At 34.7% G+C, this 222452-nt stretch overlaps 4 protein-coding genes, 1 long non-coding RNA gene and 3 other non-coding genes across 14 annotated transcripts; 4 read left to right on the top strand and 4 right to left on the bottom strand.

The window, feature by feature from the left end:
• The first annotated feature begins 36563 nt into the window (after positions 1-36563).
• LOC126974507 (uncharacterized) lies at positions 36564-45403 on the top strand. The gene is made up of 3 exons (XR_007731528.1): positions 36564-36722; positions 44015-44225; positions 45102-45403. It is a non-coding gene; the product is annotated as an uncharacterized LOC126974507 (long non-coding RNA).
• A 16955-nt stretch (positions 45404-62358) lies between these two features.
• On the top strand, positions 62359-221556 carry LOC126974458 (uncharacterized). 6 transcript variants are annotated; one of them, XM_050821960.1, is made up of 5 exons: positions 129417-129585; positions 210210-210470; positions 215421-215638; positions 217494-218003; positions 221216-221556. In XM_050821960.1, exons 2-5 carry the CDS (start codon positions 210251-210253, stop codon positions 221486-221488), a joined length of 1221 nt encoding a protein of 406 aa, XP_050677917.1. In that variant the 5' UTR covers positions 129417-129585; positions 210210-210250; the 3' UTR covers positions 221489-221556. The 6 variants fall into 6 exon arrangements, with proteins under 6 accessions (XP_050677919.1, XP_050677917.1, XP_050677915.1 ...); XM_050821958.1 differs by having other exon boundaries at positions 210187-210470; XM_050821961.1 differs by having other exon boundaries at positions 210153-210458.
• On the bottom strand, positions 85886-129460 carry LOC126974460 (aminoacylase-1-like). Of its 2 annotated transcripts, none has more exons than XM_050821966.1 (9): positions 129238-129460; positions 116023-116192; positions 110568-110736; positions 108073-108219; positions 106438-106508; positions 90460-90576; positions 89797-89892; positions 87484-87617; positions 85886-86121 (listed from the first exon to the last, which is right to left on the bottom strand). In XM_050821966.1, the coding sequence occupies exons 2-9, from the start codon at positions 116098-116100 to the stop codon at positions 85917-85919; spliced, it is 1017 nt and encodes a 338-aa protein (XP_050677923.1). In that variant the 5' UTR covers positions 116101-116192; positions 129238-129460; the 3' UTR covers positions 85886-85916. The 2 variants fall into 2 exon arrangements, with proteins under 2 accessions (XP_050677923.1, XP_050677922.1); XM_050821965.1 differs by lacking the exon at positions 129238-129460 and adding an exon at positions 118257-118341.
• Positions 109617-109690, bottom strand: Trnap-cgg (transfer RNA proline (anticodon CGG)). The gene has a single exon. It is a non-coding gene; the product is annotated as a tRNA-Pro (tRNA).
• Positions 119945-120016, bottom strand: Trnay-gua (transfer RNA tyrosine (anticodon GUA)). Its single transcript has one exon. It is a non-coding gene; the product is annotated as a tRNA-Tyr (tRNA).
• Positions 120466-120549, top strand: Trnal-cag (transfer RNA leucine (anticodon CAG)). Its single transcript has one exon. It is a non-coding gene; the product is annotated as a tRNA-Leu (tRNA).
• Positions 193000-200853, top strand: LOC126974479 (3-oxoacyl-[acyl-carrier-protein] reductase FabG-like). Its single transcript, XM_050821992.1, has 2 exons — positions 193000-193377; positions 198956-200853. Exons 1-2 carry the CDS (start codon positions 193010-193012, stop codon positions 199335-199337), a joined length of 750 nt encoding a protein of 249 aa, XP_050677949.1. The 5' UTR covers positions 193000-193009; the 3' UTR covers positions 199338-200853.
• On the bottom strand, positions 194894-195749 carry LOC126974477 (3-oxoacyl-[acyl-carrier-protein] reductase FabG-like). Its single transcript, XM_050821991.1, has one exon. The coding sequence runs from the start codon at positions 195732-195734 to the stop codon at positions 194973-194975; it is 762 nt and encodes a 253-aa protein (XP_050677948.1). The 5' UTR covers positions 195735-195749; the 3' UTR covers positions 194894-194972.
• Positions 221557-222452: the final 896 nt, after the last annotated feature.

Here is a 222452-nt window from a genome sequence, read left to right as displayed (position 1 = left end):
TCACCAATGACGTTTCTTAAGTGCATCTTTGTGGAACGTACTACAGCTTCCCAGATACCACCAAAATTGGGCGAATGTGGCGGAATGAAGTGCCACTTCGTGCCTTCAATGTTCAGTACTCTGGCAATTTCTTCAGGCATGTTAGATTTTGCTGCGTCAAACATTTCTCTCAGTGTTTTATCAGCGCCCCCAAAATTAGTGCCATTGTCACTAAATATATCTTGACAAAAGCCTCGCCTCGACACGAATCTCCTAAAAGCCGCTATAAAACCTTTAGCTGACAACTCAGACACCAGTTCCAGGTGAATCGCGCGTGTCACCATGCAAATGAACAGAGCAATGTAGCCTTTATAAGATCTTATTCCTCTGCCAGGTGATGCTCGAACATTAATTGGACCAGCATAATCCACACCTGTAGATTTAAAAGGCTTACTCGGTCTTAGTCTAACCTCAGGTAACTGTCCCCTCAACGGTTTTTTATTAATTTTTGAATATCGCAAACATTCTCTATAGTATTTCTTTACTTGATCTCTGCCTCGTTTCCTGATCTCTTTTATGCCATCACTAAATTCGACTTCTTGAGATTGTTTAACGCTAATTAGTAATGTATTTTCCATTTCTTCTGTAGTTATAAAATAATATAATCTATTTCCTTCTTCTTTACGTAATTTGGATAAAGTACAAAATCTTCTAAATCGTGATAAAATTCGAAACGCTTTTGATAGCGAAGAAAATCTTGTCCATAAATATTTATTTTCCTTTATAGCAGTAAAAGTTTTGATAGCCTTCTCTTCTTCGTGTGTAGAAAATTCTATTTTGTCAGAGTTAATCCCACTACCTCGCAGCCGGTTCCACCAAAGATGGTGGCCTGACAATTCTGATGGCTGCAGACCTCTGGAAGCGCAGTCAGCGGGATTTATATACATCGATACATAGCTCCATTGGTCATGTTTAATTTTGTTAAATGTTTCAGAAAGTTCTTTGGGTATGTTTAAGATTTGGGAAACCTCATATAACGATTTTGTGGCCAGAACTCCACCGCAAAGCTCTAATCTTGGAATAGTTACCTCTTTCTCAGTTGGGGCAACCTTTGTCTTGGCTATATCCAAACTAACATTAACATTTCCATTAGTATTATCCGCTCTAAAGTAAATAACTGCTGCATAATCTGATTTAGATGCATCCGAAAAGGCATGCAAATCTGTACGAGAATTATTTGTCAGTGGCATCCATCTCGGAAATCTTACATTTTTTAGGTTTACTAAATCTGTTCTGAAACTTAACCATTCCTTTAACAGATATTCTGGTAGTATATCGTCCCATTCTAAATTTGCTCGCCGCAATTTTTGTATATATATGTTGGCCTTGACCCCAAACGGTGCTATGCAACTCATAGGATGATACAGCCTTACAATATATGAAAGAACTTTTCTCTTAGTTATTTTATCTCTAACGTCAAAATTTACTGTATCTTCAAAATTGTATGTAGTTCGAGTCCAGCTTATTCCCAAAATTTTTAAAGTATCATTTGCCTTCATATGATTTAGCGTTACGTAATTTTCCAGACCCTTTTGATATTCTTCATCGTGTCTAAACTTCATTAACAGTTTTTTTTTAGTTGAATAAAATATTTTTGAAGCTAACTCTTTAAGCCGTTCTTCTTTACATTTGGATTTGTATTTTTTGAACGGTCGTAATACCACGTACCGCCCATCGTTATCTCTCGTAGTTATAGTTTCAAATAGGTTATTACATTGAATTTCTTCTTTGGTCAACTTCTCTTTGAAAATATTATTAGGTTCCGTCTCTAGTTCCCAAAATTGTTTTAGTAGATTGTCTTCTCTGATTTGAAGATGCATGTTAACTACTCTTTTGACTCGCGTATTTTTGTCATTTGACAGCTTTCCCGATATAATCCATCCAAAAATAGTGTTTTGGGCAATTAAATTGCCTTTTGGATGTTTGATCATGCCCTCTGTCAATATTTCACTATAAGCTTCAGCTCCAAGTAAAAGATCGATTTTACTAGGAGTTGCGTAGCCTGGATCGGCTAGGAATAGATTTTCAATTTCTTTACCACCAGGTGGTAAAACATTAGTTGACGGAAGTACCCATGGAAATGATCTCAGCACATACGCATCTACTTGGATTGAATTTTTGGGATTCTGGCGTGATTCGACATGTATAGAAACCATGTGTCTGACTCTCGTTTCACCAGGACCCAGACCTGACACCCAAACATTAACTGGTGAGCGCTTAAGTCCAAGCAGTTGAGTTGTAGCTTCCGTGATGAATGACGCCTGTGAGCCCTGATCTAAAAGTGCTCTGATATGGTGCTCACAGCCGTTTCGTTCTTTTGTCTTTAAAAGCACAGTTGCAAGTAGGACCTCGCTGGGTTGAAGCTTCTCTGTTGCGAAGTTAGATATAATTCTCGTCTCTGATCCCAACGAAGTTGATAGTTGCGCAATATTCTCAGTATTGTTCGATTCTTTGTTATAGTGCAAGAGAGTGTGATGACGTCTGCCACATTTCTGGCAGGATTTTGATAGCCTACAGTTTTTAACCGAATGGGTCGGAGCTAAGCAGTTAAAACACAATCCTTTGGTTTGTACAAACTCTTGTCTCTCTTTTGGTTGTTGTGTACTAAATTTTTTACACGTAAACAGATAATGATTCTCTCCACATAATGTACAAACAGGATCCTTAACCGAATTGCTTTGGTCAAAAACTGAAGTATGAAAGGATTTGGTTCTCGGAATGTGATGAATCTGCACAGAAGCTTTACTTCTACTTGTATCAATCATTTCTAGCGCTCGGAATCTAGCTTCTAAGAATTCAGCAAGTTGACTCCATTTAGGCATTTCTTCTGGTGCAGTATTACTCATTTGTATTTCCCACTGCTTATGAGATTCAGAATCTAACTTGGAAACAACTATATACACCACGATTGCATCCCACGATGCTATGTCAATACCCAAATTTTTCAACTGTTTCAGACAACTTAGTGTTGTATCAAGGATTAGTTTAAGTTACTGACTCATGATTGATTTGTTTAATGGAAAATAATGTCTTAAGAACAGCGTTGCAATTAAATCTTTCATTGTCGTATCGCCTTTTTAATAATAACCAGGCCTCCTCATAGTTTGCATCAGTAATAGTTAAATTGCGTAGCAAATCTTCAGGTTCTCCGCTTAAACAACTCTTCAAATAATGAAGCTTCTGTACACTCTTTAACTTCTTATTGTTGTGAATTAAGCTCTCAAATAAATCATTAAAAGATTGCCATTCATTATATTTTCCAGTAAATGAGGGTAGTTTAATTAACGGCAAATTTACTTCATTATGCATAGAATATGTTCAAGAATTGGGCATAGAAACAATTATATTTTCCTTTTCTATTAAAGATTGAAGCTGTTCAAGTTTACTTTTTAATAGTGATTTGTAGGCAGTATAAAATTCTTCAAATTGCTCGTATAAATCCTCAGAAAAGTATGATAATTCTTTTCATATATCTTTAGTAGCTTGCGCCGCAATTTCTCGATGATCACACTTAAATTCGGTCCATAATGTTTCTCAGTCTCCAATCTAGATTCAGTATAACCTTTGGTTACTCTCTCTTTCGGTGATTTTTTATAATTTCTCTCCGCTTTCATTAAGTTTTCAAACCGATCTTCTTGTACCAAAATTAACGACTGCATCTTTATTTGAAAACTAATTAATTTAAAACAAAAGTTCGATAAACTAAAAGTTCAGTAGTAGCACATAAACAATTTCAAATGTCCAATATATCTAAAGTTCAATCATAAACTTATCAATATAAATGTCCTATTGGCAACAACAAAGTTCATATAAGCCGCATTAACTAAGTCACTATTTCATCAAATATTTGTACAAGTTATTCTCATACAAAAATTTTCAAAGTCTATATGGATGATATTATCGTCTACAACGCGAAATTTTTCTAAGTCTAAACAAACACTGAATTTTACTAAGTCTTTTTTTTAAACACTCGAAATAGTTAAAGTTAATTTATAACCGCGATTGCACTAAGTCTTTTTCACTGATATTTACTTAAGTTCTATTACTCACAGTTTTCCCGGTTTCGGCACCATTATGTATAACACTTTACTCAACACTCTTACCATATGGCTCACAATAAAACACACTCTTGCACTTACACCTTTATTCTTCTCAAACACTATATTGAACAAATACTAAACATGAGTATAAGACCTTGACCTACATGAATAGTAAAGAACACATGATAGTGCGATGTAATTTTGTACCCTTTGGGCACAACGCCATCTCTCGGAAATTTTAGGAATTTTGTTGATTACAAAGCAATCATTTCTCACTAACTTAGACATTGTGTGACATCGTTTAATCGAAAGTTAGTATTTGTTATTACAAAAGTAGGGAACTCTCAGTGATATCTTGCTAATAAATTTTATCACTTCACACTATACTAGATATTCTATCAACAACTACACACGCGCATTATAATTCTTTTCCTATTATCGTGCGCAAAGTTCAATTTTGCTCATGCATTTGCTTCCGCAAAGTACCACTTTCACACACGTTGACAAGAGCGTGCGGGAATGTAGCTGAGCGTGCGGAAATGTGGTGAGCGAATGTATAAGAGTATACGAGCGATTCCAAAGTGCATGCACGCGCGCGATTTCTGGCACTCTTTTCGCATTAACACGTGCGAGCGACACTGTCTCCCCGAGCCCAAGCGCTCTTGCTCGCGCCGGCTTGTATACATCTATCGTCTGGACTGGAACTGTCAAAACGTGCGTTCAGTGTTTTGTAGTCTGCCATCTTGTTAATACGGACAACGAACGTTAAAGTATCAGTCGCTTCGCATCATAATTGTAGTGGTCGAACTTTGCGCAACTTAATAGGAAAAATAGTATACGATACTCGTGCGCACGTAGGTCATCCTAACGACTTACTTTGAGCACTCGTATCGTAATGTACTATTCCCAAGCGCACCTTAAGAACCATAGATTCAAAAACATGTGTGAAAGTGAAATACACTTTTTTGATTCGTCTTGTGTTGCAGAAAAATGCGAAACGCATTGTGTTCAGGACACATGAAAATTTATTCAGTTTGTTAAAGTATAAGACGTGATCTTAATTGATTAAGGAATATCTTTTGTTACTTATTTCATGGATCTATCTAAAGGGTTCAGTCGCTCTATCCTTCTCTAGTCATCAGAGTACTTTCTACTAAATAATATCGTTAGGGATAAGAACTTAGTTTTACTTTTTAGAGACAAAAACCCTTATTTAGAAATTAGTATTAATTAGGTATTATTAATTGTAAGTATAGTTTACATACATCATTCGTCAAAGTTGGTTTGATTTAATCACTGATTCACCGCCGATATTTACAATTCCGAGGTTTTTTCAGTATATACATACAAATCATTTAGCGGAAATACAAATTCTGAATTTATCAAGTATTTCAAGTTTCTTTCAGGAGCATTCTTGATTTCGGTTAGATTATGGGTACCACGACGGCGCCTATTTCTGCCGTGATGCAGTAATGTGTAAGCATTACTGTGTTTCGGTCTGAAGGGCACCGTAGCTAGTGAAATTACTGGGCAAATGAGACTTAACATCTTATGTCTCAAGGTGACGAGCGCAGTTGTAGAATTTTTGGGGCTTTTCAATCCTGAGCGGCACTGCATTTTAATGGGCAGGGTGTATCAATTACCATCAGCTGAACGTCCTGCTCGTCTCGTCCCTTATTTAAAAAAAATACCTATAATTTAGAGCGGCATTGCTCGTCATTCTTCAGCCCAGTAAGTTCACCAGGCCCTTGGTCCCCGGTGTTTAAACCGTAACATAATAATGATTGCACATCAGTGGAACATGGCACAAAAAGACGCCTCTGTGTTATCCATAGTCGGTCAAGAAGCCTCCCACCGGTATAAAATTACCGCTAAAAACAATTTCTATATTTCGACAACTTCGTACGCGACCGTCCCACGGTGTGACGGACGTCGATTTTCAAGTTCGATTTATCGCCTATTCTTTTTGGTGTTTCATAAAGCATGAACAGAACATAGTGTGTGTGTACTTATATTGTATGTACACAAGTAATTATACTTCTTTGGCCTTACGAAGCAAAAATCATTAAAATGATTTATTCCTCGTGCTATACTAGTTTTTAGAAATACAATTTTGTAAAAATCTGGCAAAGATGGCTTTGACAATTAATTAATAAATACGGCTGTATGGGCTTGAACCCTTTGCCTCTCCTAATAATGGACGAAGAAACCAAAAAAAATATTACGAATGACGCAAACGTCAGAAAATTTTAGGAACCAACTTCACCCTGTTACTTTTGTGTTACAGTGATGCGCGCGCATCTTAAAATTTCACTCTCATTATTTTTTCATAAAGAAGTATAACTTCAAAAATCCATGATCGGGCTATTCCGTAGATATCCGCTATAGTTTTGGCTTGAAAAGGTTAAAACAAACAAACTCACAATTACATTTATGATATAAGGATTAGGATAGTACACATAAAATAGTAAAGACAATACCTAGGTATATAATTTTAAATACCTTTTTTTAGATGATGCATAGCACCAGTGCTAAACTGACTCTCAGTGCCGTGGCCAAGGGCAGGGCAGCTTTGGCCGTCGCGGGGTTCACAATACTTTCAGACCCTCCACCAGGTATCACTTAGTTCCCATTATTATATTATACGTGTTCTATCCACGATCAGGGCAATTATTTTTGATTTTTTTTTTATAAAAACAAGGGACGAGACGAGCAGGACCTTCAGTTACCATTAACTGATACGCCTTGCCAATTACAATGCGGTGCCACTCAGGATTCTTGAAAGACACAAAAATTCTGAGCAGCACTACAAATGCGCTCGTCACCTTGAGACATAGGATGTTAAGCCGCGATCATACCTCAATATCCACAAAAAATGGTTTCTTAGAGAGTCGATTTCAACAAGACGCAATGAAAATATTCCGACGCAAAAAATACAGTACAAAAAAAACCGAACCGAACAATTATTCAATTTAATATGTTTATTTTGAATAAACAAAAGAAAACCAGTAAAATAAATGCTCATTTGCAGCTTAGACACTTGATGAACATAAATATTGTACTATTCGTTGCAGCGTTGACAATCCTAGTCAGGCGCAGGCCTTAAGTCTCATTTGCCCAGTAATTTCACTAGCTGCGGCGCCCATCGGACCGAAACACAGTAATGCTTTACACATTACTGCTTCACGGTAGAAATAGGCGCCGTTTTGGTACCAATAATCTAGCCGGCATCCTGTGTAAAGGAGTCTCCCTGGTTAATAAACTCACATGGCTGAGCGCGTAGTCCTTATAAAAACGTTGCTTCTAAAAAATTTATTAACTTTATATTAAATGGAGACATAGCAATATTTTTTTTTTTCATTAGAAAACTTAATTTATACCTATTCAGTTACTTTTACAGACTGAAACACAATAATGCTTGCACATTACTGCTTCACGGCAGAAATAGGCGTCGTTGTGGTACCCATAATCTAGCCGGCATCCTGTGAAACAAATAACATCCCATGTCGGTAGCCTCATGCGCTATAAAAGTTTTTTTTTTAAATAAAAACTTACTAAGCCGCGCTGGCCACTTAATATTGGTGATCAATAATGACAATATGTTTCTGGTGGCTTCTTCTTATTAAAGCTAAATGTTGTCCAGACTGGAGTGGATAGAATTATGCCCTAAATAAAAAAATCGGCTGTTCTAGAGACTGCGAGTAGAAGTGAAAACTTAGAACTTTGAGTGTTAATATTTGAAATTTTATAATGTTTAAAAACAATTAAATTATTTTAATCAAACAAAAACACTATTTTAACAATGAAAATTGAACTTTTCACTAAATCCATTATATTTCACTTATAAGATATACACAACACTATTGTTGCACAATACGTCAGCTGTATTACTACAGGTATACTGCTATAAGCATGTCGGTGACGCGGACTCAAGAGATTTCACCCATACAAAATGTGTCTAACTATATAGTTATATTGAAACGAAGTTCCTTACGGCAGGCTTGGAGGAGATAGGGATTTTGCTGCGGGACCGAACTGAAAAAAATGTGATAGTAAAACCGTAAGACAAAGTCCGTGGAATCAAACCGTTAAATGAGACGTGCGCAGGCGCGACAGTCGCATACACAAGCGAGTAGTGTATAATACCTTTTTTTGTAATTATTTCTATTTCTATGTAATCTTATGTTGTCAAACAAAAATAAAGAGACATAGTTTGTTATTTTAATTGATAATTTGGATTACGAATTTATTTTATTTTACGTAATTTATTATTTCCTAAAATACTGAATTTCCTAAATACTTTCCTGTACTTAAATAAAAACTAATCTGCAAAATTTAAGAGAAAAATCAAGAAAATACGTAATCAAGAAAGTACATAAAATTGAACACGATTATTTTTTTACAAATTGTGTCGATTCTACATTAGCCGAAGGAACTTCGTTCCTACCTGGTGTCCCACGACACCACATTTCATTTATATTTATTTTTTTAATTATTTACGATGTCATTACTTTTTAACACGTTGCTGAGGCGAGCCCATAACATTTTCTTCTACCAAAAAGTGCATAAGCTTCATAATAGCTTTAAGGGTAAATACACTTTCATAATCAAGTCCCAGCCTCTATTCAGGCATTATCTATAAATAAATTTAAATGGTTTATTAAAAAATGTCTTTGTCGTAAATCCTACTACTCCACAGCCAAGTGATCTGACAGCCTGGGACTCGATTATGATTATTTTATAGCAATAGCAATGGCAGGACAATATTGTATATTTGATTTCAAAAAAGAGCGAACGAAAAAGAATGCTGGGAGAGTTTCTTGCGCCGCTTCTTCTCTCTCAGAGTGCCATTTGTTTCCGAAGCGGTAGTAGTATCTAGTATATTAGAAATGGCATCAAAAAGAATTCTAAAGGAATCAATGTTGACAAAATTAATGCCTTTTATGCGCCCAACGCGGCTGAAGAAGTATTCTCTTCAAAAATAATTTTTGACTTGTGAATTTTTTTCCATAGGAATTAACTACACAGTGGCAGTTAGCATTCAGCCCTACGCGTTTATGATCGCGAGACCTCGGGAACTTAGTCGAGCAATACTGTTCCTACTGCCGTTCACAACCGACGTAAGTCTGAAAACAAAAATTAACAACATTTCTTTTTAATGACTATTTTATATACAAACTCCTTATTTGATTAACAATTTCGTATTGTTTCATTTGTGTCTATATTTTGAGAAAATTCTCTCAATCAATAGTAATTTTTGAATGCTTTTGAAAAGTTTATAATAACAATCAATTTTTTTTCGAAACACAAATTATTATTTCCACATGTTCGGTCAATGACGTTTTATTGAGTTAGACATTTACTTGTACTATTACATATTATTTGGCATAACGCCTTTCGTCCAATTGAATTTTGTATTTTTTTTAATACACTGTGATTTTTTTTAATGCGGACTCCTTATTTCATTAACAGTTTTATATTCTACTAGTTGTATCTATATTTTAAGATAGGTTGCCACTGACCTCTACTATATATATGGATATACTGGACTGGCAGCTGTCAAAGTGCTTTTGTGCTTGTTTGATATTCGCCATTTTGGCGCTGTTGGCCATCCAGTGAGTCTGTGGTACTAAAATTAGTGATGACAACCTAGTGGACAACATAGATGGTGGGAAACTATTTACAAAAATAATTGTGTTATAAGTGTGTATAAAAGCGAATGAAATTAATAATTAAAAATTTTGCCATTTGTATTATACGTCAAAATTAGTTCTCTGGACGTTATCGAGTGGCACAATAGGCACAAAAAAATTGCTGTCAAACAAATGGAACAGTTATACAGGTCAGTGTACGTTGCTCATTCAGTGCGAACATCAAAGAGGATGTAAATATTACGTAAGACGGGACTGCCTAAGTAAAAATTGAAATTTAGATTAGTATGAAACGTGCAGTGAGACTTGACATGCAATGTCATTGACTGAATTATTGGTACTGCGAATATATTGATAGTGCTAAGTCAAAAAAATATAGGATTCGGATATGTAATTACCAACATGTACCATATACTAAAACTTTCTCCAAAACACGCTGCATCTTAGGATATAAGTATTATTGCGATCGGTTCAGTAGTTATCGCGGTATAACCGAAGAACAAAAGTGGTTCTCCATTTATTAGTATAGATATGATCTGAGTACCAGTGGGAGGCTCCTATGCACAGGATGCCGGCTAGATTATGGCTACCACAACGGCGCCTATTGCTGCCGTGAAGCAGTAATGTGTAAACATTACTGTGTTTCGGTCTGAAGGGCGCCATAGCTAGTTAAATTACTGGGCAAATCAGACTTAACATCTTATGTCTCCAGGGCGCAATTGTAGTGCTGCTCAGAATTTTTACGTTTTTCAAGAATCCTGAGCGGCACTGTATTGTAATGGGTAGGGCGTATCAATTACCATCTATTTATTTATTTATTAAAGCACACCACATCATATACAATACAATTTTCTTAATCTAATGTTACAATTAGTAGTTCTAAAGTATACGACAATTATGGTGAACATAAAATTACAAAAAATACTCCCTAAATACTTCTGAAAAATAGAACTAATACTATCTTAAACAATAATAAAAACAAAAAAATAAAAAATGAAAGTACAAATTATAGCTTTAACTTTTTAAAATAATGAAAATAATGAAGACGAAAAAAAAGAAAAACTACTTATTTGACACATGCGATTGAGTACGAGCTAAGTGTTTAACAACACTTTCTTTAAACCTGACCAGCCCACCACCGTGTATATCAAGTTCTGAATTGATATCGTTTAACTTATTGTACTCGCGAAGAATTCGAGCGAGAGGCGCCTGAACTCCCAGGTTGGTTTTTACAGAAGGAACTTGGAAGATTCTCTTGATTTTGAACCTTGGGAATAAATATGGGACAGCAAGGTAAATATTCTGCAAGAGGTTACTACATTGTATTTGACCGTTTAAGAGTTTGTACAAAAATATTACTCCGGAAAGAGATCTCCGATCGAGCAATGAAATCATATTAAATTTCCTGAGGCGCTGATGGTACGGGTGTCTATGAGAGAATCCAGTACTAATGTATGCAAGGTGTCGTGTGAATACTCTTTGGATACTCTCGATGCGTTGCGAATGGATCGTATATAGGGGATTCCATGACCATCAGCTGAACCCCCTGCTCATCTCGTCCCTTATTTTCATATAAAAAAGTTGCATCGCGTTATCCATAAACGATCTCTTGTATAACATACTGCGGTATAGCCCTGATCATCCCGTCACCCTGAGAACCTACCCTGTATTCAGACTGTCAACGTTTGCTGTACTCGATCGATATTATTCCTACAAAATAGAATAATACAAAATGGAATTTGGAACCAATATTTGAGACAATGGGACGGAATCCGAGAAACACGGGCTCAATTCCCGCATCGTTCATCAATTTTGGTTACAAATTTAATTTGTATAATAATTAATCCCAGAAGTGGGATATCACTTTAAAGTAAGAAATTGTATAAAATAGAATAAATTTCACGACAAAATAACAGATTAAGTTGATAAATTGTTGCAACATTTGACTTAAGCTGCCTTTTGTAGATAATCTCCGATTTGGCGACTACCGTAAGTATAATGGTTTGACCGTTAAGAGGCAGAGTTACTTCACTATTCTGGCAAATGTTCAAGTAACTGTTTCGTTATGTTTGTTTAAAGTCAGGAATAATATCATCATAAATCTTGTATGCTTTGTTCAACTCTCAGGTTGTGGCTTCATATACAGGATCTACTTTACAGTTGATAACCTTCTCAACCCCAATATTGGCATATTAGGAAATTGACTTGAGATGTCGCTCTTGTAAATCTAAACTATATGTTATGTTTTTAAAGTGATAACCTTCACTTCTAGGATTAATACACAAATAAAATTTGAGAACGATGCGGCACTCGAACCCACGACATCTGGCGTTCCGTGCCAGTGCTCTAACCAACTGAGCCAACCGTTCGAGTGACGTATCATTTATAAAATCTTGTATGCTTTGTTCAACTCTCAGGTTGTGGCTTCATATACAGGATCTACTTAACAGTTGATAACCTGCTCAACCCCAATATTTGCATATTAGGAAATTGACTTGAAATGTCGCTCTTGTAAATCTAAACTTACTTACTAAAATGATTGATTATTGTAATTCTGAGTCGAAACTTTAAAATACATATATAAAAGTTTTATTTTGTGCGTTTTAAATGACCAACTCCTTCTTCACGTTTGTATAAAAATTAACCCGTTCATAAGATAATGAATGTTTGTAGACATGGCTATGCTTGGGCTTCGCAGTACTCCTGATGGGTCCCACACTGTACTTCATTCATAGATTGAGTCCTTTCTATGACGCCATGGAAATAACTCGACAAGGAGGTTTATCAACTATCCATAACTGTTTATGGTATGTCTATGGAGCTTTGCTGCAACAAGGTATATATACTTAGAATAATTTTAAGGTAAATACAGAAAGACTTTTTTGTACGAACACTACGTGGACGGCCAGATCTTTTTCCGTCACAAACAGAGGAGGTCTCATTGTACCTATTAATAGCATAATAATTGCATTTGGCTCCATACCTACTTTGTGTAATGCAATCACAACGATTCGGTTCTCCTTATCACCCGGCACCCTACTCCATTTTAATATCGCAAAACATTGTACAATGTATTGGCGCTAAAATGAGAAAACTCAATGAACAATCGTATAAAAATGACAGATTCCAAATTCAAATGTAATATTTTGTTTATTTTTAATTCTAAAAGTATTTATGGCGAGACTAAGTATATATAAAACAAACAACTTCAATTTACAATATTAATTACAATCTTGAAATATTAAAAAGAACTGTGGGGCACGTGATTCCCTGCTAAAAGAAGCTGACTCAGTACATTGTTGATCAGTGCAGAAGAAGCTCAACACAACACTGGTTTTCAGCAGCCCTCGTGACACTTTGAGTTGACAGTTGCTGTAGTCTTCCCATACCTCAAGTCATTTTACTTTTCTGATTATTTTCCGTCAAGGTGGTATGTACCTTCCGCGAGCCGACAGTGGGAGGCTGGTTGTCGGGACCTGGTGGATTGTTGTACTGGTTGTCATAACGACGTACTCTGGAAACCTGGTTGCTTTCCTCACATTCCCTAAGTTGGAGGTACCCGTGACAACCATAAGTGAACTGTTACAAGATTCCGGATACTCCTGGTCTATTTATAAAGGATCTTACTTGGAAATGCAGCTAAAGGTAATAGTTAAATTTTGTCAACTATTTAGAAATTACTCGAAGTGATATAGCACAGTCACATATTACTTATAGATCACGGCGCCTATTTCTGCCGTGAAGCAGTAATGTGTAAGCATTACTGTGTTTCGATCTGAAGGGCGCCGTAGCTAGTGAAATTACTGGGCAAATGAGACTTAACATCTTATGTAAGGTGACGAGCGCAGTTGTAGTGCTGCTTAGAATTTTTGGGGTTTTTCGATAATCCTGAGCGGCACTACATTGTAATGGGCAGGCAGTATCAATTTCCATCAGCTGAACTTCCTGCTCGTCTCGTCCCTTACTTATAAAAAAACTCTCGCAACAGTGCAGCCAATACTTTTTCCTGCGACCTTCTTCCGGAAAATTTTCCCATCATGATGAGTTGTAGGAGTTCGTACCTTTCGTGCCTAAGCACGTGCCCCAAATATGCGACTTTCCTCATCTTGATGGTTTGCATGAGTTCGCGTTTTTGATTGACGCGGCGCAGAATTTCCACATTCGTGATCATGTGAGTCCAACTAACGGCCAACATATGACCTGAGGACTTTAATTGTCCACGCCTCACATCCGCATAGAAGTATGGGTCATTACCATATTTTTACCATGTTGGGCTAAATCATTTCATAATGTTTTACAACATAATTCTACATAATGCAATGATGCTTGAAATAAAAAATATACAATATTTTATAAAGGTATAATATCATGTGTTAATTTTCCTAACTAATGAAATTCAGTTAAATATACACGCATTTTAATTTTCTTAAATTATAAACAACTTTCTTAATATAATTCTTTCTCCCAGAATTCGGATGAGCTCAAATATTCCAGATTATTGAAAGGAGCTGAATTATTGAGTACATCAAAGAGACCACAAACTAATGATAGAGCAGGTAACTGTTATTTTAAACTGTTTTCTCTAGATCTTCATGGTATACACAGCAATCATATTTGTATGCAAAATAAGCATAAAAGTCCTTGCAGCTCACCTGATGCTAAGTGATCACTTGAGTTTTGGCCTCCCCCAAAGATTTTTTTTTATGGAATAGGAGGACAAACGAGCGTACGGGTCACCTGGTGTTATCTAATATCCATGCCCTGCAGTATCATACGGCGTCTGCAACAGCACAGGCACTAGGATCATCCGAAGGGAAACGAACCTTGCCCCAAGAGGAGGATGCAAAAAAGGAACGCATCCTATCCCAATCTGCTGACTTGTAGTGCCAAACGCGGCGGGTCGCTGGTTGTCTGCGACGTTGGTGTCGGATTAGGACTATACTCCTGACCAGGCAATGGTGGGACGTTCCGAGAGGGGCGTGAACAAAGACCTGGTAACTATCGGGATGTGTAGTCAGCAGAAGATCCAATAATAGTGAGAGAAATAGCCTGTATAGTTCATGTCAAAAATTTTTCATGGCTAAGTGATACTGGTCTTCATTTATGCGGATGGTAGTTCTAAGGTCAGTAATAAGTTTATGAATTCAGGTCGTAATCAACTGAATCGCGTACGCAATGAACGTCACGTCATGTTTGACTGGAAACTCCGGCTTGTTTACACGATGAGAGCTGATACTGTAGCTACTGATTCCTGTGACTTCGCTCTCAGTAAGTTCTTCTTACAACCGCTTAATATATATTATGTAAAATTAATTTCTTGTTTGATTCCTATCTATAGACTTTAAGTATAAGGTATCCATCTGAAAACTCAAGGATTTGCGTTTCACAGTTTTGCCGTTGAAGAAAATTCTACGAGACTTTGAGAAACATTTTTTTATGAACGATGCGGGACTCGTACCCAAGACCTCCTGCGTTCCGTGCCGGTGCTCTAACCAACTGAGCAAACCGTTCGAGTAACGTATCGTTATAAAATCTTGTTTGCTTTGTTCAACTCTCAGGTTGTGGCTTCATCTACAGGATCTACTTTACAGTTGATAACCTACTTAACCCCAATATTTCCATATTAGGAAATTGACTTGAGATGTCGCTCTTGTAAATCTAAACAATATGTTATGTTTTTTAAAGTGATAACCCTCACTTCTAGTATTAATACACAAATAAAATTTGAGAAACATTTTTTTTATGAACGATTCGGGACTCGAACCCACGACCTCCGGCGATCCATGCCGGTGCTCTAACCAACTGGGCTCAGTTCTCAAATTTTATTTGTGTATTAATCCTAGAAGTGAGGGTTATCACTTTAAAAAACATAACATATTGTTCTACGAGACTCTTTGTGGAGGATCTTCTGACATTCAGATGGTGAGAGTGGTATTGTAGTTTGTGGCATGTGCGTATGACATTGGTGTTCAGCAAAAGGAATAAAGTTATAAGCTCTTTGGAAGACTTCCCGTGATTACGGCAAAAGTGACACAGAGAATCTACATCATTGACGACCCATATAGCCCAGTGGTTAGTGACCCTGTCTACTGAGCTAGAGGTTCCGGGTTCGGATCCCTGTAGGTGCATACAATTATATGATGAATATGGATTCATGTTTATTTGTATTTATGTATGTTTAAGTGAGTGTACACATTGTATTAAATATATCATTGTCTTGTACCCATAGTACATGTTATGCCTAGTTAAGGGCAAGATAATTTATGTAAAACTGTAATGCAATATTATATTATCTCTAAGCAACACAGAAAGATTGAACCGTTTACTGGATTTCCAACAACTCGATCAGCTCTATAGTTGGAGCTCATAATGGAGTGCCGCAGATCAGCAGTTTGTGGTCTTGGATTATTCAAAGTTATAATATGATGTATACTGAAATTGAATTGAGAATTGCCAATTGAGTAAGAGAAAGTGGTGTGATACTGTTGTGAATTAAGCATATTTTATTTTTCCTTTAGGCACAGAAGAGTTTATGGAAGAAAGAGTTGCAATGATAGTCCCAGCAGACAGTCCATATCTTCGGATTATTAACCAAGAGTATGTCGGCATTACGCCAGGGTTTTCTCGCTCAGAGTCCATCACAGTGAAATACCACACTAAGTATTTCTTAGTTTATTCACGCACAAATCTAGTATAGAACTGAACAGTATTTACATAAAACAACACCTTTGATAGTTTCTTTCCCATATATTTTATTTTATTTTACTTTATTTGACAAACCAACAATATACATGCACAAATGTAAAAACATCAACAAGGACACTTAAAACTAAAAGACACATAGCAAAAATATCAATAACTGGCATGTACAAAAGATTTAGAGACATACAGATTATTTAAAGTAGTGTAACAAAAATAATAGTAATTTCTACAAATTAGCTCCCTTACGCAGGGAGTCAATGACATTACGACGAAAGCAGGTTGACGTGGAATTAAATAAATTGAGTTGCTGATTATTTTGAGTATTAAATTGGCGACAAATACGATTGATGTAGGAGTGATAAGCTTAGTTAGTACGGCTACGATTATGTCTAAATATGTTGTTGGTACAAACTGTGCGTCTAGGGATTATACAATTGAAATTTATTCTAGGTAATTATGAAGTATCCTGTTTGATTATTAATTATTTTATGAAGTAGCATCGTGTCAAGCAGCACACGACGCAAGCAAGGAGGATCGAAATAAAATTTTAAGTTTATTTTCATAACAGGAATTGACAAGTTTTCTGTTAAATTTAAATCAAAATCTTCGCAGGAATCATCTTTGGACAGACTCGATGGTGTCAGCGTAAGATAAAACGGATATAGTATATACAACTTCTTGTAAAATAAAATAAAAAAATTAGGTACTGCAAAGTAATTCTTAAATACAACTTAACATTATTAACTGCAACATAAATATCAATAGTTGCCAATTATTGCCGATAGGTGGCAATTTGTAATATTTACACAGAAATTTAGTTATAATTATTATGGTTTTCTATTCCATGATGCATTATGACTTCTGTGATCAGACGGAAGAATGCTTTTCTAAACATTTGTGTGTTTGAAAATTTACTTAATATCGACGCGTCAGAACTGATTAAATAAATAAATTAAAAGCAAGCAATTAATATCATTCATAATGGCTGACAAGCGAAAATCTTTGGCAGTGGTCCTAACGTCTTAGACAAAATAAAGTATTCATTTGTAAATTTTTATATTTTATCATCCCTTCTAACACCATTTTGATTCAAAGGACTTGGTTTAAAATTGCTGAAACTAGTATTACACAATTTACATAAAATATTTATATGATCTATACAAAGAGTCATATGTACGTCTGTTATACTCAGATAGCTACTTAGTTTTTGATAATTTAGACAATTATAGGTAATTTATACGTCTAGATAGTCTCTTGTTGTTAGACAACTGATAAAAACATGCCAGGAATATTATTTTAGTGTGCGTGACAAGCTACGTCTTACACTTTGTGTTGGTGTGTGTGATTTGCCCAAAATACAGATTAGTTTTTTTTTCAACGAAAGTTTTTCAACGTTTTCACAGCTGTCATAGTCTATCTAGACGTATAAATGATTTAAGTTTTTTCCCATTTTAGGAAAATATTACATTATGTCAGGCAACTACAGCACGAATTTATCAAACTCAATTAGACGTATTTCCTGAAAAACGTTCCAAGCCACAAACATAACATTTTAAGGAATTCGTGTTTAAAGTTTAATAAATATTAGTGTATTCCATACGTGTGGGTTGGGCTACTAAGTCATGATGTCAATTAAAGAGTAACAGTAGGGCTGCCATTTTTTGTGAGTCCGTTAATAAGAATCACGTGACCAGTTTTGTGTTCTTAACACAATTTCGACATGATTCTGGTTTGGAACGTTTTTCTGGAATTACGTGCAATTATTCTTTAATTAATTATTTAACAAGACCTGTTCTTCTAGATTCTTGCCTTTTTTAAAAGCAATGAAATTTGCTTTTTAAGAGCAGACGGTGAAAAATAAATACTCATCATACCAAAAATTTCTTTATTGGAGATTCATAGTCAAGTTAAATTTTATCATATTAGAATATTTTAATAGACATTTCAATTTTAAGGCATAGTAAGGAATAAGGATATATATAATTCTTCAAGGGCAGAAAAGTTCATGGACTTTCTATAATCTATGTTCAGGATCAATAGAATGCACAAGGCCGGCCTGATCAATAAGTGGCTAAGCGCGTACCTGCCGAAGCGTGACCGATGCTGGAAGACTGCGTCCACCAGCCAGGAAGTCAACAACCATACGGTGAACCTCAGGGACATGCAAGGATCATTCTTTGTGCTTCTTTTAGGTACAATTTTTTGTATTAAAATAAGGCACGAGATGAGCAGGACGTTCAGCTGATGGTAATTGATACATCCTGCCCATTACAATGCAGTACCGCTAAGGATTCTTGAAAAACCCAAAAATTCTCAGCGCAATACAATTGCGTTTTGCTTTTCATAAATAATTTTACTCTCAATCAATGAGAGTAAGCAAGCAACAGAAATCTCCTCCAGAACTCATTATCATCCCACATAATGTCGTGGTCTGATCTCTCTCATAACTCTGGTTTTTCTGTCCGGAGAGTTTACAATGTTGAGGATCTGGATTTTTTCTTCAATTGCGAGTCGTCAATTGTCTCAAAAATATTCATTATATTATAATTTATAATTTCTACTATCTCATAATAACATAAATTACGTATTATGTAGTCGTCAAAGGAAGATAGTTAATAGCTATAAGTTAGCTACAAATATTAAACTTAAAGAATCAAATATTTTTTATGGCAATAATAAGTTTAGGATTCAAGTTAGTAAGTGTAGCGAGTCGAAACACAATTGACGTAACTTCACTCGATACAATAAATTCGCAAAGTTTCCTCTAAATATTCATTTTTAGAGAGATATTTCTATGGAAAAAACAATTTCATTCCCTTGATATTTAACATTTTTCAATGAAATTTCGTGTATATGTTCCTCCACTCCACATGATAACTGTTTTATTTTTTTGAGAAAGAGTATTTTGTATCAAAAATTACATTTAGGAAAAACGTCCAGAAAATTGCACGCGGGCCGGCCATTACACGGCTCTCGTCTTCCATCAGTCGGCCGCAGCGCCTCGTCTTTGTTGCGCTGCCGCCAACGAAAACCATATTGAATCAGATATATAGCATCAATGATTTTATAAATCATACCACTTATCGAATAAATTCATTTGAATGCAAAATTAATTTTAATCATAAGAGATTAAATTTTGACTTGTGCTATTACATATTCTTTGATTTGCTACAAAAATGGTGAATAAGTGCTACAAAAAAAAAATTATTCGCGATTGAAAGTCCAGAGAATAAAATTGATGAACCTGATGAGGTCGTTTTTTTTATTGGTCATTTTACTACTGACACCACATGGGTGTATCATACATACTACAGTTTATAATCGTCCGATATAGTCTTTATTTATTCGTCGTTACTTCTATCTGCCTGTTGAAATCTGTAATTGCGCTGTCCGTCGAAATTTGCTTATCTATTTGTTTAACTGAAATTTGAAAAATAGACCCTTAATCAACCTAATCAAAAATGTGAGGGGCGGTTGAATTATTTTGAGCTTAAGGCATTAAAAATGTATAAGAAATTTATTTTTCTAAATAGTCCCCCTCCACTTCAATAAATTTCTTACATTTTCCATAAACTGCTTTTAACTCAGTGAAAAACTTTTCGCCGTCTTTGCCTTGAGAATGCTCGTCAACTGCCGTCTTCATCTCTTCGCCCACACGTCCTCACGTCGTTTTCTTCATTAGTGAGGGTCATGACTCCTCCGCAGCATCAATTTCTTGTGTACGATTACTTTAAGCCTCGCACAGCCATTTCGAGGAATCAGCTGCTGACTGTAGATAGTAAGTACTCGGGGACTTTCAAAACATTTAAAACGTCTGTGGACAGTAAAATTAACTTGACATCAGGTCAGCCAACTAATATATTCTAATTTAAATCTGATATGAATGAATAGTAGTTAAAAAAAAACTAAAAAGCACATTAACATCATCATCAAATTCCCAAACCTTAAAGACAAAGATAGATGAGAATTATATAAATTAACAAAAATCTTATTTTGCAAATTGAAAAATGGAATAATTTTATCAAATTAATGTATTGTCATTGGTCGTCGTCTTTGAGTCGGTTACAAACCTACAAATACAGGTGGAGCTAATAAAAAGAGTGTAAAGGAACACTCTTTGCCACGTACAACCAAACTATGGAATAAAAAAAAGTCCTAGTACCGTGTTTCTATACGACATGGATACCTTCAAAAAAGCGCGAATACCTTCTTAAAAAGGCAACGCCCCCTGTCACTCCTCTGGTATTGTAGGAGATCTTTGATGTACCACCTTCTGTGTTTTTATTGGAACTTGAGTACGGAAGTATATTACAGCCCTTGACAATACTGAACACTGCTTTTTTGTCGGTCTTGAACCACTTGACCAATTATAACAGATATAATATGAAATTTCTGGTGTGTGTTACAGGTGTCTTCTGTGCAGCAACAGTTTTGCTGGGTGAATGGCTGTACAAGAGACGAAAGAATTTCACCGAACGTATTGTTATTAAACCATTTATGGAATAATTTTCAGTATTTGATTTTGTAACCGACTGAGAAAGCATAAACTAACATTATATCATCTTTCGAAGTAACATAATTGTTTATTTTATCTTCTTTATCGGACCCTTCAGCTTGTTTATAAAATACTGCATACGGCAGCAAGCATACTTTGTCTGCATACAACGTAATATGTGGCATAACTGGCAAAGTTTATATACGTATAAAAACTAAGGTTTAATAATGAATTTTTTTAAACTCCTCCCACCCCCTTGCGGGTGCAAGTTCTTAGCAATACGAAAAGAATATACCTACCCAGTCCTTGGGCCTTACAGTCTCTCAAAGAAAAAAGAAATTAAAATAAATATTATGACTATTCATTCTCAGTACATTTATGAAAATTTTATATACGAGTACGTTCACAAGAATCGTCACTTTTTTGTTCTTAATAGTGTTTTTCATTTTTATAACACTAGAAATAAGGGATTCCTTGTAACTAATTCTAGTAGGCTTCATAATATGCATCATAGCTTTAAGGGTAAATGTATACACTTTTATACTAAAGTCCCAGCCACTGTTCAGGCATTATCTATAAATAAATTTAAATTTTTTATTAAAAAATGTTTCTTTCGTAAATGTTACAACTCCACAGCTGAATATGTAAGTGATCCGACAGCCTGGGACTAGATTATTATTATTTCATAGCCAATAGCAATGATAGTACAATATGAAATTAATTCTTTATTATTCAAACAAAACAAATCTTATAACTATATTTACAATAATACGACTATATAAAATTAAAACTATCATTAGGTGGAAGCGTACCAAGAATACTGGCAGCATTACCGCGTTGGATAGCAAGGCTGATCCGTTGACCGAAACAGCTGCCAGCGCTTGGGTTTCCAGTAGCCTTATTGAGGCGCGAAGATAGTATTTTGAACATTCTCCGCGCCTCTGGGCCCCACGGGCCAAGTGTCTCGATACCAAATGGTACAAAGATGTATGACTCACTGAGGCCAACATTTTGGGACGCTTGCTGTCATTGGCAGTCGAAGCAGCAGCTCCAGCACCAACTGACGTAACTTGGACATGAGAAGGAGCCAGAGTGTCGACGCAAGTAGCGTCCCACACCAGCGCCCTTCCCCCTGCCCAAGCCACCAGCGTTATTCCATCAGCACGCTTGCCATCGCGGTGGGTAGTACCATTTGGCTCTAAAATACAAACAAGTACAATATTGTATAGTATTTTTTTTAAAAAGAGCGAAAAAAAAAAGAATGCTGGGAGAGTTTCTTGCGCCACTACATCTCTCTCCGAGCGCCATTCGTTTCCGAAGCTGTGGTAGTGTGAGAAATGACATCAAAAACAATTCTAAAGGAATCAATTTTGAGAAAATAAATGCCTTTAAACGCCTATGGTGCTCCCACACTGCTGTTATAAAATATTTTATAACATTTACAACACTTGAAAACTTGACAATATCATGACACCGCAGGGCGCGGAGATCGCTAGAACTAGGCCCGCACTTTCCGTGTATCCTACTGTGCCTGGATTCAATATGCTTACAAACAAATGAAAAATGTTTAATTTGTTACAATTTGTTAACTAAAAATCGTGTTTAGAAACTTTCATTGCCTAACATGAAAACATCATTGTTAGTTTTAAAATGTTTGTAAACATTTTATTAACAGTAGTGTGGGAGCACCATTATGATTCCAGAGATGTCGTGATGAGTAAGTACTCTCGTAATATCCTATATAGTACAGATACTTGTAATATTACATTTTCTTTTCTAAAGGCGAAGGGTAAACAGAAAACATGTAAACAAGGTGTTTTTAGACAAGTTTTGTGGTGAAAATATAGGATTTGGAGCACTACTTTATCCTGTTACACATACCCTTAAGTCTTACTTGTAGGTTGCTAATACTTATTTTTGGTTAAAGTAAGCACCCCAGAGCTATTATGAACTACCAGTTTTCTTTGCAGTTAAACAAGTTTTTTGTCGGCATCATGCATTTGTTTAGTATACTACTATCATAAAAGTTGTTCTTATAGATTTTACTTGTTTATGTAGGTACATTTATTCAGATTAGTAATCAATAATGAGGGTTGTAAGCAATTAAGCAGTTTGCGCTTGTTAAAATGTTACATTTTCGACCCAAGAATTTTGAAAATATTGGCTTTGTTACATAGGAGCCGTGAACTCGTATCGCTCAAGGTCGGCATTTAGTGTCACCTTAAGAGATCATGCCAAGTTGGCAGTTATAAAATCAATCAAATCGAAATAACTTTTATAATAAAAACACTTCTACGAACCACTTGAATAGAATATATATTAAATTATTTCACTACAATCACAACTATATACAAGTAACACTAAATGATTTATAACAATGCGGCAGTCGGGTGACCAGCAGCCAGCACGTCCGATACTTTCGACTGCTCCAACAGAAAGAACCCAATAGCCGAGAGCAATTCGTAACAGTTACCCTACTACCAACCTTAATAATACGAAACTACCAACTTCATAATAAAGTGACATCACTAAGATTTTGCATGTGATTATATAATATTACAATTACTAAAAATATACTAAATATAATAACTAAAACAATATAATATTAACAGGTTACAAATTATTCTATTAATATTATCATAAGTGAATGTTGGTACTAATTGAAATGTCAAATAACCATTACACTTTATTTATTTCATGTACGGAATATGTCACGGAAATGACACTTATGAATGTCAATAAGAAATTATTCTTTCTTATTGAATCTACCGCTACTACGTAAAGGGTTGAGCTAATGAGTAGAAGTAGCAAGAAACTCATTGCCACTCTTTTAAATCAAGATTTTCATTTTCATCGTTGGTAAAATTATTATTAACGATGTAATGATTTAAATTAAAATTGAAATTAATTACAATGTAATATGTAAAGTGATGTGATGTGATTAAATTTAACTCTAAATAGTGATCTTAAATTATTTTAGTCAATTGATTTAATTATCTTTTTATGTATAAATAACATTGTTTAATTATAATACTTAACCCAACAGTAACTTACCAATGTCAATTGTATTCATTTGCATGTGGATTCTGGACTTGTAAGACCGGTTCTTATATTAAATATTAATGAGCGAACTGCTCTCGTGCAGATTTGCACGTACCAGCTGAATGATGGTTTTCTATAAATATAATATATATATTAATATAATATACACACTTCAATGGTTTTTTTTGCATTTTTCTACATAAAAGGTTAGTTTTTCTGTTCACATAAATTGTTGCCAGAGCTGACTGCTCCTTTCAAAAACACTGGATACTGTTAGCTCTAGGCTTATGAATATATTTGACTAATAATACTATAGTTCATAAAAAATATTGTTAGTAATGTATATGGCGATCTCTCTGAATTAAATAAAATAAATTAGTAGTTCCGTTGACTACCCTTCATTAAAACCCGTTCAATTTGATTCATTGAAAAATTCCGGTGCAAATTTGTATCTTATATAAGCTCCACTTCACCAAATACTTCTGTCTACATACATATGATTGTTTTGAGTTGAAATTCGAGGAATTCCCATAATTACTCATAGATCTGAATTACTTTCCAAATCCTTTCAAATGCAATTTTTTATTACATAGCGCAGAAGATCATCATTAGTTACAAACATAAAAAGAGACATGAATTAAAACTTAATATATATATATATATATATATATATTAAGTTTTATATATATATATTATGTATCATAGAGTGAGCCTTAAGAAGATGCCTGATAAAGGTTTGATGAGAATCAGAAAATTAGTTAGTAAGTTACATCATTACATTTTAATGCAGCATTTATCACTTCGCGTTCCGAAGAGGTATTTCACCTTAATCCTGCCGCCGAGTTCCACCTTCGCACGATTCGCCACAAATTAGGATATCATTCCCACCATCTGGATGTGTGGCGGTCCTCCAAAATGTGGTTTTCAAGTAGCTTTCTTCCACGTACTTCAAAGCTGTGGAATGAGTTTCCTTGTGTGGTGTTTCCGGGACGATACGTACCTTCAGAGGCCGGCAATCTGTGATTCCTCTGGTGTTGCAAAAGAAAATATGAGAATTATAAAAAAGCGGGGCGGGTGTTGAGATACTGAGTCATCCGCCGCCTATAGTACCCGTTCCGGGACCTTGCAATTTTATGTATTTCCAATAATCAAAGCTAAACTTGAGGTGCGTTTTACGAATCTTGAAGATTGTTGTATGTAATTTGTATATTTGATTCTCAATCAATACGCGGGTTGCTATATATATATATAAATATATCCAATCCCCACATGCATAATAACCTCAAATACTTTTGAATTATAAATATTTGTAGTATTTTTATAGCTGCACCTATTATTTAAAGAATGACCGGTCAGACAACTTCTTATAAATAGATTTGTATAAGCTTGTTTCATTTGCTGTTGTTGCAATAGAAAAACGATTTTGTAATATTTAACCGAATTCAAAAAAGGAGGAGGTTCTCAATTCGTCGTTATGTTTTTTTTATGTTTGTTACCTCAAAACTTTTGACTGGGTGAACCGAATTTGATTATTCTTGATTGTTCATTAGTCGGTGTCATCCAAGATAGGTTTATCACTACATACATAGTTATAGGTGAGATGTGCTTGAGTCGTGAGGAGGCGAGAGGCGAGAGCGAGTCGCGGCGGAAGGACACCGATTCCAAAAATGACAATAAACGTAACTGGAATTAGATTAATTAATTGGATTGTATAAAAATACGCAATTATTTTTATACTTTTTAGTGCATACTTTTTAGTGCATTTATATTATATATATTGTTTTGAAATAGTGTTTTTGAAGTTGTTTTTTTGTTAATTTTTTTTGTATTTCTTAATTATCAAATATCTAATTATAATAGAGTTACTATTGTAATTATTGAAGTTATACTTCTTTAGGCGCGTTATGAAAAATGATGACAGTGAAATTTTAAGATGCGCACGCATCACTGTAACAGAAAAGTAACACTGTGAAGTTGGTTCCCTAAATTTTCTGACGTTTGCGACATTCAATTAATTGTCAAAACACTCAAATTGCAAGATTTTTACAATATTGTTCTTTCTACAAACGTAGAATAGCACGAGGAATAAATAATTTTAAGGATTTTTTCTTTGTTAGGCCAAAGAAGTATAACTTCTTGCGTGCATACATAAGTACACTCACACTTTTTTTATGTATTAAGCCTAAAATGAAGGTATCTAACGCTATCAATATTTACTATGCCATTTAGAATTAATCATAATTAATGATTTAAAAATATTTTTATTGGGTCCCAGTTTAGTTTGGGTATAATTCCTATTTTTGTATTTAGAATTTTTTATTACTTACTAGAAATATAATCTAATAGTAAAAATATTTTTAAGATCAACAAATTGGAAAAATCCGATCGAATGAATGATGGTAATGGGGTTACTTATGTTCCGGCAGTGAATGAAGAAGCGTTATTCCATCAGGACGCTTGCCATCGCGGCGGGTAGTACCATTTGGCTCTAAAATACAAACAAGTACAATATTGTATAGTATTTTTTTTAAAAAGAGCGAAAAAAAAAGAATGCTGGGAGAGTTTCTTGCGCCACTACATCTCTCTCCGAGCGCCATTCGTTTCCGAAGCTGTGGTAGTGTGAGAAATGACATTAAAAACAATTCTAAAGGAATCAATTTTGAGAAAATAAATGCCTTTAAACGCCTATGGTGCTCCCACACTGCTGTTATAAAATATTTTATAACATTTACAACACTTGAAAACTTGACAATATCATGACACCGCAGGGCGCGGAGATCGCTAGAACTAGGCCCGCACTTTCCGTATATCCTACTGTGCCTGGATACAATATGCTTACAAACAAATGAAAAATGTTTAATTTGTTACAATTTGTTAACTAAAAATCGTGTTTAGAAATTTTCATTGCCTAACATGAAAACATCATTGTTAGTTTTAAAATGTTTGTAAACATTTTATTAACAGTAGTGTGGGAGCACCATTATGATTCCAGAGATGTCGTGATGAGTAAGTACTCTCGTAATATCCTATATAGTACAGATACTTGTAATATTACATTTTCTTTTCTAAAGGCGAAGGGTAAACAGAAAACATGTAAACAAGGTGTTTTTAGACAAGTTTTGTGGTGAAAATATAGGATTTGGAGCACTACTTTATCCTGTTACACATACCCTTAAGTCTTACTTGTAGGTTGCTAATACTTATTTTTGGTTAAAGTAAGCACCCCAGAGCTATTATGAACTACCAGTTTTCTTTGCAGTTAAACAAGTTTTTTGTCGGCATCATGCATTTGTTTAGTATACTACTATCATAAAAGTTGTTCTTATAGATTTTACTTTTTTATGTAGGTACATTTATTCAGATTAGTAATCAATAATGAGGGTTGTAAGCAATTAAGCAGTTTGCGCTTGTTAAAATGTTACATTTTCGACCCAAGAATTTTGAAAATATTGGCTTTGTTACATAGGAGCCGTGAACTCGTATCGCTCAAGGTCGGCATTTAGTGTCACCTTAAGAGATCATGCCAAGTTGGCAGTTATAAAATCAATCAAATCGAAATAACTTTTATAATAAAAACACTTCTACGAACCACTTGAATAGAATATATATTAAATTATTTCACTACAATCACAACTATATACAAGTAACACTAAATGATTTATAACAATGCGGCAGTCGGGTGACCAGCAGCCAGCACGTCCGATACTTTCGACTGCTCCAACAGAAAGAACCCAATAGCCGAGAGCAATTCGTAACAGTTACCCTACTACCAACCTTAATAATACGAAACTACCAACTTCATAATAAAGTGACATCACTAAGATTTTGCATGTGATTATATAATATTACAATTACTAAAAATATACTAAATATAATAACTAAAACAATATAATATTAACAGGTTACAAATTATTCTATTAATATTATCATAAGTGAATGTTGGTACTAATTGAAATGTCAAATAACCATTACACTTTATTTATTTCATGTACGGAATATGTCACGGAAATGACACTTATGAATGTCAATAAGAAATTATTCTTTCTTATTGAATCTACCGCTACTACGTAAAGGGTTGAGCTAATGAGTAGAAGTAGCAAGAAACTCATTGCCACTCTTTTAAATCAAGATTTTCATTTTCATCGTTGGTAAAATTATTATTAACGATGTAATGATTTAAATTAAAATTGAAATTAATTACAATGTAATATGTAAAGTGATGTGATGTGATTAAATTTAACTCTAAATAGTGATCTTAAATTATTTTAGTCAATTGATTTAATTATCTTTTTATGTATAAATAACATTGTTTAATTATAATACTTAACCCAACAGTAACTTACCAATGTCAATTGTATTCATTTGCATGTGGATTCTGGACTTGTAAGACCGGTTCTTATATTAAATATTAATGAGCGAACTGCTCTCGTGCAGATTTGCACGTACCAGCTGAATGATGGTTTTCTATAAATATAATATATATATTAATATAATATACACACTTCAATGGTTTTTTTTGCATTTTTCTACATAAAAGGTTAGTTTTTCTGTTCACATAAATTGTTGCCAGAGCTGACTGCTCCTTTCAAAAACACTGGATACTGTTAGCTCTAGGCTTATGAATATATTTGACTAATAATACTATAGTTCATAAAAAATATTGTTAGTAATGTATATGGCGATCTCTCTGAATTAAATAAAATAAATTAGTAGTTCCGTTGACTACCCTTCATTAAAACCCGTTCAATTTGATTCATTGAAAAATTCCGGTGCAAATTTGTATCTTATATAAGCTCCACTTCACCAAATACTTCTGTCTACATACATATGATTGTTTTGAGTTGAAATTCGAGGAATTCCCATAATTACTCATAGATCTGAATTACTTTCCAAATCCTTTCAAATGCAATTTTTTATTACATAGCGCAGAAGATCATCATTAGTTACAAACATAAAAAGAGACATGAATTAAAACTTAATATATATATATATATATATATATATATATATATATATATTAAGTTTTATATATATATATTATGTATCATAGAGTGAGCCTTAAGAAGATGCCTGATAAAGGTTTGATGAGAATCAGAAAATTAGTTAGTAAGTTACATCATTACATTTTAATGCAGCATTTATCACTTCGCGTTCCGAAGAGGTATTTCACCTTAATCCTGCCGCCGAGTTCCACCTTCGCACGATTCGCCACAAATTAGGATATCATTCCCACCATCTGGATGTGTGGCGGTCCTCCAAAATGTGGTTTTCAAGTAGCTTTCTTCCACGTACTTCAAAGCTGTGGAATGAGTTTCCTTGTGTGGTGTTTCCGGGACGATACGTACCTTCAGAGGCCGGCAATCTGTGATTCCTCTGGTGTTGCAAAAGAAAATATGAGAATTATAAAAAAGCGGGGCGGGTGTTGAGATACTGAGTCATCCGCCGCCTATAGTACCCGTTCCGGGACCTTGCAATTTTATGTATTTCCAATAATCAAAGCTAAACTTGAGGTGCGTTTTACGAATCTTGAAGATTGTTGTATGTAATTTGTATATTTGATTCTCAATCAATACGCGGGTTGCTATATATATATATAAATATATCCAATCCCCACATGCATAATAACCTCAAATACTTTTGAATTATAAATATTTGTAGTATTTTTATAGCTGCACCTATTATTTAAAGAATGACCGGTCAGACAACTTCTTATAAATAGATTTGTATAAGCTTGTTTCATTTGCTGTTGTTGCAATAGAAAAACGATTTTGTAATATTTAACCGAATTCAAAAAAGGAGGAGGTTCTCAATTCGTCGTTATGTTTTTTTTATGTTTGTTACCTCAAAACTTTTGACTGGGTGAACCGAATTTGATTATTCTTGATTGTTCATTAGTCGGTGTCATCCAAGATAGGTTTATCACTACATACATAGTTATAGGTGAGATGTGCTTGAGTCGTGAGGAGGCGAGAGGCGAGAGCGAGTCGCGGCGGAAGGACACCGATTCCAAAAATGACAATAAACGTAACTGGAATTAGATTAATTAATTGGATTGTATAAAAATACGCAATTATTTTTATACTTTTTAGTGCATACTTTTTAGTGCATTTATATTATATATATTGTTTTGAAATAGTGTTTTTGAAGTTGTTTTTTTGTTAATTTTTTTTGTATTTCTTAATTATCAAATATCTAATTATAATAGAGTTACTATTGTAATTATTGAAGTTATACTTCTTTAGGCGCGTTATGAAAAATGATGACAGTGAAATTTTAAGATGCGCACGCATCACTGTAACAGAAAAGTAACACTGTGAAGTTGGTTCCCTAAATTTTCTGACGTTTGCGACATTCAATTAATTGTCAAAACACTCAAATTGCAAGATTTTTACAATATTGTTCTTTCTACAAACGTAGAATAGCACGAGGAATAAATAATTTTAAGGATTTTTTCTTTGTTAGGCCAAAGAAGTATAACTTCTTGCGTGCATACATAAGTACACTCACACTTTTTTTATGTATTAAGCCTAAAATGAAGGTATCTAACGCTATCAATATTTACTATGCCATTTAGAATTAATCATAATTAATGATTTAAAAATATTTTTATTGGGTCCCAGTTTAGTTTGGGTATAATTCCTATTTTTGTATTTAGAATTTTTTATTACTTACTAGAAATATAATCTAATAGTAAAAATATTTTTAAGATCAACAAATTGGAAAAATCCGATCGAATGAATGATGGTAATGGGGTTACTTATGTTCCGGCAGTGAATGAAGAAGCGTTATTCCATCAGGACGCTTGCCATCGCGGCGGGTAGTACCATTTGGCTCTAAAATACAAACAAGTACAATATTGTATAGTATTTTTTTTAAAAAGAGCGAAAAAAAAAGAATGCTGGGAGAGTTTCTTGCGCCACTACATCTCTCTCCGAGCGCCATTCGTTTCCGAAGCTGTGGTAGTGTGAGAAATGACATTAAAAACAATTCTAAAGGAATCAATTTTGAGAAAATAAATGCCTTTAAACGCCTATGGTGCTCCCACACTGCTGTTATAAAATATTTTATAACATTTACAACACTTGAAAACTTGACAATATCATGACACCGCAGGGCGCGGAGATCGCTAGAACTAGGCCCGCACTTTCCGTATATCCTACTGTGCCTGGATACAATATGCTTACAAACAAATGAAAAATGTTTAATTTGTTACAATTTGTTAACTAAAAATCGTGTTTAGAAATTTTCATTGCCTAACATGAAAACATCATTGTTAGTTTTAAAATGTTTGGAAACATTTTATTAACAGTAGTGTGGGAGCACCATTATGATTCCAGAGATGTCGTGATGAGTAAGTACTCTCGTAATATCCTATATAGTACAGATACTTGTAATATTACATTTTCTTTTCTAAAGGCGAAGGGTAAACAGAAAACATGCAAACAAGGTGTTTTTAGACAAGTTTTGTGGTGAAAATATAGGATTTGGAGCACTACTTTATCCTGTTACACATACCCTTAAATCTTACTTGTAGGTTGCTAATACTTATTTTTGGTTAAAGTAAGCACTCCAGAGCTATTATGAACTACTTTTATTTGCAGTTAAACAAATTTTTTCTCGGCATCATGCATTTGTTTAGTATACTACTATCATAAAAGTTGTTCTTATAGATTTTACTTTTTTATGTTGGTACATTTATTCAGATTAGTAATCAATAATGAGGGTTGTAAGCAATTAAGCAGTTTGCGCCTGTTAAAATGTTACATTTTCGACCCAAGAATTTTGAAAATATTGGCTTTGTTACATAGGAGCCGTGAACTCGTATCGCTCAAGGTCGGCATTTAGTGTCACCTTAAGAGATCATGCCAAGTTGGCAGTTATAAAATCAATCAAATCGAAATAACTTTTATAATAAAAACACTTCTACGAACCACTTGAATAGAATATATATTAAATTATTTCACTACAATCACAACTATATACAAGTAACACTAAATGATTTATAACAATGCGGCAGTCGGGTGACCAGCAGCCAGCACGTCCGATACTTCCGACTGCTCCAACAGAAAGAACCCAATAGCCGAGAGCAATTCGTAACAGTTACCCTACTACCAACCTTAATAATACGAAACTACCAACTTCATAATAAAGTGACATCACTAAGATTTTGCATGTGATTATATAATATTACAATTACTAAAAATATACTAAATATAATAACTAAAACAATATAATATTAACAGGTTACAAATTATTCTATTAATATTATCATAAGTGAATGTTGGTAGTAATTGGAATGTCAAATAATCATTACACTTTATTTATTTCATGTACGGAATATGTCACGGAAATGACACTTATGAATGTCAATAAGAAATTATTCTTTCTTATTGAATCTACCGCTACTACGTAAAGGGTTGAGCTAATGAGAAGAAGTAGCAAGAAACTCATTGCCACTCTTTTAAATCAAGATTTTCATTTTCATCGTTGGTAAAATTATTATTAACGATGTAACGATTTAAATTAAAATTGAAATTAATTACAATGTAATATGTAAAGTGATGTGATGTGATTAAATTTAACTCTAAATAGTGATCTTAAATTATTTTAGTCAATTGATTTAATTATCTTTTTATGTATAAATAACATTGTTTAATTATAATACTTAACCCAACAGTAACTTACCAATGTCAATTGTATTCATTTGCATGTGGATTCTGGACTTGTAAGACCGGTTCTTATATTAAATATTAATGAGCGAACTGCTCTCGTGCAGATTTGCACGTACCAGCTGAATGATGGTTTTCTATAAATATAATATATATAATAATATAATATACACACTTCAATGGTTTTTTTTTGCATTTTTCTACATAAAAGGTTAGTTTTTCTGTTCACATAAATTGTTGCCAGAGCTGACTGCTCCTTTCAAAAACACTGGACACTGTTAGGCTCTAGGCTTATGAATATATTTGACTAATAATACTATAGTTCATAAAAAATATTGTTAGTAATGTATATGGCGATCTCTCTGAATTAAATAAAATAAATTAGTAGTTCCGATGACTACCCTTCATTAAAACCCGTTCAATTTGATTCATTGAAAAATTCCGGTGCAAATTTGTATCTTATATAAGCTCCACTTCACCAAATACTTCTGTCTACATACATATGATTGTTTTGAGTTGAAATTCGAGGAATTCCCATAATTACTCATAGATCTGAATTACTTTCCAAATCCTTTCAAATGCAATTTTTTATTACATAGCGCAGAAGATCATCATTAGTTACAAACATAAAAAGAGACATGAATTAAAACTTAATATATATATATATATATTAAGTTTTATATATATATATATTATGTATCATAGAGTGAGCCTTAAGAAGATGCCTGATAAAGGTTTGATGAGAATCAGAAAATTAGTTAGAAAGTTACATCATTACATTTTAATGCAGCATTTATCACTTCGCGTTCCGAAGAGGTATTTCACCTTAATCCTGCCGCCGAGTTCCACCTACGCACGATTCGCCACAAATTAGGATATCATTCCCACCATCTGGATGTGTGGCGGTCCTCCAAAATGTGGTTTTCAAGTAGCTTTCTTCCACTTCAAAGCTGTGGAATGAGTTTCCTTGTGTGGTGTTTCCGGGACGATACGTACCTTCAAAAAAGCGCGTACACCATACTTAGAGGCCGGCAATCTGTGATTCCTCTGGTGTTGCAAAAAAAAATGAGAATTATAAATAAGCGGGGCGGGTGTTGAGTTCCGGGACCTTGCAATTTTATGTATTTCCAATAATCAAAGCTAAACTTGAGGTGCGTTTTACGAATCTTGAAGATTGTTGTATGTAATTTGTATATTTGATTCTCAATCACGTCAAAACTGAAACTGAAATTTGTTACACTCAGATTATTAGCTGGATTTAACACATAGAATGGTTTATTAATGTTATTTTAACAGGACAAATACGCGGGTTGCTATTTAATTTATATCCAATCCCCACATGCATAATAACCTCAAATACTTTTGAATTATAAATATTTGTAGTATTTTTATAGCTGCACCTATTATTTAAAGAATGACCGGTCAGACAACTTCTTATAAATAGATTTGTATAAGCTTGTTTCATTTGCTGTTGTTGCAATAGAAAAACGATTTTGTAATATTTAACCGAATTCAAAAAAGGAGGAGGTTCTCAATTCGTCGTTATGTTTTTTTTATGTTTGTTACCTCAAAACTTTTGACTGGGTGAACCGAATTTGATTATTCTTGATTGTTCATTAGTCGGTGTCATCCAAGATAGGTTTGTCACTACATACATAGTTATAAGTGAGATGTGCTTGAGTTGTGAGGAGGCGAGAGGCGAGAGCGAGTCGCGGCGGAAGGACACCGATTCCAAAAATGACAATAAACGTAACTGGAATTAGATTAATTAATTGGATTGTATAAAAATACGCAATTATTTTTATACTTTTTAGTGCATTTATATTATATATATTGTTTTGAAATAGTGTTTTTGAAGTTGTTTTTTTGTTATTTTTTTTTTGTATTTCTTAATTATCAAATATCTAATTATAATAGAGTTACTATTGTAATTATTGAAGTTATACTTCTTTAGGCGCGTTATGAAAAATGATGAGAGTGAAATTTTAAGATGCGCACGCATCACTGTAACAGAAAAGTAACACTGTGAAGTTGGTTCCCTAAATTTTCTGACGTTTGCGACATTCAATTAATTGTCAAAACACTCAAATTGCAAGATTTTTACAATATTGTTCTTTCTACAAACGTAGAATAGCACGAGGAATAAATAATTTTAAGGATTTTTTCTTTGTTAGGCCAAAGAAGTATAACTTCTTGCGTGCATACATAAGTACACTCACACTTTTTTTATGTATTAAGCCTAAAATGAAGGTATCTAACGCTATCAATATTTACTATGCCATTTAGAATTAATCATAATTAATGATTTAAAAATATTTTTATTGGGTCCCAGTTTAGTTTGGGTATAATTGCTATTTTTGTATTTAGATTTTTTTTATTACTTACTAGAAATATAATGTAATAGTAAAAATATTTTTAAGATCAACAAATTGGAAAAATCCGATCGAATGAATGATGGTAATGGGGTTACTTATGTTCCGGCAGTGAATGAAGAACATTTAGACAGAGCGCGGCACCCGGTGTTAGATTTTTTTTAAAGATGCATTTTGTGTTAACAAATCAATTCTATTATACATGGATTATTTTATGAAAAAAGCATAAAGACATTTTTTAAATAAAAATTACCAAATTAAATTAAATCCATCGCAAATTACATAATTTTCGTTTGACATTCGTTTATATTATTACATTATTGCTCTTTTTATTGCTTATATAATATCAGATAATTATAATGTTTTAGGATGTTAAAATTCGACTGGTAATTTAAAAAAAAACATTCTTAAATGAATGATATAGTGTGTAATTCACAATTTTTTAATATGATTGGAAGTTGTATTTGAATTTGAATTAAATTTCGTTGATATAATACTGCTATAGGTGGTGAATTTACTAAAAATAATCGTTCTTTATTAAGAGACTTCTCAAATATGTAATGGATTGAGCATTTCGTATGATAGGTATGAATCAAACGACCGTTTTCAATACCCTATCTATCGTTAGTTTAACTTACTAGAGGTAGACAAATCAATCCTTTTACGCTTACTTACATTTCAATAACCTATCGACATAAAGCATTGGACTGTAACTATATTGGACATAACTATGGATAGATAAGATCTTGTCATTAAACGGTGACAGCAATGTATTCGTAACTAGAGATACGTTATTGAAAAACGGCCGTAAATCTATTACCCTTTCCCCACACTGCTCGGAAATATAAACTTATTGCAGAATAATTAATAAAAATCAATTAAGACTTCGTAATACGAAATCGAGGCAGGCCTAATAAGAGACGGAGCGATGACATAGTAGAAACAGCAGGAAAGATGTGGACAAGAATTGCATGAGACAGGAACAAGTGGAAATCAATGGAGGAGGCTTTTACCGCTAAAGGCTGTCCTTATGTCGAAATTAATAGCTAATAATACTAACAAAATTGGTATTTTTTATTTAAAATAGTGAAATACTAACACATACTAACAAATACAATATATAAGTAAATATCTTAATATATTGATGTATGGAAATAAAGCTATAAATAATTAAAAAAATAAAAAGACTTCGTTTCTTACTTAGACATACAATTATGTGTAGTGAACGACCTCTCAAATGGTATAGTTTTATTAAGGTACGGCTTTGAGGTGAGATTGGTTGTCGATTTGTGGCCAATGTGTGGCGGAACTATTTATTCTTTGAATATTGGCAAAACCATATAAGTATTTCCGGCATACTAAACTTGTTTATTAATGCACATAATTGTATTGATTTTTTTTAATGTGTCTAATAAAGTACATATTTGACCAAAGGAGTCAACAATTCTTCTTGATACAAAGCTCTGTCTACGCCTCTCTAAGGTCGTTAATTCTAGATTAACGCAAGTAGAAGTCAACCGGTGACGTCACAAAACCGGCTCAAGTCGTTTATTAAAGCTGCTCTGTCTTCACAACGCCTCAGTTTCGAATCAGCTGCCTTTAGATTGGCTTTCTTCTTTTGGAGTGAATTTTTTTTAATTTTTTTACAATACTTGGGTGCTAATGACAAAATCGAAGAGAAAATTTGCGATCACTGACAAGTTTCTTCCAAGGTATGCATTTTATGTAATTTGTTAGACAATAATAATTTACACATAGGAGATAGGCATAATTTTTAGATTTTAAATTCCGAAATGTGAGAAATAAAACTAAACTGGCAAGAAAAAGGTTTTATTACCTTGCTACGAAGGAGATTCTAAACCTATTTCATACTTTAAGGTACTATTTATTGTATTATTAAAGGGTGCGTCCTTTAATAAAATGTTTTATAGATTAAGGCGAAATCCATTGCTACGTTATCACGTGTCGAAGTGGTTTTGTGAAACTTAGCGGTATTAACACATTTTGTTTTGTTTACTTGCTACTAAATAGGTTATCCAACGAACGAACGAGACAATTGGCACGGCCACGAACGTTTTAGTAAAAATAAACTGTCAAAGTCAAATATGAGAGAATACATGACAGCTAGTTATAATATATTCATTTTAATACTCAAGGTAAGATCTATAGAACGTACTTAGAATTTTCTCAGACTTTACTAACGTAAAACTTAGCTGAGTGTGATAAAACGCGAATTGTTTTTCGCATTGGGCTGTCTTAGCTTATGGTCAGCATAATTTCAAGTGTCAAATAACTATAATTACCAAATTAAAGATTATGGCAAGCTTACACTCAGCTATGTAAAGTCTGAGCATAATTTTAGTACGCTCTATACTCTCAACTATCTTCCTTTCTAAGAATGTTGCTGGGCACGGGAGTTTTTTTTTTAAATAAAAAAAGCAATTGTGTGGTTTTATGGAACCACGATTCAAGTGAAACTTTTACTCACAAAATAACATATGAATAACAGCATAATAATCGAAAGAAAAAAAATATTCATAATAATTATGCTTTACTTATTCGTAATAAAAATATGTATTATGCAATAAAAATATTTGTAAGGTGTAGGGCTCGACCCTACGCTTCCCCGACACTTTGTTCCTTCCTACGCTTTGACAACTCGGCTAATATGACTTGAAAGTAGTAGTAGTTGTAATCATACTACTTCATCCCTACTCCGCGGCCGCCTGTAATGTGATGTGATCAAAATTTGAGGCAATGTAATAATTATTTTGCTTACGGTTCTTAACAATGCCAAACAGGCTCAGAATGTCTGATAATAAAATATTATTACAGGAATCCATTTTTCTCTCTTCGGTGAAATACATCTACTGAAGATACAAAACGGGGCAAGGGGTGAAATGAAATTAAATTCGATGATAATGAGGGTAGTTTCAACTTAGTGTAATGGTACATGAAAATACGATATACCTGTCTTAAAAACAAGATTACTATACATCATTTATTACTTATTTGTTTTGAGCAATGCACACACACTAACAAAAAGTGAAATACAACTCGCGTGTGTAAGCAATTTGGGCTATGTCAGTGACTTTGGTTCTCCTACGGATATCCGCATTTCTGCTTCGATCTCGTCGTATATAAAAACACCTTTACGAAACAATAGGTTTGTTCCCTTGTCGAATTCCTGAGTAGAGAAAGCTTTCTCTCACACAAAAGTTTAATGGCAACACAACCTTGTTAGTGAGCCATAATGGTATTTATTACTAAGTAGCACAGACTTAGGTAAAAACGGGGATGCTTATATTAAAAGTTTAGACTATCGGAATAAAACATAACAAAATATTTGGAACAATCAATCTGTGCCTTAAGAATGTTAAGAAAAACAGTGACATTTTATTTAATTATTTCTTAAACTGTAAGATTTAAATGTTTTAGTATACAAAATGTTATTAAATTTGTAGACATAAACAACGAAAACATATTAAGCACAGAACGCGGTATAAAATGAATACAGAATGACATACATTAAACCGGTCGATGTTTACAATATATGCAAACGAGAGCAAACACGGGGTGACTGCGTGATGCACGTGCGGTCACACCGTGCCTTACAGCATATAACCGATCGGAGACGTAGGACGGAGGCATAAAATTAAAACATGCACCATACTTTGATATTTGTTTCTTGTATATAGTACAATGTTCATGAAATGATTTTGACACTGATTAGTTTAAACTAATCAGACTACAAATACAGACAAACTAAATGATTTAAATCATTTCTGCAACAAACAAATATCTACCATGAAATAATAAGTATAATCCTATCTTTAAACCTGGTTGGTTTATTGTTCCTATTATTGTTTATCATCAAAGGTAATTTGGCATTTCAATAAAATTTCAATATTTAAAGCGATCTATGGAACATTTTGGCGAGCTCTTTTTTCAAACCATCTAAGATGATGATGAAGCTGGAATTAACAAAGGTATAAGGTAATATAGCATCCCTTAGATTTTAAGGGATGCTATATAAGTATTAGCTTCGTATTTGCATGTAATTGGATTCTAAACACTTCTTAATCTTAAACTAAACACTCAAATCGAATCAAACCATTATATCGTCGTCGTTGTGTCAAAATTAAATAACTAGCAAAACCAAAGTTCCGATATAATTGCGAATCAGTGTTTTTTTTTAGCAAAAATGGCGAAAACTTTCTATGTGCGTAAAATTTTAGTGTAGATGTTTTTATATATTATAAAATCGGACATGAGTAATATAAGCGATGCATAATTATGGTGCTAGTATAGTTATTGTTATAGAAAACTGCCAATAGACAATTATTTAGTTCTGCCATAACTTTGTTTAGCATATTTTATGTAATTATTTAGATCTTACCGTTAGTTATTCTTTTTTTCACATACTCTGACATACATACATACAGAACAATTGAGATCGATAACTACAGTTATTGCCTTTTGTCACATTGTTTTCCAAATTTCCATAGACATTGAATTTAGTAACTAATCTATTAATTTAAGTCAAGCTGAGAGATTATTAAAAGATATAAATTAAGATTAAATTATAAAGATATATAAAACTATAAACACATTACATAACTTTAAATTTTAACAACATGAAGCAGAGTTTCTGGTAGCAGGATCTTACATCCACCATAAGTAACGCTCGTTCACGAGCATAAGTTATGAGGTAAATACTCAAAGATCGTGGTCAGCGTCAGACTGATAGTGAATGTCAATGAACCTCAGTGAAACTTGATACTATTTTCTATGATATGAATATGGTGGAAGCTATATTCGTTATTTTACCCGAAAATTGTGAATTTTCATAGCAGCGGTCCTAAATACACGGAATATTTATATATTTAACGTCGTTTATAACATAAAAATAGCTAGCTGTTACCCGCGACTTCGTACGTATTTACAGTTGTAACCATATTAGTAAGTGTTTGCTGCAACATGCAAATACAAAATTTCATATCAATTCGACTCATGGATCAAAAGATAAAAATCATTGCCACCAGCGCCATCTATCCGGCACTAACGTAACTATGGTCGTCGCAGTGGTTTTGTCGCCCTTTATATGTGTGTTCAGATATCACGTGAGGAAAAAAGATTTTATATAAATCCACAGAGGCGATTATGTGATTACAATGAGCATTCAAATTCCGCCTGAGTGATTTGACTGAATTTTTTTCATTCCGAATATATAGATAGTAGGAATCTAATGGGTTTTATGGTCCTTGTTTACCTTGTTTCTACCCATCAGCAGATAATGGGCAAATAAAAAAAATTGGCAGTTGTAGAGACTGAAAACTACTTTTAGTTCTAAAATTTTAATTTTAATAATGCTTAAAAACAATTAAATTATTAATTTAAATTTATTTTCAATAATATATTAATCAAACTCAAACACTATTTCAACAATGCACAGTATATACAAATTTAACTTTTCACTAAGTCCAGTCCATTCAATTTCACTTATAAGATATACACAGCATTAAAGTTGCACAATACGTTAGCTGTATAGCTACAGATATACTGCTATGAGCATTTCGGTGACGCGAACTCACGACACGTACGCATAAGATTTTCCCCTACCAAAAAGTGCCCACCACGCCTAAAAAAGTTTCACATCAAAAATCTGAGAATATCATTGATTGACAGTAAATCCTGAAATTAAAATTTACATTGCATTATCAGCTCGTTCTCCCTTAAGTCGGCGGTAGGTGTGAGTGAAAGAGCGATATTGGTAATACTGCTCACACGCCCCACGACCGCTCGTATGATCGAAATTTTAACAATAACTACTAAATATAATTGCATGTAAAGAACTTGTGTAACTGGACCTTTTACCGACTTCGGCAGACGATGCAGGAGTTGCTGCACCACACAGTTGAACATTAGAAGAATCCAAAGTCCAACTCAATTAAATATTTTTACGTTAAAGTCGTATATTATGAGCACTTATATAAAATATGAAACGAGTATGTTAATAAAAACCCTTGGCACAACAACAAAATGTCAATGAGCTGATGAGATTATCAGCAATATTGCATCATGCAGTCCAACTGGTTTGCATCAACTATTGTAATGGTGTTTTGATGTAAATTTCCCATATTATATAACAAGCCATAAAACCAAATAAAAGCCAATAATCTGAGTCTGGCATTTGGCCTACCACCGATGATACACGAGTAGCGAATAAAGCTAGAAACTAGTTTGTTCTAGAACAAAGTTAGCGAGAATCTAGAATAAAAGCTAGCATAAAAACCCAATTCACTAATTATACTTTGTTTATATACAATAGCGGTTTTGTTTATATTTATATCATCGTCTAGAAAAGTGTCAATATTATGACTTGAGTCATTTTTTTTTGGATACGAGGTAAAATACATTAACCTATTGAAGACCCCGAAACGGGGCCCATATGTCGAACTCATGAGTCCACCTAAGCGGACACCCCCTACCGACTAAAAACCTCCTCTATGCTGTCAGCCCTAAAGGCTTAACCAGTGACATAGGACGTGGAGGTCGCAATTAAAAATGGGAAAAACCCCGAATTTCTTAAGAACGTGAAATTGCATTCGGTGTACCCCAAGGTAGCGTGCTAGGCCCCTTAGTATTTTTGTTATATATAAATGACTTATGACTTCAAATATACGATATCCTACGATCTTATTTGCAGATGACTGTACGATTTGCCCTCAAATATACCATATCCTGCGATTTTATTTGCAGATGACTGTACGATAGTAATTAAAGACAGCCTGCAACAACTCGAACTAAATATGAAGATGCTCTAGCAAGGACATTACACTTTTTTTTTATTTTTTTTTTATGGAAAAAGGAGGACAAACGAGCATACTGGTCACCTGGTGTTAGTGATCACTACCGCCCACATTCTCTTGCATCACCAGAGGAATCACAGGAGGGTTTCTGGCCTTTAAGGAAGGTTTACGAGCTTTTTTGAACGCTGAAACACCGTACAACAAAGCTCATATGTGCTCACAACAGCTTTGTAATAAGTGGAAGAAAGCTGCAGGGCGTGTATAATATGAGTCTGGCACTTGTCACAACGCCGATGACAAACGAGTAGCGATTATAGCTAGGAACTAGAAACAAGTTAGCGAGAAGCAAGAATAAAAGCTAGCATAATAATCCAATTTACTAATAATACTTTTTATGCAAAAATATATTGGCACCATATATTTTACTCTTATACAATAGCTGGTGAGTTTATTTTTATATCATCATCTAGAAAAGTCTCAATATTATGATCTGAGTCATCTGAGTCCGGCAATTGGCCACCAAGCGAGCTATCCTCATCTTTCATTATCAATGACAGCTCTTGTCATTGTCACAAACCAGAAGATAGAATCTTCGCCGGTGTGAATAGTTAGATTAACAAAAAAAAAACGCCGCTTATGTTGAATCACGCTTGCACTCGAGTTTTTCTAGCTAAACATAGAATTTATTTGTGTAATTAACCCCAAAAGTAAGGGTTATCACTTTAAAAACATAACAAATTGCTTAGATTAGACAAACGCGACTTCTCAAGTCAATTTTATAATATGCAAATATTGGGGTTGAGCAGGTTATCAACTGTAAAGTAGATCCTGTAGATGAAGCCACATCCTGAGAGTTGAACAAAGCATACAAGATTTTATCAACGATACGTCACTCGAATGGTTGGCATAGTTGGAAGTGCGCTCGTATGGAACGCGAGAGCATTTGTCCTTTAATGCATTCTTCTTTGTACGATTTTATACCCCCTCAATCTCTTATCCAACCTCCTTTAAATGTCTCTTCTCCCTAATTTTTACTACTGTAACTTCTAACTTGCAACATCTAACGAATTAGTTTGATGAATGTGAGGCATTAGCCTCACAATTATGGTCATCCTATTTTCTTCTAAGTGGACATGATGAATAAAAAAGAATAGGTAAAATACATATCTTTAAACTGTTTTGTGATTAACAACATTATAGCACTTTCCCTACGCCAAAACCTTTCAAATTACGAACCGGTTACAGTATCTTTCCATTATATTCTCCTTGGTCTTTCTACTGGCCTTGTTTTCTCAACTTTCCCTCTATTATCTACATTATACTGTTATACTTGATCTCCCGTCACATGCTTATAATTATTTCTATCGTTAAAAGGAATAAAAGGCATTTATTTTCTCAAAATTGATTCATTTAGAATTATTTATGATGTCATTTCTAATATACTGGATACTACTACCGCGTCGCAAACAAATGGGGCGTTGAGACTCTCCTAGCAATTGTTTTTGCACTCTTTTTAATCAAATATACAATATTGTAATGTCATTGCTATTGCTATAAAATAATCATAATCTATTTCCAGGCTGTCGGATCACTTAGATATTCAGCTGTGGAGTAGTAGGATTTACGACAGAGCCTTTTTTGACTTGCCTGAACAGTAGCTGGGACTTTATTATAATATACATTTACCCTAAAAGCTATTATGTATCTTATGAATCCTACTAATTAATCATTACATTTAAAAAGTTACTAACTAATCCACGCTCCTGCACTTGCAAACGGGCTGAAACATCTGGAGCTAAGAAGTAATTAACACAATGGATATACCTTATGAGAATATTTCTGTGCATAAATCTGGGGAAATCATTTTCTCATAATTTAATTGTATTAATTATTTCACAGCAGAATTATAATAAAAAAATGTCTTCTCCTCCAAAAAACTCCTTCTCATGTCCAAGATATTGTACAATGACTTGACAAGAATGTTCAAAATACTATCTTCGCGCTTCAATAACGCTACTGGAAACCCAAGCGCTGGCAGCTATTTCGGTCAACGGATCAGCCTAGCTATCTAACGCGGAAAACTGCCAGTATTCTTGGCACGCTACGCAATGATAGTTTTAATTTTATATAGTCATAGTATTGTAAATATAGTTATAAGATTTGTATTGATAGAAAAATTTTGTTTTTTCCAGACTCGCTAAAAACCTGTGCACCCGCAAAGGCAGCCGTCGGGCTAACACCGGGAACCGTCTGGAGCACGCCGTACTCACCCACATTCAGCACGTACCGTAGATTTTCTTCACCAGCGGCACTCATCATCATCACCATCACCATGGCCCGCGGCGACGCATACAAATCATCCATGAAAACTATTCAACAAATCGACTTATCAGCACCTGTTAAGTAAGTACCAGTGGGAGGCTCATTTACACAGGATGTCAACTAGATTATAGGTACAACAACGGCTCCTTTTTCTGCCGTGAACATTATTTTGTTTCGGTCTGAAGGGCGCCGTAGCTAGTGAAATTATTGGGCAAATGAGACTTAACATCTTATGTCACAAGGTAACGAGTGCAATTATTGTAGTGCCTCTTAGAATTTTTGGGAATTTTCAGCGGCACTGCATTGTACTGGACAGGGTGTATAAATTAACATCAGCTGAACGTCCTGCTCGTCTCGTCCCTTATTGTCATAAAAAATCTCTGGTCATGATATTATTTAAATTTGAGATATTAATTAAAACCTGAAGCTAAAACGTTAAGTTAACATTAAGTTATTCCTGTTCACCTTCCTATCGATTAATTTTTATGCAATAATACATTCAAAGTGAATACACCACGTGATTGATAAAAAGGCTTGTGAAAAGCACAGCTAAATTTACTACTAAGCTACATGTGTATTCTATAATAAATTAACTTGAGCAGCTTATAACGAAGAAACATATAATTTATAGCAAAAATTGAATGAAGACTTAGAATGCAATTTTGGATTATTTTGTTTTAATTTACTCGGAGAAAATGTGTTTTTTACAAATAATTTTAAGCTCGCACTTTTTTTAAAAATATTAATTCTTGTTACCTCTTTTTGTGCAAAATAAAAATGTATAAACTTAACTCGAAACCTACCTCTGAATGATCCGAAACTAGTCCGTACCAAGACCGATACAAACGTTAGTATAGCCGTATTAATAAATAAGTTGAAAATGGCTCAGTAAAGTTTTAATAATTTGAATCGAATTTATTTTGTTGATGTCATAAATTTTTGTGATTTACTTTTCAGAAAACCAGTAACCATGCCGATTCAGCCCCCAAAGAAACAAGAACAAAAAAATTACGGCGCTTGGGGGCCAATATTCAAGGATAAAAAATCATTTACCGAAATGCACCTTTGTTAATTCCAGCTTCTTCATCATCATCATCATCAAATAAATATAATTAATTAGGCTTTAAAGTAACATGTTATTTAATTGGCAAAAATAAATTAACTATATCGCTTCGTGTATTTCATTCTCTGTGGTCGTAGGGTCTATAACTAACAATTTCATGTAATCATTTTAATATTAAAATATCATAAAAACAGTATGTTTTTGTTATCTGTTACCCCTTTTGCTGACTTAGATTAAGGATTGGTTTCCGCTGTGCTCTAACTAGATACCATAGGCATAGTCGCAAAGTGCGGCAACTAATACTACGGCCAAGTGGACGTACTCGAGCCAGTTTCGAACAATGTGTGACGTTGACGTGCCACATGCTATGTTCAACTTTGCTAATAATTGAAACTAAAATGCCGGGTTGAGTAGTAAAACTTTGTAAGAATAATACTACACATAATAAGAAAGACACTGGGATCACATATCATCAGAATTTTATATTTTATTAATTACCGTGTAAAATAACACGAAGCGTATGTTACAAAATTTGAAAGATGCCATTGAGTGTCAAGATGCCACGCACATAAGCATCTTTACAAATAGCCAATACACACAATAATATACGGTTGCCGTAATAATAAATATATTGTTCTTAGGTAATGTGGTATCTAGTTAGAGTGCAGCGGAGGGAGCGTTCACCAAAAGACAGTATTCCATACCAGTGCCCCGGGGTCTATATTGTGACTGCAGCTGCGGAAGCTCCTATATCGGACAAACAAAAAGAGCTATTTCTCAACGCGTTAAGGAACACATTAGCGCAGTTAAAAATATCGATCCTAAAAAATCTGCAATAGCCGAACACTTGCTTAAAGCCGGTACCAACCATTGGATCGGGCTGCACAACCCACGAGTGATTTCTGCTGAACGCCAATACATCCCACGGCTCGTTAGAGAAGCAATGAAAATAAAAAAGTTACCAACAATTTTGATAGGGAGGATGGATTTAGACTAGCGCAAACGTGGAATTCCGTGGTCTCACTCTGCAGTACAAATGTAACAAAAAGATCTGAAAGTATGGACGTCGTCAGTAGTGTGTGTCGTGAATTAGGGAATCAAACACCAAAATGAATTAGGCGCCACGTGGACAGATTGATGTACTATTAGTGTCAACTATCAATGTGTCAAGAGTTTCTCGCCGCCTCCGCAGTTGCGCCGCGACCACTATTCATGCAATAGAATCGAAATATCGACATCAAATTAATAAAGTATTTATCGCGAGTACCCGTCATAATAATAACAATTACACAATAATCTGTCCTAATTTCAGCGTGCTGACAGACAGCGGACGGACTGTAGTGTCTCAGTAATAACACAGAGTAGAAATAGATACTTACGGTAATAGAGTTTTCTTCGGTTCACTGATTACGAAACCCTAAAAACTTAACATTTGAAGTAATGATTTAGTTTGTTACACTTATATCTTATTTAAATTATTATTACATTTTATAAAAAATTACGGAAATAGTATGTCCCTTAATTTAACATAAGTACGCTTAAGTTATAGATTAAATCTTTGTGCTATACTTTTTACTTTTAAGTGATTATTTATTCGAACGACGGAGTGCCTCATGCCGGATGTCCGGTTACACATTTAGCTTTCCCTCGACTCGTTCAGATCGGTATGTAGGAAGCGGAGAATATCTGGCAACCGGTGTGTTAAAAGCCGCTTATTGTAACTCCAACTAAGCATGCGATTTCGTTGTAAAATATTGTCTTGCAAAATACACAAGAAGGACCTATAGGAGGAGCTCATATCTCAGGTCATATTAAAGGTACCCTACCTCAAATTGCTTAAAATATTTAACTCTATAAACAACTCTATGTCAATCACGTTGAAATAAATATATGATTACATTTAGGATATGATCTAGCGATTCAGTGATAAGAAAACATGATGTCGTAGAATTTCCTCAATAGAAAAAAATCACAAAGTCGACTCTAAATTATTAATATAACCCGTCAGCAATAATAGAAATACTATGTATATGAGTTTGAAACTTTGCATAGAAATTAAACCTAATTAAAAGCAAGTCTTCACGGGTCTTAAAAATATCATATAATAATAAATATGGGACCAACGTGAGAGCCTTGAGGAACGCTAGACATAATAAGGTAAGGCATGTGAATTATGTGTATATACATGAATGTAACCATTCACTGACACAATCTGAAGACTTTTTGCTAGGTAAGACTGATACTAACTGAGGAGTAGACAAGTTATTCCAAAGTGGTATAGTTTTTTGATGAGGATTTTGTAATCAACTTTGTCAAACGCACTAGCAAAGTCTGTGTAGATTGTAAAAACATGCTAAATTTGTTGTAGTGGAACGACCTGCTAGAAATCCATGTTGATTAACAGAAAGGGAATATTTGACATGTAATGTTAGGACTTTTTTTTTTAAATAATAATAATACTTTATTTCATTTTATTTTACACTCACTGCAAATAACTTAAATTACTAAATGTACAATATTTATTACATAATACCAATTATTTACATCTTTTTATCGCTAATTGTAACAATACATTGAAAATTTGGTTTTGCAGTGATATTAAAAGACCTCTGACCCCGAAACTAGTTAAAACTGTATCTTCGGGGTCAGTGATTCCTCGACAAATGACAATGACAAACGAAACAAATTTAAAAAATAAAAATTAAATGTGAATGTATGTGTGTGTGTGTGTGTGTGTGTGTGTGTGTGTGTGTGTAATTCTTAGTGAGTAGGTTACAGTAGACTTTCCGTTTCTGAATATGATAATTGTTTAAGATAAGGGGTGGTTTTCTTTTTTAACTCAAAATTGCTTAGTGTGTAGATAAAAGTCTTCTCATGAATCTTATTGTAAAGCTTAGAGGAGAGAGCATCATATTGACGTTTTGCGAAGGCCGTTTTACATTTTATTATGGGACATATATGGGTGCGGCGTCGTTCAAGAACAGTCACGTTGAGGTGTAGGGTCGCATGTTTTCTTAATACACTCCGAAGAATATATAGTTGCCGGACCGTTAAGACTTGGCATTCTGAGTAAAGGAGGTTGGTAGAGTATCGGATAGGTTTATAAAGCATTATCTTTAGACTTTACATACTCGACTCGAATATTTTTGCAAAACATGATAAAATTCATCTGTGAATCATCCGTCAGCCAAAGAGTGGTTAAAAATAATACTTAATGGTAAAGCAAGAGCAGAACTACAACGCTTGGCAAAAACAGCAGGAAAACGGTCGGGGCCGAGCCCTTAAAATATCTACTTGTTTTAATTTAGTTCATACTTCTCTTTCATTTAAAGTATATTATTAAAAACATTACTATTAATAGTGAAATGATCATATCTTGTGTTTTATGATGAGTTCTCGGTAGCATTATAAACTGAAGAAAAGGGGCTAACTGCAAGATTAGTAATATCAGACCCGGATTCAACAGATGTGTTGTCGCTATACATAATTGCTGGAAGTGATATCAAAATTTAATTTTTTGGTGCTACATTGCCAGAATGCTCGTGAGATTTTAGCTACATCCTGTTCAAACGTATTTTTGTATTGAAACGTATCACCACTTACCTCAAAATCCAATTGAAATATTTATTATGTAATAATGATTGTTTTGTATATTATATACACATGACAGTTAATATATTATGGCAAGTTATATTTGCAAATAAACCAAGAATATGCTTAATGTTTTTACAAATATACATTTTGCTTATGATTGTTCAATTCGGACGTATAACGCTTCCCGCGTTTACTTGCCATTCAACAACTATTATCATTATATTGTCATTGTTGTCAGTGATATAGTCAACATTTTTGCATATTCATGGTTTATTGTCAGATATACTTTTATACCAGGTTGGAAGGCCGAAAAGGTTTTTTTTAAACTTGAAATTTGGAATAACTTTATTCGTGTTTATCTATTAATAACACAGTTATTGTATAATATAATTAACTTGAAAAGTTGACTCGATACCACAACCACACAAAATTTTGAAACTTTCATATAATAATTATTAATAAGAATAATATTGTGGACATATTATGATATAGTTCAATTAATAATCTTTGTAAACAATAATCAAAAAAGAGAACAGAAATTAGAACAAGAGTTTTTTAAAGCAATTTTAGATTCACAATTCTTGAAAGAGGTTGCGCTGTAATTAAGACTCCGAGTTTGGACACCTTTGTTTCACATCGTTGACCTAAAAACACGTTCATACCAGATTCATAGGCTTTCTGTCCCCTTCTTTACGACTTCTCGAAACAAAATGTCTTACTCAATTTCACAGCGTTTTACATTGTTGGACATCGTAGAGGTACATATTTTTTTATATAAAAAGTCATGGGATTCTTAAAACTTTGAGCGATACAAATTATAGAATCTTTGAAATTATTTATTAATTATTTTAAATTTTGTTATTGATTCCGATGGGCCAAGACGGATGCTATAATGGTTCTATCATATTAGTTAATATACAGCACTGTGAGTCCCATGTTCTTTGATTGACAAACAAATTAAACTTTACATACATAAATAGATATGCGTGGCTCATGCTACATGCATAAATAGATATGCGTAGCTCAAGTTACATACATAAATAGATATTCGTAGCTCATGCTACATGCATAAATAGTTATGCGTATCTCAAGTTATATTCATAAATAGATATGCGTAGCTCAAGTTACATGCATAAATAGTTATGCGTATCTCAAGTTATATTCATAAATAGATATGCGTAGCTCATGTTACATACATAATATATAGATAGGCGTATAATGAGCTATGCTGTAAAATTGCGACCTATATTTTAAGTACTACAATTTAGTTAGGTATAATTTAAAAGCAAAGCTCTATCTAAATACAAAGGTTCAATTGAAATCATTAGATCCATTTCCGAAATATTATAAAATTAATTTATGTTTAAGTATAAGATTAGATCAAAAGGGCTGAGATATCCCATATCATCAATTGAGTCCTACGCTCTGCCGTTGATGACTGACATAATATAAGTAAGAATACATTTAGAATTTGAAACCGTAGCGAAGTATAAATAAAATACCCGATACAACTTTTGCAAGGCTCACGCGGTGCATTTTCAGTGATATGAAAAAGTTAGATTGCTCGTCAGATTTATTGCTTTGACGTAGAAATATATTGTATGCTATTTAGTTGGATGTTCTATTCACGTTGAATTTATGTTTACTAATAAGAGATTCAAATTTGATTTAACACAAGATGTATAAAAATATTAGTTAGTTATTCAATATGAATTTCACAATATAAGCAGCTGAATTTGTATGGTCCTTAATCTTTTACACAGCAAAGTTGCAAGCGTATGTTGGTAACGATTTTAATCTTTTTTTTTCATTGTTATAAAAACTTACACAGTTTATGTTCATGATACATATTTGCTTACCTATTTATTTGCGATTTGGAGGTAAATACAGAATTTTTCAGAATCAGAATCACAAAAAATCTTGAGTTGAAAGTGGAAAGAAATCAATAATTTTATTACCGTAAAAATTTAATGATTTAAAAAAAAATGCTTAAAATTGCACAGTAATATATTATAATTTGAAAATCGCCATGTGTATTTGTTTACTTACTTATTATTAACTACTTTTGTTATAAATAAAAGTGTTCAGATTTTTTTTTACGTTTGTGCCATTCGTTGATATATTTTTTTGGTTTCTTCGTTCATAATTACGACAGGCAAAGGCAAATAGGATGTAAATACTACGTAATAAGAGGCGGGCCTGCCTAAGTAAAAATTGAAATTTAGTTTAGTATGAAAAATCACTGCAATTTGACATAAGTTTGAAATAGTATCTAGTAATTACAGTATGGCGATTGGCGACTAAAATCCGTTCATTAGTTTAGGAGTCCATCACGGACAAACAACGTGTCATGTAATTTATATATATTAAGATGATATACATTAATTCTTCTTCCACATTTGACATTCAACTTTTAAGAATACACGAACACACTTTTTTTTTTAATTCAAATTTGGAATGCGTTTACTATGTTAGAAGCCTCGATCACATCGCATCGATTCACATACTTTTTCGAGATTAATTAAATTACACTCCTTGTGTTAAAGAAAACAGAATTGTAGTGATTACCTTGCCGAAAGTGGTTATGGAGGCGTCGGTTTTTCAAGACCCTTCAAATTTAGTTGTCACATTAAGGTTGCTATTGTTAATAAAACAATACGTACAATTCTACATTACTCTGTTAGGAAAACCACTCTGAGGCAGATATCTATAAAGCTTACTTAGACTTTGCTCAGATTTTACTTGCGTAAAACTTAGTCGAGTGTTAACTTAGCATATCTAATCTTTGATTTCATATATGTCATTTGACAGCTGAAATTTTACCGAGCTTAAGTTAAGTCAGCCCAATATATTTATAAAAATTTATTGTACACGCATAAAAATAATAATAATAATAATCTGCTGAAAAGTAATTATATGCATAACATTAATACAAGAAACAAGAATAAACTGTTGATTCCAAGATACCGATTACAAAAACTTACGATTCTTTCATGGGAAACTCTGTGCGTTTCTATAACAAACTCCCATCAAAAGTGACGGCTATCAATTCGTCATTTCAAACCTTATATTAAAAAACAATTAATTAAGGAAGCCTATTATAGAATAGATGATTTTATAAATGCCAAGATAGCTTGGCCAGATGTCGCTCCATCTCGCAATGACAGCTTGACAATACCTAAGGTTCTTGTAAACCGGTGTAGAGCTATGACTAGTTTTTGTATAATATAGTGCAATAGTATAATTATGGATACAACCTCGAGATTTTATTGAATAAAGATATTGTGATTCTGATTCTGAATGCAAAAGTCAAGTTTGCGTTTTATCAAGCTAAGCTAAGTTTTAGTAAAGTAAAACATGATGTCGGCGAGATTAGCAATATGAATTCCTCTGAGAAACACGCATGCAAAGAAAACTAGAGCAATACTGAATACATATAAACTTTACTTGAATATGTTTCTGAGAATTCTAAGGTTTTCTTGCACGTGACAAGCAAGATTATATCTTAAGAGAATAGTTACAAAGCAAGAATTTCGTTGCGTTGAATATGGGTTTCAGTTATATAAAGGCCTGTTTCCCGTTTCAATAGCAACAATAGATATGAATATCTGAGATATATCGGATATTTACAATTTCTCTGTTATTAGTTAATTTCTTTGTCATCTGTATTAGCCAGTGTTTATTGTCATAATTGTATCAATTAACGATGTTTGTCTTAACAGGGTTAGTATTTATATCAAAAATATTCTTGAATCAATATGGGAGAATACGTTCAGAACCTGTGAAGTATTAGTTATGGATTTAATAAATATAATAATAATAAAATAAATAACCTTATGTATCTTCACGTTGACTGGCATTCCATCATTCCACAGATCATAATTGATATCTGTAGATACTTTTGTATTTGATAATCGGATAAAAAGTTAAAGTAAAAACAATTGTCTACTTTCCTTCCTCTTTTTTATGGAAGACAAATGAGCATCAATACGGGTCACCTGAAATAGTGAATTCAAGCTTAAGAAGTTCATTTCTAAGGCTTATTCTAGTTCATCATTTTCACCATCATCATCAGCCGGAAGACGTCTACTGGACAAAGGCCAGACGATCTCCACGACGATTGGTCCTGCGCTGCCCTCATCCAACGTATTCCGGCGAACTTGACCAGATCGTCGGTCCATCTTGTGGGGATGGGCCAACACTACTAGATAATTTAGTTAATTTCTTATATTTATTGACATAAACATTTTGAATTAGAATTAATGCGAGTTTTTCTTAAAAGTACCTTTATCAAATGAAGCTAAAATTAAGCTCATTCCATTGAGCTTTAATGAAAAGTAGTGGCAAAAAACTCATTGCCACTCTTTTGATATTATTATTATATATTAACATTAACAGCTTCATCGTCTAACAAATCATTTCAACTACAATATTATATGTAATGTGACGCAACAAATACGTGAAATACTATAAAATAATGCCTTACAAGTAAGTCAAAAAGTAAATGTTAATTAATACGTAAAAACTAGAGTTATTGAGTACAGTAGATGCATCAATCCACACACACCGTAAATAAATAAAGGTATTTCTAAGTTATAATTTATATTTGTTAACCAGTAATGTTAAAGCTATCACAGAAAGTAGCTAGTAAGAAAATAAGTTAGAAGCAATTAACCCATATTATATAGAATACGGAATACTTATCTTAATGCATCTCTTGTAAAACATTTTAATATATTGTACCTCAATGTAGTGTCGAGTGCATAATGCACTACATCTACTAATTACAGCATCGTTTTCTGACGGTTAAGTAAAGTGAAAGTGCATCGCTGTAAGTGCAGTCGGCCACGTAATATCGACCTCTTCTATACTGCGGGTTTGCGCGCGCAGAACTGACTCCTACAGGAAATTCTGGACCATATCCTTTATATATAAAAATAAATATCCTGTCTCACTTTGGACATGTTTATGTTTACCTATTACTACTAACCCTTTCAGTTATGTTGTTAACTATATTTTTACCTGCCCGTATTTACAGGAACACTTGAAGATATGAGATGAAATTAATATCAAATAAGATATACAAGTACTAATCCGGCAAACCTTATTTTCCCATATAAATTATGTTTTTTTATGCTAATAAGGGACGAGACGAGCAGGACGTTCAGCTGATGCTAATTGATACGCCTTACCCATTACAATACAGTGCCGCTCAGGATTCTTGAAAAACCACAAAAATTTCTGAGCGGCACTACAATTGCGCTCGTCACCTTGAGACATAAGATGTTAAGTCTCATTTGCCCAGTAATTTCACTACACACAGTAGCTACGGCGCCCTTCAGACCGAAACACAGTAATTTATTTTTTAATAATTTCAATTTAAAAGATACCATTGAGTGTCATGAAGCCACAAAAGCTTTTTAGAATTTTTTTTCTGAGATTCCAGTTTCTATCACAAACACTCTTGTCTCCTCCACCACTCTTGCTGATTCACTTCTTCTGGAAAATGTTATAGGATGTCAACAAAGTTTCAATTTTAGTTTTGTTAGCCCTGGAGAAATAATTAAAACTTTTAAATCTCTAGACATGAAAAAAACTGCTGATATATGGGGCTTTTCTGTTAAAATAATAAGTTCAATAATTGATGTCATAGCACCATATCTTGCAATATTATTTAATAATTGTATTAATCGTGGCATGTTTCCTGACCTTCTGAAACATAGTAAAATTACACCAATATTTAAGTCGGGATGCTCTTCTGACCCGAACAACTATCGTCCTGTGTCGGTTTTGCCGACCCTTAGTAAAATTTTTGAAAAAATAATTTTAAACCAAATGCTTACTTACTTTAACTCTCATAAGTTACTTCATTTGAAACAATTTGGCTTTACTAGGGGACGTTCAACAACGGGTGCAGGTGTTGAGCTGATCAAGAATATTTTTGATGCCTGGGAGGAATCGCAGAATGCACTTGGCATCTTCTGTGATTTATGTAAGACTTTTGATTGTGTTCAACATTCAACGCTGGTCAGGAAGCTATACCACTATGGCATAATCGATCTTCTGACTTAATATCTAAACAATAGAATTCAGAGGGTCGACGTGAATGGCAGGAGATCTCCTGGGACTCCTCTCAGTATGGGGGTACCACAAGGGTCTACTCTTGGACCGTTCCTCTTCCTTATCTATATAAATGATCTTTCTAATCTTATAGAGAAAAAACAGAAGGTAGTATTGTTTGCGGACGACACTTCACTGATTTTCAAAGTGAAAATAAACCAAGTTATGTATGACGAAGTGAACGATATTTTATCTGACATCGTGTACTGGTTTAGCGCTAATAACCTATTGTTAAATAGCAAGAAAACTAAATTCATTAAATTTACCGTACCAAATGTCAAAAATGTAAATGCAAATGTTTTTTTAAACGGAGAGGTGATAAAACCGGTGGAATCTGCTATATTTCTTGGCATAACTCTAGATTCCAAATTACAATGGGGCCCCCATATTGAAGGATTGGCGAACAGACTTAGTTCTGCAGCATACGCGGTTAAAAAAATTAGACAATTAACTGACATAGATAAGGCGCGACTAGTATACTTTAGTTATTTCCATAGTATTATATCCTATGGTATATTGCTGTGGGGCAACGCTGCCGATATTAATACAATATTTGTGCTGCAGAAGAGGGCTATTCGCGCTATTTATAACCTAGGTCCTAGAGAATCATTGAGAGCAAAATTCAAAGAAATTAACATCTTGACTGTTGCTTCTCAATATATTCTTGATAATGTAATGTATGTTCATAGGCACATAAGTGAATTTGCCAGAAACTGTCATAACCATAATGTTAACACCAGGAACAGACATAAACTGGTGATGCCTACTACTCGGCTAAGTCGAGTTAGTAAGTCTTTTGTGGGGCGATGTATATGCTTTTACAACAAGATCCCAGAAAATGTTCAAAACAAAAGTATTACGTTATTCAAAAGAATTGTTAAAAAACGTTTGTGTGGTAAAGGTTACTATACCATAAATGACTTTCTTAATGATAACACAGATTGGGAATGGAGCGACCGCCCTCAGGCTATTAAATAATAAGTTTAATTGTACAATGTTACTTTGTAAATGTTACTTTAATTGTAAAACATATTTTTGATGAAAAAAAAAGCCCGCTGAGTTTGTTGCGCCCATTCTTCTCAGGCCTGAGGCATTCACTTTGGAATGGGTGGTAGTTTTTTGACTTTCAATAAGTGATTTCACATCCTATTTTGAATAAAAATATTTGAATTTGAATTTGAACATCTAATAGTTGCCGTTGTAGTGCAGCGGGGACCAATCCTTTATCTAAGGAAAGAGTGGCACTAAAGAGTGGTAATGAGTTTCTTGTTACTTCTTCTCGTTAGCTCAACCCTTTACGAAGTAGCGGTAGATTCAATAAGAAAAATATTTTATTTTTTTGACATTCATAAGTGTCATTTCCGTGACCTACTTAAATAAACTGATTTTGATTTGATTTGATTTGATTTGATTTGATTTAAGGACAATTCATACAATGAGCGGGTGCGGGGTACATAATTTATATTTTATTTACCAGTGGGAGGCTCCTTTGCACCGGATGACGGCTAGATTATGGGTACCACAACGGAGTCTATTTCTGCCGTGAAGCAGTAATGTGTAAACATTACTGTGTATCAGTCCGGAGGGCGTCTTAGCTTGTGAAATTACTGGGCAAACGAGACTTAACATCTTATGTCTCCAGGTGACCAGCGCAATTGAAGTGCCGCTGAGATTTTTGGGTTTTTCAAGAATCCTGAGCGGCACTGCATTGTAATGAGCGTATCAATTACCATCAGCTGAACGTCCTGATCGTCTCGTCCCTTATTGTTATAAAAAAACCGGACCAATTTCGAAAATTCCCTGAGAGTACAACCAATATGCGGCAGAAGCTGTACGTTACGCTATTTACCAGGAAGATCTAAGATGATTTGTTTATCAATTAATTTCCATGGTTATTCCCAGTTTCCCCAGTCCCTTTCAAGCAGAAACAGTTAAAACCCTTTTAATGCCTACTACTCGGTTGAGTATGTTTCTGCAATCTGGATCCCAAAACATGTTCAAAATTCATTATATTAATCTATAAAACATACTTTTAAAGAAATGATAAAAAGTGTGGCTGTGCTAAAGGTAAAAAAGTCATTTATACTATATTATAAATGACTTTATGAACAATATCACATCTTAGACGTGAGGGATCGCGACCGTCGGTTGGTGTTTGGATTAAGAATCTACAATCTTAATCTTAGACTTTCCTGAGATTCAAGATTGTATCTGTCGATTTATATCGTATCTTAACGATTTGACAATGGCAATATCCTAGTTCTAGTAATAGTGACAGTGATATGGAATATAATGTTACAAATTCAACAAATAAATTAAAAAAAACATTTCTTTATGTACTTAAGAATTATTAGTTCATCTCCTTACCTGCAATATTTAAGATATTTTTGAAGTTATACTTCTTTAGGCGCGTTATGAAAAAATGATGAGTGTGAAATTTTAAGATGCGCGCGCTTCACTGTAACACCAAAGGTACAGGGTGAATTTGGTTCCTAAAATTTTCTGACGTTTGCGACATTCGATATTTTTTTTTTGGTTTCTTTGTCCATTATTACGACAGGCAAAGGGTTCAAGCCCATACAGCCAATAATACAACTAAAAAAAATTAAACAAAATACCAACCGACTTCAAAAACACTATTGCAAAACAATAGATATAATATGCACTAAAAAGTATAAAAATAATTGCGTATTTTAATAATAATATAATTAATTAATACAATTCTAGTTACGATTATTGTTATTTTTGTTGGTTATTATTATTATTACATGTTACTCATAAGTAGTAATAATAATAGCAATAATTTTCCACAAACAAGGCGTAAAATTATTAATTTTCTAATATCAGAAGCGACTAGATGTAAGAAAAGCGTTTCACCAACATACATGAAAACTTTAATCAATCTGTCAAAGCCTCAAAACGAAAACTTCATGTAAAGAGGTCAGTATGACACACGTGTCTCTAACAACCTCATCAGTTTGTACATACTGTATAATGAGGCTTCGCGGCTAGATGAATGGAGCCAATCTCCTATTTATGGAAACTTTACTAAAGCTTACATAATATGTGATATTTAGAAAGTGTTTACTTTGTGATATTTTGATATTCATATTTTTTATGGAATAACGAGACAAACGAGCACGCAGGTCACCTAATGGTAAGTGATCACCGAAGCCTACACCCTCTTGGAGCACCAGAGGAAAAACAATATCGTTGCCAGCCTTTAAAACTTTAAAAAAATGGGCCTTCAAACAGGCATATACTTTAATATAAAATGTAAACGTGCTAGATGCTATTTACTTGGTGATATTATACTTACATATTGTACAATTGGTTTATCTGGGATTGTACACTTTTAAAACGAAGAAATTTTTTTTTTCAATTCTGAGACATGATATTTTTGAAACTCTTGTCGGTTTTAAATATAGAGTGGTATTGAAATGGTGTTTCAGCCGATCTTATGGAAAACTTTTAGAAGGTCATACACATAAAAAAGGACCATTATAATCGTCTATGAAGATTTTTTTCAGGAAAGCGTGAATGAATCAAGATAAAATTTACAAATTATTAAAAATTCCAAACCAAGATGGCCTGAATCCTATTACCAAATTAAGCAAAAAATAGAAGAAGAACATCCTCACGATAAATAGGCGACACAAGGAAGAGGCAGTACAATGGGGGCGAGGTTAGAATTTCTAAATCATAATAATTAATAATAAAATAGTATTGTTTCAATCTACCTAAAAATATTTTTATACATGTATCTAAGTGAAATGTCAAATTAATTTTTAATGTTGTTACTTTCTGTTGCGTAGATTTTCATGTTAAAATTTAATAAGTTAACTGTCCTCTTCGATCTAAAAAATGCTTTCGTTACAGTCCCTGTACGCATACTTGAACATAAACTCGAACTAATAAGAGGTACAATACAAGTAATTTTTAAAGACTACCAATCAAACAGAATACAAACAGAGTGAGATGTATGAGTCCGTATTCTAACATAATCATAGGAGTTTCCCAAGGAAGTGTACTGGGACCTACACATATCCTCATTTATTATATTATATACTCATAAGGTAATTATATTCGTTGAGCTCAGACTAAAGAATGTCCACCTAATCCCACCATACTCAGCACCACCTTATTGCGAGTTAATCCGGGTTTTGCCACGTTCTGTGATACCTGATCGACCCTTTTCGGCCGTTCGTATCGTAAGTGATCCACTTTTAATCGCAAATCTCTTCAAAAACCATTCAGTTTCATAAGGCTTCTTTCAGGAGCTCATGTGGCACCCAAACATCGAGCGGTTTTGTGCATTTAGCTTTTTTCAAATCGGTCAAAACTGATTTTGCCAATTCCCAGCTCTTTAACTATAGCTAACTACTATTATGCCGACCTTACAGCACTTTTTAGTATTGGCCTCCATTTTATGTATTTATTCGATTTCAAGCTTATGTTAAATGAAGAAATTAAAATAAATCACTCAAGTATAGTAAGATGCTCAATACCTACTGAGCATCTAGACAATTGTTTATCAAATATGTAGAACTGTTAGAATTTAAACATTTTTTCCTTGAAACAAATCGAGAATTTCCAGACGTTTCCTTTCTAGTCCATTGATATGTTACAATTTAAGGACCGAATATTGCATTTTTTAGAGGACGCAATTTTATTTTTGGGACATGGGTGGGGCTCAATAGAAGCCTTACCTCAAGTTTGTGGGGTCGCCACCCTTGTCCCCCGGCCGCCATCTTGGAAAAAGGGGTGAAAACACTTTTTTCGCGTTTTTGCTCTATAATTTTTTTATATATTTTACAAAAAACTTACCTCAAACTAATCTTGTAGATGATCTTTTGAGGAAATTTTTTCCCTGTAATTTTTTTAATTTCATTCATTTAAAACGCTGCTACAGCGTTCCAAAGTTGACCGGGTTCGTCAAAACTCATGAGAATCCGGTCAAAACGAAATGTTTGTAATTTTTGATTTTTTTTTTATTTTAAATATATTCTTAAAAAAATATTGTAAATATATCTAAAAATGCAAAGCAAATACGACACTTTGTAATAAAAACAACCTCATTTTGTAACATCCGTCCCAAATACGTAATTTTATGCTTTTCAATAAGATACATAATAGCTTTAAGGGTAAATGTATACACTTCTACAATAAAGTCCCAGCCACTGTTCAGGCATTGTCTATAAATAAATTTAAATGTTTTATAAAAAAATGGCTCTGTCGTAAATCCTATTACTCCACTGCTGAATATCTAAATGATCGGACAGCCTGGGACTAGATTGTGATTATTTTATAGCAACTGTACAATATTGTATATTTTTATTGAAAAGAGCGCAAAAAAAAAGAATGCTGGGAGAGTTTCTTGCGCCGCTTCTTCTCTCTCAGAGCGCCATTTGTTTCCGAAGCGGTAGTAGTATCTAGTAGTATAAGAAATGACATCAAAAAGAATTCTAAAGGAATCAATTTTGAGAAAATAAATGCCTTTTTATGCCTTTTCTAAGAATCCTAATTAACTGTTCTGATTTCATAAATTATCAGATAAGATTACTTAAAACGTATATTGCATGGGAAAATTTAAATAGAATTAGAAAATATTTATTTGCAGGAGAGATTATAATCTGTACTCAATTATACAAAGAAAGCAACTTGTCGTTAACAATGATTACTTTAAGAATAGTTTTTTTTTTATTAAAATAGGGCTTTTTTATAATGTAATCCTAAGAACTTAAATTTTTCAATTAAAATAAATATCAGCAAATATCTTTAATCAAATTAAATTCAATCAAATCTTATTTATCTCGCTGATATTACTCGGTATTAAACAATATTATATCGCACAAATTAATAAAAACTATCATAATTTATTAATTAATTCAGGTCGCAGGACAAAAGTATTTTTCAGATTTTTGCTACATTAAAATATACTCAATTTCTATTTAATTACATAAAGTAAGTATAATTATTATTTATTTATATATATAGTAGAACTGAATAACTATAAGTATCTCGTTATCTAAACAAAAATAATTAAAAATAACATTTCTCGCAAAGACAACAAAACTAAAAAACAACTTTTTAATTGAGATCAATAATCGTTCTGTAATTTTTATGCTAATAATGTATATGTTATATGCTAATTATGTAATATTAAAGCTATTAATTAATTATAAAACAAAAATAAACATTTTAATGGAGGCCTTATCTACGCCACGTACTATTTAAAATAAAATATAACACTAATAGGTACTCTTTGTTTAACTAGTCAAATAAATTTAAATCTTATTGGCTTTTGGCAACAGCAGAATTCATAACTTAACGACCAAACAATGGTTACATTCAAAACACTTTTTTAAATTTTAAATTTAGCAACGATTTAGTGACTTTGCATAATATTTTTATTACATCTTTATATATATATATATATATATATATATATATTTCTTTTGTGCGTCTGTTGTAACTGAACTCCTCCTAAACGGCTGGACTGATTTTAATGAAAATTTCTGTGTGTCTTGGTGGTAGGAGTAGGTGGATTCGAGAATGGTTTAGATTCACAATTGAACTACCTCCTAAACGGCTGGACCGATTTTGATGATTTTTTTGTGTGTTCCAGTGAATTTGAGATTGGTTTAGATTCTCAATTCCATCCATATAATATAATTCTCCTGCTCATGTGTATGTTAGTGAACTCGGCCTAACGGCTGGACCGATTTTTCAAATTTAAGACTGGTGTACAGGACAACGTCTGTCGGGTCCACTAGTAATAATATATATTTTATTAATTAATTTATTTCTTTATTTAATCAATAAAGCCCCTATACTTACAGAGTACATACAACAACACATGTATTTAAATTTATTTCAACACAAACTAATGATTTTGAATCATTATTCCAATTTTCTATTTATGCTACTCATATTTTTAAATGATTCTACAATTGTTGTGACTAAGCTCAATTAAATGAAGAATAATAAATAGTATATTAAAAATGCGATGATTTTTGTATTATTTCCGACTCCATATTCGTTTTTAAACTTCTGTTACTTAAATGATAATTTTATTTACTAAACTAAACTGTCAGACGCGAGAAACTCAATCCAGTTTTGATATTTCCATTGTTTTTTTTTTGGTTATTATTTTATTTATTTTAGCAATTTTATCTAAATTTGCGTGTGCCAAGTATAATTTGTATGTGAAAAAATAACCTTTTCGCACTCAAACAACAGCTTCATATACGAAAAATCTCACGCGTAATTTTAAAATGGGCAAACGGCTCTATTTCAACGGCAACAGCGTGCGCCAAGATATTACCTTTCCCGCATGAGTTATACAAAAGAAATAGTGTTGTGATAAGGTTATCGTGAGATTCTTTGTCGATAGCGCGGCGTGGGTTGCGACACACACAGCGCGTCAGATGCCGTATGGCCGACCGCGGCAGATACCGCGTCGCTCCCGTCCCGGGGCTCACCAAGAAACAATATTCCTATGTGCCGTGCCCCCGCTCTGAAGAAGTCGGAACGGAGTTCGCTTTACAGCTCCTCAGACACCACGAGGAGCCACCAACACCAGAGAAATCGCCGCCAGGTAATAATGTAGTTTGTTGTTAGCATTTTGGCGCGAAAACTTCTTTCAGTCACACAAACATTTTAGTTTTTTATTATGAAGCCATTCCAATAAATAAATATTACCACAACGGCGCCTATATCTGCCGTGAAGCAGTAATGTGTAAAAATTATTGTGTTTCGGTCAGAAGGGCGCCGTAGCGAGTGAAATTACTGGGCAAACGAGACTTAAAATATTATTTCTCAAGGTGACGAGCGCAATTGTGGTGCCACTCAGAATTTTTGGGTTTCTCAAGAATCCTGAGCGGCACGGCAATGAAATGGGCAGGCATCAATTACCATCAGCTGAATGTCCTGCTCGTCTCGTCCCTTACTGTCATAAAAAAAACACATTATTAACAATAGTCACAAAACTAAATGATTTTTCAAAAAATTATAAAAATATACCTAATAATATTATGATTATAAATTATTGAAACACATACAGTACGAATTCTATACAATTATTTAATATTCCAAGTAAAATATAATCAGTAAATAAGTCAGTCTAATAATTTCAATTATTTATATGACAATAGGAAATGACTCGGAGAATCAACATTTTTAGTACAAAAGGAGTATTTCAGTTTTATTAAAGTTTTACTTTAATTACCCGCAATGTGTTTCGCAACTTGAACAAAGGAAACATCAACTTGATCTAGACGCAGTGCTGAATTTAGCTTTTTAGCTAATATCGTATATCTTTAAACTAGCAATTCTTGTATATATGTAATAATATTGACACATAATAATATAATATTGACACACTTTTTACACAAATTATCTTGCCCCAAGCTAAGCATATATAGCCTGTGTTATGGGTTACAAGACAACGATATATTTAATACAATATACTTACTTAAACATACATAAATACATTTAAACATCCATGACTCGGAAACAAACATCCATATTCATCATGTAAATGATTGCACCTACCGGGATTCGAACCCGAGACCTCTAGCTTAGTAGGTAGGATCGCTAACCACTCGGCTATACAGGTCGTCAAAATATAATAATTTCGGTATGTATAATAATAATTTCGGAAACGGCTCCAACGATTTATATATATTTAAAATTTAGTATAGGGAATTTGGGGGGCGATAAATCGATGTAGCTAGGTTTAAAAATTTTAAATAATGTAGTTTTATCCGTGTTTTAATGAGAAACAGCTACAATAACATTAGAATACAAAGGTAAATTTCGCCACTATATACATGCCTATAATAGCTCAGATTTGGTGATCCAGAAATCAGAAGACCCCGGTTGCAATCCAGATGTCCTATTAGTTTTTATTTTGTTCAAATTTTGTACATTCCTAAAAATCCGAGCAAGGCTCGATCGTCCGGATATCATCGTATCTTTTATCGTAAACATCATAGAATGTAACTTTTGAAGTGTTTAATTTAAAACTGAAATAATTTCGAATACTTATCGTTATTAATACTAAAGTCACACTCTAATTAACAGAACGTATATTAAAAAGATACTTTTACAGTAAAACCTAGTGAAACTCACGCAAATTTCAATATTTATATGCAGGTTTTCATTTCGAGTGTTATGCGGAATACCCTAGCGAAATACCTCGTTATGCTTCATATAGCTTACACGCTGTATGGTTTGTAGAGAGGTTCAATAGGATTAAACCAGTAAATCCTGTCTATAGCAAAGCTCTATAGGTACGTATACAGGGTGTTATCGTTAAGTGTGATTGATTTGTAACTATTACAGATATCAACTGTACTTGAGGTAGCACCACAGTGTGATCTATTTGCCAGCTCGATGGAATGTTTGGTCAAAGAATTTAAGATAACATTTGAGAGTATGATGCCTGTAAGCTCTATAAAATAAGATAACTAGTTGATAATTTTGATTGTTTTCTTTCTTTAGTATAGTATCTTTGTAACGCTTTAGATTTAATGTGTTACATTGTATTTTATTAAATAAATAAATCAAAAAACTTTAAACTGAAATGAAATGAATATATTTATTTTGCTTTGAAATAGAGTATGTTCAGATCTTAAATATTACAATGTGTCCTCCATACTTATTTGAAACTCTCTAGCTTTTATGAAAAGCATGCAAAAACTTTAAAGCACTAATTTAAATATTCATTATTCATTCATCTTTATATAAACATTTGATTTGACAGTTTATTTAAGTCCTTAGGCAATTTGTTATATAATCTTATACACATGTTATCGCTACTTTTAAGAAAAAGAGTTATTTTAGGACAATGTTTCAAAACCAGTCTATGCGGCTGTCTTGTTTCTCTAGCATTCATCTCAACAGCTGATGTAAAAATATATCTGTGGTTACGCACAAATGTACAAGTCTCAAAAATGTATATACATGATAGATTTAGTAGATTATATTTTTTAAACAGCGTTTTGCAAGAGTGCCACGGCCGTGCACATACTGATATCAAAAGTGCATTACATAATCATTAACGGCCGAGTCTCTAGTTACGGATATATTGCTATCACCGTTTAATGACAAGATCTTATCTATCCATAGTTATGTCCAATATAGTTATAGTCCAATGCTTTGTCGATAGGTTATTGAAATGTGAGTAAGCTTAAAAGGATAGATTTGTCTATCTCTAGTAAGTCAAACTAAGGATAGATAGGTTATTGAAAAAGGCCGTTAAATGACATAAATAACTTTTAAAAATCAAACGAGAAGTTTCCAAATTTTTATGTTGAACATGAGAATAGATTAAGTATGAGATTAGTAGAAAGGTTTTAGCTTAAAAGGTTATTAAAGTGAAACTTTTATTACATCGTCTCAAACTTTTTCGTCTGTGTGTTGCATGTCGCGTGACGGTCGGGCGGCGCCTATAGTTCTCATATTGGACGCAATTGCGTTCGGGTGGAAGAGTAGGTTCGAACCCCACACATTGGATAAAGATTTTTTATTTTATGAAAATATAAAGCATAATGTATAATTTTGTTTTTTTTCGATGCTGATATTAATACCTATGTTATTTTGTGAAAATAGTTTCACTTGCATCGTGGTTTCATAAAACCACACAATTGCTTTTTTTTAGTTTAGTACTAATATTAAAGGAAACTGTTTATTAACCTAACAAAGTAATAAAACTATCTTTTAACGGAATAATATTACTATTTGAAGTACAAAATTTTGTACTTTAAGTGGCAACCTTGTTGTGCGATACAATGACTGTTCTACGAATGTAATTATTGAAACAAAACAAATTCTCTAGCTATATTTACAATACAATGTCTACATAAAATTAAAACTAACATTACGTGGAATTCTAACAATGATACTGGCAGCATTTCCGCGTTAGATAGCTAGGCTGATCCGTTAACCGAAATAGCTGCTAGTGCTTGGGTTTCCAGTAGCCTTATTAAGGCGCGAAGATAGCACTTTTTCTCCACGCTTTTCGGCTCCACGGGCAAGTGTCTCGACACCAAACGGCACAAAGATGTATGACTCATTGAGACCGGTATATGCGACGCTTGCTGTCTTCGGCAGTCACAGCAGCAGCCCCAGCACCAACTGACTTGGACAATAACTTGTACATGAGAAGGAGCCAGGGTGTCGACGAAATTCCAGTCCCACACCAGCGCCCTTCCCCGTGCCCAAGCCACCAGCGTCATTCCATCAGGACGCTTGCGAATGCCCTGCGGATGACTTCATTAGCTTGATTCACCGGAATCAATTTAATCTTTAAACACTCCTCATCTCCCTATGACTAAGTAAGTAGGTAGGTTTTAGTCATGGGGATTGGATGCGCCGCAATTCTTATTTTTAATATTATTGGGCTGTGGCTAATTTATGGTCGACGATTCCTGTAGACAAAGAACGCATTGTCATCTATGACGTTAACATAATGACAGTTGTCTATTTCGCCGCCTAATAATATAAACAAAATTGTCACATACGCATAAATTCCGCCTAATATAATTACGCAACTTCTTCAGAAGACTTAATCACTGGTCAACTAACTAATCTAGAAGTTAACGCATCGCCAAAACCCTTTTTTCTACGCACCTCCAAAGTAGTTGCACCTTATCACCAGGAGTTTCTAAAGGACTAGCGGGGGCCCCCAACTGCATCCAGGAATACCAGGTAATTCGAAATAATATAATAATCATATCTTAACCACGCATGCAAGCATACAGGAATCAAGCAAAAGTTAAACTTCTCCCACTTGCTAAACGCTGAAATATTGTTTGACTAAGTCTCTTATTTAAATACAGATCGACGTAATTTGTTTAAGCTTGTTCTGTATGAAGAGTAGATTAATGCTGCCTTTGTTTGGATTAAGTTTAATAGTATCCTTTTATCTCTAAGCTGAATGAGACTTAGTTCGAATTAAAATAAGCATCAGTATTTAAGTATTCCGAAAATATACTTCGTTGTGTGTCTTCTCCCGCGTTTATCACGGGGAGTGTTCCCAAGAGCTGTATCACCTGATTCCTGCCGCCGAATTCCACGTTCGCACGACACTTCACAAATCATAACATAATCCCCACAATCTGGATATGGGGTGCTTATCCTCCACTGCGGTTTTAAAGGAAATTTCTTCCACGTACTACCAACTTGTGGATGAGCTTCCTTGTGCGTTTTTTCCAGGACGATACGACATGGGTACCTTCAAAAATATTTCGTACACTTTTCTAAATTGCCGGCAACTCTCCTGTGATTCCTCATTGCTCGACGACATCGTATAATAGATAAAACTTAAAACTTCGAATTTACAAGTGTTTTTAGTATCGACATATATTAAAATTCCTCTTAAGGTCACCTTTTTGGTTTTTATCATCGCTGCTCACATTCTCTTGTAACACCAGAGGAATCACAGAAGCGTTGTCGATATTTTGGTGCTCTAATGAAACTATGATTAAAATCAACATCTGCAGCACCTGAGGGTAAAAGCCAGCCTTTAAGTTGGCAGTATGCTCTATGCTGAACCTTGGTGGTATAAGAGATCAAGCTTAAAATGGTTGATTTGAGCAAATCTGAAATCATAATCACTGCCTACCCTGTATGCCTCCCGGAATCAGTATGTAATGTCTCCAAAAATTTATGAACATTTAAAAATGTAAATTATATTCAATAACAGAATTTTTATTTTTATTACATTAGATATTTTTTTATTATACAATAGAAACAAACGGTCACATTTATAAATTGAATACATAAACAGGATATTAAATCGATCCTAATTTTTATAACAGCCAATACAGATATGAAAATTATGGTAGGTACAACTAACAATATTTTTCTAAATTTGGTTACAAGTTTTTAAATGTATGGTTACAGCATTTTTAACTTATCGACGGTCACTCACCTTATCCGTACATGCTGTATGTCAATGGGACGACGTATAGCTTACCAGCGATAGAACTTGCAATTCACGCGTCCCAATATAAGGCGATAAGAATGACTTATCGGGTATATTGGAACAGCTAATGACTGACAGTAGAAGGTAGTAATTTATCTCTATCTGTTGATAGTATATTGGGAACGCCGTAAGTAACATTTATGGAGGTTTCTCTGAAACAAATAAATAAATCAAGCAATAAAACAAAAACATTAATGAAACGAAAGATTTATGCTTATAATAATATTGTTGGGAACAGAATTAGCGGCCAGTTGTCGTGTTCATGTCCTCTGTTTCTGTCCGCTTGTCTCAACCAACACAAATGATCCTGTCATTTTCACATGCCACCTGTTTACAGCATGTATGTTACGAGCAATCTGTATAACTCAGGAATAGTTTACAATTACATAGTCCCGTGCCAGAGTTTGGCTAGTCAACATCTCCTGAGGATGCCTCATGTAGAGGTGAAACACGTGTCGAATTGCTTAAAGCCAAATATTGGCGGAGTTAACACTAAACAAAACTCAAAACATTTAGATAATTATGGATTTCCGCAAATTAACGCCTACTTCAATAAATTTTCTACAATTACATAAGAATGTATTGAATACCTATCTATGAAATATATGAAATATTATGATAAACTTTCGAGGGATAACTTAGGGATTGTAAGAATACCTTAAGGCTACTTTATGCTATGACAATAATGGACGAGACGAGCAGGACATTCAGCTGATAGTAATTGATACGCCCCATTACAATGTGGTGCTCAGGATTCTTGAAAAACCCAAAACTTCTGAGCGGCACTACAATAATTGCGCTCGTCACCTTCAGACATAAGATGTTAAGTCTCAATTGCCCAGTAATATAACGAAACACGAAACACAATAATGCTTACACATTACTGCTTCAGGACAGAAAAAGGCGCTGTTACCCATAATCTAACCGGCATCATGTGCAAAGGAGATTCCCACTCGTAAATGCACTTAGTCGCCTCTTACGACACTTCTTTTCATGCCCCGGGGAAGCACAGGCCAGAAGGGCAATGTAAAAGTTAATTGTTTTTCGACCGACTTCAAAAGCGATGTTCGCTTGCAATTATATCATCAAAAGAATCGTATAGAATCCACTTTTTACTATACGTTATATACGTTACGTTACTCTATTCATTTCAACAGCCAATTAAACATGTAAAGCAATCTTTAAAGCTCTTCAGCAGGTCAGTCAAACATAGGGCATTCAATTTTCCCGATTGTATGCAAATGGGTCAATATTATATGTTTATTACTAGCTGACCTAGCAAACGTTGTATTGCCATATAAAGTAATAAAAGAAATTCAATAATCAAAATTTTTGGGTTATAAAAAATAGATGACGACTGATTCTCCTACCTACCAAATATCTCGTACACAATTTATCGTACTACAATAATTATTGTTTACGATTGCCATGTTGCAATTATATCTAATACGTACTTAAAAGTATAAAAATAATTGCGTATTTTTATACAATCTAATTAATTCATCTAATTCTGTTTACGATTATTGTAATTTTTGGAATCGGTGTCCTTCCGCCGCGACTCGCTCTCGCCTCTCGCATCCTTACGACTCAAGCACATCTCACCTATAACTATGTATGTAGTAACAAACCTATCTTAGATGACACCGACATTGCTTCAATGCCAACAAATTTTGTTCATTTACCCAGAACTCGAGAAGGAGTCCAGTCCATACTAGAGAGATTTTATATAATAGCACGTTTTCCAAGAGTCATTGCCGCTTTGGATGGCACTCACAATTCACATAAGAATAATTTGAACAGGTCGTTTTGTACAGCACGGGCGAGTAAAAAAGAAGGACTCCGCACCGTGATATTAGCAAGTGAAGCACCGTTATGCTAGTGTGTGTGCGGTTACGGGGGATACTACTTACACAATTTTTTCACCCAAATACTTTTATAGTACCTATCGTTTTGCCACTTTTTCACAATGCACGACGGCATTTTTAAAATATTTCATTGTGCCGCAAACTGATCTGTCACCGACGATGGCAAATCTCATAATGGCGGCCGATCGGCTTGTATTAGTGTGTTTTACACGTTTACCGGCTTGTTTTGGTGCTTCACTGTTTAGTAAGGTGACACAGCAGTTATTATCTTTTCTTTATTGGTCACGGCATCAGTTTTTTTATTCTTTAAAACTGAACGGTATCACGTCACTAGCTCGGTCAAGTGGCTCACGTCGGATTTTCGAAGGTCAAAGCACGGTAATGTTTTTTTTCGTTCATTTTAAGCATTCAATGTAAATGTATATTGAAAATTTTACAAACGGAATAATCGAGTGAATTCGAGGTTTGTTGATAATAATTGCTGTGATAAACGTCTAATGTCATACAATAATCCTTTGTCTGTCTTATGAGTTATATATCTTAGAATATTATGATATATTATGTCCGTCTCGCTTGCACATATTATTAAGTGTAAAGCTTCTTCGAAAATACCACAGACAACTAATGTGTGGATAAAAAGCGATTGAAAATTTCAAAACTTTTAATCGTTAGATAAACAATAAGTTAATTTTGCTCTCTCGATAGTTAAATCAAATCAAATCAAAATCAGTTTATTCACGTAAGTCACAGAAATGACACTTATGAATGTCAAAAAAAAAATATTTTTCTTATTGAATCTACCGCTACTTCGTAAAGGGTAGAGCTAATGAGAAGAAGTAGCAAGAAACTCATTGCCACTCTTTTATATCAAGATTTACATTTACATCGATTGACAAATCATTTCAATTACAATATAATATGTAAAATGTAAAATGATGCAACAAACCCACTCAAACGTCAAATAGTCAATGTCTTACACGAGTAAGTCAAAAAAGTAAATGTAAATTATTACAAAAGTTATTGAGTACAGTAGCTGCATCATCCACACACACCGTAAATAAATAAATAATTTTATCTGTTAAATAAAAAAGTTATCTGTTGATTTATCTGAGACATTAAGTCATGTTAGGAGTCGATTTAAGATGCGTTACTCGAAACTAAGCAATTTCACCGCACATAGACATTCAATTTTAAACCAAATGGTTATTCAAAAGCCAACTGGGGAGAAAAGAATTGCGCACAGGTGTTTAAATATCTGATTGTTCTGACTTCAATTAACCTAAAAACTGTTTTCGTATTCGAGCGTTCGAGCTGACATGAAAACATTTCAAATACTCAGTACTTAGAGTAAGTAGGGTTTTAAATATGTTATTTTTATTCACGTGTTTCTTAAAAAAGTCACACAGAATTTTATTATTAAAGGACAATGACACTTACTGTAGGGAGCCCCGTACCGTTACAAATTACTTTTTAGAGACTACACATATTATATTATCACCTACAGAAGTCCTTTTTGTAAAAAAAAAATAATTTTTTTCTTAAGTACCTAAATTATTCATTTCTGAACTGTTACTCTTTTTTTTAATTGATTATTATAAGTATTATTATATTTGTAAAATGATAATTCTTGACGAGAAGAGCAGGACGTTCAGCTGATGGTAATTGTTGCGCCCATTACAATATAGTGCCACTCAGTATTGTTGAAAATCCCAAAAATTCTGCTCGTCACAACAATTATAGCGCTCGTCTCCTTCAGACATAAGATGTCTCGTTTGCCCAGTAAGTTTATTAGGTACGGCGTCCTTTCGACCGAAACACAATAATGCTTACACATTACTGCTTCGCGGCAGAAAAAGGCTCTAGCTGTGCAAAAGAGCTGTCCCGTAGACTTTTATCGACTTGACAAATTGACCAATGAATCAGATTTTGTTCAAATCAAAGAAAGCTACAGAATGTGACACTCAATATGTTCATTAGAATATTTAATTAGTTAAGTTCAGTAGAATATTAAGATTGTGAATATTTTTTTCTATTATTCTTGTATTTTTATTTCTTGTTAGTTCTTAAATGTATACAATCATTGTATACATTTAACATTTATGTAACTTTACTTATTACATAAATTTTAACTCTTTGTACGACTTGTATTTACACCCATTTTAACCTACATGCTGTAACTGCCTATAAATGTAATTATATGTATCCTTGGCACCTAAGACTTGTTTAATATTAATGTATCACATGTAATTCTTTTGGTAGTTCATAAATAATTTTACCTAGACCCATGCTTTAAATTCTCTATTAAAGATTCTAAAACAGTTAGCTCATTGCCAACATTAAAACACCCAATGTCCTAATAACCTATTACATCATCCAAACGAGTGTTGTAATGAAATTCAGTACAACATTACATCATCCGTTTTAATAATAACACTCGTTTGGATGATATTATGGTTACTAGGTCTCGTTTTTTTAATGTTAGCAGTAAGCTAACTATTTCAGAATCTTTTATAGAGGATTCATATTGTGGGTGTAGATAAAGTCTTGTTTGCAACTGTTGATAATTAGGTATTAAAACACTCATGTGATACTATTATCAATATATGATAAACCCACATTCGTGTTTTAATGCCCCTTATTACGCAACAGATGCATAAATAACTAAATAACAGTGTGTGGTATTAATGTGGGTCCTCCTGGTGCGGTCATGACATAACGGAGGCTGCGGCGCATTGCAGATGTCTCTCAACAAACAAACACTCGTGGCTTTGTGCTCTCACTCCAATTAACCAAACTGACGTCAACCTTAAGTCGCTTACCTCGAAACATTTTTACCAGTGGGACGCTCCTTTACACAGGATGCCGGCTAGATTATGGGTACCATAACAGCGCCTATTTCTGCCGTGAAGCAGAAATGTGTCAACATTACTGTCTTTCGGTCTGAAGGGCGCCGTAGCTAGTGAAATTACTTGGCAAATGAGACTTAAATTTAAAAGATCTTATGTATCAAGGTGATGAGCGCACTTGTAGTTCCGCTCAGAATATTTGGGTTTTTCAAGAATCCTGAGCGGCACTGCATTGTAATGGGCAGTGCGTATAAATTACCATCAGCTGAATGGCCTGCTCGTCCCTTATTTTCTTAAAAAAAACCTCAAACCATTACTCACGAGATATTGTTCTGAAAAATTTAATTGAAAATGGGAATCGTTGGTCTTTAATTACTTACTTTATGAATGAATGAATGAATGAATTATTAAAAATAATGAAGTGTTTTACTAGGTGATTAAAGCGATATTCAGCTAACGACCTTGCTGCGTAAGGCTGTATATATCGCGCAAGTGGGGGACCTCACAGACCTCTTCGAATATCACCTGTCATCAAACTACGTCCATATAGAATTTCACTTAAATTGATTAGATAGTTTATGAATAATGTTTGCACTTTTAAGGTTCCGTAGCCAAATGGACTAAAATGTAACCTTTATGGATTCGTCATGTCTTTCTGTCTGTCCGTGTATGTCATAGCCACTTTTTTCCAAAACTATAATAAGTATACTGTTGGTAAGTAAATGTATTCTGCATTAACATTTTCACACAAAAATAGAATAAAAAAATAATAAATTTGGGGGTTCCCCATACTTTTAAATAATTTAATATCATTTTCCTTTCTATTTAAGTTTTATATTATGTTACTTGCTGCTACGGAACCCTTGGGCGAGTTCGACTCACACTTGGCCGCTTTTTAGGTATTACTTATAATCACTGACCTGTATAAATACCACTGAACAGGCTGTTCCATATGTTTGACAGAAAATTTTTTGTGCCTATTTGAAGCATCACTCGCGAGCTTCCAGAGAACTAATTTTGACGTAGGATAATACAAATGGCTGCGAAGAAACGTACAATACTCTGAAGTATTTTTACATTTTTAATTCATTTCGTTCGTTTTCCGTGTTATTTATACTTCAAGAATCAACGTAATGAAGTTTTTTTTTTTGTTAATAGTTTTTGATGTTTGTTAGCTGCGGTTGTCATTACTAGTTTTAGTACCACAGCCTCTCGCTACATGGCCAACAGCGCCAAACTTGCGAATATCAAACAGGCACAAAAGCACTTTGACAGCCGCCAGTCCAGTGGTTTATAGTATATGGTCAGTGATTTAAATACAACTCTCGGCCTATTGTCTGTAACTTGACGTCTACTGTGAGGTATTTTGCTTGAAAACGGTCTTCCGCTTCAGCCATTTTAAGCCCGTAGTTTCGTAGTCGACCACGCTGGTCCAGTGAACCATTGAATTTCTTCGCAAGTGTGTGTAGGTTTTGGCTTATGTATATGGAATAATCATATGTATAGAAATCTGAGTACCTAAAAGGATAATTAATGATAATTATGAAATAATAAATAAATAAATATTGAAACACTTTTACATACGTGGTACAAGACATATTTATTTTATTGATGAAAAAACAGGAATTAAGTTAAATACTTACAAATTTCTAGACATCAACTTACATTGTATACACAATAAGCTGTATTGCTACTTAGTAAAATAGATATTCTTTTAAATGTAAGTAATCATTTTAAATTAATAATTTCAAACGAAACGATTGTATAGGCTGATATGCGGTTCATCAAATCATAAAAGTTAAATTCATTTCAAATGGGAATAAATAAAATAAAAATTAATGTTCTAGTTTACCACAATGACTAGAGGTTCATGAATGAGTGGCAGCGAGGAACAGCGACCCATTTAACCCTTCACTGCATGCCTTGTTCAAACACGACATACTTCATATTTTGTCATAGTACTTATATTTTTGTTTGTTTTATTGTGATGTAGATATTAACTCAACCTCATTTCATTTCCCTATTCCATAATATAATATTCGCCTGTCATTTTGTACCAATGCAAAAACGAAATATTAATCACTATTGGACAATGAAAGTAACACAAACGGCATACATAAATTATGTCCCGTGTGTACCATCCAGTTATATCAATGTACGCTCCACTAATTGGCATATTCTGCTGGTCATTTATTGTTATTGGTACGAGTTAAATTATCTTTAATGTTTATGTCTTTCTCTTAATATTATTGCGGTATATCTTTATGACTAACATCTGGGGATGGACTCTGGAAGTTTCGTTTTTGTTGATGAAACTTGATTAAACTGATTGTTAGATAGTAATCACTACATATTATAAAACAAAGTCCTCCACCGCGTCTGTCTGTCTATCTGTTCGCGATATACTCTCAAAGTAATATAAAAATAAATATTATAATATGTATAAGAAATTAGAAATGTATATAAGCTATACTTGCCTACTTAACCTTGATTTTAATTACTTTATATTTACTGTACGCTTTAAGATGCAATTTTGTAACCCACTTCTTATAACATAGTCTCTAAATTCCATTTAATTGGAAATTCCTTTATCACTAAATGTCTAAGTGAACAATAAATGTCTCAAACCACATAGTTGTGGTTTAAGACATTTATTGCATCTATCTTCACGCTGTTTTCTCAAGGAAGGTTTTAGTATATAATTTGTTAAGTTTTTGTATACATTTATATATATATTAATGAAATTTTTTTGAGATGTCGGAAAAAATAAGCCGCCTGGGAGCTTTGAACGAAAACGCAGTCTAAAGAAGAAAGATAAAAAGCTGCCCTTTAAGATATAACAAAATAATGTATGGTTAAATTGTGTATCTTATACAGGTCTACAGGAAAGTCTGCGATGGCATATGTCTATCTCTTAACGATAACACACTATATCCATTTTAATATTTTAAAAATTGGCAATCATAATGCGGTAATGTAAAAGCCGTTTGCACAAATACGATATTAATCCTTATCATTTTATATTAGCAGAACAGCGTATGTCGGGTCAGCTAATATTTATAGCAATTTGAAAATCGAAACTGCTTAGATTCACTTTTTCAGAACAGTATTTTTTATGGGATTATTCTTAATTGGAAACTTATTGTTACTCTCATCGTATATGGTCATTCAATAATAATTCTTGGCTGCAAAAAAGTTAACGCTTTATAAGGGTTAAAGAAATAAAAAAGCATACATAAATTAGAGTGAATAAAAAACATAATATACTTGCAGAAATTAGCCTTATAATAATTATTCAGAGATCGTTCAATCTAAAGTAAAATATAAGCCTATGATTTGGCACAATACAATTGGAATATCTATATCCTGCTCTTAAGGTTTCATCATCTTCGAATGTCTGTCCTTTACATCCTTCCCTGTACAAATACTCCTTTAACGTTGGAATTAGATATAAATCATTAAGGGCTAAGGGCTAGGTCAGATGAATATACAGTGGATACTTGAGTATCCACTTGATGAATATACAGTGGATACTCAAGTATCCACTGTATCCATCGTCTCGAATAGCAGTCTATACATATACTTACAGTTATAGCGTTCATGTAAGCCGGGGCATTATCTTAGTAAAATAAACAATTTTTGCTGTTTTGCCTCGCCATTTCTCACGTTTATTTGTTCTTAATATAAACAACCAGTAACAGTACCTCCATGTTCGAGATATTGAATTATAACCACGAATTTACTATCCTAGACCAAAGAGTTGGGAAATTATATTTCTGGCGGAATAATTCACCTCAAATTTCTTAGGGGCAGGAATGATGTTTTTTTTAGGTTTTCCTTACAGGACTGCTAAATAACCCAGAGCGCGGTAACTCTTTTTAATCCCATATGGTTTGTATAAAATGCTAGGGAAGCTACCAGTCGAAATTCTAGGTGATTTAGCTATAAAACGTACTGTGATTCGATGATTGTCTGCCATTGTTGGGCAGCCCTATTTTTTGACGTTTTCACAGATTTCATAGTCTATCTAGACGTTTAATTATGATCTAAGTATATGTATTACCACAAAGTAGGGATGGATACTTATATATTATTATATTACTAAATTAAAACATGTTGTATTTTACGTCTGTGACCCGTTTAATAATCATAGTTCACAACTAATTAGCTCACATTATTTCGTATGGTATGATGGTCCATCTAATATTTCTTTTATTCCATACCCCAGCAAACAAAGTCCTCCAATGGCGACCGCGTACCGGAAAACGCAGTGCTGGTAGGCCCCCCACAAGATGGACCGACGATCTGGTCAAGATCGCCGGAATATGTTGGATGAGGCCAGCACAAGACCGATCGTCATGGAAATCTTTGGGGGAGGCCTTTGTTCAGCAGTTGACGTCTTTCAGCTGATGATGATGATACCCCGACAATTTTTTCAAGTCAAGTAATTTATACTTGCTATTTTAATCACTTCTTTATTAGTTAAGTTGAAGTCATATGCAAACCTTTGAGCTCCGAGAGGTTGATTCAAGAAGAATCTTACGCGTATAAATACGAATACTAGTGTTTTAAATTTGAAATACCGATTAAAGTAATAAGTAGTAATAAGTTCGAACAAAATTGGGAAATATCTTCTTTATATATAAAAATGAGTTGCTGTTCGTTAGTCTCGCTAAAACTCGAGAACGGCTGGACCGATTTGGCTAATTTTGGTCTTGGATTATTTGTGGAAGTCCAGAGAAGGTTTAAAAGGTGAATAAATATGAAAATGCTCGGAATTGAATAAAAACAACTATTTTGTTTTTCCTTTGATCCCTTGGGTCCCCTGTCGTTCAGTAATCAATTTGAAAGCATAGTGCCCTGTGCTGCCCCGGGGCGTAAAAAGAATAGGGTAGTCCCAGGTCCAAGGGTGTCGTAAGAGGCGACTCGGGCTTTTTGAAAGTGGGAGAGTCACACTGCTGTCTTATGACGTCAGCACAATCGGCCCAGACTCGCCCGGGTTACTAACCACACTCGCACAGAATACCGGCTTGAAGTAGCGGCCTAGTGCCGCTATGTTTCGCATAGGTTAGTGTCGAGGACCGGAGGCAAGGGCATTTGATGACGTGCTTGCTCAGATCCCCTCCGCTGAAATCGTAGTCTTGGGTGATTTCAACGGGCACAATGCCGAATGGCTTGGATCACGTACCACAGACTACGCAGGGCGATCTGTGCATAATTTTGCATTGGCGTATGGTCAGTCCCAATTGGTTGAGTCGCCGACGCGGCTCCCGGATGTGGATAGCCACAAGCCGTCCTTATTAGATCTTCTGCTGACTACACATCCCGATGGTTACCAGGTCTCTGTCGACGCCCCTCTCGGAAAGTCCGACCATTGCCTGGTCAGGAGTGTAGTGCCTATCCGACGCCAACGTCGCAGACCACCAGCGAACCGCCGCGTTTGGCACTACAAGTCAGCAGATTGGGATAGGATGCGTTCCTTTTTTGCATCCTACCCTTGGGGCAGGGTTTGTTTCCCTTGGGATGATCCTAGTGCCTGCGCCGTTGCAGTAGCCGATGTGATACTGCAGGGCATGGATATTTTTATACCAAGCTCTGTAGTACCGATCGGTGGCAGATCACAGCCCTGGTTCGATGCGTCAGTTAAAGCAGCATCTGACTGCAAAAAACAGGCGTATCGAATTTGGGTTGCGGCGCTGGGCTCAAAGGATCCGAACTGCAAAGTTCTGAAGAGGAAATATAACCGTGCCTCCAGATTTTTCTAAGCGGCAAATCGCCCGTGCGAAATCGAAGCACGTCGTCAAAATTGGCGAGCAGCTTTCCAGTTACCCGACCGGAACATGCAAGTTCTGGTCGTTGTCGAAAGCTGCTCTTGATAACTTCAACCAGCCGTCCATGCCGCCGTTGCACATGAGGAATGACACCCTGGCCCATACGGCAAAAGAGAAAGCCGATCTTCTGTGCACTCTTTTTGCCTCCAACTCGACTCTTGACGACAACGGAAAAACACCGCCGACCATCCCGCGGTGTCAGAGCTCCATGCCTGAAGTACAGTTCCGACAGAAAACTGTTAGGCGAGCTCTGTTTTCGTTGGACGTCAGGAAGTCAAGCGGGCCGGATGGCATTTCTCCAATCGTGCTTAGAACGTGTGCCCCTGAGTTGACGCTGGTGCTAACGCGTTTATTCCGGCACTCTTATTCAAAAGACGTAGTCCCTGATTCATGGAAGTCAGCCCTTGTCCATCCAATCCCAAAAAAAGGAGACAGTTCGGATCCGGCAAACTACAGGCCTATTGCTATTACCTCCCTACTCTCCAAAATCATGGAGAGCATAATTAACCGCCAGCTCTTGGTATACCTTGAGGGTCACCAGTTGATCAACGACCGGCAGTACGGCTTTCGCCATGGTCGGTCGACTGGCGATCTTCTGTTATACCTAACACATAGATGGGCGGCGGCTATTGAAAGCAAGGGGGAAGGCCTGACAGTTGGTCTGGATATAGCGAAGGCCTTTGATCGTGTATGGCACAAGGCGCTCCTCGCAAAACTTCCATCATTTGGGCTTCCCGAGAGCTTATGCAAGTGGATCTCCAGCTTCCTCACTGGGCGCAGCATACAGGTCGTTGTAGACGGTTATTGCTCGAATCCCAAGCCCGTGAACGCTTGAGTGCCCCAAGGCTGTGTGCTATCTCCCACGCTGTTTCTTCTGCATATCAATGATATGTTGGACACCGCCAACATGCATTGCTATGCAGACGACAGCACTGGTGATGCCGTATACACGGGCCATGCAGGTCTCTCTCGGGAAAACGTCGACCAGTGCCGGGAGAAACTTGTGTCTTCTATCGAGTCCTCTCTCGAGAAATTCGCGGAATGGGGTAAGTTGAACCTTGTCCAATTCAACCCCCAGAAGACTCAAGTTTGCGCGTTTACCACTAAAAAAACCCCATTTGCCGTATCACCGCTCTTCGAGAACACTTCCCTTAAAGCCTCGCCTAGTATCGGAATACTGGGTCTCGAAATCTCGAGCAATTGCCAATTCCGTGGCCATCTGGAGGGCAAAGCCAAACTGGCTTCAAAGAAACTGGGCGTCATAAATAGAGCACGGCAATACTTCAAGCCGGCCCACACTCTAGCGCTCTACAAAGCGCAGGTCCGGCCTCACATGGAGTATTGCTGTCATCTCTGGTCTGGCGCACCCCAGTATCAGCTCTATCCATTTGACCGCGTGCAACGCAGAGCAGCTCGAATTGTCGGGGACCCAGTACTCTGTGAACGGCTGGATCACTTGGCGTTGCGTAGAGACGTCGCTTCATTATGTGTCTTCTACCGCATTTATCACGGGGAGTGTTCCGAAGAGCTGTTCAACCTGATTCCTGCCGCCGAATTTCACCTTCGCACGACACGCCACAAGTTACGATATCATCCCCACCATCTAGATGTGTGGCGGTCCTCCACAGTGCGGTTTTCACGGAGCTTTCTTCCTCGTACCACGAAGCTGTGGAATGAGCTTCCTTGTGCGGTGTTTCCGGGACGATACGGCATGGGTACCTTCAAGAAAAGCGCGTACACCTTCCTTAAAGGCCGGCAACGCTCTTGTGATTCCTCTGGTGATGCAGGAGAGTGTGGGCGGCGGTAATCACTTAACACCAGGTGACCCGTACGCTCGTTTGTCCTCCTATTCCATAAAAAAAATTGTTTCAAATGAATAGTTATTTAGAATTCTTATATCTCTCTAACTTTCTCAGGAGGGAAATTAATTTTAGTCAACTATAGTTGGTAGATTAATTACAGTAGTCAACTATCTATCAGATTATTTTTATGTAGATTCATAAATCTTCGTTCAATATAAAGTTAACAAAGTTTTAAGAAATAAAGATTTTTATAAGTACTACGTGCTTTATCATGTGTGTACGCGGCCGAAGTCGGGGGTATCAGCTAGTTAAAAATATATTTAACTTTTTTGAATTGGTAGTTTTTGACTTTCAATAAGTGATATTATATATTATTTTGAATAGGAGCTATGATTTATGGTAATTTAAGCGTTCTAAAAGCGAAACTAAAATGTACTTTAAAATTAGGTTTATCGGATGGGATGACCGAGCCAGTCGTGGTGGTCATATGAATGATATTGAGTTCAATTCTTACATGACAAAGTTCAACCTTTCCAATAAAATAAAAATCAGAAGTTTTGTTTTTATAGTCGATTCATATTTAAAACACCAGATGGCCCACCCTTTGTATTTAAGAAAGTTCCGAGTCCTATAAATATTGGCGAAGTTCCATATGAGGTGCATAAAGCCACACAGATGATAGCGCTCCCGGGAGAAATTTACTCGCAGAACTGGTATTATTAACATCTGTTCCTACTTTTTAACCGCGTCATAAACTTTACTGTACAATTGTTATCTTGGTCTATTTGTGATCAGCTCTGCCTTCAGAGGCTTTTTATGAGCAAAAGCGACAAGACAAGAAAGTCGTTCTCCTGATACCGATTACAACGTAGTGCCTCTTAAAAGATTCTTGAAAAGAGGTAACGACCCAACACACACAATGAGTTCAACCTCTAAAGGTTGATGCATCCTATATACAATAATTATATTTATACATGTAACTCTTTATTACTTTTATGAAATAATTTATATAACTTAAATACGACTCATTTATTGGATGCAGCACCTTACAAACTAATTTGTTATGTATATAACAGCTATTGTAAAATACTTTATTTGATTGAAAAGAGTGGCCGTTGAGTTTCTTATATGTTCTTTTTATTTCATACGCACGTTTATTCTTCGTCTTTTTTTTTGTTTATACCTCTGGTGTTGTAAGAAGTATGGGCCGCACTGGTTACAAGCCATCAACGAGACGAGCAGGACGTTCAGCAGATGGTAATTGATACGCCCTGCCTAAAACAACACAGTGCCGCTAAGGATTATTGAAAAACCCAAAAGCTCTTAAGTGGTACTACAATTACGCCCGTTTCCTTGAGACATAAGATGTTAAGTCTCGTTTGCCCAGTAATTTCACTAGCTACGGCGCCCTTCTGAACGTAACACAATAATGCTTACACATTACTGCTTCACAGCAGAAATAGGCGACGTTGTGGTACTTATAATCTAGCCGACATCCTGTGCAAAGGAGCCTCCCACTGATAAATATGGTATGTATGTTCCATTATTCTCCTCTTCCAAAAAATCAGTCACCAAAATTAAGCATGTTTATGTTTTGCGCTATAAAATAATTATGTATCCAACAAATTTATGGGCTTGGAAATTTTTAGTAACTTTAATAAATATTTATCATTAGTGTTCTAGATCCAAGTGGTCGTAATAAATATCAACAAAGGTTTATGAAATTAACATTCTAATTGTAACGTAAATAATATTGTTAGCAAACATTGCCACGCAACAACAAGGGCACGCAATATGTCTTTCAACAAAACTGAATGCAAAGTAATCTCAGAATAGTTTATACTGATATTCATACTAGTTTCGAGCTAAATCTCCCAAGGCAGGCTTCGATATTCTCGTTTAAATGTCATTCATTTCCTGTGGACGCTTCGTGGGTTGGGTCATTCCCTTTAATAAATATGTTTTACATTTTTTTGAAGTTATACTTCTTTAGGCGCGTTATGAAAAAATTAAAACAGTGAAATTTTAAGTTGCGCGCGCATCACTGTAATAAAAGTAACAGGGTGAAATTGGTTCCTAAAATTTTCTGACGTTTGCTATATTCGTTATTTTTTTTTTTAGTTTCTTCATCCATTATTAGGATAGGCAAAGGGTTGCCAAAGCCATCTTTGCAGGATTTTTACAATATGTACTGTCTACAAACGTAAAATAGCAAGAGGAATAAATAATTTTAAGGACTTTTGCTTTGTTAGGCCAAAGAAGTATAACTTCTTGCGTGTATACATATTGTATGCACACACTATTTTTTGTACAAGAGGAAGCCAAGTAAAATTTAAGTTGGCAAGATTTCCTAGTGCAGCTTTTTCTTGGTCTTTATTTACTGGATGTGAGTAAATGTAGGTCAAAAACTTCGAAATCGTTTACAATAACCATTGCATACTGAAACGCGACCTGTGCCTGGCACGGACATAATAGCTCTAACCGAAAACAATCAATTTGTACTGAAATTTTAATAGCATTTCGAGGAGGTAGCTTATTATGATGATCACGATACGATACCACTTTATAGGGGAAAAGTATAAGTAAGTAAAATTGCCGATTTGTACTGAAAAATTGAAATTCATTTTTTTTAATTTAACTTATTTATTTAATCAAAATAATTACCTATCTATACATTGCTGCCATGTAATAGGAAGGTCATTTATGTCTTTGCGATAGAACTGTGGTGATCTAGATTCGACAAACTGCGTGAAAGCATTTTGTACTGCCTCCTGAGAAGAAAACTTTTTTTCACGTAGAAAATTGTCCAAATCACGAAAAAAATTGTAGTCCGTTGGAGCAAGGTCTGTTGAATACGGAGGGTGGGTACGAATGGTTTCTAATTGCAGTTCCTGTAGACTTAAAACGGTTTCTCCTGCTGTATGTCTCGCGTTATCATGGAGCAATAATGGTGAAGATCGATTCATGAGTTGGGGCTGTTTCATTGCTAGTTTTGCTATCATTGTTTGGAGTTCGGCATAGAAGACATCTGCCGTTATTGCTTGACCAGATCGGAGAAAGCTATAGTGAATAACACCACGCTGAGACCACCAAACAGTTACAATAACCTACCTTTTAATCGGTAAGCTATGTTTTAGGACACTGTTGTGGCGTTTGACCTGGGGTCAGCCATTGCATTTTTCGCTTACGATTATCGTAAAGAATCCACTTTTCATTGAATGTTCATTCAATATTATTTACGTGGATAAGTTTACCAACAGGGTAAGACGCAGTCGAAAAATAGTTTAACAATCTAAGTTTTTAAAGTAATGGGGTGAAATATTTTATGAATACAAGATTTACTTCAACTCTTACTTACAGCTTCGACTTCTCTTTACGACTTAGCTGTAAAGTCAAAAAAGTTAGATCGCAAACTGTAGATTAGAATGCTTAACAAATATATGGTATATTTCTTTCTTATAAAGTAAATTCGACGTTAAGTACTCGATAAACTTAACTTTAATTTTTAAATGGTGTTCTGTATATGTGTTCAAGTATTCATATATTACCCCGGTGAAAATGTTTTGATTTTTTCATATTTGGGGGACAAACGTTTAGTAGCTTACCTCGCAGACAGCAAAGACATCTGCAAGACCTTTTGAAGTCAGGCGCCAAGCCTGAAGCTCTCTAAGTCGTAACAATTTCGGGATACAGCAGTCGGTAGTTGATTCATCCAAGGTTTCTTACAAAACGTGAAATGTCAGGCATCTGCGTGATGCGGATGGAAGTTTGAATTTTGATGTTCGGTACTGAACAGTTCTTTCGAACGCGATATATGCGGAAGAAGATACAGAGAGAACTCTCTCTACGTAAATCCAAAAATTCAAACGAAACCAACCACTGGATCGAGTTGCATAACTCAGAGGTGATTTCTGCTATAGCCAATACATCACACGTCTTGTTAGAGAAAATATCGAAATTAAAAAATATCCCAATTTTGATAGGGATAAAACCCATCCTGGGTTTAGACTAGCGCAAACATGGAATCCCGTGGTCTTACTCTGCAGTACAAATACAATAAAAATACCCTAAAGTATGGACATCGTCTGTAGTGTGTTTCGTGAATTAGGGAATCAAAGACCAAAACGAATTATGCGCCATGTGGAGAGATTGATTTACTATTATTAGTGTCAAGTGTCAATGTGTCAAAATATTCTCGCCATCTCCGTAGTCCCACCGTGACCATAGATAACTAGAACGTGACCATGTTTTATAAAATTGGATCAAAATATCGGCTTCACATCTAAACTAATATTATAAAGAGTATACCTTTGTGTTTTTGTATGTATGTTTGTAATGCTTTCACACAAAAACTACTGGACCGATCTCAAAAATTCATTCACCTTTAGGAAGCTGCATCTTCACAGAGTGACATTGACTACATAAAATTTTCAAAAAAAATATCGATCTCTAGTAAAAATTCAATAACATAACCCACGGTGTCAAAAAAATTATTCAAAAAAATCTGTAATCGCGTGCGCTACGGAAACTATTGATGATAGAATAAAAAAACATTGTACAATATTATAGAAAGTATCAATATCTACAAAAAAATCCGGGATACCTATATGGTATCCTTAATAATTATTACTGTAGTTATGACACTATCACTACTTTTTTACATTTTCAAAATTTACAAGTTGATATATCAAACCATATTATTCATACCCTTGTATTAATCTTTATGCAAGTAATATTTAATTAAAGACCGATTCAATGCCTGTAAAATACTTTTTAAATTATTAAAACCGGACTTTACATTGAAAAGATACACAGAACAGTTTACAGAGATTTTACCTGGTCTGTGAGAAGATATAACGAATTTTAAAATGTCAATCTAAAGAAAATAATGCAATTATAAAATAATAACTTAGTGAAATAAAACTTACTTTAACAAAAATAAATCTATACATTAGACTTAGTAGACTTTCCGCTACCACGAGATCGTTATCTATGCGAGTGAAACCGCAGTGGATTGCTAGTAATATCGAATATATAAAATTCTCGGGTCGCAACTTTGTATGAAATTTTGTGTGTATATCGGGTAGGTCTGAGATCTGTTTTTCATATCCTATTATTATTCCTATATGATAAGGGTATATAACCTCTAAATATTTTTTGTTGTTTTTTTTAAATTGTTTTTTATTATGATTCACCAGTGAAAATTACATACAACTTATAATTTTCGCCCGTCTACGATCTACAACTATTTTTCTATCGCGGTATTTATATTATTCTGTTCCATCCACAGATCCGCAATAGGGTTGCAAGATGGCAATCGAATTCAATAATTGTAGTGCGATAAATTTTATGTATTAGTATTTATATCGTATATATGGTTGGTCTTAGAATCGGTCGTCATCTATTTTTTAAACCCCAAAAAATTTTAATTATTGAAATTCTTTTTATTTTACTTTTTATGTCAATACAACGTTTGCTGGGTCAGCTAGTATAAAATAAACATCGTGAATACCGGTCATAATAATAATTATAAATCAAGCCTTTGATTAGGTATGTATTAATAAAATTCTGTATACATTAAAATATATGGAATAACAAGTTTCATTAAAAATAATAAGACACCTAATTGATAGCAGCTTTTATTAAACTTTGTTGAATCAAACATTCGCTATTGCCGGGATTATTTCCTCGTAGGTTTTAATGCCTTCAAGGAACACAGATACGGCTAGGCTTTCGTTGTGCTCATGTAGTCCTGGTACCGTGTTTCGCAACGGTGAGAAGCAAAGAGCCTTCGTGCCTTCTTCTCTGATGAAACGAGAGTCGGTTCCGCCGGGAAATGTGCGAAGTTTCAATTTAATTTTGCTGAAAATAATATTTATCATAAGTTTTTGCCTTCACAGTCTAACAACATATACTTAGTCTGACCATAAATACCATTTGGCTTTATAAAGCCTATTATTTTATAAGCCTAAGGTATACCTACTTTGTATAATGCAATCACAGCCATTCGGTTCTGTTGACCACCCCACTCCAATTTAAAATCGCAAAATATTGTACAATGTATTGGCGTTGGCGCCAAAATGAGAAAACTCAATGAACAATCATATAAAAATGACAGATTCCAAATTCAAATGTAATATATTGTTTATTTTTAATTGTAACAGTATTTATGGCCAGAAAAAGTATATTGTAAATGTTGTTTATTTTTCCTTTATATATATAGAACAAAAAAATTGATGTATTTCATATTAAAGCTCAGGTAAAGTCCTTGATTAAGTTTTTACTTCTGTCGGGTAGTCATAAGTACTACTACGTGCTACTGTGCGTATAAACGCACACTTTTTTATGTTATAAAATTCTCTTTTACTGGTTCCTGAATGACCCTGACTAATTTCGTAATACTATGACGAACCCAAATGGTTCATTACAACACGTTGCTGGTATAAAAATTTAAACTTTGATATTTTCCTTCCATAAGAACTTCTAAACAGATTAAGCACAGAGTATGGATGAATACTTACGTAGTAAGTGTAATTATTTTAAGTTGTTCTGTATGATATAGTCAAAGTCAAGGTCAAATAAACTTTAGGCTTAAATTTAGAGCTTAGATTTATGCTGAATTTACCATATGTTCGGAAAAGTTGTGAGACGAAAATACAAGATACTCAACAGCCACTCTTTTCAATCAATAGAGTATTTTACAATGGCTGTAATATACAAAACAAATTAGTTTGTAAGTTGCTGCGTCCAATATATGAACTTCGTTAGTTTAAAAGAGTTCTAAACACTTATATTTATAAAAAGTTAGAAAGAATAAACTGTATTAATATAAATTATCGTATAATGGATGTATCAATCTTTAGAGCTTGAATTCATTGTTTGTGTAAGGATGCTTCGTGAACATGATGGTATTGATTACAAAATCAGTGTATTTGTTGGATGCTATTACTAATTGATAATGATAATAATAATATAATATTGACACACTTTTACACAAATTATCTTGCCCCAAACTAGGCATAGCCTGTACTATGCAAGACAACGATATATTTAATACAATATACTTACTTAAACATACATAAATACATATAAAATTCATGACTCGGAAACAAACATTAATCATATAAATGAATGCACCTACCGGGATTCGAACCCGAACCTCTAGCTTAGTAGTCAGGGTCACTAACCATTCGGCTATATGGGTCGTCACAAAGTTATACTTACAGTTTGTCAACAGCACTCTTAAAAGCGTGCCAGTATTGGTTTGTATTATCCACCGGTGTTGGGTCTACATAAGCATCCTTTTGATCAAAGTCGTATGTCACATTAGCTCCGGCTTCCTTACACCAATTTTTAATCTGCAAAATCAAATTCAAATATATTTATTCAAAATTGGATGTGACATCAGTTATTGAAAGTCAAAAACTACCACCCATTCCAAATCGAATGCCTCAGACCTGAGAAGAATGGGCGCAACAAACTCAGCGGGCTTTTTTTTCATCTGATAAATATGCTTACAAATATAAGATATCCATATAATTTATTATTTCTTTACCATTGGGAAGCTCCTTTGCACCGGATGCCGACTAGATTTTGGGTACTACAACGGCGCCTATTTCTGCCGTGAAGCAGTAATGTGTAAGCATTACTGTGTTTCGGTCTGAAGGGCGTTGTTGCTAGTGATATTACTGGGCGAATGAGACCTGACAACTTACTGCCGTGATGCAGTAATGTGTAGGCATTACTGTGTTTCGGTTAGAAGGGCGCCGTAGCAAATGAGACTTAACAACACATGTCTCAAGCTGAAGGGTGCAGTTGTAGTGCCGCTCAGAATAATTGGGTTTTTCAAGAATCCTGAGCGGCACTGCATTGAAATGGGCAGGGCGCATCAATTACCATCAGCTGAACGTCCTGCTCGTCTCGTCCCTTATTTTCATAAAAAAAAAAACTTTTCAAAAAAACTTTAAGGCCGGAAACGCTCCTGTGATTCCACTGGTGTTGCAAGATAATGTGGGCGGGGTTGATCACTTAACACCAGGTGACCCGTACGATCAAGACTATCAAGAATAAAATAACTTACTCGTACATGCAAGAGTTGAGACAAGAAACTTTCTTCTACCCGCGACTACGTTCTACGTACTTCTACCCCTCTTTTATTTAAGTATTGCGCCCCAATTTTTTACATACTTTGACACATTAACAAACTTTGACACAAATTATCTTGCCCTATGGGTTGACATTACAACATATTTAATACGATATACTTACTAAAAATACATAAATACAAATCCATGACTCGGAAACAAACATTCATATTCATCATATAAATGTTTATAACTATCGGGATTTGAACCTAGGACCTCTCCTCTACCTCAGTAGGCAGGGTCACTAACCCCTGAGATGTATCTGTCGTCAAAAGTCATTCAAAACTTTGATCCTTTTCCACCCCCTCGTGGCATAAAAACTTTCCAGAGACTCAAACTATCTCTACACCGAATTTAATCGAAATCAATTCAGCGGTTTGAGCGCGAAAAGGTAACAGGCAGACAGGCAGAGCTACAGTCTCATTTATAATATTACTAGCTTTTACCCAAGACTTCCTCCTCGATTAAAAATATTTTTAATTTTTAGGATACTTTTCAAATAATACACATTCAAACTTCTTTTTCCGCTGCTTACAACGCTCTTCTATGCAACAGCGCATATTATCCCCATGGACTAGTAAAAAAAGAAGGACTCCGCGCCGTGATATTAGCAAGTGAAGCACCTTTACACTAGTGTGTGTGCGGTTACGGGGTATACCAGTTACACAATTTTTTCTCCCTTAAATAATCATATATCCACAAATACTTTTATATAATTGTTTTAACACTTTATCACAACGCACGACGGCATTTTTAAAATATTTTATTGCGACGCAAACTGATCTGTCACAGACGATGGCAAATCTCATAATGGCGGCTGATTGGCTGGTGTTAGTGTAAGTGTATGCGTGGGGCTATGAATTTAGACGTTTACCGGCTTGTTTTGGTGCTTCACTGTTATGTAAGGTGACACGGAGTCCTTATTTTTTTACTCGTCCTTGATTATCCCTTGTCATTGTTGACAGTCTCTATAATAGTTTTTCCCTGTGAACTTTAATCTTCTATTTCATCCTAATGTAGGTCAAAATTTTAAAGTATGCCCAAACACGATTATAAACATTTTTATAAATTATCTCTTATTAATTACTTAAATATAAAGTTTTATGGGTTTATTTCCGAAAATGACGAATTTCCATACAAACTGCCAAACAAACTGTATTTCAACACCTCCAATTATATTTTTGCAATAAAAGGTAACCTTTGTCCTTTTTCAAGCTCTAGCCCTATCTCGGTACTCAATTTCATCAAAATCGGTTTGGGCGTAGTAGGGATATATATACGTCATCGTACGTAAAATATTAGTAAAAATTATTTGGGTTACTAAATGAATCCAACATTTTTAATTTGAGAAGATACCGAGGAATATGTTTGTGTTTTGTGACAAATATCTTACCATATTTTCGAAATCTTCAAAATTTACCGATAAGGCCAACCGAATATCGAAACTTGCCGTCATTTTCTCAGGTATCACATTGTTTTGAATACCACCCTGGAAAAATAAACAATTTGTTATGTTTTTAAAGTAACCCTCACTTATGGGATTAATACACAAATAAAACTGAAAACATCATTTTATGAACGATGCGGGACTCGAACCCGCGACCTCTCGCAACCCGTGCGAACGCTCTTTCCAACTGAGCCATCCGTTCGAGTGGCGTATTGTTCATAAAATCGTGTATGCTTTGTTCAACTCTCTTGTTGTGGCTTCATCTACAGGGTCTACTTTACAGTTGATGATAACCTGCCCATCCCCAATATTTGCATATTAGGAAATTAACTTGAGATGTCGCTCTTGCAAATCCAAACAATTTGTTATGTTTTCAAAGTAATAACCCTCACTTCTGGGATTAATTACACAAATAAAACTTAAAACAAAATGAAGCCACAACCTGAGAGTTGAACAAAGCAAACAGAATTTTATAACGAGGCGGTACTCGAACGGTTGGCTCAGTTGATTAGAGCACCGGCACGGAACGCCGGAGGTCGGGGGTTCGAATCCCGCATCGTTCTTAAAATTTTGTTTTTCAAATTTTTAATTGTTTACATATTCAATTACCTTAAGCATAGTTAAATTAATAGTTGTGACGTCACCAATAGTCAGCTCTGGGTTATCTTCTAATTTCTTCTGAGATTCTCGGCGTAGGTCCATAAACTTGTCAATTATGTAACGGATCTGTAAGAGTTTTTTTTAAATCATTCAAGGCATTTTCATTGTTTAACGGGTGTGTTACACATTTAAATAAAACACTTCTAAATGATTAAAAGGCGTGTAATTGTAACTGCTTTCACAGATGCAGAAACGAGATTGCAGATCAAAAATTAATTTTTCATCTGCAGTCCCTCTGAAAACAAGATCTGGAAAGGTCTAGAAACGTCGGGTTAACTAAAATAAAAAATGTATTGTAAAAAGAGTTACAATTACACGCGTTTTAATCCTTTAATAGTGTTTTATTTAAATCATTAATCAAATAACTAGAATCACAGACGAGTAAAAAAAGAAACAAGCCGGTAAACGTGTAAATACATAGCCCCACGCACACGCTTACTACAATACTATACTAGTAATACAAGCCGCCTTTATGAGATTTGCCATCGTCTGTGACAGATCAGTTTGCGTCGCAATAAAATATTTTAAAAATGCCGTCGTGCGTTGTGAAAAAGTGTAAAAACAATACTATCAATATTATTTAAGGGAAACAATTGTGTAACTGGTATCCCCCGCAACCGCACACACACTAGCATAAAGGTGATTCACTAGTTAATATCAGGGCGCGGAGTCCTTCTTATTTTTACTCATCCGTGACTAGAATTAGGTTAATTAATTAAATTACTTTTATACTTTTTAGTGCATATTATATTTATTGTTTTGGAATAGTGTTTTTGAAGTTGTTTTTTTGTTAATTTTTTTTTTAGATTTTTTGTGAATCTGAAGTACACTTACTAATAATTTGGCTAAATATGCTAACGTTCATAGCTGCATTGCAATTTCGAACTGTCTGCAGTTCGAAATTCTGCCACAGATCGCACACTTACTGTACTGTTACTGTAGTCGTCAAGGAATTCCATTAATTATCATATTCGACTACGACTTTTCGGTAGGTGACTTAAATATCCTAATAGCATAAAAAATATTAGGCCAAGTATCGTTAATTTGCTCCTAAGAATTGAAGAGTTCCGTTACTATGTCATACATCCCATGGATCATTTATTTTTATTTATTTATTTATTTGGATCATCAACATTACATATATTACACACTTATATAAACTTATGCTAGGTACAATTATTCTGATATATGTAACAATTAAAGATGAACACATCATTCAATGGTAAAAGTGAACAGTGTGATTTATACTGTCAAAAATGTCTAAGTACTAAAATATATATAAAGTAAGGATATAATTTATATGATTTTATAATGAAGAGGATATAGGTACATACTACTTGGAAAAAAAATCACAGGTTAGCTTGATGTGCGAGAATTTTTACAAACTTTTTTGAATTATCGTTGAAAATATCGATTTCTGAATTTTTTGAGTTAACTTCGTTTTATAATCTACAAAGCCTGACGATGGGGGCGTTGAGTCCAATGTTTGTTCTGCAGTAAGGAATGTGAAAGATCTTGGATATCGTCTGTCTTGGGTATTTAAAGGGTACTGAGAGGGATATGCATTCTTGAAGGTCAGAATTATTTATTTTATTATTAACTATTTTGTGCAGAAATAATAAATCTAGGTAGCTGCGACGAGATTTTAGTGAATGAAGTTTAAAGAAGTCGAGGCGTTGGGTATAAGGGCATCTATAAGATATTCCAGGTGTTGAAAAAGCTATATGTCTCGAAAAAGACCGCTGTGTTGATTCAATGCGTTGCGACTGCAAACTGTAGAAAGGATTCCAAACAACACTTGCGTATTCAATATGGGTTCGTACCAGAGCATTAAACAGTAGTATTTTGGTTTTTACACGACGGAATTTATTGGTGTTGCGTCTCATAAAGCCAAGCATCTGCGTAGATTTTTTAACGACTGAGTCTATGTGCGAATTGAATGTGAGTTTATTATCGATAAGAATACCTAAATCACGGATTTCACTTACTTCTTGTATCTCTCTATTATTTAAAGTGTAAACAAAATTCGATGGTTTCTTTTTGCGGGTAAATTTTATAAGGAAGCACTTGCTGATATTTAAATACATATTGTTAGTGTTACACCATGTCCATATTCTATTTAAATCGGCTTGTAGTTGTGCACAGGAGACAGGGGATGCGGTAACATAAAGCTTCAAATCGTCCGCAAATATAGAGAACTTGGAGTGGAGTATTACTGAACTAATATCGTTGATAAATAACAAGAATAAGATTGGTGCAAGGTGGGATCCTTGTGGCACACCAGAGGTTGCATAGTAAGTATGTGACTTATAACCGTTGGTCATCACTATTTGGGATCTCATTCCTAAATAAGATATAAGCCAGTTAAGAAGTGAACCACATACACCGGCGGTTTTTAATTTCAGTGTAAGCAAATTGTGGTCAACTTTGTCAAATGCGCTTTTAAAATCTGTATAGATACTGTGTACTTCATGGCCCTTATCTATGTCACTGCAAATATTGGAAACGTAGGAAACTAAGTTTGTTTGGACAGATCTTCCGTTGAAAAACCCGTGTTGGTTATTTGAAATAGTGGCACTGAGATGCCTAGTTATGGTAGGAGTAACAAGAGATTCAAAGAGCTTGGCAAGGCAAGATAGTATTGCAATTGGCCGGTAATTTTCTACTTTCGATAAGTCGCCCTTTTTAAATATAGGCACTATTTTGCTTTCTTTCCATACTTCCGGGAATATGCCATCTTGTAATGATTTGTTAAAAATTAGAAACAGAGGAAAAGAGAGAACAGTACTACATTTATTAATGAAAAATGGCAAAGAAAAAATTACTAAATATACCTTGCAGCATCTTCCCAAATTATATATTTCTCAAGTTGACCTTAAGATGTTGAATCTAATGGCTTAAACATGAAAATATTTATGTAATATAGTATGTACTCTCATATATTTCTATGAACCTACCATAATTTACCTAGATTTTGTTGTCTGAGGCAACAAAACAACTGTGCTTTTTTGGCGACATTATAGTACAGTTGTCATCAACTTATCTGTGAACGGATGGGTGTCGCCATAGTCGTTTCAGTGTTGCTAATTAAAGCCAATATGCACAGAAGTCGGGAAAGTCGACACATTTTTAATTAAATAATAAAAAATAAAACACACGGAACACTCGAAAGTAGTTGACACTGACAGTAGAATGACATTTCAACATGGCGACCGTAGTTCCTATTTTTGCTACTTCACAGATAAGTTGGTATTACTATACGGTAAACAATGCTTTTTTAGGCCATAGAGTATAGACTTTTACAAAAACTCAATAAAATATGCACTTGTATTACTGATCGTGGCTGTAAAGATGACAAACAAAAGTAGAGAAGTAGAAAAAATGTTTTAATCAATGGATCTAACTCGTTCAAAACTAATCTATCTGTGTTACATAAAAATAACATTTCAGCCGCATCTGGCAATATCCTATGAACAATGCAATACAATTTGCATTTCAAAACCAGTTTCGTTCCAATTTGCTTGGCAAAGGCAAGCAGCCGTCAACTTTAATCGAAATGTGTCGAACGGAAGTAAGCTAGATGTATCTGTCTCTTGGTAACGGAAAACTTTGAGAGTTACTTAACTTTGTGATAAGGCTTGAATGAAGTACGCGATTCAATTATTAGTCAATATTATAAGTAAACGATAGCAAAATAACATGAGTCATACCGTTTATAACCTAGAATCATTGAGAGCATAACACCTTGACTGTTGCTTCTCAATATATTCTTGATAATGTAATGTATGTTCATGGGCACATAAGTTAATTTTCTAGAAACTATCATAACCATATTGTGAACACCAGGAACAGACATAAACTTATAATGCCTACTACTCGGCTAAGTCGAGTTAGTAAGTCTTTTGTGGGGCGATGTATATGCTTGTACAACAAGATCCCAGAAAATGTTCAAAACAAAAGTATTACGTTATTCAAAAGCATCGTTAGAAAACGTTTGTAGTAAAGGCTGCTATAACATAAATGACTTTCTCAATGTTACCACAGATTGGGTATGGAGCGACCACTGAGGCTATGTTTGCCCGCTGAGTTTGTTGCGCCCATTCTTCTCAGGTCTGAGGCATTCGTTTGGTAATCGATGGTAGTTTTTGACGTTCAATAAGTGATGTCACTTCCTATCAATATATATAAAAATGAATTGCTGTTCGTTAGTCTCGCTAAAACTCGAGAACGGCTGGACCGATTTGGCTAATTTTGGTCTTGAATTATTTGTGGAAGTCCAGAGAAGGTTTAAAAGGTGAATAAATAGGAAAATGCTGCTAAATTAAATAAAAACAACAAATTTGTTTTTCCTTTGATGTGTCCATACATAATTTCTATGAGAGAATTTATAGACGCACGCTTTGACAGTTCTGCTGTGAAACGATTTCATTACGACAGCAGGGTGCATATTTTACGAAGTAATTTTTGATTTTATGATATATTATTGACAAATTCATATAAATACATTATTTTATTTATTATATACAGAACAACATCTGTCGGGTCAGCTAGTTTTGAATAAAAATATTTGAATTTGTAAGCGACTATTGCCACTCTTATTGTAGCGTATGTCGAAAGGTGTACAACTACATGTGTTTAACGTCAGATTTATGTATTTCTTTTCACAGGTTTTTTATAGTTTTCGAGTTACAATCCTGACTTACAAGAGATTATTCATTACATCAATTCGTATGCCCTTGAATTTTCTCGCTTAATTAGCTGAATCATAAATATTTTTTATTATTTCAGACACACATCAGTATTGCATAATTTTACAATCAGTCAAAATTGGTTAAGAATTACAACTATTTATTTTGAATAATAAAACATTGTGGTCAGATCTGATACCATGAAAGTTACATTAAGTAGGGTAAAAATAGCAAACGCTTGAAATGAATGTCGGTCCTGGTATGAGTGATCAACGCGGGTTTAGCAAAACAATTAACTTGAGTTGCTAAAACTATTATTTTTTATTATTTTTACTTTTTCCCGTTAGTGGCAAAGGCAAAGGCAGAGCCATGCAGCCGGCGTCTAACGGCCGTTCCCAATATACTATCTACAGATAGAGATTATTATTATTATTTTATTTATTTATACTATTAATCATTTACAGAAAGAATCTTAAAAGATAACATAGTAGCTATATATATATATATATATATATATATATATATATATATATATATATTATAGTAATTTATCATATATATATATATATATATATATATATATATATATATATATATATATATATATATGATAAATTACTACCTTCTACTGTCAGTAATTAGCTGTCAATAATCTGAAGATGTTTTAATATAATTATTAAAACCAATCTCAATATTGATTTATCAGTGTTCTGGCATTGGTGTGTGATATTGTAAATATTCAAGCAAAGTATTGCAGGTAATCTCAATGGCGATGCATAGTTAATGTAATTAGAGACTGAGGTGAGACATGAGGCTTAACTTGAAATAACAAGGATATTCTCACAATTTAGCTCGTAAGTGATGTTGTGTTTGGCAATTTGCCATAATATTCAATTCACTTTTGGTAAGGCGACCATCTGGTCAATACCGATATTGTCATTTGGTTATTTAATTCTGTACTCTTTAAGTCGGTCGTGTGTGTGATGTCGCACCAGAATAGCACCACCCCATCTACTCCCGTGGGTGTCGTAAGAGGCGACTAAGGGATACAAACAACGGAGAATGGGCAGCATCATCTTTCGTTAAGAGCACAGCATCTACGGCAATCGACAACCCACCTGCCAAACGTGGTGATTATGGCAAAATTTACCCTACAAAATTTACTTATATACATCGTCGGTCCAACTTGTGTGGGGCCTATCAACACTGCGTCTTCCGGTACGTGGTCGGCATTCCAGGACTTTACTGCCATTACTACCCTACTGCCGGCCATCTGTCCGTCGAACTATGTGCCCTGCCCACTGCCACTTCAGATTTGGGCTATATCGGTGACTTTGGTTCTCCTACGGATCTCCTCATTTCTGATTCGATCTCCTAGGGAAACTCCGAGCATAGCTCTCATATTACTTATGTATACGTAAGTAATTATATAGATAATTCTGTGAATTGTTATACGACCTCCTTTAGTATCAAAGGCAAAAACTTTTATTAAACTATTATGAATCGATAGTCGATATCTCGTGCCGGTTGAGTGCACTCTTCGATTCACAGCCCGATAATGAAGTGCATCAAAGAGATCCTGCTTTGAGAATACTGGCGAGAGTAATTATGAAACAGGAATCGGTTTGGAGCGACGCCAAATGTCGAGTTTAACTCGCGAATAACTACGACCATTACTGTAAGCATTAATTTTTAACTACAATGCTATCGTTACGTTATATATATATAAATTCTCGTGTCACGGTGTACGTAATTGAACTCCTCCGAAACGGCTCGACCGATTTTCGTGAATCTTAGCGTGTATATCGGCTAGGGTGGAGAATCGGACAACATCTATTTTAAATCCCCCTAAATGTTAAGGGTAACCCCTAACTTTTATTTTTCGGACAATATTTTTGTGTTTTTATTTTTTTATGATACAGCATAAAAAAATACATATCTACAACCCAATATTTTCAACCCTCTACGATCAACACCTTTTTTTGTATCGCGATTTTTATAATATTCTATTCCATCCACATATCCGCAATAGGCTTGCAAGATGGCAATCGAATACAATAATTGTAGTACGATATATTTGGTAGGTCTGAGATTCGGTTGCATCCCTAAATTTTTTTTTAATTACTTTATATGGCAATACTACGAGTGCTGGGTCAGTTAGTAGATATATATATCTATTGATCTACAACTATTTTTGTATCACGATTTTTATATTGTTCAGTTCCATCCACAAAACCGCTTTAGGGTTGCAAGATGACAATCGAATACAATAATTGTAGTACGATATATTTGGTAGGTCTGAGAATTGGTCGTGATCTATTTTTTATACCGCAATAATTTTCAATATTTTGTTTTTTTTTTTAATTATTAATAATACAACGTTTGCTGGGTCAGGCTAGTCTTAAAATATATAAATTACGTGTCACGTTGTTTGTCCGCGATGGACTCCTAAACTAACGAACGGAGTTTATTCGGGATTACTTCAATGGAGTGCAGTTTTGTCCAACTTGAGAGATAAGATAGTTTTTATTTCGATTTGGGACCCATAATTATTTTTATTTTCAATATTTGTTTTGTATGGACATAATTTCTATGAGAGAATTTATAGACGCACGGTTTGACAGTTCTGCTGTGAAACAATTTCATTACGACAGCAGGGTGCATATTTTACGAAGTAATTTTTGATTTTATGATATATTATTGACAAATTCATATAAAAACATTATTTTATTTATTATATACAGAACAACGTCTGTCGGGTCAGCTTTTGTAAGCGACTATTGCCACTCTTATTGTAGCGTATGTCGAAAGGTAACAGGTGTTTTACGTCAGATTTATGTATTTCTTTTCACAGGTTTTTTATAGTTTTCGAGTTACAATCCTGACTTACAAGAGATTATTCATTACATCAATTCGTATGCCCTTGAATTTCCTCGCTTAATTAGCTGAATTATAAATATTTTTTATTATTTCAGACACACATCCGTATTGCATAATTTTACAATCAGTCAAAATTGCTTAAGAATTACAACTATTTATTTTGAATAAAAAAAACATTGTGGTCAGATCTGATACCATGAAAGTGACATTAAGTAGGGTAAAAATAGCAAACGCTTGAAATGAATGTCGGTTCTGGTATGAGTGATCAACGCGGGTTTAGCAAAACAATTAACTTGAGTTGCTAAAACTATTATTTTTTATTATTTTTACTTTTTCCCGTTAGTGGCAAAGGCAAAGGCAGAGCCATGCAGCCGGCGTCTAACGGCCGTTCCCAATATACTATCTACAGATAGAGATTATTATTATTATTTTATTTATTTATACTATTAATCATTTACAGAAAGAATCTTAAAAGCTAACATAGTCCCGCAAAACTGTTGGGACAGTTTGTCTAAATGATATTGATATATATATATATATAAATTACTACCTTCTACTGTCAGTAATTAGCTGTCAATAATCTGAAGATGTTTTAATATAATTATTAAAACCAATCTCAATATTGATTTATCAGTGTTCTGGCATTGGTGTGTGATATTGTAAATATTCAAGCAAAGTATTGCAGGTAATCTCAATGGCGATGCATAGTTAATGTAATTAGAGACTGCGATGAGGCTTAACTTGAAATAACAAGGATATTCTTACAATTTAGCTCGTAAGAGATGTTGTGTTTGGCAATTTGCCATAATATTCAATTCACTTTTGATAAGGCGACCATCTGGTCAATACCGATATTGTGATTTGGTTATTATGACAGCCAGAATAGCATCACCCCATCTCCTCCCGTGGGTGTCGTAAGAGGCGACTAAGGGATACAAACAACGGAGGATGGGCAGCAGCATCTTTCGTTAAGAGCACAGCATCTACGGCAATCGACAACCCACCTGCCAAGCGTGGTGATTATGGCAAAATTTACCCTACAAAATTTACTTATATACATCGTCGGTCCAACTTGTGTGGGGCCTATCAACACTGCGTCTTCCGGTACGTGGTCGGCATTCCAGGACTTTACTGCCTCAACGGCCATCTGTCCGTCGAACTATGTGCCCTGCCCACTGACACTTCAGTTTCGCAATCATTTGGGCTATATCGGTGACTTTGGTTCTCCTACGGATCTCCTCATTTCTGATTCGATCTCCTAGGGAAACTCCGAGCATAGCTCTGATATTACTTATGTATACATAAGTAATTACATAGATAATTCTGTGAATTGTTATACGACCTCCTTTAGTATCAAAGGCAAAAAGTTTTATTAAACTATTATGAATCGATAGTCGATATCTTGTGCCGGTTGAGTGCACTTTTCGATTCACAGCCCGATAATGAAGTGCATCAAAGAGATCCTGCTTTGAGAATACTGGCGAGAGTAATTATGAAACAGGAATCGGTTTGGAGCGACGCCAAATGTCGAGTTTAACTCGCGAATAACTACGACCGTTACTGTAAGCATTAATTTTTAACTATAATGCTATCGTTACGTAATGTGCATATATATATATATATATAATAAAATTCTCGTGTCACGGTGTACGTAATTGAACTCCTCCGAAACGGCTCGACCGATTTTCGTGAATCTTAGCGTGAATATCGGCTAGGGTGGAGAATCGGACAACATCTATTTTAAATCCCCCTAAATGTTAAGGGTAACCCCTAACTTTTATTTTTTGGACAATATTTTTGTGTTTTTATTTTTTTATGATACAGCATAAAAAATACATATCTACAACCCAATATTTTCAACCCTCTACGATCAACACCTTTTTTTGTATCGCGATTTTTATAATATTCTATTCCATCCACATATCCGCAATAGGCTTGCAAGATGGCAATCGAATACAATAATTGTAGTACGATATATTTGGTAGGTCTGAGATTCGGTTGCATCCCTAAATTTTTTTTTAATTACTTTATATGGCAATACTACGAGTGCTGGGTCAGTTAGTAGATATATATATCTATTGATCTACAACTATTTTTGTATCACGATTTTTATATTGTTCAGTTCCATCCACAAAACCGCTTTAGGGTTGCAAGATGACAATCGAATACAATAATTGTAGTACGATATATTTGGTAGGTCTGAGAATTGGTCGTGATCTATTTTTTATACCGCAATAATTTTCAATATTTTGTTTTTTTTTTTAATTATTAATAATACAACGTTTGCTGGGTCAGGCTAGTCTTAAAATATATAAATTACGTGTCACGTTGTTTATCCGCGATGGACTCCTAAACTAACGAACGGAGTTTATTCGGGATTACTTCAATGGAGTGCAGTTTTGTCCAACTTGAGAGATAAGATAGTTTTTATTTCGATTTGGGACCCATAATTATTTTTATTTTCAATATTTGTTTTGTATGGACATATTTTCTATGAGAGAATTTAGTGACACATGGTTTGACAGTTCTGCTGTTAAACAATTTCATTATAACAACAGGGAGTATATTTTACGAAATAATTCTTGATATTGTGATATATTATAGACAAATTCATAAAAGACAGTATTTTATTTTTTATGTACAGAACAACGTCTGTCGGGTGAGCTAGTATCTATATAAATATCCAGTGAGGGTCAGAGAGAACCATGTATTGAGTTATCCAAGTTATTTAATGAATGATCTACCTAATTCATTAATCTTTGGCATTGTTACCAGTGGGAGGCTCCTTTGCCCAGATTATGGGTACCACAACGGCGCCTATTTCTGCCGTGAAGCAGTAATGTGTAAACGTTATGTTACTGTGTTTCGGTCTGAGGGGTGCCATAGCTAGTTAAATTACTGGGCAAATGAGACTTAACATCTTATGTCTCAGGGTGACGAGTAAAATTGTAGTGCCGCTCAGAATTTTTGGGCTTTTCAAGAATCCGGAGCGGCACTCCATTGTAATAGGCAGGGCATATCAATTACCATCAGCTGAACGTCCTTCTCGTCTCGTCCCGTATTTTCAATAAAAAAATTGTTAATCGAGTCTACAATTGCGAACAGTCGGTGTTTCAAATTCAAATATTTTTATTCAAAATAGGATTCAAAGTCGTTGAACGTCAAAAACTACCACCCATTCAAAATAGACTGCCTCAGATCTGAGAAGAACGGGCGCAAGAAACTCAGCGGGCTTTTTTTATTATAAAAATATCGATTACAATATGATATCGTACAAAAAACATCTATAATTAAAGAGCCTGAGGGTGTTCGCTTCATTCCCAGTCTGTGGTATCATTAAGAAAACCGTTTATGTTATAATAACCTTTCCCACACAAACGTTTTTTAACAATTATTTTACATTTCGTAACACATTTGTTCTGTACATTTTCAGGGAATATATTGTACAAGCATATACATCGCCCAATAAAAGACTTACTAATTATGATTCTCACCGTTTCTAGTAAATTCCTCATTGTGCTTATGAACATATAGAACATTATTAAAGAGTTTAGTTGTCCTTTCGGATGATATCGAATGCACGTTTTTAGTAACGAAAAATTCATTAAATATCTATCGATCAAGTAACGCATTGAGGCCTTATAATGGGGTAATACCGCATAAAGGTAAATTCAAAGTCAAATAAACTTTATTTAACTAGGCTTAAACTGAGTGCTTTTAAATCGTCACTATAAATATTTCTTTTAATTACTGAATTGATCATATGTACAGAAAAATAAGAGCTCGTGATAAGAACATACAAGAAACTCAAAAGCCACTCTTTTCAATCAAATAGAGTATTTTATAATGGGCGTTTACATCTCAAATTAGTAAGGTACTGTCTCCAAAATGTAAATAGTATATAATCTATATATATATATGAAAATGAATTGCTGTTCGTTAGTCTCGCTAAAACTCGAGAACGGCTGGACCGATTTGGCTAATATTGGTCTTGAATTATTTGTGGAAGTGCAGGGAAGGTTTAAAATGTGAATATATATGAAAGTGTACGGAATTAAATAAAAAAAACAATTTTGTTTTTCCTTTGATGTGTCCCCCGTCGTCCGATATTTGTTTTGTGTGGACATATTTTCTATGAGAGAATTTATTGACGCACTTTTGACAGCTCTGCTGTAAAACAATTAAATTACAACAACAGGGAGCATATTTTACGAAATAATTCTTGATGTTATGATATATTACTGACAAATTCATAAAAAACATTATTTTATTTATTATATACAGAACAACGTCTGTCGGGTCAACTAGTATTGTATAAAAACGATTAGGAACAGAATAAACTATTAAAATATAAATTATCGTATGTTGGATGCATCAATCTTTAGAGCTTGAATTCATTGTTTGTGTAAGGATGCTTCGTGAACATGATGGTCGTGATTACTGTCATAATTAATAATCGCAAACAATTAATACAACCACACATATAACCACAGCAGGCAGTAGCGATTGTTTACGACCTGACCAATGATCATTCATTCACCATCATCAGCCGGAAGACATCCACTGCTGGACAAAGGCCCAAAGATTTTCACGACTATCGGTCCTGCGCTGCCCTCGTCCAACCTATTCCGGCGATCTTGACTAGGTCGTGGTCCGTCTTGTGGGGGGCCTACCAACAATGTGTCTTCCAGTACGTGTTCGCTATTCGAGGACTTTACTGCCCTACCGGCCATCTATCCGTCGAACTAAGTGCCCTGCCACTGCCACTTCAGTTACGCAATCATTTGCGAGGATTTTACTGCCCTACCGGCCATCTATCCGTCGAACTAAGTGCCCTGCCCACTGCCACTTCAGCTTAGCAATCATATGGGTTATGTCAGTGACTTTGGTTCTCCTACGGATCTCCTCATTTCTGATTCGATCTCGCAGGGAAACTCCGAGCCCTCTCCATGGCCCTCTGACCGACAATGAGCTCCATCATCATTATTATTAGATTATTCATTACCCCGCGCTTAATAAAGAATATTTTGTTGAGTTAAAGTTCGATATGAATAATCGTGAATAATAGTATAAAACGCGCAAACAACTTTTGGCTTAGCATAGCTCAGTATAATATCGGCTGTCAAAAGATTATAAATAGCAAATCAAACTTTATTTTTAGGTATTATTTCAGACAATGAATATAAATGGACATCACACATAAATAAGGTCTGTAGTAGAGTAAATAAATTTGTTTATGCCTTGAGCCGCCTACGAAAAATTACAGATTTAGGAACCACACTGTCAGCTTACCACGCTCATGTTGCATCTACCTTGAGATACGGTCACAAAAAAAAAGTATCCGTGCGATTTGTGGGGTAGGTCCGTACGAATCGTGTAGACCGCTGTTTATTAAACTAAAATTGTTAACATTGCTGTGCCTATACATTTATGAAATTAGTATTTTTGTAAAGAGAGATAAATATCATTTCACCACTGCCAAGGAAATGTATGGCCGCGACCAACGACATCAAAATAGACTTGTTTACAAAAAAAACACCCAGGACTACTTTGTATACTAAAAATTATCCTGCCATGTATTCAAATCTATAATATATAAGAGATTTCCACGTATATAGTCACTCATCACGATTTCTCTGGAAGCATTAGAGCTAAAGACTTAAAATTTGGTAGGAATATTCTTTTCACCGAGTAGAGATCACCTAAGAACGGATTTTACGAAATTCCATCCGCACGAGGTTTTTTTTTATAATGAACAGAACAACGACTGTCGGGTCAATAATAATATTTAATAAAACTTCCCGATGCTATTAAAATGTTGAATATCGGTCCTTTTAAAACTCAACTATATGAATGGCTAATCCACTACAATTTCTATGCTGTATCTGACTTTGAATTTGTGATTTTTTTTCATTCTTATGTGTAACTTTGACTACCTATTGTATATTTTGTTTTGATGTTAATATGATGAAACAATCAAACATTAATATGTGCTTTTAATGTTTGAATTTCATTACTATGTAATGATGTGGAGCTAATGTAATTCCATGCCCTTTTTTTCTAATGTGTTGATTCGTATACTAATTTTTGTTAAGTTTTATACCCACACTAGTGGACCCAACAGACGTTGTCCTGTACACCCGTCTTAAATTCGCAAAATCTGTCCAGCCGTTAAGAGGAGTTCTTATTTATATGGACGGAGAGAATTATATTATATGGACGGAATTGAGAATCTAAACCAATCTCAAATTCACTGAAACAAACAAAAAAATCGTCAAAATCGGTCCAGCCGTTTAGGAGGTAGTTTAATTGTGAATCTAAACCATTCTCGAATCCACCTGAAGACACACACCAATCTCAAATTCACTGGAACACACAAAAATATCATCAAAATCGGTCCAACCGTTTAGGAGGTAGTTCAATTGTGAATCTAAACCATCCTCGAATCCCCTTGAACTCACACAAAGAATTTCATCCAAATCGGTCCAGCCGTCTAGGAGGAGTTCAGTGACAAACACACTCACAGAAGAATTATATATATAAAGATTATGCAAATAAAGAATTATTATTATTATAAAGATTCTGCAGAGCTTGAACTCTATAATACAATAGAGCGAACTTAGATTTTGCTCAGACTTATCTAGCGAGTTGAGTCGAAGTCCGTATTTATAAACATCGCTTTGAGTGCGCGCTAAACTTGCATTTAAGTCCACTATAACGACGGCTAAGGAATAGCTCAGACTGTACGGTTTACGTATTACATAATGGACTGTATTAGGTCGCTACTAGATAGAGAATAACTGTGCTAATTTTAACTATGACTTTATTAAATTGCTGCTAAATTAAGGCTATATAATTAGCCGGCGCAACGGCCACCTTACGCGGTTAAAAATAGCTACTTGACCTAATTTACATTATTAATATAAATATTTGTTCGATGTTCGAACAAAGGCTATAATCCGAACAAAAAGGATATCAACAATTCCTTGCGTCATCACAACAGCTATTGTTCGACGTTTTAAAATTCCCGCATAATACACTGCCTGCTTGTTTAACCCTTAACAGGTATCGTGATGTTTTTTGGTTTTCTAATAAACTAAGCATCGTGAGCAGCCGCCATTTTAAGACTTTCATCGCTGTATCATTTACTGGGATCCAGGTATGCACGTGTTGGTGTCCGCGCGGCTCCCAGGATACCAGTTACGTAAGTTTTTTTGCATAGAATTTTTTATATGTTTGTTATTTTTTAAAGTTTTTAATTCAAAATGTCGCGGCCTTCAAGTGATAAAATAATTTTGTGAAATATTGATTAGAGATTTTTAAAGGTTATTTGTTTCTTAGTTTACGTATTTGTAGATTAAGTAAAATAATTATATAAATTTTTTATATGTTTGTTATTTTTTAAAGTTTTTAATTCAAAATGTCGCGGCCTTCAAGTGATAAAATAATTTTGTGAAATATTGATTAGAGATTTTTAAAAGTTATTTGTTTCTTAGTTTACGTATTTGTAGATTGAGTAAAATAATGTTATTTTAGCTTTTTACTTTTTACACTATAATTTTCATTATTATTTCTGACCATTTATTCAAGTACATAGTTAAAACTTATTTGCTAGAAGCAAACATACTATGGGACCGCTCGGCCCCCACGATACCAGTTCATATGTCAAATTTACGATACCAGTTAAGGGTTAATAATAATCGAAAATGTACTGTGTATAATGAATCGCGCGCTTGAACTTTCTATTGGGCTGTTTTAGTTTTAGCTCAACATAATCTCAGCTGTCAAATGACAATAAACACATAATCAAAGATTGCGCTGAGTTTGAACCACATTTAAGTGCTGAGCTGAGTTTTACGTAGGTAAGTAAAGACTGTACGCTACTGCCCTCTATAAAAACCACTGAACAGGCTGTTCCGTGTGTTTGACAGCAATTTTTTTTCTATTTGAAGCGCCACTCGCGAGCGTCCAGAGAATTAATTTTGACGTATAATACAAATGGCCGTGAAGAAACGTTTAATACTCTGAAGTATTCTTGCATTTTGAATTAATTTAGTTCGTTTTCTGTGTTATTTATACTTCTATAATCGACGTAATAAAGTACACATTTTTTTTTGTAAATAGTTTCCCACCATCTATCGATGTTTGCTGAGGTTATCATTTTAGTAACGCAGACTTTCGCTATGGCCAACAGCGCCAAAATGGCGAATATCAAACAGACACAAAAGCACTTTGACAGCCGCCAGTCCAGTGGTAAATAACTATATAGTAGAGGTCAGTGCGGTACGCTCTATAGATCTCAGCCTTAAATGTGGGATATCTTGTAATATTATATCGTGTAGTGTTAATATATCCTTACCTTCTCTCCGCAATTATCCGGGAGCAACAAAGATCCGTGGCCAGACTTCCCGGGACAATTTACATTTATGTCTGAAACATTATAATCAATATTTAAATACCTAGATTAAGGATTGGTCTCCGCTGCGCTCCAATTAGATTTAGATTACCCCATTACCTTAGAACAATAGTTTTTTTAATAATGCAACTATTAGATGCTTGTGTGCGTGGCATCTTGGCACTGAACGCACGCTTCGTGTTATTTTACATTGAAATTAATAAAATACAAAATAATTACTCATGATATGTGATCTCAGTGTCTTTTTTAGGTCTTGTAGTTTTATTCTTACAATGTTTTACTACGCAACTCAGCATTTTAGTTTCAATTATAAGCAAAGTTTAACAGAACATGTGACACGTGTAATTCGCACAATGTTCGAGACTGGCTCGAGTGGGCCCATTTTGGCGTAGAATTAGTTGCCTCACTTTGCGACTTTGCCTGCGGTATCTAGTTGGAGCGCAGCGGAGACCAATCTTTAATCTAAGTTAAAATATATCTAAACGGTGGGAATCATTTATCTTGAAATTAACCATATTACCAAATTTATACATTATCCTATTAGATTAAGTATTTTGCGTAGTCACGAATACAAAATCATTGATTTATGATAATACACAGCTCTGAATATTAATGATTATTTACTCTAGTGTAAGTGACGCATAACGACATAAAAGGCATTTATTTTCTCAAAATTGATTCCTTTAGAATTCTCATTGATGTCATTTCTAATATACTAGATACTACTACCGCTTCGGAAACAAATGGCGCTCTGAGAGAGAAGAAGCGGCGCAAGGAACTCTCCCAGCATTCTTCTTTTTGCGCTCTTTTTAATCAAATATACAATATTGTACTGTCATTGCTGTTGCTATAAAATAATCATAATCTAGTCCCAGGCTGTCCGATCATTTAGATATTCAGCAGTGGAGTAATAGGATTTACGACAGAGCCATTTTTTTTATAAAACATTTAAATTTATTTATAGATAATGCCTGATTTATTTATTTAGTCTTAGTTTAGTGGCTGGGACTTTATTATAGAAGTGTATACATTTACCCTTAAAGCTATAATGTATCTTATGACGCCTACTAGAATTAGTTACAAGCAATCCCTTATTTCTAGTGTTATAATAATGAGAATCACTATTAAGAGCAAAAAGGTGACGATATTTGTGAACGTATGAAAAACACAGAGATTTTAAGATTATGTGAAAGACCTATTACTACCAGAAACTACATTTTTTTATGAAAATAAGGGACGAGACGAGCAGCACGTTCAGCTAATGGTAATTGATAGGCCCTGCGAATTACAATGCAATGCCGCTCAGGATTCTTGAAAAACCCAAAAATTTTAAGCGACACTATAATTGGGCTTGTCACCTTGAGACGTAAGATGCTAAGTCTCATTTGCCCAGTAATTTCACTAGCTACGGCGCCCTTCAAACCGAAGCACAGTTATGTTTGCACATTACTGCTACACGGCAGAAATAGGCGCCGTTGTGGTACCCATAATCTAGCCAATAATAAAACATGGGCTTATAAAAGAAATAACTAAAGATAATAAAGCATTTACAATGTGAAACACAATTATAAGACTTACGCCAAATACTCCTTTCACTATTAAAGACCAGGTAATCCTCATTTGGGCTCGCCAGACCCTCGTCCAAAGCGAAACCAACGTTCAACTTTTTGAAATGCTCGGTCTTAACAAACTTAGCCATGCCGTTTCTACCGCCAATTTCTTCATCTGAAACATAAAAAAATATATTTATAACGAAATACTACAACACGAAAAAATGCATATTTTTAAACAAATTCCTTTGAAGATTACTTCTACTTAAATATAAATAAATAATATTAGAATTAGCTTTTTGTATGTATGTATGTATAACCGGACGTAAACCAGAATGAAATGTCTGTTTGATCGGTTGGATCGATTTTAATGTGTGACTGTGACTGGAACGCGATTAGAGTTTTATGTAAACACAATTATTAAAAACTTTTACTATCATTGTGAATGAATATCGGGTTCAAAGTTTTGTTTGACATGACAGCACTGTAAGGTTGCAGCATCTAAATATAATTTTAAATAATTATTTAAATAGTAATCTTTGTTAATAATTTAGAATAAGTTTTGAACGTAGTTTTTTTTTATATTAAATGGCTCCGTCGACTGAATATCGACGATTCGACCAACGTCAAGGTGGAGAGATTTTTTATTTTAATTTAGCTGATTGAAGTATATAAAGAGCTGATTTATAAGGAAATGATCGGTTGAAATAGCTGTGTTTTTTTTTTGTTAACTTAAGAATAGGCAACAAGAGTTAGTACGGTTAATAATTAACACCCATAATATTAACTACCTTGTTAGTATCTTAGTTTCTGTCATAGTTGATGTTGTTCGTATTTGTTCAATATTTCAAATGAGTTTCACGTTTGACGTTTTCCGTCACAAAATCAATATAAAAGGGAGAAAACCACAAGATAGCAAATAGCCAGTTTCCTAGATTTTCCCCCAAAAACCTTATGTATTCGTTTTTTAAGCATAATAAAGTTTTATCCCTCAACACGTAGATAGGGTTGTAGAAATAAGTTTTCTGATACCTACATATATAAGGCTTAATTGTAAATTGCTATAATAAGTAGATTATAAGTATTTTTTTGTATATATTTTACTGTCAAATACAGAAATTTGGAATTTTAATTGGTTTTTTTTTACTTGCATTTGGTGCTGGTGTAGTGTTTAAATTCTCTTCATCAGCACGATGAGTCTGTTTGGTTTTATCTTAAATTACAATCAAAGTAGAAGGCATAGTGATCAAGATCGAGATCAAATAAATTTTATTCAAATAGGCTTAAACTAAGCGCCTTTGAAGCGTAATTATAAATATTTCATTTAAATCAAATCAAATTAAAATCACTTTATGTAGGTCACGGAAATGACACTTATGAATGTCAAAAAAAAAGTTCTTCTAAGTCTATGAGTAGTACCAGTTCTATTGTGTATTCAACTCGAACCACACAAGAAGTGGACGTGCTTAAATCATTTAAATAAGTATTGAACAATTTGTTATGTTTTTAAAGTGATAACCCTCACTTCTAGGATTAATACACAAATAAAATTTGAAAAACAACAATATTTTATGAACGATGCGGGACTCGAACCCACGACCTCTGCCGTTCCGTGCCGGTGCTCTAACCAACTGAGCTAATCGTTCGAGTGTCGCATCGTTATAAAATCTTGTATTATTTGTTCAACTCTCAGGTAACCTCGCTGGAGGTCGTGTGTCCGAGTCCCACATCGTTCATAAAATTTTGTTGTTTTTCAAATTTTATTTGTGTATAAGTATTAAAGTCAAAGTCAAAAATATTTTGTTGACATAAAATCAAAAGATTGCTCGTCAACGTTAATCACTAAAAACAAAATCTAGATACATGTTAATTACACAAAAGTTTAAACTTATACATATTTTTAAAATAATTCCATCCACTAAAACAATACGAGGCTGAACCATAAAATCTATTAAAAAAAACAACTATAATACTATTCAATTCCAAATTGTACTATCGTTTACCTAATCTTCAATTAACTTTTTTATTAATCTAGTTTAGCAGTTATATCTTATATCTTTAAACGAGCAATTCTTGTATATATATATATATAATCTGAATCTCGGAAACGGCTCCAACGATTTTCATAAAATTAAGTATGCAGGGGATTTCGGGGGTGATAAATCGAACTAGCTAGGTTTCAATTAAAAAAAAAATGGTTTTATCCATGTTTGAATGAAAAACAGCTCCAATAACATTAGAATACAAAGGTAAATTTCGCCACTATATACAAGACTATTATAGCTCAGATGGGACATTGGGTGATCCGGAAAGCAGAAGACCCCGGTTCGAATCCAGATGTCCTATTAGTTTTTTTTTGTTCAAGTTTTGTACATTCTTAAAAATCCGAGCAAGGCTCGGTCGTCGGGGTATTTGTGCATTAAACTTATACTACAAAAGGATTGGACGTGTTCAATTATTGAACCATTTAACAACACAATCTCCGCTGGTAAAATGAAAAGTCTTTAAATCGAGTAACTTTACCCGGGACGAAACTCAAATGAATGGTTCGTTTGAATGTGACTCCTTTTGTCTTCAGTCGTCGTATGGCCTCTATGTATTGTACTGCTACTGACTTCATATCCTGAACTCCTCTGGCGTAGATGACGCCGTCCACGATACGCGCCTCGAATGGAGGGTAGTTCCAACTTTTCTGAAAATAAATTGCTTTATGATTGGATATTTTATATGAATGGATTAAGATGAAATTTTGCACAATTTTTATCCCCGTAACATGGACTAGTAAAAAAATAAGGACTCCGTGTCACCTTACAGTTCTTGTAGCACGAAAACAAGCCGATTAACGTGTAAATACATAGCCCCACGCACACACACTAGTACAGGCCCATAGGCGGCCATTATGAGAATTGTCATCGTCTGTGACATATCAGTTTGCGTCTCAATAAAATATTTTAAAAATGCCGTCGTGCGTTTTGAAAAAGAATAAAAACGTACGATATAAGTATTTGTGGCCATGTATGATTATTTAAGTGAGAAAAAATTGTGTAACTAGTATCCCCCGTAACCGCACACACACTAGCATAACGGTGCTTCACTTGTCGTCCGGGCCTGGTAATTGGTTTAATACTGAAAAGAAGAGGTACTGGAGAGAAGAAGACGTTAACGAACGAACGATGTTAAGAGAGGAGTAAAAAATATTGCAAGATATCGATGATGTATTTTTGCATTTAAAATAGTTTTCTGAATTTTATATTTTTTTTTACAATTTGAAAATTTTAATGTAGTTGCTATCTAACTCGAATACTTTTTTCTTTCTTCTTTTTTATCGTTTAAAACGGGAGAAATATCCAATAAAAGTATTAATAAGCGCTACCAACGTCATGAACTGCCCATTAGATATCCCAATTAATAATTAAATTTTTTTAACTACTGTTAATCTAATATATAAAATTCTCATCGAAACGGCTTGACCGATTCTCATGAAATTTCAAGTGCATATTGGGTAGGTCTGAGAATCGGACAACATCTATTTTTCATCCCCTTAAATGTTAAGGGTGGTAAGCCAATTTTTTTGTTTTTTTTTGACATTTTTTTTAAATTTGTTTGATTATGAGTTAGCATTAAAAATACATACATTTTACCCATCTACGATCAACTGTTACTTTTGTATCACGATTTTAATATCGGCAATACAACGTTCGCTGGGTCAGCTTGTATCTTAATACTATTTTATATAATTATCACTAAGATTGGAAATAACTATAGTAGCATATAATATTATTCAGATCTTTAGTCTTACTTGATTCGTGTAAGTTAGTTGGCACTGCTGTAATGCAACAGTTGGTAGCATCATCACGGTAGACGTGGTGTTAAGTGATCACCGCTGCCCACATTCTCTTGCAACACAGGAAGGTGTACGCGCTTTTTTTGAAGGTACCCATGTCGTATCGTCCCGCACAAGGAAAATCATTTCACAGCTTTGTGTTATGTTGATGAAAGTTCCTTGAAAAATGCACTTTTGCTGTAAAAAAAAATGTATCTTGGGATACAACTTAGGATAAAGATATCGCAGGTTTCGGTTTCCTTAATTCTAGAGTTATTAATTTTAGTTTACGTACGTACGCCACGCTTACCAATAAAACTTATATTTATTTATTAAAAAGGCTCCGGAGGCCAACTAGATATACAATTAATATTATGACTTTTTTTAATGAAAATAAGGGATGAGACGAGCAGGACGTTCATGATGCTTATGGTGTTGATGGATGATGTGGATACGCCCTGCCCATTACAATGCAATGCCGCTCCGGATTCTTGTAAAGCCCAAAAATTCTGAGCGGCACTACAGCTGCACTTAACACATAAGTTGTCAAGTCTCTTTTGCCAAGTAATTTCACTAGCTGTGGCGCCCTTCATACCGGAACACAGTAATGCTTAGACATTACTGCTTCACGGCAGAAATGGGCGCTGTTGTGGAACCCATAACCTAGCGGGCATCCTGTGTAAAGCAGCCTCCCACTGGTAAATAACTACTTATAATTTAAAATTTCTTTTATTTAATACTTTTATATGTAACTTACAGGTATGCACACCGTTGGCTTCATTTATTATTGTAAGTTTAGCAAGTATACTAAAATTGTAAGTTTATACAACCTAATTGTAAGGGCTCAAAAGCGTATTCTTTAAAAATGTTAAATGTATTAAAATTTATATCTATGCAACTATTACTGTTATATAATTCTGAATTTGAACCACAATTGTTTCTAAATAATCGTAGAGGTCCTGGCAGATATGATAATGGCAGATAATCTATTTAATAATACTAGCTGACACGACAGACGTTGTTCTGTAGATAATAAAAAAAATACTGTTATATAGGACTTTGCCAATAATATTTCAAAACATCAAGAATTATATCGTAAAAAATTCTCCCTGTTTCACAGCGGAACTGTCAAATCGTGCGTCACTAAATTCTCTCATAGAAAAAATGTCCATACAAAACAAATATTGATAATAAAAATAATATTTGGTCCCAAATCGAAATAAAAACTAACCTATCTCTCAAGTTGGACTAAAGTCCATGAAGTAATCCCCATTTAAATCCGTTCATTAGTTTAGGAGTGCATCGCGGACAAACAACGTGTCACGTAATTTATATATATTGAGATGATGTGGCAAACCTATGGGTCTATCGTATTTTCTTTGACTAACGCGAGTGATACACATTTAAATAAAACACTTTTAAAGGATTAAAACTTGTTACGCTTACATTGGGCTAACCAAACGCAATATGTCAAGCCGACTAACGGCCGTTTTCAATAACCTATCTATCCTTAGTTTAACTTACTAGACAAATCTATCCTTTTACGCTTACTTACATTTCAATAACCTATCGACATAAAGCATTGGATTATAAGTATATTGGACATAACTATGGATAGATGATATGATATGGATAGATGACAACCTGTATAGCCGAGTGGTTAGCGATCCTACCTACTAAGCTAGAGGTCCCGGGTTCGAATCCCGGTAGGTGCAAGCATTTATATGATGAATATAGATGTTTGTTTCCGAGTCATGGATGTTTAATTGTATTTATGTATGTTTATATGAATATATGTATGTTTAAGTAAGTATATTGTATTAAATATATCATTGTCTTGTAACCCATAACACAGGCTATATATATGCTTAACTTGGGGCAAGATATAATTTGTGTAAAAAGTGTGTCAATATAGTCATTGGTATACGTAATTATAAAATAGATAAGAACTTGTCATTAAACAGTGATAGCAATATATCTGTTACTAAGTTAACGTTATTGAAAACGGCCGTTAAAGATTACATTGCGGATATCAAACACACGTCACTCTAAGTCAGCTGTATGTAAACACATAACAGACTGTCCAAACCGCTACATCCGGTTCGACCAACCAAAAGTTTTGGTAAAAGAGAATAGATTTCTCTCAAGACTGGTACGTGAAGCCATCGAAATTAAAAAACACCCCAATTTCAAAAGAGAAGACGGTCTAAAATTTTCTAACACCTGGGATCCAATAATCTCTAAATTAAAACCCACAACTACACATACCAAAAACGAAGACTGTGAGTAAATTTTGCCAAAAACCATCTGTCTACAGCAAATACCACCTCCGAGGCAATAAACGGGGCTAAACTTCATAACGACAACTACATTTCATCTGCAGTCCACCTGAAAACGAGATCTGGAGAGATCTTGAAACGTAGAGTTAACTAAAATAACAATGTAACTTTAACGCAATAATCTAATATAAAAACAGTTACAATTACACGCGTTTTAATCCTTTAAATTTATTTTATTTAAATATGGATCTCTCGTCCAAGAATTACACACAGCAATAAGAAAATATTGTGCTAGTAAAAAAATATTTAAATAATTGCAAGTATATATCCACAAGCTAATTCTGAAACGTACAATCCGAACTTCAGGGACTCACATATTTTGTGCACGGTGGTTGTACTGCCAGATTATTAATTACTAGCTGACCCGGCAAACGTTGTTTTGCCATATAAAGTATAATTCACGCGATAGTTTTATAAGTAATAAAATATTGCCTATATTATAAGCCTGTACATCATTTTGTTCTATTGTCAATAGTTTTTGCAGCGCACGCAAAAATTTTACGCGCTCGATTTTACACCTTGTGTTACAATATAGCAATTTAATTACGGATCCCTAATTTTGAAAAAAAAAACATAGCCTATAGCCTTCCTCAATAAATGGACTACCCAACACTGAAAGAATCATTCAAATCGGACCAGTAGTATCAGAGATTAGCGCGTTCAAACAAACAAACAAACACTGCAACTTTATAATATTAGTATAGATAGTATTGATAACCCAATATAACACACTCGGGTATGGCACAATATTTTCTCAGTGGATCGAACCCCAAACCCGTTACTTGTTAGTCTGACATGTATACCACTCGATCAAAGAGTCCTCTACCGTCGAGTCGGAAAACAGGCCGTTGCATAAAGTTTTATAATTAGGAATAATTCAGCTATCATTACAGTTTCAATAAACAGTCATAAAAGGCATTAATTTTCTCAACATTGATTCCTTTAGAATTCTTTATGATGTCACTTATAGCACTACCACCGCTTCGGAAACAAATAGCGCTCTGTAAGAGAAGAAGCGGCGCAAGAAACTATCCCAGCATTTTTTTTAAATTAAAATTATTATATTTTTTTTAATCGCTAATAAAATGCTTGCATAATAACCCTTATTTGATTATGGTACGTTTGACTATTTTTGTTGCATCACCTTGCAATTTTCATATAATGTAATTGAAGTGATTTGTAAAACGATGAAGATATAAATGTTGATTTAAAAGAGTGGCAATTCGTTTCTTGCCACTTCTTCTCATTAAAGCTCTTCCTTTTCCGAAGTGGTGGTAAATGTAAAGGAAAAGAAAACTGTTGACACTCGTCAAGTGTCATTTTATTAACCTACTTCAATAAAGTGATTTTGATTTGATTTGAACACCGATTAATCGTGAGTAAAGCCGACTTAAATAAATATCGTCACAATAATATTTAAATTGAAATTTACCATTGTTAATTTAGTACCAATTAAGGTTATTTACATATCGCGACGTTGACTTCTTAGTACCACGTGGTTATGGGCGACTGCGACTTTTTACCTCGTAATTATAAAGTTTTTTATGACAATAAGGGACAAGACGAGCAGGACGTTAAGCTGATGGTAATTAACACGCCCTGTCCATTACAATGCAGAGCCGCTCAGAATTCTTGAAAAACCCCAAACATTCTGAGCGGCACTACAATTGCGCTTAAGACATAATATGTTAAGTCTCATTTGTCCAATAATTTCACTAGCTACGGTGCCTTTAGGACCGAAACACAACTTACACATTACTGCTATAATTAATAATGTATAAAATCACCTTTTAACATTCCATTTCATAATATTTACCTCAAAAACGGGCACGACATCCATATGTGAGTTAAGCAGTATACTAGGAAGATTGGGTTCTTGTCCTTCCCATGTCATGACCAGGATCGGTTTCCGAGGCAGCGGCTCAAACACCTGCACCGGCAAGCCGAGACCCTCGGCCTGACCGCGCAGATATGTAATGCACTCGTCTAAAACAAAACTTAATCTTTAAAAGCCTCAAAAGAAACTCAATCTATCACCCAGATAAGTGCATAGATTCGAAATCGAGTTCAAGTAAAAGAAAATGCAGAGTAATTAAGATGTATTACATTATTTTTATTTGTAAGAATATTTATCTATTAAGTTTTAATATTCTCAAATCTACTGCACATCGTGTCATATATAAGTAGGTAATATATTTTCATTCGTTTGGATGAGAATCTTTTATAGAGGATTCACATATTGTGGGTGTAGACAAAGTCTTGTATGCAACTGTTGATAATTAGGTATTAAGACCACTTAAGACACTCATGTGATACTATGAATATATATCTATAAACCCACATTCGTGTTTTAATACCCCTTATTACACAATAGTTGCATAAATAACTGTTATAGGGAGCAAGAAAGATCCACCGATTGGGTCTAATAGTGGTGCAAAACAAACTGCGGTGGTCATATTGAGCACTTTACAACTACATTCGGCGTCTCTAGACAGGTATGAGACATGGCAAAATTTATTTTGGTACAATATAACGTTTTATATTAGTAAAGCGCTAAAAACATTGAAAAAAAAAGATATTTCGGTGATGTTTTTGTAACTAAAAAAAAATATTTCGATTGTTTTTGTCTAATGTTATATTTTAAGTAATATCGTTTAACTTTGACAACTTCATACATGCGTGAACAATAAAACAAGTTAACTTTAAAGTAAAAAAAATCTTGTAAAACATTGAAATTTGATCAATTCAGGAGTATACATTTACAAAAGAAATAAAACAAATTCAAATTACGTATGGACCGTGGAAACGGCGGTTGCATAAGGTAACAAACATACAAAAAATTCGGTAGAATTGAGTACCTCCTTTTTTGAAGTCAATTGATAATGATGTACCTACCAAAAAACCAGATAAATCTAAGGACTTACGTAGTGTTAGTGATGACGTACAAATATAAGGTAATTGCAAAATACTCTATATCTGGTAATTGCAATTAAGGCTGGGGACCGCGCCAATGGCCTTGAATAATCGAACGGTTACCTTTCTCGCACAAGGTCGCAGGATTGCCATAGTTTTAATTCAGAGTTAGAAGCATTTTTAATTTATTACAAACATAATACAATTACTAGTGGGAGGCTCCTTCTGCCGTGAAGCAGTAATGTGTAAACATTACTGTGTTCCGCTCTGAAGGGCGCCGTAGCTAGTGAAATTACTGGGCAAATGAGATCTAACATCTTCTGTCTCAAGGTGACGAGTGCAATTGTGGTGCCGCTCAGAATTTTTGGGTTTTTCAAGAATCCTGAGCGGCACTGCATTGTAATGGGTAGGGCGTATCAATTAACATCAGCTGAACGTCCTACTCGTCTCGTCCCTTATTTTCATAAAAAAAAATACAATTTTCTTTACAAAACTATGTCATGTTAAATAGCATTTTTGTACAATTAATAAACTTTCGTACAATTTTTATCTATATTGAAAGCTTTGCTCCAACGGTAAAAATTAGGGGTACTTTGGTGATTTTTATATATAATAGAAATTTTAGCAAAAATATAATTTTGGTCTCATATAGTATAGATATATAATTATTTTTTGAAAAAAATATAAGCTTTATATAAACCAAGTCAAGAAATGGTTACAATTATGCGCTATTTTCCACCTTCGCACGACACGCCACAAGTTAGGATATCATCCCCACAATCTGGATGTGTGGCGGTCCTCCACAGTGCGGTTTTCAAGGAGCTTTCTTCCACGTACTACAAAGCTGTGGAATGAGCTTCCTTGTGCGGTGTTTCCGGGACGATACGACATGGGTACCTTCAAAGAAAGCGCTTACACCTTCCTTAAAGGCCGGCAACGCCCCTGTGATTCCTCTGGTGTTGCAAGAGTTTGTGGGCGGCGGTGATCACTTAACAACAGGTGACCCGTACGCTCGTTTGTTCTCCTATTCCATAAAAAAAATAATTTGGCGATTTTTGGGATAGCGGCGTTTAAGTGGCGGTGATCACTTACTTGCATTACCAGGTGACGATACGCTAGTAAATAAATTTAACATACCATAGTTAATATCAGGTTGTTCACTTCTTATCTGTAAGTATCTCTGCAGATTGGTAACTGCTGGGTCCACTGTGCTTTCCGACATTTTTATTATCACCCATATTGTTTGCTTGTTTATATATTATTGTTTAAATGTTGATAAGAGAGGCAACGAGGGTTGATTGAGACAAATAACTTTATGTTGATGTTATTATTATTATGAATTATATAATATTGACACACTCTTACACAAATTATCTTGCCCCAAACTAGGCATAGCCTGTACTATACCTATAGTACTTGTACCTACAAGACACCGATATATTCAATACAATATTCATACTTAAACTTAGATAAATACATATAAATATCCATGATTTGGAAACAAACATTTATATTAATTTTTTTTTTATGATAATAAGGGACGAGACGAGCAGGACGTTCAGCTGACGGTAATTGATACGCCTGCCCATTACAATGCAGTGCCACTCAGGATTCTTGAAAAACTCAAAAATTCTGAGCGGCACCACAATTGCGCTCGTCACCTTGAGACTAAGATGTTAAGTCTCATTTGCCCAGTAATTTCACTAGGTACGGCGCCCTTCAGACCGAAACACAGTAATGCTTACACATTACTGCTTCACGGCAGAAATAGGCGCCGTTGTGGTACCCATAATCTAGCCGGCATCCGGTGCAAAGGAGCCTCCCACTGGTCATCATATAAATGTATGCACTTACCGGGTTTTGAACCCGGGACCACTAGCTCGGTATGCTGGTTCATTAACCACTGGACTATAGGGGTCGGCGTTTTAATATAAAAATAATTATTTGATTATAAACTATATAAGTCTATTTAAGAAATATATGATTTTAAAAGAGCAATTTGACAGATGACAAGTAAAAAGTGTTTTTTTTTTTATAAAAAATACTTGAATATTTGACTTTGATATAACTAATATGTTGTTAGTATTTTGAAAAATTTGCCAATTAAAATCATACTTACTAGAGTGAGCCGTGGATTTGATCCCCTCTTGAACCACAAACAAATATAATAATTTTAATAATAGTTTTATGTGATAGGTACAATATCGCGTTGGAACTTGAATGAATAACATAACTCAAGTATGAGACATGGCAAATATATTCAATGTTATTGTATGTGTAAAGTTTAATCATTCATGAATAACTTTGTTTGATTTATCTCTCTGGGAGTTTTTCATTTTTAACGGCCGTTCCCAATATACTTCAAATAGAGATAAATGACTACCTTCTACTGTCAGTAATTAGCTGTCAATAATCTGAAGCTGTACCAATATACCCGATAAGTCCTTCTTATCGCCTTATATTGGGACGCGTGAATTGAAATTTCCATACAAACTTCAACCGCTGGTTAGCTATACGTCGTCACATTGACAGACGTCGTGTACGGATAAGGTGAGCTACCGTCGATAAGTTTATTGGGACAGAAAAGTCAACGATAGTTACGATTTTTATCTCAAGTAAGAGATAGACTGAATATTGATAACGGTCGTAATACAATCCACCATACTGGTTATTATGGTAACTCTTAGGAAATTAAGCTACATTCTATATTATGATAAGTCGCAAAAATACCTCTCTGATCGGCTCATCTGTCCGTCTATCAGTTGCAACGCCAAAAATTCTAAATAAGTAGTAAGGATACAAATTAAAAATGAAAACATGTTTTATGAACGATGCGGGACTCTAACTCGCGACCACTCGCGTTACGGGCGAGCGCTCTTCCACTGAGCCAACCGTTCGAGTGACGTCACGTTCATAAATATTGATTATATGTCTTGTTCAACTCTCATCTGCGCGATGAGAGTCCCGCATCGTTCATAAATTTTGTTTTCAAATTTAATTTGTGTTATTATTAATCCGAGAAGTGAGGGTTATTACTTGAAAAAAATAACAAATTGTTAAGAGTAAGGATGTCTAAGGAAAAAAATATAAAACAAAATATAATTATATACTCAAAGATTTCTTTCTAACACCAAATGAATTCTGTTATCTTCATTAATATCACTAACATTAAAGAACAATATATCAACAGCATGCCTCAATTTAAAAAACCGTTAAGTTAGAGTGTTTTTAAAACACCCTACTTTACACGAAAGTATCCTTCCCTGCTGTGTGAAAATATCGATATATTTTTAATAGAAATGTATGACTTCAACAAATCGAATGCTATTTATAACCCATTTTGTAAGTCAGGATGGCCGAGCGGTCTAAGGCGCTGCGTTCAGGTCGCAGTCCACTTCTGTGGGCGTGGGTTCGAATCCCACTTCTGACAAATTATTTTTTTAATATTTTTTAGAAACAATATTCACGCAGAGAATATTAACATATTTTCATATTAATTAATTTATACATCTTCACACAATTCCAATTTGTTTGTGTTTTCGTTATTCAGTCTTACGGTTTGAAAAATTTTAATGATATTTGTATGAACTTATGATGTTTTAAGCCCAAAAATTTCAAATTCCATCCAGACAATGCACAGGCCTTTTATTTATTTTTTAATACTTAGAAATTTCGTAAACTTTCTTTGTTTTCATACATAGTCTAATATAGAAACTGGAACTACAGAAGAAAGTTTACTTAGAACAATTAAAAGTAGAACGTAGCAGTACATTAAGCCGTATTATTTATAATAATATATTCAAATTATTAGTAAAATACATTTTTAATATGAAAATACTAGTTATATTTGAATATGAAACACATTAACTAGAAAAAGCTTTATTTAATTAAAAAAAAATGAAAAACGTGTTTATTATTAATTAATTATTGTAATTAAAAATTATTAAGTTTGCTTCCTTCTTAAAGTACTATGTTTTGCAATACGAATGCTTAATTTATTGTGACCATGAACTAAAAATGCTATTAAATTTGAGGAGTTCCAACAATTAGACATAGATTCCAAGCGTCAATTTCAAATCTGTGTTTTCATAAATAAATCTGGAAGTATTTCAAATGCAAGAAAATTGCAAGCCGTATATAACGGAGTCGAGGTTATGAAAAAACAACACACTATATTCACGTGTTTATATATTATATGCTCACGTATGTATAGGCCGCATTATTTACCAGTGGGAGGCTCCTTTGCACAGGATACCGGCTAGATTATGGGTACCACAACGACGCCTATTTCTGCCGTGAAGCAGTAATGTGTGAACATTACTGTTTCGTTCTGAAGGGCGCCGTAGCTAGTGAAATTACTGAGCAAATGAGACTTAACATCTTCTGTCTCAAGGTGACGAGCGCAATTGTAGTGCGTTTCAGAATTTGGTTTGGTCTTTAAAGAATACTGAACGGCACTGCATTGTAATGGGCAGGGCGTATCATTTACCATCAGCTGAACGTCCTCCTCGTCTCGTCCCTTATTTTCACAAAAAAAGGCCACTGTGATCACATACTATCATGTGCCTCATATTATGTCCTTCCTTCAATAAAAAATATGTCAACATTTATATGTAGGAAGAAAGAAAGAAAAATCATTTTTCACTTATGAATGACACTTATGAATGGCAAAAGCTTCAGAAAAGTTGAGCTTTAATGAGCAGAAACTCACTGGCCACAATTTAAAATATATATTTACAGTTTCAGCATTATACATTATATTTTATAGAATGTAGGTATGTAAAGCGATGCACCAAAATAACTCAACGTTTTGACTAACTTGTGTAAGATTACCATGGCCATTATTGCCATTTAGTCTCTTCATATCATAGACTAAGTATAGTAAGTAGACTAATTGAATGCTTCCGTCTCACTCACACGAGAAAAAGAAAAACTTATGCGAGTCTTATGTAAAGAAATAAGATAGAGTGATTAGATTTTTTGTTTCGCCATGCGTGCCGTTTTTTTCAAGGTGAGCACACCCGGTGTGCTAAACAAACTTGACAGCGCTGCACAGATATTTTGTTTACTTTTATTTGCGCCTATAAAAATAGCTACTGTTGTTGTGAAACGTGTGATTTATCCACTATTTATTCAACATCAGTGACAATTTTAAGTAGAATCGAAGGTAATATGGTGCGATGTTGTGTTTTACGATGTAAATGTGATTGTGAAAGAACACTTGTGTTATATTATGTACCTATTGTACCTATATATGTAGGATATTATCTGTCTCATGTTGGCCACGCCAAACCGATGTCTAGTTACTATACTTGGTCTATGCTTCATATACTTACATTCTGTGGTGACAAGCACTTTTTGATTTGGCTAGTGTAGTAGCAGTGACAGTTCATACGCGCTGATAATGACAGATGCTTGTCACTGACAGATACTACGACAGATCATTCATTTTCGCACGGGTATATATATTGGATATAATTTGACACAGTTGGTCCATGTTTAAATTCTCTTTGGTTGGTCTTGTTACGACGAATTGAACGGACGTGTTTTTGAATTTATACTTTTTGAGGCGTGTTTTGAAAAAATTATGAGAGCGAAAATTTAAGATGCGCGCGCATCAATGTACAACAAAAGTAACAGGATGAAGTTGATTCCTGAAATTTTCTGACGTTTGCGACATTCGTTTTTTATTTGTTTCTTCGTTCTTTATTAGGATAGGCAAAGGGTACCAAGGGTTCAAACCCGTACAGCCGTATTCGTTATTTAATAATTAATTGTTAAAGCCATCTTTGCAAGTTATTTACAATATTGTTCTTTCTTCAAACGTAGTATAGCACTATGAATAATTAATTTTAAGGATTTTTGCTTTGTAAGGCCAAAGAAGAATAACTGCTTGCGTGCATAAATAAGTACACACACACTTGTTTTATCTCTTTTTTATTAATATTAAAAAAAGAGTGCAGTAGATGTAATTGCTTATCAGTTACAATCAGTCTACGCAAAGACAGACGCACGGACAATAGAGTTTTAGTAATATAGTTATATAATTATGAAGTACACTCATGAAACTATAAATAATATTAAAAATGAAAATTTGAAATAAGTATTCATATAACCATATTATACGTGATTCATTGATGTAATAATTTATTCACGATACAAGCTAGCTAATATATTTCTCAGTAGATATAGTATTGGGTGTGGGCCAACATGAGAACGTCTTGATACCCGGATATTTATGGTTCACATCCTGACACTATAATTGACACAACATGTGCTACCGTTAGTTATCTGTGATAGTGCTGACGGTATCAGCTAGTTGTCTAAACACCAAATCAAATAAAATCAAATCAAAATCACTTTATTCATGTAGGTCACGGAAATGACACTTATGAATGTCAAAAACTATTTTTTCTTATTGAATCTACCGCTACTTCGTAAAGGGTTGAGCTAATGAGAAGAAGTAGCAAGAAACTCATTGCCACTCTTTTATATCATGATTTACATTTTCTTCGATTTACAAATAATTTAAATTACAATATAATATAATATGTAAAGTAGTAATTACAACTGTTTGAATTACTTTTGTTTAGACATATGTTTTTGTAATCTGAAAATAATTATGTTTTTTTAATGGAAAAGGAGGACAAACGAGCGTACGGGTCACCTGGTGTTAAGTCATCACCGCCGCCCATTCTATTGCAACACCAGAGGAATTACAGGAGCGTTGCCTGCCTTTAAGGAAGGTGGGACCAGTGCGAGGCTCCTTTGCACAGGAAACCGGCTAGATTATGGGCACCACAACGGCGCTATTTCTGCCGTGAAGCAGTGTAATGTATAAACATACCTAACAATCATTGCAACAATAACAACATACCTTCAAAAAGGGCTGATGGTAATTGATACGCCCTGCCCATTACAAAGCAGAGCCACTCAGGATTCTTGAAATAACGCAAAAATTCTGAGCGACACTACAATTGCGCTCGTCACCTTGAGACATGAGATGTTAAGTCTCGTTTGCCCAGTAAGTTCACTAGCTACGGCGCCCTTCAGACCGAAACACAGTAATGATTACACATTACTACTTCACGGCAGAAATAGGTGCCGTTGACCACAACGGTACCACCCATAATCCAGCCGGTATCCTGTGCAAAGGAGCCTCCCTCTGAGCCTGGATGAGGGCAGCATGGGACCAATCTTCATGGGCATCATTGGGGGAGGCCTTTGTCCAGCAGTGGACATCTTCCGACTGAAATGAATCAGAATAAAAGATGATTTTTATAATTATCACAATCTACGGAGCCCCGCAAAGAGTTACTCAAGTAGAAACCTGACTTTTTAGTGGTTTAAGTTGTTTAAAATATTTAAGAAGAGTGGGGATAGTAAATGAATTGATTTTTTGTGGTAAAACCATAAACCTAAGAATTTCAAAACTATAGAGTATTATTCACTTTTCCCATACCGCGATTTCCTCAATAAAAACCTGGATATAATAAACAAGTTTCGTACGACACGAGTCGACGATTTCCCGAGAGAGCCTTCATGGTCGATGTAAATGACACTTCCGGTACTATTATCATATTCTTGAAGGGGTTCTTTATTTAAATCATTTAGTATTATTGTTATTCTTATTTTTGTCACATTTGAATATTGTTTTAGATCCCGTAGATATATTTTTTTAATTCCCTAAAGAGTCTCATTTTAAAATCCGATCTAATGATAGGATACGTATGAATTATTCAGAGAACGATATAACGTTCTTTTAAAGAGTTCTGAGATTTTAATTACCATCAAATTCAAAAATACTCTTGTGAAAATTATATTTTTGTCAATTCCAAATTATTTGGTTTAACATTAAAAATCTTTAACAAAAGTAAAAAATAAATACGTTTTCAAACAATTTGAAGTTAAAAATTAATATTCATATACTTTAACTATAATTTCACCCCTGTCTCCCCCGTCTATCACAGTATCACGACCACAAATTCCACAGTAACCACATCTCTATCAATACTCAACTATTCCCACGATATGCACTCTACAATAAAATACTATTTTTTATAAATTGGATCATAAACGAGCGTACGGATGGAGAGTGATCACCTTGCCAGTACTCTCTAGCAGCACCAGAGGAACCACAGGGGCATTGCCAGCCTTTTAGATAGTTGTACCGGCATTTGTAGGTACCTATATCGTATAGTTTCGATACGTTGAAGAAAGTTCCTTGAAAACTTAATTCTTCCAGGAAGACACACATACTGACGGTAAGAGTGAAATAAGGGTTTTTTTTATAAAATAAGGGATGACACGAGCAGGACGTTCAGCTGATGATAATTTATACTCTATGCCTTGATTCTTGAAAAACCCAAAAATTCTGAGCGGCACTACAATTGCGCTTGTCGCCTTGAGACATAAGTTGTTAAGTCTCATTTGCCCAGTAATTGACAGTCCTCGCTGTCGGGTATCGCTCTTAGAACACTGTAACTGCTGCCTCGTATTCGGCGCAGAAGAAAAGTTGCTTGTTTACGTAGGATGTTTTTTTTATGACAATAAGGGTCAATTACAATGCAGTGTCGCTCAATATTCTTGAAAAACCCCAAAATTCTGAGCGGCACTATAATTGCGCTCGTGACCTTGAGACATAAGATGTTAAGTCTCATTTGCCCAGCAATTTCACTAGCTACGGCGCCCTTCAGACCCTAAACACAATAATGCTTACACATTATTGCTTCACGACAGAAATAGCCGCCGTTGAGGTACCAATAATCTATCCGGCATCCTTTGCAATGAACCCACCCACTGGTAAAAAACTGGTGCTAAAGCTAACGACCTCTGCGTGTATATATAGCTGACGTGCGACCTGAACGTGGCAGCTCCAACAGTCTGAAGGTATTGTTATACTGGACCCGCAGGGGACTGTATGCTTTATTAGTGTAGTACACCCACAGGCTACTCGAGTCGAGCGATGTGCAGTACGCTTTAAAGACAGTTATTTTTACTGCTGTCGAGCGACGGTGAATCAATGGGAAATTAAAGCTGCTTTTAACCAACTGTGGTCACAGTTTTAATGAAATTTTCAGTATAATCTGTCTTTTTAGGGTTTGTTATACAAAGAGCCAACAATTTAGAACCTTTTTACTAATATTCAGTGATCGGCTTACCTTACAATAGCTCATTTTTATAGAGCGTATTTTGCCGCAATGACTAATAAAAACAAAAATGATGATAGATTTCAAAATGGCGATGAAGATTAAAATTACATTTCGCACTTGACCGATTTTTCATGGGATAGAGTGATGCATTTGTTGTTTTTTGCAAAATCAGAGGAATTTCCAGGGCGTTTTTTGGTGGTTGTCCTACAGGCCATGGGATGATAATCACGCCCACTATCACCATGATCAAAGTCGAGAAATCTTACTTATTCATGTTTCTTTAAAGATACCATAAAATATGTACTGGAGAAACCACGTCAAGAAGTTGCTACCAAAGTTAGGCTATATGTGAAAGGCATTGTTTTCAATTGAAATCATTTATTTATGATGATTACTACGACTCGAGTAGGAAGGAAACTTAACCCATTTGTTTAAAAATCAGCAGATCATCCTACAGAGATAATCCAAATTACTTTCTAAGTATTGACTAACCTGTTTATATTTAAACTCTACTATTTGCAGTGAACGTCTTATAAAATATTTATTGAAACGTTAGTCGCCATTTCCGCCGCCTATCGTGATTTTGTCATACCTACACATAGAGAAAATCGCAATAGAAAACTGTAAATTCAAACAAGAACTAGAAAGCTCGCGCCTTCTAATTCATGAGGACGCTAAGAGATGGCGCTACTTTCTTTGAGAATGCAACGTTACACAGTACTACGGCGTAGATGTCGCTACATTCCGTAGTATTAAAACAAGCTTTAGAACTACGAATATTTAAACAATATTTTATGTTTTTAAAGTGATAACCTTCACTTCTGGGATTACATAAATGAAAATGAAAACATAATTTTATGAACAATGCGGGACTCGAACCCCGCGACCTCTCGCGTTCCGTGCGCGCGCTCTTTCCAACTGAGCCAAACGTTCGAGTGAAGTATCGTTTATAAAATCTTCTATGCTTTGTTCAACTCTAAGATTGGGTTTTTTTTATGGAATAGGAGGACAAACGAGCGTACGGGTCACCTGTTGTTAAGTGATCACCGCCGCCCACAATCACTTGCAACACCAGAGGAATCACAGGAGCGTTGCCAGCCTTTAAGGAAGGTGTACGCGCTTTTTTTGAAGGTACCCATGTCGTATCTTGTTTTAGTCGGTTTATCTACAGGATCTACTTTACAGTTGATAACCTGCTCAACCCCAATATTTACATATTAGGAAATTGACTTGAGACGTCGCTCTTGCGTACTACATATACCATCCTTAACAACGAATAGCCAGGTTTTCCCCAGGACTCCTTCCCCTAAGACCATAATATTGTATAAGCTTATAATTTTAATAAAGCCTGATCCCCCAACTCGTAGATAGGATTATAGAAATAAGTTTTCTGATACCTACATATAAGGACTGAATTGTTAATTGCTTTTATAATTAGTTAGTGTGCTCATATTTAAATATTTAATAGTAAATAAAGAAAAATGTTACCGGGTTGCACTCCGGGAGTCCGACAGAAGTGAAAACTTATATTAGTTATTAGGTTATGAATTGTATTTTATTAATTAATAGATGCCGGCTAGATTATGGGTACCACAACAGTAATGTGTAAGCATTATTGTGTTTCGGTCTGAACGACGACGTAGCTAGTGAAATTACTGGGCACATGAGACTTAACATCTTATGTCTCAATGTGACGAGCGCAGTTGTAGTGCCGCTCAGAATTTATGGGCTTTTGAATAATCTTGAGCGGTGCTGCATTGTAATGGGCAGGGTGTATCAATTATCATCAGCTGAACGTCCTGCTCGTCTCGTCCATTATTTTCATATAAAAAAGAGGTTGGAAACATGTCAATTGCATCTCACTTTTGACATTTTACTGGAGGTACCAATAAACAATAAGGAACATTGTTTACGTGTCATTTAAATGGCGTATTTACACCAGTGCATGATAACGTTTTGTAAGAAAGTAATATTTTACAAATATGAATATTTTATTTATTAGCATTACGTTTGAGTTATTACATATTTTATATGTGTAAGCCAAATTCATGTATCGCTATCTAGACGAAGCTTACACTGTTCACTGAGTCTTAAATTGTACTTTATATTATTTAACAAAAAACAATATTAATAAATATAAAATCCAGAGATTGTACAAACAATCGTAATTACGTAATCTATAGGATCTATATATAGGATCGTAAATTACTACTACTCAGTTTTACAATATATTACATATTGGTAATGTGAAGATGTACTTTTAAATTCGGATTAAATAAATTACTAAATTTTAAATAAAGATTAAATAAACAACCAATGGTCAAGTCAATAAAGTGATATAAATTTTGACGACACTTTTGAAGACACAACATCTCATGTATAGTTGCCCTTATAGCGATAAAATGCCTCATCTAACGTTATTTTGTGGGAACGTTAAACTTCAAAAGTTTCTAGACGTAAACAAACTTTTATTAGTGTTGTAAACAAAAAATTCTGAAAACAAATCTATGTAATAATTTCTAGTAACGAATAGTATATTAATCATATTAAATATTAATTAAAAACACAAACTTATTTTAAGAATAAATTATTAATTAAAATTGTTACTTAAACATTGTAATTAATTTTTACACATAAACATCATCTTTTCCACAGAAAAATATATGAAAAATATTTCATCATGTTTTCGAATAAAACATACATAATATTATATTCACCATCATTTATATTGCTGTGTTAGTCAAGCGAGAATTCGTGGGCTGCGGTCGTAGCCCTTTGTAGCAATAAAAAAGTTTCTATTCGACGTGTTTTTGTGTTTAACGAGGGCACGGCTACTCAAGGTTATTCAATACCTTTTTCATCGCACAAACTTTTATATATAAGAATAATTTTCTATCATACTTCATAATACTGGGACTACTAGATTTTGATTGTCAATGTTTTACTTAAAACAAAGAGTAATTTACCTTTAACAATCTTCTTATTATAACTGATATTTTATTATCTGAAGCTAGCCCTTGGAAAACACTTATATTCATCGTTAACTAATATTCAAGGTTGTGACCCCATTGTAACTGTGTATCTACGATCGAAACCATCTATGTACCCCATGAGTGACCAACACTAGCAAACTAGCGGTAAAGTCTTCAGTCGGCTGAATACCGCAAGGCAAGCGCCATCGCCGCGGCGAAAAAGTTTGCTAACTGACATAAAAAACGATTTTGGCGGGAAATAACATGACTTGATCAGAGTGATAATTCGTGTTTAGTTTTAGTGATTAGTGTTTGTGTTCATTTAGCGTTAGTTTTCGTATGGTAAGATTGACGAAGCACATTGTACTAAAATAAAAAAAATAATTAACGAAAATGTCAATGACCCTTCATTTTTTTCTAAATATTCAAAATAAATAAAGCGTGTGTTATGCGCACCTATGTTTTTAGCCAGGTTGTTACTGACCGCGTTACAATCAATTACACGTCAGATTTTTGACCACTAATCCGTTATAAAATTTATCTTTTTAAGGCAATGTCTGCAAATTAACAAAAACAGAAAATTTATTATAAATGTAAGTGTAAGTAAACGTTTTAAAAAAATATCACACTAAGTAGCGGCCGGTAATGTTTAGATACTTTTTGTATTTATCGAGTGCAATTTTGATTGAATTATTTCTCTATGGTTAAAATACCTCGCATTAGTAGGCCATTTTACCGCTCCCATAATAAATAATATTTTTGTTTTTATAAAATGTCTTACAAATATGACGCAGATTTATCTATAAAATCAAATTCAAATAATCTTTATTCAAATAGGCTTAGTTAAATTAAGTACCTCTGAATGCTCACTATAAATATTTGTTTTAAATTACTGATATAGATATATATATATATAACATAATATGTTCGTAAAAAGTTGAGTTCGTGAGAAGAACTTATAAGAAAATCAACGGCCACTCTTTTCAATCGAATAGAGTATTTTACAATGGCTGTAATATACATAACAAATTAGTTTGTAAGGTGCTGCATACAATATATGAGTCGTGTTTAAATAATATAAATTATTTTATGAAAAGTAATAAATAATTAAATGTATACATATTAATTATCGTATATTGGATGCATCAACCTTTAAAGTAACATAACAAGTCGATGTTAATGTAATATTTAGTTTGTTTAATTAATTTTCATATTCATTCACAAGAACACTTTTGAATCCTGTTAAACAATCTTGGAAATTCCGTCCCTGGATTACGATTGGGAGTTGTATCTAGTGGTGGATACCCAGGCTGCTCTGCGCACTCAGGAAGGAGCAAAACTAAGCTCAGAGCATTCCTTAGGGGCCAGCAACGTATCTATTGACTTTTCGTACCTACGAATGGACCTCCATAGGCCTTATCACTTCGCTTCACGTGGGCTACTGCCCGCTTATCTCATATAAAAAAAAAATTTAGTTGGTTAAATGTATCTTAATATTCAAACAAGAATGCTTTTGAAACTTTTAGTATATCTATTAATTTATGAAGTTAAGTACTTATTTATTAAAAAGATATGCCAAGTGTTATCATTAAAAACTTCTAACAAATTTATTGAAAGACATCCACATTTGTCACGCTGGATTCTATTTTAAACACTTGGCAAACATTACAATGAGCTTGTAATTAAACTAATCGTTTATCGTAAACGTTTGAACGGAATTATTTACGACAGTGCTTGCAAGAGTTTCTGTACTTCTACAACATATATACATTGTTATAAAATGAATATTATATTAACGGGTAAGTTATTTGGTTGCTCAAGGTTATTATTCGCATTATTCTTTGTTTTTTATCATCTTAATCTTATATATAAAATTCTCGTGTCACAATTTTAGTTACCTTACTCCTCCGAAACGGCTTTACTGATTTTTACCAAATTTTATATGCATATTCAGTGGGTCTGAGAATCGGCTACTATCTATTTTTCATCCCCCTAAATGTTAAGGGTAGTCCATCCCAATTTTTTTTTAAATTTTCGCCCTTCTACGATCTTCAAATATATTCTGTTCCATCCACCAAACCGATATAGGGTTGCAAGATGGCAATCGAATACAATAATTGTAGTACGATATATTTGGTAGGTCTGAGAATCGGTTGCATCAAATTTTTTATATATTTTTTTAATATGTTATATGGCAATACGACGTTTGCTGGGTCAGCTAGTAATATATATAAATCCAGTATCCTGATGTTTGTTCCCAGTGAACTCTTAAACTAATGAACGGATTGTAATGGAAATTACTTCATGGAGTTCAGTTTAGTCCCAATTGAGAGATATGATAGCATTTATTTCGATTTGGAATTATTTCCAATATATGTATTGTATAAACATATTTTCTATGAGAGAATTTATTGCCGCACGGTTTGACAGTTCTGCTGTGAAACAATTTCGTTATAACAACAGGGAGCATATTTTACGAAATAATTCTTGATGTTATGAATTATTATTGACAAATTCATAAAAGACAGTATTTTATTTATTATGTACAGAACAACGTCTGTCGCGTCTGTAAGTATATTATATAAAAGGAATGTTTAGTTGGAGGGATGGTTGTATAAGTTGCCCAGTGCAGCTTTTATTTAGCAACGACAAGAACTTGCATGTTCCGTATGGATACTTTGATAGTTGCTCGTATTATTTTGCTGAAACCCCACTTTAAACAGCTTAGCATATACTTATCCTACCCTGTATCTATATTTTAGAATCTTCGAATTCTACCTTTGCACGGCACGCCCCAAATTACGATATCATCCCCACATGGTGTGTGGCATTTGTCGATAGTGCGGTTTTCAAGGAACTTTCTTCCACATACTACAAAGCTGTGGAATGAGCTTCCTTGTGCGGTGTTTCCGGGACGATACGACATGGCTACCTTCAAATAAAGCGCGTACAACTTCCTTAAGGGCTGACAACGCTCCTGTGATTTCTCGCGTGTTGCAAGATAATGTGGGTGGCGGTGATCACTTAACCACAGGCTTAAAATATTCTTAGTGTATAAGCAGCAATGTGAAACATTTATTGATTTCAAGTTTTATTCAGACAGTGACAGTTGACTCACGACTAGGAAGGAAAGTGTGCTTTAGAAGAAAAATTTCACTTATATCCCTTTTTACACAAAACGAACAGATGTACTCAATAAGACATGAAAACAGGTTAATGCTCTCAGACTCCCGACTCAAAATGTCTCAAAATGCAGATAGCATTTTGAGACAAGTCTCAGAGAATACTATAAAATATATTATCAAATTAAAAAACCAGTAAAAATAGATAATGGTTCAAAAATGTTACTATTTATGTGATAATATATTAATAAGTAATAATAATATGAAAATCAAAGTCAAATAAACTGTAACCAATTAGGATAAATTGCTTTTCAATCGTCACTATATTTTTTTTTAAATTACTGAATCTACCATATGTTCGGAATAAGTCTCGTAAGAGGAATCTTTTAGATCAAAATAAATGTGAGATTAAAACACAAATTGTATAATACAAACTAAAATAATATAATAATTTAATATGTCAGCTATATATACAAAATTGGTGTGCCCACTGACATTTTAGACCAGGTCTAAAATGTCAGTAAGTACTAATTAAGATTACCATTGTAGAATGCTTAGCTTATTCATACGTCTAGATAGAGCCTCAAGATAACCGATGAAAAACAGGCCAGGTTTATTACTTTAGTGTGCGTGCGTTTCTCAAAATAGAGGTTAACTGTCAATTTCATTTCTTTTCGATGTTTTCACAGCTGTCACAGTCTATCTAGATGTATAACTAGGATGCGGCATGCTAGTCGCTCGTTGTACCGCTTCGCTGCGGCGTTTATTTGAGCAAAGCGATGTAAACTAAGTCTGTGTACAAAAACATAACAAAATTAATCAAACAAGATTTGATCAATTGCCTCAATTTTTAAATAAATATAAATAGCGCGTGCTAATTTAGAATAATTTGTAAATCATGTTTATTTTTAATAATAATAAATGAATCAAGGCAAAATTCAAAATTCTGTCTCAACAATAACCTAGAAAATTTCAAAAGCTTTCTATGAGTTTATTTTTTTTTAAATCGGTCCAGAAATGGCCGAGAAACATTGGAGTCACCCAGTGGGAGCTCCGCACAGCTTTGCTTCGCTTCGCTCAATAATAATAATAATAAATTTATTTATTTCAGGCAACATTGCCCATATATTGGTAGATATAAATTATTCTAGGATTAGTAATATTACAAGCAATTATTTTTAGATTTTAGAATAATATACTATTTTCATTTTTTTTAAATTCTATCCCTAATTAAAGAAAAACTTTTTCCTCAGTTTAGCATAAAAATCATCTACTCTGTATAAGACAAACATATGAGATGCACTACAAAAACGTGGTAATCCCATGGACATCCTAAAAGCATGATTATATTGTACTCTAAAAATGTTCATAGTTTTACGTGTATGCTTCACCCACAAGTTACTTGGAAAAGCACTGACAGTAGGAGTTGAACAGTAGATTTTTGACATTCCTACTGCACTTATTATCATGTTCGCATATATGATCTAAGGTGGAATCCAAAAAATTTACTGAGTATATTTTTTGGAGAGTGGAAAGTTTAGAAACTTTCTAACTCGTTTCTCAACCTTATTTTGCTCACCGCCCTTTTTTGAGAATATGTTTTTTTCTAGAGTATTTTCGTGTATTTTTTTGAATCTACCCACGCCCCATCTGCGCCATCTCAATGCCCCCTAATTTTCTCTGGGTCTTCTACTGCCCCCCCGAAAGTCTCAAACGCCCACAAGGTGCCGTTATCGCCCACGTTGAGAACCTATGTACTAGAGCGTTTACCTTGTCATGAATATTGGGTAAAAATGCAATTCTAATATCCTAAAGTACCGAGTTTTCCAGGCAAGTTCTCCTTAGTCTAATTAAACTGCAGTTGTCTTTACATTTGATTTATACAAAGAGCACATATTCTCGGATAAATGAACGAGGCGCCCACAACCGTTGACAGCCACTTGGCTCTGATCGCGTTTTGTTTGTCATTGTAAAAATGAAAACATAGAAGTGACAACACTGACGTCAGGTGTGAGGTTGACTCTAGCTATTTCTGTATTCAGTTCGTGATCGTCGATCATCTGCGCTGATTTCAGAATGTTATGATTTTAATTTAACACGAATATACACCGCGTTGAATGTACACTCATTTGCGCTGAAGCGGTGCTGCTTTTGGCGTTAATAAAAAAAGCCTTATATTCCCATACTAAATAACATCATTAAATTAAACTACACTACTTGTTAGTAATTTTAACTTAAGCATAATACTATAAGAATTAAAAAAGAGAAAAAGTTTTATGTTAGAATGTTTTTTTATATTTCTTAATAATTAATGTTTTAATTAGTACTATGGGCCCCTCTTTGGTTGTAGGTCTCCTCCAATTTCCACACTTTACGGTCTTTGCACAATATTAGCCAGTTTTTTCAAGCACATTTCACATCATCAGCCCACCACTTACACGGTCTTCCAACTCTTCTAATGCCCACCGGCCCTTACAATTTCGTTGTCTGTATCGTCCATCTCTTGTCTGAGAGTCGTGATATATGACCGGCCCATTGCCATTTTAGTTTCAACGCGTGGGTCAGTATATCTTTTATTTTTGTTCTTTGTCTAATTAGAACTTTTGTTATCTTTTGAATTTTTCTTATTTTTAATATGCTTCTTTCTATTGCTTTCTGTATCGTTCTATTTTATTCGTGAAAGTCCATGTTTGACATTCATATAGAAGACAAGGCTTCTTCTGGAAATAAGCATCTAAATCTGTGGATCTATTGTTCCCTCTATGTGTGCTTGGACTCTAGCAATGACTTAGGGTCATTGTGATGTGGCGTTTAGAGAATTTTTCCATCGAAATGAAATCTATTTATTGCCTCGAATACAGTATACATTATCATTAGATCTGAAATTATTTTCTATCCGGCTAATTTAAATTAGCATGCAAAAAGTTTACTTAAAATTTAAAAAATATTTTGTCGATTAACCATTTGAACAGAAGTCCAGTAACTCGTTTCTGTGGTAAGTTTTTTATTTCTAGAGGTATTGCATTGCCTTGCGTATTCGGAGTCCGGTTTGTATCCAAATCACATCCTCCAGGCCTATGAGGTTTTAGAGACGCAGTAACCTCACATGTACACAGGTGGGGTAGGTCCTCTGCCGGGATATTGAAGGCCTTGAGGCAAGCTGCCCTCGTTGCGGTGATGGCCTAACATTCCAGAAGGATGTATTTAGGATTCTCGCAGGCCTCTTGGAAGAACATAAATAGAGCGGTTTCTTTTCTAATATTTTTGCCAAGTGACTATTTCTGGATATCCTTAATCCTTATCCCAGGACATATCGTTCGCTGTCTGATAGCGGAACGGCAAAAGTAATGTATTTATTTACCACACACATAGCAACTATTCTTACAGGAGACCTATTACGACAGTTACAAACTAATCATATAATAGCATTAAATAAAATATTTCAGAACAAACATCACATATAACAATACCCTTGCGAGTTCACTCCACATTCACCCAAAATTGCTCTAGATTCTAGAATATTTTTTCAAACAATGAACTTATATTTATTAAAATATAAAAACAAATATTAAAAAAAAAGAGAAATGAGTTTTTCTCCACGAAATATTACTACTAATATGTGGACTTAACATAATACTAACTTACATCCGTCCCATCAGTAATAATATTTCAAATTCATATTGGAGAAAATTTAGAGATTTTTTTTTTAATATTTTAAAACCACACACAAAACAAAAACACATACGCAAGGACAATTTGTTGCTATATTGTAATAATAGTAAATGTACTATCCATTTATGACGTACGGTATTCTACTGTGGGGTCATGCTGCTGACATTGATATAGTGTTTGCACTGCAAAAGAGAACTGTTCGTGAAATATATCAGCTTGGTTATGTATAGTGTCTCAAAGAAATATTTAAAGAAATAAATATTATGGCTTTTCATTGTCAGTACATTTATGAAAATTTAATATACGTTCACAAAATTCGACATCTCTTTGCTTTAAATAGTGATTTTCATTATTATAACACTAGAAATAAGGGATTGCTTGTAACTAATTCTAGTAGGCTTCATAAGATCCATAATAGCTTTAAGGGTAAATGTATACACTTTTATAATAAAGTCCCAGCCACTGTTCAGACATCATCTATAAACAAATTTAAATATTTTATTAAAAAATGGCTCTGTCGTAAATCCTACTACTCCACAGCTGAATATCTAAGTGATCGGACAGTCTAAGACTAGATTATGATTATACTATAGCAATAGCAATGACAGTACAATATTGTATATTTTATTAAAAAGAGCGCAAAAAAAGAATGGTGGGGGGAGATTTCTTGCGCCGCTTCTTCTCTCTCAGAGCGCCATTTGTTCCGGAAGCGGTAGTAGTGTCTAGTATATTAAAAATGACATCAAAAAGAATTCCAAACGAATCAATTTTGAGGAAATAAATGTCTTTTATCCCTTTTATATGTTGCGATATTTATTTAGCTCTTAAAATTATGTTATAATTTAAATTGAATGGCTGTGGGATTACAAAATAAAATAAAATTAATAATAAATATTCATCGTATTAATAAAAAAATGAAATGTTTCGACCAATTATTACTTGAGGAACAACCACGTTCTGTTGCTAAAATAAATTGCATAATATGTTTATTTTATTTATTTTTTTGTGTGGATCTCCAACAGTTGTACATATTAACTTATATCTAAACATTTGTATGTACTACCAATTATAGGAGAACACATCATTCCATAAAAATAACAGTGACTCTAATTTGTATTTAAGGTGACTAAAAACTACTTAAGTATATTAAAAATAAGTTGCATAATAAGTATTGGTTGGAAAAATATGGTTTTCTGAACAAGAACAAATGTTGAATATAATAAAAAGTTAAACACGAATTAATTGGCCAGAGCGTCGCTACATTTTATTAGAAAATAATAGTTAAAAACAACTAAAAAGCACGCTTTATATAAAATTCAACCAAAAAAATAGAAAATAAATTTAAATTGAAAATAGTTTAAAAAATATATATTTTATTGTAAAAAAAACGTGGGGTGTAGAAGAATTATTATTTTAATAATATGTTAAAAAGCACCCCACGCTTTTTTTACAATAAAATATATTTTTTATACACTATTTTCAATTTAAATTTATTTTCTATTTATTAGTTGAATTTTATATAAAGCGTGCTTTTTAGTTTTTTTTAACTATTACTTATTTATCATTTTTTAGTTAAGTTTTCTATAAAAGCGTATTTTTAAACTATTAAGTACTTTAACATCAATTCCTGCCTTATCGACTATAGATGAAAATTATATAAATTGACAAAAATCATATTTTGCAAATTGAAAAATTTAATAATTTTATCAAATTAATGTAATGTCATCGGTCCTCGATAAATCTACAAAGTTTGATCGAAATCTAGCCGTTTAAAGTGGGTCAAAATCGCGCCCAAAGAAGTCGGTTACAAACATACAAACATACAAGTGAAGCTAATATAAAGCGTATAAAATGTGGGAGCCTATCACAACCAATGTCCAGTGTTGCTATGTTTTTTACACATTCATTGTATACGCGTGACATACGAGCTGTAGGAGCGTCCTGTCCAAGTTTCGTTCGAGCGTTATTAGTTTTAAAGAAAGGACATAGGTTGCGAGGAGGTCTCCGAGGTACGTTTATATTGAATCTACTCAAAAGTTCATTGTCATCTATTTTTCCATTGAAAACTTGTTCTTTTCGTGCCATCTGTTGCAGGCAATCTAAGGCATAAAAGGCATTTATTTTCTCAAAATTGATTCCTTTAGAATTCTTTTGATGTCATTTCTAATAACTACTAGATACTACTACCGCTTCGGAAACAAATGGCGCTCTGAGAGGGAAGAAGCGGCGCAAGAAACTCTCCCAGCATTCTTTTTTTGCACTCTTTTCAATAAAAATATACAATATTGTACAGTCATTTCTCTATCGCTATAAAATAATCACAATCTAGTCCCAGGCTGTCCGATGATTTAGATATTCAGCAGTGGAGTAATAGGATTTACGACAGAGCCATTTTTTTTATAAAACATTTACATTTATTTATAGATAATGCCTGAACAGTGGCTGGGACTTTATTACAGACGTGTATACATTTACCCTTAAAGCTATTATGTATCCTATGAAGCCTACTAGAATTAGTTACAAGCAATCCCTAAGGCCAAACAGCTTAAGATGGTGGACTCAGTTTTGTAGTCTTTGCGAGTAAGCTTATGAAAAATAAAAATAACTAATAATGAAAAGAAAACAACAATATAACGGTAATTGACAATATTGCAGGGGAATTGAAATCTAAAAGAATCACCTTATTTCGTGACAGTTATCTATTATCGGTAACACTGAATGGGAAGCTATCACGAGTATTTTAAAAGTGTTCATTTATTCATGCACGTCGTAAGGTTAGTAATTATCGTGCTGATTCATTCGTGGCGTTCAAGGGATTAATTGTGAGAAAAGTTTAGTGAAATTAATATTATGACAGTACACTGACAGAACCTCCTATACGCTCATAAACATATTAGCCAATTTAAAAAGAATAGTGATGTACATAATGTCTAAACTCGAAACAAACATGAACTCGCAATTCCATCTAATAGGCTCAGTAAAATTGCTAAATCTTTTATAGTGGATTGTGACTTTTACTCCTTTATTCGTAATAGTCTGCTAACTTAAAGCATTGCTAATTCTCACTCTGTCTTCTTCTATTGACCTAAGTCAGAATGAGAAAAAACACTCCTTAGCGGCTGTTTAAAGTTAGCGGACTATTATGAATAAGGGGGTTAAAGTTTATTTTATAATAAACTCCCAAATGATATTAAAATATTACCTATTAAAAAATTTAAATGTATCGTTCAAAAATAAATTAACATATAAGGCCTATTATAATGTGAATGATTATTTGAATGATAAAGATAGTTGGAATTAATGTTCTAAATTTTGTTAATGAATATTGTTATACTCATTTGAATGCTATTGTAACTTTTGTACTTCATCCTGACTTGCAATAAATAACTTATAAAGTTTTACAGTGAATAAAGATTTTTTTGACTTTGACTTTGATTCAAAGTAAACTTTAGAAGCAGCCATCGCGTAGTGTAATCATAAAAGATACGTTTTATATGATTGATGATAATACTTTTGAAACACTAAATAATTTTGAACATATATGGTGAAGCGGGCATTTTTAATTGCGCCATCTCGATTATTAATTGTTGATTTATAGTTTGTGCCTAGATTTTTTTTATGAAAATAAGGGACGAGACGAGCAGGACGTTCAGCTGATGGTAATTGATTCGCCATGCAGTGTCGCTCAGGATTCTTGAAAATCCCAAAACTTCTGAGCGGCACTACAATCGCGCTCGTCTTCTTGAGACATAAAATGTAAAGTTTCATTTGCCCAGTAATTTCACTAGCTACGGCGCCCATCAGACCGAAACACAATAATGCTTACACATCACTGCTTCACGGCATAAATAAGCGCCGTTGTGGTACCCATAATCTAGCTGGCATTCTGTGCAAAGGAGCCTCCCACTAGTGATTATTTAATAACAAAAAAGTGCGCAATTCATATCTATATATATAAGAGATTTCCACGTATATAGTCACTCATCACGATATCTCTGGAACCATAAGGCGTAGAGACTTGAATTTTGAAGGAATATACCTTTCGTCGAGTAGAGGTCAGCTAAGAACGGATTTTACGATAATCCACCCACAAGATTCTTATTTTATTAGTAGCTAGTAATATGTATGTTTGTAACTAATTTATCGTTTATCATTATTGTTTGAAATTCAATCTGGGCGCGACTAGTGTTTGTAACAGTGACATTGCATGTCATTGCACATTGTAAACACATCAAATATTAACGTAATGATTGTCAATTACTATCACGGAAAAATCGATTTGATTGCGATTGCTTTTATAGGCAAAAATTAAGTAACATTTGAATAATTAGTAAGTTATTGGTTTACAGTGAACTGCGCTAATGTTTTGTTCGAATCAAGTGAGACTGAGTCGTCACGTTCGGCTATTTAGCGCTCGTTAAGTCTTTAGGCTCGCTAGGGATATAATATTTGGAATGATCCGAGAATGATGAAAGTACAACAAGATATTGAACAGCAATTGAATAAGATTATTTAGCAAATCTTAGGTATTACTTTCATATTTCAGTTATCTATCTACAAATATGTTTTAAATTTCGAGAGCAAATTTAACAAAGTAATTAAAAAACAATTGTAATTATGATTATAATATTGCATATACTATCAGTTTATTAATAAACAATATAAAATAGTTATACTGAAAAACCCAAAAATTCTGAACGGTACTACAATTGCGCTCGTCACCTTGAGACAAGATGTTAAGTCTAATTTACCCAGTAATTTCACTAGCTACGGCGCCCTTTAGACCGAAACACAATAATGCTTACACATTACTGATTCATTTCATTTGTGGAACCGATAATCTAGCCGGCATCCTGTGCAAACAACAGGTAGTTTACTCTTCAATAACCACAAATTCACGAATGAATTGACGTCAATTTGCATTGTATTTATAACATTGAAATCTATTCTAAGGTATAAAGTGCGTCACAGAACAGAAATAAGACAGTTTCTTGGAATGTGAGTCAATACGTACGACCTTTCACTAATCGTCTAATTTACTTCTGCAACATGAAAGTACAATCCTCAGTACTTGGAAATACTTTAGCTACAACCACAGTTTTAAGAAATAAAACTGCCGCCAATTTGCACCTTGGCACGACCCGTCACAAACTTGGATAGAAGACCTGCTTTCCTCTTTTTTCAAGAAGAGGCTGGCAACACTTCTTTTTTTTTTTATATGAGAGGGGGCAAACGGGCAAGAGGCTCAACGGGATGGGGTGAGGTGAGGCAACCGCCCATGGACATCCGCAACAACAGGTGTGTCAAGAAATGCGTTGCCGGCCTTTAAGGTGGGAATATGCTTTTTTCTTGAAGGTCCCTAAGTCGTATCTGTTCGGGAAGACCGCTGTCGGTAGTTGATTCCACATAGTGGCTGTGCGAGGCAAGAAATTTCGAAGAAAACGCGCGGTTGTGGAATGCCAGACGTCTACGTGATGCGGATGGTACTTTGCACGTAATGTCCGATGGTGGAATTCGGCCGCTGGAATCAACCCGAACAGCTCCTCTGAGCACTCCCCGTGATAAATGCGGTAGAAGATGCAGAGAGAACCCACATCTCTACGCAATGCTAGAGAATCAAGCCGATCGGAGATGACTTGATCGTCGATGATTCGAGCCGCTCTTCGTTGTATGCGGTCAAATGGAAGAAGCTGGTACTGGGGAGCACCCGCCCAGAGGTGAGAACAGTACTCCATGTGAGGCCGAATTTGCGCCTTATAAAGTTGCAGGCGGTGGCTTTTAGTGAAGTACTGTCTCGCCTTACTGAGTACACCAAGCTTTTTAGAGGCCAGTTTGGCCTTCTCTTCCAAGTGACCACGGAACTGAACGTCGCTCGATATATCGACGCCAAGTATGCAAATACAGGCTGTGGCAGTTAGAGGAGTGATCTCGAATCGAGGGGATACGACATAGGGAGACTTTTTAGTGGTGAACGCACAAACTTGTGTCTTCTTGGGGTTGAATTGGACTAAATTTTGTCGGCCCCATTCCGAGACTTTGCAAAGCATAGTCTCGGGACTATGGTCGGCTATCCCGGGACATGTTGGCACGGCCGGTGTAGGAAACATACCCCGTGCTGTCGTCTGCATAGCAATGAATATTGCTGATTTGCAGCATTTCATTGATATGCAGAAGAAACAGCGTAGGGGATAGCACACAGCCTTGCGGGACACCAGAGTTTATGGGTTTTAAGTCGGAGCATGCACCGTTGATAACAACCTTGATGCTCCGATCAGCCAAAAAGCTAGTGACCCATTTGCACAACTTCTCGGGGAGCCCATAGGATGGCAGTTTCGCTATAAGCGCTTTATGCCACACCCGATCAAAGGCCTTCGCTATGTCCAAACTCACCGCCAACGCCTCTCCCTTCGACTCAACCGCTTGCGCCCATTTATGAGTGAGGTACGCAAGAAGATCACCAGCTGAGCGACCCTGACGGAAACCGTGCTGGCAGTCGCTGATCAGCTGGTGCCCCTCTAGGTATCCCAAGAGCTGGCGGTTGATGATCGACTCCATTACTTTGGAGAAAATGGAGGTAATGGCAATGGGGCGGTAGTTGGACGGATCTGAGCGTACACCTTTCTTAGGGATCGGGTGCACTAAAGCCGCCTTCCATAATTTCGGGACTACGCCTGATGAGTAGGAGAGCCGGAAAAGACGGGTAAGGACCGGCGCCAGTTCCGGAGCACATGTCCGCAGCACTATTGGGGGAATGCCATCGGGCCCGCTCGATTTGTGAATGTCCAAGGTGAGAAGCGCCTTAAGCACGGCACCATGCCGGATTTTTACCTCCGGCATATATGAATCGCACCGCGGAATATGCGGTGGTGGTGCACCTTGGTCATCCAGAGTCGAGTTGGACGAAAAGAGGGAGCCCAGGAGATCAGCTTTCTCTTTCGCGTCATGGGCCAGCGAGTCATCATCCCTGTGCAGTGGCGGAATGGCTAGCTGGCAGAAATTTCCTTTGACAGCCTTGGCGAGCGACCAGAACGCACGAGTTCCCGAGGGAAGGCGTGCAAGTCTCTCGCCAATTCTGCCAATGTGCTTCGACTTCGATTCAGCAATAACTCTTTTGAAGGACCTGGAGAAATGATTGAAGTGTTTTTTAAGTTCGCTGGAATTCACATCCTTAGATACCACCGCATTGACCCAAGCCTGATAGCACTCCTGCTTTCGGCGAGAGGCCATTTTTTTTCTGTGTTTTCTTTGTTACATTCTCCTGCTATAGTGAAATTTGGGCGGCGGTAATTACCCCACTGTCCACATCAGGTGGCATCGTTTGTGGAGGACAAAAACCTTCCATAAAAAAGAGAAATATCTTATATCTAGCAACAATGGATTAAAGCAAAAATTCTTGGCAAAAAACAAAAAAAAATTGTTGATTAAATAATTTTACAGTACAATGTCTTTGTTACGAAGGAAACGAGTAGTTTTATATATTACTAGCTGATGCCCGTGACTGCGTTCGCGTCCATAAAGGGTTTTTAAAAATAATAAGCAAGTTTGGAATTTAAGATAATCTCATGTTCTATTCCAGTTCTGGTTCCCATTCTCAACATATTATATGAATCTTATTTCGAGGAAGATTGCTATGGCAAACTAAACTACTACTACTTAGGTGTAGTAAAGCTCATCTACGTCAATTTCTGTTTTTCACAAATCCCGCAGGAACCATGGATTTTTCCGGGATAAAATGTATTTGCTTATGTCCTTTCCCAAGCTCTAGTCTATATCTGTACCAAATTTCATCAAAATCTGTTCATTAGCTCCAGCGTAACAGCATAACAAACAAACTTACATTCACATTTTACCAGTGGAAGGCTACTTTGCACCGGATGCCGGCTAGATTACCGGTACCACAACGGGTTTCATATAAAAAACGGCGCCTATTTCTGCCGTGAAGCAGTAATGTGTGAACAGTATTGTGTTTCGGTCTGAAGGGCGCCGCAGCTAGTGAAATTACTGGGCCATTGAGATTTAAGATCTTATGTCTCAAGGTGACATGGTGGTTGTATGAAATTTTCAAGAATCCGGACCGGCACTGCATTGTAATGGGCAGGGCATATCATTTAATATCAGCTGAACGTCCTGCTCGTCTCTTCCCTTATTTTCATTAAAAAAACATTTATTATATTAGTAGGGACAGTAAATATTCTCAGGTGTAATTAACACTCAACCGATGTACTGAGTTTGTCTTGCAAAGCCACCACAACTTGGTAGATTATAAGGACATTGGAAGCAGCATTGATATTCAGGTGGTGGCCAATACAATATCCTCGAAACCAACATTATATTGTTCAGTAACAACAGTCTTATATCAACACGTGACCGGAAACTCAAAGCTGTACAAGGACTTCAGCTGACTTACGTAACTTGCGACATTTGATTTTATGATAAGTTGCGAAGGAAATGAGGTGTATAAAAGACCGTTGGGGTGATTTACTACAAAGGGCATTAGTTCTGTGGTTGCTTGATGGCTTGGTATTTTGGCCTGAAATGGCAAAAATATTCAATCGAATTAACTTTAATGCTGATTGTGGTGATTTTAAGAACATTGTTTAAACAATTATTGAAGTAAAACTTCTTTAGGCGTGACTTGGGGGTAACTCAGAATATTTTTCTGACGGAAGTAACGTTAGTATTTCCAAAAAGTCAATTGATACAATTTTTAACCATTATAAATTGATGGTTTAAAAAATTATTTCAAATTGCTCACTAATATTTTCTGAAAATCTCCAAGTGTATTTATTCATTTATGGCTACTTTGTAATAAATAGTTAATATAAGTTCTCAGTCTGACGTTCGCGACATTCGTTAATATTCAATAACAACGTTATATTGATATGTGTGATATTAGTAATTTAATTATTTTTATTCAATTGTTTATTAATAACACGACTTTCATTAATGTAAGTATTAAATCATCTTGTCTTTCAACTTTTAAGAATATTTGTTATATACTGGATGTCCTCGAATAGGTTGGACTAACAAGGGCAAACGAAAATAACATATTTAGTCTATGAGCTTTCAGATAAGCAAAAAAAGTATATATATGTATCTGTTAATTATTCCTAAAGTCAGTTATAATTAAGTTTTACTTCAATCGCGCGTAAAGATTAAACGCACACACTTTTTCCTTTCTTTGCATGTGAAGTCGCACAATCGTAAGATTAAATTTCTTATGTTCTCAACACTGTATGCCTTATTTTGTTATTGCATAAGCACTACAAGTACAAAAGCGATAATTAAGACCGTTTGTTATACGAGAGATATTTAAGTAATAATGATAAATTATTACGAATAGGTATTGATATTTCTAATTTGACCTGAAAATTAAAAGGTAATAGAATAATATATACTGAGGCCTACGTCTTCGTTGTACGAATTGAAGTGCACAATTAAAAAAAAATCCTACTAGCCCACGCTCCTGCTATTCGTTCCATTGTCCTCTAAATACATTAAAAAAAGATATAGACACACATTATTGCTTTATTGCAAAATGAAAATAAACTCAAATGTAGAAATCGTCGCTTGTGGTACCGCGATTTTAATTTATGATCCCACAGCAACATATTATGAAGTAGGTATATTATATCATTTCTGTAGTATACTGACATCCTGGATACCATAATTTAAAATACACAGATTAAATTTGTAAACAAAATTTATGCACGATGAGAGACTCGAACCCGTGACCGTGGCGTTTCGTACGAGCGTTCTTCTATAATATCTAACACAACATTACTAAGCAACGGATGCTAATAAAAATTTTGGACTTATATATATACTAGATGACCCGACAGATGTTGTTCTGTAGATAATAAAAACATTTGCCAATAATATTTCAAAACATCAAGAATTATTTCGTAACGTATGCTCCTTGTTGTTATAAAGAAATTGTTTCACAGCAGAACTGTCAAACCGTACGTCACTAAATTCTCTCATAGAAAATATGTCCATTCAAAACAAATATTGGATATAAAAATAATTATGGGTCCCAATTCGAAATAAAAAGTATCCTATCTCTCAAGTTGGACCAAACTGCACTTCATGAAGAAATCCCCATTAAAATCCGTTCATTAGTTTAGGAGTCCATCGCGGACAAACAACGTGTCACGTAATTTATACATATTAAGATTAAGATATATACACGTACATTAACAAGCTACATAAGAAAATGATAGTAAAAACAACAGCTATCATAAATTAGATTATTCAGATTGAAATAACAGAAGAGAGTTTTCCTCAATTGAGATGCCAAATGGATAGCGACTCTAACATTTACACAAAGTTGAATTAAGCAGTGCAGATTGAGATCACGATGATATTGTTACTATAATTGGAAATTCCTTTACATTTTTACAGACTTTTTATTAGCTTAACCCGTATGTATGTTTATTTGTAACCGGCACATTTGGGCGCTCACTTAAAACGGCCAGATTTCATTTTGCAAAATAAGATTTATGTTAACTTATACAATTTTTTCATTTATCGTCGATTAGGCAGGAATTGATGTTTATTTAAATTTCAATCATTATCTTTTCAACGATTGCGATTGAATTGAGTCGCCACAGTTTTTAATTTTTTATTATTATTTTAGTCTGAGTATATATTTTTTGTTTTGCCGTGTTAATTTTCTTTCATTCCTTAAATAAAATGAAAAATGCAATGATAGGTTTAAAAGTGCTTAATTTAGGCTTATTTCAATAAGATTTATTTGAGTCTGAGTTTGAAACTGAAACCAAAACTCACATTGCGCAGTTCACTAACCTGGATATTGATTACAAATATACGAATACTTAATCTAATATACTAGAAAAAGAAATATATTGAATAAAATTGAAAATATCTCTCCTATCTTTATATTCCCTGTCAGCACTATCTTCAAAATTAATTTATCGTTGTCAGTAATAGCTTTAACAAACTATCAAAGCAATTCGATCTTGACTAACGGCCGTTTTCAATAACCTAAAATTTAGTTTAACTTACTAGAGGTAGACAAATCCATCCTCTTACGCTTACTTACATTCCAATAACCTATCGTCTAACATCTAACCTATATAAGCCATAACTATACATAGACATTAAACGGTGACAGCAATTTATCCGTAACTAGAGATACGTTATTGAAAAGTTCAAGTTCAAGTTTTTATTCGTAAATACTATTACACGTCATACATACTTAACATAATAATTCAATTATTAATTTATAAATTCATTATATGAGTAAAACGAGCGCTCAATGCCTTTTGAGTTTCTATTTAAAAGTGTTACAATTTGACACGCTTGTGATATAGTCCGAGAGTTTATTATAAACCCGAGGGCTCATAGCATGTATTCTGCGGGAAGCTTTTTCCAGGCTATGTGGGACTGTATTTAGGCGGTTCGCCGTTTTTCTCGATTCTAGCTCTGAGCGTCAGTTAGGAAATCAAGTCTATGGTCAATTTGGTAATCGAGCTTATATGTAATTAGATAAGTAAGACAATAGTAAGTAAAAAATATTGTTAAGCATTTGATTCGTGTACGTAACTACTTACATTGTTCTTGTTTTATATAAACTAGGTTGGATGCAATTACTAATAGTGAAAGTAATCACGACCATCATCTTCCTGAACATCTTTACACAAACAATGAGTTCAAGCTCTAAAGGTTGATTCATCCAATATACGATAATTTATATGTAAATTTGATGTGAGTTTGATTGATATATGATTTGAGATTTCTTTAGTGTTAATTCCGCCAATATTTGTCTTTACACAATTCGACACGTGTTTCGCCTCTACACGAGGCATCATCTCACCTCATCATGAGAGTCTCGTGCCAGATTTTGGCGAGATGACACGTCCTGAGAGAAAACTCAAATCATTTGTATAATTTATGTGTATACAATTAATTCTTTCTTACTTTTCATAAAATAATTTATATTGTTTAAACACGACTCATATATTGTATGCAGCACCTTACAAACTAATTTGTTATGTATATTACAGCCATTGTAAAAAACTCTATTTGATTGAAAAGAGTCGCCGAGTTTCTTATATGTTCTTCTCACGAGCTCAAATTTTTCCAAACATATGGTAAATTAGGTAATTTTAAAGAAATATTTATAGTGACGATTCAGAAGCGCTTAGTTTAAGCCTATTTGAATAAAGTTTATTTGACTTTGACTTTGATAATCTGTAAATGGCCTTCTGTTACTTTTTCCTATATCTATTATAAAGTATTCATCAGTTCTCCAATAAAAAAGAGTGTGTGTGTATGATAATGTATGCACGAAAAATGTTATACTTCTTTGGCCTAACAAAGCAAAAAACCTTAAAATTATTTATTCCTCGTGCTATTCTACGTTTTAGAAAGAACAATTTTGTAAGAATCTTGCAAAGATGACTTTGACAATTAATTATTAACGAATGTCGCAAACGTCAGAAAATTTTAGGAACCAACTTCACCTTTTTACTTTTGTGTTACAGTGTTAGGCGCGCATCTTAAAATTCCACTCACATCGTTTTTTTTTATAACGCGCCTAAAGAAGTATAACTTCAATAAACAAAAAATATATGAAGCTTAACTTTCTACTATATAACTAGGTCCATTCAAGTACAATATCTCAGACGACGTTCGCGTTGGCAAGTGTTCCAAAAATATTATTTTGCTCATAGCAGCAATCGTCTGCTCTGGAAAAACAAAGACATTTACATAAATATCCGGCGCGGACGGAGAGCTCGGCTCGGATCGATTTCATTTAATTATATAATGTATGAGCGGGCTGACGTGATTGACTATATGTGCCGGCTAGGATGAAGTTTCAACTGGATTTGCCATCTGTCCGAACCCGAGGACCCAACCACAAAAACATGCACAAATATAATAAAACGATGCGGGACTCGAACCCGCGACCTCTCGCGTTCCCTGCGAGTGCTCTCTCAACTAAGCTAACCGTTCGAGTAACGTATCGTTGATAAAGTCTTGTATGCTTTGTTCAACTTTCAGGATGTGGCTTCATCTACAGGATCTACTTTACAGTTGATAACCTGCTAAACCCCAGTATTTGCATATCAGGAAATTGACTTAAGATGTCGCTCTTGCAAATCTAAACATTTTTTATGTTTATTTTTAAAGTGATAACCCTGACTCTTGGATTAATCACTTAAACACATATATAATTTGAAAAGAAAATGCTTGACAAGGCTTGGCCTTTGTTACGAGATTGATATATTCAACTTACTACTGATTCGGTTGTATAATATAGTTATATTGATGATGATAATAAACATTTCTCACATAATTTCAAATGATGAAATTAATTATGATCACATCTTATATGCTGGTCGCAAGACGAAATTTAAAAGAACTGCTAAAATCGTTTGTGTGGTAAAGGTTCTTATAACATAAACGATTTTCTTATTGATACCGCAGACTGGAAATAAAGCGAACAACCTCCGGCTCAATTATAAATGTTGATTGTACGATAATAATCCATATTTTTATGTATTTAAAAGAAAGCCCGATGAGTTTCTTGCGCCCGTTCTTCTCAGGTTTGAGGCAGTCTATTTTGAATGGGTGGTAGTTTTTGACGTTCAATAATGACGTTAATTTTGAATGCTATTAAAAATCCTAAAACTATTCAATTTTGAGTGACGATTGCGATCACCAAACGAAACAGAATTTTTGAGAAATATAAAATCATTATTTTTATCGTATTTTTTTCCTATCAAACAAATTTTGTATGTAGTGATCTCGTTCATGCACGGTATTATTATTTGTTTATCACATCCAGGTAAACACTTCATCCTAAGCATCAAGCGTTAATTGGGGCGTTAAATAAGGGCGCTCCTGGCATTTTGACGTATTATTTTACCTTAATAATAATAATATTTTAATTTGGGCTTATTCTCACTAGTACTACGACAACTTAGAAATTTTTAACCATAAAAGTACTCATTCCTTACATCAGTAATTTAAAATAGTTTTATGTATGTACAATGTACATATATGTCGGCAAACGGTCGGATAAATCAGTGGGGGGCTCCTTTGCACAGGATGTCGGCTAGTTTATGGGTACCACAACGGCGCTTATTTCTGCCGTGAAGCAGTAATGTGTAATCATTATTGTGTTTCGGTCTAAAGGGCGCTGTAGCTAGTGAAATTACTGGGCAATTGAGACTTAACATCTTATGTCTCAAGGTGACGAACGCAATTGTAGTGCCACTCAGAATGTTTGGGTTTTTCATCCTGAGCGGCACTGCATTGTAATGGGCATGTCGTATCAATTACCATCAGCTACACGTCCTGCTCGTCTAGTCGTTATTTTCATGAAAAATAAGGTGATCTTTTATTATATCAGTCTTTTTGCTCGTAATTAATTTAAGGGAAATATCAAATGAATATGTTTGATACAATGAAAAAATTATTAAAGATTTATTCTTACCGCACATTAAACATCAATGATTTATAAATACTCTGTTTATTTTTTATTCAACAAATTTTGGGCATCAGAAACAAACTTACAGAAACCGCAGCTTTGCACTTACTACAAAACTCTGTCAGGTTTCTGTCAACAGTTTGTCTAAGCCGAAGCCCGAAAGAAGAAGTTTTCACTTCATGGATTAATAAGTACTAACCCAAAACCGATTTTTATGAATTTTTTATATCTTCTAAATATTCTATTAATATAATTTAAAACTGCCATTCATATTTTGTGAGATAAAATCGCTTTAACAGTCTTCAAGGTGACGCTCGCGAGTTATATAGAATAAAGAAGAAATCTCTTCAATAAAACCGGCAAAGATTCTGGCATTTACATTATGATTCTTGACAATGCAGTCCTTGCGACATCAAACAACTGAATTATGTATTTTTTCTAAGTAGATTTATTCAGCGATAAATTTTCAAACCAAAAAATGTTTGTATTCATCCGTTACTTTCCAAGCATGTATTTGCTTCTATCAGAACTATAACAAAACGATATGGGGATACCATATAATTCTAAATAAGATAAGATAATTATGCTAACATAGCCTCGTAAAACATGTCGCCCACACAACAGAACGGTGGACGTGACGTGGTGGTGGACGCATTAATGTGGTGTATTTCAGTATTTTATGTATATATAAGTATGTATATATATATATATATATCAAAGTATATATATATATATATATATATATATACATAACTAGCCTTGAATTCAGACTGGCTATCAACAGAGTTAAAACCAAGATGAGCATAGTAGACCGCGAAATAACAACAGAGCAGAATTGCCAACTGTGAGGTGGTACCAACCTACACCTATCTTGGTTCTACTATCTCCAATACCGGGGGTTGTGAGCTGAAAATCCGATGGCGATGTGTTGTAACTAGGTCTGATAATAACGATAGAATAGCTCAAAAATATCTGGAAGGACAAAAGGATCACCAAAACCAACAAGGTTCGAGGGGGCTGAACCCAGGTCCTGCAAGACAACCGCAAAATTGAGAACTGAAGATAAAAGAAAGGCTATCGTTGACTGTGCAACTACAAAGTCTGAAATTCTTTGGACACATCTCCAGAAATTGAAGGATCGATTGAGTGGTTGATAGTGTAGATCCAAGTGGAGAGGAGCGAGTGGTGGAGTGATCCCGGAATGCAAAAGTGCAGGTACCGCCAAAAGTGCAGGAGCATCGCGTTGGAGGCAGTGCGACCTAAAACTAAGGAGACCAACGACCACTAATGTTGCATCATCTTAGCAGCCAAGACCACTCTGACAACAGTGTCTGATTGAGAAGAATATATATATATATATCTAACTGCTGAGACTTTTCCACTGCCTGCGACTACGAAAATAACTTACATTTCATCGGTCAGTCTTTTTCAAGTGCTGTTTTTTTATTAAATTTTATTGCGTTCATTTATCTCTAGAATATTCTTAATTTATTCGTATTGTGGTCATTTTGCACAGGCGCCTGAATATCCGAAGCGGTGCAAGCGTATGTAGCCATGTATATAAAACGTAACTATGAATAACATATAGGCGACATTCGTCTGGCTAGAAACATTTAGCACTTATAAAATTTCTATTACCATATTTTACTCTAAGTTTTTTTTAATTTAAAGCTATTGCATAGCTTCTATCGCGGGCCTTGAGCGTGGAGACCGAATCCTGAAATTCCGTAACAACAATAACCTAACACTTACTTACTAGATGTACATAGATATTTCGCATTCGTCATTGCCGTTGTCGTGGAACAGCGGTTATCACGTATGCTTTTTGTGCAGAAGGTTAGGTTCGAGCCTGGGGTACGACTTGATTTTTTTAATTTCTTTATTTTTGTTAACACGTTTTTCTAATTTTTATTATTATGATAAGCATTTTTATTTAGTTTCACCTGTCCCGTTGTCTGTCTGTAATCAAATCTTGCAAGTTTAATTTTACTCACTACTAAGTAAGTTTTCTTTTTTTTTTAATTAATTTTATAAAAAAATAATACTGCATAAATAAAATAAATAAATAATTAAAATTGCATAAGGTGATAAAAAATGCTATGCAATAGCTTTACCTTTTTTTGGTGTTTCAAACCAGTTATGAATTTGTTGAGAAACGGATGTATCGAAAAATAATTTGGTACTTAACTTTCCAATTATTTTATCTAAATTATAATTAGCATCTCTTTTGTATAAAAATTTTTGCGTTATCCACTCGCAAACGATACGAAAATACTAAGCAATGATAAAAGAAAAACAGCCGCGAATCTCAAAGGTGTAACGACTTTGTCCCAAACTGGTATGTACTAATCTTATTTCTCACGCTTTCTGGCAGACGTCCAAATCCTGAAATTTTGTGGTTTTTTACAAAGAGTTATATCTTAGTTGGCGACATGCAAATAATATGCTAATTTAAAAAGTGTAGAACTATAAGGTGCTGTGTTTTCATGGTTATGCAGTACATACTTTTTATTTTTCCCAATAAACATAATGTTTTGATATGTTGTATTCTTGATTTATCCAAAATGTGGAGTGGCATCCCAATTGTGATTGTCTCTTTGAGACGTAAGATGTAGAGAGTCTTATTAACCCTGTAATTTCTTCTTTCTTCTATAAATCTTGATCTATATATCAAGTTTTATCATATTCAGTAGTTCATATGGATTCAGTAGTTAAATTCAAGAATATTTGATATTTTATAAGTAGGTAAATGATCGTTGTACGAAATGTTGTTGTGAGAAATTTTATAAGACAGAATGACTTGCATGTTTTGTAAGTCTTATTTTTAAAGATAACTTAAATACTAAACAATTTTTTATGTTTTAAAGTGATAACCCTCACTTCTAGGGTTATTATATTTATTACACGAATAAAGTTGATAAAATCTTGTATGCTTTGTTAAACTCTCAGGTTGTGGCTTAATCTACAGAATCTACTTTACAGTAAGATTGTTATTTGCTTAGAAATGCAAGAGCGACATGTCAAGTCAATTTCCAAATATGCAAATATTATCAGCGATACGTCACTCGAACGGTTGGCTCAGTTGGTAAGAGCACTCGCACGGAACGCGAGAAGTCGAGGGTTCGATTCCCGCATCGTTCATAAAATTTTGTTTTCAAATTTAATATCTGTATTATGCTTACATACTGCTTGTAATCACGGACGAGTAAAAAAATATGGACTCCGGGTCACCTTACATAACAGTGAGTCACCAAAACAAGCCGATAAACGTGTAAATACATAGCCCCACGCATACACTAACACTAATACAAGCCGATCGGCCGCCATTATGAAATTTGTCATCGTCTGTGACAGATCAGTTTGCGTCGCAATAAAATATTTTAAATATGCCGTCTTGCGTTGTAAAATGTGTTAAAACAATAATATAAAAGTATTTGTGGATATATGATTATTTAAGGGAGAAAAATTGTGTAACTGGTATACCCCGTAACCGCACACACACTAGCATAAAGGTGCTTCACTTGCAAATATCACGGCGCGGAGTCCTTCTTTTTTTACTAGTCCGTGATTGTAATTAAGAATCATGTATATGAATTATTCCCTTTATTATGAAAGATACTTACGTTATATTAAATAATGTTATAGCAAACACGATATCATGATGAACAAGACGATGGTTATCAACAAATTTATGATGGCAGCTTATAATGGATACCCTCGTCACTTCAGCCTTAATATTAATCTTGAATTATGCTGAGAATTTGCTGCAATACGATTTTACAATATCGCAGCTAGCAAGTATTCAAGTTACTGATTATTTATTATGTATTTAACTGATATTATACCCTTTTTATTATCTTCACCTGTTTGTATGTTTGTTTGTAACCGACTTCTTTGGGCGCGATTTAGACCCACTTTAAACGGCTAGATTTCGTTCAAACTTTGTAGATTTATCGAGGACCGATGACATTACACTAATTTGACTAAAAATGAAAAATAAATAATAGTTAAAAAAACTAAAAAGCACGCTTTATATAAAATTCAACTAAAAAATAGAAAATAAATTTAAATGTATGTTTGTTTGTAACCGACTCATTTTGGCGCAATTTTGACCCAGTTTAAACGGCGAGATTTAGTTCAAACTTCGTAGATTTATCGAGGACCGATGGCAATACATTAATTTGATTAAATTTTTCCATTTTTCAATTAGCAAAATAATACTTTTGTTAATTCATATAATTTTTCCATCATCGATAAGGCAGGAATTGATGTTCATTTTAAACCATTATCTTTTCAACCAAAACGTGTTTTTTTTTGGTTTTTCTTAAACTACATTTATTTAAAAAAGTGTTTCTGTACTGGTAAAGAAACGAAAATTTAAACTACATAGATCTCTAATCCTTATTGAAAAAGTAATTAAACTGAACAAATATAGTTTGCTATCAATATTATTCAGGCGTTATTTTTTATTTTTTATTTCACACTCAAATAAAGTAATAAATCAAAACAATTCTAGGACACTTGAGACTTTTTTTATTTTCCAGAAGCGATTAATAAGGAACTACAGGTTATCTTTAAAGTACTTCATGAAACTAGATAACTAATGTATTAAGAACTGCTTAGGAGTTATGAGTGTTCCCAATTGTCGATTATTTTTCAAAATATAGATAGATCTAGAAATTTACAAAGATAATCCTCCATAAAAAATTTATATACGTATTCAGAAATTGTCGATCTCTAAATAGTGCAATAATCGCTTTGGTATAATAATTTCTGGTAGGCTGGTAGTAGTATAATACAAAATAGCTAAGGGTAAATTATACACTTTAATAATAAAGTCCCAGCCCTTTTTAAAAAAAAAACAACAAAGTAATATTATATCAATATAAATAAAATGATACAGTTTTTCATTTGTATGCGAATCATGGAAAAACTATTCTTTATATTTAAATCTTCTAAGTTTTATTCCTTAAAAACTTGGCCCTTATCTAGAAATAAAATATTGCGATATCTTCATTTAATATAAAGTTTTTAGAATCAAAGATTTTTCTAATTAAATATAAATTGTAATCATTTATATTATATATATAAGAGATTTCCACGTATATAGTCACTCCTCACGATATCTCTGGAACCATTAGCGCTAAAGACTTGAAATTTGGTAGGAATATTCTTTTCACCGAGTATTGGTCAACTAAGAACGGATTTACGAAATTTCACCCGCACGAGGTTTTTTTTATAATGAACAGTACAACGGCTGTCGGGTCAGCTAGTTTAAAATATCTCCGTTGTGAATCTTATTACTCAACAGCCGAATATCTCAGCGATCGGACAGTGCGGCGTGGTAATGACACAATAAACAGCTCAAAAAGGGTACTGGGAGAGTTTCTTGCGCCGGTTCTTCTCTCTGAACAGGCCATATGCTTCTGAAGAGTGCTTGACAACGAGCGATAACTCACCCAGATAAACCCTATCAAGATTTTAGTGGTATTTTTATTTGTACCTTTTATTGTATATTATTGGTTTGAACAATAAATGGAAAAAGGTAGGAATTTTTCGAAAAACTGAATTAAAGTCTACTTTAATAAATTTCTTCCATAACGACTATTATAATATTATATAATATAACCATGAACTCTTATTGCGATTCAATTGACAACCTAAAATGAACTGCTTTGCTATTTCGTACCACGACGTGATTAGAGCTATCTAATTTAGGTTGACATCAAATCAACTGATTAAATCGCAAACTGATTAGGTTCGTTCATTCATTCGTACCATGAGGTAATATTTCAACCTAAACTGGATAGCTTATGTGTCGAAGTGAGCGATTCGAAAAAAGTTGCTACTTCCTTAGAGGAAAGTGAATCGTGATGTTAATAAATTATATAATACTAGTTGGCCCGACAGACGTTGTTCTGTATATCTATACTAATATTATAAAGAGGAAAGATTTGATTGTTTGTTTGTTTGCATTGAATAGGCTCCGCAACTACTGAACCGATTTGAATAATTCTTTCACTTTTGGGAAGCTGTATTATCCCCGAGTGTTATAGGCTATATAACATTTTCAAAAAAATTAAGGATCCCTACTAAAAGTCGAGTAATGTAACCCAAGGTATAAAAATACGTACGCAAACGTCGCGGGGTATCAGCTAGTAATAAATAAAATAATGTTTTTTATGATTTTTGTCAATAATATATTATAACATCAAGAATTATTTCGTAAAATATGCTCCCTGTTATTGTAATGAAATTGTTTTACAGTAGAACTGTCAAACCGTGCGGCAATAAATTCTCTCATAGAAAATATGTCCATACAAAAGAAATATCGGACGACGGGGGACACATCAAAGGAAAACAAAATTGTTGTTTTTATTTTATTCCGAACACTTTCATATTTATTCACCTTTTAAACCTTCCCTGGACTTCCACAAATAATTCAAGACCAAAATTAGCCAAATCGGTCCAGCGGTTCTCGAGTTTTAGCGAGACTAACGAACAGCAATTCATTTTTATATATATAGATTATTTTAACACCCGCAGAATGTTTTCAGTGATTTGTTTAGTAGAAATATCAAAAGAGCATTTACTTTTAATTTTTTATTTCAAACACAAATGTACGGCTTTGAGCGCGTTGTGGCTTTTCAATTAATTTATTTTTCTTTGACAGCATTTTAATGAATGTTTTAAAAATCATGAGAACCTCTGCAATCAAATTACTGACGCTATAGTGACGATTAATAAAAACAAACTCTTATTAAAAATCAAAATCTTATGAAATTAAATTTATTTATTGCGTCGAATACAGTAAACATCTTAAATTTATTGTAGTGTTTTCATCCGGCCAATTTAAATTAGGCAAATCCGGCTAAAATTTTTGTCAATTAACCATTTAAACAGGAGTCCAGTTAATCGTTTCTGTGGTAAGTTTTTTATTTCTAGAGGTAGATAATTAAATAATTTTATACACATTGCGTAGCTACTATTTAAAGCCAGAATGGGTCTCAGTGAATCAAACCTGTGCAGATTCTGGAATGCGAAGCCATTGCCAGAATCAGGCTGGGGTGTCTTAAAACACCTTCACTCAAAGCAGAGGACGTGCCATACCTGGACTCTCTCAGGATCCTACGCCTTCTAAAAGTAATAGGTCTCGAGAATATTATTTAAATCTCGGCACAGTAACACGTATCCTAGTTAGTAGCCTCGATTCTCCTCCTTAACTTTTAAGTTTGAGAACAGGCGCGTTAGCGCAAGAAGGGGGCACAATAGATCCTAGGATTTAAGTGCATTGAAATCCCCAAATCATAATAATAATAATACTATTTAAATAAAATATAATGTTAATAATAATAATGTTGTTATGGGACAGTGGCCATAAACCAGACTGGTATCCGGTAATCGAGTGAAATGAGGATTCAATTCAATGGCCCTTTTAAATAAATGCCCATTTTGTTTTACAAATTTACACCCTTCAAATATATACATATTGGGCAATGTCGAAATATTTAACTTTTTAAATCAGTCTTTACATGAATGATAATAATATTGACACACTTTTTACACAAATTATCTTGCTCCAAGTTAAGCATATATAGCCTGTGTTATGGGTTACAAGACAATGATATATTTAATACAATATACTTACTTAAATTCATATAAACATACATAAATACATTTAAACATCCATGACTCGGAAACAAACATCCATATTCATCATATAAATGCTTGCACCTACCGGGATTCGAACCCGAGACCTCTAGCTTAGTAGGTAGGATCGCTAACCACTCGGCTATACAGGTCGTCATGAATAGGGCGGACCAACTCCACATATACAACAAATATATTTTATTGCGCAACAAATGCTTGATGGACTTCTATGTCATTTCCCCGAATGAGAAGACCGTATCTGAGTACTGACGTGGCATATCCATGGTATGCCATTAAAGATAATAATAATAATATATAATAGTTTGTCGTCCTATTCTTAAAAAAAAATCTCCAACATCTTCAATAACAAGAAATGAATCAGAAACCCAATAAATACATAGCTTAACTAAAAAGAAGAAAGATCAGCTCTACATACTCGTAGTAACTTACAACGTCAGAACTTTACATATACCTGCTGGTCGCAAAAAGCTCAAGAGACACATGGTATTCTTTAGAGGAGGCCTTCACCTTCACTTGAAGAGGGGTTCATGCCATTAAAGATAACTTAGTATAAATGTTGTCAGTAATACTGTACGTAATGTTCTTACGGTCTGTTTCTACTGCGCATAGTTTGAAATTGAATTTGAATCCGCTTAGCTCGCTTTTGTGACTTGCAGTGATAGAAATTTTAATTTGAAAAAAAATATCATCACATCATCACCATATCAGATGGAAAGACCTCCCCCAAAGATCTCCACGACCATTGGTCCTACGATGGCGGCGACGTGGGACGCATCGTTCCCTTCTCTAAAATATGGTCGAGGGAGGCGATGGCTGGCCCATGCGTCATGCTCGTGAACGGGCGCTACTTGCGGTGGCAGGATGATCCTGTAGCCGGAAACTCTACCTCATGGTTTTAAAATTAAAAATTATATTTTTTATAATTTCTAATAAAATGGTCGCCAAGTACCTTTATTTATTTACTTCCTTTATGAAGCAACATTTCATCCTGCACACCCAAAACTTTCTGTACTGTAGCGAATAACTATTACTAATTTTCACCAGTGGGAGGCTCCTTTGCACCGGATGCCGGCTAGATTATCGTTACCACAAGGGCGCCTGTTTCTGCCGTGAAGCAGTAATGTGTAAGAATTACTGTGTTTCGGTCTGAATCCGTAGCTAGTGAAATTACTGGGCAAATGAGACTTAACACCTTATGTCTCAAGGTGACGAGCGCAGTTGTGAGATCCTGAGAAGCACTGCATTGTAATAGGCAGGGCGTATCAATTACCATCTGCTGAGCGTCCTGCTCGTCTCGTCCCTTATTTTCATAAAAAAAGAATACGGCTTTAAAATCTTCGAATCTCTGTCCTTTCAAATAATACTTCATCCTTGGAAATCGTAGCCTTAATTCCATATTTTCAATCTTTACTATGACCTGAAATTGGTCCTCACTGAGTGTCATGTTTAAGAACAATATAGCCCAATGCATTAATTGTTGATAAATGTAAATAAGTTTGATCTGACAAGTCGTGCTCGGAAAGTGCTTCGTTCTATTGAGAACCTATTGATATTTTATCTATATTTAAAAATAAAAACATTTAAAACCCTTGCCTTTGGTTCGGGCATATCATTAGGAGCTCAATTGAAATAACCTACTTTCCAGTCTTGTATCACAATAAACTATTACTAAAGACAAGATATACCATGAAATCATCATAATTATAATGAAGGCGTAAAACGCTATAAGAAATTTCACTGGTTTGAAGTTACCTAAAGGTGTCTCTGGGTCGATACAGTTTTGTGGGGCGTTCAGAAATGCACTCTCATTCCTCAGCGCCAACAATACCTGTACGACCTTGTGCGTGCTAGAGTAACCACCTTATTTTTTAGTTGTTATTAGCGATGGCTGTTATTTATAAGCTTGTATAACTTTTTCAAGTTTGCTTGCTATGAGGTCCCAGAATGTTCTAGTTATATATTGCTGTCATCTTTGGTCCGGTGCACCCCAATAACAGCTCGAACCATTTGAGCACGTGCACGCAGAGCTGCTTGAACTATCGAGGATCCAGTGCTCTGTGAATGGCTTGATAGCTTGGCGATGCGCAGAGACGTCGCTTCATTGTGTATCTTCTACCGCATTTATCATGGGGAGTATTCGGACGAACTGCTTGACCTAATTTCAGCCACCGAATTCCACCTTCGCACGGCATGCCACAGGTTAGAATATCATCCCCAAAATTTGGATGTGAGGCGTTCCTCCACAGTGCGGCTTTCAAGAGACTTTCTTCCATGAACAACAAAGCTGTGGAATGATGCTTGTGCGGTGTTTCCAAGACAATACGATGGGTACCTTGAAAAAAGCGCGTTCCCTTTTTTAATGGGTCGGCAAATCTCTTGTGGTTGTTCTGGTGTTGCACGAGAATGTGGGCGGCGATGATAACTTAACATCGGTGACCCGTACGCCCGTTTGCCTCTCTTCCATAAAAAACCTATTTACAAAAGCGATTCCAGCATTTTGTGATCACCAAATGACATAGCATATATATGTAAATTTTAATAAAGTAAAATATTCTCATATTTATATCTCTACTAATATTATAAATGTGAATGTAAGTTTGTTTGTTACGCTTTTACGCCGGAGTTACTGAACCAATTTTGATGAAATTTGGTACAGCGATAGACTCGAGCTTGAGACAGGACATAGGCTACAGTTTATCCCTGAAAAATCCATGGCTCCTGCGGGATTTCTTTATAAACTCAAATGCATGTAGATGAGCTATAACTATTCCAATAGTAGGTTTAGTTTGTCATAGCAATCTTCATCGAAATAAGATTCGTATAATATGATGGGAACGGGAGCGAAAACGAGCAAAGGAACTCGAAAAGGACATGAGATAATCTTCAATTCCAAATTTGTTTATTATGTTTAAAAACCCTTTATCTACGCGGACGAAGTGTCGGGCATCAGCTAGTATATATATATATACTAGCTAATACTATATATAAATTTAGATAACAAAGTAAAAAGATCTCCAATGTCTTTTTGTATTATGTACTTATTTGATAATACCAACATGTTAGATTTTTTGTGGGTTAGAGAACGGGCAAAAATGTTCACATTTCCTTTTCAATTTCCGATAGTACGAACACACAGTACATAAACGAATGTTTGTGGTTTACGATTATATTTCTTGCATTACCAAGATGGTTTATGGCATTTCAATAATTTATTTCCTTTTAAAATTCGCCCAGTGAAGCGGGCGGGAACGGCTAGTAATATTATAAAACGGAACCACTGAAATATTTGCACGTCTGTCAAGAGGAAAAATTGTAATTACTTTAATCACAATATCGATAATACAATTTTTATGCTTGTGTCGTAATATATAATAAAATTACATACATGTACGCGTCCTTAATGACCTCCAGAAAAATATAGGAAAAATATTAGCGGCAACGAACTGATATCGCCGCTCATGCCGTTATCAGTTTCCGCGCAATTTACTGCGCCTCTGACATTGCAGAATGAAGGAACACTTCTTTCATGTAGATAATCGACCGTTATAGATGTTTGATAAAACGCGTTAATGAACAAACAAACTTACATTCGCATTATTAATATCAGTAAGGATAGTATGGATATCGGTCGCCTTAATTTTTTGTCAATTGTGTAGCATTAATAAAATCATGCAATGTTTCATTTTATTAAACATTCGTAATTTATACTTATAAATAGAGTCTCTTGCTGTTAGACAACCGATAAAAGCAGGCCAGGAATATTAGTTTAGTGTGCGTGACAAGCTACGTCTTAGACTCGCGATTTGTATGACATTTGTGTTAGTATGCGTGAATTGCTCAAAATAGAGGTTAGTTCTATTATTTTAGACGTTTTCACAGCTGTCATAGTCTATCTAGACGTAGACGAGTGGGAGGAGAAAGGAGGAGTGCAGCCTAGATTATGGGTACCACAACGGCGCCTATTTTTGCCGTGAAACAGTAATATGTAATCATTACTGTGTTTCGGTCTGAAGGGCGCCGTAGCTAGTGATAAACTAAAAACTAAATTTAAATGTTTACCTAAGCAGTCCCACCTCATATTACGTAGTATTTACATCCCCTTTGATACATAATATGCACAATATAACTTCTTTAAAATGAAGCATTAAGATCAATTACTAAAAAAGACTAAACATCTTCATTATTACTTGTAAACACGGACTAGTAAAAAAAGAAGGACTCCGCGCCGTGATATAAGCGCGTGAAGCACCTTTATGCTAGTGTGTGTGCGGTTAAGTGGTAAACCAGTTACACAATTTTTTCTCCCATAAATAATCATATAACCACAAATACTCTTATATTATTGTTTTTACACTTTTTCACAACGCACAACGGCATTTTTAAAATATTTTATTGCGACGAAAACTGATCTGTCACAGACGATGGCAAATCTCATAATGGCGGCCGATCGGCTTGTATTAGTGTAAGTGTATGCGTGGGGCTATGTATTTACACGTTTACCGGCTTGTTTTATTGCCTCACTGTTATGTAAGGTGACACGAAGTCCTCACTTTTTTACTCGTCCGTGCTTGTAAATATAATTTCATCTTTAAAGTTGAGACCCAGAACAAATATCATTTAACTCGATACAATTAAAATGAAATTGCTATTTCGAGTGCAGAACGAACTCTGAAACATTTGGAAGCTTAAGTGGGTTGAAATTAAAATTGAAGTTCTATTTCTAGATTTATATGAATTAGTATTCTGCTTTCGAAAGGCCTACCTTCTTAACCTAGCTGACAATATGGTCGTGACTTCAGGTGTGTTCGAGTATTCACTTAAATTATCTTGTTTAATTGTTGTTTGAAATACTGCCGTTCCCAATATATGTCTATCTCTTATCTCTTACTTGAGATAAAAGTCGTAACTTTCGTTGACTTTTCTGTCCCAATAAACTTATCGACGGTAACTCACCTCATCCGTGCACGCTGTCTGTCAATGGGACGACCGCGACGTGTAGCTTACCAGCGATAGAAGTTTGTATGGAAATTGCAATTCATGCGTCCCAATATAAGGCGATAAGAATGACTTATCAGGTATATTGGGACAGCTTCAGATTATTGACAGCTAGCGGGTATATCAGATACACAATTTTTTCTTCCTTAAATAATCATATATCCACAAATACTTTTATATTTTGTTTTTACACATTTCACAACACACGACGGCATTTTTAAAATATTTTTATAACGACGCAAACTGACCTGTCACAGACGATGGCAAATCTCATAATGGCGGCCGATCGGCTTGTATTAGTGTGAGTGTATGTGTGGGGCTATGTATTTACACGTTTACCGGCTTGTTTAAGTGCCTCACTGCTAAGTAAGGTGACACAGAGTTCTTCTTATTTTACTCGTACGTGTTTGTAGATACTATATTGAGAATGGCCGCAAGGCACGTGGCTAGGTTACTTTTTTTTCAATTTTATGAATTTGAGTATAAAAACAGTGATTTTTTAGAATGTCATAGTAAAAAATAATTAACAAATTTTTATTATAACAAACAAGGGTTTATGGCGTACTTTGGATTAAAGTAAAACCTTTTTAGTGCGAGATTACAAAGTGAAACTTTTTCCACGTGATAGGTAGGATCTTTTATATTTAAACCTCCTTTTTAAAAGCATCTCAAAAGCCCTTCAGTAGGTACCTCAATTTATTTGCAACATTTTAATATGTTTTTGTGATCATTAAATTAAATTATTAATTTGAGAAAGCCCCCTCTTGTGCACTATTTTCAAAGATATGTCAAGTCAAGTCAAATAAACTTTATTTAAAATACTAAGCGCATTTGAATCGTCACTAGAAACATTTAATTTAAGTTAATGAATCTTCCTTGTGTTCGGATAAAGTAGAGCTCGTGAGAAAAACCGTAATATGAGAAACTCAACAGCCACTTTTAATGAATGAGTATTAATATTATTATACTAAACGATAGTTGTAATATACTACATTAGAAAATAGTTTGTGAGTTAAAAAGCGTTGTAAATATCTTATGTTTCTTACGAAGTTTTAAAAAATACTTACTCTGTGTAAATATAAATTATCGTAAGTTGGATACATCGTATTTGGAAAAAGAAACTCCACAATAAATTATGCATCATTTATTTATTACGTGAACATTATTCACAATTCAAAAAACATGGCTGTCTCCTTGAACATCTTCCAGAATGATTTTGATAAAATACTTTGATGTTTTGATTACTGCCTTAAAAGTAAGTAGCCGTTATCTGATGTATAATTTGATCCAGTTACACCTTTTGCTTTATCGCTTGCTAAGAATGTTACTATATCTGCAATTTCTTCAGGTTCACCCCAACGGTTTAAAAGAGTTTTCATTCCCATTTCATCAAATGACACTGTGGATCCAGCTCGAGCAAAAATATCCGTTTTCACCGGACCAGGGCTAACGTTATTCACTCGTACACCATATTTTCCTAAAGTAATAGCCATACCTCTCATGTACTGGTCTAGGGCTGCTTTTGTCATGGAGTAAAGCGTGTATTCAGCCTTAGATACTCTTCTTCCAGCTACACTTGATATATTAATAATATTACCTTTACTCTCAATCAGAAATGGTGTTGCCATCCTCGTCAAATCGACTACAGCTCGAACATTTGTCTTCATAAGCTCATCGTAGGTTTCCACAATTTTATCATCTTTAGAAAGATCAACAGTGCGTAGGATGCCAGCGTTATTTACCAAAATATCGAGTTTATTAAATGTATTTATAGTTTCATCAATAATTCTTTTAGTATCGTTCTCATTAGTAACATCAGCATTAATAACACATGGAATACGATTGTTGATTTCACACTGTTTTGCGACTTTTCGTAAGTTTTCTTCATTTCTTCCAACAATTACTAGATTAGCACACTCTTTAGCAAACGCAATAGCTATTGCTGCGCCAATGCCAGAACTAGCACCAGTGACAATTACAACTTTTGAATCAAACGACATATCGGTTGAAATACCTTTCGTGTACTGACTGATTATTGAATGTTAGGTATGGAAAGTTTAGTAAGTTAGAAAGGTAAGTGTAATCATCTGTGTAAACAATAGGATACACACAATGGATCGTTTCAATTACGCCTGGTATTTTTGTCTTGAGTTAATTACTGCGAAGATAAACATGTCATTTAAGCAACTCTTTGTACATAATAATTTCTATGAAAGTTTTCTTTAATATTGACAATTTTTTTTTTAAATAAGGGACGAGACCAGCAGGACGTTCAGCTCATGGTAATTGATACGCCCTACCCATTACAATGCACTGCCACTCAGGATTCATGAAAAACCCAAAAATTCTGAGCGGTACTACAATTGCGCTCGTCACCTTGAGACATAAGATGTTAAGCCTCATTTGCCCAGTAATTTCACTAGCTACGGCGCCCTTCAGACCGAAACACAGTAAAGCTTACACATTACTGCTTCACGGCAGAAATAGGCACCGTTGTGGTACCCATAATCTAGCCGGCTTCCTGTGCAAAGGAGGTTGGTTAATTATTGAAGAATTTGTCTACCATATGATCAGCCGCCAGTGAATTTATCCGCCTGGTTTTTTTTTCGTGTCTATCTGATAAATTTTTAGTAAAGTAAAAAAGTTTATAAATAACTCTTCCTCCTCTTTTTACAAACGAATGAAATCAAAACCATCCGCTTTTGTCTGCTGAAATACATATCATAGATAATCCTAATAGCTAAGTATATACAGATTCAGAAAATATTTTAATATAAAGGCTAGGCAATCTAATATCTAGGCAATATTTCTAGCCTATGCAACGTATTAAGTATAAAAGGTTTTTCTTATAGTCAGATTAAATCTTCTTAATATTATATATAAATTACGTGACACGTTGTTTGTCCGCGATGGACTCCTAAACTAATGAACGGATTTATTTATATATTAGGTTTATTTACAATCACTTACAATAATACACACAAATATAAAAAGTAGAACTAAAAACTAGGAACTAAATGTAGTAATTACTTACAAATAAACACATCATGCACAGAAGTAATTAATTTTAGGTATTATATACAATAAGTTACAAATTAAACATTTTTTTTGAATGAGTTATACACAGTTGCATAAATTAAAATGGGGATAACTTCATGGAGTGCAGTTTAGTCCAACTTGAGAGATAGGATAGTTTTTTTTTTTGATTTGGGACCCATAATTGTTTTTATTTCCAATATTGTTTTGTATGGACATATTTTCTGTTAGAAAATCTATTAACGCATGCTGTGACAGTTCTGCTGAAAAGCAATTTATAACAATAAGGAGCAAATTTTACGAAATAATTCTTGATGTAATGAAATATTATTGACAAATTAATAAAAAAACAGTTTTTTATTTATTACAGATTACAGATACAGAACAACGTCTATTTGGTCAGCTAGTATAATAAAATATCTGAGATCAAATTTCAAAATAAATGCAATAACTCTAACGATAATTATCAATATATAACTTAAATCTAATCGATTATAATATCTATAGTCAATGACTTTCTATATTGCCTATAATATAACATTTATACATTAACAAGTACTTTAAACATATTACACATCTCTTTGCAGACAGACAGACTTAACAACATAATTCTAAAAAGAGTGTTTGAAACCAAAAGGGTGCCATCATATTATTAAGAATAGGACGGACGAAGTCGGGGGTAATAGCTAGTTTCTTTGAACATTTTGAGGATTCAGTTAAAATACCAGTGAGAGGCACCTTTGCACAGGATGCCGGCTAGATCATGGGTACCACAACGCTGCCTATTTCAGCCGTGAAGCAGTAATGTGTAAGCATTGTTGGTTTTCGGTCTGAAGGGCACCGTGAAATTACTGGGCAAATGAGACTTAACATCTTATGTCTCAAGATGACAAGCGCAGTTGTAGTGCCGTTCAGAATTTATGGGGTTTTCAAGAATCCTGAGCGACGCTGCATTGTAATGGACAGGACGTGTCAATACCCATCAGCTGAACGTCTTGCTAGTCTCGTCCCTTATTGTCATTAAAAAAATGTTGAAATACAGAGCGTCAATTGGCGCGAACTGTACGTGAGCAAGTCTAGCTCGGGCCAGGGTTCTATTCAAGCTCGTATGTATTGTCAAGGAAATTGAATCGCGTACCGCATCAATCATAAATTGATGATGGCAATTGATATACTAATATCTTTATTTGCAAAGTGCTCACAGAATATAAGCTTTATAATGCTTCCATATTTCAAGCAATAAGTCAACGAAAAGGTACGCGTATCAAATTCCTTGACGGTCTGTAATCTATTTAGATATTTCCTACTTTTTGAAGAAAAAAATAACTATTATAATATATACAAATTAAATGTGAAAACAAAATTTTATGAACGATGCGGAATCGAACCCACGACCTCTCGCGTTCTGTGCGAGTGCTCTTCAAACTTATCTAGCCGTTCGAGTGACGTATCGTCATAATATCTTGTATGCTTTGTTCAACTGTCAGGTTGTGTATTAATCCTAGAGACACGCCCCCCCCTCCCGTAACTTCTAAAATAAGGGAATAATTCATTCAGTATAAAAGTACTAGCATATATGTGGTGTAATGCAATATTCATTTATTGCGCATTATCATACACAAAAATGACAATTTATATTACATAAAATATCAAAACTATTAAAATTATTTTACATTATAGAGTTTGTTTCTCAGAAAAATCAACTTTCATCCATAATTTCCACGACAGTCTTACGAATTTTGGATCAGAACACGTGTCCTGACGCAAGTTTAACATTTTATACTCATCCCAAGATAAAGAAGTGCTCAACGCCGCTAGAAGAGATTTCACTTCTAAAATACCTTTAAAGAAATATTTTTTACATTCACGTAATGATCTGATATGATATCACTAATCACAGCAATTATTACTATTATTCAAGGTATTTAAACGTTGTATTTGTCGTTTGATTCAAAAGTTTTAATAGTAACTGGCAACAGCCAGTTCTAGCATTGGCGCAGCCATTTCAATTGCGTTTGCTAAGGAATGTGCGAATCTAGTAATTGTCGGCAGAAATCAAAAGAACTTACAAAAGGTTGCAAGACAGTGTGAAATCAACAATCGTATTCCATATGTTATTAATGCCGATGTGACAAATGAGAAAGATACAAAAATAATTATTGATGATACAATCAAAAAGCTTAACAAACTTGATATTTTGGTAAATAACGCTGGAATCCTACGTACTGTTAATCTTTCTAAAGATTATAATATTATGGAAATGTACGATGAGCTTATGAAGACAAATATTCGAGCTGTTGTTGATTTGATGAGACTTGCAACACCATTTCTGATTCAGAGTAAAGGAAATATTGTTAATATATCAAGTGCAGCTGGAAGAAGAGTGTTTAGAGGTGATTACACGTTTTACTCCATATAAAAAGCACGATTGTAGATCACTACACGAGAGGTATGGCTATTACCCTAGGAAAATATGGAGAACGAGTGAATGTCATTAGTCCTGGTCCAGTGAAAACAGATAGTTTTGCTTGGGGTGAGCCCGAAAGAATCGCAGATATAGTACATTATTAGCAAGCGATAAAACAAATGATGTAACTGGGTCAAATTAAACTTCAGATAACGGCTACTTACTTATATGATATATATGATATAAAAAATCTTTAACACCATAACATTTTTGTCGATTAACCATTTAAACAGGAGTCCAGTAAATCGTTTCTGTGGTAATTTTTTTATTTCTAGAGGTAGATAATTAAATAATTTTATACACATGGCCTAGCTATTATATAGGTATAATGTTGTTCTGGGACAATGGCCATAAATAAGCCTTTGTATAATGTGACATTCCACACCAATGAAAATTTAATTTTATTTGACACAAATAAATTCATTAGTTATAAACTGAAAATAACCAATGGTAACCTATACCTACCATTTAGAGTTAAGCGACAGCTGACTACTTTAGTAGCTTATAGTCTTAGGTCAACAAACTACTTCCTCTGTAGTATTATTTAATAAACATGCCTCTATTGGGCAAAATTGTAAAATAATCGACATACAAGCCTCTATTGGGGCATGTATTAGTACTAATGTACAAAAATATAACAATGAAGATTTTTCTTCAATTAATTTAAATTAAGTTATTTGACAAGGGAGGACAACTCTTGCAATATCATATAAAATAAGCAACATTCAATGCACAAGTTACTGCTAGGGATAATCATAATATAAAGCTCATAAATATTGTTCACCAGAATATACAAGGTATCTCAAGTAAGGAATTAGAAATTGAACTGTTTTTGAGCTGCTGTAATATAGATATATTATGTATTCCAGAACATTGGCGTAAGAGTCAGCAGCTCCAGTTTAGTTTTAGAGAACATAAAGTAGTCAGTTCGTTTTATAGAAGTAGGGCAATACATGGAGGTTCCCTAATTATTATTAATAATAGATTAAAATGTAAAAATAGAAGAGATATTGTTAATCTCTCTATAGAACAACTAATTGAGATAGCTTGTATAGAACTAGAGCAATTTATTATTGTAAGTGTATACCGCCCCCCCCCCCCCCCCCACTGCATCATATGAACAATTCCAACATAGAATGGAGGAGGTACTATCAAAATTTAGCAAAACTAGCAAGTCAATTATAGTGTATGGAGATTTTAATATAAACTTGCTTGAACCTTCGGCCTATTGTACTAGCCTTAAAAATTTTTTTCAAAGTTTTAATTTGTTCAATGTATTTTGGGAACCTACTAGAATCACTTCTACAACAGCAACCTGTTTAGATAATATTTTTACAGATGTTACTATTACTAGTAAACTCATAATTAATAATCTTCAGTCCGACCATAGTGGGCAACTTATAAAAGTAAATACAAGATTGGACAATGTCAGACCAAAAAAGGTGACGATTATAATACAGGTAATAAGTTACGGGTAGCCGTCTTGAGAGGTTTAGAAATAATTTGGTAAATACGATACCATTTTTACACTGTGGTGAAACTGCTAATTTTCACTATAACTTAGTCTTCAATTGCAATTAAAAGATTTTTACTCCAGTTACGGTGACAGTAAACAACAAACATTGTTTTAATGATTGGGCAACAATGGGTATCCACAAAAGTCGTAAACGCTTATATGACCTTTATTATGAGAAACATTACAATAATAGTAAAGAATTTAAAATATATGTAAAAAAATACTCCAAGCTATTTAAAGTAGTTTGTCATGAAGCGAAAACACGTTTCATTGCAGATAAAATTAAAAACAGTAATAATAAAGTAAAAGCGACTTGGAGTGTAATTAACAATGAAACTGGTAGATCGAATTGCCGTAACACCTCTATCTGTTTAAATATTAAAAATCGCGTTATAAATTCGGATATAGAAATTGCAAATGAATTTGATAAATACTTCTCCGAAATCCCGATTGTCGCGACCAAAGAGCTTAACTCTTCGCCAAAAGCAGCATATGATATGCTTAAATTACACGTACCAGTATCTACCACTGATTTGAAATTTAAGTATGTTACAGGTAGCGATATAATAAAAATCTTCAAATTAATTAACCTAAAAAATGCAAAAGACCTATGGGGCCATTCGACTAATATTGTAAAATACATACTTGACATTATAGCACCTGAATTAGCAATAATATTTAATGAATGCATAGATGAGGGTGTGTTCCCTGACCTCATGAAATACAGCAAAGTTATACCTTTGTTTAAATCGGGCAGTTCTTTTGACCCTGCTAATTTCAGACTTATTTCAGTGCTGCCTGTTTTTAGTAAAATTTTTGAAAAACTTTTGCATCAACAAATACATTTTTGTAAATTAATGAACAAAAATCAGTTTGGTTTCACTAGACTCATTGAGTACATCTTTGACGCCTGGGAAGAGTCACAGGATGCATTGGGCATTTTTTGTGATTTGTCCAAAGCATTTGACTGCGTCCGCCATGAAATTTTACTCCTAAAACTAAAACATTATGGAGTGAAAAATAGAGCCCTAAATCTGTTAACATCATATTTAAGCGAAAGAGTTCAGATAGTCGATGTAAATGGCAAACGGTCTTCGGGTAAACCTGTGGGAATAGGTGTTCCACAGGGTTCTATTCTCGGTCCTTTCTTGTTTCTTATATATATTAACGATCTACCGTTCAGTGGGGTCCACATATTGCCCATCTAGCAGATAGATTCAGCTCTGCGGCATATGCAGTTAGAAAGACTAGAGAGTACACGAATTTTGCGACCGCTAGATTAGTGTACTTTAGTTATTTTCACAGCATCATGACGTACGGTATTTTACTATGGGGTCATGACTGTTCATTGTCAGTACATTTATGAAAATTTAATATACGTTCACAAAAATCGTCACCTTTTTGCTCTAAATTGTGATTTTCATTATTATAACACTAGAAATAAGGGATTGCTTGTAACTAATTCTAGTAGGCTTCATAAGATACATAATATCTTAAAGGGTAAATGTATACACTTCTATAATAAAGTCCCAGCCACTGTTCAGGCATTATCTATAAATAAATTTAAATGTTTTACAAAAAAATGGCTCTGTCGTAAATCCTATTACTCCACTGCTGAATATCTAAATGATCAGACAGCCTGGGACTAGATTGTGATTATTTTATAGCGATAGAAATGACTGTACAATATTGTATATTTTTATTGAAAAGAGCGCAAAAAAAGAATGCTGGTAGAGTTTCTTGCGCCACTTCTTCTCTCTCAGAGCGCCATTTGTTTCCGAATCGGTAGTAGTATCTAGTAGTTATTAGAAATGACATCAAAAAGAATTCTAAAGGAATCAATTTTGAGAAAATAAATGCCTTTTAAACCAGTCTATCCGGTAATCGGGTGGAACGAGGATTCAATTCAATGCCATTTTTAAATAAGTGATTATTTTGTTATACAAATTTACACCCTTGAAATATTTAAATATTGGGCAATGTCAAATTATTTAACTTTTTAATTAAGTCTTTACATGCATAGGGCGGACCAACTCCACAAATACAACGAATATATTTTATTGCGCAACAAATGCTTGATGTACTTCTATGTCATTTCCCCGGATGAGAAGACCGTATCTGAGTACTGACGTGGCATATTAGACCAGTGCCGAAGCCTTTGAAAATAATAAAAGTGAAACAAAATAATAGTAGGATGAAACCCATTGGAAAAGGACGAGAATATAACAAAAATTAAGGGAAAAATAAATTACGGGCGATCTGAGGTCGGGAAGTGGAAAAGGGGGGTTGTCTTAGGGTAAAAAATGGTATTAAGTAGCAGCAAAAATAGTGATTACGATTAATCAAATCTTTTATATATATATGTAAAAAGGATAATGATTCAGTGTTAAATTAACCTTTTTTTTCAATTTTATTGATTTTCTAATCCATATTTTTGCTGCTACTTAATAACTGGTGTGAATTCTTTATGAAATGCCTTTTGTTGGACTAAATTTTCCGAACATTTACAATTGTAATAAATATTTTTTGACACCATCAGAAAGTAGATATTTACACGAACAAAAAGCCCCCAAACTTTTTGAAAAAAGCTGATATTTTGACGTCAGAATTTTCGATTGAAAATTAGGGTGTTTTTTTGATATTAAGTTAAAATAAGGCGAAAAAATAAATATTTTAAATCAAATAAATTACAGTGTGTTTGGGACATAAAAAGGTAAGTTTTCACCAAATTTAGTAGAAAAAAAATTTTTTTTGAAAAAGATTGAGTTTTTTGAATTTTTCACCTAAATTTTGAGGTTATGTGAAAAAAGTGTAATTACAAAAGTTTAATCTCTTTATTAACTACAACTTTGCCAACTAACTTTTTGCCATAGGACTTGTAGTTTTGCCGGAAATCGAGATAAACCGTTTTTTACCCTAAAACACCCCCCCTTTTCCACTTCCCGACCTCAGATCGCCCGTAATTTATTTTTCCCATAATTTTTGTTATATTCTCGTCCTTTACCAATGGGTTTCATCTTACTGTAATTTTTCTGGTCTATATCCATGGTACGCCATTAAAGATAACTTAGTATAAATGTTGTCAGTAATAGTGTACGTAATGTACTTACGGTCTGCTTCTACTTTAAACAACTAAATTGAATTTGATTCCGTTTAGCTCGCTTTTGTGACTTGCAGTGATAGAAATTTAAATTTGAAAAAAATATCATCACATCATCACCATATCAGATGGAAACGCCTCCCCCAAAGATCTCCACGACCATTGGTCCTACGATGGCGGCGACGTGGGACGGGTCGTTCCCTTCCCTAAAATATGGTCGAGGGATGCGATGGCTGGCCCATGCGTCATGCTCGTGAACGGGCGCTACTTGCGGTGGCAGGATGATCCTGTAGCCGGAAACTCTACCTCATGGTTTTAAAATTAAAAATTATATTTTTTATAATTTCTAATAAAATGGTCGCCAAGTACCTTTATTTATTTACTTCCTTTATGAAGCAACATTTCATCCTGCACACCCAAAACTTTCTGTACTGTAGCGAATAACTATTACTAATTTTCACCAGTGGGAGGCTCCTTTGCACCGGATGCCGGCTAGATTATCGTTACTACAAGGGCGCCTGTTTCTGCCGTGAAGCAGTAATGTGTAAGAATTACTGTGTTTCGGTCTGAATCCGTAGCTAGTGAAATTACTGGGCAAATGAGACTTAACACCTTATGTCTCAAGGTGACGAGCGCAGTTGTGAGATCCTGAGAAGCACTGCATTGTAATAGGCAGGGCGTATCAATTACCATCTGCTGAGCGTCCTGCTCGTCTCGTCCCTTATTTTCATAAAAAAAGAATACGGCTTTAAAATCTTCGAATCTCTGTCCTTTCAAATAATACATCATCCTTGGAAATCGTAGCTTTAATTCTATATTTTCATTCTTTACTATAACCTGAAATTGGTCCTCACTGAGTGTCATGTTTAAGAACCATATAGCCCAATGCATTAATTGTTGATAAATGTAAATAAGTTTGATCTGACAAGTCGTGCTCGGAAAGTGCTTCGTTCCATTGAGAACCTATTGATATTTTATCTATATTTAAAAATAAAAACATTTAAAACCCTTGCCTTTGGTTCGGGCATATCATTAGGAGCTCAATTGAAATAACCTACTTTCCAGTCTTGTATCACAATAAACTATTACTAAAGACAAGATATACCATGAAATCATCATAATTATAATGAAGGCGTAAAACGTTATAAGAAATTTCACTGGTTTGAAGCTACCTAAAGGTATCTCTGGGTCGATACAGTTTTGTGGGGCGTTCAGAAATGCACTCTCATTCCTCAGCAGTCAGCGCCAACAATACCTGTACGACCTCGGGCACGACGTTTGAGTAAGCGATGGCCGATACTCATAAACTTGTAGAACTTTTTCAAGTTTGCTTGCTATGAGGTCCCAGAATGTTCTAGTTATATATTGCTGTCATCTTTGGTCCGGCGCACCCCAATAACAGCTCGAACCATTTGAGTACGTGCACGCAGAGCTGCTTGAACTATCGAGGATCCAGTGCTCTGTGAATGGCTTGATAGCTTGGCGATGCGCAGAGACGTCGCTTCATTGTGTATCTTCTACCGCATTTATCATGGGGAGTGTTTGGAAGAACCGCTTGACCTAATTTCTGCCACCGAATTCCACCTTCGCACGGCACGCCACAGATTAGAAAATGATCCCCAAAATTTTGACGTGAGGCGTGCCTCCTCAGTGCGGTTTTCAAGAGACTTTCTTCCATGAACAACAAAGCTGTGGAATGATGCTTGTGCGGTGTTTCCAAGACAATACGATGGGTACCTTGAAAAAAGCGCGTTCCCTTTTTTAATGGGTCGGCAAATCTCTTGTGGTTGTTCTGGTGTTGCACGAGAATGTGGGCGCCGATGATAACTTAACATCGGTGACCCGTACGCCCATTTGCCTCTCTTCCATAAAAAACCTATTTACAAAAGCGATTCCAGCATTTTGTGATCACCAAATGACATAGCATATATATGTAAATTTTAATAAAGTAAAATATTCTCATATTTATATCTCTACTAATATTATAAATGTCAATGTAAGTTTGTTTGTTACGCTTTTACGCCGGAGTTACTGAACCAATTTTGATGAAATTTGGTACAGCTATAGACTAGAGCTTGAGACAGGACATAGGCTACAGTTTATCCCTGAAAAATCCATGGCTCCTGCGGGATTTCTTTAAAAGCTCAAATGCATGTCGATGAGCTATAACTATTCCAATAGTAGGTTTAGTTTGCCATAGCAATCTTCATCGAAATAAGATTCGTATAATATGATGGGAACGGGAGCGAAAACGAGCAAAGGAACTCGAAAAGGACATTTCAATAATTTATTTCCTTTTAAAATTCGCCCAGCGAAGCGGGCGGGAACGGCTAGTAATATTATAAAACGGAACCACTGAAATATTTGCACGTCTGTCAAGAGGAAAAATTGTAATTACTTTAATCACAATATCGATAATACAATTTTTATGCTTGTGTCGTAATATATAATAAAATTACATACATGTACGCGTCCTTAATGACCTCCAGAAAAATATAGGAAAAATATTAGCGGCAACGAACTGATATCGCCGCTCATGCCGTTATCAGTTTCCGCGCAATTTACTGCGCCTCTGACATTGCAGAATGAAGGAACACTTCTTTCATGTAGATAATTGACCGTTATAGATGTTTGATAAAACGCGTTAATGAACAAACAAACTTACATTCGCATTATTAATATCAGTAAGGATAGTATGGATATCGGTCGCCTTAATTTTTTGTCAATTGTGTAGCATTAATAAAATCATGCAATGTTTCATTTTATTAAACAGTCGTAATTTATACTTATAGATAGAGTCTCTTGCTGTTAGACAACCGATAAAAGCAGGCCAGGAATATTAGTTTAGTATGTGTGACAAGCTACGTCTTACACTCGCGATTTGTATGACATTTGTGTTAGAATGCGTGAATTGCTCAAAATAGAGGTTACTTCTATTATTTTAGACGTTTTCACAGCTGTCATAGTCTATCTAGACGTAGACGAGTGGGAGGAGAAAGGAGGAGTGCAGCCTAGATTATGGGTACCACAACGGCGCCTATTTTTGCCGTGAAACAGTAATATGTAATCATTACTGTGTTTCGGTCTGAAGGGCGCCGTAGCTAGTGATAAACTAAAAATTAAATTTAAATGTTTACCTAAGCAGTCCCACCTCACGTAGTATTTACATCCCCTTTGATACATAATATGCACAATATAACTTCATTAAAATGAAGCATTAAGATCAATTACTAAAAAAGACTAAACATCTTCATTATTACTTGTAAACACGGACTAGTAAAAAAAGAAGGACTCCGCACCGTGATATTAGCGCGTGAAGCACCTTTATGCTAGTGTGTGTGCGGTTAAGTGGTAAACTAGTTACACAATTTTTTCTCCATTAAGTAATCATATAACCACAAATACTTTTATATTATTGTTTTTACACTTTTTCACAACGCACAACGGCATTTTTAAAATATTTTATTGCGACGAAAACTGATCTGTCACAGACGATGGCAAATCTCATAATGGCGGCCGATCGGCTTGTATTGGTGTAAGTGTATGCGTGGGGCTATGTATTTACACGTTTACCGGCTTGTTTTGGTGCCTCACTGTTATGTAAGGTGACACGAAGTCCTCACTTTTTTACTCGTCCGTGCTTGTAAATATAATTTCATCTTTAAAGTTGAGAAGCTTAAGTGGGCTGAAATTAAAAGTGAAGTTCTATTTCTAGATTTATATGAATTAGTATTCTGCTTTCGAAAGGCCTATCTTCTTAACCTAGCTGACAATATGGTCGTGACTTCAGGTGTGTTCGAGTATTCACTTAAATTATCTTGTTTAATTGTTGTTTGAAATACTGCCGTTCCCAATATTTAGTCTATCTCTTATCTCTTACTTGAGATAAAAGTCGTAACTTTCGTTGACTTTTCTGTCCCAATAAACTTATCGACGGTAACTCACCTCATCCGTGCACGCTGTCTGTCAATGGGACGACCGCGACGTATAGCTTACCAGCGATAGAAGTTTGTATGGAAATTGCAATTCACGCGTCCCAATATAAGGCGATAAGAATGACTTATCAGGTATATTGGGACAGCTTCAGATTATTGACAGCTAGCGGGTATATCAGATACACAATTTTTTCTTCCTTAAATAATCATATATCCACAAATACTTTTATATTTTGTTTTTACACATTTCACAACACACGACGACTTTTTTAAAATATTTTATAACGACGCAAACTGACCTGTCACAGACGATGGCAAATCTCATAATGGCGGCCGATCGGCTTGTATTAGTGTGACTGTATGTGTGGGGCTATGTATTTACACGTTTACCGGCTTGTTTAAGTGCCTCACTGCTAAGTAAGGTGACACGGAGTCCTTCTTATTTTACTCGTCCGTGTTTGTAGATAGTATATTGAGAATGGCCGCAAGGCACGTGGCTAGGTTACTTTTTTTTTTCAATTTTATGAATTTGAGTATAAAAACAGTGATTTTTTATGTAAATATATGTAATATGTAAGCTATGTCATAGTAAAAAATAATAAACAAATTTTTATTATAACAAACAAGGGTTTATGGCGTACTTTGGATTAAAATAAAACCTTTTTAGTGCGAGATTACAAAGTGAAACTTTTTCCACGTGATAGGTAGGATCTTTTATATTTAAACCTCCTTTTTAAAAGCATTTCAAAAGCCCTTCAGTAGGTACCTCAATTTATTTGCAACATTTTAATATGTTTTTGTGATCATTATTCTTAAATTATTAATTTAAGAAAGCCCCACCTTGTGCACTATTTTCAAAGATATGTCAAGTCAAGTCAAATAAACTTTATTTAAAATACTAAGCGCATTTGAATCGTCACTAGAAATATTTATTAAGTTAATGAATCTTCCTTGTGTTCGGATAAAGTAGAGCTCGTGAGAAAAACCGTAATATGAGAAACTACGGTCGTTCTTGTCTCGTTCCGTTTTCGTTCGTGTAATAAAACACAAAAATAACATGTTTATATTGTTGAATGAACAAAAAAATTTGGTCTCTTTAACATTGTTACGTCTTTTCCGGCAATTAAAGTAATACTTCACAACAGCCGACCAATCACAGCGCGCCTAATAATGGGTCGAGGGTATAAACGAGCAGTTACCGGCTCATTCAATTTAGTCTCGTGCCAGAATTTGGCGAGTCAACATCTCTTGAGGATGCCTCCTGTAGAAGCGAAACACGTGTCGAGTTGATTGAAGTGTTGAATCTTAGCGGAATTTACACTCAAGAAGGCTCACATTTGAATAATTATGGATTTCCGCAAAAAAACGCCTAATTCAAGAAATTATTTATCATAGGTATTATGTTACAGAAAATTTAAATCAATCCCATACACATGACGTTTCCCTCAAACTTGTATGATAAGATTGTTCATCTGAATGCGAATACAATTACATTATCAAATTTAATACTTTCTAGAAAGCTGACTTTCTTGAGATAAGGTGTCACGTAAATACATTACCGTGAAACACGTATGTAGGTAAATGTAATTGGATACATTATTATGTATTATATACACCATATTTTTTCCTAGAGTAATAGCCATACCACTCATATAATCAAAATATCGCTGGAATCCTACTGTTGACCTTTCTAAAGATGATAATATTATGGAAACATACGATGAACTTATGAATTACATACACGCTTTACTCTTTATCGAAAGCAGCTGTAGATCACTACACGCGAGGTATGTCTATTACTTTAGGAAAATATGGTGTACGAGTGAATGCCGTTAGTCCTGGTCCAGTGAAAACGAAAATTTTTGCTCGAGCTCGATATTCAGACGAACTCAGAACTCTTCTAGACGGCTGGGGTGAGCCCGAAGAAATCGCAGAGATAGTCACATCCTTAGCAAGCGATAAAGCAAAAGGTGGAACTGGGTCAAATAATAGTTCAGATAACGGCTACTTACTTTATATGCAACAATAAAAACAACAAAATTTATGATTGTTTATCTTTATTTGATATTATTAACAAGTTCATCAAAATCAAACTTGTAATATAGAAAATGGGCATAAATATTAATATTCGGAGGAGTTTGTCAAATAAGGGCAACTTGCTTTCAATGCAGTATCCAGAACATCAAGGTATTTAATTCGTTTTTGCATGCACAAAAATGTCTCTCCACGTTATATTTTTTACTCCTAAAATGTTCACGTAATAAATAAATTATGTCAAATTTATTGTGAAGTGCTTTTTCTGTATCGTTAAAATTAAGTTGTCTATAAATTTGGACTAATATAAAATTAATAAATAGTGTACTAATATAATATTTATATAATTGCAAATAAATTTAAGGATCTACTCAAGGTCGATTGAAAAGCGTTTTTAAAAAAACGGTTTGTTAACCAAAATATTGTGTCATGTTTAAAAATATTTACTTTAGAATCTCTCATAAGGGCAGTTCTTTGAATAATGCAAGGTTCACAGACTACTTGATTCCCAAAGATTAAACCAGACCATACCAAAAATAAGCACAAATAGAAATATTTATTTATTACAACAAAATACAAAATATACAATATCAAGTTGGGTCTCCTTTTAAGCAATGAGGCCCCGCTCTTCCATAGCAAAAACATAATAATTAACATGATGTAATAATAAACAAGTTGACCTTTACATTAATATTATAAACTAAGGGAAAGAAAACTACTAACAATAATAACATAATAAAAATTTATTTATATATAATAATCTTAATGTGCTGTGTGTGTGTGTGTGTGTATTGTATGTATGGTGACGTGTGTGTTATTGTATTTATTTGTGAGTGTATGTGTGGGTGTGTGTGTTAGTTTAAAAGAACACTTAAATATTTAGTACCTAACTATAAGTAGGTTTTCTGTGTCTTCATAATTATAAGGCTTTATTCACGCAATTAATATTTTCTTGCATTCATAGTATGATTTTTCTTATATATTGTTGTTTATTTATTGTATTATACAGTAAGGCCGCACGTTTTTCATACTGTATACTTGTTTAGAGACTGAGCGTTTGGCGATTAAATAAAACAACTGCTTGACTGTGAGGAATATGTGGAAGATATATGGAAGATATTAGACATTTGTGTTAATTGATATTATTGGTTGTAGGTACAGCTACAGGAGTCCCCTTCAAGTGAAACGCACCGGCAACTTGATGAGTCGGCCTGTCCTTGACATTTTGATAGGCTGGGTCGTCAAGTTGTTCGTAGGGTCCGGTAACGTGGTAGTTTGGGTATTGGTGGTATGTTTGTTAGGTATGGTATCGGTAAGGTTTTGGGTAACTTGTACAGGTAAAGGTAATGAATATAATGTATTGTTATCTTCAGTTTCATTTAATAAATATGCAGGTTTTAAACGGTCGATCGATATGTTTGTTTGTCGACCTGGTAACTGAATGGTATAAACTTTACCGCTTCGTTTAATAACACGGTACGGTCCTTCATATGGTGTTTGTAATGGTGGTTTTACTGAATCTATTCTAATAAACACATTACTGCATGTATGTAAGTCTTGATGAACAAATATGTGTTTGTTATTACGATGTGAAGTAGGTGAGTGTGGTTTATTAGCTGCGATATGGGTACGTAATTTATCAACGTAGGTAGGTGATGATGTATGTGTGTTAATGTCGAAGAAATCACTTGGTAGACGAAGGTTATAGCCGTATGTTAGTTCGGCGGCGCTAACGCCTGTGTCCGATCGTAGAACTGCGCGCAGGCCTAATAATACGGTTGGTAGTTTATTGACCCTTGCACAGGTGTTCGTTAACCTTGAACGAAGGGCTGTCTTCAAGCAACGATGAAAGCGTTCTACCTTTCCGTTACTCTTTGGGTTATAGCTAGTACTTCGAATTGTCGACCTTGATCGCTTGTTAGTGTCGCTGGGCATCCAAATCTTGAGATCCAGTTATTGTATATGATATCTGCAATTGTCTCGGCTGTAATATTGTCGCTAGGGATTGCCTCAGGCCAACCAGTATGTCCGTCGATCATTGTTATCAGATAACGATGTCCTTGAGCAAAGGGTAGGTAGAGGTCCAACAATATCTATGTGTATATGCTGAAAACGATCGCTTGCGTCAAAACATTGAATTTTGCTGACTGTGTGGCGTTGTATTTTACTTTTCTGACAATTTATACAAGTTTTACTCCACTTCCCGATGTCGATATTCATTGATGGCAAAAATAATTTTTGACATATTAATTTACGTGATGTTCGTATTCCTGGGTGAGTAATATTCTGTACACTATTAAAAATTTGTTTGCGGAATTCTGTAGGTATGTAAGGACGTACATGACTTGTTGATGTTTCGCAATATAATTCTAGGTTCGTGTTAGGTACATTTATTTTCTTGAAGGTTAAGTTTGGTTGTTGAATGAGTTGTGTTATGCTGCTGTCTCTCTCTTGCGCGATTGATAATTCGCTATAGTCGATCGTAGGTGACACTGTTATTGTTTCTATTCGACTTAATGCGTCGGCAATAATATTGTTTTTTCCACTGATGTGTCGAATATCGGTTGTGAATTCACTGATGAATAATAATTGGCGCGTTCGGCGTGGCGTTTCGTTTGCAGTATGTGTTTTATTCATTGCGAATGTGAGGGGTTTGTGGTCTGTGAATATAATTAATTCACGTCCTTCAAATATCTTACGGAAATGTTTCACTGACTTATAGACGGCTGAGAGTTCTCTGTCATATGCTGAGTATTTCTTCTCCGCCTCTGAGAATTTCTTTGAGAAGTAACCGAGTGGTTGCCAATTATTTTCGATGTATTGTTGTAGGACTGCACCTACTGCATTGTCAGACGCATCGCAGAATATTGCGATAGGGGCATCATGTGACGGGTGAGCGAGTAAGGTAGCTTTGGATATACTATTCTTGCACTCTTCGAATGATTGTGATGCTTCGTCGGTCCATTCAATTATTGTTTTATCACGTTTCTTGACATGGTGTAGGTAAGCGTTTAGCGGAGCTTGTATTGATGCAGCATTCGGTATGTGGTCACGATAGAAATTTAACATGCCTAGAAATCGTCTTAAACCTTCTATAGTTTTCGGTTTTGAATATTCGGTAAGGGCTTTAATCTTCTCTTCTGGTGGCTGTATACCGTTTTTTGATACGATGTATCCAAGAAATTTGACTTCCGTTTTGCCTAAGTTACACTTCGCGGGATTGATAGTAATACCGTTTTCTTCCAATCTTCTAAGAACTGTTCTTAGGTGATCTCGATGCTCAGTCTCGTTTGCTGAGGCTATGAGCAAATCGTCGATGAATGGGAAAACGTAGTCTAATCCACGGAGCACTTCGTGAATAAATCGCTGAAATGTTTGTCCCGCATTCTTCAGACCAGGACACATGCGAGAAAATTCGAATAAACCCATTGGTGTGATGATAGCTGTCTTCTCTATGTCCTGTTCCCTGGTCTTCAATTGTTGGTAAGCGCGGTTGAGGTCGATTGTGGAGAATATTGTTTTGCCAGACAGATGATGGGTGAAGTCCTTGACTCTCGGCACTGGATAACGATCGGGTTTGGTTCGTCTATAATCACCACATACCCGTATATCTCCATTCTGTTTAGGTACTATATGGAGTGGTGAAGACCATGGACTTTTACTCGGTCTGCAGAGTCCTTGTTGCATCATGTTTTCGAATTCTTTCTTCACTATTTCATAACGATGAGGTGGAATGGGACGAGCACGGCAATGTAATGGAGGTCCTTGTGTTTCAATATAACTATATGTTCCACGTTAATTTTTGGCGATAATTGCATCGATGTTAATCTCGTAGTACCGGGGAATTCGGCGAGTATCGCGTGGTACGGGGCCTGTATATCGATACTTCGTATTGTGGGTGAGGTGACATTATTGGCGCGTTGATTTTTGAATTTGTGACGGCATCAATTAATCTTCGATTTTTTAAGTCTACGATAAGTTGATGGTGTTTGAGATAATCGGCACCTAATATTGGTTTCGTGACGTCAGCTACAATAAACTTCCACTTGTATGGTCGACGGAGGTTGAGATCGAGTTCTAATGTTTTCTCACCATAAGTTGAAATTGTTGTGTTGTTTGCAGCGTACAAATTAAATGGTAGAGGCGTTGCTTTCAGGCCTTGTTTTCTTGGTAGGACGGATATATTAGCACCGGTATCTACTAAGAATGACATCTTTGTTTTCTTGTCTGTGACAAAAAGGCGGTATGAAGTGTGAAGGACGCCGGGTTCCGCCGCAGCTAGCGTCCGTTCTAGTTTCTCGATGGCTCTTTCTTGAAGTTGCAGGGCGTAGTACAACGTCGTGCTTCACTACCAAATCGGCGATGGTAATAACAGTAAAGTGTTGGTGAGCTATTGAGTGTGCGATAACGGTGTTGTGACGAAGTTCTATTGCGAGATGACGAGCGAAATCGGTGGCGATGATAGTGTTGAGATGGCCTTGACTTGAGTTCGGCGACTTCTAGTGATAGTTTTCGTATCTCGTTAATAAGGAATGGTGTGTGATCTACCTGATTTGACGTCGATGATTCTGGACCTGATGGTTGGCTGGAGACGGCTGGTGGCTGGCTGGAGACGGCTGGTGGCTGGCTGGAGACGGCTGGTGGCTGGCTGGAGACGGCTGGTGGCTGGCTGGAGATGGCTGCTACCTCCTGGATTTGCTCCATGCTCCAACGCTAGTTCCTCCAGCGTGGACTTCGCGCTGAATGACTCGCTGACGGCGAGCACGGAGCGGACGTGGGCTGGCAGCAGCTTACTCCACATCATCCGGAGGGTGGAGTCAGTAACCTTGTCCCTCGCAAGGTTACGCATGCGTCGCAGTAGCTGTGAAGGCTTCTAGTCTCCAAGCTCCATCTCGGCGAGTAGCTTCTGGAACTTGCGGCTGTCGGATTCTTCATACACCGATATGAGACGTTCCTTGATTGCTGAATATTGTTTGTCTCTCGGTATGTTAAATAGGATGTCGGAGATTTCTTCGATGTCAGCCTTTTCTAATTGGACGAGCACCATCTGTCTCAGCTGGGCTTTACTCCTCTTGAGATCATCGGTGGCGGCTTCAAAGCTGTGATACCACAATCGCGGATTTTTCCGCCAAAATGGTGGTATGCGCATCGACAGTGAAATGCTGGAGATTTCCGTCGCGGTTGGCGCTGGGAGTAGCTGAGCCTGGTTTGTGTCTTCCATTTCTTTGTCGGGTTGATATTCCTCGAGCAGAGATTCGGCGAACAGGAATTCGTCGTTTCGGCGAGCTGGTGAAGCTGTTCTTCGATGTGTAGCCGGGCAGGGGTTCGGTGTATTCTGTTCTGGCTTCCTTCCGTCGCCGTTTTTGTTCGGGGTTCCTGGCTTCCTTCCGTCGGCGTTCTTGTTCAGGCTTCCTTCCGTCGGTGTTCTTGTTCGGGGTCCTTCCGTCGGTGTTCTTGTTCGGGGTCACCACTTTAGAGACAGCGTTTGAAGATTGAATAAAACAACTGCTTGACTGTGAGGAATATGTTTAAGATATATGGAAGATATTAGACATTTGTGTTAATTGATATTATTGGTTGTTACAGCTGGTAGAGCTTTTACTGGTACTTACTTTTGCTATTATTGGTACAGCTACACTTGCAAACGTTGTTTTGTTGTGAGGTACATGAGCAACAGTGTGTTTCATTCTCTTATTTAGTAAAGTACTATTGTAAGGAATAGTTTTATGTATTTTTAATACTGTATGCACTCTATACAACTTTCTAACATAGGCTATGCGTGGGATGACGCCATTTCTTAAAATACATAATTTTAATTAAAGCACGTTGCGCCCTTTCAAGTTCTAAAAATTTGGATTTAGCTGTGCCACACCCAATCGGTATACAATATATGAGTATAGACTGGACTAAAGCAACATATATTTTATTTAGAAGGTGCTTAGGCGTGTTTGTAGAATTTGAAGAATTTTCAGGGACAACGTGTCTTAAACTTCTGAAAATCCAGGTAAGTTTCCGAATTCTCTCAATAAGTTGCTCAAGATGTGGGTACCAAAATAATCGCTGATCTATCACGATTCCTAAATATTTGGTACTGGTAACTTACTTTTTAGTTGGGCATTTACAAGATTTACCATACATGTTATCACACTTATGAACTCTAATATCAAAGTTCTTTAGGTTGAGAGGGATTAGATATGCTGAAACAGATATAATTAGTCTTAACTGTATTCAGTGTTAATATATTCATTTGTTACCAATAAGTTTCATGTATTATTCCTGCTTAAAGTTTTTCTCGAACCTCATTCCAAGAATTTCCGCTAGACACGATAGCAGTATCATCAGCGTAGGATAGTAAATGAGAATAAATGACAGAAATACTCTATTTATGGACGGACCCGAGCTCCTCATAGATGCTTTAGATAAGAGGGATTACATACAAGTGGCTCAGAATTAAAAGTGAAAAACAGAGACGCGGTTAGTGAGAGATATGCTCTTAGGTTGAAGGTCCTTTTGTCGTATCGATTATATCGATGTATAATCGATATATAACTACTATAATTCAAAAATAAAAAACTAATCAATCAATCAAGCATTATTTATTAAATGAACTTTTTTAGAATATCAAATACACTATCTTGAAATTTGTTGTTCTTATTGTTTCATATAAAGTGAGTAGCCATTATCTGATGTATAAATTGACCCAGTTACACCTTTTGCTTTATCGCTTGCCAAGAATGTTACTATATCTGCGATTTCTTCAGGTTCACCCCAGCGGTCTAACAGATTTTTAAATTCCATTTCTTCAAATGACGCTGTAATACCAGCTCTTGAAAAAATATCTGTCTTCACCGGACCAGGACTAACGTTATTCACTCGTACACCATATTTTCCTAAAGTAATAGCCATACCTCTCATATAATGATCCAGAGCTGCTTTTGACATGGCGTAAAACGTGTATTCACCTAAAAACACTCTTTTTCCACCTACACTTGATATATTAATAATATTACCTTTACTCTGAATTAGAAATGGTGTTGCCAGCCTTGTCAAATCGACAACAGCTCGAACATTTGTCTTCATAAGCTCGTCGTAGGTTTCCATAATTTTATCATCTTTAGAAAGATCAACACTACGTAGGATTCCAGCGTTATTTACCAAAATATCGAGTTTATTAAATTTATTTATAGTTTCATCAATTATTCTTTTTGTATCGTTCTCATTAGTAACATCAGCATTAATAACATATGGAATACAATTGTTGATTTCACACTGTTTTGCGACTTTTCGTAAGTTTTCTTCATTTCTTCCAACAATTACGAGATTAGCACACTCTTTAGCAAACGCAATAGCTATTGCTGCCCCGATGCCAGAACTAGCACCAGTAACAATCACAACTTTTGAATCAAACGACATCTCGGTAGCAGCAGCTTCCATATACTAACTGGTTAATCAGTGTCTATTGTAAATAATATTTATATTGGCACGTAGTGATAACATATCAGTAGGATTATTTTTTAAATAATGGCTCCATTTAACAACAACTAGCTTTGTTGATTGTGATATTACTTAATACTTAAACAGCTCTTTTTAGATTTCCTTAGTATTGTTAAAAATAAATAATTAATTATAATTTTATTATTAACCAAATGAACTGCCACTCCTGAATTCGTTCATCCAGATATGTATATAATTAGAATTATAAAGGTAATTATGGAAGGTATATTATCGATTGGGTCCCATGCTAGCCCCGTAGCTGATGAAATTACTGGACAAATGATACTTTATGTCTTACGTTTCAAGGTGATAAGCGCAGTCGTAATGCCGCTCAGAATTTTTGGGTTTTTCAAAAATCCTGAGCGGCACTGCATTGTAATCGGTGGAGCGTATCAATTACCAACACCTGAACGTCCTGCAAAAAGAGACCAAACGGGTCTCTTATTTCCTTAAAAAAAATCTGTTCCATTACTTGTTAGTACAGACAACATCATATGAATAAAATACAATCTGTTTAACAGAATGAAGACCACGATAAATAATATAACAGAGCAAAAAATTTTAACAAACAAACACCCGGCTTCGAAAAAAATATTCCAAAACAATAGTTATACGAGTAAGATGCCCTAAAAAGTAAAAAAAAAATCCTTATTTTTATGCAATTTAAACAATCTAATTATTTAATATAATTCTAGCTACAATTATTGCTATTTTTGGAGTAGCTATCCTCACACCACCGCGGCCCCACCCTCGCCTCTCGCCTTGTCACGTTGCGCGTGCGACACAAGCACATCTCACCTACAACTATGAATCATCGTAATCGGTTGGCGCGATATTGAGTTATTTATCCATTTATTATCATACATATTTATAGCAAATTTAAGAAGTTTATGGTTTTCTCATGGTTGCGATTGTCAGATCTAGTCCAAATTACAATGGGACCACACGGGTAGCACCAGCTTTGGCTTGCAGCTTCTGATCGACGTGACCGTCACTGACTTCCTATACATTTAGTGCAAGGCCCGCCTTATTCGTTTGATACGCCATTGGACCGAGTTCAGGGCGAATAAAATTTGCTTACATTCTCTGACGTTTTCTAAAATTAGTGAATCAGCGACGTTGATACAGGAGAAACAAGATAGAAAAAACATCTTAAAAGCAGAAGCAACCTCCTGCTCGATGTGGTATTTTATAAATTTTATATCTAATTAGATCATATTTAGACTTGCAGCCTTTTACAATTTCAGATTCCCAGTTAAAAACATTCCAACTCATCTTTATTTTATTTTAACAAAATTCTAACGAATTACGAAACCAATTACGTTATCACTTTCTAGAAAACTGACTTTCTTGAGATAAAGTGTCACGTAAATACCTGACAGTGAAACACATATGTAGGTATATGTAATTTGATACATTATTAAGTACGTATTGTATAGATACTACATACATACATTCTTTTAAATCAATTATATCATAAATAGTAACATTTATTTTATTTTTATTTAATAACAACCCTTGTACATTTGCGACTGAAAAAGAAAGTACATACACGTCGTTTCACATACATTACCTGTTCTGTGGTTTCACATCTATATAATATGTGGACTGTAAAACCGTACTACTAGTCTTCGGGATAATACCTAACAAAGCTAGGACAGCTAAAAAGAATGAAATATTTTTATAATATTTTTATACATACAGCTCTTCGGAATGCAACAACACGAGGTCTCTATACCAAAAATCATCAACCCGTTCACAGACTCCTCGATTCCTGACGGTTCGGTTCCCAGTCGACCCCGTTTCGGTCAGCCCACAGAACAGAAATCTTTTTACTGTTCCGTGGGTCAGCCCTGCATTTCACGCGGTCAAATGGTTCGGACTGCTACTATAACGGCACCAAACCAAACCAAATATGACAACAATACATCATTTATAGCCAGACTTACTCCTTATAGATCTCTTAAATAAGGGGAATAACGGACAAGTGGCTCAGCAATAGAAAGTATTATTATGTATGTGTAGGTTTTTCAAGGTCCCTTTGTCGTAACGATTAGATATGGCTGTAGCAGGCAAATGATTCCACAAAGTGGTTGCCTGCAGCAAGAAATGTCTTGCGAATTGCAAAGTTGTAGAATACCAGACATCACCGAGATGCAGGTCAAATTACTAGTTTCCTCTGACCCGACTTACTCTTCCAAAAATATACTAATCCCCTTTTCTATATATTTTTCGAAATACTAATATATATTCTCAATACTATAATATTAAAATAAAACAAACCAAGCAATCAATCAATCATTATTTATCACGTGATCTTTTTTCAAATATCAAATAAATTGAACTATCTTGAATTTTGTTGTTCTTATTGTTGCACATAAAGTAAGTAGCCGTTATCTGATGTATAATTTGATCCAGTTACACCTTTTGCTTTATCACTTGCTAAGAAAGTTACAATATCTGCGATTTCTTCGGGCTCACCCCAGCGGGCTAGCAGTGTCTTAACTTTCGTTTCTTCAAATGACGCTGTAAAACCAGCACGTCCAAGCATATCTGTCTTCACCCGACCAGGACTCACGTTATTCACTCGTACACCATATTTTCCTAAAGTAATAGCCATACCTCTCATATAATGATCCAGAGCTGCTTTTGTCATACAGTAAAGAGTATTTTGACACCTAGACACCTTTCTTCCAGCTGCACTTGATATATTAACAATATTTCCTTTACTCTGAATCAGAAATGGTATTGCCAGCTTCGTCAAATCCACAACAGCTCGAACATTTGTCTTCATAAGTTCATCGTATTTTTCCATAATATTATCATCTTTAGAAAGATCAATAATTCGTAGGATTCCAGCGTTATTTACCAAAATATCGAGTTTGTTAAATTCATTTATAGTTTCATCAATTATTCTTTTTGTATCGTTCTCATTAGTTACGTCGGCATTAATAATATATGGAATACGATTGTTGATTTCACACTGCTTTGCGACTTTTCGCAAATTTTCTTCATTTCTTCCTACAATTACGAGATAAGCACTCTCTTTAGCAAACGCAATAGCTATTGCTGCCCCGATGCCAGAACTAGCGCCAGTAACAATCACGACTTTTGAATCAAACGACATATCGGTTGCAGTAGCTTGCAAATAAGTACGAACTACTACGGTTAATGTAGTGTTGATTACAAATGTTATTATTCGGATGCTGTTAGTGATAACATATCAGTAGGATTATTTTTTATACTTTATTGGCTCAATTTAACAAGGTCTAGTTTGTTTATCCTGTTATTACTTAAACAGCTCTCTGTAGATTTTTAAGTATTGGTAAATAGTCATACTTATTTAAAATTTTATTATTTACCTCATAATGAGCCGTTCGTTCGCCCATGTATCATCATATACATATTATATCTTTAAAACGATAATCTAACAAATGAATGGATTTCAATTTCATGTATGGAAACCTGATTCATTAAGTGAAATAGGTATATACCTATATATTATATTATATAAAACCTACGTTACTCCTGATAATATTTGCTATCTGAGGTTGAAGAGCCGACAAGAATCATTTCGTAGATTATGTGGAATAAACAAATTAACAGATAAGCATAAATTTTAATTTGCATTCAGTAAAAAGATGTTATTATGACACGGCAAAGAGTATCACAAATTTCAACTCACATCACACAATAACCATAAACCTAAAAATCTAACTTTTTATCATAAAGTGAAAAGATTTCTTTTTGAGTTTGTTTGTTTGTAGTTGATTAGCTCAAAAATTGTCTATTGTGTAGACTAATTTAAAAAATCGGATAGTAATGTGGCTTTACACGGTTCTGGGACGCCCTTACATACCGCATATGTATGTACCGCATAGACTAACATGATCTTTTGTTAAAGCCACTGTGGACTTACGGCCGTTCCCAATATTCAGTCTATCTCTAACTTGAGATAAAAATCGTAACTATCGTTGACTTTTCTGTCCCAATAAACTTATCGACAGTAACTCACCTTATCCGTGCACGCTGTCTGTCAATGGGACGACGTATAGCTTACCAGCGATAGAAGTTTGTATGGAAATTGTAATTTACGCGTCATATATAAGGCGGTGAGAATGATATTGGGACAGCTTCAGATTATTGACAGCTAATTACTGACAGTAGAAGGTAGTAATTTATCTCTATCTGTGGATAGTATATTGGGAACGGTCGTTAATAGCTCACTGCTATAGTATGAATGAATTTTTGAATGAGGCCTTTAAATGTAAAAGATTGAAGGAGTACCTCTCTTTAAATTATTTTTGCTTTTAAGGCTTTATTCCCTTAATAACATTACTGGTTGGTTATAAAAATTAAAAATTGGTGCTTTAAAAAGTTTACTCCAAGATTACATTGAACAATGAGGCTGAGTTTAAAAAGGTCGCATTTGTGAAATCTCTATCTCTCAGCAGTTATTATCGATTCTAAATAACGATTATTGTTATTCAAAACAAGTGTATTATGAAATTCAAAAGAATTGTTAAAAAACGTTTGTGTGGTACTAAATTACTTTTTTTAATGATACCACAGACTGGGTATGGAGTGACCGCCTTCAGGCTATTTAATAATAAGTTTTATTGTACAATGTTACATTGTAACTACATGTTTTGAGAAAATAAAAGAGGCCAACTGAGTTTCTTACGCCCGTTCATCTCAGGTCTCAGGCATCCTTTTCCGAATGTTTAGTTTTTGACTTTCAATAAGTGTGTATATCATGGTTTTCGTAAAAATATTAGACTTTTAAGTTTATTGTTTTTTTAAGTATTGGTTTTGTTATTTAGCGGTAGCTAAATAAAACGATAAAATAATAAAAACCCGAAATAGGACGAGCTTGAGGAGAGTTGTAGAGAAAACGTGGCTCAGAGGCTAAATGTGATTCGTTCGACAGTTCAATGAACCAGGCAGCGATTTCATGACACCGGTACTATTAAGAGAAGTCCTGGGAGAAAACTATGAACTAAGCAACGATGTGATCGTTTTCTCATCAGTCAAGCGTTGTAAGGTCAATGTGGTGGAGGCCGCAAAAGTCAAAGTGTTAAAGATAATCACTACCGCGGAGTGAGAACGTATTCCGCAAGAAACTATAGGGGGTATCCTACCAAGTAGTCGAACACCATATTTGCCGTAGAAGAGTGCATGCTGTGATTAGGACTTCGGGGGTCACTTAATCCTATAAGTGTTTGTATGTAAGAGAAATACGTTTATAATATCACGTATACGTATGTATCATCATAGAAGGTAACATACGTACAAAAGGAAGAATCCCTTCTTCATACAAAATTTCTATTTATAATATTTATGACAAAATCGAAGTTAACAGCTTTGTACAAAAATACAATGTAAAAAAATTAACTGGTATGCATACAAGTATAGTGCCGGGTTAGTTTGCGAAAAAATGCGTTTTGATGAAACTTTCAGCGGCAAATATCAATAATCGTAATGTTGACACAAATACTTAACTTGTAATAATCAGTTAGTATACGCAAGGTATATGAGCCGATATGCCGTGTGATTCAGAAGTTGTAATTGTCATTGCTGCTAGTTCTGACATCGGGACAGCAATGGCTATTCCGTTTGCTAAAGAGTGTGCTATTCCTGTAGTTGTTGGAGGAAATGAAGAAAACTTACGAAAAGTCGCAGAATAGTGTGAATTCAACAATCGTAATCTACATGTTATTAATGACATTGTGACTCACTTTTCAATATATAATTGCAGCCATTTAAATGAATTTTTAGCTGGTATCGATTTTTGTCCTACAGATAGCCAGGGCCAATGGGACCTAAGTGAAACTAGCTAAAAAAGTGGCGTCCGATATGCGCCATAAGCAGGTGCATGCCACTATAAATACACTTTCGCCTTCAGAGGATGTCTATTTGTTTGCAGGATATATATATATATATATATATATATATATATATGACATGCTATGTATATATATATATATATATATATATACATAGCATGTCAGTCTTTACAGTAATTAACTCAAGCCAACCAAAGCCAGGAGTAATCGATCGAGCCATTTAAACATTTGACATTATAAGTTCACGCTATAATATGATTTCATATCATTATCAGCTTATTGCTTAAATGCTTCAAACATTTGCCATTGAGTTGATAATCCTATAATTATGATATGATATCACTAAAAGACTGACAGCAACGATTACACTTATACTTAACATTCAATAATCATTCAGTATATGGTATTTAAACAGATATGTCGTTTGAATCAAAAGTTGTGATTGTTACTGGCGCTAGTTCTGGCATCGGGGCAGCAATAGCTATTGCGTTTGCCAAAGAGAGTGCTAATCTCGTAATTGTTGGAAGAAATGAAGAAAACTTACGAAAAGTCGCAAAACAGTGTGAAATCAACAATCGTATTCCATATGTTATTAATGCCGATGTAACTAATGAGAACGATACTAAAAGAATTATTCATAATACAATCAAAAAGTTTAACAAACTTGATATTTTGGTAAATAACGCTGGAATTCTTCGGTCTGATCTATCTCAAGATAATAAAGTTATCGAAAAATACGATGAAATTATGAAGACAAATGTTCGAGCTGTTGTCGATTTGACAAGGCTGGCAACACAATTTCTAATTCAGAGTAAAGGAAATATTGTTAATATATCAAGTGTAAATGGAAGTAGGGTATTTAGAGGTGAATACACGTTGATCATTATATGAGAGGTATGGCTATTACTTTAGGAAAATATGGTGTACGAGTGAATAACGTTAGTCCTGGTCCGGTGAAGACAGATATTTTTGCTCGAGCCGGGTATACAGTGTCATTTGATGAAATGGGATTAAAAACTCTTCTGGACCGCTGGGGTGAGCCTGAAGAAATCGCAGACATCGTAACATTCTTAGCGAGTGATAAAGCAAAAGGTGTAACTGGTTCAAATTATACATCAGATAACGGCTACTCACTTTATATGCAACAATAATAACAAACATCACAACAAATCTCATCACAATATACTATATATTTGAAAAAAAAGTTCACTTAATAAATAATGCTTAATTGATTGCTTGGATTGTTTTATTTTAAAATTATAGTAGTTATATAGAAAGGGGGCTTCGATATTTATGTTCGGATGAAGTAGTCAGGTCAAAGAAAACCAACAGTTTTACCTGCAACTCGGTGATGTCTTGTAATCCACAACCATGCAATTCGCAATAAATTTGATATAGCGGATAGTCACTCTGTGGAATACCCAATAGGTTTGACAAAAGGATTTTCAAGCTACGAGCACACTCTCGCATAAAGGGCTGGAATCGAGTTTCTGTTTTCCACTTTTTATTGCTGAGCCACTTTTCTGTTATCCCCCTTATTTAAAGTATCTATGAGGAGTGGGTCCGTAAATAAATAGAGTATTTCTGTCATTTTTAGTTTGGTCTTTTTAGTTAAATATTCGGGAATCGAGTAGTCTATGAACCTCACATTATTATATTGCCAAGAGCTACCTTGATGAGAGATTCCAAAGTAAAACTTTTATCATATGATAGGTAAAATATTCTAGATTTACGCTTTTCAAGACCTTAAATTTATGATTTTTCATCCTTGAATTTATTTGCAAATATATATATATATATATATATATATATATTGTTTTTTTATTATTATTCTCTATTAATTAATTTTATTTGTGCCCAAATTTATAGACCACAAAATTGATAATATGAAATATGATAGGTAAAATATTCTAGATTTACGCTTTTCAAGACCTTAAATTTATGATTTTTCATCCTTGAATTTATTTGCAAATATATATATATATATATATATATATATATATATATATATATATATATATATATATATTGTTTTTTTATTATTATTCTCTATTAATTAATTTTATTTGTGCCCAAATTTATAGACCACAAAATTTTGAAGATACGAAAAAATAGTAAACAATATATGTACATAATTTATTTTATTATGTGAACATTTTTAGGAACCAAAACCTATTAAGAATTAAATAACTTGATGTTCTGGTTACTGAATTCAAACCAAGTAGCCATTATGTGACTTATTCCTCCGAACATGAATATTTAAGCCCCTTCTCTAACAAGTTTAAAATAAAACAAACCAAGCAATCAACCAAGCATTATTTATTACGTTAACTCTTTTGAAAAATCAAATAAAGTTATGTTATCACAAATTATGTTGTTCTTATTGTTGCATACAAAGTAGGTAGCCATTATCTGATGTATAGATTGAACCAGTTACACCTTTTGCTTTATCGCTTGCCAAGAATATTACTATATCTGCGATTTCTTCAGGCTCACCCAAGCGGTCTAGCAGGGTTTTAAATCCCATTTCTTCAAAGGACGCTGTAATACCAGCTCGAGCAAAAATATCTGTCTTTACCGGACCAGGACTCACGTTATTTACTCGTACACCATATTTTCCTAAAGTAATAGCCATACCTCTCATATAATGATCCAGAGCTGCTTTTGACATACAGTAAAGTGTGTTTTGGCCCCTAAACACTTTTCTTCCAGAGATACTTGATATATTAATAATATTTCCTTTACTTTGAATCAGAAATGGTGTTGCCAGCCTTGTCAAATCCACAACAGACCGAACATTGGTCTTCATAACTTCATCGTAGTTTTCCATAATATTATCATCTTTAGAAAGATCAACAGTACGTAGGATACCAGCGTTATTTACCAAAATATCGAGTTTATTAAATTTATTTATAGTTTCATCAATTATTCTTTTTGTATCGTTCTCATTAGTTATATCGGCATTAATAACATATGGAATACGATTGTTGATTTCACACTGCTTTGCTACTTTTCGCAAATTTTCTTCATTTCGTCCTACAATTATGACATTAGCACTCTCTTTAGCAAACGCAATAGCTATTGCTGCGCCAATGCCAGAACTAGCGCCAGTAACAATCACAACTTTTGAATCAAACGACATCTTGGTTGCAGCAGTTTGCATATACTAACTGGTTAATCAATGTCGATTATAAATGTTATTTATTTTGGCACGTAGTGATAACATATCAGTAGGATTATTTTTATATAATGGCTCCATTTAACAACGTTTAGCTATGTTGATTGTGATATTACTCATTACTAAAACAGCTCTCTGTAGAATTTGTAATTTTTGTTTAAAAAATAATAATTATTTATAATTTTATTATTTACCATATGAACCGCTACCCTTGACCTTGCCCATCTAGATATAAATCTAGATGGGCGAATTATAAAGGTCTTAATAGAAGGTGTACTATCGACCATTGGGGCCCATGCCGATCCATTGCCGTAATCAACCAACATCATATTAATAAAATACAATCTGTTCAAGAAAATGACGAATACATAATAATATAAAATGGAGTAAAAGAAGAAATAATTGTTTTCCTTTCTTTCGAAGCTGTTTTATCAATTTATTCGATAACGTGTATTATTTTTGTTTTATTTTTCTTCAAATAATAATTTATTGTGCAACATGATATCTTAATATTTGATTGTCGCAGATTTGTTGATAATTGGACAATTACACAAAGAGGAAATAGACAGGGCAATACAGGAACAAGAATGTGCTATAATGTTGCAAGCAGCTATTGTCCGCTTAAAGTTATTTCTAATTGAGAAAGTAATATACATAGTTTAGTTTTCGCAGTATCTAGGCTAAAGAGATTGACTTCAACCGACTTAGAAATTTTATTAAAATTTTCATTTACAAGGGCTTCGTCCCAAATCCCTCCCTAGAAAATACAAGCAGTATCTTTGGCGAAAGCAAAGCAGGGTTATTATCGAGGGCTGTACATGAAAGGGAGACTTTATTTAGATCCCAGAGCGATCTGACATAACTTATTTTCTCACAGATTCGGTTCTTAGTAACAACATAGCTGATGATGATAAGGATTATGACTCGAATGGACAATAAGATTGGGCTAATGATGAAAATGTCAATGTGAAGATTAACAATACTTTATTTACTTAATTTTTCCCGAACATATTTATTTATTGAATTCAAAGAGATCTCCATATATATGAAACTAACTAACCAACTATTTTAGCATTATTAGTCAAAAATATTTATAAATTTAGAGCTAACTGTATCCAGTGTTTCTGGAAGGAGCAGTCAGGTCTGGCGGCAATCATCTTTAGGACGCTGTTACTGCTTACACGTAGACGCTGCAACATGGAGACCGATTTTTTGCGCATTATGGCATGGAAACCATCCGCAGATGCATCAGCAAACATTCCAGAAGCACTACAGCGCCACGGTAGCCCCAACAGCCTTTTAAGGCCGCTATCCCAAGAAATCGCCAAAATAGCGCATAACAGAAACCGCTTCTTAACGGTTTGTGTTAAGCGTTTATTTTTACAAAAAATAATTATGCATGTATAGAATATGAGAAGAAAATTAAATTTTTCTTTACATTTCTATCTTTAATAGACATTGCGAAATCTAATCACCAAAATACCCTTAACTTTTACAGTTGGAGCCACGTTAATCATTCAATCTAGATAAAAATTGTATGAAAAATTATTAACTGTTTACCAATACTATTTAACATGACATAATTTTGTTATTTTCATAAAGAAAATTGTATTATGTTGGTAATAAATTAAAAATGCTTCTTTTTCTGAATTAAAAGTCCGGCGATCTTGTGTGAGAGAGGTAACCTAGCTCCGGTCGATTCCTCAAGGTCATTGGCTTGCTCCCCTGCCTTAATCGCATTATTATATGTGACACGTAGAACGCTATAAGCCCCGCACGAATAGGGACCACAAGCCGCTCGAGTAAAAAGACCGCAGTTGTAGTGCCGTTGAGAATTTTTGGCTTTTTCAAGAATTCTGAGCGGCACTGCATTGTAATGGGCAGGTTAGTTACCATCATTCCTTGTTTTCATAAAAAAAGTATAATTTTAATTGTATTCCTATGTATAAAATGAAAAGAGTAGTAATGATTGTTTAACATTACTGGCAGCTTAAAAAACTACCAGGGTGCTTAAAAAAGCTCTCTTCAAGATCACATTTAACAATGTTTACTTATTTGAGTTTAAAAATAAAGTAAACATTGCATTTCGCATTTCTACTTAATTTGTGGCGCGAATTCTCAGCAATTATTTTCAATTCTAAATAACGATAATTGTTTATGGTTATTCAAAATAAATGTACAACGAAATTCGAAAGAATCGTTAGTGTGGTAAAGGTTCCTATAAGATTAATTACTTTTTAATGATACCACAGATCGGGAATTTAGCGACCGCCCTTGGGCTACTAAATAATTAGGTTTATTATACGATAATTTTAATTATAAATAAAAAATTGTGAACATATTGAGAAAAAAAATAGGAACCTCTCAAATTTAATTTGTATAATTAATTACAGAAGTAAGGGACATCACTTTAAAATAACAAATTGTTGAACTAAAGTAACAATTAAATATCCCGATGTAAGCAATGACGTCATTGTAAGTTAATCCTTCGTTGATACTAATTTTCTTTGTAGTATTTTAAGCTTAGTTTAGATTAATTTGAGACAAAACCGAAAATAACGACTTTTTACGAATTGAATGTATGTAAAAAGTACACATACAAAGATTTAACGGTACACATAGAAGTTTTGTCAGTGCCGGTTAGTTTGCGAAACAAATGTTTGATGTTGACGGAAGTTTCTACATCAAATATCAATACCTAATCTAATGCTGTGATATGATATCACTAAATTAGTGATAGTGACATAATTACACATAAACTAATACTTAACACTTTGAATAATCAGTCAGTATACGGAAAGCATTTAAGCCGATATGTCGTTTGATTCAAAAGTTGTAATTATCACTGGTGCTAGTTCTGGCATTGGCGCAGCAATAGCTATTGCGTTTGCTAAAGAGTGTGCTAATCTAGTGATTGTTGGAAGAAATGAAGAAAACTTACGAAGAGTTGCAAAACAGTGTGAAATCAACAATCGTATTCCATGTGTTATTAATGCCGATATAACTAATGAGAACGACACTAAAAGAATTATTGATGATACAATCAAAAAGTTTAACAAACTTGATATTTTGGTAAATAATGCTGGAATTCTACGGTCTATTGATCTTTCTAAAGATGATAAAATTTTGGAAACGTACGATGAACTTATGAAGACAAATATTCGAGCTGTTGTGGATTTGACAAGGCTGGCAACACCATTTCTAATTCAGAGTAAAGGAAATATTGTTAATATATCAAGTGTAGCAGGAAGGAAAATTTCTGGGGGTGAATACACGTTGTATTCCATTACAAAAGCAGCTCTGGATCACTATACGAGGGGTATGGCTATTACTTTAGGAAAATATGGTGTGCGAGTAAATGCTGTTAGTCCTGGTCTGGTGAAAACAGACATTTTTGCTCGAGCCGGGTCTACAGTGTCATTTGATGAAATGGGAATAAAAACTCTTCTTGGCCGCTGGGGTGAGCCTGAAGAAATCGCAGACATCGTAACATTCTTAGCAAGTGATAAAGCAAAAGGTGTAACTGGATCAATTTATACATCAGATAACGGCTACTTGCTTTCATAGCAGAACTGCAAAGTATTCAATTCTTTTTGTTAGAAATATTCTGTCATTCACAATAATGTCTCTCTACGTTATATTCTAAGATCCTTGAAAATTCATTTATTTATTATATACGGGCGAACCCTTATTACAATATTAAAACTATGAAACTGATACAATATTTACTTAACTAACAAATAATAATATTTAACTAACTAATCAACACATCTTAATTTCTAATTATAAATAAACATGGTTTTAGTGTGTCTTGCCACAGATAGTAAACTAGTATTATATAAATCAATCCAGTTTATCTGGTTGTTAGTAGCTTCGCTGAGCCTAAAAATAGGAGAGTGATGAACAAACCTTCATGAAACAAATATTTTTTTTTATTTACTAAATAAAGTTTATTTTTCCAAATCCTTATAAAATGAGGCTTTCTTAAAATTAATAATTTGAGAATACTAATAAAATAAAAACAAATATTTATTTGCAAAATTTAGGATCTGCTTCTTTGTAACTGATTAACTTAAATATTGTCTTGTGCGACCTGCATTTACTATATCAGAAAAGTGAGTCCATGAGGAGGAGGAGGTCATGATTGAATATCTCGACCAAGGAGCTACTGTTACTGGTACTTTAAAATAAACTAAAGAGAGTTCTCCAAATTATTCATAGATTCTATCATCAAAAAAAACAAATTGTTTCATAAGCGGCGGAGATACGAGATAAAAATCTTGTTTTTGTAGTTAAAAACAAGAAAATTTTAAAATAAATATTTATTTTAACAATATTTTAATATATCAATTAATTATATATTGTAATCTATTAAATAAGTAATCAGATAAATAATTATGTATTTAATCTGCCTTTAAATTATAAAAAAACTTGATGAAGAGAAACATATTGCCTAAATATCATTAAAATATTTAGTAAGCTTATCTATATAATGTATTTTGAAAGACAAAAGGATAAATCCAGAGTATTTCGATATTGCAAGCAATCAGGGTCCGTTTGAATAGCCGAGTTATAAATAGGTACAAATAAAAACAGAATTACTGACAAGTTGAGAACACACAACACAACACAACCACGAGAGTCTAGAGCGAGTCACAGTGACGGCACATAAATATTTTTATAATATATATAATAATAAATAAACGTTAATACCGATTTTTAATTTAATACGATTGAATAATTGTAACCATATTTTATTTTTGAATTGTAATCTTTCTTTTTCATATAATCAATTTGAGATTCCTATGAAACAACATGTAAAAATAAAACCGATTACCTATTATGATTGTATGTAGTCTTTGGGTCAGATATGTCGGCCGTCATCATAATTCGTCAGGTTTAAATACGCGTTTTGATTCATAAGTGTTCGTTTGATGCAAATATTAGCTACTAATATAATAAAATATGTAAATAATTATGGTCCCATCTTCATCGGTTCTGGGGCGCATTTCGACATTGTCCTATGTTTCTAAATATTTGATTCTAAATAACTCTTAATAAAGATTATTACTTATTCATATTACATTATTGGCGTTTTTAAGTACCTACTGGTGTTGTTATTTAGCGGTACATAATCGATAAAATAATAAAAGCTCGAAGCCCGAGTTTGAGGAGGGTTGTAGAGAAAACGTGGTTCAGAGTAAATGTGAGTCGATCGACAGTTCAAAGCACCTGGGCGCGATTTCATGACAGCGGTACGGTATTAACAGAAGTCATGGGAGAAAACTATGAACTAAGCTACGGTATGATCGTTTTCTCATCAGTCAGGTATCGTGAGATCAGTGTGTTGGGGGCCGCAAAAGTGAAAGTGTTAAACGTTAACACGGAAGTGTAAAAAAGGACTCCTTGTCACCTACATAAGAGTGAAGCATCAAAACAAGCCGGCTAATGTGTAAATAGATAGCCCCACGCGGCACGCACACACACTTATATAAGCTGATCAGCCGCCATTATGACATCTGCCATCGTCTGTGACGGACAGTGACATTCAGTGTGGCCGGTAAATAAACAGGGACTTCACTCAAAAAATTAGGTTATCCATGTAATGGTGTTCTAAGTAGATAAATCATTATCTGTTTCAAGGTTCAGTGATTTATGATTAGATTCATTAATTATTATTAATAATTCACAATTAGATTTTATAAGATTATTATCGTTTATTGATACTAAAATCAGAATCTTTAAAATATTCAGTACCTGCTTGAAAAAATAAAGAATGGTGAATCCTCTATTATTAGCTGCTGGCCAACCTTCCACATAACATATATTATATTATCTTTTAGCAGACAGTCATTAGGTAATAAGATACACATTATTGATTCAACTACTTTTAGGTATATCTTTTTTCTCCCACTTTTTAGACTTGCTTACGATTTGCTTTGTCTTAGGTTTCCTACGTTCTAAGTACATTTATTAATACGTTTCCATGATGTACGACACTTTTTAGTGGGTCCCAAAATCCATGCATTCTCGCCTCCTCCTTTGATATACATAAAGGAATGTGCAACTAGCGGTTACACAAGTTCTTCCTCAATCCGAAAATAACGTTCTCTCTCTCTAGTCGATCCCTCATGACTGAGGAGGTCCACAAGTGGTCCACACTTGAAGTGAACTGTTTGTTTCCATCGGCTAACGTCGGAGCTAAACTTCGAAGACCTGGAGTCTTTCATTTGGTCGGTCCATCTGGTAGGAGATCGGCCTCGGGCTCGCTTGCCATTTGTGCTCCCAACCACGATCAATTTATCCTGGCTCTCGTTATCCCTTCGCATTGTGTTGCCAAAATACGTAAGAATTCGTTGCTGGCATATCGTGGTTAATCGGTCACAACGTTAATCACGTAGAAATCACTTAGATAGCGATTATAACCCTGTTATTTAGTACGCACCCACCGTCACGCTAACATAGAATATAAACACTCCCAACTTACAACCTCGACACGTCATGCAACTGTACAATTATCCATCTTATATTGTATATACTGACCAATTTTGATTTGTCAATGTGTGAGTTAGCTAACTACTAGCTTCTATTCATTCAAAATACTAAGGAACTTATGCCAAGTCCCAAATTCCCAACGTGGTTCCAAGATGGTGGAAAAATAAATAAATACGAGATAAGACTCATATACAGCAAATATATACAACAAAAAAAATACATACATTATAACAAAATATGACAATAGTTGAGTTTTAGAAATGCAAATAATCAAATCTCTGATTTATATAAATCAAAAGTTTATAATACATACATCTGTTATAAAATAAATACAAAGAAATAAATAATGGATTCTAATAATTAATAATGAAATGTATGGCAAGATTGCAGATCTTATCAAATGAAAATTTTATACTATTTAGTATGACCATTTAAATTTGGCTATTAGCGCTTCAACTTATACGGATAAACGGCTTAATTTACTGAAGCATAGCCTAATAGCAGTTTATGAGCACTCACTTTCACGAGCAAAATACAAGTGACCTGATTTCAAAGTATCAGAGTCGGGAAAGATAAGTTTTATTAGATCAACGTATTCGCGGCTGGATCGACCAGTTATACCAAGAATATTATTATATATATAATTCTTGTGTGCGTGTGTATGTCACTGAACTCCTCCTAGACGGCTGGACCGATTCTAATGAAACTTTCTTGTATTCAGGTGGATTCGAGAATGGTTTAGATTCACAATTGAACTACCTCCTAAACGGCTGGACCGATTTTGATGATATTTTTGTGTGTTGCAGTGAATTTGAGATTGGTGTGTGTCTTCAGGTGGATTCGAAAATGGTTTAGATTCACAATTAAACTACCTCCTAAACGGCTGGACTGATTCTGATGACTTTTTTGTTTGATTCAGTGAATTTGAGATTGGTTTAGATTCTCAATTCCGCCCATATAATATAATTCTCCTGCTCATGTGTATGTTAGTGAACTGCTCCTAACGGCTGGACCGATTTTTCAAATTTAAAACATGTGTACAGGACAACGTCTGTTGGGTCCACTAGTATTTTTATATACGTTTATTATACACATAATACATCCATTTTTCATTTACTTATTTATTTATTTATTTTATTTACTAATAATCCAACAGCTTTATTTACCATTACAATAGACTTACAAATAATTTTACAAATATGCCAATTTAATTAATCTGTTATTTTATGCTAGTATTATTACATACGTTAATAATAATATTATTTAAGAGGTGTGTGTGTGTGTGTGTGTGTGTGTGTGTATACATACGTGTGTATGTTATACGTTTTAAAATACTGTTCTGGGCATAATTTGTAGTTACTTGGGGGAAGTGAAACAAGGCAGTGTGACGGGTTCTGTAGTCCGATACGCTTAGATATATAGATTCTAATAATTCCGAACAGTCTATAAGGCTATTCCATAACATATGGAGTAACAGTAAATCGCTTTTTTTTCGCAGTATAAACAGAGGTTCCATTCTAAAGCGTACACAGACATCATCATAGGTGTCGAAATGAGAGTAATCCTTGAAGCACAAGAATCCAACAAACTTCTTCTGTATAGACTCAATTTTGTTTATATGTACTGCATAGTGAGAAAAGCAGAGCATTGGTCTCATGATTGAAGTCTTTTCCGTTGTATGACAGTTTTAGGACGACCTATATTAGCCGTTCTTAGGGATTTAACGTATGACCATAAACGGGTAGGAACATCAAAAATCACAGTTGTTGAAGTTATTCAATTTTTAATAAATCTTTTTTTGTATTTATAGCTATGGCAGGTGATTCCTGGTTTTTCCTTAAATAAATCTGACAATTTCTCACCCAAACAAAATTGTAGGACTTTTTTCCTGCCAAATCCTTAGATTCTTTCAAAAGAGATTTATTATCTGGGGTCAAATGCTCGAAGACAAAGAATCTGGTAGGTGAACCGCTCAATCCAATATACCTTATTTTGTGTGAATTTGAAATGATATACGTACGAATAAAATAATCTGTGGAATTTACACGGCAGTATTAAGAAACACTATTACTATTACTTGATACAATATTTTATAGAAAACAGCCCAGAAGCACACAGTAGAACATAAGTTGTTGTTCGATATACAACGCTTAAATCAAACAGTTTATGGCCCCTAGCGACTGTTAGTAAATTGTGATCGTCTGTGTTTGGTGCAATTAAGTAGCGGACGCGGTTTGGTCTATTCACTTGAAGTATTTTTACGTAAGCTTGTGATTGTCATGCAAGTTATTACGCCACAAGTTAGGATATCATCCCCACCATCTGGATGTGTGGCGGTCATCCACAGTGCTATTTCCAAGAGGCTTTCTTCCACTTACGAACAAGCTGTGGAATTAGCTTCCTTGTGAAGTGCTACCGGGACGATAAGACATGCCTTAAAAAGCGCGTTTTTTAAAGGGCCGGCAACGCTTTTGGATTTCCTCTGGTGTTACAAGAGAATGTGGGCGGCGGTGATCACTTAACACCAGGTGACCCGTACTTTCGTTTACCCTCCCTTCCTTTAAAAAAAGTTGATGATGTTTGTGCCATCAATTAAATTTATTATTTATTATACGCTTTATATTAGTTAATATTGCATGTTTGTAACTATGAGTGAAATGGAATCTTTAAATGTGATTTTCACCCAATTTACCTCAAAATTTTCTCATTCTGCGGCTGATATTTAAAAATAAATTTTAACTTTATTCACGAAATTCAGAATTTTATATATTATACGTAATGTGTATATATTTTTTTATGAAATAAGGAACACGATGACCAGGACGTTCAGCTGATTGTAATAGATACGCCGTGCCTATTACAATGCAGTGCCGCTCAGGATTATTGAAAAACCCCCAAAATTCTCACCAGCCCCACAACTGCGCTCGTCACTATGACACATAAGATGTCAAGTCTCATTAGCCCAGTAATATCACTAGCTACGGCAGCCCTTCAGACCGAAACACAGTAATACTTTCACATTACTGCTTCACGGCAGAAATAGTTGTGGTACCCATAATCTATCTCTATCTCTAATGCCATCCGGTGCAAAGGAGCGTCCCACTGGTAATGTATATGTGTAATAATGTCTTTCGTTTTGTAAGTAATTTCTTTAGTTAAAAAATCAGTCAATCTTAACCTATTGATTTTACATCCACATTACATATGGTTACTTTTTAATGTTCGGTTAAGATAACAAACAAATTCATACATTTAAAAATTTAATTCATATTTTTCAAACTTACCTCAAGTCTTTAAAAAAAAAAATCCGTCCGAACTCAACTTTTTCATTTTAACTTCGACCAATGGGAAGATTCTTACTTCACTTACAAAGGTGGACTATATCATGCAATTCGCAGTGAAGGCACATTTGCGAAAGGTGGTTCATAACCCTGCGGGAATTTATTAATAAACTTAAGAATTTGGAAACGTATACAATGTTCTCAGCGGAGATCGCACTCACAAACCGTAGCTAGGCGGACATAAGACCAATTGATAAATTCTAATATATTTATAAATAACTTGCCGCCCGGCTTTGCACGACTGTTATTTGGAAAAGCAGATATTTAAAATGTGAACTTTTCGTAAGTGTTTTCGTTAAAAGACATGAAAGGCATTTATTTTCTCAAAATTGATTCCTTTAGAATTCTTTTTGATGTCATTTCTAATATACTAGATACTACTACCGCTTCGGAAACAAATGGCGCTCTGAAAGAGAAGAAGCGGCACATGAAACTCTCCCAGCATTCTTTTTTTTTGCGCTCTTTTCAATAAAAATATATAATATTGTACAGTCATTTCTATCGCTATAAAATAATCACAATCTAGTCCCAGGCTGTCCGATCATTTAGATTTTCAGCTGTGGAGTAATAGGATTTACGACAGAGCCATTTTTTTATAAAACATTTAAATTTATTTATAGATAATGCCTGAACAGTGGCTGGGACTTTATTATAGAAGTGTATACATTTACCCTTAAAGCTATTATGTATCTTATGAAGCCTACTAGAATTAGTTACAGCAATCCCTTATTTCTAGTGTTATAATAATGAAAATCACAATTAAGAGCTTACAGAAGTTACACAATACTAATATTTTTTTTTTGAAATGATGGGAAAAAGCTCCATTGGGAAGGCACTCTAAGCTCGCAAGCTTGAAAGTCATAGTTAATTTAAGATTTGGTAAATTTTTTGTAGTAACGAGCGAGTCAAGTCGTGCAACTTTTGGTGTCTTCTAAAGTTCAATAAATATCAACTTCCTTATTTAATGCGATGTAAAGAAGTTATAATTAAAAGTTAAATAATAAATAGATAAAAGTTATATTTGCCCATATTAAAGTCTTGCCTCTTGAAACTCCGGTAAAATTATATATACTTAAGTATGATTTAAGGCAGACTGAAAACCTGTGTTAAACGGATCTCACTACGTTGTTCAACTAAAAGTTTTTCGAATTTCGAATGTTCTAACCTTGTGTCTCGCTGGTTTTACGTGAACTGGAGGTGTAGGTTTCTTTGTGAGTAAATTCTAAAGTGAGAAAATTACAACTTCGGGAAAGAGGTCACACGTCGAATCCAACTCGGATGGGCAGCGTTTGGGAAGCTCCCTAAAATCTTCTCCAAAATACCACAGTGTCTGAAGACGAAGGTTTTCAGCAAGTGATGACATACGGAATACAGACATGGTCGCTAACTATGGGGCTTACGAGGAAGCTCATGGTCGCTCATCGGGCATTTTAGAGGGCTATGCTCGGAGTTTCCCTGCGGGATCGAATCAGAAATGAAGAGATCCGTAGGAGAACCAAAGGCACCAGGCTATGGCCCAGGTGGTTGCAAAACTGAAGTGGCAGTGGCCAGAGCACATAGCTCGACGGACAGATGGCCGTTGGGGTAGTAAAGTCCTCGAATGGCGACCATGTATCGTAGACGTAGTGTTGGTGGGCCCCCCACAAGATGGACCGTCGATCTAGTCAAGATAGCCAGAATAGGTTGGATGAGGACAGAGCAGAACTGATCATCAAGGCAATCTTTGGGGGAGGCCTTTGTCTAAATCATCAAGGCAATCTTTGCAGTGGACGACTTCCGGCCGAAATGATGGTAATGAAATGAAATTCTAAACCTTAAATAGTCTTGACTTGTCCCGTGACCCTTTTACACTCTAAGGGTAAGTAGCTGAAAGAAGCCGACAGTATTCTCTTTTAAGTTGAACCCGGTAATATTATTTAAAACCCTTCATCTTATAAATTAATCCAACCATAGTGAAATATTGCCTGGTAGCGGTTTTATCTTTATCGAATCTCATGTGTAAAGCTCAACTAAACCGAAACCATTTTTACTTGTACTCATTTTCAGTTTTATCCAATAATCATAAGACTTACCAAATTATACAATTAAACATTACCGGCCTCACAAATAAACTTGGTATAAAGTTATAACTGATGATAAACAAAGAAAATGCAAAATGATTACATTATCGTTGGCAACACTGTCAATACAATGATAATTTTGAAGATTTCCGAATGACAAGCTGCCTTGCAAATAAACGCGGGAAACGTTATACGTCCGAACAAACCATTCGTAAACAAAATGTCTATTTGTAAACATTTTACATATTCTTGGTTTGTGCTTAGTTATAACTTTATGCCAATTTTATTTGTTAGGCCGGAATAGTTTCAGAATCAAAGACACCTACAGATGGCACCTAGATATATTTAAGCATTCACCATATTTTTGGGAAATATGATCTTTAATTACAAAAAAAGGTTATCCAATTATCCAATCAAATCAAATTTTCTTTATTCATTTACGTTAAAAAATTGCACTTAAGAATGTTAAAAGACATTTTTTTATGAAAATAAGAGACGAGCGGACGTTCAGCTGATGATAATTGATACGCCCTGCCCATTACAATGCAGTGCCGCTCAGGATTCTTAAAAGACCAAAAAATTCTGAGCGGCACTATAACTGCGCTCGTCACCTTGAGACATAAAATTTCAAGTCCCATTTGCCCAGTAATTTCACTAGCTACGGCGCCCTTCAGACCGAAACAGTAATGCTGCTTCACGGCAGAAATAGGTGCCGTTGTGGTACCCATGATCTAGCCGGCATCTTGTGCAAAGGAGCTTCCCACTGGTAAATACGACATGCATTGTTACGACCACTTCGGTAAATGACATTAAGCTCAATGTCATTCTCTTAAATCCGTTTATAAAATCATCAATTTAATAATTAAAACTTAAAAACGATGTAATAAAAATACTCAGATGTCACGATTGTAGAAGTAACTCGAGTAAGTAAAAAATTATGTGGTGTCGTGGGACACCAGGTAGGAACGAAGTTCCTTCGGCTAATGTAGAATCGACACAAATTGCAAAAAAAATCGTGCTCAATTAGGTATTATACACTACTCGCTTGTGTATGCGACTGTCGCGCCTGCGCACGTTTCATTTAACGGTTTTATTCCACGCACTTTTTTCCACGGACTTTGTCTTACGGTTTTACTATCACATTTTTTTCAGTTCGGTCGCGTAGCAAAATCCCAATCCCCTCCAAACCTGCCGTAAGGAACTTCGTTCCAAAAAGATGTTAATTAATTAAAAAACTACATCATTTTGTTAGTAGATAAGTACCTACAGTAGATGCATCATTCTAAACACACTAAATAAATAAGGGTTACATGCTGTATTATTATAACTATAAATATAAATAAGCGAAAAAAAAAGTTAGTGACCCTACACACTAAGCTAGATGTCCTGGATTCGATCCCGGTAGGTGCAAACATTTATATATAATTGAATATGGATGTTTGTATCCGAGTCACGAATGTTTATTTGTATTTATGTATGTTTAAGTATATTGTATTAAATATATCGTTGTCTTGCAACTCATAGCACAGGCTATGCGTAATTTGGGGCTAGATAATTTGTGTAAAAGTGTGTCCATATTATTATTATTATTAAATAAGATAACCTTCACTTTCATTCACGTTTCCGATGACAGGATTACCCTACAACATTCAAAAATCGATGTAAAAGTTCACTCAGTCATAATTACACGTATTAATGAAATAAATAGTTACATAGTAATATGCTTAATATCAGTACAGTATGACTTAAATAGGGTATACCTACATTTTCCGAATATTACAATATTTATACAAGCTCTGTTTAATGATTCGTGGACCAAATATATCCCTTAACTTACCGAGCTAATGTTCGAAAGATTTAAACTTGTGTAAGAAATATAGGAATTAAACGATGCAGCTTCCTCTTTTAGCAAAATAATTCGCGATTCTTTTAAAATTAATTAAAAAACGGTGTACATTTTTGAAATGTCTTTTACAATAATACCTCAAATTTGGCTTATTACAAATATTGCTTGACTCTAAACACAAAATAACATAAATTAGTTATTTATAACAAAAACAGTCATACACGGAATAAATAATCAGTATACTTTTCCTACAGCCATGTTCCCGACGGTAATTCCTTACTAGGCTGTATGTTGTCTTTGGAGTTTGACAGCCAGCCCCTAAACGGCGGACAGAATACCGGGCCTATTTCAAGTTTTCCTTCTCTAAGATTGGACACGTCAAATGCTTGATGATATTACAAACGTCGAAATACCTTAGTCTCCTTTTACAATGCCTCGGTAATAGTGAGCGAGGTCTATTCTACTCTGCCGGACACCCCACGGCCACGGTTAGGAATACAAAAATCAGTGTAACAAATAAATGAAGCACCGCCATGGAAAAAGAATACGAATATTACCTAATACAAATAAATCATAGCACCGCCATGTAAAAACAATAAGAAATACTACATAATATGTGCTCACGTGAATCTTGCCATAGCGAATTCAGTTAGACAAATAAAAACAATCTCTAGTTTGTAAACAAACGTGAACTTAGCCGAGAAGTAATTAGTGAACGAGCTCTGGCACCCGTCCAAAATGAATTTGATGTTTCGGAAGAACTTCAGCACTGAGAAGACGGCGTCGACTGGTGGGGGAGGGGGGAAAGCAAAGGGTGCGCTCGGAGCCGGCCGTAACGCTAAACGCAGGGATAGAGACAGATTTTCGTGTATGGAGGAGCATCACTACAGGACCCATTTGTTTTTCTCGGCGCCAAGGCCCAGTACCCAGTACAACGATGGTTCAGGTAACTCAGGAAGTAAGGCTTATAGTTCCAATTAGTAAGCGTGTGAGTTACTCTCGAGTGAGGAGTGCTTCTGTTCTCACTATTGTGTCTAACATTTCTTTTTGGTCTCTAACGAGATTATTTGCGCATGATAAGCTAATGTTGTAATATTTTAAACTATATCAAACGAAGCGACGGCCTCGTCAAGACGCTGCCAGTCTATAAATAAATGATTATGGTTGAGGTGAACAGTGAACATATGTGACGATATTACGAATGTATTCGTATCTGGTTGTGTTTTGTTTTGTTTTCCAAACATAATAATATCTATTCTCGCTCAGCTCTGCAGTGATTGTGTGTTCTTTTTAGTTTTATCTTTCTGTTTAACAATTTTTCAGTGTTCTTTTATTATAACTGTGATTCAGTCAAAATTTTCTTTTAAATTAATACAAGATACTTTTATTTCTTTGCAATTTCCTTTGAATCTATAACAGGTTTCTTTATTTTTATCTATAAAAAGAGGACAAATGAGTGTGTGACGACAATAATATGATATGATATTAATAAGTCAATAAAAGTGTGTGTGTAAGTAACTACACATGCATAGGTACATGAGAATGTATGCACGCAAGAAGTTATACTTCTTTGGCATAACGAAGCAAAAATCATTAAAATGGTTTATTCCTCGTGCTATTCTACGTTTTTAGAAAGAACAATTTTGTAAAAATCTTGCAAAGATGGCTTTGACAATTAATTGTTAAATAATACGGCTGTACGGGCTTGAACCCTTTGCCTGTCATAATAATGGACGAAGAAACCAAAAAAAAATAACGAATGTCGCAAACGTCAAAAAATTTTAGGAACCAATTTCAAAATGTTACTTTTGTGTTACAGTGATACACCCGCCACAGAGTACATTATATAATTGGCGCACGCATCTTAAAATTTCACTCTCATCATTTTTTCATAACGCACAAAGAAGTATATCTCCATTAATAATTAATATTATTAAAAAATATTAGGAAAAACTTGCTCCAAAGTCTATTATTATATGGTATACATATAATTATTTACCAAAAAATATTTTTTGTAAAAACTGCAGTAATATAACTTTACCACTGTTTGCTGTATAATTACTAAAAAATTAAAGTACCAACACATGCATATATGAGCTATGACCTAATTAGTTGAAATCATTTCCTGAACATTAAAATATTTATACGAGGTCTGTTTAATGAGGTGTAGACGAAATATGTCCCATTACTTCCCAAACGAACATGTTTTCAATAAAATAATAAATCAATTTATTCAATATGGCAATACTATGATTACATTATATTAAAACTATCATTACGGGGAAGTGTACCAAGAATAATGGCAGCATTTTCGCGTAGGATAGCTAGGCTGATCCACTGACCGAGATAGTTATTAAATAAAATAATAAAATGAACTAATTTAAGTTACTTAATGTTGAGGTCTGATATGGAATTCAGTCTACCTCCTATGTGTGGAAATTTCCTGTTTGAAAGTTGTCTGAATCTTCTCATTTTCTATAGTTTATATTATATTATAAATCCCATTATAAAATCCAAACAATTTGTTATGTTTTAAAGTGATAACCCTCACTTCTGGGATTAATAACCTTGATAAAATCTTCTAGACTTTGTTAACAACATTTTTTTTTTCAAATTTTATTTGTGTAATTAATCCCAGATGTGAGGGTTATCACTTTAAAATATAACAAATTGTTTAGATTTGCAAGAGCGACATTTCAAGTCAATTTCGTAATATGCAAATATTGGGGTTGAGCTGGTTATCAACTGTAAAGTATATCTTGTAGATGAAGCCCCAACCTGAAAGTTGAACAAAGCATACAAGATTTGCATCATAGATAGAGCATCAGTTGGAAGAGCGCTCGCCCGGAACGCGAGAGGTCGCGTGTTGGAGTCTCGCATCGTTCATAAAATTTTGTTTCCAAATTTTATTTGTGTAATCCTTGCATAAAGATATTATAAACCTAAGTATAGATGTCTAAGAAAGCCGTCAAGCAAGCTGCTTACAAGTAATCCGTCCAGGACACGCAAGTTCCGGGCGTTGTCAAAAGCTGCTCTTGGCAAAGAATATGTAATATTACAAGCTCTTGGTAAAATCAACAAGGCGTCATTCCCACCGCTGCAATGGGGAGTGATACCCTGGCTCATACGGCAAAAGAAAAGCTGATCTTTGCCTCAAACTCTACGATGGACTCGTCTAGACCAGTTTAGACAGAAAACAGTTCGACAAGCTCTGTTTTTAACGTGTGCCCCTGAATTGACGCCGGTACTAACGCGTTATTTCCTGCACTCATACGCAAAAGGCGTCTCCCAAATAGTCTTGAACTCATGGAAGACGACCCTTGTTCATCCGATCCCCAAAAGACGTTCGGATCTGGTTAACAAGAGGCCAATTGCGTCTCCAAATCATGGAGAGCAACATGAAATAAACTGCTGTCTCTTGGAATATTTACGTCAGTTAATAAATTATGACAGTACAGCGGTACTGATTGACATCACACTGTTAAAAAATATATATATGTTTTTAAATTAAACAAATAAAACTGAAAATAAAATTTTATGAATGATGCGGGACTCGAAATCGCGATCTCTCACGTTCTATTTTATTTGTGTAATCACACTTCATTTCGTAAAAACTATCAAAATATTTCAATATTTTCATTTTGTTATAAAATGCCATAAATTTTTTTTTCATATCCTTCAGAATTCGTTCTCAACTGAATCAATACTAGTACTACCGCGTCGGAAACAAATGACACTCTGAGGGAGAATTTACGGTCCAAGAAACTTTGCCATATTTATTACGTACTTTTAAAAAAGGACTGTTATTGAATGTTGTACAAAGTTATCAGTTAACACAATATTAATTGTCTAAAGTTGATCGTAGTCTACTCTCGGGCAAGCTGATCGTATAGGTAATTAGCTAATTTAACACTATCTACTGCATATCAATAACATTGCTATGCAGACGACAGCACTGATGATGCTGTATAAACGGGCCATGGAGGTCTCTCTCGGGAGATACTTGTGTCTTCTATCAAGTCCTCTCTTGAGAAGGTCGCGGAATGGGGTAAAATGCACATTGTCCAATTTAACCCCTAGAAGGCTCAAGCACTAAAAACCCCATTTGTCGTATCACCGCTCTTCGACAACACTTCCCTTAAAGCCTTGCTTAGTATCGGAATACTGGGTCTCGAAACATCGAGCAATTGCCAATTTCGTGGCCATATGGAGAGCAAAGCCAAATTAGCTTCGAAGAAGCTGGGCGTCATTAATTTCTTCTTCGGCGTTACACTCTTGTCAGAGTGGTCGTGGTTGTCACGTCGAAGCTAGTGGCCTGTTTCACAATGCGACGCCACTCGTCGCGAACTTCCGCTCTTCTCGTGCATTCATGCAGAGTACCGTCGACAGCTTGCCTCACTTGGTCCGTCCACCTCATTGCGGACCTGCCTCGTGGTCTAGTGCCCTCGACTTTACCCTGCACTATTCGTACTACCCTGCGTCATTAATAGAGCACGGCAATACTTCAAGCCGGCCCACAAAAAAAAAATAACTATAGGTATTGTGCTTTAGAGTCGAGACAGACAAAGTTAATAACTGTGTCACAATGCCACACAAACGTTTTTTAACGTAATACTTTTGTTTTGAACATTTTCTGGGATCTTGTTGTAAAAGCAAATATATACATCGCCACAAGAGAACTACCAATATGAATTTTTAGATACATACATTTTATGTCGTGTCGGGCAGCTTGTAAATTAAACCACCGCCCTATCTTTACTTTAGTTTATTACGTTTGCACTCGTGAATTACTACATAAGTAAGTATAACTACGAGACTTATCAGTTATAATTTATATAATACAAGTTAATGAATATGACACTCGCGGGTAAAAGTTAGCGTCTGTATTAGCGACTCGCGTCCTTTGGGCTTTGTTGTCAAGTGTCCGGCGTCTATATCTATCTCCCTCTCTCTTATGTAATAAATTGGCACTCCAAAAAGTCCTGGGTTGCCAACTTAATGTGGATACCATCGCAACAATACAATATATCAAATCAATTTTTAACATATTTGTCTGACTCTCCAGCATATTTGCGAGAAGACAGGACTGATTATAACGAGGTTTTATTGTAGTATAAACAGTAATTTCAGCTACTTTCATAGTGTCATGTCTTACGGAATTATATTGTGGGGTAGGGCTGCAGATATTGAAAACATATTTGTGCTGCAGAAAAGAGCAATTCGAGCAGTCTATAAAATGCGTTCAAGGGATTCATTGAGAGAAAAGTTTAGTGAAATAAATATTATGACAGTACACTGACAGTACATAAGCGAATAATATAATAAGAGAACCTCATATACGCCCATAAAAATATTAGCCAATTTAAAAAGAATAGTGATGTACACAGTGTCAATACTCGAAACAAACATAAACTCGCAATTCCATCTACTAGGCTCCGTAAAATTGCTAAATCTTTTAAAGTGGATTGTGTTATATTTTATAATAAACTCTCAAATGAAATTAAAATGTTACCTATTAAAAAATTTAAATGTATCGTAAAAAATAAATAAACATCTAAGGCCTATTATAATGTGAAAGATTATTTGAATGATAAAGATAGTTGGAATATTAATTCCAACTATCTTTATCATTATATTAGTTCAAAATTTTGTTAATGAATATTGTTATACTCATTTGAATGCTATTGTAACTTTTGTACTTCATCCTGACTTGCACTAAATAACTTATAAAGTTTTACAGTGAATAAAGATTTTTTGACTTTGACTTTGACTTAATTTAGTATTTTATTATTTCAACTTGATTTCCGTGGAATAATAAAGATTAAAAATGGAATCGTTATGTAATTGAAGACTACACGGGCGACCTCGTATACGACTGCTAGTAAATTCTGATTATTTGAAATTTCAGAAAGATGTGGGCCTGTGATTGGAGGTGGTACTGGGCCAGAGCTGGAGCCGCCGCAGCCACTCGTCACCAGGGAACCCTCGGTGTCGCTGATGCGATGGGATCGACCGACGTCGACGGAAAAACGGCGGACGGAACCTGTGTCGCTGGCGACGCTGGAGAAAGATTGCTTTGTGATTCCTGCCCACGCCCTGGCGCGGTTCCTACCTGATGGTGTACCGGTGGGTAGTGTTGAGTTTTTGAAGTGAAAACTTCTTTTAGCGCACCGCACTCACATTTTACGTAGGTAGTTAGCACTGACCTCTACTATATACCACTAGACTGGCGGCTGTCAAAGTGCTTTTGTGCCTCTTTGATGTTTGCCATTTTAGCGCTGTTGGCCATAGCGAGAGTCTGCGTTAATAAAACATCGATAGTAAAACTATTTACAAAGAAAATTGTGTACTTTATTAAGTTGATTCCTGAAGTATAAATAACACGGAAAACGAACGAAATTAATTCAAAATGCAAAAATACTTCAGAGTAGTGTACGCCTCTGTCGCAGGCATTTGTATTATACTTCAAAATAAGTTCTCTGGACGCTCGCGAGTGGCGCTTATAATAGGCACAATTAAATTGCTGTCAAACATATGGAACAGCCTGTTCAGTGGTATTTATACAGGTCAGTGGTAGTTAGGTTAGGCTGATCCGTCATGCTCTGAGGTCACGTCACGATCGGGTGAACTCGGGACCGACGAGTGTACCCGAGCGAGAAATATACAGTCCTGCCCTACTCTATTGTGTCTCTGTGTGTACATTCAGTTAATACGTAATAATTATCATTATTAATTTATTTAAATTTAGAGGGGTCAGGTGAAATTCCTGGTCCTCAGCCAATAGAAACAATACTTTGAAATTATTAAAATGTCTTTTTATTTATTATATTTAATGATTATCAAACTCCTAAAAATAATGTTTCATGAAAAAAGTTTATTTAACTTTTTTTATGTTACCTACCCTATAGGACTTGGTCCAACAAACTGTTTCTTTTAACTTAAAGCAACGAAGAAAAATTAGACCACATTGAATCCACATTTCATGGCTGTCATAGATATTGATAATTGTGGTCAACACTTCTTTTTTATATGCAGGATGTTCAGCTGATGATAATTTATACAGCCTGCCCATTACAATGCAAAGCCGCGCAGGTTTATTGACAAACCCAAAAAATTCTAAGCGACACTATAATTGCGCCCGTCACCTTGAGACATAATATGTTCAGTCTCATTTGCCCAATAATTTCACTAGCTACGGCGCCCTTCAGACCGAAACACAGTAATGTTTACACATTACTACTTCACGGCAGAAATACGCACCGTTGTGGTACTCATAATAGATTATTAATTTTTTACACAGGATGTTGCAAAATCCTCCAAAATTCTAGCCTCTATTAGAGCCTCCCTATTGGTAAATAATATGTTTCAACCGAATATTGTCTCCAGCAAGTGAACTCGCCACTAGAACAAATTGTATAGACACCTGTCAATAGATTCACTACAATTGCGCTACCCAGTAATTTTACCAGCTACGGCACCCTTCACACCGAAACACAGTAATGCTTACACGTAACTGCTTCACGGCAGAATAAGGCGCCGTTGGGGTACCCATTATATAGCCGGCATCCTGTGCAAAGGAGCCTCTCATTGGTTAGTTTAGTTTTTTTTAGTTCGTTGCCACTCATAAAGCTTTAATTCGTATATAAGTACCTTACTTGTACCATAAGAACCTTGTGTTAAATCTTGGGAATTATTAAGAATGATTGAGGCGTCGCAATTCGCCATCCATACTTTTAGGCTCTTTTAAAACCATAATGTAAGTTTAAAAGGACCACAAACATTAAGGAGCACAACAAATATAATACATATATGTATGTCTTGCTGCAGTTCAATAATCTCTTTCACTACTTGTTTAAGGAAAAGACCTGGATATCTGCAATTTAAATCCTATATGCCTCAAACATTTTCCGATCTAAGAAACCAACAAATATATTTTTGTGTAAAACTTACCTTTATTAATATTGAATTATTTCAATTTCAGTTACCAGTGCCACCACCAACACCAGAAAAGGGTCTGGCAACAAAAAATCAAGGCTCCCTCAGTGTTCTCGAAGTTGCCGACCCAAAATTATGTATATTGGCTCACCTAATGAGCCCCCTAGAACCTATAGAGCCTATCTTAGAGTCTCCACTTGCCAAACCCATAATAAAACAGAAAACTGCCGCAGGAGAATTGCTCAATGATGTCGCCCAAGCGAATACTGCTGTAGGCGGAATGCTTTTAGCTAACATGGAGAAGAATGCAGAATTTCCTTTCATATCATACTATGTTATAAACACAACACAAACAGATCCATTATTGTTTTATAATAATATGCGTTCTGCGTCGCTTACTAAATTTGATCCGAAGACCATAAGGTATTCTGCTGCCCACACGCTTGATTTGTACAGTGAAGTCGCCATGATATGTCGACCGCCGTTTAGCGATCTGGCCGGGGGACCCAAGAAGTCTCATACGCCAACTACAGGATTCATTATTAGTGTTTATAAGGTGAGTGCAATTTCCAACCTTTTTTATGATAATAAGGGGCAAGACGTGCAGGATGTTCAGCTGATGGTAATAGATACGTCCCTGCCCTACCCTGACAGGCTGTGGCAGTTAGAGGAGCGATCTCGAATCGAGGGAATACGACACAGAATTTTTAGTGGTGAACAAACAAACAACACAAACTTGTCTTCCTTCCTTCCTTCGATTCCTTAAAAATTTACGAATTATCTATATCTGCTACTACCTATACGATATCTACTACGATCTACGATACTTCCACTTCCAAAAGAAAAGCAGTTATTAAGACTGTGACAACAATACTTGATCTGAGATTATATATTGAGACGCCTACTAGAATACGGAGTAAAAATTCATTGCGATAGCGATTAACTTTTAACAATTTTAACTTTGATAAAAGTATTAGAGTGCTGAAATAGCCGTTACAAAAATAACTTCTTCATTTGGCGTTGCGTTGAGACGTTGTTTCATTGTGTGTATTCTACCGCATTTATCACGGAGAGTGTTTCGAAGAGCTGCTTCACCTGATTCCTGCCGCCGAATTCCACCATCGCACGACACGCCACAAATTAGGATGTCATATGTGGATATGTCATATATGGAGGAACGCCACACATCCAGATAGTGGTATCTGGATGTGTGGCGTTCCTCCACAGTTAGGTTTTCGGAACTTTCTTGCACGTACAACAAAGCATTACATTTTATTGTTATTCATACCTACATATCTGTATTTAATTATGACCATCTCACAACTCATTCGGGGATTGTTGGTCCCTTCAGTTCTAACTGCTCGTTCAGTAAAACAAGAAATGTAAGCATGCCAATTATCATTATGGAAACCAGCGAATACTTACAACAGTTAAGAATAATTATTACTGAACGCCTATACATAATAAAGTCAAGCTACAATTCAACCTTATCTTTCATCAGCAACACAATTTATGTTTTTGTCCGAAATATTCACAAGTAACTCGCGCTTGTATTATATTTAAATAATTATGTAAGTTCAAGGGCGTTGCTAGGATTTTGTTAGGTGGGAGCAGGCTAAAAAAAATGTTAGGTAAATGCGAATCGAGATGCATTCATAGTACAATCTTTCAAAATTCTGCTAGAATCAACTTTGTATTTGTTTATTAATAGGCTACCTATGCAATATTACTTTACGGTTTGTGAGCATTCTTGTATTTCTTTGGGGGCGTTGGGAGGAATTCCTCCCACCGTTTATGTACCTCATTACGTCCCTTGGGTACGTTTGTACAAGGTAGAAGTTGTGACAAAATGTTTGTTTTAGGCTCTGAAAAAGAAAATTAGATATTTTGGATTGAACATAAAAAAAAATGTTTATATCTGCCTACTCTGTAGTATGTATTAATTTATCACTCCATTAACTCTTTATATTTCTAAAAAAATAACCTTATTCTTTATTTATTTATAAAGCTATTTATTAGCTAACACAATACACATTCACATACACACTCACACACCCACACCTTATTAGTGTTAAGTAGGTACCTAATACCTCAATGATTATAGATTTGGACGAGCGAGATCTTCTTACACCGGTTTTTGTCACCTAAAAGAAGGTCCCAACCATTAGTTTTTATGGAAAAGGAAGACAAGCGAGCGTAGGTACATTTCACTTGGTGTGATTATCGCCGCCCACATTCTCTTGCAACACCAGAGGAATCACATGAGCGTTGCCGGCCATTAGGGAAGGTGTACGCGCTTTTTTTGAAGGTACCCATGTCGTCTCGTTCCGGAAACACCGCACAAGGAAACTCATTCCACAGCTTTGTATTACTCCACGTAAAAGCTCATATATTTGGTTATATAAAGTTCATAATGATGTCGTGTAAGACTTTTGGTACCAATAAAGAAATTTTAATTTGATTTGTAATATCGACACTCACTAACTGTTAGGTAATAACTCCAGCATGTAAAAAGATGGCTCTGTCGATTATCCTACTACACCACAGCTGAATATCTAAGTGATCCGACAGCCTGGGACTAGATTATGATTATTTTATAGCAATAACAATGACATTACAATATTGTATATTATATTAAAAAGAACGCAAAAAAGAATGCTGGGAGAATGCCGTTTGATTCCGAAGCGGTGGTAGTGTTAGAAGTGACATCAAAAAGAATTCTAAAGAAATCAACTTTGAGAAAATAAATGCCTTTTAGGGAAATTACAAACGAGCGTCCGTTTTACGCAATACTAGGGGTATTAAAAGCACGCCGGGTCCGTCAGGCACGTCCCCTTTTAGGGGAGTGTGCGAAGGAGAAAAGCAGCTAGTCATTGACATTTAAGTATCTCTATTATCGCTACTAATATTAAAATTAATGTAAATGTAAGTTTGTTTGTTACGCTTTTACGCCTAAGCCACTGAACCGATTTTGATAAAATTTAGTACAGAGATAGACTAGAGCTCGAAAAAGAACACAGGCTACCTTTTATTGCAACTAAAATAAATGGAGGGGTTGAAATAGGGGATGGCAGTTTGTATGGAAATTCGTCATTATCGAAGATAAAACCATTAAACTTTGTATTAAGGCACTTGATAAAAAATAATTTATAAACATTTGTTCGGGAATTTTTGAAACATTGAACTATATGGCGATGAAATAGGAGATTAAAGTTCACAGGGCAATACTATTACAGAGACTGTCTACAATGACAAGAGATATGCGCTGTCATAGAAGAGCGCTGCCAGCACCGAAAAGAGCAGTTTGTATATGTATGAAAAATTAAAAAAAATAATAATAATATTTATTTCCTGAACCAAAATGGTACAAACACAATAGTAGATGTGACCTATTCAGTGAGGGACACCTGTGACAGAAGGCCACGCTCTTCCATATCAATTAATATTATCAGTACCAAAAACTAGGGATCACAAATTAAGTCTATAAAAATATAATATAACAAATATGTGAACAGGATGTGTGTGTGAGTTGTGAGTGTGTGTCTGTGTGTTTGTGTGCGTGAGTGTTATTGTTAGTTTCCGTAAGGCACTACTTATTGTATTATTAGAAGATATACTTTAAAATGTATATTATAAAATTTTCTCCGTGTAGTTAAATAGGTCGTCCATTTCAGAATAATTCATAAATTTCAACCAATTATTTGAAAAGTATTCTAGAAAATAAAAAAGTTAAAAGCTAGTATGATAATAAATAATTTAACGTTTCAGGTTTTTGAAGGTGACGACGGAGAACGCTTCGAAAGGAACTGGCTCTACTGGACCGGAGCGAGGATGCTGTACCGTCACCTTCCTCACACTGTTGGCATGAAGAAGATCGCCTTGCATAAGTCTGTGGCAGCACACGGCGATAAGATGTATCTACTAGTGTGCGAGTGTTCCAACTTACTTGATGATCTGTCCGGCGCTGCAATGTTGATCACGGCCTTAAGAGCCAGACTGTGCGGTTACACCGGCCTTTATAGGCCTATACAGACTTTCTAGCAGGACTGGCCAGGGCTTAAATAGATATACCACGTTTGTATGGGGTGGGATTTAACAGTGGAAGAATATTTTGGTAATTTTTAGTTTAAAAACGAGAGGGCCACGTTTTATTATTTGTAATTTATTCAAATTCAAAATTTATTTATTGTGTGATTAATATGAACGCAAGAACCAGTGGGAGGCTCCTTTGCACAGGATGCCGGCTAGATTTTGGCATTACTGTGTTTTGGTATGATGGCAGGTATGGTGCCGTAGCTAGTAAAATTTCTGGGTAGCGCAATTGTAGTGCCCTGCTCATAATTTTTGGGGTTTTTCAAGAATCCTGAGTGGCACTGCATTCTAATGGGCAGAGCGTATCAATTACCATCAGCTGAATATCCTGATCGTCTCGCCCTCATTTGCATAAAAAAAGCAAGATACGGGCACAGTAGACATATGGGTGCCTATACTTTCTTTTATAAGCTTTAAGCATAACGCCATACAAACTAATATGTATAATAGGTACCATAGAATTACTATACTAGCGAATAGATAAACTGGCAGCCTAATAATGCGTGAATGTCAATGTGTGTGTTAGTAAGTGGTTAGCTGGTTTAATATTCAAACTACTAAGGAGCCGAATCCAAGCATGGCTAACTGCTTATACGATGTGTCAATCAAATTTTCTATGTTGCTGTAGTTCCGTAAAGGGCTTCAAACACGGCACCTATAATGTATATTAATGTACATTACATTCTGGGATGTATAGCTTTAAATTATCGTAAAGTATCACAGACACAACAGGTAAAATAATAAATATTTCCCTTCATTCCATTGGTATAAGTGGCGCTCTAAAAGTCTAGCGCTGATCGATATTGCGCAGAAGTCAAAAGTGAGGTATCTAGGATGGGCTAGAGGGATGAAAGACGAGCTTGCGTAGTGCCGATTGGCTCCCTAGTCATATTCCGTCCCCCGTACCGATACG

This window comes from Leptidea sinapis, chromosome 32, assembly GCF_905404315.1.
Source record: "Leptidea sinapis chromosome 32, ilLepSina1.1, whole genome shotgun sequence".
NCBI classification, from domain to species: domain Eukaryota; kingdom Metazoa; phylum Arthropoda; class Insecta; order Lepidoptera; family Pieridae; genus Leptidea; species Leptidea sinapis.
This window is presented reverse-complemented; position numbering and strand designations above follow the sequence as displayed.

Bases quoted from the DNA above. Each gene is read 5' to 3' on its own strand.
- LOC126974458 (XM_050821960.1), top strand. From the start codon at position 210,251: ATGAATTTGATGTTTCGGAAGAACTTCAGCACTGAGAAGACGGCGTCG. The intron at 215,639-217,493 runs GTGGGTAGTGTT...TTTCAATTTCAG, and splicing joins TCCTACCTGATGGTGTACCG to TTACCAGTGCCACCACCAAC. The intron at 218,004-221,215 runs GTGAGTGCAATT...TTAACGTTTCAG, and splicing joins TCATTATTAGTGTTTATAAG to GTTTTTGAAGGTGACGACGG.
- LOC126974460 (XM_050821965.1), bottom strand. From the start codon at position 118,341: ATGTCGGAAAGCACAGTGGACCCAGCAGTTACCAATCTGCAGAGATAC. The intron at 110,737-116,022 runs GTAAATATTATG...ATTTATTTTCAG, and splicing joins ATGTCGTGCCCGTTTTTGAG to AAAAGTTGGAACTACCCTCC. The intron at 87,618-89,796 runs GTAAGATATTTG...TTGATTTTGCAG, and splicing joins TTGAAGATTTCGAAAATATG to ATTAAAAATTGGTGTAAGGA.
- LOC126974479 (XM_050821992.1), top strand. From the start codon at position 193,010: ATGTCGTTTGAATCAAAAGTTGTGATTGTTACTGGCGCTAGTTCTGGC. The intron at 193,378-198,955 runs GCTGGCAACACA...GGATTTGACAAG, and splicing joins GCTGTTGTCGATTTGACAAG to GCTGGCAACACCATTTCTAA.
- LOC126974477 (XM_050821991.1), bottom strand. From the start codon at position 195,734: ATGTCGTTTGATTCAAAAGTTGTGATTGTTACTGGCGCTAGTTCTGGC.